This window comes from Phyllobates terribilis, unplaced genomic scaffold (assembly GCF_046119375.1).
Source record: "Phyllobates terribilis strain yellow unplaced genomic scaffold, ASM4611937v1 Scaffold_4__5_contigs__length_816908805, whole genome shotgun sequence".
NCBI classification, from domain to species: Eukaryota; Metazoa; Chordata; class Amphibia; order Anura; family Dendrobatidae; genus Phyllobates; species Phyllobates terribilis.
Window position 1 is genome coordinate 87,098,717 of NW_027362764.1, and position 288,358 is coordinate 87,387,074.

The following is a 288,358-nucleotide window of genomic DNA, read 5'->3' on the forward strand; positions in this document are numbered from 1 at the left end:
CCCACAGCCCAGGGGGCGCGTCATATGTGCTGGGGAAGGAGCGGGGGGAGGGGGATGAGCGCCAAACTGAATTCTTGCCCCCGGTGCTAGAAGACCTAGATACACTTCTGTCAACGGGCCACAGAAGGGCAGATCTCACAACTTTCCAGCCTTTACAAAGTAATTTTCCTCCTGCTGAAGTCCTAGATTCCTCTTTCATTGCACCCATACAGTATGAGGCCAACAAAAGTACCCCACAAACAATATATGATACACCCATGGTAAATTCCTCCACAGTACCTTCCTCACGCGCAGTATGATTACCCTACTGTACCCCACCTTAAATCCCCCAGTAAAGTATGGTGACCCCAACTGTGACCCCCACACAGCCCTCCATGTAGTATAATGGGCCTACATACAGTAAAATGGCCCCACATCTCTCCACACTGTATAATGGCCCCCACACAACTCTCAACACAATATGATGGACCCAACACAAACCCTCACACTGTAAAACTATTATCGCCTCCACATAGCCCTCCATCAGGGCCGGCGTCAGCACCCGGCGCACCCGGGCAAATGCCGGGGCCCTGAGCAGGCAGAGGGGCCCACTGGCGGTCGCGCACCCCGCTGGGCTATGGGCGGAGGAGAGCGGTGTCAGCGCCCCCTCCCCTCTCCCCTCCGCTTGCTCAGGGCCCCGGTAGCTGGATACTTACCTCTCCCCGTGCCTCCGCAGATCAGCTGTCTTCCTGCTCTGCGCTCCCTCTGACGTGTGAGGTCAGAGGGCGCGGTGACGTCTTTACACCGCGCCCTCCCCTGAGCCGTCACAGGGAGCGCTGAGCGGGAAGATGCCGACAACGCTGGAGTTCGGACCCGAGCAGCGGGCAGCGGGCAGCAGGTGAGGAGAAGGGAGGTGAGTATTTGATTTTTTTTTTTAATGTATGGAGGCATGGGGCATTATAAGGAGAGGGGGGGACATCCTGCATGGGGCATTATAAAGAGAGGGGGGGGGACATCCTGCATGGGGCATTATAAAGAGGGGGGGGGACATCCTGCATGGGGCATTATAAGGTGGGGAACAGCCTGCATGGGGCATTATAAAGGGGGGGGCAGACTGCATAGTGCATTATGTGGGGGGGAACAGCCTGCATGGAGTATTATAAGGGGGGGGGCTGTATGGGGCATTATGTGGGGGAGTAACAGCCTGCATGGAGCATTATAAGGGGGGGACAGCCTGTATGGGGCATTATGTGGGGGGTAACAGCCTGCATGCAGCATTATATGGGGACCAGTATCCTGTATGGAGCGTTATAAGGGGACCAGTATCCTGTATGGAGCGTTATATGGGGGCCAGTATCCTGTATGGAGCTTTATATGGGGGCCAGTATTCCGTATGGAGCCTTATATGGGGGCCAGTATTCCGTATGGAGCCTTATATGGGGGCCAGTATTCTGTATGGAGCCTTATATGGGGGCCAGTATTCCGTATGGGGCCTTTTTGGACCAAAAACACAGCCATGTGCACGAGCCCTAATTCTAAATTCTAGCTTAAATTCAGTGGAACCCCTACTGTGCAAAAACAGATAACATACCACTGAAGCCAAAAAAACAACTTTGGACTCGATTTATAACTCCATTTCTGCCAGTTTTTTTGAGTGAATACCTCTCAATTAGTGAATTTTTGATTTGCAACACATTCATTCAGCGATTTGTGCTTTTTCCAGCAGTGTTTTGTGCTCTTAGTTCGTTTTTTTGATTTTTTTTGTCTCAATGTGGCATTTCCAGATGTCAATTCGTGAAATACGACTTTTTTAAATAGTCACAAAATTTGGCGCAACTCTACTGCAGTTTCCCCCTGGAGTAATTTTACATACACCAGTTATTATGGCGCATTTATTGTAACATTTTTTGAGAAATGTGTGACTTATCCCACTGATGAGTTGCAAAACCAGTTGAATGCAGAATAAAAGACTCATGAATTTTGTGCAAATCCACAATTAATCACGTGAACCATTTTGATGACAACTACAAGTCAAAAAAGAAAAGTGGCTTAAAATTCCCTGCAAATAATGAATTGGATCCAATATGTCTAAATACATGTGGCAAAACCTCTTGTTTTATAATTTCAGATGTTTCATCTGCATTGGATGCAAACAGTAACATACAATTAAAAACGAAGACAAGTAGAGAGCAAGTAGAGAGGGGCATACCGAAGAATTTTCATTTTTGTGCCCCTTCTTTTAAGAGCCATAACTTTTTATTATTAGCTCGACATAACCGTATGGGGGTTGTTTCTTGCAGGACGAGTTGTAATTTTGAATGACGCCATTTATTTTCTCATATCATGTATCATTTACTGAAAAACGGGGAAAAAAATTCCAAGTGTGATAAAATGTTGAAAGAAATGGAATTCTGATATTGTTTTTGGGGTTTTGTTTTTATGATATTCATTCTCCGATAAAAAAAATCACCTGGCAACATGATTCTTCAGGTCAGTACGTTACACAGATACCGAACTTGTACAGTTTCTTTTTTATTTAAGTGGTGAAAAAATTTCTGAAATTAGAAAAAGACATTAGGCTATAAGGATATGGGGGCCAGTATTCCGTATGGAGCCTTATATGGGGGCCAGTATTCCGTATGGAGCCTTATATGGGGGCCAGTATTCCGTATGGAGCCTTATATGGGGGCCAGTATTCCGTATGGAGCCTTATATGGGGGCCAGTATTCCATATGGAGCCTTATATGGGGGCCAGTATTCTGTATGGAGCCTTATATGGGGGCCAGTATTCTGTATGGAGCCTTATATGGGGGCCAGTATTCTGTATGGAGCCTTATATGGGGGCCAGTATTCTGTATGGAGCCATATATGGGGGCCAGTATTCCGTATGGGGCCTTATATGGGGGCCAGTATTCCTTATATGGGGGCCAGTATTCCGTATGGGGCCTTATATGGGGGCCAGTATTCCGTATGAAGCGTTATATGGGGGCCAGTATTCCGTATGGAGCCTTATATGGGGGCCAGTATTCTGTGTGGAGCGATTCACCGGTTTCTGAGCTATTGTGGAATTTACAATAGATATCACTCATGTAATGTAAGAAGTGAAATCTTTGCATTGTACTATATATATATATATATATATATATATATATATATATATATATATATATATATTTATATATTTATTTCTCCGCCGTATCTCTGCATCATGAATCGTGGTATGTGTTAAAGGGGCCACTGAGACTCTTTCGCCCGGGGCCCAGAAAAACCTGGAGCCGGCCCTGCCCTCCATAAAGTATAAAGGCTTCCACATAGCCATCCAAATATTATTATGGCCTCTGGTTGCAACCATAAAATTGGTTACACATGCCCAATAAGGATGAACGAAGAAAATTGGACTTCACTCAGATGTCATCCGAATGCAGTCCGATGTTTTCCATGGACTCATTGACTTGCATGGCCGAGTGCGATCTGAATACAGGATAAAACTCGGGCATGCTGCCAGATCGGACATGTACACTGCCCCATATAATAACATTGATATGAGTGCGATCCAATGTTTTGTTGGACCAAAAACACAGCCATGTGCACGAGCCCTAATTCTAAATTCTAGCTTAAATTCAGTGCAACCCCTACTGTGCAAAAACAGATAACATACCACTGAAGCCAAAAAAACAACTTTGGACTCGATTTATAACTCCATTTCTGCCAGTTTTTTTGAGTGAATACCTCTCAATTAGTGAATTTTTGATTTGCAACACATTCATTCAGCGATTTGTGCTTTTTCCAGCAGTGTTTTGTGCTCTTAGTTCGTTTTTTTGATTTTTTTTGTCTCAATGTGGCATTTCCAGATGTCAATTCGTGAAATACGACTTTTTTAAATAGTCACAAAATTTGGCGCAACTCTACTGCAGTTTCCCCCTGGAGTAATTTTACATACACCAGTTATTATGGCGCATTTATTATAACATTTTTTGAGAAATGTGTGACTTATCCCACTGATGAGTTGCAAAACCAGTTGAATGCAGAATAAAAGACTCATGAATTTTGTGCAAATCCACAATTAATCACGTGAACCATTTTGATGACAACTACAAGTCAAAAAAGAAAAGTGGCTTAAAATTCCCTGCAAATAATGAATTGGATCCAATATGTCTAAATACATGTGGCAAAACCTCTTGTTTTATAATTTCAGATGTTTCATCTGCATTGGATGCAAACAGTAACATACAATTAAAAACGAAGACAAGTAGAGAGCAAGTAGAGAGGGGCATACCGAAGAATTTTCATTTTTGTGCCCCTTCTTTTAAGAGCCATAACTTTTTATTATTAGCTCGACATAACCGTATGGGGGTTGTTTCTTGCAGGACGAGTTGTAATTTTGAATGACGCCATTTATTTTCTCATATCATGTATCATTTACTGAAAAACGGGGAAAAAAATTCCAAGTGTGATAAAATGTTGAAAGAAATGGAATTCTGATATTGTTTTTGGGGTTTTGTTTTTATGATATTCATTCTCCGATAAAAAAAATCACCTGGCAACATGATTCTTCAGGTCAGTACGTTACACAGATACCGAACTTGTACAGTTTCTTTTTTATTTAAGTGGTGAAAAAATTTCTGAAATTGGAAAAAGACATTAGGCTTTTGTCACCATTTTCTGAGACCCTTCATTTTTTTTCTTTTTTTTTCCATTGGTGGAGCTGTGTGAGGGCTCATTTTTTGCTTGGCAAGCTGGCGTTTCAATTCATACCATTTTGGGGATGTATGTATCCCAAAATGGTATCAATAAAAAAAAAATCAACTTTCCACGCAAAAAAACTCCTCAAACAACCCTCTCAAGGGAAAAATAAAGTTACAGATGTCAGTAAATGGAGGCACAAAAATTTCTTTTTTATGAAGTTCTGAATTGTTTGACCACTAAAAATAAAAAATTGTAACTGTTTGGTATCAGCATAATTGTACCGAACTGGAGAATTATATTGTCAGGTCCTTTTCACCACACAGAGAACACTGTAAAAACAAAACTCAAAAAAAAAATGGCAGAATTGCGTTTTTGCACCATTTCAATGCTCTTACAATTTATTTTCTGGTTTTCAGTATATTATGTGATAAAATGAGTAATGAATGGTGTCACTTCAAACTACAACTGCAAAAATCAAGAACTCACACAGGTATGTCAACATAAAAATAACAAAGTCATGGCTATTGGAAGAAGAGAATGAAAAAATTCAAGTGTAAAAATGAAAAATCGTCCTTCTACAAAATGTTTTTTTGGGGCTGAAAAGAAAAGTATCACTTTATGTGACCACAAACTGCTGTATCGTGACAGTGTGCAATGCGCGCACTACAGTTCCCCTGTATCCACAACATATATGGAGGGGTACTTTACGCGATTTGCATACATGTTTTCACGACACTTTTCAGCACATGACTGTAAGGCCATGTTCACACTAGTCGTTTTTTCAGCATTGTTTGATGTGTTTTTTTATGCAAATTCTCAGCTGCTTTTTACAGTCCCAGCAAAGTCTATGAGATTTCAGTAGTCTCATGCCCACTTATTGGTTTATTGAGACATCAGTACTTTCTGCTTTGCACGTTTTTTGCAGAATAGAGCATGTCACTTCTTTCTGAGTTTTTTCAGCGTTTTTCACCCACTGAAAGTAATGGGTGGTCAAAAACGCTGAAAAAACGTCTAGTGTGAACATAGTTATTAAGTTTTGCTGCGTTTTTAGTGAAAAAAGGAAGTACAGCAGTATGTGAAACTCATTTATTTTTATGATTTTACCATCTCGTCTTGGTCACCTGAGATGGCAGTTTGGATTAAGACAGATTCATTAAATTAGTGATGTGTACAGTGTAAACATTGGCTGAGCTAGGTGTGAGATTGAACAATACCTGTGGCCCAGTGAGGTGTAAAATTAAACAATTCCTAAGCAGCTCAATGGCAGACCATAGTGTGAAAATAAATAGTGTCCTACAAGCTCAATGCACTGCCAGTGTCTTATGTAAACTATTCCTGAACAATTCACCTCCCCCCACTGTTATATTTGAAATTCTGGCTAATATGGTTTCACACACAGTATGTCTTGCATTGGTGACCTGTGTTCCTGCTTCTGTGATGGAAGCAAAGCTGAACTTTGGGATCCTGAAAAATGCACCAAAATGCACCAGAAAACGAACCAAAACCTGCGTTTTTGACGAAGCTTCTTTCCTGCCAAGAGACCAGGTTTGGCTGCAGAAAAAAAACGCTGAAAAAATGCCTAGTGTGAACATAGCCTAACTGTGCAAATGACATACCTGTGCTCAGATGACTGCCCAATGGTGTTGTGAATACAGGGGAATTGTGACAGCGTGCACATTGCACGCTGTCACGATTCGACAGTCTGTAGTCATACATAGAGACTATTCTTTTCAGCTCATAAAGGTGAATAATGATTCTTCAGAACACTAAAACATTTTAACCCCTTCCTAGGCAGGTGATTTTCAATTTTTCCGTTGTCTTTTTCCTCTCTTTATACCAAGAGCCATAACTTTTTAATATATATATTTTTTCAACATAGACACATGAAGATTGATTTTTTTTTGGCAAGACAAGTTGTAGTTTTGAATGGAAGCATTTATTTTACCATTTGATGTATTGGAAAAAAAATTCAGTTGTGGCAACCAAAAAACCCACAATTCTGACATGTCTAATTTCTTTCTCATTACGGCGTTTGTGGCTTGTTTTCCTTAAAACTTTGATAGATCAGAATTTTTCACACACTGAAATGCCGCATATACATATATATACTTTTTTTTGCTTATTTCTTTAGTTTTAATGGGGAAAAAGGGTGTGATTCAAGCTAATATATTTTTATATTATAAAAAAAAATGTCACTTTATTAGTCCCCAAAGGGGACTTAATCTTGCGTTCGCTTAAAGTATGTACTGCCATACCACAGTATTGCAGTAATATGAATTACCATCTCCTATTTAGTATAGCCACAGGCTGTCTTTCGTAGGAGCACTGTCATGATAGGCGCGGGGGTCTTCAACAGTTCCTCAGCTGTCAAGTCAACTGATTGCCACGATGGATACATGAAATGGCATGACCCTGATCAGCGCGCTTTAAATGCCGTTGTCACAGATTGACAGCAGCATTTAAGTGGTTAACAGTAGCGGGCAGAGCTCGGCATCCTCCGCTGCTCCGAGAGGTAGACCCTGGCTGTGTATCACAGCCATTATCTCAGCTTACATCAAAGTCTAGGACCCAAGATATGACATAATAGTACATCATATGTCCAGAAGGGGTTATACAGTTGTAACTTCTAACTTTGTGGGACCATTTGGGGATGGACATTTTCTTGTCCCAAATGATTGTTCCCGGTGCACAAAGCAAGACCCATAAAGTCATCCTTTGGTGGAGTTGGTGTGGAAGAACTTGACTTGCCACACAAAGCCCTGACCTAAACGTCATTCAACACCTTTCTGTGTCAGAACTGAGATTACGAGCCCGGCCTGTCCTCCAACATCTGTATCTGACCTCATAAATGCTCTTCTGGATGAAGGGGTAAAAGTTCCTACAGAAACCTTGAAAATTTAGTGGAAAGTCTTTCTAGTAGAATGAAGCCTGTTGTAACTGAAAAAGGCACAGCTTTTTATTAACATCAATAGCAAAAAAAAAATGTGATGCCTAGAAAGCTAATAAAGGTGTGTAAACAGGGGTTCACATACTTTTATAGTGTAAATACCTACCATGGCTATATTCAACAGATGTGAGCATATGCCAATGCTCTCAAAGACTCAAGTGGCCTCTTAGATGGTCACTGTATGGACAGCTCACAAGCACAATTTACCCTTATGAGCATTTGGAACTTTTAGGTATCTACTTTTTGAATCAAGGGTGTCTAAATTCAGGGTCTAGAATCAAAACTTTTGTGGTGTAAAGTTTATCATATCCTCAGTGTTAAATTAATAGGTTCAACAAGTTGATTGACAACTTTTAAAGAGAATCTGTCAGACAGGTTTTTTGAATCTGATAGAAGCTGTGTGCTGTTGTTTCAATAAAATCAGTATTTTATCAGCAGGAGATTATCACTACAGGACATGGGCGTACCCACCGTGGGACGGGGGGGCAGCTGCCCCCCCTTGGAAGCAGGGACGCATGCCACCATAGGCGGATTATAATGAGGGCAATCTGGGCTACCGTCCGGGGCTCCGGGGTGTCTATGGCCAGACTGCCCTCATTATATGTGCGGCGCTGCGGCACATACCGGCATACAGTGGCGGGGGGGCCCCCGGACCACTCCCCCAGCAGCGGCGCACGGCCGCTACTTCTTCTTCGGCCGGGCCAGCCCTGCAGCTGTTAACTTCCCTGTGCTGGCCCGGCCGCGTCACAGCTAGGAGACACGGCCCTGTGCGCGGCCGTGTCTCCTAGCTGTGACGTCACGCAGTGCGCGCCCGGCCTGCACTGCTGCACTGGAGAGGAGCAGGAGGACTGGATCTGGGGGATGGTGAGTGTGTGTGAGAGTGTGTGTGTGAGTGTGTGTGTGTGTGTGTGTGTGTGTGTGTGTGTGAGTGTGTGTGTGTGTGTGTGTGAGTGTGTGTGTGTGTGTGTGTGTGTGTGTGTGTGTGTGTGTGTGTGTGTGTGTGTGTGAGAGAGTGTGTGTGTGTGTGCAGGCAGATATCATTGTGTGATGTCTGTTTATATGTATTTTTGTGTTTCAAATGTGTTTATGCGTGTATGTATATGTCTGTATACAGTTATATGAAAAAGTTTGGGCACCCCTATTAATCTTAAGCTTAATATTTTATAAAAAAATTGGTGTTTTTGCAACAGCTATTTCAGTTTGATATATGTAATAACTGTTGGACACAGTAATGTTTCTGCCTTGAAATGAGGTTTATTGTACTAACTGAAAATGTGCAATCTGCATTCAAGCAAAATTTGACAGGTGCATAAGTATGGGCACCCTTATCATTTTCTTGTTTTAAATACTCCTACCCACTTTTTACTGACGTACTAAAGCACTTTTTTTGGTTTTGTAACCTCATTGAGCTTTGAACTTCACAGCCAAGTGTATGCAATCATGAGAAAATCTACTTAAAGTAGCCACTTGCAAGTTGTGCTCCTGTTTGAATCTCCTCTGAAGAGTGGCATCATGGGCTCCTCAAAACAACTGTCAAATGATCTGAAAACAAAGATTATTCAACATAGTTGTTCAGGGGCAGGATACAAAAAGCTGTCTCAGAGATTTAACCTGTCAGTTTCCACTGTGAGGAACATAGTAAGGAAATGGAAGAACACAGGGACAGTTCTTGTTAGGGCCAGAAGTGGCAGGCCAAGAAAAACATCAGAAAGGCAGAGAAGAAGAATGGTGAGATCAGTCAAGGACAATCCTCAGACCACCTCCAGAGAGCTGCAGCATCAACTTGCTGCAGATGGTGTCACTGTGCATCGGTCAACTATACAACGCACTTTGCACAAGGAGAAGCTGTATGGGAGAATGATGCGAAAGAAGCCGTTTCTGCAGGCAAGGTATGAGGTATGCAAAAGCACATTTGGAGAAGCCAATTTCTCTTTGGAAGAAGGTCCTGTGGACTGATGAAACTAAGATTGACTTGTTTGGTCATACAAAAAGGCGTTATGCATGGCGGCAAAAAAACACAGCATTCCAAGAAAAACACTTGCTACCCACAGTAAAATTTGGTGGAGGTTCCATCATGCTTTGGGGCTGTGTGGCCAATGCTGGCACCGGGAATCTTGTTAAAGTTGAGGGACGCATGGATTCCACTAAGTATCAGCAGATTCTTGACAATAATTTTCAAGAATCAGTGAAAAGTTGAAGTTACGCAGGGGATGGATCTTTCAGCAAGACAATGATCCAAAACACCGCTCCAAATCTACTCAGGCATTCATGCAGAGGAACAATTATAATGTTCTGGAATGGCCATCCCAGTCCCCAGACCTGAATATCATTGAACATCTGTGGGATCATTTGAAGAGGGCTGTCCATGCTCGGCGACATCAAACTTAACTGAACTGGAATTGTTTTGTAAAGAGGAATGGTTAAAAATACCTTCATCCAGAATCCAGGAACTCATTAAAAGCTACAGGAAGTGACTAGAGGCTGTTATTTTTGCAAAAGGAGGATCTACTAAATATTACTGTCACTTTTCTGGTGAGGTGCCCATACTTATGCACCTGTCAAATTTTGTTTGAATGCAGATTGCACATTTTCTGTTAGTACAATAAACCTTATTTCAAGGCAGAAACATTACTGTGTCCAACAGTTATTACATTTATCAAACTGAAATAACTGTTGCAAAAACACCAATTTTTATAAAACATTAAGCTTAAGATTAATAGGGGTGCCCAAACTTTTTCATATAACTGTATGTTTGTGTGTGCGTGACTGCGTGCAGCCTCCTGCTGTCTCTGGGGGGGGGGGCGCCGTGCGGCCTCCCGCTGTGTATAGATGGCTACGTGCGGCCTCCTGCTGTGCATAGATGGCTACGTGCGGCCTCCCACTGTGTATAGATGGCTACGTGCGGCCTCCCGCTGTGTATAGATGGCTACGTGCGGCCTCCTGCTGTGTATAGATGGCTACGTGCAGCCTCCCGCTGTGTATAGATGGCTACGTGCGGCCTCCTGCTGTGTATTGATGGTTACGTGCCGTCTCCTCCTGTGTATAGATGGCTACGTGCGGCCTCCCGCTGTGTATAGATGGCTATGTGCGGCCTCCCGCTGTGTGTTGATGGCTACGTGTGGCCTCCTGCTGTGTATAGATGGCTGCGTGCGGCCTCCTGCTGTCTATAGATGGCTATGTGCGGCCTCCCGCTGTGTATAGATGGCGATGTGCGGCCTCCTGCTGTGTATAAATGGCTACTTGCGGCCTTCCGTTGTGTATAGATGGCGCCGTGCGGCCTCCCGCTGTGTATAGATGGCTACGTGCGGCCTCCTGCTGTGTATAGATGGCTACGTGCGCCCTCCTGCTGTGTATAGATGGCTACGTGTGCTCAATATTGAGTCATACAATTAATGTAAGGCTATGTGCCCATGATGCGGAAATGCTTTGGATTTTTCCTGAGCGTTTCTGCATCTCCCTGGCAGAAAAAACGCATGCGGATTGTAGATGTGGATTGTACATGCATTTTTCCTGCCAGGGACAAGCGGAAGTGAAGCGTTCTTCACATGCATTTCTGCTTACGGGTTGACAAGCGCTTTCCAAGCGATTTTAGCATCGCTTGGAAAGTGCTTGACAACTTGGTCACACTATATAAATCCATGCAACATCACCAGTAAAGGTACTGAAGCTTACCCCCGTGTGAGTGCCGTCTTTCCGACGGGACCGTCCTGCCGACTCTCCCCTGCACCACCATCCATTACACCCCACGCTGCCCCGGAGCTAGCTCTACCTGTGGAGAGCCACACCACCCTTGCTGCCGTAACACCAGCTCCAGAGGACTGCTCCGCAGCGGCGGCACCCCTTAGCCGCATTCCACAGGTGGCGTCACAAACTTTCCCAGATCCCCTATAAATATCCCCCCTTTTTACTGACCGCCTTGGGTCACGGACCGGGCCAGCCACCGTGATATTCCCCATAACAGCATCCATAAGAGGCCCGGCTGCCGAGTACCCCACGGCCCAGGGGGCGTGTCATCAGCGTCATTATTCTCGGCTATATGTAGTTACACTACGGGGAGGCCTCTATATGTGATTACCTGGATTGGTGCTCTAAATGTAATTCTACTGCTCCATCTTATACTCACCCTCTGGTGTCATATCTGTTTCCAGCGTTGCACCTTTTTCGTTTTAAAATTTTACAACCTGAACGACCATGGCTTGCCCCCCCATAGTTTGGATCCTGGGTACGCCCATGCTACAGGACTAGGTGTCTCATGCCTTCTGGTCATGCCACGCCCCACTAATGATTGGCAGTTTGCAGACAATGTACAGTGTACACAGAAAGCAGCCAATCAGTGGTGTGGGCGGGGTTATATACAGCACAGCATTTGAGCTCTGCTAGATTTGCAGCAGGGAAAACTGAAATTTTAGCAAAATGACAGAATGCAGACCAGCAAGTGACACATCGCTGGAATCATGGTCTCAGCCCCTACATCATGCTGCCTTCAGATTACATAGCAAAAGCCTGCTGACAGATGCCCTTTAAACTGTTCTAGTTTTAGTGAAATTGAGCCTTGTGTTTATCACTTTATTTTCCCTATATTAATAAGAGGAATGTAGTTTTATGTATCCCAGTGCATTTCTAGTGATCTCCTTCCAATGTGATAAGAACATGAAAGTGGGTTAAAATGCAGCAGTCTAACTATAATCCTGATCTTCCAGTAGCTGAACGGTTTAATTACAAGTGCCGTGGCAGAGGCAGTCAGACTTATTCTCAGGTTCTCCTAGTACAATGTCACTCTTTACCAGCTATTAGTGAAGCAGCGAGACAGTAAATCTCCTTTCCTCTGCTTTAATTCTTCTGTTTCCTCTACTTTAAAAGGAACCTGTAAGTAGCTTTTCCCTCCTTAAAGGGAATGTGTCATCAAAAAATTACCTACTGCTTAAATTAGGTTTTTATGGCAATGGTTTATTTCTTCCATATCACAATCTGTATTAAAAATAAAAAATAGAAATCTTCCAATTTTCACACTTGGCTATTCTAAACCTATACTTCCTGTTGTTTCAGGATAATCACATGAGCATTAGCAGCAATGAAATTACTCTGACCCTATCCGTTGTATTGAAGCATTTAATGAGCGTGTTCAAAGATCATTGTGAAGGGATGGGAAGCAAGGGGAGCTGCCATATCACTTGTGATTGGTGGCTCCTGTTTTGTGTTACCTATCATTGTTATCCTTCCTCTGATGATAATGAGCCTACAGGAAACTGTTCCTGAAAAGACAGGAAGTATGAGTCTAAAATAGCCCCAGTGGCCACTGTTAAAATTGCAAGATTATTATTTTTTTTAATAAAGAAGAGGATATGGAATTAAACTTTGTCAAAAATGTGTAAAAAATAAATCATGTAACACAAAAGCCTGATTTAAACAATAGTTAATTTTCTGATGAAAAATACCTTTTAAATGACCAGCACTTGCTTTTGTTATGAGTACTTTGCTTTCTAAAATGCACTTATATAACAGGCCTACATAACATATGGCAATGCAGCTTGCCAAAGGATTTTCTGCGGTCCTTTTTTTGCTTCTGCCTATATTCAAGTTTATTCTTCCAGACTCGAAAACATTTGAACACTTGAGCACCGGGACTGGGGCAGAGGAGCGCTCCTCAGCCCCGGCCCTGATGTGCAGCAGCTTTGACCTCACCACACTGCTGCTAGCGCCGGCGCCCCAGAGGCAGCACAGACAGCGGGTAACAGTAAGCTCTCCATGAAGAAGCCAAAGATTAAATGCCCTATAATTTTGGATGAGGGGGTGAGGTTGTTGATGTTACTGTGAGGGCACACAATGGAGGGACAATTGTGAAAGAGGTACTGTGTGGGGGTGATATTTTGGAGAAGGGCAGTGTCCAGGGAGGGGATATTTTGTCCAGTAAGCACAGCAATTATTAATTCAGGGACTTAGCATGGGAGAAATTTTTTATTTATGGGGCAGTATAATGATACTTTTATTTTTAAGGGCACATTGTTGGGAAGTGCTGCTGAAGACAGAGAAGCGGTAAGTCTGCAGAAACATGCTCTGGGTGTGAAATCACATCACGGCATCTGTGCTACATGGAGACAAAAGGGATGAGAACAACTCCAATCAGAGAAGATGTCACCTATAAGGTACCTGAATGTAAATGTTTATTTGTGATACTGTCTGCATCTCATCAGTACTGTGGTTCCTGTATGGTCCTCAGTCTGATAACAATAACTCCCAGTACAGTATCTCCATCATTGTTAAAGATATACTGGGAGTAGTAGGTCCGTGTGATACAAATTTATATGGGGCTGACCTGACTTGCAATTGATCACTGTACTTAGCTTGGTGATTCATTCATGTACTGATGGTGGTTTTGGTGCTGCATTCATGTACTGACGCTGGTTCAGTCGCTTGAATTCATGTACTGATGGTGTTTCTGACTATGCATTTATGTACTGATGGTGGTGCTGGCACTGCATTCATGAACAGACAGTAGTTCATATGTTGCATTCAAGTACTGATGTTGGTTCTTGTGCTGCATTCATGTACTGGCAGTGGTTTTGGTGCTGCATTCATGTACAGACGGTGATTCTGGTGCTGCATTCATGTACTGACGGTAGTTCTTGTGCTGCATTCATGTACCGACGGGTGGTTTTGACGCTGCATTAATGTGCTGATTGTGATTCCTGTGCTTCATTCATGTACTGATTGTGGTTCTGATGCTGCACTCATATACTGAAGGTGGTTCTGACACTGCATTCATGTACTGATGGTGGTTCTGATGCTGCATTCATATACTGATGGTCGTTTTGGTGCTGCATCCATGTACTGATGATGTTTCTGGTGTTGCATTCATATGCTGACGGTGGTTCTGATCTTGTACACATGTAATATTCATAAACATGCACCATGGCTATGTAAAAACTTGAGAATCCCTAAAATTTAGAGTTTTGAGATTTTAAGGAAGATTTGGCAAGTTTCTGTTCCAAAAACTCAGTGTAAGTTGGCGTATGTTCACACTTATATTTTGGAAACTGAGCGAAATCTCTCCAAATTCTCCTCAAATATTCAAATATTCAAACTAGGTTCTGGTGATGTATTAATATACTAATAGTGGTTTTGGTGATGTATGCATGTAAGTACCCCTTTACATTTTTTGCGGGCCTTGGGATTTTTGTTCAGTATGGCAATGTAGCTCTTGACCAAAAAATATTGTGCACCTCTGTTATATAATATCAATGCTGTATTTTATAAAATAAGAAATTTCATCCCCTCATGCCCTTTATGTAAACTACCTCACAGGAATCCAGAAAACTTGAAAGATTTTCATCCATACTGTAATCTGGGTGTCCATTTTTTACGTCAGTATTACATCTGTATGACGTCCGTGTGTGTTCCGCATTAATATGTCTACATTCAAAATTGTACAAGATCAAAACAGTTTCCTAGGTTAATAATGGAAATATATCCATAAAAATCAGATGCAACATGGATGTTATGTGTGGGATGCAATTTCTTTTTCATGAAACCATAGACTTGAATGGGTGAGTCTCATCCAAGACTCAGAAAAGAATAGTGCATGCTGTGATTTTTATGACAGGGATACTCAGTCCATGAAAAATCTGTCATCTGCACAACCTTTTTGAGTTATATTGGTCTAATGGCGGTCAATATTTCCACAGACAACACATGTCTGTATCATACGCTCTTCTGAATGAGCCCTTTTGACCAGCAGCTCCACCTCCATGACTCCTGAAAGAATTAAACTTTTTGTATTACATATTGCAGATAACAATATCACATACAAGGACGCCTACAGAAAAAGCTATATCAACAAATATCTACACTATTGGAAGCACATGTAAAAAGTACATCTTCAGTATATTAATATACAAAAGTGACACAAATTATTAACAAACAGTAAAAGTGAGTGGTGGTGGTTTAGAAGCATAAAAGCTTTTCACAAGAGCCCTTCAAACCCTTTACACCAACCTTACCTTAGAAAAAAGCCAAACAAAGGTTCAATTTTATAGATACTCATGCAGCTATAGTAACTGTTATGCACACGCCCGGGCTGAGCGGCGTGTGCGTGTGATTGTAGTGATTCCACTGGACCATGAACCGGAGAGTGCCTGGAGGGGCGTGACTAAGTATCTGGCCGATCCGACCAAGATGGCACGACGGCATACGACGCCAGTGCACCAGGGAGAAACCGGGCAGAGGGACCAGGTGCTACTCCAGGTCAAACTCCGGACACGGGGGTTGACCCACACAGGGATTACTGGATCAGGCTGGTTAGGCTGGCGCACAGACTGGAGGGTATAGGCAAACACGGCAGGTATGCAGATGGGTGGATACAGGCGAGTATGCAGGCAGGGAGGTACTGGCCGAAAGGACGGGCTGGAGCACAGAAAGGTTAAGACCCAGTACAGACTGGGTCACAGAACCGCAGATGCGGTAGACAACCACAGCAGAGAGGGAACGCCCGAAGCGGTGGGCAAGAACAGAGCAGGACGGGGCTGCAGGAGCAGCGAGCACAAGCAGGGCAGGACAGGACTGCCGGAGCAGCGAGCACAAGCAGGGCAGGACAGGACTGCCGGAGCAGCGAGCACAAGCAGGGCAGGACAGGACTGCCGGAGCAGCGGGCAGAAGCAGGGCAGGACAGGACTGCCGGAGCAGCGGGCAGAAGCAGGGCAGGACAGGACTGCCGGAGCAGCGGGCAGAAGCAGGGCAGGACAGGACTGCCGGAGCAGCGGGCAGAAGCAGGGCAGGACAGGACTGCCGGAGCAGCGGGCAGAAGCAGGGCAGGACAGGACTGCCGGAGCAGCGGGCAGAAGCAGGGCAGGACAGGACTGCCGGAGCAGCGGGCAGAAGCAGGGCAGGACAGGACTGCCGGAGCAGCGGGCAGAAGCAGGGCAGGACAGGACTGCCGGAGCAGTGAGCAAGGAGTCAGAGCAGGCTAGAACCGCCGGAGCGGTAAGCAAAGGAGTCAGAGCAGACTAGAACCGCCGGAGCGGTGAGCAAAGGAGTAAGAGCAGGCTAGAACCGCCGGAGCGGTGAGCAAAGGAGTCAGAGCAGGCTAGAACCGCCGGAGCGGTGAGCAAAGGAGTCAGAGCAGGCTAGAACCGCCGGAGCGGTGAGCAAAGGAGTCAGAGCAGGCTAGGCTGAGTAGGGGGGACAGGGCTCTGTTCACACGGAACAGACAGGAAGGGAAAGGCAGAGCCAGACACCCACAGGGTACTTGCAGTGAAGTAGCGAGTGGACCACAAACTCACAAACGGGAGTACAGAGACAACAAGCAGGAGTTAGGTACGAGTTCAGACTCTGCAGAAAAAGGAAGGGAACGGACATAGAGGCAAAACAGGTAAAGGATAGGAGAGAGTTCAGACTGGAACTGAGTGTACGGAGGAGACCGACACTGCAGCGGGATACAGGAGCGGGTCTGGGAATACGGCCCCCAGAGAGGCAGGACGAACAGGCAAGGAGCGTGTACAGACAGGACAGACAAGATACAGAAGCGGGTCTAGGAAATCAGCCCCTAGAAGGCGAGAGGAACAGGCTAGGAGCGTGTTCAGACAGGTCAGACAAGATACAGGAACAGGTCTAGGTAATCGGCCCCTAGAAGGCAGGAGGAACAGGCTAGGAGCGTGTTCAGACAGGTCAGACAAGATACAGGAACAGGTCTAGGTAATCGGCCCCTAGAAGGCAGGAGGAACAGGCTAGGAGCGTGTTCAGACAGGCCTGGAAATACAGCCTCCAGGATAGGCAGAAAAGAGAACACAGAACGGGACCTGGCACCTTCAGAGTGCAAGCACACACTGAAAGAAACACTATGCTCAGGCAGGGATAGATGGGCGCAGCTGAGCTATATACCAGGTGACAGACAGCAATAGGCTGAGGACGCACAAGAGGTGTGACCCACAGCAGGTACAAAAAAGCAGGAAGTGATCGGGCGCCGCCCTTAAGCAGCAGAAACAGACACAAACAGACAGCATGGAGGGAAGCCAGAGAGACATTCTGGACAGGAGATCAAGTGCGCGCTCTTGCACAGTGGGAGATGGACCACTATGCAAGGACGCCGCCAGGTATGTTACAGTACCCCCCCCCTTACGCCCCCTCTTCTTCAGGCCTGCCAGAATCTTCCGCAGGGAATTCGAGGACCAGTCGTTCACTTCAAGGAGATCACTTCCACTGTCCACAGGAAAAACTGATCTCATCTGGTTAGCTAGGATGCTACCTCCTATCCAGCCATCCTCAGCAACAGACGAAACGGGTGGAGTACCAGGAACAGCACACAAGGAAGTCTCTCTCCACATATTTTCAGGTGGCACCCCAGAGGGTACAGGAGACAACTGGAAGTCCTTCACCGGGTTGGAGGGGGACAGAGACTTGGGGGTAATCTCTGCTTCGAGGTACATCTTGTCAAGCTCACAGGAAGAAATAGACGGGTTATCAGGTACATAATGAGGAAAAGTCACTGTCTCTTTGTTATCTGGTGGTACCCCGGAGGATTCAGGAAACAACTGGAGGTCCTCCGCCGGGTCAGAAGAGTGCAGAGGCTCAGAGAAAACATCTGCTTCAGAGTACACTAGGTCGGACTCACTGGACGAAGCAGGCGAGGTATCGGGTACCGAGTATAGGAAAGTCTCTGTCCATTCACCACCAGGTGGCACCCCGAAGGGTTCTGGAGACAACTGGCGGTCCTCCGCCTGGTCAGAGGGGTGTAGAGACTCACGGGTAACCTCTGCTTCAGAGTACACTAGGTCGGACTCACTGGACGAAGCAAGCGAGGTATCAGATCTAGGATATAGGAGAGTCTCTGTCCATTCACCACCAGGTGGCACCCAGAAGGGTTCTGGAGACAACAGGAGGTCCTCCGCCTGGTCGGAGGGGTGTAGAGACTCGGGAGTAACCTCTGCTTCGGAGTACACTAGGTTGGACTCACTGGACGAAGCGAGCGAGGTATCAGGTACAGAGTATAGGAGAGTCTCTGTCCTTTCGCTACCAGGTAGCACCCCGAAGGGTTCGGGAGACAACTGGAGGTCCTCCGCCTGGTCGGAGGGGTGTAGAGACTCGGGGGTAACTACCACTTTGGGATACCCATTGTCAGGCTCACAGGACGAAGCGGACAAAGTATCGAGTACCGGGTGTAGAGAAGTCTCTCTCCATTTGTCATCGAGTGGTATCCCGGAGGATTCAGGAGGCAACAGGGGGTCCTCCACCAGGTAGTAGAGGTGCACAGACTCTGAGGTAACCACAGCTTTGGAGCATCCTTGGACATGCACACCGGTTAAAGTGGGTGAAGCATCTGATGCCGGGTGCAGGAAGTTCTCCTGTGTGGAGTCTGGATGGGCAGAAGTCTCTTCGGGCAGGAGAACTGGTGCACTACCCACGCACATTACCCGTTGGGGCTTCTCCGGGATACAGGGAGATGAAGCTTCAGTAGGGACTTCAAGGTTGGGGTCAGGAGGTCTCAGGGAGGACAGACCCTGGCGTGACGGCTTGCCTCTATGTCTAGCACGTCTGGACTGCCTCTTGAGGTTGGGAGAAGTATTCCGGAAAGCGTAGTCACCCTGTGAGGATTCTGGGTGGGCAGTAGTCTCATTGGGCTGGAGGACTATTGCGCTACCCACACACATTACCCGTCGGGGCTGCTCCGGGATATTGGGAAGTGAAGCTTCAGCAGGGGCTTCAGGGTTAGGGTCCTCGAAGACCATACGAAAGGCCACCAGGAAGGCCTGCAGGTCAAGGACGACAGGATCCCATGCTTCCCATAGGGGGGTGACCCATTTCAAGGCATCACCCGCTAGGTAGTCAATCATAAAGGCCACTTTAGCCCAATCGGAAGGAAAATAGAGAGGGTAGGCCTTAAAGTGTAGCATGCATTGCTCCACAAATGCACGACACTGTCTTGGATCCCCATAGTAACGTGGCGGATCCGCAGGAACGAGAGCTGATAGATCCATCTGGACGGTGCGTAATTCGCCTGGAACTCAGCTAAGGGAAAAAAATATATTTATTTATTTATTTTAATGCATGTATTCGCTGGAAAACTTCTCAGAGAGCGAAGGCCGTGGGGCTCAACGGGAACCATGGCCTGAGCATGCTGTTATGCACACGCCCGGGCTGAGCGGCGTGTGCGTGTGATTGTAGTGATTCCACTGGACCATGAACCGGAGAGTGCCTGGAGGGGCGTGACTAAGTATCTGGCCGATCCGACCAAGATGGCACGACGGCATACGACGCCAGTGCACCAGGGAGAAACCGGGCAGAGGGACCAGGTGCTACTCCAGGTCAAACTCCGGACACGGGGGTTGACCCACACAGGGATTACTGGATCAGGCTGGTTAGGCTGGCGCACAGACTGGAGGGTATAGGCAAACACGGCAGGTATGCAGATGGGTGGATACAGGCGAGTATGCAGGCAGGGAGGTACTGGCCGAAAGGACGGGCTGGAGCACAGAAAGGTTAAGACCCAGTACAGACTGGGTCACAGAACCGCAGATGTGGTAGACAACCACAGCAGAGAGGGAACGCCCGAAGCGGTGGGCAAGAACAGAGCAGGACGGGGCTGCAGGAGCAGCGAGCACAAGCAGGGCAGGACAGGACTGCCGGAGCAGCGAGCACAAGCAGGGCAGGACAGGACTGCCGGAGCAGCGAGCACAAGCAGGGCAGGACAGGACTGCCGGAGCAGCGGGCACAAGCAGGGCAGGACAGGACTGCCGGAGCAGCGGGCAGAAGCAGGGCAGGACAGGACTGCCGGAGCAGCGGGCAGAAGCAGGGCAGGACAGGACTGCCGGAGCAGCGGGCAGAAGCAGGGCAGGACAGGACTGCCGGAGCAGCGGGCAGAAGCAGGGCAGGACAGGACTGCCGGAGCAGCGGGCAGAAGCAGGGCAGGACAGGACTGCCGGAGCAGCGGGCAGAAGCAGGGCAGGACAGGACTGCCGGAGCAGCGGGCAGAAGCAGGGCAGGACAGGACTGCCGGAGCAGCGGGCAGAAGCAGGGCAGGACAGGACTGCCGGAGCAGTGGGCAGAAGCAGGGCAGGACAGGACTGCCGGAGCAGTGAGCAAGGAGTCAGAGCAGGCTAGAACCGCCGGAGCGGTAAGCAAAGGAGTCAGAGCAGACTAGAACCGCCGGAGCGGTGAGCAAAGGAGTAAGAGCAGGCTAGAACCGCCGGAGCGGTGAGCAAAGGAGTCAGAGCAGGCTAGAACCGCCGGAGCGGTGAGCAAAGGAGTCAGAGCAGGCTAGAACCGCCGGAGCGGTGAGCAAAGGAGTCAGAGCAGGCTAGGCTGAGTAGGGGGGACAGGGCTCTGTTCACACGGAACAGACAGGAAGGGAAAGGCAGAGCCAGACACCCACAGGGTACTTGCAGTGAAGTAGCGAGTGGACCACAAACTCACAAACGGGAGTACAGAGACAACAAGCAGGAGTTAGGTACGAGTTCAGACTCTGCAGAAAAAGGAAGGGAACGGACATAGAGGCAAAACAGGTAAAGGATAGGAGAGAGTTCAGACTGGAACTGAGTGTACGGAGGAGACCGACACTGCAGCGGGATACAGGAGCGGGTCTGAGAATACGGCCCCCAGAGAGGCAGGACGAACAGGCAAGGAGCGTGTACAGACAGGACAGACAAGATACAGAAGCGGGTCTAGGAAATCAGCCCCTAGAAGGCGAGAGGAACAGGCTAGGAGCGTGTTCAGACAGGTCAGACAAGATACAGGAACAGGTCTAGGTAATCGGCCCCTAGAAGGCAGGAGGAACAGGCTAGGAGCGTGTTCAGACAGGTCAGACAAGATACAGGAACAGGTCTAGGTAATCGGCCCCTAGAAGGCAGGAGGAACAGGCTAGGAGCGTGTTCAGACAGGCCTGGAAATACAGCCTCCAGGATAGGCAGAAAAGAGAACACAGAACGGGACCTGGCACCTTCAGAGTGCAAGCACACACTGAAAGAAACACTATGCTCAGGCAGGGATAGATGGGCGCAGCTGAGCTATATACCAGGTGACAGACAGCAATAGGCTGAGGACGCACAAGAGGTGTGACCCACAGCAGGTACAAAAAAGCAGGAAGTGATCGGGCGCCGCCCTTAAGCAGCAGAAACAGACACAAACAGACAGCATGGAGGGAAGCCAGAGAGACATTCTGGACAGGAGATCAAGTGCGCGCTCTTGCACAGTGGGAGATGGACCACTATGCAAGGACGCCGCCAGGTATGTTACAGTAACCATCTTCTACTTTATATTTTCAGTGCCTTGAAAAAGTGTTTGTACCCTTAATAGGATTTTATGTGATATACCAACACAAAGTAGCAAGTATATATAAAGTGTAAAGGAATACATGCTTTCTAAATATTTTGAAAATATAAATCTGAAAAGGGACCAATTGCCTCCGGAAGTCACATAATTAGTAAATTGAGTCCACTTGTGTGTAACTTATTCTCAGTATAACTACAGCTGCTCTGTGACGGCCTCAGAGGTTTGAGAACATTAGGGATCAAAAAGCATCATGAAAACCAAGGAACACACCAGACAAGTCAGGGATAAAGTGGTGGAGAAGCATAAAGCAGGGTTAGGTTATAAAAAATAGCCCAAGCTCTTCCATCATCCAAAAATGGAAGTAGTATGGCACAATTGTAAACCAACCAAGACATGGCCGTCCACCTAACCTGACATCCCAAGCAAGGAGAGCCCTAAATAGAGAAGCAGCCAAGAGGCCCATGGTCACTCTAGAGGAGCTGCTGAGATCCACAGCTCAGGTGGGAGAATCTATCCACAGGACAACTATTAGTTGTGCACTCCACAAATCTGGCTTTTTTTGGAAGAATGGCAAGTAGAAAGACATTTTTGAAAGCAGCCAAAAGAAGTCGCATTTGCAGGTTGCAAAAAGCTATGTAAGGACACAGATAGCATGTGGAAGAAGGTTCTCTGGTCAGATGAGACCAAAGTAGTAGTTTTTGGGCTAAATGCAAAACACTATATGTGGTGCAAAACTAGCAATGCACATCACCCTGAAAACATCATCCCCACCATCAAACATGGTGGTGACAGCATCATGCTATGAGGATGCTTTTCTTCAGCAGGGACAGTGAAACTGGTCATAGTCGATGGGAAGATGGATGGAGCTAAATACAGGGCAATCCCGGAGGAAAACCTGTTTGAGACTGCAAAAGACTTGAGACTAGGGCATGGATTCACCTTCCAGCAGGTCAACGACCCTAAACATAATGGCAGAGCTACAAAGAAATGATTTAGATCAAAGCATATTCATGTGTGTGAATGGCCCATTCACAGTACTGACCTAAATCCCATTGAGAATATGTGGCAAAACTTAAAAATTGCTGTTCATAGACGCTCTCCATCTAATCTGACTGAGCTAGAGCTAGTTTGCTAAGAAGAATGGGCAAAAATTTCAACCTCTGGATGGGCAAAACTGGTAGAGACAGACCCTAAAATACTTGCCACAGTAATTACAGCGAAAGGTGGTCCAACAACATACTGACTCTGGGGGGGCTGAATACAAATGCACATCACAATTTTCAGATTTATAGTGTGTGTTGGTATATCACATAAAATCCAAATAAAAAACCTTGATGGTTGTGCGTATAACATGGAAAAATGTGGAAAAGTTCACAGAGTATGAATACATTTTCAAGGCACTGTAGGATTCTTCATCCTGTACATCTAGTTTCTTCAAGTGCCAGTCTTTACAGATATAAGACCCTCTTCAGAACCATTGAATGGGTGCAAGAAAAGATGTTGAAAACCACAATGAATTTATATATAATATATAACATTTTTGTAAACTACTTTTCCATGGAAAAGAAGGAAAAAGTTCTATCTAAACTGACTTCTGTGGGTATCTTTTAGGCTATGTGCCCACGATGCAGAAATGCTCTGGATTTTTTCCTGAGCGTTTCTGCATCTCCGTGGCAGAAAAAACGCATGCGGATTGTACATGCGGATTGTACATGCGGATTGTACATGCGGATTGTACATGCGGATTGTACATGCGGATTGTACATGTGGATTGTACATGCGGATTGTACATGCGTTTTTCCTGCCAGGGACATGCAGATGTGAAGCGTTCTTCACATGCATTTCCGCATGCGGGTTGACAAGCACTTTCCAAGCGATTTTAGCATCACTTGGAAAGTGCTTGACAACTTGGTCACACTATAGAAATCCATGCATCCGGCATGTATTTATGTAGTGTGACCATAAAAGAATGGTAAAAAATAAAAAAAATAGACATATACTTACCTTCTAATGGCCCCCGGTGTCTTTATTCACTCCGTCCTGACTTGCCGACAGCTAGCGGTACACTACACTGAAGGACCTGCCATCACATGACTAAATGACGTCAGCACAGGTCCTTCAGTCCACCGCGATCTGCCGGCCAGGGAAGACAAGGAGACTGGGGGCCATCAGAAGGTAAATATAATATTTATTTTTTATTTTATTATTTTTTTCACAGGTTCTATGGTACCCGGGTCCGGAGGGGAGTCTCCTGTCCTCCAGACCCGGGTACCATCCGCACATTGAAACGTTTGGATTCCGCATGTACAGATCCAGTGATGCGGATGTCATGCGATCTAATGCAAGTCAATGGTGCCGAAAACACAGCACTTCCACAAAATAATTGGTAGTGCTGCATTTTTTTTCCGCAATGATAATCCGCAGCGGAAATTTCCGCAGCATGTGCAGAGCACATGCAGATTATCATTGGGAAACATGGCAGGCCTTCTACCATGCGTTTTTTAAGCGTTTCTGCAGCGTTTTTGCCACTGCGGAAACGCTTAAAAAACGCATCGTGGGCACACAGCCTTACTGTTAATCATTGACTGCCTCTAAAAAAAAAGTCATAGAATAGATGACGATATAATTGGGGTCTCCTTTCTTCTAGATGACAGTTATTTTAATATTTTTCAGAGCAGAGTTGTCTAAAGTTTCCTTAACTTTTTTTTTGATTGGAACAATTTAAGTTGAGATATGAGAAGGATATTGTATCAAAGAAATCTGAGAGGGACACCATGGATGCTTTGATTATATAAGTTTGCTTTATTACATTTTTATCGTAATGGTAATTGGGAGCTCACCTTGTCAGAACTCCAGTGTCAGCATATACTGCACAACAGCAATTAAAATGTATTAGTGGAGGAATATCTAAGCACATTAAATGGGAGCTCACCTTGTCACAAAGCTGGTGTCAGCAAATGCCAACAACACTGGTCTTAATTGCCGCATAGTCCTTGGTCGTGGATGGCTGGTATTATTTATTTTGTTTGCCTATAGGAACCTAATTCAAGTAAAAGTGAATATATTACCAACGCATTGCTACAGATTATATCAGTACTCAGCACTAAATCAATAATTGGTGAATAAAACAAAACATATGTACGAAAGATGTCAACTAGTAGATTAGAAAGAAGTAGGGCACAGGTGGCTGTCCTTTTTGACTGCTGTTATTATGGAGACATAGTTCTAATGCTGAAAGAAAACACAAATCCATTGAGCTCAACTTATACAACTTGACATATTGGTCCAGAGGAAGGCAAAAACCCCATGAGGAAGATGCTAATTGCCCCATAATAGGGGACTAATTCCTTTCTGACTTTATATACAATATGGCAATCAGACTAGTTCCCTGGATCAATATTTCATCACAAGTCCAATTTTAGATATCTCTTGATGGTTACATCTCATTTATTGGTCTGATATCATGTGTATATGGTCAATAGATATCTGTATATACAGTACAGACCAAAAGTTTGGACACACCTTCTCATTTAAAGATTTTTCTGTATTTTCATGACTATGAAAATTGTACATTCACACTGAAGGCATCAAAACTATGAATTAACACATGTGGAATTATATACTTAACAAAAAAGTATGAAACAGCTGAAAATATGTCTTATATTCTAGGTTCTTCAAAGTAGCCACCTTTTGCTTTGATGACTGCTTTGTACACTCTTGGCATTCTCTTGATGAGCTTCAAGAGGTAGTCACCGGAAATGGTCTTCCAACAATCTTGAAGGAGTTCCCAGAGATGCTTAGCACTTGTTGGCCCTTTTGCCTTCACTCTGCGGTCCAGCTCACCCCAAACCATCTCGATTGGGTTCAGGTCTGGTGACTGTGGAGGCCAGGTCATCTGGCGTAGCACCCCATCACTCTCCTTCTTGGGCAAATAGCCCTTACACAGCCTGGAGGTGTGTTTGGGGTCATTGTCCTGTTGAAAAATAAATGATGGTCCAACTAAACGCAAACCGGATGGAATAGCATGCCGCTGCAAGATGCTGTGGTAGACATGCTGGTTCAGTATGCCTTCAATTTTGAATAAATCCCCAACAGTGTCACCAGCAAAGCACCCTCACACCATCACACCTCCTCCCCCATGCTTCACAGTGGGAACCAGGCATGTAGAGTCCATCCGTTCACCTCTTCTGCGTCGCACAAAGACACGGTGGTTGGGACCAAAGATCTCAAATTTGGACTCATCAGACCAAAGCACAGATTTCCACTGGTTTAATGTCCATTCCTTGTGTTCTTTAGCCCAAACAAGTCTCTTCTGCTTGTTGCCTGTCCTTAGCAGTGGTTTCCCAGCAGCTATTTTACCATGAAGGCCTGCTGCACAAAGTCTCCTCTTAACAGTTGTTGTAGAGATGTGTCTGCTGCTAGAACTCTGTGTGGCATTGACCTGGTCTTTAATCTGAGCTGCTGTTAACCTGCAATTTCTGAGGCTGGTGACTCGGATACACTTATCCTCAGAAGCAGAGGTGACTCTTGGTCTTCCTTTCCTGGGGCGGTCCTGATGTGAGCCAGTTTCTTTGCAGCGCTTGATGGTTTTTGCAACTGCACTTGGGGGCACTTTCAAAGTTTTCCCAATTTTTCGGACTGACTGACCTTCATTTCTTAAAGTAATGATGGCCACTCGTTTTTCTTTACTTAGCTGCTTTTTTCTTGCCATAATACAAATTCTAACAGTCTATTCAGTAGGACTATCAGCTGTGTAGCCACCAGACTTCTGCACAACACAACTGATGGTCCCAACCCCATTTATAAGGCAAGAAATCCCACTTATTAAACCGGACAGGGCACACCTGTGAAGTGAAAACCATTTCCGGTGACTACCTCTTGAAGCTCATCAAGAGAATGCCAAGAGTGTGCAAAGCAGTCATCAAAGCAAAAGGTGGCTACTTTGAAGAACCTAGAATATAAGACATAATTTCAGTTGTTCCACACTTTTTTGTTAAGTATATAATTCCACATGTGTTAATTCATAGTTTTGATGCCTTCAGTGTGAATGTACAATTTTCATAGTCAAGAAAATACAGAAAAATCTTTAAATGAGAAGGTGTGTCCAAACTTTTGGTCTGTACTGTATATTTTTTTGATGTAATTGCAATTCCTTTTTTCATACCTATGTTCTTTTAATTTTATATGGCCATTTGGGAAGAGGTTCATATTGGAATCTTCCTGGGCACATTGTGGCATGCACTTGGTGTCCTTTTATTCTCCTTTTTTATTCCAATTATGTTACTATTGTTCTACCTTTGAATTGATTATTCCCAATGTGTCTAGGAGTTTCCGACGTCTTGTAGTAATTTATGGACATAGCTAGTCCTATGCACTTGCACTTTAGTTCAATCACTTGAATATATTTCTATACTTATATATTCACATTTAACACCATTTGGATTTATTATATTTCCACTTGATTTATTTTCACTTTGTATCACCTTTGCAGTCCCTATAACTTAGTTTTACCCTAGTATTCTTATGTTTATATTTATATTTATTCCTATATTATTTTTTTTTTTTTCACTTTTACTTGGGAGTCCTGAAATTAAAATATGGTGACATAATATATTTCTGTGTGTATATTCCTTTTATCTGTCCATCACATTTTTGAGGTTCTGTTCACACATTACTTTTATTTTTATTTTTTTATTATTTTTATTTTCAGCATTATTTCATTATTATTTTTATTTTTTATTTTCTTCCCAAATACTTATGGTTTATTGTTTCTATTCTATATACTTCGTATAACCATATCATTATGACATCTCCTATATGATTGGAACTTTGATAGTGGCTCTGTGCTGGGGTGAATCTTTGATACACTTATTCTCACCTGGACCTCATGCTCCTTCCCCCGCACTAAGGGTAGCTATCCTGTGGTGTGGTGTGCGCTTCCGTTTGCGGGCAGAATAGGTTGTTGTGGCAACGCGTCCTATAGTGTCAAGTCTCCCCTCCTTCCGGGCTGACGCGTCGGCCGGTGGGCGGAGTCTGGTGACGTGCTACCCTGCTGCCGCGGCTTCCGTTCTGCCGCGGCTTCTGGAAGTGCCGATGCAGCCACACGTGAGCACACTGAACATGGCTCAATATAAGGGAGCTCTCCAACCCCCTATGTACTCATCCCCCCCAAAGAAGCGGAAAGCGAAACGCGCGTTGGGGTTGTCCCTCCTTCCACAGTGACCAGGTTGTATTGCCTCTTCCTTCCATTCCCTATATACCTACCATGTTATGATCTATTTTGTGTTTATTTTATGATGGATTTTCTTTGACACTTGTCTACATCATATTCCAAACTGGCACTTAGCCATATGTCACTTTATCATAACTCTTAGTTTTTTCAGGGCTTTTTGTGGCAGTGACAATTTTGAGGCTCCTTCCCCATTTTTAAGGCCTGATATAGCATCATCCATGGACTCTTCCTATTATTGCACGCTACACTTTACAGTTCTATGACAAGTTCTCTTTACAGGTTTTTTTATACCGCTGAATCCTTTTGAGGAACCTAATAATTGGGGTCCTGTTTATTATGAACTGTTATAGTACTATTATTATTTATTACATGTAACACTTTATTAAGGTTGCTTGTTTGGACAGGCCTCTCCTGCCTTGACATAACCTTGAATGTGTGTATATCTGTCTACTATCTCAGTGGTCCCCAACCTTTTTTGCACCAGGGACCGGCTTGAAGCAAGATCATTTTTCCATGGCCCAGCAAGGAGGGGGTGGGGTGAGCGGGGCTTTAGTCATATGGGGGCGGGGTAATGGAGGGATTTGGAGTTTAGTGCATACTTATCATATAGTGTAGACCAGGTCCCCGCCAGGAGCTATGCCAGGAGCCCCACATAATGTGCTGTGCCAGGAGCCGCATCACTGAGGCCCCATCACGCCCTGCAGCAGGACAGGGCAGCTGTCCTGACAGCTGCTGTTCAGCTGCATTTACTTCATCCCAGGGGCGGACACAGACTGTAGTGGGCCCCTGTGCAAGAAATTTTTGGGGGCCCCCCCCGCCCTTCATAAGGCAACAAAGTTATGTAAACATAACCCCCCCATGTGCATCTCTCACCCCCCCATGTGCAGCTCACCCCCGTGCATCTCTCATCCCCCTCCGTGCATCTCTCATCCCCCTCCGTGCATCTCTCATCCACCCCCCGTGCATCTCTCATCCCCTCCGTGCATCTCTCATCCCCCCCGTGCATCTCTCACCCCCCCGTGCATCTCTCATCCACCCCCCGTGCATCTCTCATCCCCCCCGTGCATCTCTCACCCCCCCGTGCATCTCTCATCCACCCCCCGTGCATCTCTCACCCCCCGTGCATCTCTCATCCCCCCGTGCATCTCTCACCCCCCGTGCATCTCTCACCCCCCGTGCATCTCTCATCTCTCCCCTCCCTCCCATGTGCATCTCTCATCTCTCCCCTCCCCCCATGTGCATCTCTCATCTCTCCCCTCCCCCCATGTGCATCTCTCATCTCTCCCCTCCCCCCATGTGGATCTCTCATCTCTCCCCTCCCCCATGTGCATCTCTCATCTCTCCCCTCCCCCCCATGTGGATCTCTCATCTCTCCCCTCCCCCATGTGCATCTCTCATCTCTCCCCTCCCCCCCATGTGGATCTCTCATCTCTCCCCTCCCCCATGTGCATCTCTCATCTCTCCCCTCCCCCCATGTGCATCTCCCATTCCCCCCACTCCTAGTTAATTGTATTTAAAAAAAAATAAAACTTGTTATACTTACCCCCATGCGATCCCTGCAGAATCCTGGCGCTCGTCCAAATCGCTGACACCAGGTTCTCCTGACTTCCGGCCATGTGACGGCGCCGTCACATGACCGGAAGTCAGGGGAATCATGAAGGTGCTGCCGCAGCAGCGCAGCGCTAAGATGTCCCGGACCCGGCGCTTAGCATGCGGCCGGGGGCCCCATGAGGAGAGAGACGCACAAGAGGGGGGCTCCGAGGGGGCTCCTACCGGCCGGGCCCCATACTGGAGTCAGGGCAGTCATGCCCTGATGGCGGCCCTGCTGGAGGCTGGAGGGGCCCCCTCTCCCCGCGGACCGGCTGAAAAACCCCAACGGCCCGGTCCTGGTCCGCGGACCGGCGGTTGGAGACCTCTGTACTATCTTGTTGGACTATACCTCCAACCTATTTACTGTGGTATCCTTCTATCTACTTCTCCTTTTTAGAAATGTACTTTTATTGATTGTTTTTTTAAAATAATTTGAATAAATAGTCATTTTATTTGCATCTATACTTCTTTTTTCATTGCTGGATTGCTTTGAATGTAGTATTGCATTCAATAGGCCCCCAACTTTATTTGGAATATACAGATTATATCAGCATTCAGCACTAAATCAATAATTGGTGAATAAAACAAAACATATGTACGAAAGATGTCAACTAGTAGATTAGAAAGAAGTAGGGCACAGGTGGCTGTCCTTTTTGACTGCTGTTATTATGGAGACATAGTTCTAATGTTGAAAGAAAACACAAATCCATTGAGCTCAACTTATACAACTTGACATATTGGTCCAGAGGAAGGCAAAAACCCCATGAGGAAGATGCTAATTGCCCCATAATAGGGGACTAATTCCTTTCTGACTTTATATACAATATGGCAATCAGACTAGTTCCCTGGATCAATATTTCATCACAGAAATCTAGTGTCCGTAACCTAAAATCTTGTATTTTTCAAAGAGGTATCCAGGCCCTCAATGAACTTGTTTACTGAATTGACCATTACTGCTTGTACAGTAAAGAATCACCATTCTTCCTGATGAGTAAATCTTCTTTTCTCTAGATGTAGAAAATTGCACTGGTCATCGTTGCAGGATTAAGTGTAAAAAGCTTATTAGAAAGATCTGTGTACTGTCCCCTCATATATTTGTATATTTAAATAAGATCACCCCTAAACCATCATTTTTCCAAACTGAATAACCCTAAATTTGATAACCTGTCTAGTAGTTCACCAATTCCCGTAATAACCTTAGTTGTTCTTCTCTGAACCCGCTGTTGTTCAGTTATGTCCTTTTTATACAATGGAGCCCAAAATTGTACACAGTATCTAAATGTGGCCGCAGTAGTGACTTGTATAGAAGCAAAACTATGTTTTTGTCATGAGCATCGATGCCTCTTTTAATGCATCTCATGAATTTACTAATGAAGTAAACCGTGACCGTTTCAGTGACCATTTTACCCAGTGTTTTAGAACTTAGTACATAATTATACATTTTGTTACCTCAGGCCAAGTGCTTGGGTTTATATTTATCTACGTTAAACTTCAATTTTCACTTCTCAACCCAAGTCTCCAGCTTCTCTAAATCCCTCTGTATTATTAAATTATCCCTTTTTGTATTAATTACCTTTCAAAGCTTAGTATCAGCTGAAAAAAATGAAATTCTACTTTGTATACCCTGTACACGTTAAATAATAAATATATTAAAATGAAGAGGACCCAATACTGACCCCGGTGGTACTCTACTGTTGACTGTAACCAAATTAGAATGTGTTCCATTAATTATTTATCACTGAGCCAGTTGTTAACCTAATTACACACATTTTCCCCTAACCATATTACTCTTATTTTATGTACCAACCTTTAATGTGGCACTGTATCAAATGCCTTTGAAAAGTCCATAAATACAACATCCATGGCCTTACTCTTGACCAGTCTTAAAGTTACCTCCTCATTAAAATTGATCAGATTAGTTTGAGGGGAACTATTCCCCATAAACCCAAGGTGATGCAAGGCTATGACGATATTTTTATTGAGATACTCCAGGATAGCATTATTAGAAATGGTGGTCTTTCTATAATGGGACTTAAAGGAAAACTGTCATGTAAAAAAACACTATTAGCCTGCAGATAAGGATTTAATCTGCGGTTAATAGCATTTTGAAGCTGCCCTTTGCCTGCACTGAGAGCCCATCTGCCGGAGGAAATTCATTTTATTCTTCCCATCTCCCTCGTTCTTTCAGTCATAGGACTGCGGCTGGTGTAGCTTCAGTCACCGCTAAGTGCGTGGTACCGACTGACAGCCAACTCAGCATTACAATTGCTTGAGGAGTGACTGAAGCCACCCTGACCGCTCCCCTATGACTGAAAGCCCAAGGTTGCGGGGAGGAATATAAGGTTAATTTCTCAGCGTGACTCTCAGTGTGGCGGACACTATTAACCTACAGATTAACTCCACATCTGCAGGTTAATAGTGTTTTTTCACATGATAGGCTCCCTTGAAGTTGTAAACCAACTGGGCTTGGTGATTTGGCTATTTTATTTTTTTTGAGGGTTGTGGTGCCCTTCTTGTTGGGTTAAACAGCTGAAATTAAATGGTGAATTTATGATATCCATAAACATGTCATCTATCATGGGATTTTCCTGTGCAAATTCTGTAGAGGTGTTTAATAGATTGATCTTTCCCTTATCCTCTTCCACCATTGCATCCAGATTATTTTTGAGGAGGCCTACACTATCTTTCTGTCTCAATCTTTGCTGCCTTTATTTGTTTTGTTTTTTTCTTTCTATAATATTTATGTACAAATCTATTTTTTTAAATGCTTTCTTACCCTCCTGCGTGAGTCTCCCTTCTCTGAAACTTGCTGCCTACTGACTGCTGTCAAGTGTAATCCGTTTCTAGCTACAGAGATGTTGAGATACACGTGACTTTAAGTTTCAGTCAAAGACAACATTGGACAATCTCAGGCACAATCCATGCTGGAAAGTAAGGGAAGAAGTTAAACTATAGTGCTGTCAGAATGTTGATGAACCACCTGCTCAAAAATAGTGAATGGCAATTTACAGAGCATGAGAATTGGGACATTTCTTGGATTATTGTTTAGACTTGTATGTAAACCAAATCAATTTTAACTCATTGTAGGGGATGAGGGCACAAAGACAATGTTTTATAATTAAACCGATTGTCCGGCCTTAGGCTACAAGTCTGCAGTCGCTCTATGCGACTGCAGACTTTTAAACCCCCATAGAGCATGCGCTACGCAATGTGAGGATTCTCCGGTGCAGACGGCGGACGCATAACTGCAAGTATGCTATTTGCATACATGCTGTCATGTGCCGACTAGACATGTGTGACCTCACTCAAGTGTATTGACCGGAAACCTTTAGTTGGCATGTGACCGGAAGTATGCAAATCACATACCTGCAGTCACATGACCACCCGCTACTGGCACTGAGGAATCCTTACAGTGCGCATTGTGCACGATGTGAGGATTCTCAAGTCTGCAGTCACAAATAGTGACTGCAGACTTGTACCCTAAGGCTGGACAACCCTTTTAATATGCATTAATCAAAGTGTGCACAATATGGCTCCCACACAAGTTGAATTCCTTTGCAACACGGCAGGTGATATTTGTGAAATGACATTGCCGCAAAGGAGACGGACATAATTTAAGAGGTAGAAAGAATAGAAGATAGCGATGCTCTACTTTCCTCTGTAGTCATTTGGTATCCATCAATAAAATGATTTGTTCTCCCAGGAGATAACAATTTCACTAGGAATATAGGACAATGTGATAAGAGCCAAACTGTCTGTAAACTGGTGAAAAGAGTATGCATACCATAAAGGCATCCTGTGAGGCTACTATATGGCTTTTAGACAGAGATGGCCCAATGCCGATTCATCTTATCTTTTTTACACTATTGAGTAGTAAATAGTTTTGCAAGATTTTGTTGACAAAGGACCCAAGTTATTTTTTATCTGCTTCTAAGATTGGAGGTGAGTTGTTACATTATGCTCCAACTCCATCAGCCAGGGGCATGGATATTAAAGGGGAAGAGGTTGCAGTTAAACTCGGACCCTCTTCCCTCTTCTTTATCACACTGCAAGAAATGCACTGTAATGGGCAACCGTCACAGATTTTGTAACAGAGTCCAGGAGCTCCAAAATATGGCACTGCTGGAATCTGGGAGAAAATGATTCTCTGTTGCAGGATTTTTCTTTTGGTCCCTGAGTGGATGCTAGGTATGCTGTTTATGCTGCCAGCATCCTTCCTAATACTGGAGGTCTGTCATGTGATTTATCTGATCTCTCATGATAATCTTCTAGCCTGAGATTTACTGAAGCCAAAGAAATGTGCACTCATCATTTGCAGATTTGGAGTAACCCGGCTTTACGGGGAAACTGGTAAAAAAATAAAATAAATTAAAAAAAAGTTCTGCACTGTAATTATTCATTAGGGAGTCCTATTCTGTAATAGACTTCAGTTTCATTTTGTCAGTTGCCTAGCACTGGAAGTCCTTTATCTTTGGTGGAAATTGAATGCTTATTACAGTACATATGATCCTAGGTAGCCCCATCTACTGCTTGTCTTTGCTGCCTGCGTGCAAGTAAGCAATATACTCCATAAGAATTCTCTTTGCATAACACACCCCATACAGAAGAAATACAACATGCAGAGAGAAAAGTAATGATGTTTCTGGCCACACAGATGTAGCAGAGTTGATGTGTTACCCAGGACTGCAGGAACAACTCCTGTATTATCAGAACTCTAAGGCGGTGAGTTTTTTATGCTTCGTATTTTCGAAAAAACACAAGTAACCTACACTTAATAGGTGCGGAAATGGTGCAAAAAATCTGCAACATCAAAAACTCAACAAAAACTGATCGTGGGAACGTAGTCTTAAGAGTCATCACCATGCAATAACAATGCAACACTAAAGAGTTAAATGACAAATTCAGCTCAGCCATTCTGGCTTTGGGCTTGCACAGTGTTCCACCCTGGGGACCTTTGTATTCTAGCATAGTTCATGCGATCTGTACAGTTACTTATTCTGCAGAGAGGAAACCATATAGATGCAAAGCAAGAGATACTACAAATGTAAATATTTTCTATCGCAATGATACAATGTATCTTTCCCCGATGCAGGGACTATCCCACTACCTTACAGGTACTCAGTGACAAAAAAAACATGGTCTATTCCAGCTGTCATTGTTATGCTTTATGAATGACGTTTTCTGCCTAACAACAGACCAGGATTGGAGGAGAGAAGAGGACTTCAGGGAGGGAACGTAGGAAGGGACAAGGAGAGATGCAGAAATAAGTGCAGCTCAGAAAATTGTTTAAATGTTTCCTCGCTTCCAGCTGCTTCTCAACACAGTAGCAGCTCTAGACAAGCAGCCATGTATGCACATGTTCAGACTCTCCTCCTGCCTCCATGGGAACAACATCTGACACCCTGCCTCATTCCATATAGTAACAGAAATAAAAAAAAAAAGCACATGCATTTTTATTGGTCCCTGCATTACAAGTGCAATTTTCATAGGAAGCATGGGATATAGATCGTGCTGACATTAAGGAGGCATCTGTTTACATAAATGCATTCCTTCATTTGCAATATTCCTTTATTGGTAGGATCCTGATAGTATAAGTTGCAAATCTTTACATCTGTACAGGATGCTGTCCCCCAAACCCTGTTTTTTGCTATTGGTAGATGCCTGTACTGCATATAGTGCTGGAAAATGCAATGTCATATTTGACAGAGCTGCAGCAATTACTATGTGACACAGATACGTATATAACGAGAGTGTAGCCGAGCTGGTTTCGTTACTTATCTGTTTGGGGCCGTATCTCTTTTGCATTAGGATCACTTTGTGAGCACATTATATATATATATATGCATACATGCACGTGTGACAACCTTGGACTGTGACTCCAATCCCTATTTACTTACTGCATTTAGGATTGCTCATATTTTTGTATGGTAGTGGGTTAATTTCTGGGATTTTCTACAGGGATTTCACTCCATCACTGGGTTAAGTAAATCAGTCCTATGCAAATATGACATAATAATGGGTAAACCTAGGCTAGAGTCACACAAACGTATATTCTCTTATCTGAGAGAATTGGGTCGGTTATGTTGGTCACACTCTGATCAGAGTTTGATCAGTGTGTGATCCGATTTTCTTGGATGAGAAGATGGAGAAAAAAATGTCTCCGTCTTCTCCATTGTGTAAGTCTGGGGAAATCAGACTGCACTCTGATGTCATCCGAGTGCAGTTCGATGTTTTCAACTGACTCATTGACTTGTATGGCCATGTCCGATCCAAATATCAGATCAAACTCGGACATGCAGCGATTTTTTTTTTTCTCGGAACGACCCTGTCCGAGTAGAGGAAAAAATTGGACATGTGTATGGCTAACATTGGTCTGAATGAGATCCGATGTTTTGTCAGATCACACTTGGACCGAAATCATGCAAATACAGTCATTTGCATGAGCCCTAATTCCGAACTATTCTTCGCAGATTTAAGCGTATTTAAGAGCACAAACTATTTCCATATCTCACCTGTTTCTATGTCTAGAACGAGAGACGAGATAAAAAACTGCTTCTGCTTACAAAACAAAGTTTGAGGCATTGAGTCATTTCTGTCCATGTGGAAACTTCTTAGAACTGTATTTTTTCCTTAAAATATCCTCCGTTTTTTTAAATTATGGGACATCGTGAGGATGACAATCACATAGGAATCCATTTATATATTAGTGTGTAAAGCTCTTATCCTAACGAGCATATCTGACGTTAATGACCCATCTAGCTAATCGTGTAACTCTACCTATACTTATGCAGCGGTGCCGAGTCAGATTTTGCAGAGCTGACGATGCGAGTTCAGCTCTGTCCCATTATTATTATTATTTATTATTATATATGACATTTTTTTTTTGCATTTATTGAAGCTGATTTGTAAGGCGCTGCGGAATATGTTGGTGCTATAGAAATAAAATGATTATTAAGTAGTCTATAGTCCATTGAATGAAAGTCAGTATCAAGACACTATGCTTTATGGATATGTTGCACCCTAAATACATATCATAAGTAGGAGGAAACCCCAAACTTCAGTATTTTGCACCTTTAAAACTTTCAGACTGGCTGCAAAATCATTAGGCTGTTGAGGGAACCTTATCCTTTTCCTAGTTGCTTTCCAAGTGACTGCATTTACTAGGCATGCTCAGCAGTAGCTTCATGCAGTGCTGGATTACAATTCTGTAGCTGCTGCACACCAAGTAGACAGGATGCAAGCATGGGGGGACTCACAAGGTAAGTCCTTGTCTTTCCTTAGTGTCTCTCTTAATGCAACCTAATTTCCTTGCTGCATTAGATGCATGAGAAGAAACCGTTTATGTCTTCAAAGTCATTGCAAGCCTGTGAAATGTAGAGCAGCAGAATCCACAGCAAAAAAAAAAAAAAAAGGAGCCAGTCAGCAGCTGCCTGTGATGAACTGAAGCTAAGTTTCTCTCTGGATTTTAGGCATGTTTCTTATATTCCTGCAGGATATGTGACATGTCTGGTAAGAAATCCAATGTCACCCAGACTGTGACACCAAAACCTGCCCTTCTCATCATGCACAAGGCTTGTTTTAGGCTCAGTAGTGTGTACATGTGTGCCTCTGGAGATAACCTTCAGTCCTACAGGAACAAGTGACTATTGGGGAGATTATGTCCTGTTATACTGATTCTATCAGATATGGCTTTTTCTGTAGCTTTTGCAGGTACTTTTGCTGTCAGTGTATCATGCACTTTGCTTTGGATACTTAATTATGGCATTTTGTGCAGCTTCTTCACTAGAGGTGGGGTTCTGCCTCAGACATATCAGACATTTTTAGTGGCAAACTACTGTCCAGCTCGGGTAGATCCAGTAATGTCACGGAGACACGGCTGCTGCTCTCTACGGCTCTGGTATAGCTGAGTTGTTTTGATTTACAGCAGAAGCATATGATGTTGAAGAATGTCTATGTCATTTTAATATTGACCAATTGCTGCATCGTCTACTTTAGTTGCAGGGTGTGCGACGCATCCCTCAGTATCTATCAGCTGTAGTATCATATAGTAACAGTCAGGCTGTGTGCGTTACAACGTATCAAGGTTATACAGCATTTACATCAATGACCCTGTTCTGTGGTCAGGTGTAGAGTAAAAAGCTATAATCTTTATACAATTCATCTATCAGTCCATTCATCTGTCCAACCAACCAACCAACCATCCAACCAACCAGCCATCTAACCAAAAGGTGTATTCTTGTCTAACTAAGTGCATCCTAAAGTTATTTTCCTCTTTCTCCGAGTAGTTCTATGTTACAGACATTTTTCAAGTAGATCAGACCCGTTTCATAGTCGGTCATAGACTGATTTTTGTATAATCTGAACAAATCAGTTCATGAATCTGTCTGTCCATCCATCTGTCCAACCAGGCATGCAACCATGGAATCAACCACCCATCCAATAGCCTGTTCAAAAACGCTATCTACCTGCAGATATAAGGTTCATCTGCAGGTCAATAGCGTTACCATCCTGCATTATTGGAGCAGCAGCTACAAGGAGAAAATTAACTGATATTTTCCCTGTAGCCGCTCGCTTTCAGTCATAGGGGCGGTGTAGGGAGCCTTTAAAGTAACCACAGCTGCTGAAGCTGTGGTCACTTCTTCATCACTACTATTGAACCAGGATGTCATCAGGGGATGGCGGTAGCAGAAGCTGTGGTAAGTGTCCGCAGCACCGCCCCATGGTGACCTCCTGTTTTGGGTGGGGGATAGAAGCTGAGCTAAAGTGACTGCAGACTCATCCCCCTGTGATGTCCCATTTGAGACTCTGCTAGGGCTGACATAGATATTTATAAAGGGCATTATAGGTATTGGGCAGCTCCTTTAAATATTTCATAATATAACTGCAAACTAATAGTGGGATTGTGATAAGTCCATATAGAGTGTTTCTCATACAATTTGTATGACTCAACTCAAGTATCCATCCATTTGTTTATCTATCTAAGCAATAACCCAAATGACCAAATATGCAACCAACCAAGAAACCAACTAACCAAACAACCAGATAACCAACCAACTAAACAACTATGCCATTAATTAATCAAGCATCCTATAGCCCAATGGCTGTACCCTGGTCAAACTAAGTAATTCTAAAACAGTTGGTAGGAGTGTCATAAGTCTATAGTGTTCCCCACATAATATGGATAAAATCAATTCATGCATCCATTTCTGTCTTTATCTGTCCAACTAATCATCTAATCAATAAAACAAACAGTCAACCAATCATTCTTTCATTCAGTCAACCAACCATACAATAGCCCGATGACTGGAATACAAAGCCACTCTGACATGAAATTTCAAAGCAAGTACACCAGCCTCATCAGTTCTTACTAATCTATTTATAGTATGCTGTTTGTATTGTGAAATTTGGTGACAGATCCATTTAATACTTGAAAGTTAGGTTTTAAAGGGAATCTGTCAGCAGGTTTTTGCTAGCTATTTAATCTTAGAGCAGTATGATGTAGGGGCAGAGAGCCTGATTCCAGGGATGTGCAACTTGCTTAGCAGCTTGCTGTAATTTCAATTCAATTAGTGTTTTATCAGCAGGAGATTATCGCTGCAGGACTAGAGGTTGCATGCCAGGCAGTCCAGCTAATCTGTGTAACCCCGTCCCCATCATAGATTGGCAGCTTGCTGTCAGTATACAGTGTACATAGGAAACTGCCAATCATTGGTGTGGCAGCACGTAGGCTCAGTGGTTAGCACTACAGCTCTAGGGTCCTGGATTCAAATCCCCCCCAAGGACAACATCTGCAAGGAGTTTGTATGTTCTCCCCGTGTTTGTGTGGGTTTCCTCCGGGTTCTCCGGTTTCCTCCCACACCCCAAAGACATCCTGATAGGGAATTTAGATTGTGAGCCCCAATGGGGACAGTGATGATAATATATGTAAAGCGCTGCACATTATGTTGACGCTATATAAAAATAAAGATTATTATTATTCATAGCTTTGCCACATCTACAGCAGAGAAAACAGGGATTTTATCAAAACTGCACCCAGCAGTTCAGTAAGTGATACATAACTGGAATCAGGCTCTCTGCCGTTACATCATGCTGCTCTCAGATCCCATAGCAAAAAATCTGCTGACAGATTCCTTTTAAAGTGTACTTTATACAATTTTTTTGTACATTTTGCCTTGTTTGTAATGGACATAGGATAAATAATTGTGTAGTTAAAAATATTGCCAATGGCTTTATTCCTGATTTTTCCACTTTGTTCCATTCCTTCAGTTGTATCACATAATCCGTGTACACGTAACCTACGACCCGAAGTCAATCTTGATGTGAGTGTCCTAGGAATACGTATAGAGACTGGCCTCCAGTCCACACTGAGGATGTTGTGTAAAGGGATCTGTTCAACCAACCCATGTCATTACTATCCAACCAATCATTCAACCAACCAGCCATCAACCATCCATCCTAAAGCTGTGTTCCTGTTTAAAGGGGGTTATCCGGGACTTTAACACTGATGGCCTATCCTTAGGATAGGCCATCAATTTTTGATTGGTGGTGATGCGACACCCCAACACCACAGCTCTGTCGTTGGAATAATGGACGTTGCCAGGTACTGCACATCCGCCCCCTATTAATTTGAATAGGTGGTGAATGTGCAGTACCTGGCCGTGGCCACTACACAGTTTATAGCGCTGTGCAGCTCTGCAACTGAGCAGTTCCCGCTGCCGCCGACACTGGGAATAGCTGATCGGTGGAGGTGCCGAGTGTCGCACCCCACCCATCCTACATTGATGACCTATCTTAAGGATAGGTATTCAATGTTAAAATCCCAGACAACTCCTTTAAGTAAGCACTTCTTACAGAATCTCATAATTAACTCTCAATATATAATTCCTAACATTTCTGAGCAGACTGCCTTTTTTAACATGCTGTAATATATTGAAAACTGATTTATCATTGAGGAGCATCTGCCACTGTTTTTATATAGAAATGAATGTTATAGTCTGATTTCTTCTCTATGCAGTATTTGGATACAGGATATCTTACGTTTTGCCTGTCCCATTGCAGCAGTCATCAGGACATTCGCTATGAATGGTGGAGCTTTTCTCTGAACATGTCTACAGAATGGAGTTAGTAGACTTCAGAGAGGGCTTTGACCAAAAGGCAACAAAAGGTCAATCAACTATGAGCATGTTCTGGTTGACGGCTGGACAATGATAGACCTACTAATGAATAATCAATGGGTGTTATTTCATATGTTGCTTCAATAAAGAAGCCATAAGAAGAAAATAAGCCAAAGCTGATGCTCTATGCTCAAAAATAATCATTTGGACGTGGAAATGAGAGTCTTGGCTCGAGCTGTTTTAGATACCTGCACTTTGAAACCCAAATAACCCATATAGATGACCATGCATTCATTGACATATTCTCCTCCTGCAGGTTTTTTCTACTTCTCGGATGCTTTTATAATAATCTGTGTTCTCCAGTATGGATGCAATAGTTGCATTTATTTTTAGATGTTTCTACTTGAACAATTATAATAAATATTGCTGCAAATCTGCCTGCAGTGTGTGCACTTTTTTTATATAGCAGAGGATCTGACTGGGAGTCTCCTTCCCAAACATTGACAGTATGCTGCACCCATAAAGAAGGGAAAGAAGAATCGGTGTTTGTGAATACAAAGCGCAGACCCCTCTTTCTCTACTAAAAACGCGATCTCGGTAATTATAGCCTTGGGCTTTTAGAATGTTTTGAGATGTCACATCTGACTATTGCAGCAAATTGCAGAGGTTTTTATCTAGCTCAGATAATCTCGAAGGGACCTCTTGTCACCTAACTGCACCAATTTCACTTACTCTTCAGCAGGTTGCAAGGAGACCTTCGTATTAGAGTGAATTCAATCAGCAAATTGCCGATTTGAATTGCATTTTTGTTGTATTGCAAATTTCAGAATTTGATTTTTCTTTTATAAACTTTTTTTTTTTAGGGAGATTTTGATATGACTGCATGTGCGATCATTTAAGACCTCCAGGAGTTTCCATCTATAAAATGAGAGGCACAACTCTTCAGCCCACCCAGAAGTAGGAAACCTTGAAATACTACAAAAGAGAGGTTGTTCAAGGAGACTTTAATTTTAGAATTGCCATGATCTCCATATCAAGCCCACTGATACAAAGCAATTAACATAAACACTGTATTTACCGTGTAAAGCCACTTTGCTGTGGTTCTAACATGATGTGAATTATATATACACCATATTCAGCTAGTTCTTCATTTTCAGGGCTAGATTAAGGTTGATGGGGGTAGCGGGGTGGGTGGTGGTGACCACCTAGATTTTCAAGGTGGCAGAGCTATCAGGGTACATGCCCCTCTACAATTCAGCCCCATACAATGGCATGTAAAAGTTTGGGCACCCCTGGCCAAAATTACTGTTATTGTGAACAGTTAAGCAAGTTTAAGATGAAATGATCTCTAATAGGCCAAAAGTTAAAGATGACACATTTCCTTGCTTAACTGTTTACAATAACAGTAATTTTGGTTAAGGATGCCCAAACTTTTACATGCCACTGTTTTTAGCCACCATTACAGCTTTCATATCTTTCATTAAAAGGGTGGTCTGAAGTTTATCTGTTTAGTGCCATAATCTAAACCATTTCCTTAAATACTTTAATTAAAACTTCCCTATCCTTCCTTGACTACACGATCTAACTGCTTTTTATTTTTTTTTCACTTCCTTTTTGATGATGCTTTGTTTGAGAACCCCCAGTGCATGCTGGGATATCAAATGAAGCGTCATCAGTTGGCAGAGGCTGCGACCGATTACATTAAACTTCAATTGCCATTTCTCAACCCAAGCCTCAAGCTTATATAATTTTTTAATAACATTGCAGAGTTTACTATCGTCTGCAAATATTGAAATTCTACTCTGTATGCCCCCTACAAGGTCATTAATAAATATGTTAAAAAAGAAGAGGGCCCAAAACTGACCTCTGTGGTACTCAACCGTTAACTGTGACCCAATTCATGTATGTTCTATTAATTACCACCCTTTGTTTTGTATCACTGATCTATTTGTTAGCACAAATACATATATTTTTCCCTACTTTTTTGCTCTTTTTTATGTACCAACCTTTTATACGGCATTGAAAAGTCCAGATAGAGGACATTCTACACTGGCCTTACACTGGTTCAGCCAGGTAATTACCCCCTCTTAGAAGTTGATCATATTAGTGTGACAGGACAGATCCCTCATAAACCCATGTTGATGTTGAGTCATGAGGTTATATTAATTGAGATACTCCAGGATAGTATCTCTATCTCTCTTAGAGAACCCTCAGAGATTGTGCCCAGTAGAGGATAAACTTACCAGCCTTTAAGTTTTTGCCTCCTTTGTGAATATTGGCACCACATTTGCTATGCGCCAGATCTGTGGTACAGATCCTGTTATTATGGAATCCTTGAATATTAGAGATAATAGTCTTTTTATCACGATGCTTAATTCCTGCAATACTCAGGAGTGTATGCCATCCTAGCCTGGTGATTAGTGTTTTTGAGGTGACGACATACATCCTGACATCCTGCTGGGTCAAGCAGGTGGCGTTTAATGGAGAATTTAGGGTATCCTTAATCATAAGAATTTAACAGCAGCATCTAAATGGTCAATAGCAGTGTTGAGAGCTTAGCTCCAGTCTCTGCTAGTAGAGACAGGTGCTGGTTTTGTAACACAGCCAACATCTACTGTGTGTGGAATGGACTCCTGATCCCACCCCACGCTATCCGAACCGTTCTACGGTGTTACCAAGGCTGACTTTTTAGGCAAGAATTTCAGGGTAGCAGAGGTGGAATTGAAATTTTTTTTTTTAATTTTAAAAAATAGACTCACAAGAAACAATGCCACTTTTCAGACTAAGCCCCTTCTACAGACCACTCCCAGTTACTCCCCCCATTCCTTGCCATTAAAAGAAAATAGTAGCCAAAATGAAAAGCACATTTTCCTGCAGTCCAATATAACATCACAAATAACACACAGTGGTACCTCTGAGTACTGATAATATAGTAAGTGTTGTTCAAGTATTTCACGATTACAGAATCTACATAAATTTCACAGCAATCTGCTATGGTCAGTCTCCCATCTTTCTGCCCTCCACCAAATACAAACAATGAATATTTCTAACATAAACACAGATGTACTAACCCTTAACTTGTCAGACAGCACAATACTTTATTAACATAGCCATGTATCACATTATCTGACAATTTATAGATTGCTACAGTTTGTACAGGATCAGAGCCAATAACAATAAAGGATTGCAGACCCACCATCCGTACAGAAATACAGCCTCATAACCATGATCAGCACAGAAATACATCACCAGAACCACCATCAGTACATGAATACATCACCAGAACCATCATCAGTGCAGGAATACAGCATTAGTACCACCAGCAGTAAATAAATACAGCATCAGAACCACCATCAATACATTGCCAAGCTTAGTGCAGCGATCAGTTGCAGTGTCAAGTCAGCCCCATATATCTATGCATCTAGAACTTCTTAACAGCCATAAGCAGACGGCAGGCCATACAGAAGCCAAAGTACTAATTAGATGCAGTCCATATGACAAATAAACATTTACATCCTGGTACCTTATAGGTGACATCTTTTCTAACTGGAGTCCTTTTCTTCTTCATCTGGTTCAGATGCCGTGATGACTTTCCACATCAACAGATCGTCTCTGCATACTTCACCCTTTTCCAGTCTTCTGAAACACATCCCAACATGGTGTCCTTAAAAACAGAAAAAGCTGAATTGATAAATTAAGGGGTCCTTAGCCAGTAAACAAAAAACCCCTCTAAAATTGTTCTTTATTATAATACTTTTTAAAATACAAAAATGATCACAACACACAAAAACATTAAATTAATATATTACCATTGGAATTTAATGTATTAAAAGGTCCCTAAAAGGAATCTTATTCTTACCCCTGCCTGTCCGCGGAGGTTGGCATCCTAGTGTGGTGTGAACTAGGGCCTCATAGGGACTAATAGGATCAGCCGACGAGGAGCGGGGGCACCAATAAAAATAAGGGTGTCAACCTCTGATGACAGGTAGGGTGAGTAGAGGGGTATATTTAGGCCCCAGAGAATCTTTTTTTCTCTTTTTCTAATTATCTGTCTAGTCTCGTGCTTTTGAGCATGTCGTTGACACAATTTTATTGAGTGTGAGGTGGTACCTAGTGGAACGAGACCACAAGACATATGCAGTTTTATTTATGCCCAATTGAGAATATAGGGAATACTAGGGACCAATAGGGTCAGCCTGCGTTGAGTGGGGGCGCCATGTCAACTACACAGTAGGTTGTCAACCTTCGCGGACCGGCAGGAGTAAGAATAGGATTCCTTTTAGGGACCTTTTAGTACATTTAATTCCCCTGGTAATATAGAAATTCAATGTTTTTGTGTGTTGTGATCATTTTTGAGTTTTAAAGAGTATTATAATAAAGAACAATTTTAGAGGTTTTTTTTTTGTTTACTGGACTTAAAAATAACAGCATCATTATAATGTCCCTTAATAAAAATATCTGCCCTGCTGTCATGGAGATATCGTGAAAGAGAGGTGCCAGAAGACTGTGGTGTCTGGTTTCACAAACTCCCGCACTGGTTAAAAGTACTTCACCATCGTATTAAACAGTGTAGGTTTTTCCATTGCTAGCAGTGTAAGGGTTAATCTGTTCAGTTGAAGCTCATGGAGCTTTCCTACCTGGATTGTCTCAGCTGTTCAGTGTTGGCCACTCCCCTCTGCTATATGCTCACCTCTGGCACTTACGGATTGCCAGTCTTTCTGCCTGGTTCTGAAGTTGGAGGTGTAGTTCTTCGTTGGAGTTTGCTTTGGAGATTGTTCAGAAAATTGTTTCTTGGAGTTTTTTATGTGTTCACATCCTCATCCTCTCCTATTTGGTTTCTCCTTCCTTAAACTCTCTGTGTCCTACTCTGTTGTTTGGTGTGTGAATTTTGTATCGTTGGTATTTTCATTTATCCCTGTCTGTCCTTTTGTTTGTTTGGTTAGCGTGTTCCTATACACTAAAGCTTCCCACTACACTGGGTGGGGTAGGGGACAGATAAAGGTTGATTTAGGAGCATAGTAAGACACGTGAACCCAGCGTCTCCATCTTTAGAAGTAATCCAGGGGACAGAGATAGACTAAGGCGCCCCTAGTTCTAGGGACCTGGTTATCGCCCATAGTCCCAACATCATTGTCCTCCTGTAGTTCCTCAGTGGGTAGTTCCCAATTTTTTTTACTGGACATGACCGATTTTGGCAAAAGTAAGGTGTTTTTTTTCAGCCTTTCTGGACAGTGGTGCGGGGTTTAATCTGATTGACCCCAGATTCGTCTATGACCAGGGTCTCCAGCCACATAAACTATCCAGACCAATACCCATAATCACCATTGACTGAGCACCCTTGAGCCATTGGTATTTTATTCAGGTCGTCCAAGGGATACATCTGCAAGTAGGGGCCATGCAATCGGAATTAATCGAGAGGTCTTGCCCTCTCCTGTGGTTCTTGGACTACCTTGGCTGACACTGCATACAGACTCAGGAGGTGGTGAGGTGGAGTGAGTACTGTCAAGGACACAGCTTGGGCACCCGGTTAGCCGGGGGGGATACCTGGTCTCCGCCGGAATACCTGTCTGACTTTGGGGATGTGTTTTCGGAACAGGGGTGTCAAGAACTCCTTATGATTGCGCCGTTAATCTTATTGCTGGGGCCATGTTGCCAAAAAGCAAGTTATATAATATTTCTGGTATGGAGAGGCAGGCCATGAAGGACTATATCGCCGAAAGTGTGGCAAAGGATCAAAACAGACCTTCCTCATCTCCTGTTGCAGCGGGTTTTCTCTTTGTTAAGAAAAAAGATGGGGGGTTACTCCCCTGCCTAGATTTCCGCAAATTTAATTGACTCACGGTCCGGGATCTATATCCTCTCCCTCTCATTCTGGACCTCTTTAACCAAATCGTGGGGGCAAAATGGTACCTCAAGGGGACATATAATCTCTTTCGAATTAAGGAGGGGGATGAGTGGAAGACAGTTTTTGATACACCTGAGGGACACTATAAAAACCTTGGGATGGCATTCGGGTTGACTAATGCCCCCGCCGTCTTTCAGCACTTTGTAAATTATATCTTTTGTCACCTGGCAGGTAGATTTGTAGTGGTCTATCTTGCTGACATATTAATTTATTCGCCTGACCTCGAGTCACATCAGGTACATGTTAGGCAGGTCTTATAGATACTCAGAGACAATAAATTTGTCAAACCAGAGAAAAATATGTTCTCGGTTCAGGAGATCCCTTTTCTGGGTTATTATTTATCGTCCACTTATTTTCTCATGGATCCAGCTAAAGTTTGGGCCATACTGGATTGAGATCATCCTGAGGACTTAAAGACTTTACAAAGGTTTTTAGGTTCCGCCAAATACTACCATAAGTTACTACCATCAAAAACTTTTCGGTAGTGGCCAGTCCTCTGACGGATATGACCAGGAAAGTTACAGACTTTTCCAAATAGTCCAGTCCGGCCAGTGAAGAATTTGATATTTTAAAGAAATGTTTTGCTTCTGTGCCGATTCTTACACAGCCTGACATCACTCAGCCATTCATTGTAGAGCTTGATGCATCTGAAGTGGGGGTTGTATTGTCGCAGGGCGCATCTCCAAGTAAACAGCGTCCGTGTGCATACTTGTCAAAGAAACTTTTGTCCGCTGAGAAAAAGTATGACATTGGTTATAGGGAACTCTTGGCAATAAAGTGGGCTTTGGAAGAGTGGCGACATTTTTTGGAGGGTGCAGTACATCCTGTCATGGTAATCACCGATCATAAAAATCTTTTATATTTGGAATCTGCCAAGCATCTGATGCCTAGACAGGCAAGATGGTCATTGTTCTTCACCAGATCCAACTTTTTTGTGACATATAGGCCGGTGAATAAGAACATTAAGGTGGATGCCTTATCTTGTTGTTTTCTTGGGGGAGGAGATGATTGTTAACCGGTTGCTATATTACAGAAAGGGGTAGTTATTGCGACTATATGTTCTGATCTGGAGAGGGAGGTTGTAAAAGCTCAGGGGGACACTGCCTGTCCTTTAGGTAAACTGTTTGTTCCTGTGAATTTCCATCTTAAAGTTTAACGCGAACATCACGATTCAGTCTTGGCCGAGCATCTTGGTAGTAGAGCCACCACAGACTTACTCTGTGTTTTTGGTCATCTGTAGTGCATCAGGATGTTCAGGAGTATGTAGCTGTCTGCAGTATTTGTGCGCGTTCTAAGACCCCTCTACTCGTCCGTCTGGGGCTCTTCAACCCTTGGCGATTGCCAGTAGACCTTGGACTCATTTGTCAGTAGATTTCATCACTGATCTACCCGTATCTGCAGGTTATACGGTAATATTGGCAGTGGTGGACAGATTCAGCAAGATGTCTCATTTCATTGCGCTACCCACTTTACCTAACGCCAAGTCCTTGGTGCAAATTTTTGTCAAAGAAATCGTGAAGTTACATGGGATTCCTACTGATATTGTTTCTGACCGAGGGGGTTCAATTTATTTCCAAAGTTTGGAAAGCATTTTGCGCTCCTTTGGAAATTCACCTTTCTTTTTCTTCAGCCTTTCATCCAGAGTTTAATGGGCAAACTCAATGTGTAAACCAGAATCTTGAGACTAATCTTAGGTGTTTTGTGACTGAGAATCAGGAAGATTGGGTTGCTTACTTACCTCTAGCTGAATTCATGGTGAATAACTGTTGTCATGAGTCTACTGGCAAGTCCCTGTTCTTTGGGGCATGTGGATTTCATCCTCAGTTCTGCTCTTTCCATAGGAATCCTTCTTCAGGATTACCTGAAGAAGAACGGTTTTCTTCATCTATTACATCAGTGTGGCAAGGTGTTCTTGATAATTTGAAGAAGATGGGGTCCAAATATAAGAGTGTGGCTGATTGGAGATGTTTGGTGGGTCCGGACCTGTGTGCTGAAGCTTCCTTCTTGGAAATTGGGACCCAGGTTCATCGGTCCCTATAAGATTGTAGCGGTTGTCAATCTAGTAGCGTTTTGCCTTGCTTTGCCACCAACTTTTAGGATTCATAATGTGTTTCACTCAAAAAATACATTTACATATCAATTCTCACTTGGTTAATCAATCCCTTCAGTATCTGGTGCACTGGAAGGGCTACGAACCTGAAGAGAGAATGTGGGTACCAGCATCTGATGTCCATGCGTTCAGGTTGGTCCGGTCTTTTCATGTGACACACCTTAATAAACCTGGCCTTGTGGTTCCAGAGGTCACAGGGATACCGCGACAGAGAGGGGACAGAAGATCGCGGTGTCTGGTTTCACGAACTTCTGTACTGGTTAGAAGTACTTCGACATCATATTAAATAGTGCAGTTTTTTTTCCTTGCTAGCAGTGCAAGGGTTAATCTGTTTAGTTGAAGCTCCTTGAGCTTTCCTACCTGGATTATCTCAGCTGTTCAGTATTGGCCACTCCGCTCTGCTATATATGTGTGCCAATGCTAGTTCTTACTGCCTGGTTCTGGAGTTGGAGATGTTGTTCGTGGTTGGAGTTGACGTTTGGAAATTGTTCAGGAGATTGTTGCTTGGAGTTTTTTCTGTGTGCACATCTTCATCCTCTACTATTTGATTTCTCCTTCCTTAAACACCCCTATGTCCCACTCCATTGTTTGGTGTGTGAATTTTGTATTGTTGATATTTTCATTTATCCCTGTCAGTCTTCCCTTGTTTGTCTGGTTAGTGTGTTCCTATACACTTAAGCTTCTGACTACCATTGGTGGGGGAGGGGACAGATAAGGGTTGATTTAGGAGCATAGCAAGGCACGTGAACGGAGCAATCCGGGGGACAGGGATAGACTAGGGCGTCCCTAGTTCTAGAGACCTGGTTAGCTCCCATAATCCCAATACCATCGTGACACATGCTGTTACCCTAAATAAATTAATGCCTCTCACTGTGCTTCCTGCACAAAATATGTCCCCCCACACTGTCCCTTGTCTGGTACATTGCCTGCACACTCTCCTTTCCTATAAAATACTGCCTGCACACCATCCTCTTTATGAACTATTACCGCAACACTGTTTGCTCTAATTAGCTATAATCGCCACATTGTGCAACCGTTTTTAGCTGTAATTGCCACACTGTCTGCCCTTATTAGCTATAATCAACACACTGTACTTCCCTTATGAACTATAACTGCCACACTGTCCTCTCTTATGAACTACAGTGTTACAGCCTGTTTTTGATTGGTCAGCATCATACAGGAGGAAGAAGTAGACGCTCTGAGTGGAGTGAAAAATGTCTGATAACATTGACTTGGACTAAAAAAACAAGTTAACTTATTAGATGCCAAATACTTTGATTGTTTATATCTCTGCAACAGAGAGGCAAAATTAAAAAACAAACAAACCAAAAAAATGCTTTAATCTGCTTTGCAGCTACTATTACATATTGTGTCCAGTTTAAAATGTACTATTTGGTGAGAGTTCTTCTTTAATACTGTCCCTCAGTAATCCACCTGTTCACTTGGAAGTGAACAGGTGGATACACTAGGGACAAGTTGTACACCTTGTCCCTATGATTTTGCATTGCTCTTTGCACTGTGTGTTTTTATCTGCCTTTGTATTTTATTGCCAGGCCACAGCACTGTCATAGGAAGATGGTGACCTGTGAGATTTGAATGTTTCCAGCCCTCACACAGATTTATCTTCAGCATACTTTTCAATGTTTAATTATTTCTTTCCAGCAATGTGTTGTGATTTATGTGCCTGAGAGTAGAGTCATGCTACTTTTATAGCAGTTTGGAAGTTAAAGGGGTATTCCCATCTCCACGATCATATCCCAATATGTAGTAGGTGTAATAATTAATAATAATAATAGTAATAATAATAATAATATTGGCAAATACCTCCAATTAGAAATGTAGTATAGTTCTTCTGATTAGCTATGTCGCTTACCCCATTGTAGTAGCTTAGGTATCCATGGTTACTACCAAGAACAACTAACTTACTGTCACTATGTGAGTGGTCGTAACCATGGATACCTAAGATATTGCAATGCCCTGCACATGGGGTAAGTGACAGTAAGTCAGTTTCAGGAGGTTTGAGTCAGTTGCAGAGGGTTTGCGTAGTGAGCAAGAGCCACATTACCGAGTAGTGGCTAATTGTTAAGTATTGGAAAGATCTTGAACTGTGCGCTGCACAAGGTAATATAAGGAGACTGTCGTGTGTAAAAGGAGAGGAGGAAGGGATTGCCCTAAGGCCACGTTCACACGTTCAGTATTTGGTCAGTATTTTATATCAGTATTTGTAAGCCAAAACCAGGAGAGGAGCAATCAGAGGAAAAGTATAATAGAAACATGTCACCACTTCTGTATTATGCAACCACTCTTGGTTTTGGCTTACAAATACTGATGTAAAATACTGACCAAATACTGAACGTGTGAACATGACTTAATAGAGAGTGTTCCTGAAAATAGATAGGAGCTGGGGAAAGAGGACATGCTGCCTGAAGTAGCTTTAAAGTGCTACTCCAGTGTTGTTTTTTTTCACCACCGGAGTGGTGCTTTTAATCTAAGGTCCCTGATCATAGTCTTACATTTACCCACCGACATCTTCACTTTTTATCGGCACCACTACAGTCCCGCTGCGACATCTTGTGACCGCATCTTCTGAATCAGTCACAAGCTCTCAATGTAAGTCTATTAGAACCAGAATGAGGCTCTCATAGACTTGCATTGAAAAGTGACCGCCGGCTTGCTCCATGAAACATTAGAGTGATCAGGTAGGTCACAACCTGCTGCAGACCAATGGGAGCGGTGGCGATACAAGGTGAAGATGGCTGGTAAGTATAAGGCTAGGGTCAGGGACCTTAAATTAGAAGCACCACTCCAGCGCTGCAATAAAAACACCTGCTGGAGTGGTGCTTTAACAGCCACAGTTGAAGGGACCAAAGCTGATAGACAGTGCAGGTATGTACCACCTGAGGTAGCTGTGACAGCCAAGGCAACTTGGAAAGACTGTAGACAAGGAGAGAACCGTACTGTGAGTGAGAAGGCCACTGTGGGACGAAGGCCTGAAGTCCAGATTAGAAGCCAAGAGCGTCTGTCTGGTTCTGCAATTGGTACTGTGAGGGCAATAGCCTAAAGCACAGAGACAGAAGAGTGACTGATGAGTTGCAGTCGCAAACACCAGTGTGAATGTGGCCCTCTCTGCCCTGTCACAGGGTGGGTGTAATGCCCAGTAGTAACACAAGCTCAGATGCGCCAATTCTTCTGTTGTGCACACTTACAAATATGTCTCCATATTGGATGACTGTAAATAAAGCCACTATTGATTTTTTTTTTTTTGTCAGAGAGCCAAAGTATGCTCTGTACACACTACAAAGGGTGCAGTGACATCCTGCTTACCCCCTTTACACACATAGGGCCCAATTCAACGCTGATCTTCATGAGGGGGCGTGCTGGAGTCAGATAGTCCTGATTCATGGAGCGGCGTACCCCTCTTCATTAGTCAGTGTTGGACAAGTGGCGTACACCTCTGTGTGTGCCTCACCACAAATCCTACTCCAGCCCCTGCATGAATTTGACGAGTAGAGGTTGCCATACCCCCGTCCCGCCCAAGCTCTGCCCATTTTCTCGGAGCTGGGAGAAACTTGTGTGAGAAAAGTCACAAAATATTGGCTTGCACCTAACTTTTGCGACTTTTCAAAGCTTTAACGCCGAAATTCTGGCATGAAAGCTTTGATGGATCGGACCCATACTCTTTTTGCTGGGATGTACAAGCTTCTCGCTAGGCCTCAGGGCAACTGGTCTCTCACTATTTCTCTTACCTCAGGGATGGTGCTTTTACAGCCTAAACTGGCTCAGCAATAATAATAATAATTTAGCGCCAACATATTCCGCAGCACTTTACAATTAAGTGGTGACATGTACAGACAATAAATTCAATACAAGGTAAGACAGTTTAAACAGTGAGGTCCCTGCTCGCAAGCTTACAATCTACAAGGAAATGGGGAGACACAATAGGTGAAAAGTGCTTATTTCAGATCTAGCAATTATAATAGGGATTTTCATATAAGTCTGCATGATCCGGTCATTAGCCCGTATGTTTAAGTGCAATAATCAAGTATCAAGTGCAGTTATCGTGTGCATGGATGGTGTGGAGACAGATGAATAGTAGGGTGCAGATTCTAAATAATATTTAGAAGGAGGGAGCAGGGGAAAATTAGTTTACTGAGTTGAGATGGTAGACTTGTTTAAAGAGATAGGTTTTTAAAGCGCGCTTGAAGACGTGGGGGCTAGGCATCAGTCGGATTGTCTGAGGTAGAGCATTCCAGAGAACTGGCGCAGCACAAGAGAAGTCTTGGAGCTGGAGTTTTCCAAACTTGAGCCTCCTCTCTCCCTCATTTCTCTACAGCTTCTCTTTCCAGCATCAAAACTTGGGTTTAGTAAGGAAGCATCCTTAGGGACTTTGGAATCTATAATCTCGACTTCTGGCCCACCATCTCCATTCAGGCTCACCATCTCTCTTTTTCTTCAGCCTTTATGTTGGCTATACTCATAAGTAGTGTTCTGGCTTAACGCTCAGTGCTATAATATTCATCTTCACCTAAGCTTTGGGGTTTGCATGAGAATAGCCAAAAAAATAGCCAAGAATGGTGCACAAATAAATATGGGGCATAAACAGCATAATACATAGCACAGCAATAATAAACCTCTTAAAGTGAGATACGAGTGAGGTACTCGTACATACAATTGTACAAAAGGGGGAAAACATATCTGGTTGAAAAATGATCTGTTTATCATAATGATACGACCAGTGCATATGTGCATCCAGAGGAACTGAGGGAAAGCTGACAGCACTCACTAAGTTGGACGCTCGTTCAAAATTTCAAGGAACCCACTTGGAGGGTTAACAGAATAGAGGCAAGTAAACAGCGTCCAGTCCAGGGTGTTATGTTCCAAAAGTTGAAGTTTATTCCGCCATCAAGTATAACAACTAGTGATGAGCAAATATGTTCGAAATCCGATCTCCAAACTTAAGTTCGGCACGAATGTGGCACATTCGGATCCGTGATCGGAAAAGCAAGCAAAATTTGTTAAAATCGGGAAAATCTGTAAAGTTCGGCGAATTTGCATGGTTACATGAACTACAGCGTTTTTAACAGTTTTGCTATCATAGTGCTTGTGTATGATGAGCGGGGGACGTGATAGATGAGTGGCAGGCAGAGTCCACCAAAGATTTTTTTTGTGTGGCAAACATCATACACTCTGCTATACGTAGGCTACTACATTAGTGGCGGTGAACTTCAGCTGTTTTCAGAGTAAAAAAATATATTTTTTCTGTTGCTAGCCACAGTCCACCAAAGATTTTTTGTGTGGCAAACGTCATACACTGCCATACGTCAGCTACTACATTAGTGGCGGTGAACTTCAGCTGTTTTCAGAGTAAAAAAATAGAATTTTTCTGTTGCTAGGCAGAGTCTACAAAAGATTTTTTGGTGTCACAAACGTGATACACTTTTCTAAAAGCCACATACTATTTTAGTGGCAGTGAAATTCAGCTGTATGCAGAGCTTATGCGGAGTAAATAAATCTATTTTTTACTGGGACTAATGTGATACAGCAGGCTAGATCTGAGTTTGAAATATCTTGGAGCCTATATTCTATGGTATATAGGCCTCATCCACAGTCAAAAAAATACTTTCTTCAATTCCTAACGTTATACAGCAGGGGTTATCTCAGTTTGAATTAGTTTGGAGAATATCTCGTATGTTATACAGGCCTCATCAACAATAAAAAAATAATTTCTTATGTTACTAATTTGATACAGTATTACTAATGTGATACAGTAGGGGACATCTCAGTTTGAAATTGTTCGTAGCATATCTCCTATGTTATACAGGCCTCATCCACACTAAAAAAAATACTTTCTTCTGTTACTAACGTCATACACTATGGGACATCTCAGGGTTCCAAGGGAGGGTGGTTCACTGCAATCGAGGGGGGTTGGCGATACCAGAAAAACTGTTAGTGAAGGTGTTAGTGAAGGTGAGGAACAAATGGAAGAGGAAGAGGTGATGGGCAAGCAACAATCGGAACATGAAGAGGATAATCATCCCCTCTCTGTTCGTGTTTGGCGGGAGGGGACGGAGGAAACAAGCATCAGAATTACCCAGCCACCAATACTGGAGTATCGAAACACGCTTTTACACAACCTTAACATAGGTTTTCCCCAATCCAGCAGTGAGGCACACAGAGTTCATCGTAGCTCTACACTTCCAACCTCCGGCACGTCAATTCATCAGTGCCAAAATATTAGCAGCAGTAGTGTAAGTGGCAGAAGTAATTTCTGTGAGTCCTTTCACACATTTTTTAGACCAGCTCGTGCACCTGCACAACAGAGTACAAGTCTGACACTTGGTGAACGACTGGAGAGGATGGTGCACTCCTGATTGAGTCTCCATCTGCTGCGTTGGCTGTAGTGGAAGAGTTTTTGGTTCCTAATTCTACAATTTCTACTGTAGTGAAATTAATGCCACTTTGCTGATGTCTGCCACTAATTTTTGGAAAGGTGGAGAATCCTGATTGGGTCTCCATCTATTGGATTTGGCTGTAGTGGAAGAGGTTTCTGTCTCCATTAAATTACTTCTACTCTGGTGAAATTGATGCCACTTTGGTGGTGTTAGGCCCTAATTTAGGGAAATATGGGGAATCCTGATAGGGTCTCCATCTATTGAGTTTGTCTGTAGTTGAAGAGGTTTCTGTCTCAATTAAACTACTTCTACTCCGGTGAAATTGATGCCACTTTGCTGGTGTCTGCCACTAATTTTTGGAAATGTGGAGAAACCTGATTGGGTCTCCATCTACTGGGTTGGCTGTAGTGGATGCAGTGTCGGAAGGAGAAGACATGTTGTTCCTAATTCTTAAATTTCTACTGTACTGAAATTTATGCCACTTTGCTGGTGTCTGCCACTAATTTTTGGAAATGTGGGGAATCCTGATAGGGTCTCCATCTATTGGGTTTGTCTGTAGTGGAAGAGGTTTCTGTCTCTATTAAACTACTTCTACTCCGGTGAAATTGATGCCACTTTGCTGGTGTCTGCCACTAATTTTTGGAAATGTGGAGAAACTTGATTGGGTCTCCATCTATTGGGTTGGCTGTAGTGGATGCGGTGTCGGTCCCCATTATACTACTTAAACTCTAGTGAAATGAATGCCACTTTGGTGGTTTTAGGCCCTCATTTTTTTAAATGTGAACATTCCTGATTGTGTCTCCATCTATTGGGTTGGCTGTAGTGGAAGAGGTTTCTTTCTCCATTAAACTACTTCTACTCTGGTGAAATTGATGCCACTTTGCTGGTGTCTGCCACTAATTTTTGGAAATATGGGGAATCCTGATTGGGTCTCCATCTATTTGTTTTGGCTGTAGTGGAAGAGGTTTCTGTCTCCATTAAACTACTACTCTGGTGAAATTGATGCCACTTTGTTGGTGTTAGGCCCTAATTTAGGGAAATGTGAACACTCCTGGTTAGGTCTCCATCTCCTGGGTTGGTCGTAATGGAAGAGGTTTTGGTCTCCATCTATTTTTATAGTTATACTGTAGTGAAATTAATTATTTGGTGCAGATATTGTTCTCCACAAAGGGGTACACAAACATGATGAACTCAAAATTGGTTTTCAATAAACAACCATCAGCCGCCCCATCAAACGCATCTGCTGCTTCTTCCTCCTCCTCTGTTACCGTGCCAAGTATTGTCATGCAGGTCTTTGACTGCAGAACCTACGGTTGTATACTCAGGCTGAGTGAGAGCCCGTCAGCTGTAACAGAAGCTGACATGCCTGCTGTGTTTGTTTCACTGAGCACACCACATGTTTCTCAATCCACCGTAACATCTCCGCCTGCACCTCACTCATGGTCTAGCAGTTTGTCCTTTTCACTGTACTCCCTCTCTCAGCATTGCAGCCAGCCCTCGGTTCCGCAGTTGTGGTTACGTAAAAGATTGTTTACTCCTACACGTGACAAAGCTAAGGGGTTGATCTCCAATCTGTAGGCCATGGAAATGGTGGCCTTGGGCCCTAATTTTTTTTAAATGTGAAAAGTTCTGATTGTGTCTCCATCTGCTGAGTTGGCTGTAGTGGAAGCGGTGTCGATCCCCATTATACTACTTAAACTCTAGTGAAATTGATGCCAATTTGGTGGTGTTAGGCCCTAATTTAGGGAAATGTAAACACTTCTGATTGAGTCTCCATCTACTGGGTTGGCGGGTTGGCTTTAGGGGAAGACGTTGGCTTTAGGGGAAGAATTCCTAATTCTACAATTTCTACTGTAGTGAAATTGATGCCACTTTGCTGGTGTCTGACACAAATTTTTGGAAATGTGGGGAATCCTGATAGGATCTCCATCTACTGGGTTGGCTGTAGGGGAAGAGGTGTTGTGAGTAATACTACAATTTGTACTGTACTGAAATTGATGCCACTTTGGTGGTTTTAGGCCCTAATTTTTTGAAATGTGGACAATCCTGATTGGGTCTTCATCTATTGGGTTTGGCTGTAGTGGAAGAGGTTTCTGTCTCCATTAAACTACTTCTACTCTGATGAAATTGATGCCACTTTGCTGGTGTCTGCCACTAATTTTTATAAATGTGGAGAATCCTGATTGGGTCTCCATCTATTGGGTTTGTCTGTAGTGGAAGAGGTTTCTGTCTCCATTAAACTACTTCTACTCTGGGGAAATTGTTGCCACTTTGCTGGTGTCTGCCACAAATTTTTGGAAATGTGGGGAATGCTGATAGGCTCTCAATCTACTGGGTTGGCTGTAGGGAAAGAGGTGTCGTTCCTAATTCTACAATTTGTACTGTACTGAAATTGATGCAACTTTGATGGTTTTAGGCCCTAATTTTTTAAAATGTGGAGAATCCTGATTGGGTCTGCATCTGTTAGGTTTGTCTGTAATGTTAGAAGTTTCTGTCTCCATGAAAGGGAACCTGTCACATCCTAGTTGCTATGTACACCGCCCCCATTGCCTTGTAAGTAACATAGTAACATAGTAACATAGTTTGTAAAGCCGAATAAAGACTTGCGTCCATCAAGTTCGACCTGTTAGTTCTGTAATTGCTAAAGTTGATCCAGAGGAGGGCAAAAACCCCAAATGATTTAGCCAATCTTCACCTGAGGAAAAATTCCCTACCGACTCTGAAAACAGCAGTCAGAATAAATCCCTGTATCAACCTACTATATTATTTTATTTTTAAGTATATGCTGAAATCTGCCTGGTATCTAGAAATGCATCCAGTCCACTCTTGAACTGGTGTAGTGAATCTGACATTACCGTTTCCTCACTCAGTGAATTCCATATTCTCACTGCTCTTACCGTAAAGAACCCCTTCCTATGCTGGTGCTGAAACCTTTTCTCTTTCAGTCTTAGTGAATGCCCTCTTGTTACTGTAATATCCCTCCTTTTGAACAAATCCCGGGCAAGATCTCTATACTGTCCCCTAACATATTTGTACACATTTATTATGTCCCCCCTCAACCTTCTCTTTTCCAGGCTGAATAGTCCTAGTTTTGCCAACCTCTCTGGGTATTGCAGTCCCTCCATTTCCTTTATTAATTTTGTTGCCCTCCTTTGTACCTTTTCAAGCTCATTTATATCCTTTCTATATATTGGGGCCCATAACTGAGCACAGTATTCCAAGTGTGGTCTGACCAGTGCTTTGTACAGTGGAAGAACAATGTTCTCATCCTTTGCAGCTATACCTCTTCTGATACATCCCATTACCCTGTTTGCCCTTACAGCAGCGGCCTGACTTTGGGCACTCCAATTTAGTTTGCTATCAATCAAGATGCCCAAGTCCTTCTCCATCTCTGAATTCCCCAATGATTTCCCATTCAGTGAGTACTGGTGACTTCCATTTTTCCTTCCCATATGTATGACCTTACATTTCTCCTCGTTAAACCTCATTTGCCATTTAATGCTCCACCTACCCAGCTTATCCAAATCCCTCTGTAGGTCTGCACTGTCCTCTTTTGTATTAATTGTTTTACATAACTTTGTGTCATCTGCAAATATTGATATTTTACTATTTATCCCGTTGACTATGTCGTTAATAAAGATATTAAATAACATTGGGCCTAGTACAGACCCCTGTGGTACCCCACTAGTGACGCTTACCCAATCTGAGTATATTCCATTTATAACCACCCTCTGCCTTCTATCCTTTAGCCAGTTAGCTACCCACTTGCAGACATTTTCCCCCAGCCCCATCATTCTCATTTTGTATACCAACCTATTATGTGGCACGCTATCGAACGCTTTTGAGAAGTTGAGATACACGACATCCACTGGTTCCCCCTGATCTACTCGAGAGCTAACCTCCTCGTAGAAGTCAATCAGGTTTGTTTGGCAGGAGCGATTCCTCATGAATCCATGTTGGTTCGGGATTAAAAGATTATTAGCATCAAGATGCTCCGTAATTGCCTCTTTAATGAAGCTTTCAAAAATTTTGCCCACAACGGACGTCAGACTCACCGGCCGATAGTTTCCGGCGTCACTTTTCGCTCCCTTTTTGAATATTGGCACTACATTCGCCTGTCGCCAATCAAGTGGCACAGACCCAGTCTCAACAGAGTCCTTAAATATAAGATATAACGGTCTATCACATTACTTAGTTCCCTTAGTACCCGTGGGTGTATGCCATCAGGTCCTGGTGATTTGTTTATTTTAATGTTACTGAGGCGTTTCTTCTCATTTCTCCTGTTAGTTCTATTTCCTTTGTGAAAGTTGTCGAAAAAAAAAATTATTTAATAGATTAGCTTTATCCTCATCTTTCTCTATGATTTTGCCTTCCTCACTTTTTATCGGTCCAATATTATCCGATTTAATCCTTTTACTATTTATATACGTAAAGAACAGTTTGGGATTTGATCTACTTTCCCTAGCAATACGTCTCTCTGTTTCCTCCTTCGCTATTTTTATTTGTTTTTTACAGGTTCTCGTTTTTTCCTTGTAACACATTAGTGCCTCCTTACTGTTTTAATCTCTTGAATGCCTCTTTTTTGCTATTTAACGCCCCTTTTACGTTCTTGTTCAACCATATTGGTTTCCTCTTATTTCTGGCCCTTTTATTCCCATACGGTATATACCTCTCGCACTGAGTATTCAGAATTCTTTTGAAGGTTTCCCATTTACTATTCGTATTCCTTTGATTAAGTACTTTGTCCCAGTCAATAAGTTGAAGGTTTTCTATCAGCTGATCAAACTTCGCCCTCCTAAAGTTTAATGTTTTTGTTGTTCCCTTATTGATAACCCTACTGAAGGGCATTTTGAAGTCGATAATATTATGATCGCTATTACCTAGGTGCCCCCCTATCTGTACCTCAGTTATTCTATCAGGCCTATTAGTCAATATTAAGTCCAACACGGCCTTCCCTCTCGTTGGTTCCTGCACTAGTTGGGAGAGATAATTATCCTTAATATTTGTCAAGAACCTTTTTCCTTTCTGAGATCTACAGGTTTCTGTTTCCCAGTCATTATCTGGGTAGTTGAAATCCCCCATTACAATCACTTCATTATGTTTTGCTACTTTGTCTATTTGTCCTAATAGCAGATTCTCATTCTCCTCTGTTATATTGGGTGGCTTATAGCAGACCCCCAGTAATATTTTATTATTATTTTTTGCCCCCTCTATCTCTACCCACATGGACTCGACCCCCTCTTCTCCCTCTCCTATATCTTCCCTTAGTCTGGGTTTTAGACATGACTTTACATATAAGCAGACTCCTCCGCCTTTCCCCTGTTTCCGGTCCCTTCTAAATAAACTATAATCTAATAAATTTACCGCCCAGTCGTAGCTATCGTCTAGCCAAGTCTCTGTTATACCTACGATGTCATACCTCTCCTCCGATATAAGCGCCCGCAGCTCATCCGCCTTATTGGTCAGGCTTCTTGCGTTGGTCAGCATGCAAGATAAAACTTTGGGGTTATTTAGCATCCTATTCTTCTCTAACGATCTAACTGTACTATCCCCACCCCCCTCTCCACCCTCATTATATTCACTTCTCCCCTTCCCCCTTGCTTGCCTCACATCCCACCTATTTCCTTGGTTTCCCCCCAATGCAATGTGCATCACTAACAAGCTTTATTCATTAAAATCAGTGGTAGTATAATGATTGTATATCATTATATACAGTTATATGAAAAAGTTTGGGCACCCCTATTAATCTTAAGCTTAATGTTTTATAAAAATTGGTGTTTTTGCAACAGCTATTTCAGTTTGATATATGTAATAACTGTTGGACACAGTAATGTTTCTGCCTTGAAATGAGGTTTATTGTACTAACAGAAAATGTGCAATCTGCATTCAAACAAAATTTGACAGGTGCATAAGTTTGGGCACCCTTATCATTTTCTTGTTTTAAATACTCCTACCTACTTTTTACTGACTTACTAAAGCACTTTTTTTGGTTTTGTAACCTCATTGAGCTTTGAACTTCATGGCCAGGTGTATGCAATCATGAGAAAAGCTACTTACAGTGGCCACTTGCAAGTTGTTCTCCTGTTTGAATCTCCTCTGAAGAGTGGCATCATGGGCTCCTCAAAACAACTGTCAAATGATCTGAAAACAAAGATTATTCAACGTAGTTGTTCAGGGGAAGGATACAAAAAGCTGTCTCAGAGATTTAACCTGTCAGTTTCCACTGTGAGCAGCATAGTAAGGAAATGGAAGAACACAGGGACAGTTCTTGTTAAGGCCAGAAGTGGCAGACCAAGAAAAACATCAGAAAGGCAGAGAAGAAGAATGGTGAGATCAGTCAAGGACAATCCTCAGACCACCTCCAGAGAGCTGCAGCATCAACTTGCTGCAGATGGTGTCACTGTGCATCGGTCAACTATACAACGCACTTTGCGCAAGGAGAAGTTGTATGGGAGAGTGATGCGAAAGAAGCCGTTTCTGCAAGCACGCCACAAATAGAGTCGGCTGAGGTACGCAAAAGCACATTTGGAGAAGCCAATTTCTTTTTGGAAGAAGGTCCTGTGGACTGATGAAACCAAGATTGAGTTTTTTGGTCATACAAAAAGGCATTTTGCATGGCGGCATAAAAACACAGCATTCCAAGAAAAACACTTGCTACCCACAGTAAAATTTGGTGGAGGTTCCATCATGCTTTGGGGCTGTGTGGCCAATGCCGGCACCGGGAATCTTGTTAAAGTTGAGGGACGCATGGATGCCACTCAGTATCAGCAGATTCTTGACAATAATGTTCAAGAATCAGTGACAAAGTTGAAGTTACGCAGGGGATGGATCTTTCAGCAAGACAATGATCCAAAACACCGCTCCAAATCTACTCAGGCATTCATGCAGAGGAACAATTACAATGTTCTGGAATGGCCATCCCAGTCCCCAGACCTGAATATCATTGAACATCTGTGGGATCATTTGAAGAGGGCTGTCCATGCTCGGCGACCATCAAACTTAACTGAACTGGAATTGTTTTGTAAAGAGGAATGGTCAAAAATACCTTCATCCGGGATCCAGGAAATCATTAAAAGCTACAGAAGGCGACTAGAGGCTGTTATTTTTGCAAAAGGAGGATCTACTAAATATTAATGTCACTTTTCTGGTGAGGTGCCCATACTTATGCACCTGTCAAATTTTGTTTGAATGCAGATTGCACATTTTCTGTTAGTACAATAAACCTCATTTCAAGGCAGAAACATTACTGTGTCCAACAGTTATTACATATATCAAACTGAAATAGCTGTTGCAAAAACACCAATTTTTAAAAAACATTAAGCTTAAGATTAATAGGGGTTGCGAAACTTTTTCATATAACTGTATGTAGCGCCCCGAGGGTTCAGCCGCTACAGGGGTATTGCACCTTAACCAGAGGTGTGGTATTCCACTCCCGGGTAAGGATGGAGTGTGGACCAGGGCTCAGTTAGCTGCACACATATACACTCCTCATTTCCGGGGGACAGCTCTACGGTGCTCCCATTAGTATGCAGGCACGACCGACCATGTCCCTGGCTGGAGTGGGGAGGGGGGGAACCCTAGTGATGTGGGAGCAGATAGGGGCTGGTTCCTGGGCATAGGAAGGAGCTCATTGGTTGCAGGTCACCTGGGCTCAGACACAGAGGAGGAGGTATATAAGGTGGGCACCATCTTAGTTCTAAGAGAGAAGAGAGGAGAGAAGTTCAGTTTGTGAGGAGAAAGTGAGAGTGGAGGAGGAGGGGAGCAGAGGCTCCGCTGGAGTTCTGCTCCAGAGCCAGGCCTAGGGACACGGGCCGGGCAAGAAGGAGAGCAGGAAAGGAACAGAACAGAAAGAGAAAGGAACCGAAGAAAAAGGCCCAGGAACACGAAGGAAGAAGGGACCCTAAGGACCCAGGAAATTACGGGTGACGGGTCAGGCAAGGAAAGGGTACTGGATCCCAAGTTGGTGGAGGCAAATAATCCTCAGCCAAGAACCGGAGGTCGTGATCATATATTGGTGCGACTCCTCGCTAAACCTGCTAGGAAGGCACCATATAGGATAGCGGGAAACGGGGCCCACGTTTGCCCGCATAAATCCGCGGCAGCTGGACAGAAGTTTGGTCACTGGTGGGGCACGAGCCAGCGAGAGGACAGAAGGGGGTCCTGTGCCATGCTCCTGAATTGCCTGGGAGTTGACCAAGCCCCTCACCTGGTGGACGCAGCATGGCTTGGGCAGTCAGTCACTACCTGTACAGAAGTGGCTTGGAGTATATGAACTGTGAGTAAAAGACCCTAGACTGCAACACGTTGTCTTTGTGCTTTTTACTTCGCCAGCACTAACGGTACTGGTACTCCCTGCACCATCACCCCCACCATCTACTCCTCGCTGCCCTGAGGCTACACTCCTCCCGTGGGGAGTCGTACTATTCCCTGCTGCACCCACAACACCAGCCTCAGCGGTCTGCACTGCAGTGGCGGTTGGCCCTGACCGCAATCCACGGGTGGCGTAGTCGGACACTGCAAAACATAGTAGACTACCACTGGTCTGACCACCCTGAGCCACGGACCGGGTTGCCACTACTACCCCCATCATCACACTGAAGCCCGGTTCCGAGTGCCCCACGGCCCAGGGGGCGAGTCATATACACTTTGTCCTACCTGCTGTATTCAGTCATAGGGGTGTGATCCTGCTATTCAGTCATAGGCAGCACCGCATTCAGTCACTGCTGGCGCCGCCCATGTATGTGAATACTGCTCCCGGCAAGGTTGCGTCTAGATCGGAGGTGATTTTTTGAGGCCCTCTCTCCAGCAACTCCGATCTAGTCTCCTCAGCAGTGAAGCGTCTAGATCAGAGTGACTAAAGTGAGGAGCACAAAAAATCACCTCCGATCTAGACGCTTCACTGCTGAGGAGACTAGATCGGAGTTGCTGGAGTGAGGGCCTCAAAAAATCACCTCCGATCTAGACGCAACCTTGCCGGGAGCAGTATTCAAATACATGGGCAGCGCCAGCAGTGAGTGAATGAGAGAATCACACCCCTATGACTGAATAGCAGGATCACACCCCTATGACTGAATACGAGCAGGTAGTACAAAGTGTATATAATGTTATAAAATCATTATAATACCACCGATTTTAATGAAAAAAGCTTGTTAGTGATGCAGATTGCGTCACTAACAAAGTAATGGGGGCAGTGTACATAGCAACTAGGACGTGACAGGTTCCCTTTAAACCAGGGGCGGACCTACCGCCGGTGCAGCCGGTACAACTGCACTGGGGCCCGGCAGTGCAGGGGGGCCCTTGCTGGTCGGGTAATATTGAGGGCAATCTGGCCTGCTTCTCAGACCCCCAGGCTCCGGCGGGGGGCCCATGGCCAGATTGCCTTCTCATGTGAGGCGGGAAGGGAGTGATCCCTCCAGCTCCGCTGCCATCAGGAGGAAAATGGCAGCGGAGCTGAGGGATCCATCCTCACCTCTGTTTCCTGCCCGACACTTCTCCCCTGACACAGGCCCACTTTGTTTGATGACGTCATCATGAAGTGCGAGCCTGTGTCAGAGCGAAAGTTGCCGGCACTGGAGGAGGATGCTGTGGGAGAGCGTGCCGAGAGGTAAGTTGTGTTTTTATTTTTTTTTTATACTGAAACGGCTGGGGAGAGGAACAGGAGAATAAGGGGAGGTGGGGGAGAGCAATGATGGGGAGAGCAATGATGGGACTGGTGGCGATGGGGAGAGCGATGATGGGGATGGTGGTGATGGGGAGAGGAATAATGGGGCTGGTGGCGATGGGGAGAGCAATGATGGGGCTGGTGGAGATGGGGAGAGCAGTTATGCGGTTGGTGGCGAAGGGGAGAGCAATGATGGGGGCTGGTGGCGATGGGGAGAGCAATGATGGGGTTGGTGGAAATGGGGAGAGCAATGATGGGGCTGGTGGTGATGGGGAGAGCAATGATGGGGCTGGTGGCGATGGGGAGAGCAATGATGGGGCTGGTAGCGATGGGGAGAGCAATGATGAGGATGGTGGCGATGGGGAGAGCAATGATGGGGCTGGTGGCAATGGGGAGAGCAATGATGGGGCTGGTGGCGATGGGGAGAGCAGTGATGGGGCTGGTGGCGATGGGGAGAGCAATGATGGGGCTGATGGTGATGGGAAAAGCAATGATGGGGCTGGTGGCAATGGGGAGAGCAATGATGGGGCTGGTAGCGATGGGGAGAGCAATGATGAGGATGGGGAGAACAATGATGGGGCTGGTGGCTATGGGGAGAGCAATGATGGGGCTGGTGGCAATGGGGAGAGCAATGATGAGGATGGTGGTGATGGGGAGAGCAATGATGGGACTGGTAGCGATGGGGATAGCAATGATGGGGATGGTGGCAATGGGGAGGGCAATGATGGGGCTGGTTGTGATGGGGAGAGCAATGATGGGGCTGGTAGCGATGGGGAGAGCAATGATGGGGCTGGTTGTGATGGGGAGAGCAATGATGAGGATGGTGGTAATGGGGAGAGCAATGATGGGTCTGGTGGCAATGGGGAGAGCAATGATGATGGTGGCGATGGGGAGAGCAATGATGGGGCTGGTGGCAATGGGGAGAGCAATGATGGGGCTGGTAGCGATGGGGAGAGCAATGATGAGGATGGGGAGAGCAATGATGGGGCTAGTGGAGATGCGGAGAGCAATGATGGGGCTGGTAGCAATGGGGAGAGCAATGATGAGGATGGTGGCGATGGGGAGAGCAATTATGGGGCTGGTGGAGATGGGGAGAGCAGTGATGGGGAGAGCAATGATGAGGATGGAGAGAACAATGATGGGGCTGGTGGCGATGGGGAGAGAAATGATGGGGCTGGTGGCGATGGGGAGAGCAATGATGAGGATGGTGGCGATGGGGAGAGCAATGATGGGGATGGTGGCGATGGGGAGAGCAATGATGGGGCTGGTGGCAATGGGGAGAGCAATGATGGGGCTGGTTGTGATGGGGAGAGCAATGATGAGGATGGTGGTAATGGGGAGAGCAATGATGGGTCTGGTGGCAATGGGGAGAGCAATGATGATGGTGGCGATGGGGAGAGCAATGATGGGACTGGTGGCAATGGGGAGAGCAATGATGGGGCTGGTAGCGATGGGGAGAGCAATGATGAGGATGGGGAGAGCAATGATGGGGCTAGTGGAGATGCGGAGAGCAATGATGGGGCTGGTAGCAATGGGGAGAGAAATGATGAGGATGGTGGCGATGGGGAGAGCAATTATGGGGCTGGTGGCGATGGGGAGAGCAGTGATGGGGCTGGTGGTGATGGGGAGAGCAATGATGGGGGCTGGTGGCGATGGGGAGAGCAATGATGGGGTTGGTGGAAATGGGGAGAGCAATGATGGGGCTGGTGGCGATGGGGAGAGCAATGATGGGGCTGGTGGCGATGGGGAGAGCAATGATGAGGATGGGGAGAACAATGATGGGGCTGGTGGCGATGGGGAAAGCAATGATGGGGCTGTTGGCAATGGGGAGAGCAATGATGAGGATGGTGGTGATGGGGAGAGCAATGATGGGACTGGTGGCGATGGGGATAGCAATGATGGGGATGGTGGCAATGGGGATAGCAATGATGGGGATGGTGGCAATGGGGAGAGCAATGATGGGGCTGGTGGCGATGGGGAGAGCAATGATGGGGCTGGTAGCGATGGGGAGAGCAATGATGAGGATTGGGAGAACAATGATGGGGCTGGTGGCGATGGGGAGAGCAATGATGGGGCTCGTGGCGATGGGGAGAGCAATGATGAGGATGGTGGTGATGGGGAGAGCAATGATGGGGATGGTGGCGATGGGGAGAGAAATGATGGGGATGGTGGCGATGGGGAGAGCAATGATGGGGCTGGTGGCAATGGGGAGAGCAATGATGGGGCTGGTTGTGATGGGGAGAGCAATGATGAGGATGGTGGTGATGGGGAGAGCACTGATGGGGCTGTTGGCAATGGTGAGAGCAATGATGATGGTGGCAATGGGGAGAGCAATGATGGGGCTGGTGGCGATGGGGAGAGCAATGATGGGGCTGGTAGCGATGGGGAGAGCAATGATGAGGATGGGGAGAACAATGATGGGGCTGGTGGCGATGGGGAGAGCAATGATGAGGATGGTGGCGATGGGGAGAGCAACGATGAGGATGGTTGCGATGGGGAGAGAAGTGATGGGGCTGATGATGATGGGGAGAGCAATGATGAGGATGGTGGCGATGGGGAGAGCAACGATGGGGCTGGTGGCGATGGGGAGAGCAGCAATGAGGATGGTGGCGATGGGGTAGCAACGATGAGGATGGTGGAGATGGGGGCACTGCTAATACCATGACGTTGTGCCATAGTTCAGTGGAAATATTCCAGGCTGGTTTCAGCCAAGCTGATTCCCATAGAAAGGTACCAGCAGCAACCTAAGGAGATGGTGGCCTCTATCATCATCATGACCTTTACCATCATCACGACCTCGGCACTATGAACTCTCCTGAAGGAGAAGCCAGGGCCCACCAGAGGATTCTCCGGTTCTCTGGTGGGCCTGTCCAACCCTGCCGAGAAGCAGGCCTGGCTAAGAAAAGTGTGTGGGAAGGTTCCCAGACACTCTACAGCTGCTTTTTTACTGTGGACTGGCTCCAGCAATCCATAAGATTGCAATCTATAAGATCCCTTCACTGGCTCCCAATTGCCCAGGGTATGCAGTTCAAACTACTAACTGACGTACAAAGCCATCCATAACCTTTCTTCTCCGTACATCTCTGAACTAATCTCCCAATATATTCCCTTACGTAATCTCTGGTCCTCCCAAGACCTCCTTCTTTCCACACTTATTTGTTCCTCACCCAATCACCTCCAATACGTCTGCCAAATATCCCCCATCCTCTGGAATTCTGTGCCTCAACACATCCGATTAGCCACCACATTCGGATCCTTCAGACACAACCTGAAAACCCATCTCTTCAAGACAGCTTACAGCCTGCCATTGCCTCGCTGCCACCTCCGGAGCTAATACAACTCCACAACCTACTGTCTCCTTCGCCAACATCCTGTAGAATGTAAGGCTGCAAGTGCAGCGTCTATAAGACTTAAGATGCAATATGGCACCTTGGCAGAGCCCAGTTATGTTCTCCCTCTGATATCTAGCAATAACAAACAGGTCATGCCGGAGAAACTTGCACCTACTGCCACTCAGTGTCTTCAGCTCCTTTGTGAGAAACTAATGTTTGCTCAGCCAGTCTACCAAATAAAATTCCTGAGGTACAGAAATTGTGGGTGGCTTTGCTTCTGGTACTGGGTGCTAATTCCAAACCGTGGCGTGCCATTCACTGGATATTTGTGGCTGGTTGGAGACAAGCTCATACCCACAGAAAAGTACCAGCAAGCTAAGGAGATGGTGGCCTCTATCATCATGAAGGAGTTTGCTCGTTGACTAGTAGTCTGGCTTTTATACTAAAGATCCTGCTCATTTTTATAGTTTTAAGTGAGCACGCAGAGACCGTGACTGCAGCAGCGCATCCAGGCTGGGATAGTGGTGGAGAAATTGCTGTACCATCAGGTTGAGGATGCGAGCCATGCAAGGCACGTGTCTGAGGTTGACCCGGCGTAGGGCCGCCACCGGGTTTGCACCGTTATCGCACACGGCCTTCCCTTTCTCCAGGTTCAGTGGAGACAGCCATTGCTCAAACTCGGCTTGGAGAGCTGTCCACAACTCTTCAGCTGTATGACTGCGATATCCAAGGCATATTCATTTTAACTCTGCCTGATTGTGGTGAGACCTGGCTGCGCAGTACGGAGGTAGGGGGGATTCTCTCTGCACTGTTGGAACATGTGTCTCAGTAAGGCAGAGGTTGAGGGCGCAGGTGGAGGCACTAGATGAGGTGGAGGATGCAGGAGCACTGGAGGAAGTGTTAGATACAGAGGTTTGTCCCACAAGCCTTGGGGATTCCAACAATTGCTGTCTAGTGACATCTTGGTGTCTAGTGGTTTAGTTCTCCATCCCCTGGTGTGTCGTGCTTTACTTCTCCAACCTTAGCAGTTTAGTAGGTTAGTTTTATTAGTTTAGTTCTCCAACCCGTTTTCTATTAGTTTAGTTCTCCATGTTCTGGTGTGTATTTATTTCTCCAACCCATCCATGCTCACCCCCCGGGGTCAACTTCTGGGCCCGAGGGTTTGGATTCTTGTAAAACCCCACTTCAACCGGGCCTGGATCAACTGAAAAAAAAATTTGGACATCGCTACACTTGCTTTCCCCCTCTTGAGTCAGTGAAGCTTTGGTTCAGACCTCTGATGCCCCGGAATAGAATATGTGAACAGCTCTGCAGACTCGCCCATCTGTGCTTCCCCATAGTCGGCCACCTCTGTGGGCTGTACTGTGTGTGATGTTAAGGAGGAAGAGGAGCAGAGGCCACTTGATGCAGTTATTGTCATCTACTGGAGCACATGTTCTTACTGCCATTCATCTACAAGGTGTACCAACCACTATGCGACTGCCAAAGAAAGGGAGTGGAGTCCAGTAACAGAAGTTTGCTAAATGCTGCACAATTGCTCACTGCAGAAAAACAAACCTACTTCTCATCTCGCATATCATACGTGTCTCACAACCCTAAACAGCTACTCAGTACTTTCAACTCCCTCCTCTGTCCACCAGTTCCCCCTCCCTCTCCTCTCCTCTCCTCTCATCTCAGTGGAAGACTTAGCCTCATTCTTCAAGCAGAAGATTGACAACATAAGGCAAAGCTTTTGCTTAAAGTCCCAACAGCCCCTTCTCATAACGACTCAACTCTCCTCCTCCAAAACCAGCTTCTCCGCCATCACAGAAGATCATCTTTACTCTCCAAATCACATCTCACCACCTGTGAACTTGACCTAATACCATCCCACCTCTTTCCAAACCGTACCACAGTCTTCATCCCAAGCCTAACCCTCCTCTTCTACCTGTCACTAACAACTGGCGTCTTCCCCTCATGATTCAAACTTACCTCGATCACACCCATCCTCCAAAAGCCCTCCCTTGACCCATCCTATGTTTGGCTATTGCCCCATCTCACTTCTCCCATATGCCTCCAAACTACTGGATCAGCACGTCTAATTTGAACTGTCCTCCCACCTTTCCTCCTGCTCCCTCTTTGACCACTTATAATCAGGCTTCCGACCTCACCATTCCACTGAAACTGCCCTGACTAAAGTCACCAACGACATACTGTCAAATCCAAGCCAGACTACTGTCTTCCTCCTCCTAGACCTGTCATCTGCCTTCGACACAGTAGACCATACCGTCTTACTACAGACTCTCATCTTTTGGCATCACAGACTTGGCCCTGTCTTGGATATTTTCATACCTAACCGACAGGACATTCAGTGTCTCCCACTCTCACACCACCTCCTCATCTCACCCCCTATGTGTCGGTGTCCCCTAAGGTTCAATTGTAGGACCCAGGCTCTTCTCCATCTGCACCTTGGGCCTGGGACAGCTCATGGTCTCACGGCTTTCAGTATCACCTCTATGTTGATGACACACAGATCTACCTCTGTGGATCTGATATCACCTCCTTACTACCCAGAATCCCACAATGTGTCCTGTATTTCATCTTTCTTCTCTGCTAGATTTGTAAAAATTAACATGGATAAAACAGAATGCATCATCTTTCCACCATTTCATCACAACCCCCCCAACCGACCTATCCATCAAAGTGAATGGCAGCCCACTCTCCCCAGTCCCGCAGGCTTGACTCTGATCTGTCCTTCAAACGTAAGATCCAAGCCCTTTCCACTTGCTGCTGACTCCAACTCCAAAGTATCTCAGGGATCCGCACATTCTTCAACCATGAATCTAGAAAAACACCAGTGCACGCTCTCATCATCTCCCGCCTCGACTACTACAAGCTCCTGCTCTGTGGCCTCCCTTCTACCACTCTCGCACCCCTCCAATCTATCCTAAACTGTGCTGGCCGATTAATCCACCTGTCACCCCACTATTCCCAGGCTTCTCCATAATGTCAATCGCTGCGCTGGCTCCCTGTTGCCCAGAGACTCCAGTTGAAAAACCTAACTTTGGCATACCAAGCCATCGAAAACTTGTCTCCTCCATACATTTGTGACCTAGTCTCCCTGTACTAGTTACCTGCATGCAACCTCCCATCCTTCCAAGATCTCCTTCTCTACTTCCCTCTTATCTCTTCTTGTCACGATCGCATACAAGATTTGTCCCGTGCATCTCCGCTACTGTGTAACTCTGTACCTCAACACATCAGACTGTTGCCTAAAGTGCAAACCTTGAAAAGGAAGCTGAAGACCCATTTCTTGTGACAAGCGTACAATCTGCGATAACCCTCGCTGCAGCATACCGCTGCACGACTAGCTGTACCCTGACCTATTGTATCCTCACCCATCCTTTGTAGATTGTTTGTGCGCCCTCGCGGGCAGGGTCCTCTCTGCTCTTGTTCCAGTCGGTGACCCCTTTTGACATGTAAGGCCCACGGAATAAATGTTGCTGTAATAGTAATAATAATTATAGTACTTGTACTCTGGGTCAATTGATGGCACTTTCCTGGTATCTACCCCTAATTTGATGTGTTTTGGCAGCCTTGGGGGCCCGTTTGAAGGTGTTGTGTATGTGTGTTTTTTTTTGCCCCCCATTGAATCCTATGGCGTTCGGTAACGTTCGGCGAATATTCGACTAGTAAATAGGCGAATATTGCAAATTCGGCGATCATAATCCGAATCGAATATTGAAACATTCACTCATCTCTAATAACAACGTTTCGACCTGTTATCAGTCATACTTGATAAAGATCTATAACAGGTCGAAACGTTGTTACTTGATGGCGGAATAAACTTCAACTTTTGGAATATATCACCCTGGACTGGACGCTGTTTCCTTGCCTCAGTGCATATGTGCAGTGATAGTAGCAAAGTTTGGTACTCTGCTTTGAGAAAGGTGCACAAGACCCTCTGTTGGTCCACAGTGTTGCATCCCAAAACTGCTTTGTAAAAAAAACTGTTGGCCACGTTCACATGTTGAATTTTTGATGAGTTTTTTACATCAGTATTTGTAAGCCAAAACCAGGAGTGGGTGAAAAATACAGAAGTGGGGACGTGTTTCTTCTTTTCCTCTGACTGTTTTGGCTTATAAACACTGAGATACAAAACTCACCAAACACTCAACGTGTGCACATGGCCTTAGGGTAAATTCACACATTCTAAACATATCCCATAAATAGGCCTTGTCACCAGGTAAAAATTACCTGGGGTTTTGTTCTTATTTTATTCCCACTGTTCTCCTGAGCATGGCGCTTTGTGTTTTTTTTTGTAATTTAGTTTTTTTCCATATCCATCACACACTTCCAGAGATACAGACCTTTATATTTAGAGCTAATGTTATGGTCCTGATCAACAGGGTTTGGCTTACAGGATTATTTGTGGGGGTGTCTTTAGGAAGCTCTGCATTATTACCCGCTGAGCCACACCTCCTTGGTAAAGAACCTAAAAGTTAGTACTAAAAAAGGCCCATATCTCTGGAACCATTTGGCAGATTTAAAAAGAACAAACAAAAAAAAACGGAATACCAAGGGGAGCAGCGAGAATAATATAAGAGTAAAATCTGTATGCTTTTGACATGGTGACCGGTTTCTCCTGTTTAAATTATCTTTTGTTATTTATAGTGGTGTCTCCATATGTCAGTGGAGCCAATGGGCCACCATGGACTACTGTGCAACTGTAGCCTCTCTGCGCCCTAAAGTTGTACCCCTTGCGGATCCCTAAAGTATAAAGAAGAGATTATCTGTAATGTTTCATGCATTTGTAAGAGTGGTGGACTGTACTCTCACGTTTCTAGCCTTGAAGACACCAATCGCATCATGCACATACAGTAAATTCATGCGTTTAATACATATAATGTGTTATGTCAAATGTGAACTAAGTATTGCGGTTTTAGTGTATATTTTAAATAGACTGTGAAATAGTAGTGTACAGCATAGGGTAGAGATATAGTTTAGGATCTAGGACATGAGATAAGGGCAATAGGCTTAGTACATACTGATATGAGAGAGTAACTGTAGTTAGTTAGGACAGAGGATGGATAATAAGTATACGTGTAATATATTTAGTGCATAATGTTTGTGGGAGTTCTGCCAGCTACATACTGTAGGGACAGACATAGTTAAAAGTTGGGATTTGCCCATAGGGGGAGGGAACAATCCCAGTAAAAGAGGACTGTTTCATGGTAGTGAGTAGTGTTGAGCATTCCGATACTGAAATATCGGGTATCGGCCGATATTCGCGGTATCGGAATTCCGATACTTAATTCCGATACTTTTACAATATCGAATACCGGAATGCCTGCGCTCTGCAGTGTGTCTGAAGGATGACAAGCTGGATGGCAGCGCTCAGCTGAGATCCAGCCTGTCATCAGAATGCCATCCCAGCGTGGGAGAATTCTCCTGATCGTTTAAAAGCCGGCGGGCGGTAAAAAGCCGCCGGCTTTTAAACAATCACACAGCCCCATACTGCTTCCCCGCAGCCCCCCACCCCGATCCTCCGCTCCCCTCGCCACCTCCCATCCCGATCGTAAGTTAGGACCGGGCGGGGAGCGCAGCACCAAGGAGCGGGGAGCGAAGGACCTGGGCGGGGAAGCCGGCAGTGAAAAGACTTCACCGCCGGCTTTCCCGCCGGTTATTTCAAATGAACAGCTGAGGTATCAGCTGATGCCGATCAGCTGTTCATTTGAAGTAGCCGCGGTGCCCTCGGAGGGTTCATGTGAGTTCATGCTTGACTGCATTGCATGAACTCACATGAACTTTCCCTCAGCCTCACAGGTCAGCCTCACTTCCCAGACCCGTCATGATTAGTGTGTGTGGGTGTCTGTGTGATGTGTGCGGGTGTGCGCGGTGTCTGTGCGATGTCTGCGGGTGTGCGCGGTGTCTGTGCGATGTCTGCGGGTGTGTGCGTGCAGGCAAACATAGGCCGATGTGACACTACTACTCCCATCGGCCTATGTCTGTAACCCGTCCACTCGTGCCAGCAGGATCAGCTCGATGGGAGCAGTAGTTCCCATCAGCCTGATCCTGCTATTTAAACTGCCCCATGGTCCCCAATAAATTTTAAATACATGTCATTGGTGGCCAGTGGTTACCTACAATAAATTAGTTTATACATTACCTGTCCCCGCCGATCGCCACCTAAAATAAAGTAAAAAACAAAGAATACACCTATACTCACCTAGACACCTAATTCCCCGAAGCCATCGATCTCCTGTAATAAAATATAAAATAATAAACCACAACCTTATCCTTACCCCTCCGTAGTAGTCCACGAGTGTCCCACGATGATCTCCAGTTTAGAGCAGCCACATAGAATGTGACCGCTCTAAACCGCTGCCGCCGCTAGAATGATGGGGCCGTAAAGCAGCCCCGTCATGGCATAAGCGGGTTCGCCGGAGTTCAGGCAGCGCTGCTCCGGTTAGCTGCTTTACGGCCCCGCTGTACCGTGCGAAATTCCCACGGTACAGCAGTGCCGTAAAGGAAGTCTCCGGAGCTGCGCTGCCTGAATGCACTCCGGTGACCTCAGTCAGGGCTCACGCTGCCGGGAGCGGACGTGTTCCCGGCAGCGTGAGCTTACAGCAGCCATGACAGCTGTCTCATCTCCAGATGTGACAGCTTTGCATGGGAGATCAGCGCAGGAACGTGGACAGGTAACTATTTTTTTTTAGTAAACTAAGAATTAAATAAAATGGTGTGTTTTATTTCAAAAAACTTATTTTTTTCTGGGTGTAGTGTGTGTTTTTTTATTTTTAACACTTTGTAGATTAGTAATGGGGGTGTCTTATAGACGCCCATCATTACTAACCTGGGCTTCATGGCAGCTGGCGCTGACATGAACCCCACCACTATTACCCCCTGCCATCGCACCAGGGCAGCGTGGAAGAGCGAGGCTAAGTGCCAGAATTGGCGCACCATTTCTGGGGCGGCTGACAGCTGGTGTTTCTAGCCTGGGAGGGGGCCAATATTCATGGCACCCTTCCTGGGCTATTAATATCAGCCCCCAGCTGTCTGCCTAGCCTTTGCTAGCTATTAAAATAAGGGGGACCCCACGTCATTTTTTGGGGGAGTCCCCCATTTTAATAGCTAGTAAAGGCTAGGTATTCAGCTGGGGGCTGATATTAGTAGCCTGGGAAGCTCCGTGGGTATTACCCCCTTCCCAGGCTTCAAACAACTGCCCCAGCTGTCTGCTTAACCTCTGCTAGAGACTAAAATTATGGGGGATCCCACGCCAATTTTATTTTTAATAAATCCTTTATTTTAACACTAAATGACACTTGAGGGGTTAATAAAGATGCAGTCCCTAAATTATTATTTATTTTTTAATTAATTTTTCCCAAAAATTTTGACGTGGGCTTTGCCATATTTTTGTATGCCAGCCAGGTACAGCAGGCAGGAACGGGCTGCCCCCAACTCCCAGCTGCCTATTTGTACCTGGCCGGACACAACAATATAGGGAAGCCCTTTTTTTTTAAATTATTTCATGAAATAATTAAAAAAAAATTGACGTGGGGCTTCACACTATATTTGTGTCCAGCCAGGTACAGCAGGCAGGAACGGGCTGCCCCCAACCACCAGCTGCCTATTTGTACCTGGCCGGACACAACAATATAGGGAAGCCCTTTTTTTTTTTAACTATTTCATGAAATAATTAAAAAAAAATTGACGTGGGGCTTCGCCCTGTTTTTGTGTCCAGCCAGGTACAACTAGGCAGCTGGGGGCTGGAATTCGCAGCGCTGGGAGGCCCAAGCTTTCTGGGCCACCCGCGCTGCAAATTGCAGCCCGCAGCCACCACGGAAAATGGCGCGTTCATAGAAGCGCCATCTTCTGGCGCTGTACCCAACTCATCCAGGGCCCTGGTGCGGTAGCTCACTGGGTAATAAAGGGGTTAGGGCCAGCTTGGCACTATCAGCTGGCCCTAAGCCCGAAATTCATGGGGTCACGCCAATATTAGACATGACCACCATGAATTTCTAGTAAAGTATTTAAAAAAAACACAACACCCAGAAAAAAGTCCTTTAATTGAAATAAACACACAATTCTTTATTGTTCTAAATTAAACTATACTTACCATCACGCCCATTCCAGCTGAAGCCAACGATCTCCTGCAATAAAAGAAAAATAATAAAGCAACCTCATCCTTACCTTTCCATGGTTCCCACGACAGCTTCAGCTCTGCTACATCGAGATGACAGGCTGGACCGCAGCAGAACGCTGCCATCCAGCTTGTCATCCCGCAGACACTGAGAAGCGCAGGCATGCTTGCGCTCCTCAGTGTCTCGCTGTGACGGCATAAAGATGAGCCGAGGTCATGTCCAATGAACTCGGCTCACCTCATGCACGTCACTGACAGCGTGGGAAAATTCTCCTGCACTCAGCGCTTCAGCGTGAGAATTCTCCCACGCTGTCAGTGACGTGCATGAGGTCAGCTGAGTTCATCTTTATGCCGTCACAGCGAGACACTGAGGAGCGCAAGCATGCCTACGCTTCTCAGTGTCTGTGGGATGACAGGCTGGATGGCAGCGTTCTGCTGCGGTCCAGCCTGTCATCTCGATGTAGCAGAGCTGAAGCTGTCGTGGGAACCATGGAAAGGTAAGGATGAGGTTGCTTTATTATTTTTCTTTTATTGCAGGAGATCGTTGGCTTCAGCTGGAATGGGCGTGATGGTAAGTATGGTTTAATTTAGAACAATAAAGAATTGTGTGTTTATTTCAATTAAAGGACTTTATTCTGGGTGTTTGTGATTTTTTTTTAACTTTGACTATGGGGTTAGTAATGCGGGTGTCTTATAGACGCCTCTCCATTACTAACCTGGGCTTGATGTCAGCTGGCATTATAAGCTGACATCAACCCCAGCCCTATTACCCCACTGCCACCGCTACAGGGCAGTGGGAAGTGCGAGGCTAAGTGCCAGAATTGGCGCATCCTATGGATGCGCCATTTCTGGGGCGGCTGACGGCTGGTGTTTCTAGCCAGGGAGGGGGCCAATATTCATGGCACCCTTCCTGGGCTATTAATATTAGCCCCCAGCTGTCTGCCTAGCCTTTGCTAGCTATTAAATTAGGGGGGACCCCACGTCATTTTTTTGGGGGAGTCCCCCATTTTAATAGCTAGTAAAGGCTAGGTATTCCGCTGGGGGCTATTAGTAGCCTGGAAAGCTCCGTGGGTATTACCCCCTTCCCAGGCTTCAAACATCTGCCCCAGCAGTCTGCTTAACCTCCGCTAGAGCCTAAAATTACGGGGAACCCCACGCCAATTTTTTTTTAAATAAATCCTTTATTTTAACACTAAATGACAAGTACAGTAATCAACACTGTCACTGTACTTCATATATATGTGACTGACATGTTTCTATCTATCTAATCTTTGTGTGATTCTCTATTCCTTCTATTCTAAATTGTCGGGTACAGATGCTGAATTGCCGGCCGGCTTTTTTAAAGAGACGGTGCATGAAAACACTATTATTTTTTTTAATAAATCCTTTACACTAAATGACAAGTACAGTAATCAACACTGTCACTGTACTTCATATATATGTGACTGACATGTTTCTATCTTTCTAATCTATATGTGATGCTCTATTCTTTCTGTTGTAAATTGTCGGGTACCGCTGCTGAATTGCCGGCCGGCTTTTTTAAAGAGACGGTGCATGAAAACACTATTATTTTTTTTAATAAATCCTTTACACTAAATGACAAGTACAGTAAGCAACACTGTCACTGTACTTCATATATATGTGACTGACATGTTTCTATCTATCTAATCTATGTGTGAAGCTCTATTCTTTCTGTTGTAAATTGTCGGGTACCGGTGTATGCCGCTGATGAATTGCCGGCTTTTCGCGTAATACATTCTACATTATTCTTAGTTGTTTTACTTCATGTACAATTAACCTACAAGGAAAGAAAGGGTTTATTTTCATTCCGATATTTGTGTCCCATTGACTTGCATTGGTTTCCGGTATCGGAATCGGCGACATCCGATACTTTTTGGGTATCGGTCCGATCCAATCCGATACGATATTTCCTGATATCGGAAGGTATCGCTCAACACTAGTAGTGAGTCAGATAGGGAAGTACAGTAACCAAATTCTACGGCAGTGGGCTGCTAGATTCAGCAAGTATCTATTGTTCATGGCAGTGGGAAGCCTTACTAGAATCCATTGTGGACATTCCTGCAATGTCCTGAGCTCAGGGCCCGGTATGGGTACTATGGAGAGTGCATTATCCTCTGGCGTACAGGAGACGATGGACGTGGAACCACAAGAAGGGAGGGTAAAGGATCCCGGGTGGACTGCAGGACTGGATGGGAAATCCTAGAGGTTGAGGCAGCCAGTGAATGTGGGGATAGTCCAGGAGGACTGGTTAGCGATGCTGAGGGCGTGCTGTGTTAAAGAAACAAGGAATGGGAAGTGTGGTGCCCAATACTGCGTGTTGCAATCTGATGAACCTGAACTGTCCAGTAAACTTTTGGTTGTTGAAACGAACTGGGTGTCCCTTGATTTATGTGCCGCGGCTCCTGAAGATGGAGGCCTGGTGAAGGCGAAGGTTTGCTAATTTTTATAACTATTATAACTATTTTTTTTGGGGGGAGGGGGCATATTGTACACATTTTGCTGTGGGGTGTGTGTGCAGTGAATAGGAGTTATTGATCTATTTGGCTACAGCAGATTGAGAATTTTTTTTCAAAAGCTACAAATGTACATAGCTCATATAATTAAGTGAAGTTTTACAATGTGCATCAAAAACTCCCAACTTGCTTTGCAAATGAAAGGCAGAAGATGGTAGATCTCAGTTTAAAAAAAGGCCAAGAGGGAAAAGGCCAAGAGGGAAAAATAACCAGTGTTGCAGAATAATTACCCCCAAACTTTCCTGAGATTTATTGTCTTTAACTGTTTTGGGTTCATAAACATCTGAAACAGATGAACGTGAATGTATGACAGTTATTACTGAATTACGTGTAGTCTATTGTCTATGTGCAGTCATTTAATATTAAATATTATTACGCATGAATTCATTGACATAAAAAATATTCTATATGTGAGTTGTTGAAGGAGTCACAACATTTTTATGAAGTTCCCTTTAAAATCAGTAAACCTGAAGTGACCGCGGGCAAGGCCGCGCGTTGATATCCATGATCTGGCCCAGCAAGATCCCCACACACAGACTCTACCTTGATAACCGTATCTTTACTTGTATACATTTTTAACACAGCAGAACACAGTAAATGACAACCGTAAATGTTCACAGCAATAACGTGTACTTATAAGCTGACCCTCACTGTCCCTACTCACACGTTACCAGTCCTTTACTCCAGAAGGATGTGTCCCCCCGTCGCAGGCCTGTCTGTCTTTGCAGGAAGGCGTCCCAGCCGAAGAAAACAGGAACAGCAGACTTCTCTGAAAGGAAGGAATACTTCGGCCTCTAGCCAGAGGTCCCGCTTACAGTCTCTCTGATCCGGGTAGTAGTTCTTGTAGATTCCCTTATGTGGTTCACACTCCAGTAGTGGGGAGTGTAACAGCTGAATCCTTCAGCAGTGCGGAAGCTGGGGAAAACTCTGAGGAAAAGGTGTCAGATAACAGAAACCACATTGAGAGTATCCTCTACGGCACACACGAGGACCTGCACACTGTCCTGGTTCTTTTTTACAGACCACCTCAGACTCCCCGCGCGCTTTTTTTTCACTTTGCTCATGTGACTCTCCAGGGAGGGACACAGGAGACTCAGTCTTTTTCTCTGTTATCACATCCTGCGCAGGTGCAACCTCTGGCCACAAGGTGGCAACACCATCCTGCGTTATCATTTCTGTCACAGGCTCTATCTCAATTATCACAGAACAGCCAGAGCCTGCCAGCTCACTACACGCCCCCCCGCTCAAAGGTTGGCAGTCCCTGCCAACGACCGGCTCCAGGGCGGCGATGGCTGTGGATGTTACAGGGGGCGGCTGGGAAGAGGGCCACACATATTGGTCTCTGTAGGACTGTCCTGGAGGTACCCCTGTAGTGGTCCTCGTTGTCCGCCTAACGGGTTGGATCCCCTCTCTCCGATCAGTCACCCCACTCTCTTTCCCAGTCGATATGTCAGTAGAAGAGGTAATCGGTTCAAGTGCATCAGTCAGACGGACAGGGGTAGGCATGCATTCAATCTCTACATCCCCGGGGTCAGTGTCTCCGACAGTATTAGTGATATCCATCTCTCTAGGTATCACAGTAGGGGAGTCAGGCTGGGAGCGACAGGGGCGCAACATATTACGGTGCAAAGTACGGATGCTGCCGCTGTCTTCGCCCTGCACTCGATAGACGGGGCCACCGGGGTACGGGTGTCCAATTACTCGATAGACTTCGGTCTCCCACTTGGGCCGGAGTTTCCCTTGCGGTTTCTTTATACGGACTAGGACCAGTTGACCTACATTCAGTGAGTCCTCTTGTACCGGAAGGGGGTCAGCGTGCACTTGATCCTGGATTTGTCGGCCTACTAGCCGGTAGACAGTCTCCATTCTCTGGTGGTGTGTTTGTAGCCAGGAAGGATAGGTACCACAGGTATCTTCTTCGGAGTTAGACAGTTGCAACTCATGGATGTCTTTGCCTGGACGGCCAAAGAGAAGTGTGTATGGGGTGTATCCGTTGACAGAATGGACTTGATTATTATAGGCCCACAGCAGTTCTGGGAGGAATCGAGGCCAGTCGGGCTTTTTGTCTTCAGCCAGTGTCCGGATCAGTTGTAAGAGGGTCCGGTTAAAGCGTTCACACGCGCCATTCCCTTGTGGATGGTAAGGGGTGGTCCTGGACTTCTTGATTCCATACATCCGTTGGAGTTCTTCAGTGACTCGCCCTTCGAAACAAGCCCCCTGATCAGAGTGCAGCCGCTCCGGACATCCGTAGACCCGAACGAACTGTTGACAGATGGCCTGTGCAGCTGATTTGGCAGTCTGATCCTTGGTAGCAACAGCGACGGCGAATTTCATGAAGTGGTCTACCATCACCAGACAGTACTGGTAGCCACTATTCGCCGTTCCGATCAAATGATAGTCCACCATCAACAGCTCGAGGGGCCTCGACGTCCTAATAGTCTGGACGGGTGCACGCTGCTCAGCGGACTTGTGGAATTCACAGGTACGGCATTCTTGACAGACGTTTTCAACCAGCTTACGGAGCCCCGGACAAAAAATGAACTGCTGGGTCCACCGGAGGGTCTTGTCTATGCCGAAGTGGCCGTTCCTCCTGTGAGCTTCGCCCACCATCTCATGGGCCAACTGCACCGGGATGACAATCTGCAAACACTCCTCCAGCATATGGGATAAAAGGGCCCTGCGATACTGGACTCCATCTTTCACGATCAGTCGATCCCATTGGGCAAGCAGAGTCAAGGCTCCGGTCGATAGTCAGGCTCTCACTTCGGAGGGCGGTTTCTCTTGTTTATTCACATACCGTTTCAGTAAGACGTGCTCGGGATCTCGATCTTGAAGCTTGGCCCATTCTTGCTGGGACAGGGGAGATCCCACTACGGCTTCAATCCCTCCTACAGCATACTGGCGGCTATCTTCTATTTGCTTTGCAAGCCGGGCAAAGTCAGGCATCTCATCTTCCTCCAACTCTTCATCCCGGTCCCCCACTGGCGGGGATGATGTCACTCTAGACAGGCTGTCAGCATTCTGATTCTCATTCCCCTCTCTGTATTTAATTTTGTACTGGAATCTAGAGAGCCTGGCCATCCAGCGCTGTTCCATTGCCCCTAGTTTGGCATTCTCTAGGTGGGCGAGAGGATTGTTGTCCATCATGACCAGCACCTCCGCTCCTGTCAGATAGCCAGCAAATTTCTCCGTCATAGCCCAAGTCAGAGCCAAGAGTTCCAAGCGGAAGGACCTGTAGTTGACGGGATTCTTTTCCGTGTCACGGAGAGACCTACTGGCATAGGCTATTACGCGTTCTTTATTATCTTGAAATTGAGAGAGGACCGCCCCTAGACCTTCAAGGCTGGCGTCGGTGTGCAACTGGAACGGTAATGTGTAATCTGCATACGCCAGAACAGGGGATGATGTTAGAGCAGCCTTAAGTGCCTGAAAGGATTTTTCTTGGTCAGGCCCCCAACTGATGCGTCGTCCTCTGGGACTGTTCGCAGTCCCTCGGAGAACCTCATGCAGTGGTTCAGCAAGCCGAGCAAAGTCCTTGACAAACCGACGGTAGTAGCCTGCCAGCCCCAGAAAAGTCCGGACTTCTTTGACGGTAGTTGGCTGCTTCCACTCTTGAACGGCTGCTATCTTCTCCGGAGAGGGCTGGACACCTTCGGCCGAGATCCGGGGACCAAAGTAGTCGATTTCCTGCTGGAACAGACGGCACTTGCTGGGCTTCAACTTCAAGCCGTGTCCCCTCAAGCGCTGGAACACTTGGCCAAGCTTGTGAAGATGATCCTCAAAGGTGGCGCAGTATACCACGATGTCGTCAAGGTATATCAGCGTAAACTCAAAGTTGAAGTCTCCCAGACAGCGTTCCATCAGTCTCTGAAAGGTCCCTGGTGCGTTATTCAAGCCGAACGGCATCTGGTCGAACTCATACAGGCCCATGGGAAGGATGAAGGCGGTCTTTTCCCTGTCCTTCTCACTCATTGGAACCTGCCAATATCCACTGGCCAGGTCTAGGGACGAAAAATATTTGGCCTTCTTCAGGGCGGTCAGTGACTCTTCGATCCGGGGAAGTGGATATGAGTCCCGGATAGTGCAAGCGTTCAGCCTACGGTAGTCTACGCAAAATCTCAGGGAACCATCTTTCTTTTTGACTATCACCACGGGTGCAGCCCACGGGCTCTGGCTTTCACGTACCACTCCGGCGTGTAGCATGGATTCTAATAGGCTTTTCACCTCCTGGTATTGTTGAGGTGGTATCTGCCGGTACCCCTCGCAGATAGGGGGGGTATCGCCCGTGGGTATCTCGTGCTGGATACTGGTGGTACACCCAAAGTCTGTGCCATGCTTTGCAAAGGAGTCTTGGTGTTCCCGTAGGAGTTCTTCCACTTGAGACACTTCTTGTTTGGTGTATTGAGACGTGTCTAGTAGTGTTGAGCGAACATGCTCGACACTGCTCGGTACTCGCCCGAGCATCACGCTACTCGGGATGTTCGGCGAGCACCGAGCATTTCCGGGTTTCTCGGGCGTGAGCTCTGGTCTCCGCCCTGCATGTTTGGCGCTTTTTACAGAGCCAATGAACATACAGGGATTGCCAGCCAGTCACTGTAATGCTGCAGCCATGTTGGTTGTGGGCATTAGTGATTGGCTGGCCGCACAGCGTCACCTCGAGTATTTAAAACCGGGCGCCGCCATCTTGGACACAGTCACTCCGGAGTAGACAGTGTAGGGACAGCGCTGCTGATTTAGGGAGAGATATAAACTGCGAAATAGTTAGTGTAGGGTCTGTAAAGGCTGCCAGAACAAACAAACAGTCCTTTTCAGGACTAATATCCATCCCAGATACCAGGCAGGCAGGCTGTATAGGAGACACAGTGGTTATACCAGCAAACACTGCATTACAGTCCTGTGTGCTCCTGTTGCTGAAATTGCTGGACTTATCACCAGGTGTCTGGGGCCAGGAAAAATCCTTTTTTTTTCATCTAAATCCTCCTTTTTTTTTCCTCCTTCACACTGTACAAATACCCGTCTTATTAACATTTTGGTGTGTCCCCCCCCCCCCCCCCAAAAAAAGCGTGTCTCTGATTTTTCAGACACAAATATAACTGTTGAAAATAGTCTGGTGTAGGCTAGAGAAACAGAAGTGTTGTTTTGCACTTCCACGGTTCAAACCTCTGTATTATCCATTTTGGGCCATTTGTATCTAAAAAAAAAAACAGTTTGAGTGTGTCGCTCACTGTTCAGCCGCAAATCTATATATTTAAAAAAGTCTGGTATACCCCAGTAAACAATAACTGTGGTTTTGCCATCCCACGGTAAAAAATCTCTATTATTCTGGTTTTGGTATATTTTCTGTAAAGAAAAACAGTAGTGTCTCCTGACTGTTGTGATACAAAAATATATCTGTTGAAAATAGTCTTGTGTAGGCCCGACATCCCAGTGTGGTTTCGCAGTTCCATGGGTCAAATCGCTGTACTATCCAGCTTTGGGCCTTTGGTATCTAAAAAAAAAGCAGTTTGAGTGTGTCGCTCACTGTTCAGCCGCAAATGTCTCTATTTAAAAAAATGTGGTATACCCCAGTAAACAATAACTGTGGTTTTGCCATCCCACGGTAAAAAATCTCTATTATTCAGGTTTTGGTATATTTTCCGTAAAGAAAAACAGTAGTGTCTCCTGACTGTTGTGACACAAAAATATATCTGTTGAAAATAGTCTTGTGTAGGCCCGACATCCCAGTGTGGTTTCGCAGTTCCACGGGTCAAATCGCTGTACTATCCAGTTTTGGGCCTTTGGTATCTAAAAAAAAAAGCAGTTTGAGTGTGTCACTCACTGTTCAGCCGCAAATATCTCTATTTAAAAAAGTGTGGTATACCCCAGTAAACAATAACTGTGGTTTTGCCATCCCACGGTAAAAAATCTCTATTATTCAGGTTTTGGTATATTTTCCGTAAAGGAAAACAGTAGTGTCTCCTGACTGTTGTGACACAAAAATATATCTGTTGAAAATAGTCTTGTGTAGGCCCGACATCCCAGTGTGGTTTCGCAGTTCCACTGGTCAAATCGCTGTACTATCCAGTTTTGGGCCTTTGGTATCTAAAAAAAAAGTAGCTTGAGTGTGTCGCTCACTGTTCAGCCGCAAATATCTCTATTTAAAAAAGTGTGGTATACCCCAGTAAACAATAACTGTGGTTTTGCCATCCCACGGTAAAAAATCTCTATTATTCAGGTTTTGGTATATTTTCCGTAAAGAAAAACAGTAGTGTCTCCTGACTGTTGTGACACAAAAATATATCTGTTGAAAATAGTCTTGTGTAGGCCCGACATCCCAGTGTGGTTTCGCAGTTCCATAGGTCAAATCGCTGTACTATCCAGTTTTGGGCCTTTGGTATCTAAAAAAAAAAGCAGTTTGAGTGTGTCGCTCACTGTTCAGCCGCAAATATCTCTATTTAAAAAAGTGTGGTATACCCCAGTAAACAATAACTGTGGTTTTGCCATCCCACGGTAAAAAATCTCTATTATTCAGCTTTTGGTATATTTTCCGTAAAGAAAAACAGTAGTGTCTCCTGACTGTTGTGACACAAAAATATATCTGTTGAAAATAGTCTTGTGTAGGCCCGACATCCCAGTGTGGTTTCGCAGTTCCACGGGTCAAATCGCTGTACTATCCAGTTTTGGGCCTTTGGTATCTAAAAAAAAAAGCAGTTTGAGTGTGTCGCTCACTGTTCAGCCGCAAATATCTCTATTTAAAAAAGTGTGGTATACCCCAGTAAACAATAACTGTGATTTTCCTCTTCCACGGTTCTAATCTACTCTTTATTACCCTTTTTCCATTGATAGTGCAAGTGTAAGCTATTTTACTTCATTTACAATGGGCAAGGCGCGTGGCAAGGGACGTGGAAGTGGACGTTCTGGTGATGGTTCGTGCAGAGGACAGGGCCGTGGCCAAGGTGAAAATGTGCCACAACCAACAGCCACATCTTCTCGCTCCCACTTCTTGACCGAATTACTAGGGAAGCACAGAACAACACCAGTATTGAGAACTGATCAGTGTGAACAGGTTATTAATTGGATAGCAGATAATACTTCCAGTTACCTGGGCACCACCACCTCCGGTCTGTCTTCCACACGGTCAACTCTTAGTAGCCGTGAGTCTCGACCGCATACTCCTCCTCACCCTGATGCTCCTTCCTCCCACCATGGCGAATGTCGTCAGACAGCAAGTGATCCCACACTTGAACACTCTGAAGAGCTGTTCACTGGTCCATTTCCATATTTGGGCCCCTCGCCTGATACGCTTGAAGTGGTGGAAGAGGAGATCCCATGTTGCGATGCCCAAATATTTGAACAGCCACGGCCACAGGAAGTCGACGTTGGCAATCTGTCACAAGAGGTGGACGATGACGAGACACAATTGCCAGGAAGTGAGGAGGATCGTGGTGCGCAAGTGGAAGAGGAGGAGGTGGTGGATGATCTAGTAACTGACCCAACGTGGAAGGAGGACATGCAGAGTGAGGCCAGCAGCACACAGGGGGAGGGAGGCAGAGTACCCCAACAGGCAGGAAGAAGCAGTGTGGTGGCCGCAGACAGAAGACAGGCAACCGTTCCCCGTAACACCAACACGAGGGACATTGCCAGTACAAGCGGTAGGTCTTCCAGAGTCTGGAATTTTTTTAAAGACTCTGCTGATAACCCCAAAAAGGCCATATGTTCCTCCTGCCATGCCAGCATCAGCAGGGGTGACAAAGCTACCAGCCTGACCACCACCAGCATGATCAGGAACATGGCAGCAAAGCACCCAACTTTGTGGGGCGAAACCCAGGGTCCACGACCAGTGTCAGCGGGTGTCACCACTGCTTCTTCCACTGTTGTGCGTGCAATAGAACCCCCTGTTGTGTGTGCAAGGCAATCCCCTGTCCATACTGCATGTAAAGATGCCCCCTCCTCTCAATCTTCACTTGTTATGGCAGTTTCTCAAGAAACAGCATCAACGTCCACGTCCACGTCCCACCGCAGCGTTCAATTGTCCATATCCCAGACCTTTGAACGAAAGCGGAAATTCGCAGCTAACGCCCCATAGGCCACAGTCCTAAATTCGCACATTTCACGACTGCTTGCGTTGGAAATGCTGCCTTTTAGGCTGGTGGAGATGGAATCCTTCCGCAATCTTATGGCGGTGGCCGTCCTTCGGTGCTCGGTCCCCAGCCGACACTATTTTGCCCGGTGTGCCATCCCCGCACTACACAAGCACATGTCCCAAAGCATCTGCCGTGCCCTCAACAACGCAGTTACTGGGAGAGTCCACCTGACAACGGACACGTGGACAAGTGCTTGTGGCCAGGGACGGTACATCTCTCTGACGGCACACTGGGTAAACATAGTGGAAGCCGGGACTCAGTCGGACCTTGGGACGGAACACATCCTCCCCACACCGAGGATTGCGGGCCCTTTGTCAGTCAGAGTTGCCCCCACAGTGTACAGCTCCTGTGCATCCTCCTCCTCCTCCTCATGTTCAGCCTCCATCTCAGATATCACCACATCAGTTACAAGCTGGAAGCATTGCAGTACTGCCTCCGCCAAGCGGCAACAGGCTGTGCTGAAACTCATAAGCTTAGGTGATAAACCTCACACTGCTTGTGAGTTGTGGACAGCTGTGAAAGAGCAGGCACATCTGTGGCTGAGACCGCTGAACCTACATCCCGCCATGGTCGTGTGTGACAATGGCCGTAACCTGGTGGCGGCTCTGAGGCTAGGTGAGATCACACACGTACCATGCCTGGCTCATGTGCTTAACCTCGTGGTTCAACGGTTTCTTAAATCGTACCCCGAGTTGCCAGATCTGCTCTTGAAAGTACGCCGCCTGTCAGCTCATTTTCGCAAGTCGGCTACAGCTTCCGCCGCCCTTGCTGTGTTGCAGCAGCGTTTGCAGCTTCCGGCACACCGACTGGTGTGTGATGTCCCCACACGTTGGAACTCTACCCTCCACATGTTGCAAAGGATTTGTGAGCAGAAGAGAGCAGTTGTGGAGTACCAGCTGCAACAAGGCCATCGATATTCAGGTCAGACTCCACACATAAGACCTCAGGAGTGGACCTGGATGTCTGACATATGTACCATCCTGACAAACTTTGAGGAGGCCACCAAGATGGTGAGTGGCGATGACGCCATCATTAGTGTCAGCATCCCACTTGTCTGTCTTTTGCAACGCTCTCTGCAGAGAATTAAAGAGGAGGCATTGCAGCCAGAGTATGATGAGATGGATCAAGAAGCCGTAGCGGGCGATTACACACAGCCCAGCCTCATCTCATCCCAATGTGCATTGGGGGACAATGAGGGAGAGGAGGAGGAGGAGGAGGAAGAACAGGAGCTGCTATCATGCGTTGTAGACAGTAGTACCTGTACAAGTGTCATACCGTTGGTTCAGCATGGGTGGCCTGAGGACAGGGGGGAGGAGGAAGAGGAGTAGGAGGAGGAGAGCATGGTCAGTCGTCATCTTGGTGAGGACACGGAAATCTTGCCCGTTACCAGTCTGGCACGCATGGCTGACTTTATGTTATGCTGCCTTAACCGTGACCCTCGCGTTGTCAAAATGTTGGGTGACAGTCATTACTGGTTGGTGACACTTGTAGACCCCCGCTACAAGGAGAACTTTCACTCTCTTATTCCTGAGGTGGAGAGGTCTACAAAAATGGGGCAGTACCAGAAGGCCCTTGCTGCAGATCTCTTAAAAAAATTCCCATCTGAACACGCTAGCGGCAGAGGTCACAGTTCGTTGCCCAACCAAGGCGTACAGGCGAGAGAGATGCAACTCCAATCCAGCAGAGGCAGGGGAACACTGTCAACGTTCTGGGACAGTTTTCTGACACCTGCCCAGCTTACAGGCCCTGAGGCGCGGGGTACTCTCACAAGGAGTGGAAAGTTTCAAAAGATGGTGAGGGAGTACCTTGCTGACCGTACCAGCGTCCTCCGTGATTCCTCTGTGCCTTTTAATTATTGGGTATCCAAGCTGGACACTTGGAATGAACTCGCTCTGTACGCCTTGGAGGTCCTGGCCTTCCCTGCCGCTAGCGTGTTATCGGAGCGTGTTTTTAGTGCCGCTGGGGGAATTATAACTGATAAGCGCACTCGCCTGTCAACTGACAATGCTGACAAGCTGACCCTTATCAAAATGAACAAGGGCTGGATTTGGCCAGACTTCTCATCACCACCAAATGACAGCAGAGTAACATAAAGTCAAATCCACTGTGTTATTTCGGGAGGTGTATTCACATGCACCGCTTCACACCCACACATGGGTATACACTTCCTCGTTTCGGCTGTTTTATCTTCTTCTCCTTATCCTCAGCCTCCACCACCACTATACCACCAGGGTGCCAGCATTGCAAGTTCCTCGGTCCTTATTTTTGGCAGCTTTTGCTTGCAAGGCATAAGCAAATACTATGGGACACCCACTCCCCAATAATGGGACTTATGTTTGTAATATGCTGTACTGCATGGCTCTTGTAAGGGGCATTGCAAGTTGCTCCGTCCTAATTTTTGGCAGCTTTTGCTTGGAAAGCATAAGCAAATACTATGGGAGACCCACTCCCCAATAATGGGACTTATGTTTGTAATATGCTGTACTGCATGGCTCTTGTAAGGGGCATTGCAAGTTGCTCCGTCCTAATTTTTGGCAGCTTTTGCTTGCAAGGCATAAGCAAATACTATGGGACACCCACTCCCCAATAATGGGACTTATGTTTGTAATATGCTGTACTGCATGGCTCTTGTAAGGGGCATTGCAAGTTGCTCCGTCCTAATTTTTGGCAGCTTTTGCTTGCAAGGCATAAGCAAATACTATGGGAGACCCACTCCCCAATAATGGGACTTATGTTTGTAATATGCTGTACTGCATGTGACGCGCCCCCTGGGCCGTGTGTACACGTGTGTGGGATACCCGGTGCCGGGTCTCTGGGGTCTGTAGTCTCCGTGGCAGTGACCCGGTCCCGTGGCTCAGGCTGGTCAAACCAGTGGCAGTCTTTCTTAGGTTTTGAGGTTAATTGTCCGACTGCGCCACCCGTGGATTGCGGTCAGGGAGTACCACCGCTGCGAGGCAGACCGCTGAGGCTGGTGTTGTGTGAGCAGCAGAGAATGGGATAACTCCCCACGGGAGGAGTATAGCCTCAGGGCAGTGAGTGTGGATGATGGGGGTGATGGTGCACGAGCGCAGCAGGAACGACTCAGAGTCTTTGCAGTGCAGTTCAGGGTCTTTACTGATGATTATAAGGTAGACCCTCCCGGGAGTGCTGGCTAGCATAAGAGGCCTGGTCAGTCTGTGAGCAAGCAGGAGTTCCCCTGGCCAGGTGGAGTTGTAGGCCTCCCCGTCTGTCTGCACTCTTCCTGGCTACCTTGCTGTAAGCGGGTAGAAGTAGCCCACGTCCCTGAGTGTACCGTGTAGTGCTCACCCGTATGGCTGGTGACTTGGGGCTTTCTGTTAGCCTCCGCTCCACGACGGCGGTGCTGGTCCCTTGCTTGTGACTGAGCCTCCGGGCTTCTATGGCCAGAGGACCTGAAATCCCCTGCCGGCTGGTTTCTGCTGCTGGATATATAAGTCCTCACAGCCTCGGACTCCTGTGTCCGGTTCCTATTGTCTTCTGCCAGGGCGAGCTCTGCTCAGCTTCCAGCCCCTGGTCTTTAGCTCCTAGCTCCTACAGAGCTCCTTGCTGTTATTTTCCCGTGCTATCACTCTGACTCTGACTGTTCTCTGTTCTCTGACTCACTCAACCCCGCCCCAGATCCAGCTTATAAGGGCAGAATTCTCCCCTCCCAGGACTGGGGCAGGAGGATGTTGCATGTTTAAGGGATCCTGACCAGGAAACCTCCCACTTGCTCTCCGACGTAATATCTCTATTACTGTGGTGACCAGACCCCTGGGGTGCCACACATGGCTCTTGTAAGGGGCATTGCAGTTCCTCATAATTTTTGGAAAGCCTTCCATTCACTGCTTAGGCCAACAGTGCACAGGAGACCCAGTTGCTTTAAATGGAAAAAAAGGGTTAGTTAACGCCCTCTGACCTCCATGTCATTTCCAAGGGGCATTGGAGTGCCTCGAAATTTTTGGTAGGCATTGCACTCACTGTATGCCCTATAACTGTGTAGCCGAACCGCTCCTTTTGTTACAGAAACATATCCTACAAGACATATCTGGCTGACTGGCCTGATATTGATGTGAATGGTCCCTGTTCCTCCTGCTCTTTCTCCTTTGCCACTACCTCATCCATCATTTATCACCTGAAACTTTGTTTTAACGGGAGTCATAGAACTTGGATAGTAGCAGGAAAACATCCAGCAATCCTCGGAGGAGGTAGGATATGCGCCAAAACGCTGACCACCTCAGGCCTAGCCGCTACTACATATATGCGCTTGCATTCCTTGAAAACAAAGCAGATGCTAACTTCCATCATCCTCATCATGCTCCTCACCTTGGCACTCTCAACTCCCCTGATGGAGAAGCCAGGGCCCACCGGAGGAGTCGGATAGTCCGGTGGGCTCGGCCAATGCTGCCCTAAAGCAGGCCAGGCTAAGAAAAGTGTGGGAAAGGTTACCGGGACAAATAGGGGTGGCTGGGGACCGAGTATGGACACCCGGCCACCCCCAGGAGGCTGGGGAGCAAGCGGGGACACCCGGCCACCAGGCGGCTGCGGATTGAGTATAGATACCAGGCCGCCGACACAGCCATGGCGTGGTGGCCAGATTCCGCCTCCACATGCCTAAAAGGCCCAATTTAAAGTGCAAGCAAGCAAGCAGTATGGTATTGCAGCCTGGGGATGGGTGGGTGGCAGGCTGCATACTTGCGCTTGCATTGCAAGGAATGGGAGAGGTACAATTGAACACTGCCCTGGGACAAGGACTTGAATGGGGATATTTGCAAGTCTGCAACGACAGGTGCAAGGTGGGAGGCATCTTCGCATGTACCATGAACAGGGGTTTGGCATGCACACACTACAGCGGAATAGGCTCTCCTTCCCACTAAATGCACTGGGGAGGGCACAGGTAATGTTTTGGTATACGCGCTTAATCTTATGTATAAGGCACACCGGGACAAATAGGGGCTGCTGGGGACTGAGTATGGATACCTCGCTGCCGAAGCAGCCATGAGGTAGTGGCCAGCTTCGGCCTCCTCCAAACTAAAAGGCCCCATTTCAAGCGCAAGCTAGCAGTATGTCATTGCAGTCTGGGGGTGGGTGGCAGGCTGCACACTTACACTTGCATTAAAGAAAACATAGCAGATGCTAACTTCTGTCATCATCATCATGCTCCTCACCTTGGCACTCTCAACTCCACCGATGGAGAAGTCAGGGCCCACCGGAGGAGTCTGGTTCTCTGGTGGGCTCGTCCAATGCTGCCTAAAGCAGGCCGGGCTAAGAAAAGTGTGTGGGGGGATGTTCCAAGGAGAAATAGGGGCGGCTGGGGACCGTTTATGGGCACCCGGCTGCCCCCAGGCGACTGGGGACCGTGTGTGGACACCTGGCCGCGGGGCGGTTGGGGACCGAGTATGGACACCCGGCCGCCGGGCGGCTGGGGACTGAGAATGGATTCCAGGCCGCCAACACAGCCATGACGTGGTGGCCAGATTCCGCCTCCACATGCCTAAAAGGCCCAATTTCAAGTTCAAGCAAGCAAGCAGTATGGTATTGCAGCCTGGGGGTGGGTGGGTGGCAGGCTGCATACTTGCGCTTGAAATACAAGGAATTGGGGAGGTACAATTGAACACTGCCCTGGGACTAGAACTTGCATGGGGATAGTTGCAAGTCTGCATCTTCTGATGCGGCAAGGATCACTTATGATGGGCACACTTTTAGACAGTGACCTGGGAGTCAGAGATGCTTCAAGGGGTCTTCCCCATGCTGTTCCCATGTCTTTTCAGCACTTTATGCATGTGTCACACAGCACATGGCCAGATAAGGTTGTAAAATGTTAAAATGACATTTCCCGGTGAATGCATTTGTCATAGTTGAAAGCAATACAAAAGTGCAAAAACGCATAAAAAATGCTACTTGTGAACATAGCCGAAGGTGTGGAGGAGTATTTTTGTTTGTGGTCATTTATTTTAACTTATACACAAGTCTTTTCCCTGGAAAGGATGTTCCTTAACATATTTCACAGGAAAAAAGTTTCACTTTCGTTTTTGAACGTTTTATTGTGAGCCCGTAAAAGTGGCTTAATACCTCTGACCACGTTGTTGACAGCAGTGACCTGGGGGTCAGAAATGCTTTCTGGGGCGATCCCCATGCTGTCCCCATGTCATTTGAGCACTGTCACTATCGTTTTGGGCACTTGTTAGGCTTTTAAAAGACTGCCGGGGGTGCCACCGCAAAAATGCTCGAGTCTCCCATAGACTAACATTGGGCTCGTTGCTCGGGTCGAGCACCCGAGTGTCACGGCGAGCTCGGCCCGAGCTTCGAGCACCCGAGCATTTTAGTGCTCGCTCAACACTAGTGTCTAGCTGTACTTTTTCCCGTAGTTTTCGCCCAATGTCTTCATCGTCTACTTGAGCGTTTATGGCTGAGACGGTTACCGTCCAGTCGCCTTCTGTAGACCGGGTGAATTTTAGGGGTCCAATGGGATTCACTTCCGTGGGTAGAGCATATACCCGGGCAAGTTGAGTGCCGGCTTCAAGGGCTAGGCCTACGTCTGCGGTGTTGTTTAGCCTGACAGGGACTCTCCCGTTCCTCACGACGGCCAGAGTGCGAGCAACTAGTGGGTTTAGCTTACTCCCACTTGGGGTCCTCGGCTCGATCAACACTTCAACCCCCTCAAGTTGTCGGTGGGTGTTAAGGGGTAAGGAAATGACTGTCTCTTTTTCGGCGGGCAAAGTAATCCGGGTACGGCGTGGCACCGTAATGGCGGCCAGGGGTAGTTGTTCCTCTGCCATCTGTTGAAGTCCAACGGTCCGGATTACGCGCTGGAACGCCAGACGAGTCGGCTTATGTTTGGTAACTTTCTGCCAGTATTTGGGTCCTTTTCTTGTCAACAGCATAAGATCCAGGTCTTTCAAGATGTTCATTCCAACTATCACTGGGGTCTCGGAGCCGAAACCCTCCTTGACGATGACGATCCCTTTGTGTCCATCCAAGCAACTCCGGTCACTGGAATGGGTAGATTATTAGCCGCAATAATCTTAATGGCGGTGTCTGGGTCACAAGCAGTTCTTGGTTTGAGGTAATTTTCGTAAAACTGTTCAGAGATCGTGGTCACTTGTGACCCAGTGTCCATCAGTCCCTGTACGGCAATTCCTTCCAGGATAACTTCAAGTGTCGGGCTACTCGAGGCAAGAGCTCTCCGCCGTCGGCTCTGTTTTTCCACACCCCTCTCTTTGGCCTCCCCTGCTGCGCGAGCCTCAACTGCAGGGGTGTCTAGTTTAACGGCGGCCATTGTGGTGAGGCCCTGCGTGGTAGCTCTGCTTGTGGATATGGCTGGGGTTCCATTCGCTGGTCTGATCGAAATTCCCTTCGCTGGGGTGAATGAGGGTTTGTTCGTTGGTGCAACGGAGGTTTTTGCGGAGGGAAGTGTTGAGGACAACGATTTGCCCTATGGCGAGGATCACCGCATGACCAACACTGTCCCACCGGACGGCTAGGCTGTCTTCGCTGGTCTCCCTGTCGGTCTAATGTTAACTGTAATATCTGTTTCTGTAAGTCTGCTACCATCTGTTTCAGGTCTTCCGTGTCACTGTTCGGATTTTTAATGTCAGATATGGATCTGCACGCAGCACCTTGAATCCCCACATCCATGACGGGTCCCCTTGAACGTTCTATGGCTTCCTGTTTGACTTCAGCAAAAGTAAGAGTCGGCATCATCCGGATCAAGTCCTGTAACGTGCGGTTAAGATACTGGTTTCTCAGTCCTATTACAAATTGGTCTCTCAGTACCAGGTCACGAGGAGCCATACCAGCTAGTTGTTCCCCTTTTCCACAGGCTTGTTCAAGGAGTACCTGAAGGGCGTTCGCATATTGGGGAATATCCTCCCATTCAAGCTGCGTCCGTCTAAAGAACATGTGTCGCAGTGTTCCCGGGTATGTGGTCGGCCCATAGGTGTTCTCCAGCACCCGCACCAAATCATCCACTGTACGCTGGCCCCTGACCGTCTCCAGTCTGACTGTCGTCCATGCCTCCCCTTCTAGCGTCAGTACCGCCATTTCTGCCAAGGTCTTAGGGTCAATATTATACATTTCCCCCAGTATCCGGACTTGTTCCGCCCACTCTGGTACAGGGTAGTTTCGTCCGCCAAATTTCCTGACCTGATTCACAATAGACACCGGCGGGGCTTTCTGACTGTACACGTGGCCTGGGTGGGAATCTTGCTGGTCACAGATCCTGCCGACTACGCCAGATGAAGTGACCGCGGGCAAGGCTGGCCGTTGATATCCATGATCTGGCCCAGCAAGATCCCCACACACAGACTCTACCTTGATAACCGTATCTTTATTTGTATACATTTTTAACACAGCAGAACACAGTAAATGACAACCGTAAATGTTCACAGCAATAACGTGTACTTATAAGCTGACCCTCACTGTCCCTACTCACACGTTACCAGTCCTTTACTCCAGAAGGATGTGTCCCCCCGTTGCAGGCCTGTCTGTCTTTGCAGGAAGGCGTCCCAGCCGAAGAAAACAGGAACAGCAGACTTCGCTGAAAAGAAGGAATACTTCGGCCTCTAGCCAGAGGTCCCGCTTACAGTCTCTCTGATCCGGGTAGTAGCTCTTGTAGATTCCCTTATGTGGTTCACACTCCAGTAGCGGGGAGTGTAACAGCTGAATCCTTCAGCAGTGCGGAAGCTGGGGAAAACTCTGAGGAAAAGGTGTCAGATAACAGAAACCACGTTGAGAGTATCCTCTACGGCACACACGAGGACCTGCACACCGTCCTGGTTCTTTTTTACAGACCACCTCAAACTCCCCGTGCGCTTTTTTTTCACTTTGCTCACGTGACTCTCCAGGGAGGGACACAGGAGACTCAGTCTTTTTCTCTGTCATCACATCCTGCGCAGGTGCAACCTCTGGCCACAAGGTGGCAACACCATCCTGCGTTATCATTTCTGTCACAGGCTCTATCTCAATTATCACAGAATAGCCAGAGCCTGCCAGCTCACTACAAACCTTCATAGCCTCCCATTCAGTACTCGGCAGCAGAAACAAAGCAATGTATTGTATGGGGCCAGGCTTGGATTGGCCCACAGGAGAACAGGAGAATCCTCCGGTGAGCCAAAACCCTCTAATATGAGCAGTATTTGGCACAATATACTTGAATCACTATGCACAGACAAAGGCAGAATTTTATTTATTTAGTAATCTACCCAGATCATTGTTATATAAATTTGTGATTGAGGATAATGTCACATTTGCATGTAGTTGAAAAGTAGGACCCTGGAGTTGGTTACTGGTGGGCCTTTGGCACCCAGGCGGACACTGTATGGGGCCACTGTGTTCCGCTGAAACATTGCTTTTATCCGGCCGCTGTTAGAGCAGATTTCAGCTGTCGTGTGGGGGTGCCTAGTGTCAAAGCCATATTGATCTCATATTGATGATCTATCCCATTCTACAGGGTGGGCCATTTACATGGATACACCTAAATTAAATGGGAATGGTTGGTAATATCAACTTCCTGTTTGTGGCACATTAGTATATGGGAGGGGGAAAACTTTTCCAGATGGGTGGTGAGTGACCATGGCGGCCATTTTGAAGTTGGCCATTTTGGATCCAACTTTATTTTTTCAATGGGAAGAGGGTCATGTGACACATCAAACTTATTGAGAATTTCATAAGAAAAACAATGGTGTGCTTGGTTTTAACTTTAACTTTATTCTTTCATGAGTTTTTTACAAGTTTCAAAGTGCTGCCCTTTGTGTTGGATTTTCAATGCAACCCTCTTCTCCCACTCTTGACACACTGATAGCAACACCGCAGAAGAAATCCTAGCACAGGCTTCCAGTATCCGTTGTTTCAGATGCTGCACATCTCGTATCTTCACTGCATAGACAATTGCCTTCAGATGACCCCAAAGATAAAAGTCTAAGGGGGTCAGATTGGGAGACCTTGGTGGCCATTCAACTGGCCCATGATGACCAATCCACTTTCCAGGAAACTGTTCATGTAGGATTGCTCGGACCTGACACCCATAATGTGGTGGTCCACCATCTTGTTGGAAAAACTCAGGGAACGTGCCATCTTCAATGCATAAAGAGGGCAACACATCATCATGTAGCAATTTCAGATATCCAGTGGCATTGATGTTTCCATTGATGAAGAATGGCCCCACTATCTTTGTACCCCATATACCACACCATACCATCAAGATACGAGATGTGCAGCATCTGAAACAACGGATACTGGAAGCCTGTGCTAGCATTTCTTCTGCGGTGTTGCTATCAGTGTGTCAAGTGTGGGAGAAGAGGGTTGCATTAAAAATCCAACACAATGGGCAGCACTTTGAACACATTTTATAAGGGGTCATAAAATTGGAAAAGTTTTCCCCCTCCCATATACTAATGTGCCACAAACAGGAAGTTGATATCACCAACCATTCCCATTTAATTTAGGTGTATCCATATAAATGGCCCACCCTGTATATTCAATCTTAGAGGGTTTTCCAGTTTCAAAAAGCCTGTGTCCCCAGCTGCAGTTTGTTTAAAAAAGTGTGTTCTTTATTCACCCTATCCAGGTCGAGGGCTGAATCTCCACTGTTCCTTCCGGTGTCTGTTATCGTCTGCAGCGTTGACGTCACATGGACAGCACTGCAGGCTATAGCTAAGCTCAGCGGCTTGTGCCATCAACTGACCAGAGCTGCTTAGGTCACTGATTGGCTCCTGTGCTGTCTATGTGACGTCAGCGCTACAGACAATAAAAGACACAAGCAGTGGAGACTTAGAGCTGGACCCAGGGCGGGTGAATAAGCCACAATTTGCTTTCATAAACTAAACTACGCTGGGAAGAAAGGTTTTCCGAAACCAGAAAACCCCTTTGATGTTTGTTATAAAAGTCAGTTTTTTTTCTTTTAATTTTACAAACATATCATCTTTCATTATTAACCATAATTTATGCTTTGCATTTTTTACATGCACTAACATAAAAGCAATACTTGGAGTATTGCTCTATGTTCTTATCCATTACTAGAAAGTCTCCTCTACCTATAAAGTGAGCTATTTTAGTAATACAGCATGTAGAGTATATACAATAGGGTATTGGTATGAAAATAATGCCCAAATATACAAGTAAGTCTGGTTAGTCAGTCCTGTGGTCACACAGGCTGGATAGCATCCAGTACACTGGCTTAGTCTGGATCAAACACACAGGAGGCCTTCTCCGTCCATACACAGACCATGTGTCAAACAACAGACTCCATTTCAACCTCTTAACCACACCCAGAGGTGAGGTATGTGGGCAGCCAGACCCGCCCATCTCTTAGACTGTCCATAAAACCTGGCCCAGATGCACCTAACAAGCCTCTTAGTGCTATGTGCACTAGAGCAATACTCCAGGATTACATCATAGATGACAACCATCTCTGTGATACATACCTCCCATCAACTTAGCTGCCTTACAATATATATATATATATATATATATATATATATATACAGTACAGACCAAAAGTTTGGACACACCTTCTCATTTAAAGATTTTTCTGTATTTTCTTGACTATGGAAATTGTACATTCACACTGAAGGCATCAAAACTATGAATTAACACATGTGGAATTATATACTTAACAAAAAAGTGTGAAACAACTGAAAATATGTCTTATATTCTTGGTTCTTCAAAGTAGCCACCTTTTGCTTTGATGACTGTTTTGCACACTCTTGGCATTCTCTTGATGAGCTTCAAGAGGTAGTCACCGGAAATGGTCTTCCAACAATCTTGAAGGAGTTCCCAGAGATGCTTAGCACTTGTTGGCCCTTTTGCCTTCACTCTGCGGTCCAGCTCACCCCAAACCATCTTGGGTTCAGGTCTGGTGACTGTGGAGGCCAGGTCATCTGGCGTAGCACCCCATCACTCTCCTTCTTGGTCAAATACCCTTACACAGCCTGGAGGTGTGTTTGGGGTCATTGTCCTGTTGAATAATAAATGATGGTCCAACTAAACGCAAACCGGATGGAATAGCATGCCGCTGCAAGATGCTGTGGTAGCCATGCTGGTTCAGTATGCCTTCAATTTTGAATAAATCCCCAACAGTGTCACCAGCAAAGCACCCCGACACCATCACACCTCCTCCTCCATGCTTCACGGTTGGACCCAGGCATGTAAAGTCCATCCGTTCACCTTTTCTGCGTCGCACAAAGACACGGTGGTTGGAACCAAAGATCTCAAATTTGGACTCATCAGACCAAAGCTCAGATTTCCACTGGTCTAATGTCCATTCCTTGTGTTCTTTAGCCCAAACAAGTCTCTTCTGCTTGTTGCCTGTCCTTAGCAGTGGTTTCCTAGCAGCTATTTAACCATGAAGGCCTGCTGCACAAAGTCTCCTCTTAACAGTTGTTGAAGAGATGTGTCTGCTGCTAGAACTCTGTGTGGCATTGACCTGGTCTCTAATCTGAGCTGCTGTTAACCTGCGATTTCTGAGGCTGGTGACTCGGATAAACTTATCCTCAGAAGCAGAGGTGACTCTTGGTCTTCCTTTCCTGGGGCGGTCCTCAAGTGAGCCAGTTTCTTTGTAGCTCTTGATGGTATTTGCAACTGCACTTGGGGACACTTTCAAAGTTTTCCCAATTTTTCAGACTGACTGACCTTCATTTCTTAAAGTAATGATGGCCACTCATTTTTCTTTACTTAGCTGCTTTTTTCTTGCCATAATACAAATTCTAACAGTCTATTCAGTAGGACTATCACCTGTGTATCCACCAGACTTCTGCACAACACAACTGATGGTCCCAACCCCATTTATAAGGCAAGAAATCCCACTTATTAAACCTGACAGGGCACACCTGTGAAGTGAAAACCATTTCCAGTGACTACCTCTTGAACCTCATCAAGAGAATGCCAAGAGTGTGTAAAGCTGTCATCAAAGCAAAAGGTGGCTGCTTTGAAGAACCTAGAATATAAGACATATTTTCAGTTGTTTCACACTTTTTTGTTAAGTATATAATTCCACATGTGTTAATTCATAGTTTTGATGCCTTCAGTGTGAATGTACAATTTCCATAGACAAGAAAATACAGAAAAATCTTTAAATGAGAAGGTGTGTCCAAACTTTTGGTCTGTACTATATATATATATATATATATATATACAGTACAGACCAAAAGTTTGGACACACCTTCTCATTTAAAGATTTTTCTGTATTTTCATGACTATGAAAATTGTACATTCACACTGAAGGCATCAAAACTATGAATTAACACATGTGGAATTATATACTTAACAAAAAAGTGTGAAACAACTGAAAATATGTCTTATATTCTAGGTTCTTCAAAGTAGCCACCTTTTGCTTTGATGACTGCTTTGCACACTCTTGGCATTCTCTTGATGAGCTTCAAGAGGTAGTCACCGGGAATGGTTTTCACTTCACAGGTGTGACCTGTCAGGTTTAGTAAGTGGGATTTCTTGCCTTATAAATGGGGTTGGGACCATCAGTTGTGTTGTGCAGAAGTCAGGCGGATACACAGCTGATAGTCCTACTGAATAGACTGTTAGAATTTGTGTTATGGCAAGAAAAAAGCAGCTAAGTAAAGAAAAATGAGCGGCCATCATTACTTTAAGAAATGAAGGTCAGTCAGTGCGAAAAATTGGGAAAACTTTGAAAGTGTCCCCAAGTGCAGTTGCCAAAGCCATCAAGCGCTACAAAGAAACTGGCTCACATGAGGACCGCCCCAGGAAAGGAAGACCAAGAGTCACCTCTGCTTCTGAGGATAAGTTTATCTGTGTCACCAGCCTCAGAAATCGCAGGTTAATAACAGCTCAGATTAGAGACCAGGTCAATGCCACACAGAGTTCTAGCTGCAGACACATCTCTACAACAACTGTTAATAGGAGACTTTGTGCAGCAGGCTTCATGGTAAAATAGCTGCTAGGAAACCACTGCTAAGGGCAGGCAACAAGCAGAAGAGACTTGTTTGGGCTAAAGAACACAAGGATTGGACATTAGACCAGTGGAAATCTGTGCTTTGGTCTGATGAGTCCAAATTTGAGATCTTTGGTTCCATCCACCGTGTCTTTGTGCGACTCAGAAAAGGTGAACGGATGGACTCTACATGCCTGGTTCCCACCGTGAAGCATGGAGGAGGAGGTGTGATGGTGTGGGGGTGCTTTGCTGGTGACACTGTTGGGGATTTATTCAAAATTGAAGGCATACTGAACCAGCATGGCTACCACAGCATCTTGCAGCAGCATGCTATTCCATCCGGTTTGCGTTTAGTTGGACCATCATTTCTTTTTCAACAGGACAATGACCCCAAACACACCTCCAGGCTGTGTAAGGGCTATTTGACCAAGAAGGAGAGTGATGGGGTGCTACGCCAGATGACCTGGCATCCACAGTCACCAGACTTGAACCCAATCGAGATGGTTTGGGCTGAGCTGGACCACAGAGAGAAGGCAAAAGGGCCAACAAGTGCTAAGCATCTCTGGGAACTTCTTCAAGATTGTTGGAAGACCATTTCTGGTGACTACCTCTTGAAGCTCATCAAGAGAATGCCAAGAGTGTGCAAAGCAGTCATCAAATCAAAAGGTGGCTACTTTGAAGAACCTAGAATATAAAACATATTTTCAGTTGTTTCACACTTTTTTGTTAAGTATATAATTCCACATGTGTTAATTCATAGTTTTGATGCCTTCAGTGTGAATGTACAATTTTCATAGTCATGAAAATACTGAAAAATCTTTAAATGAGAAGGTGTGTCCAAACTTTTGGTCTGTACTGTATATATATATATATATATATATATATTCAGTTAGGTCCATATATATTTGGACAGAGACAACATTTTTCTAATTTTGGTTCTAGACATTACCACAATGAATTTTAAACAAAACAATTCAGATGCAGTTGAAGTCCAGACTTTCAGCTTTCATTTGAGGGTATCCACATTAAAATTGGATGAAGGGTTTAGGAGTTTCAGCTCCTTAACATGTGCCACCCTGTTTTTAAAGGGACCAAAAGTAATTGGACAGATTAAATAATTGTAAATAAAATGTTCATTTGTAGGACTTGGTTGAAAACCCTTTGTTGGCAATGACTGCCTGAAGTCTTGAACTCATGGACATCACCAGACGCTGTGTTTCCTCCTTTTTGATGCTCTGCCAGGCCATCACTGCGGTGGTTTTCAGTTGCTGTTTGTTTGTGGGCCTTTCTGTCTGAAGTTTAGTCTTTAACAAGTGAAATGCATGCTCAATTGGGTTGAGATCAGGTGACTGACTTGGCCATTCAAGAATATTCCACTTCTTTGCTTTAATAAACTCCTGGGTTGCTTTGGCTTTATGTTTTGGGTCATTGTCCATCTGTAGTATGAAACGACGACCAATCAGTTTGGCTGGATCTGAGCACACAGTATGGCTCTGAATACATCAGAATTCATTCGGCTGCTTCTGTCCTGTGTCACATCATCAATAAACACTAGTGACCCAGTGCCACTGGCAGCCATGCATGCCCAAGCCATCACACTGCCTCCGCCGTGTTTTACATATGATGTGGTATGCTTTGGATCATGAGCTGTACCACGCCTTCGCCATACTTTTCTCTTTCCATCATTCTGGTAGAGGTTGATCTTGGTTTCATCTGTCCAAAGAATGTTCTTCCAGAACTGTGCAGGCTTTTTTAGATGCTTTTTAGCAAAGTCCAGTCTAGCCTTTTTATTCTTGATGCTTATGAGTGGCTTGCACCATGCAGTGAACCCTCTGTATTTACTTTCATGCAGTCTTCTCTTTATGGTAGATTTGGATATTGATACGCCTACCTCCTGGAGAGTGTTGTTCACTTGGTTGGCTGTTGTGAAGGGGTTTCGCTTAACCATGGAGATTATTCTGCGATCATCCACCACTGTTGTCTTCCGTGAGTGCCCAGGTCTTTTTGCATTGATGAGTTCACCAGTGCTTTATTTCTTTCTCAGGATGTACCAAACTGTAGATTTTGCCACTCCTAATATTGTAGCAATTTCTCGGATGGGTTTTTTCTGTTTTTGCAGCTTAAGGATGGCTTGTTTCACCTGCATGGAGAGCTCATTTGACGTAATGTTTACTTCACAGCAAAACCTTCCAAATGCAAGCACCACACCTCAAATCAACTCCAGGCCTTTTATCTGCTTAATTGAGAATGACATAACGAAGGGATTGCCCACACTTGTCCATAAAATAGCCTTGGAGTCAACTGTCCAATTACTTTTGGTCCCTTTAAAAACAGGGTGGCACATGTTAAGGAGCTGAAACTCCTAAACCCTTCATCCAATTTTAATGTGGATACCCTCAAATGAAAGCTGAAAGTCTGAACTTCAACTGTATCTGAATTGTTTTGTTTAAAATTCATTGTGGTAATGTCTAGAACCAAAATTAGAAAAATGTTGTCTCTGTCCAAATATATATGGACCTAACTGTATGTATACTGACATCCCTCTTCCAGTGCATAGTATAAAGCTGCTGGCTATATATAAATGTAATAAATAAGTTTATTAACAAATTTTAGTTTTTATCTCTTTGCTCTATAATGATTCAGAAAATAAAGTACCGTAATAATATACAGTACTTCCAAAATCCCATAAAGAATTATTACGAATATTTCAAAATTAGTCCCCAAGGGTGGTCAGTACATTACTCATGGTCTCGCTCCCAGCAACCCTGGGAAACAGCTGAATTTGCTTGGCAGGCATTTTTCCCCTACAGTGGCCATTGTAGTATCATTGTACATCAGGGAAAGGCAACTTTTCTTGTATGGTGTGGCAATTTAAAAAAAAAAGTCAAATCTGAAGTACTCACTAAGCCGTGCAATATGAAAACTGTGTAAGACTTTGAAGGTTTACTCACATTGGCCAGGTATTCCGAAGAATTTCTGTACATAAAATCCATCTCATATTACAGTCACTTAAAATGAGATTTTCAGAATCTCATCCATACGCTACCCTGTAATGCAATGTCTGCCCGACTACCATCATGTCCCTGTGTATGCTCATAGACATGCATATCCACAAAAGTCATAGAATCATAGAATCATAGAATCATAGAATGGTAGAGTTGGAAGGGACCTCCTGGGTCATCTGGTCCAACCCCCTGCTCAAAGCAGGATTCACTAGATCATCTCAGACAGATGTCTGTCCAGCCTCTGTTTGAAGATGTCCATTGAAGGGGAACTCACCACCTCTCGTGGCAGCCTGTTCCAATCATTAATCACCCTAACTGTCAAAAAGTTTTTTCTAATATCTAATCTGTGTCTCCTCCCATTTAGTTTCATCCCATTGCTTCTAGTCTTTCCTTGTGCAAATGAGAATAAAGATGATCCTTCTACAATGTGACAGCCCTTGACATATTTGTAGACAGCTATTAAGTCTCCTCTCAGTCTTCTTTTTTGCAAGCTAAACATTCCCAAATCCTGCAACCGTTCCTCATAGGACATGGTTTGCAGACCAGTCACCATTCTGGTCACACAATTTCACATTACACAAACATATATAAAATAGGCATATAGGTTACACACTCATTTACACGTTACACATGACGCGCCCCCTGGGCTAGTGTTGTTGGGGATACCCGGAGCCGGATCAGATGGGGGTTGTAGTCTCCGAGTGGCTGTGACCCGGTCCGTGCCCAGGGTGTCAAGCTCAGTGTGTGGCAGTCCTTACTGATGTTACTAAAGTTCTTTATGTCGACTACGCCACCCGTTGAATTGCGGTCACTACGGCCGCCGCTGCAGCAGGGTCCGCTGAGGCTGATGGTGTTTGTGCAGCTTAGGTAGTATAACCCCCAACGGGAGGGGTATAGCCTCAGGGGGTCAGGTGCAGAGGATGGTGGTTGTGGAAGTGCAGGGAAGATGGTAATGAGAGTCAGAGTCGGGTTGTGCAGTTCAGGGTTCTTTACTTACTGCTGTTCTTGTACCGGTCACTCCGGCCTTGAGTGACCACCCGAGCCGCGCTGCGTCCACCAGGTCCTGGACTCGGCCAACCCCCAAGTAGTTCTGGAGCGTGGTTCTGAGCTCCCTTTCTGTCCTGTCCTCGTCTCTGGCCTTCCCCACCAGGGATCCACCTATGTCCGGCTCCCTCGGGCCTCTTGTTGGCGAACCCTTGCCTCTGGGTTCCCTGACCCTATGCGTGGTCTGCCTTCCGGGTGGATATAGTGGGTGGCCGTGGCAGATGCTGCCCACGGCCTCCGGTCTCTGGCTGAGGTATGCTGTAGCCCCCACCAGTTTGGGATCTGGTACCCTGTTGCCAACTCTTCACCCTGTGATTGTATTTGGGCTCTCAGAGTTCCTTCTTTCTCCCCCTCTGGGTCTTTCTCTCTCCTCTCTCTCTCTCTGGCCTGGGGCTGCTCTGCTCCTCTGCTCTCTTCCACTCCTCTGCAAAGGCTTACTAACTGTCTTCTCACAGACTGACCGACTGACCCTGATCTTAGATGGTGCCCACCTTAAATACTCCCTCTATGTGTGAGCTCAGGTGACCAGCACCCAATGAGCTCCTAGCTTTACCCAGGCTGCTCCCCCTATCTGCCCCTACACTACTGGGATTTTCCACCCCCCTCCCACTCCAGCCAGGAACAGACTCGGTCGTACCTGCACATTTCTAAGTGGGAGTACCGTTGGTCTGTTCCTCGGAAATGGGATGTGTGTAGTGCATGCAGCTAACTGAGCTCAGTTCCACACTCCATCCTTACCCGGGAGTGGAATACCACACCTCTGGGTTGAGGTGCAATACCCCTGTAGCAGCCGAATCCTCAGGGTGCTACATTCCCCCCTGGTAAATCACAGCACGTCCTCGGGCTGTAAGATATAAACACCAAAACATACAATTTTTGCATAAACAACATAATAAAACATCATATAAAACTTTTTCATAAAAACATTCTTGTCTTCTGGTACCTCCGGTCACGGTGCAACTTGTGACCGGGTAAAGTGCAACAGTCTCTTGAAGAAAAATCAGTTCTTCTATAAAACCGGTAGGGGGCGCTTTAGGAAGCGCAACTATATACAAAGGGAAGGTATGGCCGCTCTCAGTCCTCGGCCAGGTATAAAGAAGGAACGACCGCTCTCAGTCCTCGGTCAGTGGGATTAAGGGAAATACGGGTAACAGTTCAATTCGCTGGTCCCAACGGGGACTATAATAGCAACAGTTCACTGTGCCCCGACGGGCAACTATATACAGCTTCTACTCTGCTGTACTCAACGACGACGTCCTCCTGCTCTTTCTTTGTGATTAACTTTAGCTTCAAACCCGTCCGGGTCCTCTTGCTCCTCCTCACACCGCAGCTCCTCCTCCGTCAGGCGATGCACATGGAGGGCGTAGGGTCCTTTGGCACACTTGTGCCGGGTGAAGGTGACCTTGTCCCCTATATAAAGGTCACGACCTCTGTGTCCCTCCGGTAGGTGGGACTCAACGTCTCTTCTTGTCACGAAGACGTCGCCTGGGGGCGGTGATCTCGGATGAAGCCCCACCCGTGCTGCATATTAAACTTGATCACAGTCCCGGTGGAAGGGGGACCATGAGCTGCACGGGGACTCCTCCTGGCCCGGCTCTTCTGCTCCGCGCTCTTTATTTGGGCTTGTTGTTCCCGGACCCGCCTCTCTCTCCGCTCCCTCTCAAAGACCTCGAGCTGTTGCCGGCAGCACTCTGCACGCTCCGCTGCGGCTGCCCGAGTCTCCTGAGTGAACCCCATGAGGTCTTCTCCGGTGGGGTCCCACTCAAACTGTGCCTCCTCTAGCGGGGGCGAGGTCCTTTTTACGGGCTTCGGAGCCGGGATCAGGGGCTCACACATGGGCCTTGCCCTCTTTTGGAGCTCTTGTTCGTAGTACTCCCTGGGCCAGACAAAGGGCTGCCCGTCCGGCCATGTGTGTTGGGCGAACAGATCTTCTCCCAGATGCGGCACTCTTGGTTTTATGGGCGCGGTGGTGGTGGCGCCCGGGTTGCTCAGGCCTTGCGGCCAGGCCTGGGGCACCTGGAAAGTGAAGGGCACCGTAAGGACGGCGGCGCCCTGGGCTACTTGGCCCTGCGACCAGGCCGGTGGCTCCGCGGAGGTAGGGGGCGCTGTTGGTATTGCGGCGCCCGGGGGTACTAGGCCTTGCGACCAGGCCGATGGTACTTCCTGCTTGGTCACGCTCGGGGTCGAGGCGTGTGACGTCACAGGGGTCGCGGCTCCCGTTTGAGGCCTAGTCTGCGGCGGTGACGTTGCAGCGACGGGCACGGCAGGGGATACTTCGGGCTCTGCGACGGGGAGCTGGGGCAGGTACGCGGTTTCCCGGTTTGGGGTAGAGACGTCCCCTTTACCTGCCTCCTTTCGTTCGGCTCCCTTCTCGGCGCCGTCTCCGGCCTTCAGTCCTCCTGCGCCATCCTCAGAGGCGGTCTGTCTCCTCGTCTCGGGTGGCGTGCTCCGCTGACGGGTTCTTGTCTGCTGGGCCATCTCACGGCTCCATTCTGCTAACGTCTCTCGCTGCACCCGGGCCATCCTCCGTGCGAGGCCCTCCAGCGCGGTCTGTGCACACTCCCGATCTCGGGGGAGCTGTGCCAGGACCTCCACTAAGCCTAGTGGGGTCGTTGCTTCTAGCAGGTTCCTGACCAACGGGTCGGTGCTGCTCTGCTCTTCTCCCGTTATCTCCAGCAGGCCTTCTGGAGTGGCGACCGGCAACAGGCTCCTGACCACTGGGTCGGTGCTGCCTGGAGTGGTGGCCCGCATCAGGCTCCTGACCACTGGGTCGGTGCTGCCTGGCTCTTCTTCCATCTCCGGGTAGGCTCTTTCTGGACTCTGCTCCAGGCTTCTTGTCTCCGGGTGCGCTCTCTCCAGACTGCTCCAGGCGACACCCATCTTTGTTCTCTTGTTCTCAGTCCTCCCACTTCGAGGGCGGTCCCGGGGCCACTTGGTGATTGTCAGCTCCAGGGGCAGTTCTTTCACGCTGACAGACACCTCTAGCATCACAGTCTCTGTTGGTGGGGGCGGTTTCCACTTTTGGCGCCATTTTCGGTCCTGTCCCACGATGGGAGGTGGCCTCTTGCCACCCTCTGGCACGCCCATAATGGCGTCCGCTCCCCCAAGGCGGGAAATCTTCGGAAATGGCGGGAATCGTCTCCCAGTGGCGGGAAACTCTGCAGATGGCGGGAAAAAGCTGTTAATGGCGGACAACCGGCGGGAATCGACCTGTGATGGAGTCCGATGGCGGGGACCCTCCGGAACCGGCAGGAGACTTCTTTTTAAGGTAACGATGTACTTTTCTTCAGGCACGCAGTACCCGGTTGTTGCGGGCACGGTATCCTGCCGACTACGCCAAAGTTGACGCACCCCCTGGGCCATATTCTTTAGGGGAATACCCGGAGCCGGATCAGATGGGGGTTGTAGTCTCCGAGTGGCTGTGACCCGGTCCGTGCCCAGGGTGTCAAGCTCAGTGTGTGGCAGTCCTTACTGATGTTACTAAAGTTCTTTATGTCGACTACGCCACCCGTTGAATTGCGGTCACTACGGCCGCCGCTGCAGCAGGGTCCGCTGAGGCTGATGGTGTTTGTGCAGCTTAGGTAGTATAACCCTCAACGGGAGGGGTATAGCCTCAGGGGGTCAGGTGCAGAGGATGGTGGTTGTGGAAGTGCAGGGAAGATGGTAATGAGAGTCAGAGTCGGGTTGTGCAGTTCAGGGTTCTTTACTTACTGCTGTTCTTGTACCGGTCACTCCGGCCTTGAGTGACCACCCGAGCCGCGCTGCGTCCACCAGGTCCTGGACTCGGCCAACCCCCAAGTAGTTCTGGAGCGTGGTTCTGAGCTCCCTTTCTGTCCTGTCCTCGTCTCTGGCCTTCCCCACCAGGGATCCACCTATGTCCGGCTCCCTCGGGCCTCTTGTTGGCGAACCCTTGCCTCTGGGTTCCCTGACCCTATGCGTGGTCTGCCTTCCGGGTGGATATAGTGGGTGGCCGTGGCAGATGCTGCCCACGGCCTCCGGTCTCTGGCTGAGGTATGCTGTAGCCCCCACCAGTTTGGGATCCGGTACCCTGTTGCCAACTCTTCATCCTGTGATTGTATTTGGGCTCTCAGAGTTCCTTCTTTCTCCCCCTCTGGGTCTTTCTCTCTCCTCTCTCTCTCTCTGGCCTGGGGCTGCTCTGCTCCTCTGCTCTCTTCCACTCCTCTGCAAAGGCTTACTAACTGTCTTCTCACAGACTGACCGACTGACCCTGATCTTAGATGGTGCCCACCTTAAATACTCCCTCTATGTGTGAGCTCAGGTGACCAGCACCCAATGAGCTCCTAGCTTTACCCAGGCTGCTCCCCCTATCTGCCCCTACACTACTGGGATTTTCCACCCCCCTCCCACTCCAGCCAGGAACAGACTCGGTCGTACCTGCACATTTCTAAGTGGGAGTACCGTTGGTCTGCTCCTCGGAAATGGGATGTGTGTAGTGCATGCAGCTAACTGAGCTCAGTTCCACACTCCATCCTTACCCGGGAGTGGAATACCACACCTCTGGGTTGAGGTGCAATACCCCTATAGCAGCCGAATCCTCAGGGTGCTACACACACACATGTAAACAAACAGCATAAATGGCATAAATATATTTTTCTGTAATTTTTTATTTATGTGCTAAAGAATAAGAAAAATCCACAATGGGAAAAAGGATGTAGCTGGATGCTGCAAAGTTTGCAATATAATAATTTTTCTAACGGAAATTTTGGTATTGTATTGTTCAAATGACAAAAATATTTTTTTTCTTTTCACCTTGCCACATTCATAGCCATAACTTTTCTTGTACATATAGGTAGGTATTATTTTTTTGTGTTGTTTTTGGAAGTGCTATAGTTTTTTTTAGACATAATTTTGCCATGCTTTTAAGTAAGCATAACATTTCTATTAACTTTTATTTGATGATAAATACAATTGTGTTATTTTTATTCACGCCATTTACCACCATTCACCCCATTGTTATGATTACCAGGATGCCAGATATATCCATGTTATTTGCATTATTTAAAAACCTTTATTACAAAAAAATAGTTTATTGTAATAGATTTTTTTTACCCAACAATGTACTGCCATACAAAGACATGTGTGTATGTACAGTGCCTTGAAAAAGTATTCATACCCCATGAACATTTCCATATTTTCTCACGCTACACCCACAAACTTAAATGTATTTTATTGTGATCTTATGTGATATACCAACACAAAGTAGCAAGTATTTGTGAAGTGTAAAGGAAATGATACATGGTTTTCTAATTATTTTAAACATATAAATATGAAAATTGTGACATGCATTTGTCTGATACCCCTAAATAAAATCCTGAGTGACCAATTGCCTCCAGAAGTCACTTAATTAGTAAATTGAGTCCACCTGTGTGTAATTTATTCTCAGTATAACTACAGCTGTTCTGCGAAGGCCTCAGACTTTTGTTTGATAACATTAGGGATCAAGCAGCATTATGAAAACCAATGAACACACCAGACAGGTCAGGGATAAAGTGGTGAAGAAGCATAATGCAGGGCTAGGTTATTAGAAAATTACCCAATCTCTGTACATCTCACGAAGCTCTGTTCAATCCATCATCCAAAAATGGAAGGAGTATGGCACAACGGCAATCCTACCAAGACCGGGCCGTCCACCTAACCTGACATCCCAAGCAAGGAGAGCACTAATTAGAGTAGCCGCCAGGAGGTCCATGGTCACTCTGGAGGTGCTGCAGAGATCCACAGCTCAGGCGGGAGAATCTGTCCACAGGACAACTATTAGATGTATCCTTCACAAATATGGCATTTATGGAAGAGTGGAAAGAAGAAAGATATTTTTGAAAGCAAGTCATAAGAAGTCTCATTTGCAAAAAGCCATGTAGGGGACACAGCTAACATGTGGAAGAAGGTGCTCTGGTCAGAAGGATGAGACTCTGTAATTTGCACCATCTTGTATCCTTGCTGGGAATGTAATATATGCTGTTAACTATTGGTGATCCAATAAAGTCTTACCAGAGTGTGGTACCCTCACCCTTGTCTGAGTAGTGTTCTGCCCACGGGGAAGGAGTGAGGGCGTTCAGTGGGATGAGCTCTGGCCTGTGCGGACTTTCTAAAGACACCCAGGCCAGCGGACAGACGAAGGCAACCGCTGACGATCGTTTCTCCACAGGGACCTTCTTTTGTTCTGTTCATATACCCTAATACGGAATAAGGAGATAATAGGGAATAAGGGTTATCTCCAAATCTTATTCATAGACACAAAGTTAAATGATAAAATTGTGCCTGAAGCGACTTTTAGGAGGAGTTTAGGCGCTTACTGCATATTGTTTTGAGTTTAAAGGGAACCTGTCATCTCAGAAAACACTATTTATCTGCAGATACAGTATAGGATTAATTTGCTTGTAAATAGTGAAATGAACTTATTTCCTCTGCCGGCTTTCAGTCATGTGACTGAGCTGTCAATCAAAATAGTGTGGCATTCTTACAATCACCACTCACAGTATAGTGAGCAGTGTTACAAGTGGTGACTGTACTTTCATTAAGGCAACCGGGCAGCATTGTGAAGCTATTTACCTGCAATTCAACCCTATATCTGCAGGTGACAGGTTCCCTTTAATATATAAATCATATGCATCAAGCTCTATAAATCCCATTAATGTTGGCTGCAAGCACCCAGAATTTTAGAATTTTGCTCTATGTCTATACAAGAGATTTGGAGCTTCGTGCCAGAGGTACAACAGCAATTATTTAAAGGGGGTGTCCAGGACGTTAACATTGATGACCATCAGTGTCTGATGGGTGGGGATGCAGAACTTGGTACTCCTGCCGATCAACTGTTCCCTGTGTCGGCGGCGGCAGGAACTTATCAGTTGCGGAGCTGCACAGCACAGCTCTCTGGACAGAACAGTGGCCTCAGTCGTGTACTGCACATCCACCCGCTATTGATTTGAATAGGTGGCGAATGTGCAGTACCTAGCCGCAGCCACTATACAGTTGACGGAGCTGTGCAGCACCGCAAGTGAGCAGTCTCAGCTGCCGCCGACCCTGGGAACAGCAGATCAGCGGGGATGCCGGATGTCGCATTCCCACCCTAAGGATAGGCCATCAATGTTGAAATCCTTTTAATCCATTTACTGTTTTTTAATGGTGTTTTAGAGTGTACATTCACTTTTAGGGATATTGACATTCAGCTTACAAATATTTAGTGCCTTATGTTTACAAAAAGCCGGTTGGGGTCTGTTTCCTGTACACATTATGTCCCCTTTAATAATTTCCTGGCATGTCCTAATTCTATTCTAGCTTGTGACAGCTCTAGTTTCTGTAAATAGCTATTTAAACTGATTGCATTTCAATGACATATTTTGGCATGTGCTCTCCACATTGTGCTGGATTGTTTTTTAACCACAATAAAGTTTTCAGTTTTAATGAACTTGGCCGGGGTCCATCCTAATTAATCCCAAGGGACTTAGAAGGCTGGGGCACCACTGCAGGAAATAATTGTTCCCTTGTTATTTTATTATGGAAACTGTTGTCGAAAATAAGGATTGTATCCCTAATTTTGTTGGGTCTATCAACAAGCACCAATTTATTTAGATTTCCACCTAAGAAATGGAAAAGATTATCTCATTTGTTGAAAATCCTATTCACTATTGTGCGTTGTTTCTCGATGCCTTATGTTTGTGGATCTGTGAAGGAAGCCGATTCGCTTGGTCCTTCCTCATAAAAAATTACTTTATGCCTAAAACACGCTCGATTCTCACTACAGTCGTGCAGCAAAGAGGGAATGGAGACTCGGATCTCCACTCTTGTGGTCGTTAGTATTCCCAGAGATCATACTGTACATTATATAGCATGTCATATAACCTCTTCATGACCGGACGATTTTCCATTTCTACTCTTCCAGTTTTTACTCCCTTTTTTCCAAGAGCCATATATTTTTTTCTTTTTTCATCCCCACCGTCATTAAGGTCTTGTTTTTTTTACAGAACAAATTGTAGTTTTGAATGACATTATTCACTTTACAATATATAGTGATGAAAATGGGAAAACAAAATCCAAGTGGGGTGATGTAGTTGAAAAAAACTCTATTCCATCATTGTTTTTTTTGGGTTTCGGTTTTACAGTGTTCATTATGTAGTAAATATGACCTGGTAACATGATTCTTCAGGTCAGTTAAATTACGACAATACCAAACTTTTTTAGTTTTTATTTTAACAGTTACAAAATTTCAGAACATTGTAAAAAAATATATATTTTTTTTGTTTGTGTTGCTATTTTCTGAGATCGGTAACATATATATTTTCTTCCTTTGCTGAACCTGTAGTTTATATTCATAACATTGTGAGACACATACAAAGTCTTGATTGGCGACCGAAAAACAGCCATTCTTAGCTTTTTTATTTTTTTTTTCAGCTTTCACCTTATATGATAAATATGTTTATATTAATTAGTTTGGGTCATTTCTCATGCCACAATACCAAATCTGTTATATTTTGTTTTTATTTTTTTATACTTTACTATATAACTTTTGGGTAAAAGGCAGGTGTTATTTTTTTTTTATATTTAAATTTTTTTTTTATGTTTTTCGGCAAAAATGCAACATTTTTTAACAAGCCCTAAGTGGTTAAGAAACTAACAAAATGTAAACTATTCACAAAAAAAATAATTGGTCTTTTGCTCACTGCAATCAATGACAGGGGATCATTGGCTTACCTAATACATGATAACATTGCTTAATTCCTAAAAAGCTGTAAACATCTCCTTTAAAATCAAGTTCCTTTCATAGTTCTTTGATATCAGGTTATGATTCTCATACACCAAACTGTCAAGAAATGTTAGGTTCTTGTAGATAGGAAAGTCCTCCTTGGCCCACTTAACATTTCTTGGAAGTGCTCAAACCTCTGGTATCAGGGAGGAATAGCTCACATACCACCATATGATTTATGTCAAGGAGAAGTCAGTTTTGTGTTTTGGCACAGATAGTTTCCAAGGTTGTGTAATTAAGATAAGAGCGGAATCTTGTTTCTAAAAGCAGATCGCCCTTAATTGTGGATGGGAGGTCAGTATTGTATGAGCCTCAGCTTCTAGTACAAAAGTAGACTTACATACAGTACAGACCAAAAGTTTGGACACACCTCATTTAAAGATTTTTCTGTATTTTTATGACTATGAAAATTGTACATTCACACTGAAGGCATCAAAACTATGAATTAACACATGTGGAATTATATACTTAACAAAAACGTGTGAAACAACTGAAAATATGTCTTATATTCTAGGTTCTTCAAAGTAGCCACCTTTTGCTTTGATGACTGCTTTGCACACTCTTGGCATTCTCTTGATGAGCTTCAAGAGGTAGTCACCGGAAATGTTTTTCACTTCACAGGTGTGCCCTGTCAGGTTTAATAAGTGGGATTTCTTGCCTTATAAATGGGGTTGGGACCATCAGTTGTGTTGTGCAGAAGTCTCGTGGATACACAGCTGATGGTCCTGCTGAATAGACTGTTGGAATTTGTATTATGGCAATAAAAAAGCAGCTAAGTAAAGAAAAATGAGTGGCCATCATTACTTTAAAAAATGAAGGTCAGTCAGTCCGAAAAATTGGGAAAACTTTGAAAGTGTCCCCAAGTGCAGTTGCAAAAACCATCAAGCGCTACAAAGAAACTGGCTCACATGAGGACCTCCCCAGGAAAGGAAGACCAAGAGTCACCTCTGCTTCTGAGGATAAGTTTATCCGAGTCACCAGCCTCAGAAATCGCAGGTTAACAGCAGCTCAGATTAGAGACCAGGTCAATAACACAGAGTTCTAGCAGCAGACACATCTCTTCAACAACTGTTAAGAGGAGACTTTGTGCAGCAGGCCTTCATGGTAAAATAGCTGCTAGCAAACCACTGCTAAGGACAGGCAGCAAGCAGAAGAGACTTGTTTGGGCTAAAGAACACAAGGAATGGACATTAGACCAATGGAAATCTGTGCTTTGGTCTGATGAGTCCAAATTTGAGATCTTTGGTTCCAACCACTGTGTCTTTGTGCGACGCAGAAAAGGTGAACGGATGGACTCTACATGCCTGGTTCTCACCGTGAAGCATGGAGGAGGAGGTGTGATGGTGTGGGGATGCTTTGTGAATTTATTCAAAATTGAAGGCATACTGAACCAGCATGGCTACCACAGCATCTTGCCGCGGCATGCTATTCCATCCGGTTTGCGTTTAGTTGGACCATCATTTATTTTTCAACAGGACAATGACCCCAAACACACCTCCAGGCTGTGTAAGGGCTATTTGACCAAGAAGGAGAGTGATGGGGTGCTACGCCAGGTGACCTGGCCTCCACAGTCACCAGACCTGAACCCAATTGAGATGGTTTGGAGTGAGCTGGACCGCAGAGTGAAGGCAAAAGGGCCAACAAGTGCTAAGCATCTCTGGGAACTCCTTCAAGATTGTTGGAAGACCATTTCTGGTGACTACCTCTTGAAGCTCATCAAGAGAATGCCAAGAGTGTGCAAAGCAGTCATCAAAGTAAAAGGTGGCTACTTTGAAGAACCTAGAATATAAGACATATTTTCAGTTGTTTCACACTTTTTTGTTAAGTATATAATTCCACATGTGTTAATTCATAGTTTTAATGCCGTCAGTGTGAATGTACAATTTTCAAAGTCATGAAAATACAGAAAAATCTTTAAATGAGAAGGTGTGTCCAAACTTTTGGTCTGTACTGTATATTTAGTCCAAAATTCATAGGAAGTATTGCTGTTGTTTTTTTTTTGTTGTTTTCTTTATTATTGTCTAGCTCTCTTAAAGGGGTTATCCAGGACTATTTTATTTTACCATGGGCCGAAGGACTAACAGGCAAGTAGTTGCTAACTACCTGCCTGTTGTGCCCGGCACCAATCTCTACCGGCACAGAGGGGTCACAGACTTGGCTGCTTCCGCTGATGTCAAGTCGACAAAGCAACGGCTTCTCTTCCAGGCTGCTCAATTGATGGGGCGAGAAGTCATGCTGATTGACAAACTGGTACCAACACGTTTCTGCCAATCATGCTGCATGAATCTGTCACTCCAAAGGGCTATGGTACCCTGTTCCTGTGGTGGACTAAACCTTCGTCAAACTGGCACTAGTTTGACTAAGGTTTAGTCCACCACAGAGAGTGGGTACCTTTGGAGTGACAGATGCGTGCAATACTTTCCCTTGAAGAACCTGAATAATTGAAACGTGTCGGGAGGCACGTAGGGCAGATGTAGGACAATGTCTACATAGGAACAGCTGTGGACTGCCCTTGTTAGGGTGGGGGTTTTGGGGTGAACAGGGCCTGGTAGATCTGTTAGGGTCTAATAGGGTGAGCCTCTTAACTCTTTTTATATAATTAAATTGTTTCTTTCCTAGTGGAGTCACCATTGCTTGAGTAGTTTGTATTTTTGAGGACAAGTAGACTGGTGCATTACACTGTCTGGTGCAATATACTATTTGACTTTTTATTGTAAAATGACCATTGTCAGTTTTTCGTAATCAAGCTCCCACTATTGCAAGGGACTCAGATTATGCATATTGGCATCCATCACTATGGATTTGGCACTTTGTATTTTTGATGTGCGTTTTTTGTGGTCTGTGTTTTTAGGACCTGTCTTTGATTAGGTGTTTTTATTATATTCTTAGTCTCTGGGACTGACAGAGGTCAATGACTTCCCTCTGCAGTCACTTGCTGGACCCCATCAATCTGCAGAATGCAAGAAAGGCTGGGTCTCCTTCACAGAGTTTTCCTGCACATTGATGCTCCTGTACACCTGCTGTTCAGGAAACTATGACATAGCCCCATTCATTTGAATGGAGCTGTGATGCAGTTATAGGGGATGTACAATCACATAGGGTAAAAGGGATAACAAAAGAAAAAAGTACTAAACGTGTCATGGAAATGGCTCAGACCATAGCGGAGTGAGGTACTTTTTAGGAAAATGGACAGAACCCACAGCAAGCTGTACCTTCCAGGACTGAAAAATGACCACAACCCAAACTCTGCTTTTATTAGATGGAGGTTATGCCCACATACTTCCTCTTGGTGAGCTCATATGGGGGCTGGTTGTGGGATATGCTTTCAGAAGTTTAAGAGATCCCAAACTTTCAGGATATCTTCACCCGTGGGGGTCCCAGGCGGTAGATATTGTCATCATGTTTACTATCAAGATTTTACCTTTGATAGCGTCATTCATTGGTCCGATGTTCAGTTGTAGGGGTTAGAATTGCCTTATGGTGATGTGGCACCCCAGGAATCCAGTTGCCACAGTGGCATTTCCTCCCTCACAAGGGTGTGATGCCATGCCTGGAAGCAAGGAGGGGTCCCCTAATCAGGTTTTACTAGCATGCAACACTTTCCTGGCTCCAGACCAACAAGGGGAGCTCCTCCCCTTAGCAACTGGGATCTGGGGGCGGGGTTAGTTAGTCTGAGGAGAGAAGACAGGAGTTGAAGTCAGGACGTTGAAGAGAAAAGACCTAGGGAGTGGAGCTGCGCGGCAGTTCACTCCTGAGGATAGGAGCACTGAAGAACCAGACACCGGAGTCCGAGGTTGTGGGGCACCTAAGGCCCAGCAGCAGAAACCCGGAGGGCAGGAGACTGCAGGTCTCCTGGCCCCAACAGACGCCCGGAGGCTCAGCAGCACCGCAGGGCCCAGCACCGCCACGTGGGAGCGATGCATCAGCATGGCCCGAGCTGCCTGCCATACGGGTGAGCACAAGGATGTTGTACTCAGGGACGAGGTCCACAGCACAGCTACACAGCTACAAGCAGCAGGACCAGAGAGATTAGTGCAAAAGGGAAGGCCTACAACTCTACCTGGCGAGATGGATTCCTTACTTGCTTCCAGGCTGCCCGGACTTCCATTTCTAGCCAGTATCCGTGTTCCGGTCTGCCTAATCACTGCAAGTAAACATAAGAGGAAACCGCCATTGAGTTGTGGACTGATTATTAACTGCGCCATCACCCCTGCACTTCAACGCCCAGCATCACCTATAGCATCTACAACATTTCTGCACTGCCCTGGAGCTAAGCTCTATCTGTGGAGAGCCAAACCACCTTTGCTGCATTAAATACCAGCTTCAGAGGACCTGTGCTGCAGCGGCGGCTACCTATAGCCGCATACCACAGGTTCGTCACGAACTGCATACATAAAAACTATAAAATCCCCTTTTTACTGACCGCCCTGGGTCACAGACCGGGTCACCGCCACTGTGACATCTCCCCAAGCAACGACCGCCCCGGCACCGAGTACCCCACGGCCCAGGGGGCGCGTCAACTTGGCGTCACGAACAGGATTCACGAAGCCAGGTATAACCGGGTCCTGTGTGCCATAGACTTTACTAAACGGTGTTATCACGTGGTTTGCCGCCCGCCGAGGGGAAGCATGAAGCCCCGATCCGGAACCGCCGGGTAGGAGATCCTTCCGCCTGCAGAGCACTATACTGGTACGTCAGCAGACGCCGAGGACCTGTCTGAGGTTCACTAGGGGGGGAGGAAGATGCCCAACCGAGGAGAGGATTCAGCTGCCGCCACGGTAATGCGTTATCAATGCCGTATATACCAGGGGCGGCGTGGTTGCCCCAGTACTCAGGGCAGTCGCACACCCTGAACGACTTTGAGGAGAGACTGCGCAGTTTGTTTAAAGTGTACCCCCTGTCTGAGGAGCAAAAAGTCAGCATCCTCATAGGACAGCTAATTGGTGCATCTCAGAGAGAGGTGAAGTCCTGGCCGGGCAAGGACAAAGGCACTGCCAAGGAAGTACTGGCCCGATTGAAGGATACCTTTGACACCCGCACCGCAGCAGAAATTAAAATGAAGTTCTACGGGTGCAAATAAAGGGTGCAGGACAGTGTACGGGACTATGCTCTAAACCTGCAGGAGGCGCTGCGAGCCATCAAACAAGGTAGACCCTGACAGTGTGTGAGGCGAGAACAGATTGCTAACTGAGCAGTTTATTGAGGGGCTCCTATCTAACGCTCACCGGACACAGCTGCGCATTATGGCTCTGCAAAACCCTGATCTGGACTTTGCGCAATTTAAAGACCGAGCCATCCGGGTGCTGCGAGAACCAACCCCAGGCGGCACTGCATCCCTCCGGCGCCCAGCTATCACATACCAGCAGGAGGTGGCGTCCTTTCCCCCAGCACCTGTGGAGGCTGACGCGCAGACTCTGGACAATGACCCCTCTGCAGACCTACGCCTTCAGGTCCAGGAGCTGACAAAAAGTGTGGCTACACTAACCAAAACCATGCAGGCCATGCAAGTGTCTCCAAAGGAAAAGATCCAGCTGGCTTCCAGTCCAGATGACGTCCCAAGGCGATGACAGAGAAAAATTCCACCAACTAGAGGGAGGAACAGCGATCGCTCGACCAGGACGGACAACCCATCTGCCGCCGCTGTCAAAAGGCGGGGCACTACGCAAGATTCTGTAATTTAAACTAGCAACCCCTGGGGCCGAGGGCCAACCCCCAGGAGTAAGACGACCAGGCCCACAAAGCTTACAAAACAAGTACGTGGGAGGACGACCGGTCCTACCTGTCGTGCTTGATGGCATCCCAATGAACGCGTTGCTGGACACTGGGTCCCAGATGACAACGATGCCATATATCCTTTATAAACAATACTGGACTGATTCAGACATTACCCACAGTCCCGATGAACATATTAACATCTTTGCCAGCAATGGTCAGCCCTTGCCTCAGGTGGGATATAAAGAGGTGACCATAAAAGTTGGCAAAGTAGAATTGCCATCACAAGGAATGATTATTGTTGATATTGACCACCGAGAAAGTCATCCCATGATAACCTTAGGCACTAATGTGATAGAAAATTGTCTTGGAGAAATTATTGTTTTGTTGCAACAGGTCGCAGAGACTGCCAGTTCCAGTCAGCAGTGAGTTCTGCAGACGGAGATCAGAGCCCTGATGAAAAGACAACAGGTAGAGCTGTCTGGAGGGGAAATTGGCAGTGTCAGGATGAGTGATCCGTTCCCCATTGCAATGCCCCCTAGGAGTGAAATGTTGATATGGTGTCGGCCAGCAATTTGTCTCAGGGGTCAAGATTATCAGGCCTTGGTAGAACCTGTGTACTCAGATAGTAGGCCCACCATCTTGACAGCCAAGGGGGTAGTTGATGTCCGCAAGGGGAGAGTACCGATACGCATCCTGAATTGTGGGGAGAAAGAGGTCCATTTACCCCGGTATGCTACCCTTGCTAAGTTGTTCACTGTCAGTAACAACGAAATAAAGGCAGTGGAACCCTTGCCTCTGTCCAAACCGGCGGAGGATAATGACGACAAGGGGCAGATGGAGGATTGGTGTCAGAAGCTACAAGTAGGCACTGACTCCACCCCTTTGCTCCAAAAACATGGAGTATACCAGGTGGTCCAAGAATATGAGCGAGTCTTCAGCAAACACCCACTAGACTTTGGGCAGGTAAAAGGGGTCCAACATCATATAGCCACAGAAGATCATCCACCCATTAAAGAGAGGTACCGGCCTGTACCCCCAGCTCACTATCAATGTGCCAAAGGAATGTTACGGGAGATGAAGGAGGCTGGGGTGATCAGAGATAGTTGTAGCCCCTGGGCAGCTCCATTAGTTCTCGTTAGAAAGAAAGATGGTACAATGAGGATGTGTGTTGATTACAGGCAGATTAACTGCATTACACATAAGGACGCCGATCCATTACCCAGAATTGAGGAATCATTAGCTGCACTAAGATCCGTTAATTATTTCTCCACTTTGGATCTCACCAGTGGGTACTGGCAGGTTCCTGTGGCAGAGGCGGACAGAGAAAAGACGGCGTTTACAACACCAATGGGCCTCAGCGAGTTCAACTGCATGCCATTCGGGCTCTGCAACGCCCCAGGAACCTTCCAGCGGTTAATGGAGTGTTGCCTAGGACACAAAAACTTTGAAACCGTCCTGCTGTACCTAGATGATGTAATTGTCTACTCAAAGACATATGAAGACCACCTGGAGCATCTGGCCGAGGTGTTTGAAGCCCTATCTGGTTATGGCCTGAAAGTAAAGTTGTCCAAGTGCCACCTGTTGAAGCCCAAGGTGCAGTACCTAGGTCATGTGGTAAGCGCCGAAGGTGTAGCACCAGACCCTGAAAAAGTCACTGTGATCAATGACTGGCCAAGACCCTCCACTATCAAGGAAGTGCAGCAGTTCCTCAAGCTGGTAAGCTGCTACAGGAGATTCATCAAGGGTTTCACCAAGATAGCGGCACCCATGCAGGACCTCTTAGTGGGCCAGTCCAAGAAGGCCAAGAACCTGAAAACCTCCGTTCAAATGGGGTAAACCAGAAGACGAATCTTTCATTCGACTGAAAATGGCTCTTACTGAAGACGAAGTCCTGGCTTACCCCGACTTTGGCCAACCATTTGTACTCCATACGGATGCCAGCAACATGGGATTGAGAGTGGTGCTGTCCCAGGTACAGCAGGGCAGACAGAGAGTGATTGCCTACGCCAGCAGGAAGCTCCGGCCCACGGAAAGAAACCCCGACAACTATAGTTCCTTTAAGTTGGAGTTTTTAGCCATAGTCTGGGCTGTAACAGAGCGCTTCAAACATTACCTCACCTCCTCCAGATTTACAGTCTTCACAGATAACAACCCGCTGACGCACCTGGAGACTGCGAAGCTTGGTGCCCTAGAACAACGATGGATGGCCCGACTGTCTAACTACGAGTTTACCATCAAGTATCGGGCGGGGCATAAAAATACAAATGTTGATGAGCTATCCAGGATGCCCAACTTGCCAGATGGGGGAGAAGACCCGGAAGAGCTGGAGGAGATAGAGCTACCCGCTTTCCATCGTCAAGGGGTGACCCAGTGCTCCCACTGTGTGAGGGACAAGCGCTCCGCCAATAGAGAGGCCACGTTCAACCCATTGCCCCACCATGGATGGGCAGAGACGTAGAATAGCTACCCGGCTGTCCGCCTGGTAAAGGAGTTGCTGACACAAGCTGACTCGCACCCTGATCCAGATGCTCCACAGGAGACCCAACAGTTGTGGAAGGAGAAGGGCAAACTGTTCATCTACGAGGGAAAGCTGTGTCGAAGAAGCATCAACTCCCAGACACACAAACTGGTCTGGCAGGTGGTATTCCCGAGGTGGGATGCTTCAATGGTCTTAGAAGCGTACCACGATGGAGCAGGACACTTCGGGTGGAAGAAGTTGGAAGTCCTGCTACGTGAGCGATTCTACTGGGTTGGCATGAGGAAAGCAATCGAGAGATGGTGTCGAGAATGTGGTCCATGCAACCTGAGACGGAAAGACCGTGACAGCCAGAGGGCTCCCCTGCAGCCCATAATCACCAAACAACCACTTGAACTGGTAGCCTTGGACCACTTGAAGCTAGCCCCAAGCCGGTTAGGCTATGTCTACGCTCTCACAATAGTAGACCACTACTCCCGATTCCTTGTAGTAGTGCCAGTGAAAGATCAGACGGCTCAAACGGCAGCCAAAGCGTTTCAACAACACTTTTGTCACCCGCACGGTTACCCTGAACGAGTGCTGACCGACCAAGGTCCAGCCTTTGAAGTAGAAGTGTTTCAAGAATTCTGTAATTTGTACGGCTGCAAGAAAATAAGGACGACGCCGTATCATCCCCAGACCAATGGGTTGTGTGAGAAAATGAACCAGGTGGTAATAGACCTGTTGAAGACATTGCCCCTTGAAGAACGTAGCCTGTAGCCAGAGAGGTTACCAGATTTGGTGGACCTATATAACCATATCCCGGTGAACTCCACCAGCTGTACACCCGCTTACCTAATGAGAGCAAGACATGGCAAGCTACCCATTAACTTAGACATGGGAGTATTAACACCAGAGACGACATCACCAGATGCAGATTGGGATACAGAGAGGCAGCAACAAAACCGCAAGGTGCAAGAATGTGTGGAGAGAAGTTTGTCGCAGGCAAGACAGAAGCAGGAGAAAACTTACAATCAGCACGCACCTGCAGTTCCCTTGTCACCTGGAGAACAAGTACTCAAAAGGAAGAGACGAGTCCACAAATTAGATGACCAGTGGGAGGTTGAGACATACACCGTCCCACCCTTAAATTACGATAACACCAAAGTGTGCCTCATCAGTAAAGATGGAGGGGAAGCTTCAGCGGCAGTCTCAAGAGACCACTTGAAGATATGTCCTGAACAGTTGAAACACAGAGAAGAAGACCAAGACAGCCCTCAGCCCACAGAAGAGGTGGAAGAAACGGTCCAGACAGTCCTTGGAGCATTTCCCCGGTCTTGGATGCAGGTGAACAGAGCAATTGTGGTACCGGTCCTGACCTTCCTCCAAGTGGCCTCACCGGAAGCTGCAGAGGCTTCAGAATATCTGGAAGACCAGTCGGCCCCAGAGACAGATGCTTCATCAGCAGCAGATCAGGAGAATCTACCCTCTGCTAGCAGTGAACCTGTCGTACCCAGGGTGAGTCAAAGAATTCGTAGGAGATTACCCAGCCTACCGGTGTTACCTCAGACTACCCATAGTGTAGTTCACACTGAACCCACCACACCAGGGGTAGACACTAGGGACCAGGGTAGACCAGTGACAACAAATGTACTACGTAGATCGACCCGGAGTACTAAAGGTCAGCTCCCTGCCCGCTGGAGGAACTAAAGTGTAAGAGAACTAAAGAGTATGTTATAAATAGTAGTAATCGTTAAATAATGGTAGATATATATATTTGTTATATTTTTTGGACAATTGGACCACAGGACTAGGTGTGGTCAGGACAGTGTTGGATATAGTTACTAATTGGCCTAGAAAATAAACCGCAGGTGTGGATGAAGACCAGGCCCACCGTAAGAGTGCCATGAAGCCACGTCCAGGGACGATACACAAAGTGGGTTGATGCGGTTCCCACCAGCCAAATTTCAGTTACCCAGATTGTGGCGTAAAGACTAAGCGCCGCAGTGACTGTTGTACGTTTTTGTTGGGTTTTTTGTAATTTTTAATTTAATAAACTGTTTGTAATGTGAGTTGTTATTGTTGACTGTTAATTTTAAAAGGTATCCTCAGTCCGGGAGTACTGAAGTTAACTAGGGGGGAATGTGGCACCCCAGGAGTCCGGTTGCCACAGTGGCATTGCCTCCCTCACAAGGGGGTGATGCCATGCCTGGAAGTAAGGAGGGGTCCCCTAATCAGGTTTTGCTAGCATGCAACACTTTCCTGGCTCCAGACCAGCAAGGGGAGCTCCTCCCCTTAGCAACTGGGATCTGGAGGCAGGGTTAGTTAGTCTGAGGAAAGCAGACAGCAGTTGAAGTCAGGACGTTGAAGAGAAAAGACCTAGGGAGTGGAGCTACGCAGCAGTTCACCTCTGAGGATAGGAGCACGGAAGAACCAGACACCGGAGTCCGAGGCTGTGGGGCACCGAAGGCCCAGCAGCAGAAACCGGAGGACAGGAGACTGCAGGTCTCCTGGCCCCAACAGACACCCGGAGGCTCAGCAGCACCGCAGGGCCCAGCACCGCCACGTGGGAGCGACGTATCAGCAAGGCCCGAGCTGCCTGCCATACGGGTGAGCACAAGGACGTTGTACTCAGGGACGAGGGCCACCGCACAGCTACAAGCCGCAGGGCTAAAGAGGTAGCGCAAAAGGGAAGGCCTACAACTCCACCTGGTGAGGTGGATTCCTTACTTGCTTCCAGGCTGCCCGGACTTCCATTTCTAGCCAGTACCCGTGTTCCGGTCTGCCTAATCACCGTAAGTAAACATAAGAGGAAACCGCCATTGAGTTGTGGACTGATTATTAACTGCGCCATCACCCCTGCACTACAACGCCCAGCATCACCTATAACATCTACAACATTTCTGCACTGCCCTGGAGCTAAGCTCTACCTGTGGAGAGCCAAACCAACTTTGCTGCATTAAATACCAGCTTCAGAGGACCTGTGCTGCAGCGGCGGCTACCTATAGCCGCATACCACAGGTAGCGTCACGAACTGCATACATAAAAACTATAAAATCCCCTTTTTACTGACCGCCCTGGGTCACAGACCGGGTCACCGCCACTGGGACATCTCCCCTAGCAACGACCGACCCGGCACCGAGTACCCCACGGCCCAGGGGGCGCGTCAGTGATATGAGTGAACACATTATGTTTTATATAAAACGGGAAGTTACCAGTGTGAGACAAGTAACTAACACAGAATAGGAGACATGAAATTTGTCTTCTTGAAAACACATTTTTTGCAGCTCTCTGAGCTTTGCTGTATTGCAAAAATGTTGATACCCTGTCTGCCTGTGAGCTGAAGCTGAAGCACCATGAGTAACCAGCAGATGTGTCAGGTATAATCACACACAGCTCTGCAGTGAGTTGAGAGAGAAGAGCGACCATTACATATCACACTGTTAACGCTTCCTTCATGTTAAATAGGCTCTGGAGACAGAGTTATCTTCCAGACGGCGTCCTCCCCATGATATAAAGTGAAAAAAGATGATTTATCAGCAACATGGTATCTGATATGAGACATGCCCATATTAATAGTTTAGATTGGTCAAATGTGGTGACAGATTCCCTTTTCATTGACCAATCTGTTTAAAATTTTATGATATATTTGAAGGTGGTCACAACATAATTTTCTTGCCTAATTGCCTCCCCAAATTTATTCTGGAGCTGTGCTTATGTTATCTCATGACATTGACACTTAAATAAGTGACATAATATAAGCGGGGTATATTGAAAATAAATCTCACATTCAAAGGGAATCTGTCAGTAGGGTCAACCCTCCTAAGTCTTCTATATGGGCATGTAGGTCATAGGAAGCTGATTAAAATGATACCTTGATATCTGTGATCCGATTTCTTATTCCAGAGACATCCACATTTTTCTTATATATAAATTAGCTGTTAACATCTATGGGATGGGCATGGAATGGGCCCTGTAAATCTGCCTCCAGAGCTCATTTTAAATGAAAGGGGGAGTTATTAGAGTGAGACATGTAGATCAGGAGAGCAGACTGTCAGTTATTACATGTCTCACACTGGTAACGCCTCCTTTCATTTAAAATGAGCTCTGGAGGCAGATTTACAGGGAGATCTATGTGCGTCCCATAGATCTTAACAGCTCATTTACACATTGAGAAAAACGTGGATTTCCCTGGAATAACACAACGGATCGCAAATATTAAGGTATCATTTTATTCCACTTTCTACGACCTGCATGGTTTAGGAAGGTTAATCCTACTGACAGATTCTCTTAAAAGTGTTGTCTGGTCATATGAGATTTATGACCTGTCATTGTATAAGTCATGAATATGAGATCAGTAGGGATCTGACACGACAAATCAGCTGTTATTAGCTCCAGTAGCAGGCAGATGTAAACATTGAATGACACAAAGCTAGGAGAGATAGCTAATACTAGAGAAGAGAGAGAGAGAATTCAAAAAGACCTAAATAAACTGGAGCAGTGGGCAGCAAACAACAGAATGGTTTTTAACAGGGAAAAATGCAAAGTACTACATCTGGGCAATAAAAATGAAAAAAGCATATACAGAATGGGAGGAATAGAGCTAAGCAACAGTACATGTGAAAAAGACTTGGGTATACTAATAGATCATAGACTGAACATGAGTCAACAGTGTGATGCAGCAGCAAAAAAGGAAAATACAATTCTGGGATGTATTAACAGAAGCATACAGTCTAGATCACGTGAAGTCATTATCGGTCTTTACTCCTCTTTGGTCAGACCTCATCTGGAATACTGTGTACAGTTTTGGGCACCACATTTTAAAAAAGACATCGACAAACTGGAGCAAGTTCAGAGAAGAGCGACCAGAATGGTGACTGGTCTGCAAACTATGTCCTATGAGGAACGGTTGCAGGATTTGGGAATGTTTAGCTTGCAAAAAAGAAGACTGAGAGGAGACTTAATAGGTGTCTACAAATATGTCAAGGGCTGTCACATTGTAGAAGGATCATCTTTATTCTCATTTGCACAAGGAAAGACTAGAAGCAATGGGAAGAAACTAAATTGGAGGAGACACAGATTAGATATTAGAAAAAACTTTTTGACAGTTAGGGTGATTAATGAGTGGAACAGGCTGCCACGAGAGGTGGTGAGTTCCCCTTCAATGGACGTCTTCAAACAGAGGCTGGACAGACATCTGTCTGAGATGATTTAGTGAATCCTGCTTTGAGCAGGGGGTTGGACCAGATGACCCAGGAGGTCCCTTCCAACTCTACCATTCTATGATTCTATGAATGGAGCTTTAGTGTACAGCTTTGATCAACATGTAGAAGAAGGTGCAGCTGAGTACTGCAGATCAGCGCCTATTCTTTTAAACGCTGATGTGCAGTAGATGGCAGTGGATGCTACAGATTGCAGTGCAGCTCTGTTCAGTGCTTACATCCAGCTACCCCTGGAGTTAAAAATAGATGATCAGTGGGGAAACCAGGTGCCAGACCACCACTGATCTGATATCTTAGGAATAGGTCATCAATATTTGATGCCTGGAAAACCCGTTTAAATATATCAAAACCAACATGTGTGGCACATATTACATTTTTTGTGCTTTTTTTTTTTTGCTTTTTCATTGATAATTAAATTTGGAATTATGTATATACCTTATACAGTGTGAATTACCAGAAGCTTCTGGGTGTTCTAATTAATGGTCCACGTTACCTCTTTTCGATGCCAAGAGTATAGAATAAATGGTGTTTAGCTACATTACTGGCGTGCCTAACTGGTCACTTATTCCAGAAATCACAACATTTAAATTGTCTTATGGTTGTGGAATGTTTTAAAATTTTCTGCCAGTTAAAATAGAAAGTTCCATTGTTGATGGGAGATTATTATACAGTATAACTTTAAAGTTAAAGTGGTTGTTCCCTTTCAATTAAATTTCTTTGTTGGTTGCAGTTTTCTACTGTTTTCAAACTGTTCTGAATTCACCTTTCCTGGGTCCACCAGTGAGTCTTCATTGTTCTCAGTGTCTGGCATTGGCTGCAGTGCTGACATCACCTTGAGTGCACGGCAGCCAATCAGTGAGCTCACTGATTCACTGAGCTCACTGATTGGCTGCTGTGTTGTCTACTTAACATTAGCGCCACAGTCAATACCAGACACATGGAATAATGGCGGAGACTCGACAGAGGACCCAGGGAAGGTAAATATAGAGCGTTTTTTTTATAGCAAACTAGAACTAGGGGACAAATTTAATTGAAAATAAACAACCCCTTTAATGTCCCACCCTAAAATATCATTTTTTTTATCAGAATAGGTGCTGTTTAATTTCTTACAGAGCTCTAAATCTCCCTTACCAACATAGATTTATATTAGCACTGTCACCAGATTTCGCAATACCAACTGCATACATTATTAAACAGATCTTTCAGACCTGCTGAGGTTGATGTACTTACTTTAACAATCCATGTCTGAATGACTGTATAATCCTAAAATTAAAATGAGCATTTTATGAGTCCAGCTATATAGTGAGAGAGCATGAGTCCAAGTGTATTCTCCACTCACCCAGACTGACTGAGAGCTGCAACTTGTACTGAGCAGTGTGAGATCACAGCAGCAGGGAGGAGGTACACTGAGGAGCTTTCAATATAGATAGGTCGCAGGAGACTTAGTGTAAACTTTCAAAAAAGGATTGTAGAGCCATTCTGGCATGGATTTTCACAGTAAGTATACCAGCTTCATAAGTTCTAAGAGAGCTATTGAATAATATATGCTGTTTATATTGTGATCTCTGGTGACAGATCTCCTTTACAAATACAAAGTTTCCACCATTAGGAGGGCTGCATACTGTTAGGCACTGAGCTCAGTAATAAGACAGTATGCAGCAAGCACTGCTCACTCTCGGTGTGAATTCACACACGGTGGATTTTGTTGCAAAAATTTCTGTGATTGTTCTATTCGTCCGAAACAACCTTATGCATATGAATGAAACTGAGTTTTTGCAAAATACTCTGCAGAGTGCAAATAACACCCTAGATATGTCTGAGGCAATCATCATGTTAACGTTTATATCTATGCCTGGGATTTGGAGCTTTGTATCAGAGAAACAGAGCTCTGACTGATCAGTGCAGTATTTTGAACCTAAAAACATCTTCATGGTAAAAGGTGGAGACTTACTTTAAAATTTATTTACGAGTCCATTCACATTTCCATTTGAAAAAAAAAAATGTAGCAAAAAGGGGGGAAAATGTTATCAGTTCACCATTGCTATTGTTGAAAATGCGGAATTCAAGCTTTGATGCACGTAAAAATCGCACGGCCAGCAACCCCGTTGTGGAACCCAAAAAAATGAAAGGAGAAACCAGCGCTGAAAGTCTAAAAATAAAAAAATATTAAGTCATTTATTGAACAATCATAAGACACAAAATCAAACAATTATAAAGGAAGAAGGGAGTTGCAAAACCTTACGCGTTTCAGACAAGCATGTCCTTAGTCATAGGTGATGACTAAGGACAGGCTTGTCCCAAACGCGTAAACATTAATTAAGCCTATGTTCACACCTGTTCTTAGCTTCCTTCCTCCTTTTTAGTCTAGGTCATACGATAGTATAAATAATTGGTCCGATTTTCATCCAGAAAAATGGGGTGATTTTTTTCTCACTTGTCTTCCACGTTTCATCCGTGTACAATCCGTTTTTTATAGCAGCAGCTATTAATCATTTACAGGACCATTTACAATTTCCAATGTTATAGAATTGCAATGTATCCTACTGTGGAATCCGATTTTTTTCTCGCATCCATAGATTTGAATGGGTGAGTCTCATCCAATTTCAGAGTCAAATTGCAGCATTCTGCGATTTTTTTCAGAGACACATTCTATCAGCAAAAAAAAAATCAGTCGTCTACACTGTACCATTGAATAATATGGGTCAGTTTGCTATCCAATCAAAAATCGGATAGCACTCGTACGATTTATACGCTTGTGTGCACAAGCCCTTAAGTTGGGGCTATGCAGCGACTATAGCCACGACCCCTGTTGCGTGGACGAAGTTCACTATGTCACGGCTATATCGCAGTGCAATACAAGCGAATGGTGTCGCATTGGCGCCCCCGTGGGCACTGCGACTGCAACAAGCAAATTGCAAAAATTCTGACATGGTGGGACATTTTACGACTTTCTTCTCTTGCTTGCAGTCACAATGCAACACTGCTCATTTGTATTGCACTGCGATGTAGCAGCGTCACCTAGCGAAGTTTGGCCGCGCAACAGGTGTTACAGCCAAAGTCGCTGTGTAGCCCCAGCCTTAGGGCGCAGTCAGACGTCCATTTTACTCATGCAAGGATCGCATCGCAATTCTTGGACTCACATGCCCTGAGTGTGACAGCATGTATTTCCATGGAGCTGTCATGCTCAGGTCAGTCCGAGAATTGTGATGCGATCCTCATCCGTGTTATACGGCCGTCTGACTGCGCCTTTATTCTGACACTTTTCTCTCAAAATCATTGTTTGCTCATTGAATGAGCAATGAGACCTGCTTCACTACATGCTAAATAATCACTTAAACCAGCATTGTCCTGATGATGTCAGGAGCTTCCAGCAGCCTCAGCAAAATCAAATGGTGCTGATCTAATTAGACAGTTCTTCGGATACAATATTCATTTAATAAAGTTACTCAGTTAAATAACATTGTATAAGATAACAAAATTGTTCTTTTTCACAGGCTACACAGTCTGATTTGAAAAGACTTGATGACTGATACCAGCCAGGAATAATATCCCCCAGTGAGTATCTCAACTTACTCTACTACATGTATCATTGTAGCATATTATACTTTCTTTCTAGGGACTCATACTTGGAAAATGGAAATAATAGATTTCATGTGATTTTTTTTTTAAATGGTTCTCCTTTTTTCTTTTTAGTGATTCTTAGGCTTCAAATAAATTTTAATATCTACAGCAGCAAGTGTTCAATTCCCCTGCAGAGACATCATAGGGTAAATGGAGAATTACATTGGGACTATTGAAATCAACAGGCTATCTGTATAATGTATGGGCATGCCCGGTCCTCCAGAAAAACAGGAAAGGGCAAAAACAAGGGGAAGGGGGTTGTGGGTAAAACTCCTCCAAGAGCTGTACCCATTTTTAAATGTCATTTATGCTTCTACTTATAATTGGACGTGATAATAAAAAAAAATAATTCTGAGAAATATTCATACAGTTTTATCACTCACATCTGCAGACTTTTTCCCATGATGTACCCGTCCTGTGGACCTTACTGTCATGCAGTTTTTTTGAATTTTGATGGGGATCCCCTCCAAAATTGACATCAATAACAGCTTCATCAAAACTCTTCCAATACACTTTCAAAATATTGTAATGATAATTTCACATTTCTGTTCATACAGAAAGTTATTTTTCGAGAAGATTTTGAAAAAAAAAAAAAGAATTGACATGTCACTTATTAATGAAAATTCATAGTGGAACCCATAACCAAACTTAGAGGGGTTGGTGACTACTTCACAAGTCCCTTTCATGTGACCTAACTGCCATAGATTCCCTATTTTGTAAATACTTTGCTTTGTCAAATCCTTCTAGCTGAGCTGCTCTCCTGGTCACATGATCCCTGACTAGAAATCCTCTGATTTCCTGTGATGTCAAATTCTCACTCTGTTCTGGGCTATGATGGGTGGGCGTGGTTTGCTATGTGGGTGGGTGGGGCTCCATTCAGCAGAGCTCACTCTGGTCCTGTGCATGCTGCTGCAGATGCAGAACTACTTTGTATCTTTATGTATACAGCAATATACACAGTGTTCCAAATTATTATGCAAATAATATTTTCTCAGATTTTCCTAAATTACCTATATGAATTGCAGTCATTGTAATTTTCCAGTCAAATAACTATTAGAGTACAATTGAAAGGTTTTTGTACAAACTGCCTATGATAACAGTATATTTTTAAAAAAATAAAAACTCAAACTGCACTCAAAATGCATGTTCCAAATTATTATGCACAGCAGAGTTTTCAACCTTTTCATTTTAATAAAGAACAAAAAAATTGTCATTTTTGAAATTATAAGCATTAGCAGGTTATTACAAACTGAAATCAAACAGTTTTCAACTCAAAACTTTATTCTAGGTGATGTTACATTTGCACATAGGACCGCTTTTTCGAAAGGAGCTTCTGAACTCTCTCGTCCATTGAATTTGTCAGGTTTTGGATGGTTTCTGCTTTCATTGTTTTGCATGAGGACAGAATACCCTCCCAGAGCTGTTGCTTAGATGTGAACTGCCTCCCGCCATCATAGACACTCCTTTTGATGATGCTCCAGAGCTTCTCAATGGGGTTGAGGTCAGGGGAGCATGGGTGCCACACCATAAGTTTGTCCCCTTTTATGCCCATAGCAGCCAGAGATGCAGATGTGTTATGTGCAGCATGAGACGGGGCATTATCATGCATGAAAATGATCTTGCTGCGGAATGCACGGTTCTTCTTCTTGAACCATGGCAGGAAGTGCTGTTTGAGAAACTCAGCATACATTATGGAGTTCATCTTTACCCACAACGCACAACCATTTCTTGTGCGTAATCACGGCGAAATCGCTGCCATTGACTTGTATTGAACTTCATAACATCCGCATGCATACAAGAAATAAAGATGAAGATGAGCCGAGGTCATGTCCAATAAACTCAGCTCACCTCATGCACGTCACTGACAGCGTGGGAAAATTCTCCTGCGCTTGCAGTGAGCGTGAGAGAATTCTCCTGCTGAAGGGCTGAGCGCAGGAGAATTTTCCCACGCTGTCAGTGACGTGCATGAGGTGAGCTCATGTCCAATGAACTCAGCTCACCTCATGCACGTCACTGACAGCGTGGGAAAATTCTCCTGCGCTCAGCGCTTGAGCAGTAGAATTCTCCCACGCTGGGATGGCATTGAGATGACAGGCTGGATCGCAGCTGAGCGCTGCCATCCAGCATGCCATCCTTCATAGACACTGCAGAGCGCAAGCATGCCTGCGCTTCTCAGTGTCTGCGGTATGGCAAGCTGGATGGCAGCTTTCGGCTGCGATCCAGCCTGTCATGTCAATGTAGCAGAGCTGAAGCTGTCGTGGGAACCATGGAAAGGTAAGGATGAGGTTGCTTTATTATTTTACTTTTATTGCAGGAGATCATTGGCTTCAGCTGGAATGGGCGTGACTGTAAGTATGGTTTAATTTAAAACATTAAAAAATTGTGTGTTTATTTCAATTAAAGGACTTTATTCTGGGTGTTGTGTTTTTTTAAATACTTTACTAGAAATTCATGGTGGTCATGTCTAATATTGGCGTGACCCCATGAATTTCGGGCTATAATACCAAGCTGGCCCTAACCCCTTTATTACCCAGTGAGCCACCGCACCAGGGCCCTGGATGAGTTGGGTACAGCGCCAGAAGATGGCTCTTCTATGAATGCGCCATTTTCTGGGGTGGCTGCGGACTGCAATTTGCAGCGGGGGGGCAGAAAGCTTGGGCCTCCCTGCGCTGCGGATTCCAGCCCCCAGCTGCCTAGATGTACCTGGCTGGACACAAAAATAGGGCGAAGCCCCACCTATTTTTTTTTTTTGAAATTCATGAAATAATTTAAAAAAAAAGGGCTTCCCTATATTGTTGTGTCCGGCCAGGTACAAATAGGCTGCTGGTGGTTGGGGGCAGCCCGTTCCTGCCTGCTGTACCTGGCTGGACACAAAAATAGGGCGAAGCCCACGGCAATTTTTTTTTAATTATTTCATTAAATTCATGAAATAATTAAAAAAAGGGCTTCCCTGTATTTTTGTTTCCAGACAGGTACAAATAGGCATTTGGGGGTTGGGGGCAGCCCGTTCCTGCCTACTGTACCTGGCTGGACACAAAAATATGGCGAAGGCCACGTCAAATTTTTGGTGAAAAATTCAATAAAATTTAAAAAAAAAAAACACATTTAGGGACTGCATCTTTATTAACCCCTCCACGTGAGGGGTTAATAAAGATGCAGTCCCTAAATTATTCTTTTTTTTAATTATTTTTTAATTAATTTTTCCCAAAAATTTTGACGTGGGCTTCGCCATAATTTTGTATGCCAGCCAGGTACAGCATCCAGGAACGGGCTGCCCCCAACCACCAGCTGCCTATTTGTACCTGGCCGGACACAACAATATAGGGAAGCCCTTTTTTTTTAAATTATTTCATGAATTTCATTAAATAATTAAAAAAAAAATATGTCGGGCTTCGCCCTATTTTTGTGTCCAGCCAGGTACATCTAGGCAGCTGGGGGCTGGAATCCGCAGCGCAGGGAGGCCCAAGCTTTCTAGCCCCCCCCTGCTGCAAATTGCAGTCCGCAGCCACCCCAGAAAATGGCGTGTTCATAGAAGCGCCATCTTCTGGCTCTGTACCCAACTCATCCAGGGCCCTGGTGCGGTGGCTCACTGGGTAATAAAGGGGTTTGGGCCAGCTTGGCATTATCAGCTGGCCCTAAGCCTGAAATTCATGGGCTCACGCCAATATTAGACATGACCGCCATGAATTTCTAGTAAAGTATTTAAAAAAACACAGCACCCAGAATAAAGTCCTTTAATTGAAATAAACACACCATTTTTTAATGTTATAAATTAAACCATACTTACCGTCACGCCCATTCCAGCTGAAGCCAATGTCTTCTGCAATAAAAGTAAACTAATAAAGCAACCTCATCCTTACCTTTCCATGGTTCCAACGACAGCTTCAGCTCTGCTACATTCACATGACAGGCTGGATCGCAGCCAAAAGCTGCCATCCAGCTTGCCATGCCGCACACACTGAGAAGCGCAGGCATGCTTGCGCTCTGCAGTGTCTCTGAAGGATGGCATGCTGGGTGGCAGCGCTCAGCTGTGATCCAGCCTGTCATCTCAATGCCATCCCAGCGTGGGAGAATTCTCCTGCTGAAGTGCTGAGTGCAGGAGAATTTTCCCACGCTGTCAGTGACATGCATGAGGTGAGCCGAGTTCATTGGACATGACCTCGGCTCATCTTTATGCCGTCACAGCGAGACACTGAGGAGCGCAAGCATGCCTGCGCTTCTCAGTGTGTGCGGCATGGCAAGCTGGATGGCAGCTTTCGGCTGCGATCCAGCCTGTCATGTCAATGTAGCAGAGCTGAAGCTGTCGTGGGAACCATGGAAAGGTAAGTATGAGGTTGCTTTATTATTTTACTTTTATTGCAGGAGATCGTTGGCTTCAGCTGGAATGGGCGTGATGGTAAGTATGGTTTAATTTAGAACATTAAAGAATTGTGTGTTTATTTCAGTTAAAGGACTTTATTCTGGGTCTTTGTGTTTTTTTTTAACTTTGACTATGGGGTTAGTAATGTGGGTGTCTAATAGACGCCTCTCCATTACTAACCTGGGCTTGATGTCAGCTGACATTATAAGCTGACATAAACCCCAGCCCTATTACCCCACTGCCACCGCTACAGGGCAGTGGGAAGAGCGAGGCTAAGTGCCAGAATTGGCGCATTCTATGGATGCACCATTTCTGGGGCGGCTGACGGCTGGTGTTTCTAGCCTGGGAGGGGGCCAGTATTCATGGCAGCCTTCCTGGGCTATTAATATCAGCCCCCAGCTGTCTGCTTAGCCTTTGCTAGCTATTAAAATAGGGGGAACCCCACGTCAAGGCTAGGTATTCAGCTGGGGGCTGATATTAGTAGCCTGGGAAGCTCCGTGGGTATTACCCCCTTCCCAGGCTTCAAACATCTGCCCCAGCCGTCTGCTTTACCTCCGCTAGAGACTAAAATTACGGGGAACCCCACGCCAATTTTTTTTTTAATAAATCCTTTATTTTTAACACTAAATGACAAGTACAGTAATCAACACTTTCACTATACTTATTATATATGTGACTGACATGTTTCTATCTATCTAATCTATATGTGATGCTCTATTCTTTCTTTTCTAAATTGTCGGGTACCGCTGCTGAATTGCCGGCCGGCTTTTTTAAAGAGACGGTGCAGGAAAACACTATTATTTTTTTTAATAAATCCTTTAACACTAAATGACAAGTACAGTAAGCAACACTGTCACTGTACTTCTTATATATGTGACTGACATGTTTCTATCTATCTAATCTATGTGTGATGCTCTATTCTTTCTGTTGTAAATTGTCGGGTACCGGTGTATGCCGCTGCTGAATTGCCGGCCGGCTTTTTTAAAGAGACGGTGCATGAAAACACTATTATTTTTTTTAATAAATCCTTTAACACTAAATGACAAGTACAGTAAGCTGAGCGCTGCCACCCAGCTTGTCATCCTTCAGAGACACTGCAGAGTGCTGGCATTATGGGAACTTTCGATTCCGGTATTCGATATTCTAAAAGTATCGGAACTCAGTATCAGAACTCCGATACTGCAAATATCGGTCGATACCCGATATTTCAGTATCGGAATGCTCAACACTATTTATAAGCAATCACTTATTTACTTGGAGACAGACATCAACAATTAGTAACTTTTTCAATGAAGTGTAATAATCTTTGCTTTAAACATAAACTACTCTTTTATTTGTTCATAAATCAATGGTACAAGTGAAGATAAGAAACGTTGTAATTTAACTTATTAGAAAAAAAGTGCATATTTTTCCACTTATCAGTCACTTCTTCTCTCCTCCCATCTTATGATCTGCTAATTCACTCTAAAAAGCGGCTCAAGTCTGACTCTGGATCTATCTTTACTGAGTAATCTAATTTTACCTAGTTCCGATTGAAGTCTATGGTGAGGAGAGTGGAAGGAGCTACAGGGAGACAGAAGCAGAGAGACACAGAGAAACGGCTTAGACTTCCAGTCACTATAGCATGTAGAGGGAAAACTGATAAAAATCCAGGATAAATATTTAGATCTGAGAGTCCTCAGTGGTTGATACCTTTGAATGGCTAACTGAAAAGATGGTAACAAATTACAAGCTTTCAAGACTACTCAGGTCTCTCCATCAGGCTTTCTATGCCTGATGAAGAGACCTGAGTAGTCTCAAAAGCTTGCAATTTGTTACCATCTTTTCAGTTAGCCATTAAAAGGTATCAACCACTGAGGAGTCTCAAATCTAAATATTTTTCTATCTACTGGCTAACACGGTACAAAAATATACTGTATATTTTTCCTGTATCAAAAATCCAGGATATAAGTCATGTAATGGGCAGAAATAGTGGTAATCCTCTTGTACACACGTGGCCTCTAATTCTGGAAAGTTGCCTGAAACGACAGTGACACTTTCTAGTATAAAACCTGTTACTTTGACAATATTTGATAGCGAAAGGCAATTTTTATTGTGTTCCACTGACTTTATTTGCAACTTTCCTTTCCTACCACATTGCTTCCCATTATGATGTTGATAATACAGGAGATGACATTGAAAATAAAACTATTCCTTTGTTTTTTACATGGCTGTCGTTATGGTAGAGAAAGTAAAAAAAAAACTGTACATACTGTATAACCTAATTACAAATTTTTTTTTAGCTTTTTCCCGCTCAATTTCCAATAAGCAAATTAACATTATTTTAGACTCCCAAAAGTACAACTTGACTAGCCTGTGGCAAGAGGCCTCAAACCAAACATCAAAGTTGGAACCCTCTTGTGTTTCTCCCCCCTCCACCCCCCCACCCCACACACATCATTTTTATAACCTTTGGGCTCATTTCTCAAAATTATTTTTTGCTAGCAATTAAGGTTCTTGCTCCCCAGTATCAAAATGAATGAGACCAACTATCTCTCTCCAGGCGTTCGTCTTGACAAAAAATTTTTCAAAACTTTTGTTTCTATATTTTCAATGAATTACTTCTGAAGTCCCGTCTTCCTTGTCCCTATCATTAGATGGTCAATCAGATGAGATTTCAAAGAGGTTGTGTGGTTTATAAATCTCATTTACTCCATCTACCGTATTTTTCGGACTATAAGACTCACCGGGCCATAAGACGCACATAGGTTTTAAAGGAGGAAAATAGGAAAAAAAATGTAAGCAAAAAATGTGGTCATGATGCCCTGTTATGGGGGAGGGGGTCTGCAGCTGACACTGGTATTGGGGTAATGTACCCCAATTCTGTTAATATCCTCCATCCTGGTATGTATGGCCCCTCTTTCCTGGTATAAGTGGCCCCCATCCCATCCTGAAATGCATGACACCCCTTTATCCCCCATCCTGGTATGCATGGCACCCCTTTACCCCCATCCTGGTATGCATGGAAACCCTTTATACCCCATCTTGGTATGCATGGCACCCCTTTATCCCCCATCCTGGTATGCATGGCACCCCTTGAGCCCCCATCCTGATATGCATGGCACCCCTTGAGCCCCCATCCTGGTATGCATGGCACCCTCTGAGCCCCCATCCTGGTATGCATGGCACCCTCTGAGCCCCCATCCTGGTATGCATGGCACCCCTCTGAGCCCCCATCCTGGTATGCATGGAACCCCTCTGAGCCCCCATCCTGGTATGCATGGCACCCTCTGAGCCCCCATCCTGGTATGCATGGTACCATTTGAGCCCCCATCCTGGTATGCATGGCACCCCTTAAGCCCCCATCCTGGTATGCATGGCACCCTCTGAGCCCCCATCCTGGTATGTATGGCACCTTCTGAGCCCCCATCCTGGTATGCATGGCACCCTCTGAGCCCCCATCCTGGTATGTATGGCACCTTCTGAGCCCCCATCCTGGTATGTATGGCACCCTCTGAGCCCCCATCCTGGTATGTATGGCACCTTCTGAGATCCCATCCTGGTATATATGGCACCTTCCGAGCCCCATCCTGGTATGCATGGCACTCCTTTATCCCCCATCCTGGTATGCATGGCACCCCTTTATACCCCATCCTGGTATGCATGGCACCCCTTGAGCCCCCATCCTGGTATGCATGGCACCCCTTGAGCCCCCATCCTGGTATGCATGGCACCCTCTGAGCCCCCATCCTGGTATGCATGGCACCCTCTGAGCCCCCATCCTGGTATGCATGACACCCCTCTGAGCCCCCATCCTGGTATGCATGGCACCCTTGAGCCCCCATCCTGGTATGCATGGTACCATTTGAGCCCCCATCCTGGTATGCATGGCACCCCTTAAGCTCCCATCCTGGTATGCATGGCACCCTCTGAGCCCCCATCCTGGTATGTATGGCACCTTCTGAGCCCCATCCTGGTATGCATGGCACCCTCTGAGCCCCCATCCTGGTATGTATGGCACCTTCTGAGCCCCCATCCTGGTATGTATGGCACCCTCTGAGCCCCCATCCTGGTATGCATGGCTCCTTCTGTGCCTCCATCCTGGTATGTATGGCACCTTCTGAGCCCCATCCTGGTATGTATGGCACCTTCTGAACCCCCTCCTGGTTCTGAGCCCCCATCCTGGTATGTTTGGCACCTTCTGAGCCCCCATCCTGGTATGCAATGCACCCTCTGAGCCCCCATCCTGGTATGTATGGCACCCTCTGAGCCCCCATCCTGGTATGTATGGCACCCTCTGAGCCCCCATCATGCTGCCTACAAAAAAAAAAGAACAATGATTCTCACCTCCTCTCTCCTCCAGCGCTGTCCCGCTCTGCTGCCGACACTATCACTGTGTGAGCCGCGCATGGCAGGGCGCGGCATGGCGTCCCTGCCATGCGCCCTCACACAGTGTGAGACCCTGTGCTGGAATAGTCACTGCTCCCCATGCCGGGACTCTGTGCGTGGGGAGCAGTGACCATTCAGTCTCTTCAATAGCCGGCACACTGTACCGCAGCGCGGCTCCTGCTGCCGCTCTGTGGTCAGTGTACCTGCTATTAAAGATCATGAATATTCACTACAACCCATGGGAGTGGGTTGTAGCGAATTTTCATGAGCTTTAATAGCGGGCCCACTGACCGCAGAGCGCAGCAGCAGTCATGCTGCGGCACCAGTGTGCCGGCTATTAAGAGAAATGAATATTCATTGCTCTCCACGCCCATGGGCGTGGGGAGCAGGGAATATTAATTTTCTTTAGTAGGGGGCACAGCTAGGCTGCAGCAGGCGGCTGCTGCCTCCTGTGCCCTGCTGATCCCCCGCTGCTGCTCCCCCACACCCACCACCATGCAGCAATACATATAGTATTATATTATAGTATTCGGACTATAAGACGCACCCCCCACTTTCCTCCAAAATTTTGGAGAAAAAGTGTGTCTTATAGTCCGAAAAATACGGTAATTAAGGAATTTTGTGCTAGTAGAGACTATCCCCTCTTCAGTACCTGCATCTATTAGCTACATTGCTGATAGCTTATGGTTGGGAGACCTTTCCAACAAAAAGGAATTCTCCAAAGTGATGAAGCGTTTTATTCTCATTGCTGCTACAGTTCTTAAATTTTTTTTTAAAAAAAAGTGGTGTAAGAAAATGACCTAAAATCAAGGTTTTATGTATTTTATCATTTTCCATATCACTTTTCTAAAGGAAAAAAAAATAAGATTAATATTAGACTTATACTTCCTTTTCTGAACAGAAGTCTTTTCAGAAGTCTCATTATCATTACAGACAGGATTACAATGAAAGGTAACATCTCTATATACAGTAGATAACATCGGATCCACCAGTCACAAAATGTGATGGTGACACCGTACGTCCTCCCATCTCCTTTCATTTCTCAGATCAGATCATGCCCATAAAATATTTCTACAAGTCAGTTGAGTCAGAGCCACTCTATTGCGGTATATGCCCATGTGTTTTCTGAAAAGAACAGCATGTATGGGTCTAGTATTAGGCCTTGTGGCCAGTGTGAATATATATATATATATATATATATATATATATATATATATATTGTGGGGCTTCTACTCAAACAGAAGGCATGTTCCTTTAAATATCCATGTCGGTTTATTGCTTCGTAAACCTGGTAAAAAGGAAAACAAACAGCCTTTTGTGCAGGCAAGACAAAGTAAATAGTCCTTTAGGCAAAGTCTCTAGGTAACCCATCCTGGGGGCACACAGGCTGGAGAGCATCCAGTCCACTGGCTCAGTCTGGATACAACCACACACAGGAGGCCTTCTCCCTCCAAACACAGACCATGTGCCAAACAACAGTCTCCATTTTATAGGTTGTTAACCACACCAAGAGGTGAGGTATGTGGGTATAAAGACCCGCCCATCTCTCAAACTACCCATAACCCAGTCCCAGGTACACCAAACAGTCCTCTTAGTGCGTGCGTGCATTAGAGCAACACTCCGGGTTACATCACAGAGGACAGCCATCACTGTGATACATACCTCCTGTCCACTATGCGTCCCTTAGCCACCTTACAATATATACAGTACAGACCAAAAGTTTGGACACACCTTCTCATTTAAAGATTTTTCTGTATTTTCATGACTTTGAAAATTGTACATTCACACTGAAGGCATCAAAACTATGAATTAACACATGTGGAATTATATACTTAACAAAAATGTGTGAAACAACTGAAAATATGTCTTATATTCTAGGTTCTTCAAAGTAGCCACCTTTTGCTTTGATGACCGCTTTGCACACTCTTGGCATTCTCTTGATGAGCTTCAAGAGGTAGTCACCGGAAATGGTCTTCCAACAATCTTGAAGGAGTTCCCAGAGATGCTTAGCACTTGTTGGCCCTTTTGCCTTCACTCTGCGGTCCAGCTCACCCCAAACCATCTCGATTGGGTTCAGGTCTGGTGACTGTGGAGGCCAGGTCATCTGGCGTAGCACCCCATCATTCTCCTTCTTGGTCAAATAGCCCTTACACAGCCTGGAGGTGTGTTTGGGGGTCATTGTCCTGTTGAAAAATAAATGATGGTCCAACGAAACGCAAACCGGATGGAATAGCATGCCGCTGCAAGATTCTGTGGTAGCCATGCTGGTTCAGTATGCCTTCAATTTTGAATAAATCCCCAACAGTGTCACCAGCAATGCACCCCCACACCATTACACCTCCTTCTCCATGCTTCACGGTGGGAACCAGGCATGTAGAGTCCATCCGTTCACCTTTTCTGCGTCGCACAAAGACACGGTGGTTGGAACCAAAGATCTCAAATTTGGACTCATCAGACCAAAGCACAGATTTCCACTGGTCTAATGTCCATTCCTTGTGTTCTTTAGCCCAAACAAGTCTATTCTGCTTGTTGCCTGTCCTTAGCAATGGTTTCCTAGCAGATATTTTACCATGAAGGCCTGCTGCACAAAGTCTCCTCTTAACAGCTGTTGTAGAGATGTGTCTGCTGCTAGAACTCGGTGTGGCATTGACCTGGTCTCTAATCTGAGCTGCTGTTAACCTGCGATTTCTAAGACTGGTGACTCGGATAACCTTATCCTCAGAAGCAGAGGTGACTCTTGGTCTTCCTTTCCTGGGGCGGTCCTCCTGTGAGCCAGTTTCTTTGTAGCACTTGATGGTTTTTGCAACTGCACTTGGGGACACTTTCAAAGTTTTCCCAATTTTTCGGACTGACTGACCTTCATTTCTTAAAGTAATGATGGCCACTCATTTTTCTTTACTTAGAATTTATATTATGGCAAGGAAAAAGCAGCTAACAGTCTATTCAGTAGGACTATCAGCTGTGTATCCACCTGACTTCTGCACAAAACAACTGATGGTCCCAACCCCATTTATAAGGCAAGAAATCCCACTTATTAAACCTGACAGGGCACACCTGTGAAGTGAAAACCATTTCCGGTGACTACCTCTTGAAGCTCATCAAGAGAATGCCAAGTGCGTGCAAAGCAGTCATCAAAACAAAAGGTGGCTACTTTGAAGAACCTAGAATATAAGACATATTTTCAGTTGTTTCACACTTTTTTGTTAAGTATATAATTCCACATGTGTTAATTCATAGTTTTGATGCCTTCAGTGTGAATGTACAATTTTCATGGTCATGAAAATACAGAAAAAATCTTTAAGTGAGAAGGTGTGTCCAAACTTTTGGTCTGTACTGTGTATGTGTGTGTATATATATATATATATATATATATATATACATACATACATACATACATACATACATACATGTGTGTGTGTGTGTGTGTGTGTGTGTGTATATATTTAATTTTAATACATGTAACCTAAAGACACAATTTAAACAATAGGTAATTTTTTCTGTCTTTGGCCCTATTTAAAAATGATAAACGCTATATAATATATTAATAGCTAAAGCTTGAAATTATTTGGTTATGGAATAAGACACTTAAGTTGAACCTGGCTACCTTGTTGATTGTGGGTGATCCACTGATTATATTAACAGACTGGAAGTGAATGGACTAGTCTGCATCCTCAGGAAGAAACATGTATTAGGTGGGTGATGTCACCACATTGTAACAAAGGCTCCTCTGGGATAACCAAGCCCCTAAAACTTTCCTAAAATGAATGGGGTAATAAGTATGGTATTTAAAATCTTAGTTGCTTTAAGAGTTTATTAACTTTCCAAGCAAATGTTGTGTTCCTTCGCTTCTTGCTGTTAGGAACCATACTCTGTGACACCTTAGATTGGAGGTATCGAGTGGCTACTTTGGTCAATAAATATATATTTATTTAAATTACTCAAAAATGTATCATCACAGATTTCCTTATGTAACTAATGGCAGGATAGTTTAATAGAACTATTGTAAAAGTTTTTATTTATATAGAGATTAGAGGTGTTTGTCCACATATAAAATTATCACCTGTCTACTACGGAGTTCCAGATTGATCATGATTATTGGGGTCTCTTGTTCCCATTTGAATGGACCTGTGATCAAGGATGCACGCTACCACTGGATTCAATGTTTATGTGTCACGGTACTGTTGCTGTATTTCTCAGGGAAGGGGGCTATTTCCCTTTCCCTCATGCTAGGGGGCGCCCTAGTGTATCCATGTCCCCCAGATTACCCCAGAAGGTGGAGACGCCAAGATCTTGTGCCTTGCTATGCTCCTGACTTACCCTTATCTGTTTCCTCCCCCTACCCAGGAAGGTGTGAGGCCAAAGTGTATAGGATTACACGAACCAAACAGACAAGGGAAAACAGACAGGGATACATGAAAACTTTGATCATGCAAAATACACTCAGCAAACAGCAGAGTGGAACACAGGGGAGGTTATGGTAGGTGAAACCAAATAGGAGAGGATGAGGAAGAACACGCAAACAAACTCCACGTAGAAATCTCCAGAACAACTCTCCAAACACCTACTCCAAACACTGAACAACTCCTCCAACTCCAAACCAAGCAGAATAAACTATCACTGGCAATTCCCAAATGCCAGTGGCAAATATATATAGCAGAGGGGAGTGTCCAACACAGAACAGCTGAGACAGTTCAGGATATAGAGCTCCAGAAGTTCGACTAAATTGATTAACCCTAGCAAAGAAAACTTGCACTGTTTAGTATGATGGTGAAGTGCTTCAAACCAGTGCAGGAGTTCAGGTAACCAGACGCTGCGATCTTCTGGCTCCTCTCTGTCACGGTATCCCAGTGACATTATGAGACTGACGGATATAGTCAATTGGACGTCTCGGCTGTCTCTGTCAGTATCATAGACAATGAGTGTAGCAGAAGTGCGAACACTTGTCCATCCCTCCATTTAAAGAGGGACCCTCATTCTTGTGATCAGTGGGGGTCTCAGTAGTGTGTAGGTGATACATTTTGTTAGTGAGCCAATCCCCTTAATGTGACATCAAAAAATGGTCTGCTGTTTAGATTAGTTTTTTTTGGCATTTGGATAATGTTCTATTTTTAAATGAAAATAAGAAATGTTGTAGTTTACACACTGGCCACTAGTGACCTCATATTAGACATATGCTTCCTATTCTTTTCAGCAGCCACATGAATATACAGTATATCCAGCAATGGACTGATTGTGCCTCTATTGACTAATATAGAAACATTTTCTGAGCATGCCCTGATCTGGGCAATGGTGATTGTGAAGGGAGGAGGAGAAAGTGAGCTGTGACCATCACCTAGTGTGAATGGTGTATCCTGTGTTATCTACTGTATGTAAAGGTGTTAAATGTCATTGTCATCTTGTCTGTGATGATAATGAGACTGCTCAAAAGTCTTCTGTGCAAAAGAGGAAATGTGAGTGTACTATTAGTTTTAGTGGCCAGTGTGAAAATGTAATATTTCAGAATTGATTTTGACTAAAGATAGTAATATGGAAAATTGAAAAAAATAGATTTTTTTAAATACATTTAACATAAAAAACTGATGTAAACATTTCCTGATGACACTTTCCCTTTAAAAGGAACATGTCAAGTTGTAAATGCAATCCGATCTGTATTTAGAGAAGGAGAAGCTGAGCAGAATGATATTTCGGTTTGTTCGAAAAGATTCAGTAGAACTTGCATTTTATTTACTTATTTACCTCTATGCTGATGACCCACAGATCTACGTCTCCGGACCCGACATCTCCTCCCTACTAACCAGAATCCCACAATGTCTGTCCGCTATTTCATCCTTCTTCTGTGACAGATTTCTAAAACTTAACATGGATAAAACTGAATTCATCATCTTTCCCCCATCTCACTCAACCCCCCCATATCACCTATCCCTCAAAGTCAATGGCTGCCCACTCTCCCCAGTCCTGCAAGCTCGCTGCCTCGGGGTAACCCTGGACTCTGATCTCTCCTTCAAACCACATATACAAGCCCTTTCCATTTCCTGCCGCCTCCAACTCAGAAATATTTCCCGGATCCGCACATTCCTCAACCATGAATCTGCAAAAACTCTATTGTACACCCTCATCATCTCCCGCCTCGACTACTGCAACCTCCTGCTCTGTGGCCTCCCTTCTAATACTCTCGCAGCCCTCTCTGCTGCCCAACTAATCCACCTGTCCCCCCGCTATTCCCCGGCCTCTCCTCTCTGTCATTCCCTTCACTTGCTCCCCATTGCCCACACCAGTTCAAAACCCTAACCATGGCATACAAAGCCATCCACAACCTGTCTCCCCCATATATCTGTGACCTAGTCTCCCAGTACATACCCGCACGCAACCTCCGATCCTCACAAGATCGCCTTCTCTACTCCCCTCTTATCTCCTCTTCCCACAATTGCATACAAGATTTCTCCCGTGCATCCCCCCTACTCTCGAACTCTCTACCCCAACATATCAGACTCTCACCTACCGTGGAAACCTTCAAAAGGAACCTGAAGACCCACCTCTTCCGACAAGCCTACAACCTGCAGTAACCCTCGCTTCACCATACCGCTCCACGACCAGCTCTACCCTCACCTACTGTATCCTCACCCATCCCTTGTAGACTGTGAGCCCTCGCAGGCAGGGTCCTCTCTCCTCCTGTACCAGTCAGTGACTTGTATTGTTCAAAATTTACTCTAATTGTTTGTGCTATGTACAGTATATCCCTTTCACATGTAAAGTGCCATGGAATAAATGGCGCTATAATAATAAATAATAATAATAATTTACTGAAATCTTTGGTGTTTGTATGCATAGGAGTCCAGTGGACGGTCCTACTAGTGATTGACAGCTATCTCTGCATGCTCAGTCAGGGAAGACTGTCAATCACAGAGTAGGACCGCCCACTGGACTCATCGGCATACAAACATCAGGGATTTCAGTAAATAACATGCAAGTTTTATTACCACTTTTTTCATAAAAATGTCTATCAGTCTGATCAGCTCCTCCTGCTCTGTAACATCCTGCCTGCACATCAGATACCATTTTCAACATGATAGGTTCCCTTTATGCTATATATAAAAGCAGAATACCCATTTAAACAACATTCTGTCTCAAGGCTGACAGTATTTATATATCAGAATATATTACTGTAAAAGGTAGAAACATAAACATATAATGCCGAGATGTGACGCCGAGTAATCTTCACAGCGGAGACGTTCTTCACTTGCCTTTTTATATTCACCTTGTCTCCAGGCAGGAACGGCCTTGACTTTCTTTCTCTGTAGCAGAATTCTGACTAGGCAGTTTGCTGCTGACAAGTTTCTAGTCAGCGATGCTGTAGTAATGTGACTATGGAATAGAGATGATCGCTTCCGCCTAGTCCATCGATTCACCATTTAATAAAATAAAATTAAGGAATCATTGCACCTATTATTCTCCTAAATTTGTCAAAAGCAAATATCAAATCTGGCAAATCATTTAACTCAATACATGACTTGTGTCATGGGTGTGTCAGGTTTGACAGACAGTGATACGGGCTCCGGCTGTTGAAGGTCACTGCTTTTGGCCTTGCAAACATCTTCCTGATCCTTTCATGATGCCTCTCGCTTTAGGACCCAGCAGTGATCCTCACCTTGCTTGGGGATTATACCTTTAGGACCCAGCGGTGATCCTCAGCTTCTGCTGCTAATTAACACGCCCTTGCTGTATCCTTAAATATACTCAGTTTCGCCAGAGAGTTGCTGGTGATATGGTAATAGAGTGTTTTTCTTCTATTCAGGCCTGGAATTCTAGTAGTCAGCTAGAATTTTCTTGGAGTTCCTTTGTGGATTGTTGCCGTTTGGATTGAGACACTGGAGGATGGCATGCTCGATGGCAGCATTCTGCTACCATCCAGCCTGCCATCTCAATGCCATCCCAGCACGGGAGAATTCTCCTGCTCAAGCGGTGACGTCATTTGCCGGCACCGCATGCGCAGGAGAATTCTCCCACGCTGTCAGTGACGTGCATGAGGTGAGCTGAGTTCATTGGACATGAACTTGGCTCATCTGGATGCCGTCACAGACAGACACTGAGGAGCTTCACTGAGGAGCTTCTCAGTGTCTGCGGCATGGCAAGCTGGATGGCAGCTTTCTGCTGCGATCCAGCCTGTCATGTCTGTGACATTACAGTGAGTGGCAGACAATCCCTGCATGATTGGTGCTCTAAATAGCGCCAAACATGCAGGACGGGGACCCGAGCTCACGCCCGAGCATCTCGAAAGTACTTGGCGAGTTCCGAGCATCTCGAGTACTGAGATGCTCGAGCGAGTACCGAGCACCGAGCATGCTCGCTCATCACTAATAGTTACATCACTTGAATGGACCTATAAGCTATAGGATGTTATTAGATTTGCTGTAGTCCTACAATGATAATTTGATGACCTATAAGATAACACAAGTCACAAGTTAATTGAGGCAAGTGCCTCCTTTAGGACCCTCATCTATCAGTCAAATCAGAAAGTCACTAAAAAATGTGGGAGAACGAGCAAGTCCATACATTATACAGCCAGTCTATAGATCTGACTGAGTGTCATGTAATACTTCTGTTCTCCGTTCCGGCGGTGCTGCAGTAACATTGAATGCTTCCTGGGGTCAACTTATTTAGGAGAACCTTCTGATAAAAATGGATTCCTAAAACAGACATTTCCCAATGCTTTAAAGTGAATCTGTCACCAGGTTTTTGCTACCTCATCTGAGAGCAGCATGATGTAAGGAGAGAGACCCTGATTCCAACGATGTATCACTTATTTTACTGGGTGCAGCAGTTGTGACACAATCAAAGTTCTTAGATGTAGCAATGCAGCAGAGCTCAGAAAGCTGTCGCCCGCTCACACCAGACTCTGTATCTACTGTATATTGTCTATTGACAGTGAGCTGCTTATCACAGGATGGGGCGTGGTTGGGCTAGCCGGCTCATGAGACCTAGTCCTGGCAGTGATAATCTCCTGGTGATAAACACCTTCATTGTAAGTAAACAACAGCACACAACCTGACACATCGCTAAATTCTGTGTTTTAAGCCTTACAACATGCTGTCAGATTACATAGCAAAACCTGCTGACAGATTCCCTTTAAATCATCAATATAAGATTAGTGGGTGTCTGACACCCGGTACCCCCACCGATCAACTGTAATCCGCTCTGTCGGTGGCCTGATATCAAAGTAGTTAATCTAAATTGTATATGTAATCTATCAAAATTAATGTTACATTATGGCAAATACAAATCTGTTTATGTTTTATGCTAAAGGTGTATTAGAAAAAAAATGCTATAAATAAAAAAAAATAAATACATGATTCCTTTTATTAGTATTATTATTCATGATTTCTATATTATATTCTTTATTTTTATTACTTTTCCAAACTTTAAGCCTAATTTTTCTAGAAAGGAAAATGTGTTGAAAAAAAACAAAAAAAAACAGAAACAGTATTAATTATGAAGAAAATGCATTCAATTACAGATTCATGACACAAAAATAAAGAAAATTAGTCGTTAACCCCTTCACCACCTTTGACGTACATGTACGTCAAAGGTAATGTCCCTGCCTTTGATGTGGGCTTGCACACTGAGGCCGCATCTTTCCCCGCACTTGATGGCTGATATAATCAGTCATCAAGTGCCTCTAACATTGCAGGTGACCAGTTCAATTTATCACACGTCAGCTGGAAGAACATCTTTATTCCTGCCCATCAGCGCCCCTGTCACGTGATCGAGGGGCGCAAATCATTACGACACTTCTGTTAAGTGGCTGCCGTTCATAGGAGATCGTGATTTCTGCTATACATAACAGTTCTGAAACCCTGCTATGTATAGCACAGGCGCTAGGACGATCGCAGCTTCAAGTCTCCTAAGGGGAGTATTGAAGACAGTAAAAAGTTTTAAAAAAAAGTTTTTAAGAATATGAAAAAAATTAAAAGAACACAAAAATTAAAATCACCCCAATTTAGCCCCATTAAAAATAAAACAATTAAAAATATAAAGAATATAAATATTTTGTATTACTTTGTTCAGAAATGTCCAATCTATCAAAATATAAGATTAATTAATCTGATCAATAAATGGCATAACGAGAAAAAAATCAAAACGCCAGAATTATGGTTTTTTGGCCGCCGCAACATTGCAATAAAATGCAATAAGAGTGTCTTCCCCAACATGGTATCATCCTGCATCCATCCACATCGGATGAAGGTCCAAGAATAGGGATTGAAATGTCACAATTTTAGTTGAATTGCCTGACAAAAAAAGCTCAGATATCATTTTCTCCTTGGAGTGCCAAGTACCTTCTTATTTTTTACTATTTAATGTGGAACTCCTCTTGAGCCCCCCCATCTAATTGGAGTGCCATATATCCTCTATACTCAAACTCTGATGACATGCTGATGAAAATCTGGTGAAACTCTGATGAAAAATACTGATAATACTCAGACCAATATTCTCATACGAGAAAATCACTGATGTGTGCATGAGCCCTTAGACACATTAGTATTAATTCACTTAAAATACATATTGCAGCCATAACTCAAAATAAAGCGGTTGCCACTTTTGGACAATTCCCACTTATTAGAACCCTCAGATGTAATCTGTGTGAAGAACTAGCACTAAGTGTTCAGGTTCCCTGCAGCATCACCATTAGGTAAAATTAAGTATTAAACAACTCATTCACTTTAAAGAGTGATCAATAAAATGCAAGACAGTACAAGAGACAATTTTTGCAGTCAGTCTTCCCTCTTGTCAAAAAATAAGGGTCCTCAAACGGTTAACTCAGAATTTCCTGATAGGGTTCTGAAAATGTTTTTTCGAGTTAGTGAGCTTTGGGGTGAATTCACATGCAACAGTTTTTGTTGCAGAAATATTTATTACTGAAGATCAGTTCTTTTCATCTGAATGGGATATTTTTGGCAGCAAGCATATGGATTTCTGCAAGCCCTATTCAAATAAGTCAGATAGTAGAAGGCATTTTCTGTAACAGAAATCTGCTGCATGTGAATCCACCCTTACCAATGTAGACAATGCAACTTTCCTGTGTGAGACAGCTGCCGTGAATGTATAGAAATGTCATATCACATTGATAACAGCATTCCACAACATGAGACTATCTAATTACTCTACTTTCTAACAACACAGAAAATATCAGAGCTGTCAGTAGGTTTAAACAAAATGGCATCTTACTATACTACAGAGAGGAGCTGTCTGCTCTCCTGATGTGTCTGTCACAGTAAATAACTCAGAGTCCCCATAAAAGAACAATGCTGAAGCATCTCTCAAGGCAATCAAAATAGTAATACCCAGTAAGTCAGGGGCTTAGATATTGATAACTACAATTGAGCGAATATTCTGGAATTTGATACGGCCAATTCAGGGGAAGGTTGGAGATTTTATTTGCATTGAATAAACTTGGTGCAAATCAATCCCGCCAGTAAAGGGTTAAAAACAAAAACAAAACTGTAATAAACACTCCTCTCCCCTGGGCCTCCATTGTCCTGCCTCTGTCCTCGATCTACTCCTCTTTGGTCTTCTGGTTGGTTCTGTTGCTGACTATACCCCACTCGTGACTTTAAGATATGGGATGGACCATCATTCGTTAGCACATGACCCAAATTACATGGCCCAATAAAATAAAATACACAACACATTATTTTGGTATCAAAAGCCTACAGCTTTTTTTAAAATGACACTAGTATAGTAAGAGTTAGGTGAAATGCTAGGCATTGTGACAAAGTCACTGGCAAAGTGATGGAGGGCAGAGATTTTTCACTGAGGCTATTAGCTTCAGTGATTTGAAATCTAGAAGTTTGCTGTAGCACACAATGTGCTGAGAAGGGTTAGTCGGACATTTTAAAGGCTGGGTTTTTGTGAACAACCATAGAGTGGGTGGAAGGTTGTTCACCATATTTCCACCCAAGGATGTGGTCTGGGACATAAATAGCCAGCCTTTTGAATCATTAGTTGTTCAGTGGGTCTGGAGAGGCTAATTCCAGAGAGGCGCTTGTATGTTGCTAAACTGAACTCTGTGTTTGCTAACCCTGAGCGGATGGATCCTCACACACGGATGGACTATGCTATACATTTTCTTCTGTTTTCTCATTATGCCAGAAGGGCCGTGTTTGTTTTGATGGACTTTACATTGGTTTATGCCATGCTTGAATAAACTGCTGAAAGATATAAAGAGACAGCGTTGGTGTGTCTACCTCCATGTGCAGCTGAGTGGGCTGATCTACCACAGCATGTATATTCTGAGATTCACGCATACCGTGAGATCTTACAGCTGCCTGCCATACACCAATCGGCAGGCAGCAATCCAGCGGCGGCACGCTCTGACTTGCCGCAGTAGTAAACCCAGTCCACTTCAAGGGCTCCAATAACCCAACCACAGATCCTCATTCCTGTGCTTTACAGCGAAGTCCCCTCAGATGACGTTACCATCATCATATCCTTCAGGATTGCCACCAAAGCTCAGCCAATTCACCACCATTGTGTAACAGCTTCTATTAAATTAAAATTAGTCCACCATAACATGTTCGCCCACTTACACCTGAATCTCCAACCACAATATCACAACTTTAACAAACAAAAGACCAAGCTGATTTGATTTAAATTTACTTTCATTCTGACTTTTTTTTCTTTTTTAGAAAGACAGGCCAAAATGTATAAAAAACGACACAAAACCACCAACTCACAAAGAGTCATCCTTCAGAACTCAGAGGTAAAACATCCTGTGGAGGAAACCTCTAGGGAACCATGACTGAAGGATTGCCCTCCCTTGGGTTTAGAAGGTTAATGCCAAAAATGACAATCAACATTTTTTTTTTAAATTACATGACAACATATGTACAAAGGAAGGTTACAGATAAGCGATGCGATGATACATAGAATGAACCTAAACGGAGTAAGTAGTCAACTAATATATCAAATATACTATTGAACAGTAAAAAAAGGGGACAGGTGGGCAGGAAATGTTTCTACCATTTCTTCTGGAAAGAGAAAGAGACAGACATGAAGTTATATTTCTACGTTAACTCCTCCCTCTCAACAGTAATAAAAAAAAACAGGCACACAAACGGACTTCTGTTTTTAAAAGGATAAACACCCAACCTAATAAAATCAATATAAATATAGCACGGAAAAACTCCAGGAGTTTATGTTAGAACCTTGCTCTTAGGTTTTTTCCTTTGCTGGTCACATGACCTTGTTGGCCTATTTAATCCTGCTCCGCCCTTCTGGCTTTGCTGGACTTCATTGTATAACTACTTTCTAGCTAGCCTGTGCTCTGTATCTACTCTGTTAGTTTGCTTGGTCTACGGACCTCTATGTTCTATATATTTTGTTTGTTCGTCTGTCTGCTACTATTTCTGTTAGGAGGTGTCCCATTTTCCTCCCAGTCCTTAGTACTTGTAGGGATTCCTTCCCCATATCTATAGGTCTCCGTACAGACTAGCTTAGGACTTTAGCAGGTCTGATCGCAGGATCAGGTTCCCTGTTACATCGTAGGGATTAAGCTGAGTTCTATCGTAGGGACAGATCTCCTCTCTTTCCTTAGCTCTGGTAGCAGAACATAACAGTAAGTCCAGCCTGCAAATTCTCTAAGGAAAGATTTTTCTGTTCCATCATGGTGTCGGTTCAGGATTTGGCTCATCGCCTGCAGGGACTCTCTCTGGAGGTGGCCGAGCTCCGTCAGCACGTGAGTAACTGTCCTGGAGCACATTTCTTGGAGCCTAAGGTATGTTTGCTGGATTTATTTTTTGGTGAACACCGAGAATTTTTTTCATTTAAAAATGCTTGTGACGCGCCCCCTGGGCCATGTTCAAGGGACACCCGGAGCCGGATCTGGATAGGGGTAGTAGTCCTTGTGGCGGTGACCCGGTCCGTGCCCAGGGTGGTCAAACTAAGTGTGTGGCAGTCTTTGTAGATGTTGTTTAAGTGTCGACTACGCCACCCGTTGATTGCGGCTAGGAGGCCGCCGCTGCAGAGCAGACCGCTGAGGCCGGTGGTAGGTTTGTGCAGCAAGGATGGTATAACCCCCAACGGGAGGGGTATGGCCTCAGGGCAGCAGATGTGGAAGTTGGTGGTTGTGATGGTGCAGCAAGGAAGCTCAGAGACAGGTGATGCAGTTTCAGGGTTTTTACTCACAGGTGTTGCTCCGGTCACTCCGGCCTTGAGTGACCACCCGAGCCGTGCTGCGTCCACCAGGTGTGGGACTCGGCCAACTCCCAGGCAGTCCAGAGCGTGGTCCTGAGCTCCCTTCTCTCTCTCTCTCTCTCTGCTGGCCGTTCCCACCAGGGATCCACCTTTGTCCGGCTCCCTCGGGCCTCTTGGTGGTAAAACCTTCTCTGGCTTTCCTGACCCTATTCGTGGTGTGCCTTCCTGGTGGATGTGGTGAGGGTCGTGGCAAAACTTAACCACGACCTCCGGTTCCTGGCTAAGGATCATTAGCCTCTGCCAGTTAGGGTTCCGGTACCCGTTTCTGCCAATCCTTCACCCTTTTGGTTTACTTCTGGGATCTCAGGGTTCCCTCTTGTCTTGTGTCTCTGGGCCTTTCTTCCTCCTTCTCTCCACTACAGGCCTGGCCCTGGAGCTGGGCCCAGCCGGAGCCACAGCTCCCTGTCAGCCCTCCTGGCTGAGCTCCTCTGCTCTGCTCCTCCTCAGACTGACTGACCCTGTCCTAAGATGGTGCCCACCATATATACTCCCTCTATGTGTGAGCCCAGGTGACTAGCACCCAATGGGCTCCTACCTCTATGCCCAGAGTCCCTCCCCTATCTGCCCCTACACTACTGGGATGTTCCTCCCCCCCTCCCACTCCAGCCAGGGACAGACGCTGTCGTACCTGCACATCTAACTGGTGGGAGTACCGTAGTTCTGTCCCCCGGAAATGGGATGAGTGTAGTGCATGCAGCTGTCTGAGCTCAGTCCCACACTCCATCCTTACCCGGGAGTGGAATACCACACCTCTGGAGTGAGGTGCAATACCCCTGTAGCAGCCGAGTCCTCAGGGTGCTACATTCCCCCCTGGTAAATCACAGCACGTCCTCAGGCTGTAAAAGAATAAAAACATACCAAAACATACAAACTTTTTAAAACATACACTAACATATAAAACATTATAAACACATATAATATGACAGGTAACTTCTCATATATTATTTTAGCAATATAACTTTTGATATAAAACTTTTCATATAAAATGTTCTTAAGCTTCTGGCCACTGTGCAAATTGTGACCAGGTAAAGGGCCACAGTCACTAGAAGAAAACAGCAGTTTTCCTATAAAACCGGTAGGGGGCGCCTTGGGAAGCGCAACTATGTACAGGTTATGGCCGCTCTCAGTCCTCGGCCAGGTAGAGGGAAAGAACGACCGCTCTCAGTCCTCGGTCAGTGGGGATAAGGGATGGCTGCTCACAGTCCTCAGCCTGTGGGGAAAAGGGATGGCTGCTCACAGTCCTCAGCCTGTGGGGAAAAGGGGCACACAGGTAACAGTTCACACTAGTCCCAACGGGGACCACACTTCACTTAGCAGCAATTCACATAACAGTTCTTGTAACAGTTCTCATACCCCGACGGGTAACTTTATACAGTTCTCTTTACCGTTCAGTGGTAACGATGCCCTCCTGCTCCTTCCTGAAGGTAATTTTCAGACCCGTCCGGGTCCTCTTGTTCTCCTCCATACCGCAGCTCTTCTTCCGTCAATCGGTGCACATGAAGGGCATACGGTCCTTTGGCACACTGATGCCGGGTGAAGGTGACCTCGTCACCCAGGTAAAGGTCACGACCACGGTGTCCCTCCGGCAGATGAGACTCGACATCCCTGCGGGTGACAAAGACGTCGCCGGAGGTTCTGTGATCCCTGATAAAGCCCCAACCGTGCTCCAGTTGGAACTTGATGACAGTCCCGGTGGCGCGGGGACCGTGGGCCACACGGCGGTCACGCCGGGTCCGGCTTTTCTGCTCCGCGCTCTGGACCTGCAGCCGCTCCTCGCGGATCCGCCTCTCTCGCCGTTCCCTCTGAAAGACCTCCAGCTGCTGACGGCAGCACTCCGCACGCTGGGCTGCGGCCGCCCGGGTCTCTTGGGTGAACCCCATGAGGTTTTCGCCGGTGGGGTCCCATTCGAACTGCGCCTCCTCCAACGGGAGTGGGGTGATCTTGGCGGGCGCCGGAGCCGGGATCAGGGGCTCACATAGGGGTCTTTCCTTCCGGAGTCGGAGATTGAGGTACTCCGGTGGCCACTCAAAGGGCTGCCCATCCGGGCAAGTATGTTGCGTGAACAGGTCTTCACCCAAATGTAGCACAGTGGAGGTTGAGGGCGCGGTGGTGGTAGCGGCGCCCGGATGCACCAGGCCTTGCGACCAGGCCGGTGGCACCCTAAAGGTGAAGGGCACTGTGGAGACGGCGGCGCCCGGGGGTACTCGGCCTTGCGACCAGGCCGGTGGCGTTTCCTGCTTGGCCGCGCTCAGGGTCAAGGCGTGTGACGTCACAGGGGGCGTGGCCGCGGCTCCTGCCGCTTGAGGCCTAGTTTGGAGCGGTGGCGGTGTAGCAACAGGAACGATCAGTGGGACTTCGGGCTCTGCGACGGGGAGCTGGGGCAGGCTTACGGCTTCTGGGCTCGGGGTGATGACGTCCCCTTTACCTGCTTCCATCTCTTCAGCTCCTTCCACGGCGTCGTCTCCGGCCTTCGTCCCTCCTGCACCATCCTCAGAGGCAGGCGTGCTCCTCGTTGTGGGTGGCGTCCTATGCTGGCGGGTTCCAGCCTGCAGGGCCATTTCTCTGCTCCACTCGGCCAGTACTTCTTGCTGCACTCGGGCCATCTTCCGAGCCAAGCCCTCCAGCGCGGTCTGTGCATGCTCCCGATCTTTGGGGAGCTGTGCCAGGATCTCCACCAGGCCTTCTGGGGTGGCGGCCTGCAGCAGGCTCCTGACCATCGGGTCGGTGCTGCCTGACTCTCCCTCCATCTCCGGGTGCGTTCTCTCCAGACTCCTCCAGGCTGCACCCATCCTCTCTCTTTTGTTCTTGATCCGCCCATCCTGAGGGCGGTCCTGGGGCCACTTGGTGATTGTCAGTTCCAGGGGCAGCCCTCTCACGCTGATGGACATTTCTACCATTGCAGTCTCTGCTGGTGGGGGCGGTTTCCGCTTTTGTCGCCATTCCTGGACCTGGCCCACGATGGGAGGTGGCCTCTTGCCACCCTCTGGCACGCCCATAATGGCGTCCGCTCTGCCAGGGCGGGAAATCGTCTCAGATGGCGGGAATTGTCTCTTTATGGCGGGAAACTCCGTGGATGGCGGGAAAAGGCTGCAGATGGCGGGCAAACGGCGGGAAACGACCCGAGATGGCGTCCGACGGCGGGGACCCTCCGGAACCGGCGGGAGACTTCTTCTTACGGTAAATATGAACTTTTCTTCAGGCACGCAGTACCCGGTAGTTGCGGGCACGAAATCCTGCCGACTACGCCAAAGTTGACGCGCCCCCTGGGCCATGTTCAAGGGACACCCGGAGCCGGATCTGGATAGGGGTAGTAGTCCTTGTGGCGGTGACCCGGTCCGTGCCCAGGGTGGTCAAACTAAGTGTGTGGCAGTCTTTGTAGATGTTGTTTAAGTGTCGACTACGCCACCCGTTGATTGCGGCTAGGAGGCCGCCGCTGCAGAGCAGACCGCTGAGGCCGGTGGTAGGTTTGTGCAGCAAGGATGGTATAACCCCCAACGGGAGGGGTATGGCCTCAGGGCAGCAGATGTGGAAGTTGGTGGTTGTGATGGTGCAGCAAGGAAGCTCAGAGACAGGTGATGCAGTTTCAGGGTTTTTACTCACAGGTGTTGCTCCGGTCACTCCGGCCTTGAGTGACCACCCGAGCCGTGCTGCGTCCACCAGGTGTGGGACTCAGCCAACTCCCAGGCAGTCCAGAGCGTGGTCCTGAGCTCCCTTCTCTCTCTCTCTCTCTGCTGGCCGTTCCCACCAGGGATCCACCTTTGTCCGGCTCCCTCGGGCCTCTTGGTGGTAAAACCTTCTCTGGCTTTCCTGACCCTATTCGTGGTGTGCCTTCCTGGTGGATGTGGTGAGGGTCGTGGCAAAACTTAACCACGACCTCCGGTTCCTGGCTAAGGATCATTAGCCTCTGCCAGTTAGGGTTCCGGTACCCGTTTCTGCCAATCCTTCACCCTTTTGGTTTACTTCTGGGATCTCAGGGTTCCCTCTTGTCTTGTGTCTCTGGGCCTTTCTTCCTCCTTCTCTCCACTACAGGCCTGGCCCTGGAGCTGGGCCCAGCCGGAGCCACAGCTCCCTGTCAGCCCTCCTGGCTGAGCTCCTCTGCTCTGCTCCTCCTCAGACTGACTGACCCTGTCCTAAGATGGTGCCCACCATATATACTCCCTCTATGTGTGAGCCCAGGTGACTAGCACCCAATGGGCTCCTACCTCTATGCCCAGAGTCCCTCCCCTATCTGCCCCTACACTACTGGGATGTTCCTCCCCCCCTCCCACTCCAGCCAGGGACAGACGCTGTCGTACCTACACATCTTACTGGTGGGAGTACCGTAGTTCTGTCCCCCGGAAATGGGATGAGTGTAGTGCATGCAGCTGTCTGAGCTCAGTCCCACACTCCATCCTTACCCGGGAGTGGAATACCACACCTCTGGAGTGAGGTGCAATACCCCTGTAGCAGCCGAGTCCTCAGGGAGCTACACTTGCTTATTGTATTTTCGTTTGAGACCTAAGTCCTCTGGGGATGAATCCCAGCGCATAGGGTTCATAATGTCACTTTTGCGCAAAGAGCCTCAGGAGTGGGCCTTTTCTTTGCAACCTAGTGATATATGCTTCAGATCAGTGGATAGTTTTTTTTCTGCTTTGGGACTATTATATGATGATCCTGACCGTGTCTCATCAGCCGAGACTGAGTTGAGACGTTTGAAACAGGGATCAGGTAATGTGGAAAAATATTGTACTCATTTCCGTCGTTGGTCTACTCAAACAGGGTGGAACGATTCTGCTCTGAAAAGTCTATTTCTTGCTGGGCTCAATGAAAGAGTTAAAGACCTGCTAATTGCTTATCCTACACCTGAAGATTTGCAACAGGCTATGCAATTAGCTATACGGGTGGATAGGAGACTGCGTGCAAGGGTTAATGAGAGCAAATCCTCTGCTATGTCAGTTTCTGGTTATGAGAATGTGTGTACTAACAGTGGTGAACCGATGGAGATTGGATCGGTGGCACCTCGCTCTCAAGAAAAAGACCGTAGATTTTCTGAAGGCTTGTGTTTCTATTGCGGAAAATCTGGTCATTTGATTAAAGGCTGTGAGCTTCGTATGAAGAAAGAAAAAAAAATGGTCAGTCATGCCCGTATTGCCTGTTTAAATTCCAAGGGTGTATTTTTAGCTGCTTCCACGATTGCTCAGGAAAAATTAATGGAATTTCGGGTGTTTGTTGATTGTGGGTCTACTCTGAATGTAATTGATGGGGGATTCTTGGAAAGACTCAATTTAAAACCCGAACCTTTATCATCCCCCATTGCTGTGGTTTCTGTGGATGGTTCCCCTTTGAAGAATATTACTCTCAAGGTCTGTGAATTTCCTCTCACTATTAATGGTGTTCACCATGAGAAATTGGATTTGGTAGTTTTGAATAACTTGCCTTCTCCAGTAATATTGGGTTTGCCCTGGTTAAAATTTCACAATCCTGTACTGGATTGGTCTACCAGTGAAATTAAATCCTGGAGCCATAAATGTTATGACAAGTGTTGTAACGGGCGTATTGCAGCTTTGGATAGGGGAGAATTGCCTGTTCCTATTCAGGATTTTTGGAGAGTTTTTTCTGAGAAGGAATCGCAGGTTTTGCCTCCCCATAGAGACTATGATTGTTCTATTGAATTTGTCCCTGGAGCGACTCTTCCTAAAAGTCGTTTATTTAACCTTACTATTCCTGAGAGGAAGGCTTTGGAGGAATACATACAGACAAGTTTGGCCGCCGGTCACATTAGGCCCTCTAAGTCTCCTGTGGCGGTTGGATTTTTTTTTGTAAAAAAAAAGGACGGCGGTTTACGTCCTTGTCTGGATTTTCGTGAGATTAACAAAATTACTGTACGCATATCTATAGGTCTCCGTACAGACTAGCTTAGGACTTTAGCAGGTCTGATCGCAGGATCAGGTTCCCTGTTACATCGTAGGGATTAAGCTGAGTTCTATCGTAGGGACAGATCTCCTCTCTTTCCTTAGCTCTGGTAGCAGAACATAACAGTTTAGGGTCTCCCCCTTCCTACAGTCATGTGTCTCCTTCGCCCAGTACTCCGAGGAGTTTAGTTATATGGGGCGTGACACATGTCATTGATGTTAATGACGAGCATCGCATTCTTCGCCGTCATATGATATGCAAAGTATGTCAGATGTAAGTGACTCGCCCCCTGGGCCGAGGGGCACCCGGAACCGTGCTTCTGGGGGTGGTAGTATCCGTGGCGGTGACCCGGTCCCGTGGCTCGGTGTGGTCAGGCCAATGGCGGTATTTTGTGTGGGTTTTAAGTTAATTCTCCGACTACGCCAAGCGTGGATTGCGGTCAGTGCAGACCGCCGCTGCAAGGCAGACCGCTGGGGCTGATGGGGTATGCAGCTGAGGTAGTGTGACTCCCCACGGGAGGAGTGGAGCCCCAGGGCAGTGTAGTTGATGATGAGGGTGATAGTGCACGGGAGTCCCAGCACTAGTAGTGCTGGTGCGGCGATGAAGCAGGAACGACTCAGAGTCTTTGCAGTGCAGTTCAGGGTCTTTACTGGTGATGTTAAGGCAGACCCTCCCGGGAGTACTGGCTAACATAAGGGGCCTGGACAGTCTGCGAGCAAACAGGAGTTCCCCTGGCCAGTTGGAGTTGTAGGCCTCCCCGTCTATCTGCACTCTTTCTGGCTACCTTGCTGTAAGCGAGTGGAAGTAGCCCACGTCCCTTAGTATACTGTGTGGTGCTCACCCGTATGGCTGGTGACTTGGGGCCTTCTGTTAGCTTCCGCTCCTGGATGGCGGTGCTGGTCCCTTCCTTGTGACTGAGTCTCCGGGCTTCTATGGCCAGAGGACCTGGAATCCCCTGCCGGCTGGTTTCTGCTGCTGGGTGGATATCAGTCCCCACAGCCTCGGACTCCGGTGTCCGGTATTTGGTTTCTTCTGCCAGGGCGAGCTATATCTCTGCTTAGCTTCCAGCCCCTGGTCTTCAGCTACTGCTCCTACAGAGCTCCTGCTGTAACTTTCCCTCTCCAGGCTCTGACTGCCAGACTCTGACTCTACTAATCCCGCCCCAGACCCAGTTTATAAGGGCAGATTCTTCCCCTCCCAGGTCTGGGCGGGAGGTGTTGCATGCTTAGGGCTCCTGACCAGAGAAACCTCCCACTTGCTCTCAGACGTAATATTTCTATTACTGTGGCAACCAGACCCCTGGGGTGCCACATTCCCCCCTAGTGAATTTTAGTACTCCGGGACTAAAGACATTTTTAAGAAAACACAAATACAGGGTATAAACAATAATACAACAACATATATACAAGAAGCTTTAGTCTTTAGAGGTCACGGCGTGTCCGTAACCGGGTGTCCATATCACCCAACAAGGTGAAGTCTTGGCACAGAGTAGGGGACCTGTCCAAAGCAAACCCCAAGCGTTGGCCCTGGGCGTGGCTGCAAGGCTGAGACTAGCTACTTTGGGCCACAAGGAGGCCACGCCAGACAGGTTTTCTCTTCTGCGGCCATCTTCGCAAGAGGCACCAAGGTGCAACTATCTACAATGTAGTTCCGGTTATTCAGCGTCCATAACCTGTCAGTCCAAATAAACCTGAAGGATAACTAGAGAAACATAATTAGTAACCAGGCAACAAACATAAACCATTTTCAACATTTACGTATGTACAGGTAAATACTCACTACTAGCAGAGGGTAGATTCTCCTGAGCTGCTGGTATGGGCTCTTCTGCCTCCTGGGCCGGCTGCTCTTCTGACACTACCTGTTCTTCTGTAGGCTCTTCTGGGGCTGGCTGGAGAAAGGTGAGGACGGGTACCACGACTGCGTTGTTAATCTGAGTCCAGGACCGGGGAAAGTCTCCGAGTACGGTACTGATCATTTCTTCCCTTTCCTCTGCGGGTTGAGGGTTTTCTTGATCTTCTTCAGGGCTTTGCAGCTGCTCGGGACACTTCTTCAAGTGGTCTCTGGAGACAATGGCTGTGGTCTCTCCTCCGTCCTTAATGATGATACATACTTTTGGGTTCTCATGACTTGAGGGCAGTACGGTGTACGGGTCCTTCTCCCACTGGTCGTCCAACTTGTGGAGCCGCCTCTTTCTCTTCAAGACCTGCTCTCCAGGTACCAGGGGAACAGCGGGAGCATACTGGTTATAAGCCTTCTCTTGCCTTTCTCTTGCTTGAGACAGACTTCGCTCGACGCTCTCCTGTACTTTCCGATACTGCTGCTGCCGTTCTGTATCCCAGTCTGCCTCTGGCGAGGTGTCCTCAGGTGTCAGGACTCCCATATCCAGGTCAATGGGCAGCTTACCAGGTCTTGCTCTCATTAGGTAAGCCGGGGTACAGTTGGTGGAGCCTACGGGGATGTGATTGTACAAGTCCACCAAATCAGGCAGTTTTTCAGGCCACAGACTGCTTTCTTCCAGGGGTAATGTTTTTAGCAAGTCTATCACCACCTGGTTCATTTTCTCAAATAGTCCGTTGGTCTGAGGGTGATAGGGCGTTGTTCTTATCTTCTTGCAGCCATATAGGTTGCAGAACTCCTGGAAGACCTCCGCTTCGAAGGCTGGTCCTTGGTCCGTCAACACTTGCTCCGGATACCCGTGTGGACTGCAGAAGTGCTGCTGGAAGGCTCTAGCTGCTGTTTGAGCCGTTAAGTCCTTGACAGGGACCAGCACCAGGAACCGGGAGTAGTGATCTACGATGGTGAGGGCGTAGACGTACCCAGATCTGCTTGGAGCCAGTTTCACATGGTCCAGGGCTACCAGTTCCAGTGGCTGCCTGGTGATGATGGACTGCAGGGGAGTCTTCTGGCTGGCATGGTCCTTTCTTCTTAGGTTGCACCGGCCACAATCTCTGCACCACCTCTCGATGGCTCCTCTCATGCCTATCCAGTAGAACCGTTCACGCAACAAGAACTCCAGCTTTTTCCATCCGAAGTGTCCTGCTCCGTTGTGGTATGCCTCCAGGACCATAGCCGCGTCTCGTCTTGGGACCACTACCTGCCAGGTCAGCTCATGTGTTCGAGAGTTGACCATTCTCCGGCACAGCTTCCCCCTGTAGAGAAACAGCTTACTTTTCTCCTTCCACAGTTGCTTGGTCTCCTCCGGAGCGTCTGGGTCAAGACGGGCATCAGCCCGTGTCAGCATTTCCTTCACCAGATGGACTGCGGGATCACTGCCTTGTGTCTCCGCCCAGCTGTAGTGGGGTAAGGGATTGAACATAGCAGAGCGCCTGTCCTTCACACGGTGGGAATACAGGGTAATCCCATGACGGTGGAACGCAGGGAGTTCGACTTCTTCCAGATCTTCTGGATCTTCCCCTACGTCCGGTAAGTTTGGCATTCTGGACAGGGCATCCGCGTTGGCATTTGAGCGTCCTGCCCGGTATTTGATGGTGAATTCGTAGTTGGACAGGCGGGCTATCCATCTCTGCTCCAGGGCACCAAGTCTTGCAGTGTCCAGGTGTGTCAACGGGTTGTTATCCGTGTACACGGTGAACTTGGAGGAGGCAAGGTAATGCTTGAAACGTTCGGTCACTGCCCACACCACCGCTAGGAACTCTAGCTTGAATGAGCTATAATTCTCAGGGTTTCTCTCTGTGGGCTGTAGTTTTCGGCTGGCGTAAGCGATTACCCGTTCTTTCCCCTGCTGGATCTGGGACAGTACGGCTCCTAGCCCGATGTTGCTCGCTTCCGTGTGGAGGATAAAGGGCTGGCTGTAGTCAGGGTATGCCAGGATTTCATCCCCCGTGAGGGCCATCTTCAGCTGGCAGAAGGACTCCTCTTCCAGCTTTTCCCACCTGAAGGGCGGCTTCTGGTTTTTGGCCTTCCTGGATTGACCTATCAGGAGGTCCTGCATAGGGGCTGCCATTTTGGTGAAACCGGGAATGAATCTTCGGTAGTAGCCTACCAACCCGAGGAACTGCCGCACTTCCTTTATGCTGGAGGGTCTTGACCAGTCCTTAATCACGGTGATCTTATCGGGGTTGGGAGCCACTCCGTCAGCACTCACCACGTGTCCCAGGTACTGCACCTTTGGTTTCAGCAGGTGACACTTGGATGGTTTCACTTTTAGGCCGTAGCTTGCCAGGGCGTCAAACACTTCTGCCAGGTGTTTCAGATGGTCCTCGTAGGTTTTGGAATAAACGATGACATCGTCCAGGTATAACAGGACCGTCTCGAAGTTCCGGTGTCCCAGACAGCATTCCATCAACCGCTGGAAGGTTCCTGGTGCGTTGCAGAGGCAGAACGGCATACAATTGAATTCGCTGAGACCCATCGGGGTGGTGAATGCGGTCTTCTCCTTGTCTGCCTCTGCTACAGGAACCTGCCAGTACCCGCTAGTAAGATCCAAAGTGGAGAAGAAGTTAGCAGATTTTAATGCAGCTAAAGATTCTTCTATTCTAGGTAACGGGTACGCATCTTTGTGTGTGATACGGTTGACCTTTCTGTAGTCTACACACATTCTCATTGTGTTGTCCTTCTTTTTCACTAGAACTAGTGGAGCTGCCCAGGGGCTACAGCTGTCCCTGATTACCCCAGCCTCCTTCATGTCCCGCAACATCCCTTTTGCATGCTGATAGTGTGCAGGGGGTACAGGTCGGTATCTTTCCTTTATGGGCGGATGGTCTCCTGTGGGGATGTGATGTTCTACCCCCTTTACTCGCCCGAAGTCTAGCGGGTGTTTACTAAAGACTCTTTCATACTCCTGAACCACCCGGTAGACTCCCTGTTTTTGGTGTGAGGGAGTGGAGTCAGTACCCAAATGCAGTTGCTGACACCAGTCCTCCATTTGTTTCTTAGAGCCGTTACCTTCCTCTGGTTGAGATGGAGGCAAGGGTTCCATGGCCCTTACAGAATTTTGGTTTATGGTGAACAATTTGGCCAACGTGGCATACCGGGACAGGTATACTTCTCTCTCCCCGATATTTATGATGCGGACGGGCACCCTCCCATGGCGTACATCGACCACCCCCCGTGCTGTCAAAATGGGGGGCCTACTGTCTGAGTAGACCGGTTCTACCATGGCTTGGTAGTCTCTACCTCTTAGACCAATAGCTGCCCGGCATCAGATCATCATCTCACTTTTCGGGGGCATGGCAATAGGGAACGGGTCACACATTCTCACGCTACCTATCTCACCACCAGATAGTTCCACTTGTTGCCGCCTCATCAGTGCCGGATCTCTTTTTGCAGCACACGCTGCTGGCTGGAACTGGCGTTCTTGGCAACCTGCTGTAAAATGAGAATCACCTCTGCAAGACAATTTTCAATCACATTAGTTCCCAAGGTTATTCTAGGGTGGCTCTCATGATGGTCTATGTCCACAATAATCAGTCCTTGTGCCGCCAGTTCGACTTTACCGACCTTAATGGTCACCTCCTTGAATCCCACCTGCGGCACGGGCTGACCATTGCTGGCGATAATACTCAGGTCGTCATTTGGGTAGCGGGTTATATCGGAGTCATTCCATTACCTCTTAAAGAGCACGTACGGGATGGTAGTCACCTGTGACCCAGTGTCCAGTAGGGCACTCATAGGAATGCCATCCAGTACCACAGGCAAGACCGGACGTCCCCCTACGTATTTATCACGCCAGTTCGATGGGCCTGATGATCTTACGCCTGGGGGTTGGCCCTCTACCCCAGGTTGTGCCCGTTTAAATGACAGTACCTTGCCATATGTCTGGGTTGATTGCAGCGGCGGCAGATGGGTTGTCCATCCTCGTTGTATCTGTCGCTGGGTCTCCTCTGGACGTTGGGATCCTCCTCTGTCGGCGCCACGGGACGTCCTCCGGTCCGGATGCCAGCTGGATCTTCCCTGGAGGAGAGACCTGTAAAAACTGCACAGTCCTGGTTAGCGCGGCTACACTTTTGGTTAACTCTTGGACCTGATGGTGCAGGTCTGTAGCCGGGTTGTTATCCAAAGTCTGCGCATCAGCTCCTACAGACTCTGTAGACAAGGGCGCCGCCTCCTGGTGATAGGTAATAGCAGGGCGCCGGTGGGTTACAGCGCTACCCGGTGCCGGTTCTCTGAGCACCTGGATGGCCCTGTCTTTGAACTTTGCAAAGTCTAAACCAGGGTTCTGCAAGGCCATTGCACGTAACTGGGTTCGGTGGGCGTTGGACAGCAGACCCTCAATGAATTGCTCAGTTAACAGTTCATCTGCATTCCGCACACTGTCAGGGTCTGCCTGTTTAATGGCTCCCAGGGCCTCTTGCAAATTCAAAGCATAGTCTCTTATACTGTCTTGGGCCTGCTGCTTGCACCCATAGAATTTCATTTTGATCTCTGCTGAGGTACGGGTATCAAAAGTGTCCCTCGGACGGGTTAAGATTTCTTTTACAGTCTCCTTGTCCCGGACTGACCAGGACTTTACTTCACGTTGGGCTGCCCTGGTTAGCTGGCCTACCAATATGCTCACTTTTTGTCCTTCTGTCAGGGGGTATACCTTAAACAGGCTGTACAGTCTCTCTTTAAAGTCGCTTAGGGTATGCGACTCCCCTGAGTACTGGGGCAGCCAGGCCGCTCCGGGGATATAGGGCATTGTAAATGGCATTCCTGCGGCAGCGGCCGCGCTGGTGGTAGAGGGTCCCTCCGTATCCATCATCTTCCTCCCCCCTAGTTAAGTGTGGCCTATCTTCTGTTGCTTCTTCTCCATAGGCCGCGGCTCCGCAGACGATCGTCAGGGTGGAGGACCTTGCGTCGCGTCCTCATGACGTCAGCGTCGCTCTCTCTCCCTTCCAGGACCTTGCGCAGCGTCGGTGCGTGGGGCGGAGCTTCGGATCTCGCGCGCTTTCGGCGTCCACGCCCCTCTTCTTCCCGTGCGGCGTCCTGAAGATGGCGTCCGATGGCGGGAAAACGACTGTGGATGGCGGGAAAATAGCTGCGGATGGCGGGAACCGACCGAAGACGGTGGGAAACGGCTCCGGATGGCGGGAACCGACTGAAGATGGCAGGAGACGGCTCCGGATGGCGGGGACCTTCACCACGGTAGGTATTACAGTCTTTTGAAGGCACGCAGTACCCGGTGGTTGCGGGCACGAAATCCTGCCGACTACGCCAAAGCTGACTCGCCCCCTGGGCCGAGGGGCACCCGGAACCGGGCTTCTGGGGGTGGTAGTATCCGTGGCGGTGACCCAGTCCCGTGGCTCAGGGTGGTCAGGCCAATGGCGGTATTTTGTGGGGGTTTTAAGTTAATTGTCCGACTACGCCACCCGTGGATTGCGGTCAGTGCAGACCGCCGCTGCAAGGTAGACCGCTGGGGCTGATGGGGTATGCAGCTGAGGTAGTGTGACTCCCCACGGGAGGAGTGGAGCCCCAGGGCAGTGTAGTTGATCATGAGGGTGATAGTGCACGGGAGTCCCAGCACTAGTAGTGCTGGTGCGGCGATGAAGCAGGAACGACTCAGAGTCTTTGCAGTGCAGTTCAGGGTCTTTACTGGTGATGTTAAGGCAGACCCTCCCAGGAGTACTGGCTAACATAAGGGGCCTGGTCAGTCTGCGAGCAAACAGGAGTTCCCCTGGCCAGGTGGAGTTGTAGGCCTCCCTGTCTATCTGCATTCTTTCTGGCTACCTTGCTGTAAGCGAGTGGAAGTAGCCCACGTCCCTGAGTATACCGTGTGGTGCTCACCCATATGGCTGGTGACTTGGGGCCTTCTGTTAGCCTCCGCTCCTGGATGGCGGTGCTGGTCCCTTCCTTGTGACTGAGCCTCCGGGCTTCTATGGCCAGAGGACCTGGAATCCCTTGCCGGCTGGTTTCTGCTGCTGGGTGGATATCAGTCCCCACAGCCTCGGACTCCGGTGTCCAGTATTTGGTTTCTTCTGCCAGGGCGAGCTATATCTCTGCTTAGCTTCCAGCCCCTGGTCTTCAGCTACTGCTCCTACAGAGCTGTAACTTTCCCTCTCCAGGCTCTGACTGCCAGACTCTGACTCTACTAATCCCGCCCCAGACCCAGTTTATAAGGGCAGATTCCTCCCCTCCCAGGTCTGGGTGGGAGGTGTTGCATGCTTAGGGCTCCTGACCAGCGAAACCTCCCACTTGCTCTCAGACGTAATATTTCTATTACTGTGGCAACCAGACCCCTGGGGTGCCACATAAGGACTAGTCAGTGGTGGCACCAACTGGAAGACTTGGAGGAAGAAGAAAACTGAAGAAGAGCTGATCATAAGATAAAGTGGAGAGCAAAGGTGGGACAGTTATGGTGAGAGTCATGAGATTTGAGAATAAGAGTCTATTTTTTTGTAACCACTTTACAACCTTTTTGCTGAATTCTAATCTCCAAAAATTCCACTTCGTTAAAATTTGAATTTCTTGGGGAAATTTGGAGTGAATTAGCTCTTTTCTATTCATGACCTTTCCTTAGCATAAGTCAACAATATCATATCAGTGTGTGCCTGACACTCCACCAATCAGATATTGGTGGCCTATCCTAAAGATACGTCATCACGATTTAAGTCCTGCACAAACCCCTTTAATTTATTCATTCATTTCCTGCTCTGACATTGGACAGATTGTGTAGGAAAATGCCCCATTGATTAGGGCAATGCTAACACCTGACAATTTAATCAGAATTTTCCAGGCGAGTAACAGAGGAGCATAATAAAGTAGCGTTCCAAGAATAGGAGCTCCAGAATTGTGACTCTGTGTTAGCACTATTGCCTTGCAGCATCACTGGAGTGTGAATGTGACCTAGAGCAAAATCTGACTGGAGCTTGTATGTTCTCTCCATGTCTACGTGGACTTTCTCCCACACTCCAAAAAGATACTGATCTCTTTCTATGAAGCCAACACTAGCGTTGCGTTTGTCTGAGATAGGGGCACTAGAGCCCGATTGGGGAGCAAGTCAGATGAGAGCCCTGCAGAGTATGTTAGCGCTATATAAGCAACAGAAAAGAAATGTAATTTATGGAAACTGTCATTCTACATGCTTTTTACATTCAATATCATCTAAATTGTAGAAAAGCCCTTCAGAGTTGTCCAGGTGACAGATCTTTCCAGCCCAGCATGTCCGTAGTGTCTTGTCTTTCCAGTGGTAGTTGACTTGTCAGGCTCTATTTCATTCAAGTGCACAAAGCTGTCATGTACGGTAGATGTCTCCTGGATGTCACACACTAGCCAGTAGTCATTTACCCCAGCACTTTTCTAAGATTTTCCTAGTTAGATTTTTGCAAAATGCACTGGCATCAGTAGGGTTAAGAGTTCAGGGTAGTAAAGTCCTTTCCTTCCATGTTGCTTGTCATCACTAGATGATTAATGCTGATGTAAAATCATTACACTTGTACATGATCCTCTCACTTTGCTGTTGATATTATATGTCCTCTGGGAATGCCTTGCTTGATACAAAGAAGATCTTTCTGCGCTCCGCGCATGTGGGTGCAGCCATTAAAGCCTCTTGTTTGTGTATCTTTATGTGTGGTTTTACAAAAGACAGGATTCTTAGCAAAGAACATCCAAGTGACTGTCTGTTTTAACTTTGGACAGGGGCCAGTGGTAATCCAGCTGTGAGTCGGAGGATTAACTTCAAACATGAAAAATCGCTTCCATAGCCATTTATGGAGAGTTTCTGGCTCTTTGTATGGGTGAGGGTAAGGAGCATGGAGATGAATGGTTGTGATGTACAGCGAAGGCATAAAGCTTCATGGGAGGCCGTTTCATTACGTGGTTATGGATTTTGCCAGGTCAAACAAATGTAGAACTTCTCATCAGGCATTGTGTTGATTATGATACGAAAGTGGCAACGAGTTTGGGGAAATGCAGAAGACGTTGAAGTATACAGTAACACAAGTACTGGTAGGATAATAGATCGTCTTGTCCATTATTTACATTTTATATTCTTTATATCTTACACTCTTCAGGATAAATTTAATTTTAAACCTATAGTAAAAAAGAAGAACAAACGTTACTTCATAGGGCAACTCTGAGAGTAGAGGTGGAAACCCAAATAATGATCCCTATCACATGACCAATGTGGTTGGATCTGTTCATGGCACAACACCTCCGTATACCTGTACGTCCCAGTGTCTGTACCAGCTGCATCTAACGCTTCCTGGAGCTTTCAGGGCCATCTGATCAAAAGAAGAGTCTTTAGAAGCAGTAGATCTTTGATGTATACAGAAATCATGGAACCCCACGGCAAAAGTCTAAATTGGGGCCTCCTGCCGCCCACCAAAAAATAATTATTTGGTGGGCTTAAGGTGCCCCCCCCCCCCACACAAATAATTACCCCTCACACTGCTTGTGATGCCTTTTAATGATCTAATCCACTACAATACCCCATTCATGGTGTCATATGGGGTCCTTTCATATGATGACCCCACAACGACCTTCCACAAAGTATGATGTCCCTAAGTAGTCCCCCATCACAGAATGATGTCCCCACAGTAAATTCCCCCACAAATTTGCAACTATAATGCCCAATATAATGACGCAACAGCACATTTCCCAGTACAATATAATGCCCCTACAGTTCCCCCAATACAGTATGCTGCTACCAGAGTCTTCCCAGCAAAGTATGATGCCAATATTGTCCTCCCAATACAGTATAATGACACACAATGCCACCCAAAATGGTATAGGGCTACCACATTTCTCTCCAATACAAAATCAAGACCCCCAAAACCTCACAATGCAATATGATGCCTCCCCAATGCCTTGAATGCAGTATGAGGCCACAACAATGCCCCCAATACAGTTTGATACCCCCACAGTGCATAATTCAGTATAATGACCTCACAGTGCCCTAAATACAGTATGATGCCCCTCAAAGGTTCTCCTCCTTCCCTTGTAAAAAAATGCACCGATATAGTAAAAAAAAAAAATAGGCTCCTCACAAGCGTGATCTAGGGACATCATCGCTTTTGACACCAGGTTGAATGGAGGAGCAAGGAGCTGATGGCCCCCTGCTCGACCATTGTATTCAACAGTATTTGGGTCCTGTGGATGCAGATTCAGTTGAAATTGGGATGGTGGGCGAGGGGGCACTACCGTACACAGCACCCATAGTGGCCAAGTGGTCTGCTGCCATTGGCGGTACATGTCTGGGCCTTTATTACTTCTCTAGATATTTTATGCTGACAGACTCCCTTTAATTGAATGACTATATAGACTCTTCTACACAGTAATGGGGCTATTTAAAAAGATGAAAAGTTCAACTTTTCTCCGGCATCTTCTCATTCGTTGATTACAAGCAGCCAGCACGTGATGGCTACAGCCAATTAGTGACCTCAGCAGTCGCACATCGTACTATTGGCATTACTAGCCAGTGATAGAAACAATGATGCCATTAGTTCGGCATCTGACTGCTGCGGCTAGTAATTAGCTGCAGTAGTCATATGGTTGCAAACAAAGCCCAGAAGGGCTGCCCACTGGATCTGCACGGGAAAGAAGATGTGATTGTAGTTTCTTTTCTTGTTTGACAACATTTTCTGCTGTGTCCCTTTTTTTTTCCCCAAGCAGATCTGATGATAATGATGACCTGATGATGCTGGTTTACTTACTTTGATAAAGGTAACCTGATATCAAAATGGCTGTTAAATCCTGATATTAAAGTGAACATTTAAATCCAGCTGGAATTAATTTTAAATTATAAAAGCTATTTTGACATGGGGTTTCAATGTAAGTACACCAGCCTCATCAATTCTAATAGATTTTTTACATAATGTATGCCATTTGTAATGTGAAATGTGGTGATGGATCCACTTTAAAAAGAATGTAAAAGTTGGATAACCTTTTTAACTTGGTACATACTAGTAGCATTCCCTCTATCTAAAAGTGTCTCCCACTCTCACAAGAGCAATCCAGGATACTGCAAATTCTGAGAACATGGAGGTAATTTTAGTAGTGGGCACAATTAAATGTTAAAGGGGCAGCCCTACCCTATCCACAGGATAGATAACTTGCTGATTGCATGGTCTGAGTGTTTGGGCCCAAGAACGCAGCTTTTAAATGCCAATTAATTTAGTTTTTACCGCCAAGATTTAAAAACCATTAAGGTGGATTCACACGGTACAAACCAATTCATCTGAATTAAACTTGCAGAAATTCATGTGATTGCCGACAAAACAACCTTAATGAAATTTATTTTTAAGTGCAATGTAAATACTTTTATGCCCAAAAATGACAAAAGTATTCTCGGAGTGATACCTTTATTGGCTAACCAGAAAAAAATATATATATATATTTCTTTCTGGTTAGCCAATAAAGGTATCACTCTAAAGGTATATTTTTGTCATTTTTGGGCATAAAAGTATTTACATTGAATTTTCTGGCTAACACAGTACCACAATATAACTTTGTATTGTACATCATTTTTAAGTGAAGAAATTTTTGTACAAAAATCGGCCTGATGAATAAGGCCATTACTTTAAATGAGCGCAGACGGAGAGAACTTAAAGTGTAGCACCATAAAGCATTGTCTTAAGAGTTAAGGACCCAGACTATAGGGTTACTTGCTCCATGAACTCATGAAGCTAAATATCCAGAAGAATGTTTATATGTCTTTGGCCTTAAAATATGAAATCAGTCACAGTGAAAACTTGGCAAATTAATGTGAAAACAATGTATTGTGTATTCATTACCGTAGAGAGGCCAGATTGCTGTGTTTTTCCCTTGTACATTATGTTCACACAGTTTAATGCTGGCAACACGTTCCCAGGCTCTGACTGCTAAGAAAGCTTGGTTAAAGTGTGGGCTCAATTTTACAATTATATCAACATGACAGCTATTTTATAATTCTTTACAAAAAAGTAGTACGTGTCAAGACATAAAAATGTAACTTCTCGGCCACAGAAAGTGACGACAGTGAGGGAGGAGGGGGATGAAGCTGCAGTGTTTTTACATCAGCTTGTGTGCATCAGAGAAGGAGACTCTATTTTCATATTAGACTCTATTTTTGAACCAATGTTATTTTATGGGGCCTTGCAAATTTCTGATTTTGTCCTTGAAAAGTATTGCAGCATGCCCAATTTGCTCTCGACCATGCAAGTCAATGAGTTTGTGGAAAAAATCAGACTGCACTCGGATGATATTGGAGTGCAGTTCAATTTTCACTGACTGACGGAATGGAGAAGATGGAGACTTTTTTTTTTTCATCTTCTCATCTGAGAAAATCAGATCACACTACGATCACACTTTGATCAAACTCTGATCAGAGTGTAGGGAAGGAGAAAACATGGTGGACCATGTTTGGTCAGGGTGTGCTGCCAGGAGTGATGAAACAACCCAGGATGGTATCAAGGTCAGAAATCGAAGAAGGGTCCATGAGGACTGGGCTCCAGCACCAATGAGAAAATGTCAAAAAAATGTATTTTACTGTGCAATTAAAGACATGGTGAGAAAAAGCAAAAAAGATTAAAAAAAAAAAAGATTAAGAATTCATAAGCTTACTCGTTTCGGGTTACCAATCCTTATTCATATGTGCTAACCCAAAATGCATAAGCTTACAGATCCCTAATCTTTTTTATTTTTTTTCCTGATTGAAGGTTTTGGCCTTTTCCGATGGAACTGGACTTAAAAGGAACCTGTCCCCTAATTCATGCTGTCCAAACCATTGGCAGCACAAGTCTGTGCCTAACTGTATGATTGCAGCCAGGGATATCATTTTATTAAACGCTTCAGCGTTTCATAGAAAATATAATAAGAAGATCCAGAACCATATCCGGAGACGAGAATAGTGTGGCTCCGCCCCTGTCCGGCTCCGCCCCTGACCGGCTCCTCCCAGCGCTGCTAGAGGTGATTGACTGGCAGAAGTAGCTTGCGTATTGGCTGGTAGGAATTAAAATGTCCCCATACAAGATTGGTGTTGGTGAGATCAGCTACATTCCGATTTTAAATTCAAACTGCTCACAAGAGCTTACAATCTATGGGGAAATAGGGACACAAAAGGAAATAGGGACACAAAAAGAAAAAGTGCTTGTATGGTATGGTCCACCCATCATCATAAATAAGGGTATTTATGTAAAGCTGCATGAACCGGTCACCAGTCAGTTACTATGCACAGTATGAAGGGCTACTAAGTGCATGGAGTGAGGGGGAAACAGTTGATAGATGAGAACAAATTATGAGGAAAATGTAGGAAGGGAGAAATACTTAAGGATATTTGAAGGAAATATCAAAAGTTAAGAAGTAACATTTTTTTAATTGAATTATCCTTGAGGGATTGGAAAGTTGCGATTTTATTTTGTAATAAAACTCATTACCTTATATTGCTTCCTTCTCTTCCAAGCACTGTTGCAGTGCTCTTTCAAAGTCCACTTCATACTTCTTTAGAAGCTGCTTCCAACTGTTGCTCAGCAAAGCTCCATACTCTATAGTGAAACAGGGTAGGGGACTTTCCCTGCCTGAGTATGAGGGTGAGATGAGAGGATCAGACAGAGAAAGCTCCATACAGAGACTGAATGTTCAGATTCTTGCTGAGAAGCAGCTGAAAAAAGCTTCTAAAGGAGCATGAGCTAGCAATTGAAACTGCATTGCAGCATAGTGTTCAGGAAAATAAGGAACTAAGGTGTGATACCAAAGCTCGTAACTTTGGATTGTCAGTAGGACAACAAAACTTTAGCAAGTCTTTAAAGGGGTTGTCTACTACTCGGACATCCCCTTCTCAATCAGCATGTATGCCCCCAGAAAAATAACAGCATTTATACTTACCTTTCAGCACTCGCTCTCCCATGGATCGCGTCACTTTATGTCACGCAAGCCCTGCATCCAATCAGGGATGGCTTTATTTTCCCCACCTTTGGACGTATCAGACATCAATGGGAAGTGAGCACACAGCCACATTTCTGATTTCCTCTTGATGTCTGATTTGTCCGATGATGGGGAGAGTGAAGACACCCCTAATTGGGTGCAGGGATTGCGTGACATAACAATGTGATGCAAGCCCCGGGAGAGCGAGTGCCGTCAATGCTGGAACGACATTGCCACTTGAGGTGAGTATAAGTGTTATTATTTTACTGGAGGCAAACATGCAGATTGAGAAGAGTAGTGGACAACCCCTTTAAAGATAAATCTGAAATACTAGTCAACATCCAATGTAAACTTTCAGGTTTGCTTTCCATGCAGTTCTAACATGCAATGAATGACAACATTATTTATACGTTTCCCGGGTATATTTCCACTCCAGTTTTGCTTGGTACAATGTGGTTCATCATCAGGGCACAGATCTGCTAACTCGTATTTTCTTCTTTCTCATGTCAGGCCTTTATTGAGTTCTTTAAGTGTTTACCGTTTCCTAAAGCGTTTCCTGATTCCGAGTTACCTTCTAAAATAAGCAGAGTCAGCAGCTAAATCTCATCCCCATTTTTCTGGCTGCAACATACAAGTTTCTTATCTTGGCAGGATCCTTCCATTACTCATCAGAGCATCTGCATATAATTTAACATTAGGTAACTAAACAAAGTATGTAATGAAAAACCCAGGATTCCTGAACCAGCGTGGAACACGTGCTGCTGAGTGATATTTATTTTACTCTTCTTCCTTCCAGTGATGAAAGACCCTTTGAAAGTAAAGTTTGCCCCGGCATAGCTGTTCCTCCAGGAAGCACAGCATGTTCAGCGTAGAGGACCTCCTAGTTTCTCATGGGTACAGAGTGTCGAAGAGCACGCTTTCCACATATCAGCACAGGACTGATGGCTACCAACACGAAGCTACAGACACCAAGTCTGGCAATGGGATGCTAAATGGATATCCGCCAGAACTACCAGACACTAATGCTGTGAACCCCGCTCCAACCAAGGGCCTCTTCAATGACCATGAAAAGGGTTGTATGAACAAGAGAAGGCAGATTACTTCTGCAGGTTATCCCAGGAGCACTCAGACTTCAGAAGCCTGTCAGACCACAGACACGGGGTATGTATCGCAGTCTACAATCTGATCCTGCTTGTGTTTGCTCACAGTCGTATGCTGCTCACAGTCGTATGCTGCTCACAGTCGTATGCTGCTCACAGTCGTATGCCACCGTGCGGTTTTCCACTTCTGCATTTTTTGTCATTTTTCATGCTGTTTCTTACGACCCTATTTTTAGCAAGCGGGTATCGTGATAGTGCATAATAAACTATAGATGGCTTTATTGTTCTGGAAGCAGATTTTCTCCTCATTTGTATGCCAGCTTAATATATTAGAAATTATTTATTCTTTACAATAAAATAAGTACAAAAAGATGAAGTGGGAATCTGTTCAGTGACATATACAATTATTTTAAATTCGGCACATTTCTAATTTTTTTGTTGATTGAACAGAATTTATGGGATTCACCCAAAGTGTTATATCACGTGTGTATGACATGTATTCTCTGGGTATGGAGGAAGCCACCTGCCGCTGCGATGAGCAAAGTCATCAATCACGGCAACAGGTTATCCGCACATGGAATAACAGTATTCTATGTAATGTGACTTGTCAAATGCAACTGAAGAAACACCCTTTATTTCTCAAGTAAATGCAAAAAAATGCACTTTATGGTAGTTAGTAGACAAATACATATGAGATATATAATAGATAGATAGATAGATAGATAGATGTGCATAGATAGATAGATAGATAGATAGATAATAGAGACAGAGATAGATAGATAGATAGATAGATAGATAGATGATAGATAGATGGATAGATAATAGAGACAGAGATAGATATATAGATGATAGATAGATAGATAGATAGATAGATAGATAGATAGATAGATAGATAGATAGATAGATAGATAGACAGACAGATATATGGATAGATCAGGGGCACACATAACGTTGGGGTAACCTGTGCAGGTTGTAAAGGGGCCCATTTTCACCTCCAAAGCAGGTGGAATTGTGCATTATTGTGCAACTATTGGGCTGTAAAGGGCCCCTATACTGTTTTTGCACAGGGGCCCTTTTCTGTCTATGTCCACCACTGAGATAGAATGGGTAGATATGTGGATAGATAGATATGAAATAGATAGATAGGTACATAGATAGATAGATAGAGAGATAGAAACATAGATAGATAGAAAGATGGATGGATGGATTTCACTATATCAAGAAAATTTTGAAAAATGCTCACATGCCATGGATCATGTTGCTGTTCATTGCTGATATTAATATATGTCATTTTTCTTACCCCCTATTCAGTAATTGTCTACATAAATAGGATATATTGATATGTAGATGGATGGATTTAAGTATCTTGTCCTTGCTCACCTCTGTCCTATCCCCAGCTCTTAGCCATTTACTGTAATTCACACCATGCAATAAGATTGATGCAACAAATGTGCAGCTATGATGTCGGTCACTTGCATTAATACTGGACATGGTTTTACATAATAGGGAAGTTCAAATAGATTTTGTAAACCCAACAACCCATTTCTAGTTCTAGAGAAGGGCTTGTACCTTTTGTCACTTTTTAGGATCCATGTGGTACAATAATGTAAGAACTATTGTCCATAAAACAGCAGGTTTTGGCTGGGGCTACACTGCAACTTTGGCAGCAACACAGCTCGCTTGGCCACATATAATTCTGCTCCTGCTATTGCCGCATAATGCAAAGGAATGGGGTCACATTGTGACTCACAAAGTACCGCGCCTGCGAGAGGCAAGTTGCAAGAAGTCTTAACCAGTTGGACTGTTAGTGACTTGCTTCATTTCTTATGCGCACCAAATATTGCATTGTTTCCATGCGAAAAGTGTCAAAGACTTTACAATAGGACTATTGTATGACCTGAACATGTTGTTTTTTGCATGATAGCATCTAAAATGAAATTCTGGTGACGTTATAATGCACCTTTTCAGAAAACAAACACAGGAAAGAGGCAGGATATAAACAGCCTCGGAAAAATGGACGGGGAGCACGTCCTGTCAGTCTATCCAGGTGGCTGAATCTATTTCTTTTTTATTGATGCAAGTTATGTGGTGTGTGTTTTTCTAATTATGCTACGTGGGACGTGCGCTCAGTTATTGGTATTAAAGGAGTCATAATTGAACTTTAAGGTTGATGCCTTAACCTTAGGCTAGGGTCACAGGACCGTATTTTCTCTCATATGAGAAAATCAGGCCGATTATGGTAATCACACTCTGATCAGAGTTTCATCAGAGTGTGATCATAGTGTAATCCGATTTTCTCGGATGAGGTGAAAATGGAAAAAGAAAAATTCTGCATCTTCTCCATTCTGTGACTCAGTGAAAATCATCATGCGAGTGCAGTTATATTTTTTTCTATGTACTCGTTGACTTGCATGGCCGAGTGCGATCCGAATATTGGATGCAAATCGTGCACGCTGCGATTTTTCACCTCGGAAAGACTATGTCCGAGGAAAAAATTGGAACATGTGCACAGCCCCATAGAATAACATTGGTCCGAGTGCAGTTTGATGTTTTGTTGGATCGCCCTCGGACCGATAATATGGTTGTCTGCACAAGCCCATAAGATAGGTTATCAATATCAGATCAGTGGGGGTCCTACCAGCACTTCAACTGATCAGATGATCGACAGGGCCTTGGCTCACTGGAAGTGGCACAGATTCATACATTATACAGTGGCCATGAATGGTACTGCAAGTTTTCTCCCTATCACTTGAATAGGAAAGAGACTTCAGTACCATTTATGGCCTATATATAATGCATGCATCTGTGCCACTTAGGTAGGCTCCACCATCTTCAATCAGTCGGGCTGTAGCTGCATCAGCAGTTTGATCCCAATTGAAGGAAAATTAAGGTGCCACTCAGGTGATAGGTTCAAATCCTTAAAAAACAAAAATCTGTATGGCGTTTGTATGTTCTGTTCAGTGTGCTTGGGTTTCCTCATGGTATTCTGTTTTTTTTCCTACAATCCACATAGGTTTTCTATAAACTACATTTGTTATGTAGTTGAAACGTTTAATTATCAAACTACTATCATACTACAAGCAAACAGTTCACAGCACTGGGTCACGCAAAAACATACCTCCCAACATTTGCTGGATGCTTTTAACCCCCACTGCGGTACTTGTGAACCGCACTGAAAATTTTAAGGAACAGCCCACTCTGATGCATATTTCTATAAGTCCCATCAACTTGTGATCTTTTTTTATTAAAATAGAATGGTTGTGAAGTGTATAAAAAGTTGTGGCAGAATACAAGTTTTGTTCAATGTTGCAATCCAATATTGTAATTTTTTAAGAATAGATGATGTTTGCAAATTACTTAAAGTCCTTTCAGTCTGGTGGATAGGAGATAAATGTTGACAGCTGGAAAGGAAGATCATTTAGGAGAACTGGGCTGAACTGTAATATCAAACACATCAAATGACCAAGAGTGCACACTGTTTCTTTAAAAAAGAGAGTTTTTTTCTCTATAATCAGACAACCCATTTACCATTTCTCATAATTCATGATAAGAGTTTTTCCCCTTTGACTCATCATCTTCACATCCTACATGCTAAAACACTTAGTGTACGTGATACTATGGAGTATCCCTGTCAATATTAGTAAAGTTCATGGGTTTATGTTAGACAGTTACAGCACTGTGCTGTAATAAGCTGAATGTGGTTTTTTTTGTAACCATATGAAAGAAAGTGGTCATAAACCTTATGATATACAGACACAGAAATCCATTTACGGTAATGCAGTTGCAGTATATACAGTATTGAGCAGCAGGTTTCTAATTGATCATTTAACGTAGAACATTGTGTTGTGAGTTATTCTTAGTCACTGACTAGCTATAATAGTGGTGTACCAGTGTTTGCAAAGGGCGAAACATGCAGAGATGATATTTGCAATCATAAGAAATTACATTCAAGTAATAAAACTTATATTTGAGTTATATTGACTCTAAATAGACTGTTCTCTATAATGTGTTGGAGAACTGGCTGTATGCAAGCACCAGACACACTTTTAAGTGGAACTCTCGCTTTACTAATGGAAATCTTGCTTTAGCTACATGGTGATAAATCAGGGGAAAGTCTTGAAGGGGATCTGTCAGTAAGTTTTTACTATTTAATCTGAGAGCAGCATGTAGAAGATGAGAGCCTGATTCCAGAGATGTGTCACTTTTTAGGCTGTGTGCTGTAGTTTCAATACAATTAGTGTTTTATCAGCAGGAAATTATAACTAGAGGACTAGAAATCACCTGCAGCACAGTCCAGCTGATCAGGGTAACCCCGCCCCCTCCACTGATTGGCAGCTTGTTGACAATGCACGGCATACACAGGAAGCTACCAATCAGGGGTGTGGGTGGGGATATACACAGCTCAGAAGTCTTAGCTCCACTACATATCTACAGCAGAAAACCAGGCAATGTGAACTGAGGTCTAAGATGGTAGACATGCAAGAAATAGGAGCATGTTCACACTAGCAAAAAAGAAACAAAACCTACAAAAGACAAAAGACAAAAATATATCTCATACCCTACCATCATTATATATAAATGTAAAGCAAAGTTGCATAATAAATATAGGGTACTTAGTGAACTATTTTTGATCAAAAAAAGTATACAAGCCGTCCCACCAGCGGCAAGGTGACCCTAAATTGGGACGGTACCTATACTGCCTATATTAAAAACCTTACTGTATATCAAAGTTGAAGTAATGCATATAAAAGGGTAGACAAATAGGACCGGGTCCCAACTCCAGACCACCCAGGCCCGTGGTAAGCTACATATATACCAGTCAGCTCAACAAAGGGGATGCCACACCCTTAAATTGCACAGAATGCAAACAAGACAAAAAACCAGGCAATGTGAACTGAGGTCTAAGATGGTAGACATGCAAGAAATAGGAGCATGTTCACACTAGCAAAAAAGAAACAAAACCTACAAAAGACAAAAGACAAAAATATATCTCATACCCTACCATCATTATATATAAATGTAAAGCAAAGTTGCATAATAAATATAGGGTACTTAGTGAACTATTTTTGATCAAAAAAAGTATACAAGCCGTCCCACCAGCGGCAAGGTGACCCTAAATTGGGACGGTACCTATACTGCCTATATTAAAAACCTTACTGTATATCAAAGTTGAAGTAATGCCTTATAAAAGGGTAGACAAATAGGACCGGGTCCCAACTCCAGACCACCCAGGCCCGTGGTAAGCTACATATATACCAGTCAGCTCAACAAAGGGGATGCCACACCCTTAAATTGCACAGAATGCAAACAAGACAAAAAACCAGGCAATGTGAACTGAGGTCTAAGATGGTAGACATGCAAGAAATAGGAGCATGTTCACACTAGCAAAAAAGAAACAAAACCTACAAAAGACAAAAGACAAAAATATATCTCATACCCTACCATCATTATATATAAATGTAAAGCAAAGTTGCATAATAAATATAGGGTACTTAGTGAACTATTTTTGATCAAAAAAAGTATACAAGCCGTCCCACCAGCGGCAAGGTGACCCTAAATTGGGACGGTACCTATCTACAGCAGAGCAAACAGGGATTCTAACAAAACTGCACTAAGCAGTCCAATAAGTGATACATCCCTGGAATCAGGTTCTCTACATTATGCTGCTATCAGATTCCATAACAAAAACCTGCTGACAAATTCCCTTTAACACATTGTCCTTAGTCAGGTGTGGAAAATAGGTAGTAGCAGTCATATTACAGCTTGGCTGCAGTAGAACATTCTCTGGCTACAATCCTTATTATTAACTGGAACAATGCAGTGCAGTAGTATTAATCTTAGTTTGGGCATTGGTAGTTTGGGTGTCTGCTGGCTTGTCCCTGATGACTCTGCAGGGCTCTGTCTGACCTATGGGTTCTGTTGTCAATATGCTTTCTAGTGCATTAAGTGTGGAGCAGGAGGCAGACGCTACATTGATCTTGCTCTTACGCCTGGACTACTTGTCACTTTTGCAGGTTTTTCCTTGATGGCCCTGCTGTATTTTATGCTCTCCACTTGGTCTATCTAACCTTAATTCTTGAAGAAAATTACAAGAATCAGCCTGACTTGAGGGTTTTGAGGGTCCTGTTGTCAATACGCTTTTTTCTGCATTAAGGGTGCACTAGGTCGGAGGCTAATGTTGCACATCTACTGGCCGTGCGTTTACTCTGTGACCACTTATCACCTGCTTCTGTTTCTTGTCAGTAACTGATACTACTCTAATAATACTAATAATAGTTTTATTTATATAATTCAACATATTCTGCAGCACTTTACAATTAAACAGGGACATGTACAGACAATAAAAACATCAGAGAGTTACACATAGTTCAATAGTTCCAGGAGGAGTGAGGGTCCTGCTCGCAAGCTTACAATCTATAAGGAAATAGGGGGAAACAATAGGTAAAAACTAAAAAGTGCTTGTCATGCATGGTCCAGCCATCATTATAGTAAATAGGGGTTTTTAAATAAAGCTGCATGAGCCGGCCAGTATCTGTCTAAGTACAGTTACCAAGTGCTATTGGGTGCATGGAAGATGTGGAAACAGATGAGTAGGCTAGACCAGATTAATAGGGAAGAGTTAGATAAGTCAAGTGAGAGTATAGATCTGTCTAAAGAGATGTATTTTTAAAGCTCGCTTAAAAATGTGGGGGCTAGGTATTAATCAGATCATCTGGGGTAGTGCATTCCAGAAAACTGGCGCAGCACGAGAGAAATCTTGGAAACGGAAGTGGGAGATTCTGATTATGACGAATGTTTGTCTTAGATCAGTTGCAGAATGGAGAGCATGGGTAGGATGATAGACTGACATGAGGGAGGAGATTTATGGTGGTGCAAAACTGTGGAGAGCTTTGTGGGCGAGAGAAGTTTGTACTCTGTAGTGGATGGATAAACACAGTGCAATGACTGGATGAAGGTGGAGGCATTGGTGTAGTGGCTGGACAGAAATATGACTCTGGCTGCCGCATTCCGGATGGATTGGAGAGGAGTAAGTCTCCCTATCCTGTTAATCCCTAAATATGTTTTTTTATATTTTACTTCCTGTAATATTTCACTTGAGAGGATTCTCAAATGAGGCGTCATCAGGAGGCTGGGGCTCCTCTCACTTCCCCGCAGTGTCAATCACCCCACCTGGAACATGTCGTCATCAGGGTGCTGCAGTTACTTACCACAGCTTTTTTCATTGACTTCTGAAGATGTCCTGAATCCATGGACTGATAGAAGGTGTGGGAGAAGCAACTAATTACTTTGAAAGGAGACGTCATCAGGTGACAGTGATAGAAGTAGGGTGAGTTGCAACAGTGCTGCTCCACAGCTTCTATCATCACTTTCAAACGAACCATCAAGGGGTGGCGCTGCTGTCACTCACCTTGCTTCTATCACCACCCCCTGTTGACATCTCCTTTCACAGTAAGTAGCTGCCGCCTACAAGGACAGCAGCAAAGTGTCGGCGCCTCTGTCACTTCTTTCACAGCTTCTTTAAGTGCCATAGATTCAGGACATCTTCAGAGGGCGGCGATAAAAGAAGCCATGGTAAGTAGTGATGGGTCATTCATAAACGATCCGTGACAAAGAGCCTGCTCCCTGCTCTGAACGACGGGAGTCAGCATCCCAATGAGAGCCACTAAATTCTCTTAATGGCTCTCACTGGCAGTAAAATCACGCTGTTCGGCGGACGTAACTGCGCCCACATGAACCAAACCCAGCCCACTCATCAATTTTCGACCGTGGGTTTGCAGGGTCTCGGCCACATTAACGTCATCTTAAATATGGTGAACACATATTTAATATGGATCCATTTAGGATCCAAAAGGGCCAACTCTTTTTATTGCGCGGAGCTAGAAGAGCCAGATCACCAAAAAGAGCCGGACTGCCCATAACTAGGGGTAAGTGACCGCCGCACCACCCCCTGATGATATTCTGTTCCAGGGACGGTGCGCTGTGGGAAAGTGAGTGCTGCCCCAACCTCCTGTGATGCCTCGTTTGAGAATCCTCTCAAATGAAACGTTGCAGGCAGTAAAATAATAAAAAACATTTATGGATTAGCTGTATATGCATAGTAAGAAGTGTAGGGTATTTTATGACAGTTTATTTTGAAAAGTTGACAAAAACTAAAGGTACACTTTAAATAGAACAACTGCTCATTTTGTCATCGGTGTGTGAGATTATTATGTCATTTATCATGCTCAGTTACAGCCTTCACTGAAGCTAAATGATAAAACCAAGAGGATAAAAACACTGCTAAAGACTGCACATGTTATTTATATCAGTTGTTGCGGTCGGGTTATCCAAGGTGGATATGTCTGCCTTAGGCTACATCCTCCTTCATTTCTGGCTATCATCCAATGTATATTTTATAAGGAGCATTGACCCTAATTATTACAAAAATCCAGCTTCAAAATGTGCATTATAACACAGGGTGTAACACTCGCTTAATGATATAGTAAATAGGTCAAAGATACACTATCTGTATATTTATTGAAATTTTTCTTTAAGAGGTGCGCAATTTCCATAGGTTTTTGATCAAATAGCAGCCACAAGGGAAACATGTTTAAACCACATTTTCTTATAGCATGAAGACACAATCCATCTGTTTTCCAGTACTTATGAAAACCCTGTCTGCCTGTTGCAGATAATAAGCAGAAAATATTCCTATACTCCTTGTAGAATAACCAGTTACAATAAATGTATACGTCTAACAGACTATTCTATTGTTAAATGGTTACTGTCATTTCAACAAATGTTGCATAATTCAATATTCCAAGTATCTTTAAGAAACTTTTGTAGTATACAGTATCTGATGAGCAATATCTGCTTCTTTCTCCACTTGTGAGCCACTTCTTCTCCTCTCTGCCCTCTAAACTCATTATTCACTCTGAAAAATTGTAAAAATCAGACTTGGTTAAAGAGAATCTGTCAGCAAGATTTCAACCTCAAAACTATTTATATGTACATAAAGCTTTTTCAAAGAAAATCCTGCAACACCATTACCTAGACAGTCTGTTCTTCTGTTCCTGAGAAATCAGCAATGGAATGAATATGCAAATGAGGCTGAAGTGCTTTCAGCACTTTGGAAGCTCTTTTCAAGCCTTTGTCACACCAGCTCTTTTCCCCGCCTAGCGCTGCCTTTTCCTGCTTCACTGACAGCTTTTTTTGCTTGCAGTCACACATCAAAGGAGCTCTTAGTTAGCCAGGAAGATGAGGCAATTGGCAGGAAATAGAGCTGGAGTGACAGAGGCTTAATAAGAGCTTTCACACACAGACCAAATCTGCAAATTTTTAAGGCTTTATCTCACCCCATGTCACGGGTGTTTCAGAAGTGACAGATATTCATTACTCCTTGTGAAGGCTTGAGCAAGAGCAGTAGTTCTTCCTCTCTGGTGCTAGAGGACGTGTGCGCATTTGTCTGGAGTCGACTAAAGCTAAGCGATTTTCCCTTGTTTGTCTCCCTTTGTTGTCTTTAGTGTTCAGTGTGGATCGACTAGTGCTCATCCCCTCCATTCCCTAGCCTGAGCCTAACACCAGGGAAAGACAGGGCGAGGTACGCATGCGGCGATTGGTAAAGAACCAATATAGGGACGTTAGTGGAGACAGGGTGATACTAAATCAGCCTAGTAGGTGTCCACTCCCCCTTTCCCTAGAGTCTGGGCTCCCTTTCCCTCTTCCCTTTGTGTTGCACTTAGTCTTTCCTACACCTTGCGCGACGCCCCAGTGATGGATTCACAGCTACACTGCTCAGTACTGCTGTAGGCTGCTTCTTCTGAACATATGCTCTATAGAGATTGGAGATCAGGAGTACCATGTGTATGCAAGTCCAGATATCGGAACTTTTTTTTTTTCACACATATGGGTATGAGCCCTTATGGCTGTGTCTGACCATGCAGGGACTTGGTCTGATCATACCACATCTCCTGGGCAAGGGAGGAAGCAAACCGAGTATACAGATATTACAGCAGGGATCACTTTTGCTTCCTCCTCTGCCCAGGAGATGTGGTATGATCAGACCATGTTCCATACACGGTCAGACACAGCCATTCCAACAGGGACACACCTATAAGATTATCTCATCACAGGAACATTTTTTAACACATCCAATTAAAATTATTATTGTTCCAAGATCTATTGATTACAATGTAATTTGTTCTTGGGACAACCCCTTTAAAGCCTTTATTGAGTAGCAAAGCAATGGAGACTTTGATGCTGTGACGGAGCATTGTCCGGCATAAAAATCATAGTTTTCTTGAGAGATGCAGACTTTTTTCTGTACCACTGCTTGAAGAATGTGTCATCTAAAAACGCAACCCGAAAAGGTCCAACTGCCTCATCTTTAAAAATACTGCCAATAGCAGTACCTACCATCACCTTCCTGGCATCTGAGTGGAAGTGGAGATCTGAGCTCGTTACTGATCCAGATATGGGACCATCCATCTGCTGCGTCAAGAGTCACTTTCATCTCATCAGTCCATAAAGCCTTTGAAAAATCTATCTTCAGATATTTCTTGGCCCAGTCTTGATGTTTCACGTCTGTGTCTTGATCAGTGGTGATCGGGTTCAGCCTCCTCACCTCGGCCGTGTCTCTGAGCACTGAACACCTTTTAATTCTGGGGCTCCGGGGAAGGACCAGGGACTATTTCCAGCCAAACTTGTGATGGTTCTGTGATTGCCTTGATATCTCAGCAATTTCAAGAGTGCTGCATCCTTCTGTAAGACTTGTAACAATTTTTGACTTTTCAGAGTCAGTTAAACCTTTTTTTGGCCCATTTTGCCAAGGAAAACCAGCTGCCTAATTATTCTGCACACCCTGATAAAGGGGGTTGTATCAATAGGCCTCACCCCCCTCATTACACAAATACACATCAATACGTGTTCACGTTTATACATTTGGAGTTAGAAAATCTGCATAAAAATATGACGATATGGTCAAAATACTCACTTGCCTACTAATTGTTCATACAGTGTAAAATGCAATAAAAAACAATATACTGTAGTATGTGCTCCAAAATGGTATCAATAAAAAACATCAAGCTTTATTAGTAGAAAAATAAAAGTTATGGGTCTCGGAAAGTGGTTATAACAACCAATTTTTTTTATTTTTACAAAGTTCAGAATTTTTTAAGACACTGAAAGAGTTAAAAAAACTATACACAATTGGTATTGCTGGAATTATACTGACCTGCTGAATCATGTTCCCAGGTTATTTTACTGCACAATTAATGCTGTAAAAATTAAACCTTAAAAAAACGTGGCAGAACTGTTTTATTCAACCTTTCACAGCAAGTGGAATTTTTTTTCTCAATTTTCCATGCATTATATAGAAAAATTAATGGTGACTTTCGAAATTAAAATTATTCGCACTAAAACTACACCCTCATACTTTTATGTCGATGAAAAAATACAAATATAGCTCAATGAAAATGGATGCTAAAAAAATGAAAATGCAAAAAAAAAAATTGCCTGTGTCTTTAAGGAGTTAAAACATGCAGTGCATTGCTGTTGTGGTAAAATAAATAAAATGTTTTATGAATGGTATATTGAAGCCGAGCTGATAGCCAAGAATTAGCTGCATGCACTTTTAACCTGAGAGGACTATTTTCTCTTGGAATTCGCTCACATCCTTGTCCTATTTGTGTCAAATTGAATTCTTCTCTTTTGTCATTTCGCTGGTGGCGGAGATGTAAAGAGAAAAGATGACAGCTCGTATCCGGACACTAAAAGTAAAATTATTTTCATATCTTATAAAGCTGCTTTTTCAAGTTTATACACCTTTTTTGCTTACTATTATGAAATGTCTTTTATTAATGGAAACATTCATATACGATCATAGGCATAAATTCTCTGCTCATTTATAATGTAGAAGTACTGATATATTGAAGAATCGTGTTGTGAAGCTAGTCACTACTCACAGACAAGCCGAGAGGCAGGGTAGTCAAACGTCCCAGGGTCAGATACAAAGAGAGCATGTCATAAACTAAGGGTAAAGACAAAGGCGTAGTCAGGTCATGGTCCGAGGTCAGATACCAAGAGAGCACATCATAAACTAAGGGGAAAGACAAAGGCGTAGTCAAGTTATGGTCCGAGGTCAGAATACCAGGAAGATAGTGGATCAAAGCAAAGGGGTTAGGCAAGCGGATGGTCAGAGCAAGGTCCAAGGTCAGGCAGCAATAGATGTACAAACAGAGCACTGAAATACAATGCAAACATGCACCACTGAGAAATGCTACGACTGGCAGTGATCTGGGACTAACAGCTTAGCTAAGTAGCTGGGTAATAACTCAGAACAGCGAACACCTGAAGGAAGCTCAACACTTCACAGTTTAAGATTGGACGGCTGAATTGTGTATCAAAATACCGACAGCTTAGCACGCCCCTGCACTAGATTGGACGACTAACCTCTCACTCTCCAAACTAACAGCTCAGCACGACCCTGATTCCATAGGGCAGAAAAGCTGTCACTCACTGCGTTCAAGACACACTGAGCAGAGGAATTGTGACAGGTGTCGATTAATTTAGTATCTACTGCTCAGTTGAACTACATACAGTACCAGTCAAAAGTTTGGGCACATCTGTTAATACAATGATTTTCCTTGTTATTATTGGAATGTGCACATTGTAGATTCAGACTGGCAACAAAACCAAAAGGGGACACATATGAAAGCAAAGAGTAAAGAAGCACAAACAAACCAGAATATGTGTTAAATCTTATATCTTAAAAATAGCCCCTTTTTACTCTGATGACAGCTTTGCAACCTCTGGGCATTCTTTCAAGCAGCTTCGTCATCTGCAATGGCTTCCAACAGTCTTAAAGGAGTTTCCGGAGGAGCTGAGCACATGTTGGATGCTTTGCCTTCACTCTGCATCCAACTTATCCAAAACCATCTCAGTTTTAATTGAAATTGGGTGATTGAGCAACTCAACCATCAAGGTCTGCTTATCACACCCTCTTGAAAAAGCGATATTAACTATAGCGAAACACGCGTCGAGGCGTGTGCCTACCATCTACTCCTTACAGTGGCGGTCCATAATTGACTTGATCTATTTTTTAGTAAGGACTAATTTGGAATCTGCTTTCTTTATGTGATTTATGTGGCCTATAATGGTTGTTACGAGTCCGGGTGGTGGAACCTCTGTGCTTCGTGACTAAGTGCCTACTCGGCCCGACCAAAGTCACACAACGGCTTAGTCGACTACGTGAACCAGGGAGGGACCGGGCAGGTGGACCAGGTGCCACGCTGGGACCGACCTTGTGTGAGAGCAGGTGACTCCCACAGGTCAGATGGCAGGAACTGACCTGTACAGCGGATGAGCACGGCAGGAAGGCTGACGGGTGGACCAGGTAGATAAGCAGGCTGGTTCGGAAGATAGCCAGATGGGTGCTCCGGGTAGGCTGGCTGGCGGGCACAACAGGTAACAGACAGGTGCTCCAGGTAAGCAGGCTCGCAGACACAACTGAAGACAGACTGGAGGACAGAACTGTTAGACAGGCTTGGGGCTGGACCGACAGACAGACTGGCAGGCAGGACTGACAGGCAGCGGGACCTGAGGGCTGGAGCAAGTGTTAGCACACGGAGCAACAACCTTGCACAGGCACCTCCATTTTGGAGGAGGTGCCTTATATATGGGAAGTCCTCTGGCCATTGGCCGGGGACTCTATAGGACGGCGCGTGGCCCCTTTAAGAGGTAGGGAGCGCGCGTGCGCCCTAAGCACAGTGCCCGGGAAGCTGCGCGCAGTGCGCGTCACAGCAACAGGGGAGCGGGAAGACGCCGGACCTGGACCGCGGCAGTGAGGGGAACGACGTCTATGCCCGGCAGGAGGCAGAGACGCCGATGCTACAATGGTCTGTCATACACTGACTATATGCGGTATCCCCTGTATGATTCCTGACATTTAGTCCTGTTACTGGGCATTTTGCAATATTTGGTCTTGTTACTTATGGCACCATTTCTTCTAGCATCATGCACTTTTGTCTTAGTGATTTATTGTTAAATTTATTTAGGTTGGAATTTTCCTGTAGTTAATAAAATTTATATTTTTTATGCCAATAGAACTCCATTTCCTCTTTTTCTTTATCGCAGTCTCCTATGTACAGTTGATTTTGAGATGTGTATGCTACTTGATGTCTGTCTATCATTTATGAGAGCTGTTATCGGAGGTGCTGTAATTTTGCGGTTTCTGAGTTTGGTAACTCTGATGAAATTATCCTCTGCAGCCGAGGTAATTATTGATCTTCCTTTCTTGGTGTGGGCTGTAGCTCCATCGGCTGTCTCCCACCCTGGCTGTGTCCGGGGTGCGCATACCGCACGCAGATCCCCGGGCACTGTGCTTAGGGCGTGTGCTCCCTGTCTCTTAAAGGGGCCGCGCATTCCGTCCTAAGATGTCCCCGGCCAATGGCCGGAGGACAGGTGTGGCGCCCTGCTGCGCATTGGTGCCACAGAACCCAGAAAGGTGCATGGATGGACTTCTCCACAAGAGGCCCTCACTACATTCATACACCTCCACCTTCCACCTCAGACCAGCAGAGGGAGCCCGTTAGGGACATATATAGGGAAGGTGGAGCTAGGCAGCTCAGTTAAGTGAAGTTTTTAGTCACAGTCAGTGTTCAGAGAGGAACACAGCTCAGAGTGAGCAGAGAGCGTGCCGACGCTCAGAGAGCGGTGAAGACGCAGCATGCCAGCTGCCAAGTAGTGAGGGCCCCGAGTGTGGTCGACGGCGAGAGGAAAAGGAGAGTGGAGCTAAGGGGGCAGAGGAGCATAGTAAGCTCACCCCGATTTATATACCGGACACCGGGTCCGCGCCTACAGGGACTCCTTATACCCAGTAGGAACCACCGGAACCCCTGGAGAACTACAGGTCCCAGGTTCACCAAACACTGACTAAAGTACCAGGGCTAGTCACAGAGGTCCCAGCGTCCAGGGAGAGTGATCTCCAAAGAGAAGGCCCTACCACCAGGTAAGCAGGTGCAAAGAGAGAGAGTAACCAAGCTTGGCCCAGCCTCCAGGCAGGCCAGAAGCCTAGAGAAATAAGCAACGGATCAGGAGGCCCTATACCCTCTCACTGGGGAGAGTCCAGAAGTGCGCCCTTCACCTAGAGTACCCTGGCCGGGCCAGCAGCATCACCAGTAAAGGTACTGAAGCTTACCCCCGTGTGAGTGTCTGTCCTTCCTCTGGGACCGTCCTGCTGTCTCTCCCCTGCACCGCCATCCAATACATCCCCCACGCTGCCCTGAGGCCCGCTCCACCTGTGGGGAGTCATTCCATCACAAGCTGCCCTACAATCTGCCTCAGAGGACTGTTGCAGCGCTGGTGATCCTCACCAGACACCACAGGTGGCGTCACGACAAATCCCCTATAAATATATCCCCCTTTTTGCACTGACCGCCCTGGGTCACGGACCGGGCCAGCCACCGTGATGATCTCCCCCTAAAGCAGCCATAAGGCCCGGCTGCCGAGTACCCCACGGCCCAGGGGGCACGTCACAGGTATTATTTAAGGCCCCCCCCCCCCAACATTGAGATGCCTGTGCAACATTGTCCGTTTGGTTCCTAACCTTCCTGTCAGTTCTCAGGTCCCAGCCTGTCTATCAAGCTGTACCCGCCAGCCTGCCTGCCGAGCCTGCTTACCAACCACGCCCATCTACCTGCCGTGCCAGTCTACCAGCCTATCTGCCGTGACAGTCAGCATCAGCTGTCAGTCCCGTGGGAGTCGCCTGCTCTCACACAAGGTTGGTCACAGAGTAGCACCTGGTCCACCTTCCCGGTCCCTCCTTGGTTCACAGAGGGAGCCAAGGTCAGTTCCTAGTTACACCCCTCTGGTCCCTCCTTGTACCACAGCACAATGGTTCCACCACCCGGCATCGTAACATGGGCCTCATGAGAAACAATTTCATCATAGTGATTGATGGGTTTCATGACTACACTGCAAGGTTTCAGCAATTTGAAATATTGACTGACCTTCATTTCTTAAAGTAATTATATTCCACAGAGCTTTACAGACATTATCACCACTGTCCCCATTGGGGCTCACAATCTAAATTCCCTATCAGTCTTTGGAGTGTGGGAGGAAACCAGAGAACCCAGAGGAAACCCACGCAAACACGGGAAGAACATACAAACTCCTTGCAGATATTGTCCTTGGTGGGATTTGAACCCAGGTCCCCAGAGCTGCAAGGCTGCAGTGCTGACCACTGAGCCACCGTACTGCCCATAAAGTCACTTCTTTACTTAGTTGAGTGATCCTTGCCATACTTAGACTTATAACGGCTGTGGGCTCAGCACTCTATGGAACTGTGTACCAACACTGACTCTGCAAACACACCTGATGGTTGCAAACATATTCTGAAGGCCGGTGATTCCACAAATGAACTCTTGACGAGGCGAGGCATACCTGTTCATTGGAAGCCATTCCAGGTGAATACCTGATGAAGCTGCTTGAGAGAATGCCAATGATGTGTAAAGCTGTCATCATAGTAAAAGGGGTGTACTTTGAGGAATCTAAGGATAGAATATATTCAAGGTTGTTTTTACAGCATACTTGCCAACCAAGGTTGCAGTTACGGAACCGGAACCTAGAGGGGAGGAAGGGAGGGCAAAAGATCGATTGGCCCATATTAGACCTATACTATTCATGTGTTTTAGGGATTTTGAATTGGAGCCATATGAACACCATATGAACACATACAGAAAAAAAAGCATTTTTCATTGTGTGCATGAGTGTGCATGTGAGTATCTCTGAAAAACCTCCAGAAACAACTTTACAGCTTTAGGCACATTCAGATGGCTGCTGTGTGGCCACATTTTAGCATTTTTATTCTGACCATATCCAAATTGGGGGTGTTGATCCTAAATTACAGAAGCACCGATCCCTATGATACTGTTAGTTGGAGTCATAAAACCTGAGGTGGCACTGGGACTTAAAGGGGTATTCTCAAGTTGTCTCTAGAGCAGCTCAGAGCTATGCAGTCACTTCTTACTGCCTTCTTGCTTGGGCGCAGGTGCTCCTCCTTGAGTAATAGTTTTGATGGGCAGCTTCATTCAGTTACTACACATTAATGGTCAGTGTTTGTTCTGAATCACTGTATTTACATATAGAGATACGAAAGACAAACACATGGCTCAGGAAAGTGAGAGCCCTGATTAGAACTGCTATTGAAGCTGCCAATGTGATGTTGTATGTCGTGTTGGGGATTGTTATAATGCAAGAATGAAGAGATTTCTGAGATGAGAGGGAGGAAGGTGAGTAACCAACTGCTGTATAGAAATCAATTGGCTGGAGAGAGGTGGCTGGGTAATTAAAAGTTAAATTCTCTCCTTAAATATAACCACTGCACACTCTCAGTCAGGGTATGGGCAGACACTGGTGGTCCAGCGCTGTGTAAACCAGCTGTACACTATGTCAAAAGACAAAAGCTCTCATTGCAGGAGAATGACAGGAGATAGAAAAAGCAAGTCAATTGCAAAACTGCTTATTTTCATGCTGTGTAGCTTGGGAATATCCATTTAAGACCATAAGGTTAAGTTCACATGATGAGTTTTTCCTATTGCGTATTTTCATTGCAATAAAAACATTACGTCTTATAGTTCCAGCAAAAGTGAATGGGATGTATAGAAATCTCGTGCCCACTCTGCTTTTTTTTACGCTGTGTAAACTGACCTGCAGTGCGTTTTTGAAATCCGCAACATGTTAATTTCTCTTGCGGGTATGCTGACTTTTATGTGTAGATTTTCCCTAGAGAATTGTATTAGATGTGGAAAATCCGTAGGTAAAAAAAAGCATATGCTCTTTTAGTGCGTGGAAACACACTAAAAACGCACGTAATCCGCACATGACTATATCAAAAAAAGTTTTTCCACTGTCAAATACCAGGACGTATCAAAAAACCAGCAGCTGTATTCAAACTATGAAATAACAAAAACAGGCAAAAACTGTAGCGTTAAAAACGTGATAAAAAAGCATGTAAAAAACGTACAAATGCAATGAAAAATGCAAGTAACCTAATTTATCTAGTAGGTGCAGAAAAGCTGCAAAAAATCTGCAACATCAGAAACTCATCAAAAAATCATCATGAGAACGTAGCCTTATATAGATGCTAAAATGCATGTGCATTATGGCCATCTGAATGAGGTCTTACAGTAGGTTAGCCGAAATTTGGCAATACCGGCATGAGGCTCTTATTTTATTCTCTAGCTTAGGCCTCATTCAGATGCCCATTTTTTATGGTTTGTGTTTTATCCGTGTTTTTCACGGATAGAATGCGTACCCATTGTTGTCTATGGGGCTGTTCACAAATATGTGCTATGTCGTGGACTGATTGTTTAAAATAAAATGCTGGTAAAAACAGACACACAGACCAGCAGTGGATGAAAATGGGATCCAAAGCAATGACTAAAAACAGTCCATTTTTTATCAGACCCCTAAAAGCAAATAAAAATGGACTTGTGAATTTTTCTCATTTTACTAAAACATGGGTCAGGCTCTGTACACACTGCGTCTGAGACTTTCGTTGGCATTGTATGGCAGGAACATTTCCTGTTGTGTGCCACTGTGCAGACTTAAAAGGAATCTGTCAGCAGGTTTTTGCTCCCTCATCTGAGAGCAGCATGTTGTAGGCAAAGAGAAGCTGAATCCAATGATGTATCACTTAGATTACTGGGTGCAGCCGATCTCACACAATCAGAGCTTTTAGATTTAGAATGAAGCAGAGCTGAGAAAGCTGCCCCCGCCCACACCACAGCTAACCCCACCCACATCATGCTCTCTGTTTACAAAGTCCATGGACAGTGAGGTGCTTATCTTAGGGGAAGGGGGCGTTTCTCGACATTCTCTATAATGTCAGTCTGTGAAAATCGGACCACACAGGGATGTCATCCAGTGCGGTCCGATTTTTTCCACAGACCCATAGAGTTGAATGAGCAAGTGCGATCCGATTCTAAAAGGCAAATCGTGCATGGTGCGATTTTTTTTTCCCTCTGACTGAGGAAAAAAATCAGCCGTGTGCACAGCCCCATAGAATAGCATAGGTACAATGGTTAGCACTCTCCCTGAGTTATACAGTCGACTGCACTACCCTAACTTATACACCGGGAGCTCTGACACAGTGTGCACTCCTGCTACATTAATAAAGAGGGAAAACATATTATTAGAGTGTTTTTTTTAATTTAAAGCAATTCTCTGACACTAAACAAAAGGGAAGATTTATCAAAACTGAAAGAAAAACTCTGTTTCTCATGGTAACCAATGACAACGCTGCTTTCATTATAAAAGAGCACTATTATAAATGTAAGCTGAGATGTGATTGGTTGCTATGGGCAACAAAGATTCTCTCTTCATCCACCTCAGAAATCTTCAACAATACTTCTTGGGATGTGTCGATTTAGAAACAAGTTAACCGCTTCCCGACTATCCACTGTACATAAACGTCGGCGCTGCCTGGGCTCTATAGCGATCGTGGCATTTAGAAGATAGTGAGAGTAGAGAGGGTCGTCCACTTACCTCTCCGACGGCCCCCTGATATCTGACAGGACCTGCTGTTGTCATGGCAGCCGGAGATCACATGACCGCCTCTGGGTCTGCCATGTACGGTGTCCTGCTAGACTCAGCCTGCAGCTGAAGTCTAGCAGGAGACAGACCGTGTGAAACTGTCAGCAAAGCTCTCATGCAATGCAATACATGTCTATTGCATTGCATGAGAACAGTGATTAGAAAAATAAAAATTAATGTCCCATACAGGACTAAGTAAAAAAAAGTCTAAAAAATGTTTTCAAACTGTTAAAAAAAAAATCACAAAATAAATAAGAATAAATAAATAAAATAGTAAGCCAATAAATCTGTATATTTATGCAAAAAAAAAAAAAGTACACATATTTGGTGTCACCACGTCCGAAACAACCCGATCTATAAAACTGTCACACTAATTAACTCCTTCTGTGCACACCGTAATAAAAATAAATAAAAAACGGTGCAAAAAACTATGCTTTTTCATCATATTGCCAAACAAATAGTGGAAAAAAATGCGATCGAAAAGCAAAATCAAAATAAAAATGGTACTGCTGAAAACGTCATCTTGTTCCGGAAAAATAAAGCCGCCATACAGCTCCATCAGCCGAAAAATAAAAAAGTTATAGCTCTCAGAATAAAGTGATGCAAAAAAAATATTTTTTCTATAAAATTGTTTTATTGTGTAAAAGCGCCAAAACATAAAAAAATATACGGTAAATGTAGTATCACTGTAAACTTACTGACCCGAAGAATAATGCTGCCTTATCACTTTTACCACACGCAGAATGGCATAAAAAAAAAAACTCAAAAAAAAATTCCTGAATTGTTGGTTTTTGTTAATTTTACCTCCCAAAAAACGGAATAGAAAGCGATCAAAAACTGTCACATACCCAAAAATGGTACCAATAAAAATGTCAACTCGTCCCGCAAAAAACAAGCTGTCACTGACTCTGTCGGCCGAAATATGGAAAAATTATAGCTCTCAAAATATGGCGATGCAAAAACTAGATTTTGCAAAAAAAAGCATCTTTTAGTGTATGACAGCTGTCAGTCATAAAAACCTGATATAAATCTGGTATCTCTGTAATCGCACCGACCCGAAGAATAAAGTAATCTCATCACTTATACCGCACGAGGAACGGCGTAAAAAATAAATAAAACCAATTCTTCACCTGCTACTGATTTGTTTATTATGTCTTCCTAAGATCGCAGTAAGGCTCTGCTCACATTTATCCTGCGCTCTGCGCTGAGCACTTACACCAGAGTTTCCGTGTAAATCTCTGAAATACGTGATTCAGACGGAACCCATGACGGAAGATTCCCTGTAATGAGGCAGATATAGGCCACTGTGGATGCCATCTGGACTTTGATCCCACGGTGTCAGTTTTTTTAGGCGTGCATAAAAGTGCGGTTGGCCACAGTTTTGTGCACTTCTGAAAAAAAGGACACCGCTAAACAGAGGCCAGACGGAGTCCAGAGTAACTCTGCTGCCTCATTACAGTGAATGGATCCCGCAGGGGTTTCATCTGAATTACATCACTTGGAAATTTAGATGGAAACCCCGCTGTAAGTGCTCAGCATAGAGCGCCGGATAAACAATATGTAAAATGTTCCCAATAAAAGCTTCAACTCAGTCCTCAAAAAAAGCTAGTCCCCACTCAGGTCCATTATCTGTTAAAAATTATAAGGGACTTCCAAGTTACTGGTAGCAGAAAGGCTCTGGAAAAGCGAAATGGCTCTTGCCCCCCAAAAGAAATTCAGAAAATTTTGTGCTCCCAAATCCAAATGCTTATTCTACAATAATTTGTTCTCCAATTGTCAAATAGCGCTCCTTCCCCCTCAAATCTCACCGTATGGCTAAGTGGTACGATACAGCCACATATGGGGTATTGACACTTTTAGAAGAAATTGCATGACACATTTCGGCACCATTTTTACCCATTGCCCTGTGTGAAAATGTAAAATCTGAGGGTAAAACATTTTTTTGTGGTAAAAATATAATTATGTTTTCTTCACTCCCCAATGGTATAAATTTAAAAATTAAAAAATACTCACTACTTCCCTAGATGAATTCCTTGAGAGGTGTAGTTTACAAAATGGGGTCACTTGTGGGAGTTTCTGCTGTTTCGGCATGTCAGCGACTCTTCAAATGTGACATGGTGTCTGCAACCTATCCCAGCTAACATAGCGCTCATTTCTCGTCCGAACCCTGCCGTACACCAAACCAGTGGTTTTCCCCCACATATGGGGTATCGGCGTACTCAGGAGAAATTGCCCAACGAATTTCATGGTGCAATTTCTCCTCTTATCCTTATGATAATGCAAAATTAGGGGATGAAAAACATTTTTTGTGGGAAAAATGTAAAAATTTTATTTTTACTGCTCAATATTATAAACTTCTGTGAAGCACCTGGGGGTGCAAGGTGCTCACCACACATCTAGATAAGTTCCCTAAGGGGTCTAGTTTCCAAAATGGTGTCATTTGTGGGGGGTTTCCACTGTATAGGCACATCAGGGGCTCCCCAAATGCAACATGGCGTCCGCTAATTATTCAAACAAATTTTACATTCAAAAAGTCAAATGGCGCTCCTTCCCTTCCAAACCCTGCCGTGCGCCCAAACAGTGGTTTTCCTCCACATATGGGGTATCAGCGTGTTCAGGAGAAATTGCACAACAAATTTCATGGTGCAATTTCTCCTATTACCCTTATGATAATGCAAAATTAAGGGATGAAAAACGTTTTTGTGGGAAAAATGTGAACATTTTATTTTTAGAGCTCAATATTATAAACTTCTGTGAAGCACCTTGGGGTTCAAGGTGCTCACCACACATCTAGATAAGTTCCCTAAGGGGTCTAGTTTCCAAAATGGTGTCACTTGTGGGGGGTTTCCACTGTTTAGGCACATCAGGAGCTCTCCAAACGCAACATGGCGTCCGCTAATTATTCAAACAAATTTTACATTCAAAAAGTCAAATGGAGCTCCTTCCCTTCCGAACCCTGCAGTGTGCCCAAACAGTGGTTTTCCCTCACATATTGGGTATCAGCGCGCTCATGAGAAGTTCACTACAAATTGTGTAGTCCATTTTTTCCTGTTACCCTTGTGAAAATAAAAAAATTGGGTCTAAAGTAACATGTTTGTGAAAAAAACTTAAATGTTCATTGTTTTCTTCCACATTGCAAAAATTCCCGTGAAACACCTGAAGGGTTAATAAACTTCTTGAATGTGGTTTTGAGCACCTTGAGGGGTGCAGTTTTTAGAATGGTGTCACTTTTGGGTATTTTCTGTCATAAATGCCCCTCAAAGTCACTTCAAATAAGATGTGGTCCCTAAAAAAATGTTTTTGTAAATTTTGTTGGAGAAATGAGAAATCGCTGGTCAACTTTTAACCCTGATAGCTTCCTAACAAAAAAAAATTTTGGTTCCAAAATTGTGTTGATGTAAAGTAGACATGTGGGAAATGTTATTTATTAACTATTTTGTGTGACATATCTCTCTGATTTAAGGGCATGAAAATTCAAAGTTTTAAAACTGCAAAATTTTCAAAATTTTCGCCAAATTTCCGATTTTTTCACAAATAAGCGCAAGTGATATCGAAGAAATTTTACCACTATCATGAGGTACAATATGTCACGAAAAAACAGTCTCAAAATCAGGGGAATCCGTTGAAGCGTTCCAGAGTAATTAATTCATAAAGTGACTGGTCAGAATTGAAAAAATTGACCTGGTCACGAAGGCAAAAACTGGCTCTGGTGTGAAGTGGTTAAGAAAGGATATATCTGTGCTAGATGCAGGCAGGTAAATGCAGAATAATAGGTTAGACTTCAATGGACTTGGATGAACCAGAAAAATGACGGAGAGACAATATTTTTGGGGGAGAAATTGTAAAATCATAATAAAATATAATGATTATTGGTGATATAGGGATATAGCTCAATACACTGTATAAATACATTAGCAGCACTTATGGTAAACTGTAAAACAATAATTACTATCACCACGACCTACGCAAATGCCACCAGCTTTTTATTATTTATCACAGAAGCAAGAAAAAATCCAGTATTGTATACCAATGTACACAACGTTTTTCAGACAAACTGTACAATGCAGTATAGCTTCACATACAATGGCGTAACTAGAGTCTGATGGGCCCCAGTGCAAAATTTGGACCTGGGCCGCCATGTGCATATTGGTCAAATGTATGGGCCCTTGTTGCGTTCTTGTTGCATCCAATACGGTTTTTGCCCCCTCCCCCATGTAATAATGTCCCCCTTCTTGCCTCCTTCCTGTAATAATCTCCCCATCCTGGCGCTTCCTGTAATAATGACCACCAACCTGGGTCCTTTTCAGGAATAATGTCCCCTATCCTGGGCCCCTTCCAGTAATAATATGCCCATCATTGCCCCTTGCAGTAATAATGCCCCCAATCCTGGCCCTTCTAGTAGTAATGCTCTTTGTCCTAGGCCCTTCCAATAGTAATACCCCCATCCTGGGCCCCATGCTATAACAATGTCACCCATCCTGGGCTCCTACCTGGTATAATGTCCCCCTTCCTGGGTCCCTTCCCCTTCCTGGTATAATGTTCCCTATCATATAATAATGTCCCCCGTCCCGGGCTTTTTATTTTATAAACATCCTGGGCCCCTTCCTATAATAATGTCCTTCATTTTTGGCCCCTTCCTATAATAGTGTCATTCATACTGGGCAACTTCCAGAAATAAAGTCCCATCCAGGTGTCACGCAAGGTGTGGGAAAGACTTAGTGCAACACAAAGGGAAGAGGGAAAGGGAGCCCAGACTCTAGGAAAAGGGGGGAGTGGAGACCTCCTAGGCTAGTCTAGTGTCACCCTGTCTACCCTAATGAACCTATACTGGCTCTTCACGCATGCCTCGCCCTGTCTTTCCCTGGCGTATGGCTAAGGCTGGGGAAGGGAGGAGATGAGCACTAGTCGATCCCCATTGAATACTAAAGACAACAAGGGAGGACAAACAGTATTCTAGAGAACGACGTTGGAGACGAGAATCTACAATCCTTGAAATCTGGAACTCCAGATTACCATCATCCATTACTGGGGGTGGTGGTAGAGGTGAGGGCTCAAGAGGTTCCACATACTTCTTGAGTAAGGACCTCTGGAACACGTTGTGGATCTTAAGGACCTGAGGAAGTTAAAGACGAAACCCTGCTGGGTTAATGATGGTGGTTATTTTATAGGGACCAATAAACCTAGGTCCCAGCTTCCAAGAAGGGACTTTCAATCTTATATTCCTGGTAGACAACCACACAAAGTCCGGACCTGGCATGCGTTTTCTGTCAGCCATACGTTTATACCTGTCTCCCATGATCTTTAAATTACTCAGAACACCCTGCCATACCGAGGATAGCGACGAAGCAAAACGTTCCTTCTCCGGAACTCCTGAAGCTCCTCCCCCACTAAAGGTACCAAACTGTGGGTGATAACCGTATGCATCGAAGAACGTTGACCTGCCAGTGGATTGTTGACGATGATTATTAATGGCAAATTCTGCCAGTGGTAAGTAGGATGCCAAATCCTCCTGATTTTCGGAGATTAAATACCTGAGGTATGTCTCCAAATTCTGATTGATAAGCTCAGTCTATCCATTCGACTGAGGGTGGAAGGCAGAGGAAAAGGACAGCTGCACCCCCAGTCGAGAACAGAATGCCTTCCAGAACTTGGAAACAAAATGGGTCCCCCGATCAGACACTACATCAGCGGGAACCCCGTGAAGCTTCACGATCTCATTTATGAACACCTGAGCTAGTGTCTTGGCATTTGGAAGCGCAGGCAATGCGACAAAGTGAACCATGTTACTGAACCTATGTACTGCCACCAAAACCACCGTTTTGCCTGCAGAAACCGGTAGGTCAGTAATAAAATCCATGGACAAATGTGTCCATGGCCTACTAGGGATAGGTAGCAGAAGAAGAGTACCAGACAGACGGGTATGTGATACTTTAGAACGCGCGCAAATACTACAAGCAGTTACGTATTCATTCACATCCCGATGCAACCCCGGCCACCAAAAACGACGAGAGAGGAGGCCCGCGGTTGCCTTACCACCTGGATGCCCAGCAAGCACAGAGTTATGATGTTCCTTAATTACTTTGCAGCACAGATCAGATGGTACACATAACCTTCCTGAAGGGCTGGAGCCAGGGGGGGTCCCCCGAGCCTCCAACACCTCACCCTCCACCCTCACCGAAATGACTACCCCTTTCTGTAATATCGGGGCAGGGTTCTCATGGTCACCACCACCAGGGAAGCTCCAGGACAAAGTGTAGCACCCCGAGGGCTCGGCTGCTACAGGGGTATTGCACCTCAAACCAGAGGTGTGATATTCCACTCCCGGGTACGGATGGAGTGTGGACCAGGACTCGTTTAGCTGCATGCACCACACACACCCCATTTCCGAGGGACAGGTCAACGGTGCTCCCACGAGACAGGAGTGCAGGCACGACAGCATCTGTCCCTGTCTGGAGTGGGGAGGGGAAAGTACACCCAGTGGTGTAGGAGCAGATAGGGGTGGGTCTCTGGGCGTAGGTAGGAGCCCATTGGTTGCTAGTCACCTGGGCTCACACATAGAGGGAGGTATATAAGGTGGGCACCATCTTAGGACAGGGTCGAGTTCAGTTCAGTCAGAAGAGAGGAGTGAGAAAGGAGTTCAGCCAGAGAGGGCTGACAGGGAGCTGTGGCTCAGTCTGGGCCCAGCTCCAGAGGCAGGCCTGGAGTGGAGGCCAGAAACAGCAGAAAGAGAGAGGAGAAGGAACGGAAAGGAAAGTAAGAAAGGAACTGGAACAGAGGAGAAAGGAAGCAAGGAACACAGAGAAAGGCCCAGAGACGCGAGTAAAGAAGGAACCCCATATGCCCAGGAGATACAGGGTGAAGGGTTGGCAGAGCAGGGTACCGGAACCCAAATTGGTGGAGGCAACAGATTCCTCAGCCAAAGACCGGAGGTCGTCACCACATCTTGGTGCGACCCCCCACTACATCCACCAGGAAAGCATACCGCATAGGGTCAGGGAAACCGGAGATAGGTTTCGCCAACAGAAGGCCCGAGGGAGCTGGACAAAGCTGGGTCACTGGTGGGGACGGCCAGAGAAAGGAAAGGAAGGGAGCCCTGTGTCACGCTCTGGAATTGCCTGGGAGTTGGTCGAGCCCCTTGCCTGGTGGACGCAGCACGGCTTGGGCAGTCATCGCCTGCAGGATTGACACGAATAACAACTGTGAGTAAAGCATTGGAAACTGCAGCCCCACGTCTCTGTGTTTCATCGTCGTACCAGCACCATCAGTACTGGGACGCTCACACCATCACTCCCATTATCTCCACACTAACTGCCCTGAGGCTATACTCCTCCCGTGGGGAGTCATCCCATTCTAAGCTGCACACATAATACCAGCCTCAGCGGTCTGCCCTGCAGCGGCGGTCCCCATTGACCGCAATCCACGGGTGGCGTAGTCGGACACTTGTTACAACATTAAGACTGCCACTGAATTGACCACCCTGGGTACGGACCGGGTCGCCTCCACACGGAGACTACAACCCCCAGCATCTTACAGAAGGCCCGGCTCCGGGTATCCCCTGCACAGCACTGGCCCAGGGGGCGCGTCAAAAGCATCCGCCTTGAAATTTTTGACGCCTGGACGAAAAGTGACAACAAAATTGAACCTAGTAAAAAACAGGGACCATCTGGCTTGCCTAGGGTTGAGATGTTTAGCTGACTGGAGATATGACAGGTTCTTATAGTCAGTAATAACAGTAATAGGGTGGACAGCCCCTCCAACCAGTGTCACCATTCTTCGAATGACAAGTTGATCACCAAAAGTTCCCTATTACCCAAGTCATAATTTCTCTCAGCCGAAGACAATTTTTTAGAAAAGAAGGCGCATGGACGCCATTTACCAGGGGACGGACCCTGAGACAACATAGCCCCAACCCCGACATCCGACGCATCAACCTCCACAATAAAGGGTTGGGAAACATTGGGTTGACTGAGTATAGGTGCAATAGCAAAATGATTCTTTATGGAAGAAAAAGCCTGGAGGGAAGCATCTGACCATTTGAAAAAATCAGACCCCTTCTTAGTCATGTCAGTAAGGGGTTTCACAATTACATAGTAATTTTGGATACATTTCCGGTAAAAATGAATAAAGCCCAGAAAACGTAGAGCCTTCAGGTTCTCGGGACGTCCCCAATCAAGAACTCCATGGATCTTCTCCGGATCCATCCGAAAACCCGAAGATGACAACAAGTACCCCAAAAACTGCACCTCCTGAACAGTGAAAACACATTTTTTGAGTTTGGAATAAAGTTTGCTCTCCCTTAATATCTTGAGCACCTCCTTAACATGCCAACGATGTGTCTCAAAATCAGGTGAGTACACCAAAATATCGTCCAGATAGACCACCACAAACCTCCCCACCAAATGATGGAAAATATCATTTATGAAATGCTGAAATACCGCAGGTGCATTGGTCAAACCAAAAGGCAAAACCAGACTCTCGAAATGTCCTTCTGGGGTATTGAACGCTGTTTTCCATTCGTCCACTTTTCTGATTCTAACCAGATTGTAGGCTCCCCTTAAATCCAGCTTGGAGAATACCGAAGCTCCTACAACCTGGCTGGGCACATCTGGAATCAGAGGATCACGGATGGTAATTTGATTTAATTCCCGGAAATCTAAACAGGGACGTAGACCGCCATCTTTTTTCTTCATAAAGAAGAACCCTGCCACTACGGGCGAAGATGAGGGTCTGATATGTCTCTTCTCCAGACTTTCCACAATGAAATCCTTCATGGCTTGTCTCTCAGGGCCAGAAAGATTATACAGTCTGGACTTTGGTAGTTTAGATCCGGGGGTCAGGTTAATAGGACCGTCATAAGCACGATGAGGAGGCAAATCCTGACCCCCACTCTCAGAAAAAACTTCCTCAAAACCAGACAGAAAAGCAGGTAATATTTCCATAGAGACAGTAGAAAGGGAAATATTTAAACAGTTTTCATGGCAGTAATCTCCCCATTCAATAATCTCCCCAGTTTGCCAATGCACCAACACATTATGTTTAACAAGCCAAGGAATACCCAAAACAATAGGTGTGGGAAGATTGTCCAGAACATAGCAAGGGATTATTTCACAATGAACTGACCCCACCCTCAGTTTTACATTATGTACAATCTTAGTAAATGCTTTCTGTGCAAGTGGCTAAAGCACAGCAAGCAAGACCATGAGTCTTCACAAACTCAGCATCAACCATGCTGACTCTGGCTCTACAGTCAACAAACACAGAAATTTTCTCTAGCACCACCTCTGCTGACAGGGATAAGCGGGAACTGCAGGTTGGTAACAAATGAACCCTTTCTTTATCCAACTCCAGACTACCAAGAGTTAATCGAGTCTCCTTTTGTTTAGGAATTGAAGGAGAGGTCCCAACAAAATGTCCCTTTTTCCCACAAAAAAACCATACACCTTTTTTCCTGCGAATCTCCGGGGAGATGTATGATGTAGAGACACCCCCTAACTGCATGGGTTCCTCCACTTCCCCCAGTACTGGCTCCCCCGGCAGAGGTACACATCTCCGACAAGAAGGCCCTGGAGAAGGTGGTCTCACCCATCTATCCCGAAGACGTATGGCCAACAACATGGTAGTCTGCAAGGACTGAGGGGTTTCATATACTGCCAAGGCATTTTTCAACCTTTCAGTAAGCCCCTCACAAAATTAACTTCTAAGGGCTGAGTCATTCCATTTGGAATCCATTGCCCATCTACAGAATTCTGAACTGTACGTGTCCACTGACCGATTCCCCTGTTGAAGGCGAAGTAGCCTAGACTCAGCCAAGGCGACTCGGTCAGGGTCATCACAGATGAGGGCCAGAGCCCCGAAACACCCCTCCACAGACTGGACAAACTGAGTCCTGCGGTAAAGAAAACGCCCACAGCTGAGGAGCTCCCTGCAATAGAGAGATCACAATACCAACCCGTTGCTCCTCATTTCTGGAGGAGTAAGAACGAAGTTTAAAATACAGTTTGTATGCCTCCTTAAACACAAAAAACTTGTCCCTACCTCATGAAAACCTGTCCAGGAGGGCAACCTTGGGTTCAGGCTGGACAGGCATACCTGCTGAGACCCCCACATTGGCGACCTGTAACCGCTGATGCTGCTGCTGAACCTCACAGCGGAGGTTATTCACAGCGGAATTGCTCTGCGAGCTCTGCAACTGAACCCATACCAAGGGAGAAAGGGAAAAAAAAGTCCACGCCTAAAAACACACAGAGAAAAAAAAAACGAAGTGTAATTTTTTTTTTTTTTCCCTTTTCAAAATGTGCTCGGCCGGCGATAATGTCACGCAAGGTGTGGGGAAGACTTAGTGCAACACAAAGGGAAGAGGGAAAGGGAGCCCAGACTCTAGGGAAAGGGGGGAGTGGAGACCTCCCAGGCTGGTCTAGTGTCACCCTGTCTCCCCTAACGACCCTATATTGGGTCTTCACCAATTGCCTCACCCTGTCTTTCCCTGGCGTATGGCTAAGGCTAGGGAAGGGAGGAGATGAGCACTAGTCGATCCCCACTGAACACTAAAGACAACAAGGGAGGACAAACAGGGGGAAATTGCTTAGCTTTAAATGACTCCAGACAAATGCACACACGTCCTAAAGCTCCAGAGAAGAAGAAGTTCTGATCTTGCTAAAACCTTCACAAGAAGTAATGAATATCGCCGGCACCTCCCTTTGGAACATAGCAGGTATTTATACACCCAGGCCAGGGTGTTAATTAGCCAGAGGAAGGTAGCCACTGGGTCCCTGGGTCCTAGAGACAGCCTCTAAGAAAATGTCTGTAATGCCAAACATAGAGATCTCCTGCAACCCACTGCAGGGCGACTGTCTGTCACTTCTGACACACCCTTGACACCAGGCCCATTCGAGTAATAATGTCCACATTCCTGGGTCCTTTCAGTAATAATGCCCCCCATTTTTGGCCCCATCCTATAACAATGTCTCCCATCCTGGGCAACTTCCTGGTATAATGTCCCCCATCCTGGGCTCCTTCTTGATATAAAGCCCTCCATTTTGGTCCCCTTCCTTAATTCTCCAGCCCTTTTTAAAAATAAACGATTATTCTGACCTTCTCCCTCTCCCACGACATGCGGCATCCTCCTCTGTAGCCAGCGCAAAAGCCAGCAGCTGACTTAGGCAAGCCGACATTTGCTGACAACCACACGGACCCGGTCTCGGTCGCACCCTCTGCAATCACAATCGTTAGGCATCTGTTCACATATATCAGCTATGCCAAGCCAGTTATTTTCGGCCCATGCTGGAAAAAACTAATGAGATTTTTGTGTATCTTGTACATCAGTCCATAATTTGACAAAAAAATAAATGAACACAACATTTTTCTATCTGTCCTTAAAATGGATTTGTCGCTAGATTTCTTAATTAAACTGCATACATTTATCAATAGATCACTTATACCCGATGAAGTTGGTGAGCTTACTTTGAGGATCCACATCAGAATGGCTGTAAAATGCTTTTTGACAGCTGCAGCTGTCAATCAGTCTAGGAAGATGGAAACTGAATGTACTTGAGTCATGAGTCACTGTTTAGCTGGATTTATTTTAATATAAGGATAATACAGTTATTCTGATATGGATTTTCAAAGTAAGCACAACAGCCTTTTCAGATCTAAGTATATTGTTTTGTATTGTTAAATCTTGTGACTTGGAATTAACAAATTGAACTTGTATTGAATCTAATTAGTTAGAGATTGGCCAAAAATTTAGGATTCACCAGATTCTGTAATTTCTGGGGTTCGAAAATTTTGTTGGATTACTTTGAAGTCCAGGAAGAAGTTAAAAAGTAATAACCTGCTCACTTCAGATTGTTCTTCTGTGTTAAGATCAGCCTTCGGTCTGGATCTTCCAGCGCTGGCTAGGCCTCGTGTGGTCACATGGTGAAAAATATAGGTCATTTATGTCAATAACGTGCATCACGGCCCATGTGACCATGTGAAGCTTAGTGAGTTCCAGAAATCCGGGACAAAGACCGATCAGAACACTGATCTGAAGTTAACTGAGGCAGGGAGCTGAGGTGGCAGGACAGGTAAGGCCTTCTGTTTATTGTGTTTTGGGATCTGGAGAGACCTTTAGAATAATAAAGATCTTTTCGGAGCAGATCCAATTTGTGCCAAAATTTATTTGGATGGAATCGAAACTGCAGGTCGATTTAAACAAATCTGCCCAAAACAAATTTCAAGAGTTTTGTTAAAATGTGACAGATTCGATGTAATTTAAGATATCTGTCATTACTAATTATGTCACTGTAAACCAGACCATTCCTTTAAGAATCTACAGGATTAGTCAGTTTTCTCGTCAGTTTCCCTCTGGCGTCTTTTTTACTACGCTTAAGGGAATCTGGATTTAGAACCAGAGTTGATCTGGGTTTGTTGTTAACAAACTATTAACTTATGTTTCTTGCTTCTTTTTTCTCATTGAATTTTTTTTTCTGTTTTAGGGTCCCTGAAAGACTTCAAATTGATAAACCATGCTGGGCAAGGACAGATAAAGATATCCAGTACTGGAGAAGGAGAGGCCAGGATTTTAGTGTTTTATTAAACCATGGGGGCAGTAGACCAACTGGTGAAAACCTTGCATTGTCCACAGATATTAAAGAAAAAAGAAGATGCAATTTTATAGATAAAAGCATCAAGGAATTTCATAATACGGTAACGGAAAATGTGGAAAGAGTCAAGCAGAAAGTGAGAGTGAGTCCAAAATCATCAGAGAGCCAGATGTCAGATGACAGTTGTGAAAAGTTAGAATTCATCCCATCCACTCTTGAAGAAGGTTCATTTTTTGGTCCAAATAAACAGAAATCTCAACTAATGCCAAAAGTTTCACCGGAAGATTTATGTCATATGGCTATATCTTCAACTACGGGTGATAGTTCCTTTGTAAAGGAAAATAAAATACATTCACAAGAGAAATATGTTGTACAGCAGGACTTTAAAAGCCCATTCTTAAAACCGAAATACAGTCGACCCTCAAAGCCACCCTCATATGAAGTTCACCAGCAAACATGGGGAACTGTAGATATTCCTGAAAACCAGGATAGCCAACAACAAGAAGAACATCACTCATCTCCTAAAGTGTTAGAGGCCCCCCAGGAATCCTGCTTTCATGACTCAGGCATGGAACCCCCTCATTACATACCTCCCCCATCTTATAAGTCCCCACCTCTCCTACATGCAGCTAACCAACCTTTTAAAAAAGTGCCTCGATCAAATGATTGCAAACGCCAAAATATTTCGGTGGAGAAAACCAGCACAAGTGACAAAAAGCCAACCTGTTGTCTTGGAAATAATGGTCCGTTCACTAAACCTGCCATCCACAGGCATTCTGAACATTGTAAACACTCTGTGCAATATATCTCCTTTGATGACCCACGAATAAAACATATAGGAGGTGCCCAGGAGGCAGAAAAACACAATCATAGTAAAAAACACAATGATCACTCGAGACTTGAGCAGTCCAGTCAAGAAAGTCATTTTCGGAAGAGAGAACAAGACAGTGCCTTTATAAATCCTAGAATTTCAGGGCATCATTTCGTAAAAAGAGAGGGTATAAAACACAAGCAATGGTTGCACATCTCCATCCCCGATCAAATGTGCTATCCATTGCCAGAAAATAGAGATGGCGCGACAGCTTGCAGTTTGCCAGAGGATAGTGAGCCTACTCACAAACTCTCTTTGAAAAAAACTCATTCAGATAGTGCTTGTGAAACTGTAACAAAAGTGAAAAAATTTGAGCCCGAATCCTTTGTCTTCAGTAAAAAAAGTTCAAAGAGAAAACTAAATGAAACAATATTTTGCTTAGTCTCCATTCCTGTTAAACCTGACTCTGCCACATCAGATATGTCTAAGAGCAACAATCGTATAGCAGACAATATCGACAGGATGAACATGTTAAAACACAGCAATGGGGGTCTACATGAGGAAAGGCTTTTAAGTGCATCTTCCAGTGACTTGGAGCTGAAAACACTTACAGGAAGCATGAACAATAATACCGAACTACTAAAACAAACTCAGTCTATAACAGAGGAAAATAAACAAGCAAATGACCTCAGATCTGGTGAGCAGAGCAAACACAAAGAACTGACATATGCTGGCTCTTGGCCTGGTGATCAGTATAAAGATCAACAAACTCAAACCATTATTACAGATATACCAACTTCCCTACTCCAAAATGGTGCAAAAGAAAGTGAAATGGAAAATAAATCCCAATTTGTTCCAGCAGGTGCATTGAGAGATCCGAGAAGGCATCTAGAAAATGCTAGACAAAATTTATTTGGTATCAAAGGTCATGTTAGTTTTACGCCATCTACTAATAGTGCATTCTCCAGGACATCTTTATTGTTGACACAGATACCAAGAACAGAGCCATGCCAAAGGTTTGACCTTCCCAATGCAAGTACAGATGGAAAAGAAAAAATTGTCAAGTGTGAAAAAAATGAATTTGAAGAAGAAAATCCATGCAATAAAAAGGAAATTTTTGGACAATTCCTTTTAAAACCTGTAAACCGGCGTCCATGGGATGCAATAAGTGAACTGGAAAGCATGAATAAAGAGTTTCAGGATCAAGATAGTTGTACTACTGCTAATGATGGAGAAAAGAATGTAGTAAAGGAGCAAAGTAGGATGACCCAGGTGGATTTTTCCCCCACGAGGACAGCATTAAGGAGAGAGATGTTGAACAACAATAGACATATTTTAGAGGTTGAAGAAATTCCAATGTTTGAGGTTCTTCAGGCTAAAAGTACGTTAAATAGCTGGTGCACAGCAAAGTTGCGGTATGATATTAGTGAAGTCAGTGCTGATTTATGCAAAACTTCAAAAATTACTGAAGTGAAGAATAAAGCTGTGAAGCTGTTAGATGGATGCCTCTCGGGAGAAACACAAGTTCAAACCAAGAAAGCTGGAGACAAAGTGACTACAAACAGTGGAGCAATGACTAAGTCAGAGCAGGAACAAACACATGCAAGTAAAATCTCCAACAATAAAAAACAGCATTCTGCAGATGTTGGCGTTCATCATTTTAAAGAAGATAAAACATGTTTTGATCATACATTTTTTGACATTGTAAAGGTCAGCTGTGCAAAATTTGGCCAACTAGGGGACAATGTGATCCGTAAGTTGTCGCTAGCTGACAGAAATCATGGGCACTCTGTGCCAGACCTGAGTAAACAGTTTATCAACACAAATCGTAACGGAGACTTTTATGAGGAGCACAATTATTTGGATATTCCTGAGAACGAGTCTCTACATGAGAGGGCTGCAAGAATTCTTGGAATTGATGTACCAGATGATTGCCTGGTGTCAAATGGGAGCTCTGAAGCTCAAAGTCCTGAAAATGTTTTCCCTAGTAGTGGTTTACAACCAGACAAGGGTAAAAGGGAGAAAAAATTGAGTGAAATTTTTTTTCCTACAAAAGAGACCACAGGGGTATTCAAGAGTGTCCTACATTTGCCTTTTGACAGCGAGAAAGCTGCTGAGAAATTAAAAGACATTGATGAACGTCATGATCCACCTTTTTTTTGTCAGTCTGTTTCAGAACACATCGAGACAAACATTACTCGCAGTGCTGAAAAAAGAGTGAGGAACCCTTCTAAGATGATTGAGACATTACAGGGGAAGCTGGCCTCTACACCTGTTCGGGCTGCTATTGATCGCCTTGCTCGAATGAAAGAGGTTGATTCTGTTTCACGAATGAGGCGGTTAAGTATTAAAAGCACAGATTCAGGTGATGAATTAGATGAAGAAAAACAATTCCATGGCATGCAAGATGGAAGAACGCGGAAATTTTCCACCGGTTCCATTTATAAACGAGTGATCTCCTTGGATGAGAATATACTGTTAACACCAAAAGGAAAAGAAAAGTTGGATCTATCATGCATAGGTTAGTATATTTTTTGTGTCAACTTCTTCTCTTAATTATAAAAATATTTGGTATAAAAATACATTTATATAGAGTGAGTACCTATGGTAGTTGTTACTGCTTGTCAACTATCTCTAGAAAATATGGCACTACTAGCGGAATATCAGTAAAATATAAAATTTAGACAAATGTAGGCTTGTTTCCCATCCTTCCTTCCGCTCTAAAAAATATTTGTTACCTTTGGTCTGTGCTAATCCTTTCTAACTTACTCATCCATTTTTATGACAACCTAGAGTCTGCACAGAATAGTGTCATGTTTTGTGTTATCCTCTAATATATAAACATCATTTTTAAGAAGCTCCGTGGTTATCATAGTTCAAAAGAAGCCTACAAAATGGATGTTTGACATCTTCATATTGCTTGAGCATCAAATTTTTAGCTGAGGACAGCTAGGAGCCAATAAGACACTATATACCTGGTTATTCCCTGAAAAACACCCTCAGTGCTAAACTATATTTAATATACATGCAGATAATATGGTTCTAGTGACCTTTTAGCACACATGAGTCTTCTAAGTTTTCTTTGGGTATTAATTATATTCATATGTGTCTTACCATATAGACCAGGGATGTCAAACTCAAATACACAGAGGGCCAAAATGGAATGCTTGGACAAAGTTGCATGCCAACCTTGATACAGTATTTATTAAAAAATGTCTACAATTGAGGAAGTTTTTGAATGTACATTTTAATGAGATCTTAGAATAGAATATTGAAATAAGAATATATTATGTAAGAGCAGTAAGAAGCATATAGCCAAATGGCCTAATATAAATATGTGATAACAAAGGATAAAAAACCTTGCATAATGCAGATAATAAAGTATGATGCCAACAAAAGTGCCACCAAACACAGTATGATACCCCCACAGTGAATTCCTCCACAGCACCCTCCACACACACAGTATGATGACCCTATTGTACCCCCCCTCATTTAATCCTCCTGACAAAGAATAGTGACCCCCATCACAGTATGATTCTCCAACTGTAATCCCCACACAGCCCTCCATACAGTATAATGGCCACAAAAAGTCTTCCTTACATAATAAGGGTACCTACATTGCCTTCTCTACAGTATAAGGGTCCCCGCATTGCCTTCCATACAGTATAAGGGTCCCCGCATTGCCTTAAATACAGTTTAAGGGTCCCCACATTGCCTTCCATACAGTATAAGGGTCCCCGCATTGCCTTTCATACAGTATTAGGGTCCCCGCATTGTGCTCCATACAGTATAAGGGTCCCCGCATTGCCTTCCATACAGTATAAGGGTCCCCGCATTGCCTTAAATACAGTTTAAGGGTCCCCGCATTGCCTTCCATACAGTATAAGCGTCCCCGCATTGTGCTCCATACAGTATAAGGGTCCCCGCATTGCACTCCATACAGTATAAGGGTCCCCGCAATGCACTCCATACAGTATAAGGGTCCCCTCATTGCGCTTCATACAGTATAAGGGTTCCCGCATTGCCTTTCATACAGTATAAGGGTCTCTGCATTGTGCTCCAAACAGTATAAGGGTCCCCACATTTCGCTCCATACAGTATAAGGCTCCCCGCATTGCGCTCCATACAGTATAAGGCTCCCCGCATTGCACGCCATACAGTATAAGGGTCCCCGCATTGTTCTCCATACAGTATAAGGGTCCCCGCATTGTGCTCCATACAGTATAAGGGTCCCCGCATTGCTATCCATACAGTATAAGGGTCCCCGCATTGTGCTCCATACAGTATAAGGGTCCTCGCATAGTGCTCGATACAGTAAAGTGACCAACATAGTGCTCCATACAGTATAATAGCCCCACATAGTGCTTCATATAGTATAATGCACCCCACATAGTGCTCTATACAGCATAATAGCCCCACATAGTGCTCCATATAGTATAATACACCCCACATAGTTATCCATACAGTGTTATGACCCCACATAGTGCTCCATACAGTATAATAGCCCCACATAGTGCTTCATATAGTATAATGCACCCCACATAGTGCTCTATACAGCATAATAGCCCCACATAGTGCTCCATATAGTATAATGCACCCCACATAGTTATCCATACAGTGTTATGACCCCACATAGTGCTCCATAAAGTTTAACAGGCCCCACATTAAAAAATATAAATGAATACTCACCTCTGCCTGCTCCCCCGCTGCTCTGGTCTCTTCATGGTGTCTGCAGATCCTCTGCACAGCATTGTATAGCGGGCACGTTGTAATGACATCACAGCTGCTGCACTGAGACATCAGATGCAGAGGAGGAATGATGGAAGAGGGAGCGTCAGCTGATGCTCCATTCTTCATCATTTCTTTTAATTGTATCGACATCTAGGATGCCAATATAGTTGAAAGTGCGATGACGAGTGAAAGTACCCGGCGTTGCAGGCCAGATATAGTCGGGGAACCCTCCTGGCATCGCGGGCCAAATATACTCACCGTGAGGACCAGATGTGGCCCACGGGCCAGAGTTTGATATATGTAATATAGAAGGAGGACAAAGACTTGCCAGTGAACGTAAGTCCTATGTTTTCAGTATTGTTGTGCCTACATGTTGCACAAAACCAGAAGGTGAACCCCCACTTTTAGGGTAACGGGCCATAGCCTCTCTTTATCTAATTCCTAAACATAAATTGGAATATTGGAATGCTGTGTCCTTTTTATCTTCCCACAGAAGCATTTCTGAAAATCTTGACTATTAATTGAATTTAGGATCATAGTATAATTTGATGTTTGTAAAAGTATCAGAACTCAATTTTTTTGCTTCTTTTAGGCATGTGGATGGGTAGGTAGCAATAGTTAGTTTATATAAAAGTCTTCCTAGATATTTTTAAAGGAAATGTGTCATCAGAAAATGTCCTATTGATTAAATCAGGATTTTGTGTTAAATGTATTTCGTTTTTTAAAACGTGGCAATGTATTTCTTTTCCATATCACAATGTATATTAAAAACAAAATGAGAAATCTTGCAGTTTTCACACTGGCCACTGGAACTATTCTACTGTACTATTAAACTTCCTATTCTTTGAGAAAATTCAAAATGTGATTAGCAGCAATAAACTGCCTAAGACCCTATATTTTGTGTTTAAGCATCTAATGTGCATGTTTCATTGTGAGATCATCTACTGTGATTGGAGAATGCTAATACAGAAAATAAAACATCGCTAATATTTTTTAGAAAATTAATTTTAAAACAAAAACCTGATTTAAAAATAGAAAAATGTAGCAAGTGCCAGGTTCTGCGTGTCACGTTGTGACTGTGGAATAGCACATGGGCTTCTATACTGACCCTCAGGCTAGGGGTCCCTAGCTATAGTTAGTGTATCCTAGTCTAGAGACGTGGGCACATCCTGGTTAACTAGTGGTTATTACAAAGTTGTTGCGAGCGGTGTTTTGTGAAGCCTTTCTTTTTCCTTGGTGTCTTTAAGTTTTCTTTGTTGCCTCACGGGCTTTACACTTTTGTTCCTTAGTGTTTTTTCCTGTGAGAGTGCTGTGCTTCTGTTTTGCCCTGTCTGTCTTGTTTGTGTTCTCCCCATACACTTAACAATTTAGTGCTACTCAGGAGCATAGTGACGAACGAGACCCAGGCATCCCCACCATCAGAGGTAATCCTGGGGAGAGGGATAGCTAGGGACCTAGCCTGAGGGTCAGTATAGGAGCCCATTTGCTATTCCACAGTCACTATGACACTGTGCTTCTTAACAATGATGATGAAGCATGGTTACATTGGAGAATTTTAAATTATTGACGATTACCGGGCTGGAAAAATCGTCAATCTCACAGACAGACTGAACAAGTGTGGCGTGGTCAGCCCCAGATTTGATGTGCAGCTGAAGGATCTGGAGAAGTAGTAGAACAACCTCCTGCCTTCTCGTCAGTTTGTGTACATTTTGCTTACCACTTGAGCTGGCATCATGGACAGTGAAGAAGTGAGGTGATTTAAAAATAGGTCGCTTACTGATGACACATTCACTTAAAAGGGCTTTCACTGGAATCATTACTTCCTTGAAGGTGGGGTTCATTGGTCTTTGAGTTACTGGCAATAGAAGTGTTTCTATCGGTCTAAGTATAAAAGTTGACTTTTCACTTAGCTTTTCAATATTTTGGTAGCAGAATTGGTATTTGCAGAATAAGTGAACAATTTGTGTTTATCTTCTTATTTCTTTTTTTACAGAAGCATATGACCCAGCGAGAGTGGAAAGAGTTTAACCTAATCCTTTGAGAATTATTTCCTACAGTGTCAATGAATGTGTACTGAACCAGATGGTAAATTTTACCTTGTCTTCTCAACCGAAATTTTTCAGTTATTTATGGCATACCCACACTGCCCTTACTACTGCCAAATGAATGGAACTTGTCATCTGCACTGTACATAAGTAAATAGTTGATCTATAAGAAGGATACATGAAATTTAGAGTCTTTTTGTAAGAAGCACACCGAAAAGATTTCTGCCCAACGCTTCCCAATGAGGTCTGTAAACATAAGTCATGTTTGACGAGCACATTGTGTGTCACAGTTCCAATGAATGTAGTATTGAACTCTGCATAGGTATGACGCAGGAGGCTAGTAACAACCTGAATGTATCTACACCAACACATTGCATGGACTTGGAGAGCCTGTTCCTAATTTTTTTTATACCTGTGTTACTACTCGACTCCTCTATGGATGCTTGTACTTTGCTGCATTTTTGACGGATGGCTAAACACTTAATGAACCCAACTCATCACACATTATTAAACCTCTTCACTGATGACAGTTCTGTGAAGAAAAAAAGAACTTTGTTTTGAAGAATTGATGTGTGTTTTATGAATGCAAAAACCCTTCCGAACAACAGCTCGGGAAGAGAATGAACATGTCTAATTGGATCTATTGGAGAACTGTAAAATGTTTTGACTGTGGAGGAGGTTTTAAAGACATATAGTAAAAAGAACTGGCTGAAATGTAGAGTGTGGGGGTTTATCCATCATAGAGAAATCAGTAAACATCGCGTTGATGGTTGATTTTCTCAAGGGTAGCGTGACTTGCTGCTTGAAATGATCTGTAAGGTGAGGATTCCAAATGGGAAGAGTTTTGCCGGGAGGATTAGAAGGATTGCACAAGTACCTGAAGTTACATGTAGGGTTTGATACCATTGAGAGGGCATTGAATATGGTCCAACATTTACTAAACTATACCACAATATCTTATATTATTGAATTGAATGTTAGGTCACAGCAATTAGAGTTGTTGTCCAAGACTTAGATATTGATGAGTGGATCTACATCGAAGCCAGCACTTGTAGTATGCCATAAAAAATGTTATCCAAGACTAAGATATTGATGAGTAGATCCACGAAGAAGCCATCACTTGTAGTATTTCATAAAAAAATTAAGTTTATTGTTCAAAATAAAACATGAATGGCGAAGAGTAGCAACAAAAATAAGTAAAATATATATAACATTGGTAAAAAATGGATGACGTCTAGTCAGGCATCTGGGCAACTAGTTTCTGACCAGTGTGGTTCTTTAGTCTGGCTCATGTATTTTTAATTATTTTTATTTCTACTCTTTTGCAATTCATGTTTTTAATCTGAACAATAAACTTATTTTTTTTATGGAATACTATGAGTGCTGGATCTTCCCATATTACAGCAGAGGGCTTTTCCCATGCCCCAGAGAGGTGAGCTGATTTCCCCTTTTTTGTCACTAAGATATCGATGACCTATCATTAGGATACTTCATCAATATTCGATTAGTCCAACACCTAGCACTCTCCCACTCATCTAACTTTGGCTTACGGCTGCTGTTCACAGTATATTGATCCCAGACTCCAGAACTCAGTGACCATTATTGGATACTGCTGCTCACATCATATTCAATAGGATCAGAGCTGCAGTATCCAAGAATGGCCATGAGACAGTTTACAAAGCTGCAGTCCAATATTGATGACCTATCTTAAGGACAATCTCTTCAATGCTCCACCATCTTTATAACGCTTCTGGTTAATCTTATATCATAATCTTGGTGGCATTTAATGGAAAGTACATGTACAATTCCTTCAAGATATAACACCTCACCTGTCAGAATATTCTATTTTAAGGACAATCTCTGCAGTGCTCCACCATCATAATAACTCTTCTGGTTAATCTTATGTCATAACCTTGGTGGCATTTAATGGAAAGTACATGTACAATTCCTTCAAGATGTAACACCTCACCTCACGGAATATAAAATAGAAGGGAGCAGCACTTATAATCTATATTATACCCTTAAACTTGTATTGCTTGTAATAGTCAATTGATGGCTATTTTGACATGCAATACCATGAAGTATTGGCTCTACACATACATTAATTATTTCTAATTATTATAAAGAGGGCTAGCCCTGTGACTACTAGAATTTCATGCATACTCACAAGAGTAAGTCTCAGTTGGCTTCTAACAGGCAGTCTTTTCCAAGATACTTTCTGAAATTCAACTTCACTCTTAATGGATGGAAACATTATATTGTGCCTGATATATACCTGTTTGTACTTTCGTATATAAGGAAGAAGAGGTGAGCACTGTTGGGTCTTATACAGTATATCCGGGGCCATTACTTTCTGTAAGGTGTAAATATGAGTCCATTGCCTAAATTGTCAATCATTTGAAGGGGCGATCAGCATATTTAAGCAATACTGTTACGTTGGGATGAGAACATTAGTTTACATGCATTCATATAGTTGCCGTCATGACTTCATCAAATGGATCTGATGCTCCATGTGATACCTCCATTCATGCTACTATCAGTGCCTGTTTCTTTCATTCCTAATTTCTGCCTTATTCTACCATTGCAAAGCACATGAAGCTGTAGAATATATATTGTATGTGATATATTCTGCAAAAATTTCCATCACTTGGAACAAGGTCTAGCGATCCTCTGGCTTTGTGGCTCCTGCAGAACGTTATCAGTCTACAGACCCTACCGTTCTGCAGTAGGCACAGAGACAATGGTTGCGTACCTCTGCACTAGAATATATGTGGGTATGTTTTGTGTAGTCCTTTGACAGTTAGAAAATGCTATTAGTTTAAGTGCCTATGTTTGCTACCACCTGGTCACATATGCAAGTAAGAAATAGACCTTACATCCAAAGACATCTCCTTTGTCATTCCAAAGCCGTGCCATTGTATTTCATACTAACTAGCACTTTAATATCTCAACTCGTCATTTTTTGGGGGGTAGATACATGCCATTTCCAACATAAGACACATCAGCGCTCACCATTCTTGTGAATATGTAAAGATAATCATAAACACTATGGTTGGAGTAGTCGTATTTGGAAGTTGCTGACCACAGTTTATATTGAAGATACATTTTAGCCTGTGTATAAAGAACATCTTCTATATCAGTTCATGGGCAGAGATCTATATACTGTTACAGACAGTAAATACTTACTGTGTAAAATCTGTATTTCTAGAATACATACTGAACACTTCCATTTTCTAGTATGTATGGCAAAATTGGCCTAATTGCAACATGCAATTGGCCACCTCCATCAGTTTACCTATAGTAAAGTAGGCTCCTGTCAGTGTAAAGTGATGCTGTAAGCAAGATAGCTGTGAAAGGGAGCCGGTCAGTACATTTTTAAATATGGAAATAGCAGTATACCTGTATAGTAGACTGTCCCCCAATAAAAATGATACCTTTTTTGTAGAGATCCGATGTGCCAATCATGAGAAATTTAATGTAGAAGCCATGTGCAAAAATCAAGCTGGAAGTGCATTGATACAGCCACAGTGCACTTCCTGCTTGATTTGCATATGGCTTCTACATCAGATTTCTCATGACTGGCACATCGGATCTCTACAAAAAAGGTATCATTTATATTGGGGTACAAGAGCCTACACTACTGTACCACTACCTCCAGATGTAAAAATGTGACAGGTTTCGTTTTACATCCTCTTGGTTTCAGCTTACAGTAGATAGATGTGTGTTTTATCAAGCAGATCACATTGAATTTGATTTTCACTATAGATTGTCAACTTGGATGGATCTCAAAATCCACGGGAAAAGTCTTTCCTAAACTAGTCCTCATACAACTCAAAATACCATGTCTTAACGATTTCTTTGACATTACACATGTGATGTAATTAGCTTTACAATGTATATAGTTAGCACATGTGTTTATTCTATGGGAAATCCTGAAGACATAATTTATTTTGGTTACTTGAGGACCAAATTGAAAAACACTGCACTTGACTGGGTGACTAAGCTTAATGCTACATTTATGTGTAAAGGTGTTGTACCATAAACTACATTTAGCATCTATCCATTGAAAAGATGAAAAATGTATGATCGCTAAGGGTCTACCTGCTGAGACTCCACCTTTCCAAAGAATATAGGTGTGAATGAAGATGTAGTGAGCACGGGCAACATTCAATCCAACAGACAGTAAATGGAGCAGTGGTCACACAGTCTCACTACAGCTCCTTCCACACAAGGGACTTTGGGACCCCAGTTCTCATAATCAGTGGGGTTCCCAGTGGTCGAACCTAGAGTGGTCTGACTGCTAGGACCACATATGGAAAGACGATACCATGAGGTTCATCACATTTTTGAAACAGGTAATAATGGAGTAATAACAGACCAATAATGACAGTGTGTAGCCTTAGAAATGTTGTCTTCTGGCCAATGAAGACAAGCTTTATTTTACTACTTGGAGTGCTTTCACATTGTGTTTAGTTACAAGTTTGTGGGTCCCGTCGGGGCTTGCGTCCGAACACCCAGCCCCCACTAAACGGGACTCGGACGTATGCGCTGACGGGGCCATAGACTATAACTGTGCCGGCAGAGCGAATGTGCGAATTTTCGGGAATGCACACCCACGTCTGAATCCCTTTTTGCGAGGGGGTTCTGATGTATGCCCCAACGGGTCCACCGAACGGGTTCACAAACGCAATCTGAAAGCATCATTAGGTCTTGCATTAAGCTGCTGATGTAAGATCTTGGGCTGGTTAGAGAACTGCTTTTAGGCTTTTTGGCTTTCTGCCTAGCTGCCTAGCTAGGAGCTCCATTTCCTACATTTACTGCTTTGTGAAGGAAGGGGAATTAAAGTTTTTAAAGCCACCAAAACTGGCCACCAATCAATTGTCAATGAGGCCTAACACTGTGTGAGCTGCATCCCTACACGGCGCAGAGTGTGCAGCTTTGGAGTGCACTTCTGTAATTTCCCTTATGGATGCACCTTTGAAAAAACAATTTTATGTTGCCATGATTGTAATGGATATTGAGTAAAAAGTTATGCAATTTGTTTTCCAAAAATATTGCATTATTCCTGGTATATCAGCTCCATTCTCTGTTCTTTGGTTTGACCACATTACCCATGGATGGGTTCTGATGTAATATTTTTTTGAATATTTTCCATTCAGATTTTCGGACAAAAAATGCTTAATGGTCCTAGCAAAGTGGTTGAGAACTTTCTAATCTCTTACGCATTGTTTTTATCTTCAAGACAGAAATTGACCTGTTTTGCTGATTTTTCCATCCACAGCATGTCAATTTCATGTAGATAATGCAGTGGTGATTTTTTGGTCCCAGCATCGTTTGAAGTTGCTCCATTCAATGTGACAACTATAGCCAATCAAAGGCTGCTGCAGTCACAAGAGATTGACCGCTGCAGCTGGAGGCTGGGACCAGATAATCACCGGCAGAGGTGCGTATCTTCTCAAAATACACTGCTGTTCCACAGGGTAATCAGCAGCAAAACCACAATCTGTGGAATAACCCTTAGGGTACGTACGCATGGTGTCTTTTTCAAGCGAATTCCACTAGGATCCTGCCTGAAAAAACACTAAAAGAACATAAAAAAGAATTAACATATGCACTGATATGTCAAAATGACTTGCTGTGCATATGTTCAGTCTTTTGTAACTTCTTCTAAAGTGAATCTGTCTTTAGGATTTATTTATAGGTGCATGTAGCAAGTCCAGAAATACCTTTACATGGCCAGTCCATTCATCTGTTACTGAGTAATCAATGTTTGTATTGATATGCAAATGAAGCTGAAGAGCTACTGTAGATCTGAAGCCTCTGTCACTTTAGCTCCACCTCCTGCTGCATAACTGATAACCTGCATGCTGTGTGAGATCAGGCAAAGGAGCTGTCAGTCAAACAGGAGGAGGTGGCGCTGGGGGGATAAAGCTGGCGTGACAGAGGCTTCTGATCTACCATAGCTTTTCAGCCTAATTTGCCTAAATGCTGATTTCTCAGGATCGGAAAGGCCTTGTAAAGGTATTGTTGGACTTGTTTTTGAAAGAGCTACATGCACATATACATAGTTTGGGAAGTTATGGTAAATCTGTAGCCTCTGTCACTCCAGCTCTATTCCCCACCCAGCGACTCCTCCTCCTGCTGCTTGATTGACAACTCCTTTGCCTGAAGTCACACATCATAGAGGCTGTCAGTCAAGCAGAAGGAGGCTGCAAAGCGGCAGCAAAAGTGACAAAAAAACAACAAGCGAGTAGCTGGATGATCAGCTTATCGATGAAGGACTCTTCTAACAAAAACTAGACTTTCCAAAGCGTATTTAAAATGTGGTTAATATAGGAATGATAAATCTAAGTAGTCCGTACTTTGCTCTACTGTCATGGGGTCATAGATAAATATTTGCCATACATACAAACAGGAACATGACAGTTTTTTCTCAATGTTAACGATGTGATGTCTTTTTTATGAAAGGACATAAAATTCAGTATGTACAGCACTAATACAATCTAAACGGTATTGCCGCTGAACATAAATGTATATGGATGCTACAGTATATATGTACTGAAGTAAGCTACAAATAGGTAACATTATCTCATGTCAAATATCTCTTTTCAGAGGGTAGTCCCTTGCGATTTTTTTAAGATCATTACAACATTCATAGGAATACCAGGGTAAAATTTTGTAAATGAGATTTTGTTCAAGCGGACACAACTTTAAATAGGACTGTGCCCAAGAATCATACGACTATCCGTAATTTTGTCGCTTCAGATGCAACTATGGGCAGTCTTTCGTTTGTAGGGTCGACTATTCATACTCAAAATGTTTCTTGTCTTCAGTGTCTAGGACAAGAAGTAGCTCCCTCTGCCAAGTTAGCACCTTTTTTTGTAGAAGTTGCTCTCTCCATCTCTCATGTCTTCCTGGTGAGAAAACACAGTCATCCCTCTTGAGCCTTCAGTACATTTTTTGAGCGTGAAACATGATCTGTTATCAGTGACCATTTGTCCATGAGGAATGAGAAGGAGACAAGAGCCTTCACCCCAATGTCTAGTCCATACGGTTCCAATTTTTCTGTATAAAGCCACAATTTGCATTGTGTGTCCGAGTGGTGGTAGTGTGTGGCTGTGTTGGGTTTTGATTTGCCACATTTTCACAGCAAGTCGTGGCGATCCACCAGCAAAGATAGATAATACCCATTATTTTTATGTATTGCTTCAAAATTGTGAGACATCCTGTGTAATTTTACTGTGCCCTCTTCGGTCACACAACACACTACCATCACGCAAAAGCCACTTAAAAAGCCAATCTAAGAAGCTGAAAAACAAGGAATGCTGGAACCTTGTATGATATGGGAGAATGAAGAAGTAACAAACTTCTCCTCATACTTGAGTTTTGATACAGATGAGTATATCTGGCAGTAAGGGAAGGCGAAAAATATGATTTTTAACAATTTCTCTTTGAATCTGTTACTATTATTCTATCCAGAAACAATATGACTGTATATTATGATGAACAACACCTTTCAACTTTTACACACACATTAAGCACTGATATACAAGAAACTCTAACTGGCTTGGAGGATCTAGAAAGTACCACACGCTTACATGATATGTAGAAGCCACACACAATTTTTATATTGTCAATTAAGGATACAAATGTGTTCTTCCTTACCAATTTTCTTGGCTCAATGTCTCCTGAGATGAGTGGATGGCACGAGATGACTAGCTTTGAAAACAAAAACAAGATTTGGTGATATTATGTCTGGAGATGTTTATGTTGTATATGTTGGTTTCCACCCAGTAATTGTGAGGTGCATTGCAGACTGTCAAGGCTTTCGCTTGAATGAATATGTATATAAAGGTGTTGTCCAGCCTCAGAAAAAAAGTCTACTGTCATTCCATGTGACTGCAGACTGACAAATCATGACAGTGTACAATGTGCACACTGTCATGATTCCTCTGTAACCACATTTATACAGTTTACATATTTTCGGTCATGTACCAAATGTCACAATTAAGCGGTTTGCAGTCACATAGAGTGAATGTAGACTTTTCTTCTGAGACCAAACAAACCCTTTAATGAAAATTTCTAAATGGTAAGGATGGGCACATCTGTGCTTATAGTGAGAACATACATGGGAACACGATGGCCAGTGTGCATTAAAATGCAAAATAATAATATTAATATGCCAGTTAGGTGATCATAGGGCTGTGGAAATGAAAGGAGAACATCAACAGAAGGATATAGAAGGATACTGGGAAGGCTGCAGGAAGGCATCATAAAGTCGTACATGACTTGAGGTGTGGCCTTCTTGGTGGCCAGAGTTTTAAAACACCCTCAAATATATTGGATAAAAGCTAGGATAAATCGCCAATTCCAGAGGGATTGGCCCATCATCTGATGTGTATTGAGGTGTCCTGACTCAAGAGATGATGACCGGCAAGAGAAGGATCCGGCAGTTGGTTTCAGCGTCCAATCATTTTGTTTTTTGGAGAGCTAAGACATTGGTAGCTGTCTGCCAGACTAACAGATATTTCATATGTTTGGCCACCTTAAGATACCAGAAATCTGTGCCTACAGGCTCTGGTATTTATCCTCCAAACACCTTTATGGAAGCTTCACGCTTGCAGACCAACATTCATTTAAAGAAACCAATTAAAATTGACTCCTATGTTATTTTGACATGAGATACTGTTATGATTCAGGGACATACCTATTAGTATGACAAGAGTGACTCCAATCCACCTTCTTCCTATATTGTACACATTGTGAGGTTGACAGCATAATCTTCTATAAGCCAAGGGCGTCTCCAATCCCTGCAGGAATTCTCAGGCTTACAGGATTTTTTTGGTGGGGCACCAGCATACTGGCCTGTTGGAGTTGCCTGTCCATGTGGTGACAGCCATGGGTGGTCTATAGAAGTGGCAGGTTAAGGTATCTGTCCTGAGCAGCAAAACGATGAAAGTCAATGTAACATCGGCAGTTCTCTTGCTGCAATGGTCTAATTTCCTGGTTTCTACCTTGTCGGTAGATCTAGTAATGATTAATGTGACAATATTTGTCTTCTATAGTGTACACTACACTGAAACAAATGTTTTGTGTTCGTTTGTGTAAAGAGTTGGAGGGGATCCGTCTCGGGCACCACCCCTGGTTTAAAAATTGTTGTAATTCATGCAGAAAGGTGGTGAAACTATACAGGAATATGTTGTTGAGCATCTGCAAAACCATTCCTAGGATGTATTTTAAGATTTAGCTGTTTCACTAACACCTGTTTTTGTTACGAGTATTTTTTTACATAGAATATCTTATAAAGAATAATCTGACTTGTAATCATTAATAGACACTTTTACATTTAAATATGAGAAAGAAAACTGTGTATAAATGAGAACTTAAAGTTCACTCATCACTTGCATATAGCGGAGATAGTAATTTCGACCCTGCATAACCAGTCAGTGATCGGCATGACTCCCTTAAAGCAATGGAGTCCCGGGTTCGAATCTGACCAGGGCCAACATCTGTAAGGAGTTTCTATTCTCCACTGCAAATTCGGACGAATGCTATCCATCAAAACGACAGCTGGCACTCGTCCAAGTTATACGGTCGGTTGTCTGCACGAGCCCTAATGAAGGATTCAGTTGGCCTCACTCATGAACTTCAGTTCCAGCCATGAAAATTACTATCTCTATTGTGCATGGGTGATTGGTGCACTTTAACCATTTCAGCTAAACTTAAAAAAACACTGATATTTTGCACTTGACGTGACCTATTTTGTTTTCTATATTGTAGAAAGAAAAATCATTTGTATGGCAAATATGTCAGTGAAAAAAAAAGAAAAAAAAAAGCTCATTTAAAGTATCTATTGCTTTTTACAAAATATGGTCTATTTTTTTAATGTGTACACATGCCACAAGTTGCCAAATAATAAAAAACTAATATTATATGTAATAAAGCCAGTATATTTATTTTCAGTGTTTTTCACATGACTCCTTGCTCCATAACAGTGATCTATTTCCAGGGTCATTCATTCGCAGGGATATAGGCCTCTCCTGAGGAAGGACAGAACCCTGTGGGGTTACGATATCTCACTTCATTTATGTGGACACCACCATTGCACAATAATTCATTTAAGAACTTGTCAAAGAGCAGCATTCCAGAAGCATTTAGTGACCTCCGACATTGCACTCTCTTGGCCGGCTCCTTATCCTTCCATTATACAGGTTCCATTACACTTTATAGGTGAAGTGTCTGGTTCTACTCAAGCTCATATTGCAAAACCTGCTGACAGGTAAATGAGGTCTGATAAATGAGAGAGAGGAAAAAAATAGGACACTTATGAAGCTGCTGTGTGGATACTACGTTATCTAACAGGCTAGAATTTTCCATGCTAGTCGGTCAAAGATCCAAACAGCACAGTGATGAGGGTGTAGATGCTTAAGAATGACATACTGAAGACGGGAACCTGTACTGCATCCGTGATAAAAGTATATCTTTTCAATTCAGTACCTTCATTATTAATATAAACTTTTTTACGATGCAACTAGTGGGTTCATTGAGAGTTGTGTGCATGGATCGATACAGTTTTCTTCCACTGTCATACAAACTTAGTCAGATGTCACTGCCGTATATAATAAGATATTTTATACCAGATCATGGAATGCGATAGGTCTCCATAATGACAAGAGGTGTTTTTAGGGCAAGAGGTGTTTAAGATTGTAGATACTGTGGTAGTTTTCTTCTACTCTGTAAGAGAGGCAATCTATTTTGCAAGTGCTTCCTTGGAGAAGTATCTACCTTACAAGTATGTGTCCCTTGGTCATGTCGCTAGACTTCTTAAAGAGTGGAACATTAGCTTATAGAGTAACTACATCATGTATGTCACACTTGACAGATTGGTTTTCTTGCAGAATGAAAGGAAAGTATTTCTCAAGTGCCACATAATAAAAGTAGTTACCCTTCAAGCCAATGTTCCATCCTTTAAGAAGCTGTTACACACATGCCCCGCTACGTTAGATTTTCTTGTGCTCCATGTTGGGCTTTGCAAGTAGCCTGGCATGCTCAAATGTGTTGTATTTCCTGGGCCTATGTAAGGCCTCCCAAGACACACACCTTGCTCTAAGACTTGCTAGTAACCCTTTTAAGTAAGTCTGTGCACAGTTACAGTCCACAGTCATCAAGACATCTCGTTGTCTGTGGTTTCTCATCCATGAGTTACTTCATTGTCGACGGTTTCCAGTAAGCTTGCTACCTGTCAGTGGAGGATCTCACCTACTTGTTCTGCACTAGGGTAGATATTTCTTGAGGGAAACACTTGCAAGATAGTTTTCTTCCAGTCTGCAAGAGTGACAATCTACCACATTATCTACAATTTTAAGAGTGTCCTAAAATCACCTCTTGTCATAGCGACCTATCACATTCTATGATTTGGTGTAAAATAGCATAAAATTTGCATATTTTTCTCTTATGAATTATTGCAAATAAGGCTTCAAATTCAGCTGGTCTCTGAAAAGGAGAACCAGTACTTCCCCAAAGTAACACATTTCAAGAAGCTTAGATTAAGGAGAATGATCTTCAAGTGGAACAATAGTGAAAGAGAGATGACAGGTAAGACAATAGAGATGAGAGAGACATTCAGGTGTAGCAAAGGTTACCATGAATCCCATGGCACCATATTGATAACTTGCTTGAAAAAGTTCTCACTTAAGAGGATCAAGATAATTTAACAAAGCCCGAACCATTGACCGTCAAGTTGGGTGTCACAACACGTTTTTGTGCTGTAATATCCCAGCTCTGTGTTATCTGACTCAAGGTCACCTTTGCTAGATCTTTATGGCAGACCTGCAATGTTATAGAGCTTTGAGAATGGGACTTAAGGTTCTCAAACATCGTACACTGGATATGGAAAGTATTCAGACCCCTTTAAATTTTTCACTCTTTGTTTCATTGCAGCCATTTGGTAAATTTTAAAAAGTTCATTTTTTTTTTTCATTAATGTACACTCTGCACCCCATCTTGACTGAAAAAAAAACAGAAATGTAGAAATTTTTTCAAATTTATTAAAAAAGAAAAACTGACATATAACATGGTCATGAGTATTCAGACCCTTTGCTCAGTATTGAGTAGAAGCACCCTTTTGAGCTAGTAAAGCCATGAGTCTTCTTGCGAATGATGCAACAGGTTTTTCACACACTGGAAGAGGTTTTCATCCAGGATATCTCTGTACTTGGCCGCATTCATGTTTCCTTCAATTGCAACCATTCGTCCTGTCCCTGCAGCTGAAAAACACCCCCATAGCATGATGCTGCCACCACCATGTTTCACTGTTGGGATTGTATTGGGCAGGTGATGAGCAGTGCCTGGTTTTCTCCACACATACCAGTTAGAATTATCACCAAAAAGTTCTATCTTCGTCTCATCAGACCAGGAAATCTTATTTCTCATAGTCTGTGAGTCCTTCATGTGTTTTTTAGCAAACTCTATGCTGGCTTTCATATGTCTTTCACTGAGGACAGGCTTCCGTCGGGCCACTCTGCCATAAAGGCCCGACTGGTGGAGGGCTGCAATGATAGTTGACTTTGTGGAACTTTCTCGCATCTCCCTACTGCATCTCTGGAGCTCAGCCACAGTGATCTTGGGGTTCTTCTTTACCTCTCTCACCAAGGCTCTTCTCCCATGATTGCTCAGTTTGGCTGGACGGCCAGGTCTAGGAAGACTTCTGGTGGTCCCAAACTTCTTCCATTTAAGGATTATGGAGACCACTGTGCTCGTAGGAACCTTGAGTACTGCAGACATTCTTTTGTAACCTTGGCTAGATCTGTGCCTTGCCACAATTCTGTCTCTGAGCTCCTTGTGCAGTTCCTTTGAGCTCATGACTCTCATTTGGTCTGACATGCACTGTGAGCTGTGAGGTTTTATGTAGACAGGTGTGTGCCTTTCCAAATCAAGTCCTATCAGTTTAATTAAACACAGCTGGACTCCAATGAAGGAGTAGAACCATCTCAAGGTGGATTGCAAGGAAATTAACAGCATGTGACTTAAATATGAGTGTTTGAGCAAAGGGTCTGAATACTTATGACCATGTGATAGTTCAGTTTTTCTTTTTTAATAAATTTGCAAAAATTTCTACATTTCTGTTTTTTTTTTAGTCAAGATGGGGTGCAGAGTGTACATTAATGAGAAAAAAAATTAACTTTTTAGGATTTACCAAATGGCTGCAATGAAACAAAGAGTGAAAAATTTAAAGGGGTCTGAATACTTTCCGTACCCACTGTAGATAGTAGTCAAATGCTTATTCTGCCGACAGCTCTCTCTCCTGATTACCCATACACATAAATTCTGGGCTTTGTTGAGCATGCATTTTTAATCCCTTCTCGACAAGCATTATACATGTACAGCGCAAATCGGGAGTAGGTGTATGGAGTGTACTCAGGATGAGTCTGCACCATACCCGGCAGATAATGGCTGCTTATCACAGCCGAGATCTACTTCTAACAACCACTGGTGGAGCTCCGCCTGTGACTGCTAACCTGTTAAACGTAGATGTGAATCTCTGACAGTGGCATTACCAGTATGCCCGAATGGGGGTGCATCATCCTATGTGCCCATCAGGCATCCTGCGATGTGATTGAAGGTCGCCAATGAGTTGCTATTAAAGATCAGCAAACAAATTTGATTTGAAATGAATTCTACTTGAGCTATACAAAAATCCTAATTCGCCAAAATGCAGATTTTTTTGTAATTCGCTTCTGCACAGATTTGCAAAATGGCCGCTGGCTGCCATGTTTCTGAACCATAAAAATCCATCAAAATGTTAAAAAAATAAAATGTTAAAAACAAAAGAAAAAATCCTTATACTTGCCTTACCTTTCACCTTCCATATCTAACATCAGTGTGTGGATCGACAAACTCAACAAATCACAGCTGAAATCCTTTCTAAGTGTAGTTTGGGTTAAACAGCAAATCGTGAGTATACCCACAGTGGATGCCAACTACTGTTAACTGGCTTTTAGTTTGTGAGAGTGGACTTATAGCTACAACTACTTGTCAATAAAAATGGACATTCATTTACCACATATGGAGAATTTCTTCCTATTTTTGGCTATTTTTATATATATATTTTTTTTATTATTGTTTCTTAACTCCATACTATCGCGAGGGCTCCGCAACTATATAGTTATGGTTGATGTACGCATAATACGCATTTATTTAATAGATCTGTATAATAACCCCTTCACAAAATTTGCTAAAATACACTTCTTCTTGCGCATCCCTATAGTTTGAGAGCTATAATTTGTCTTTATTTCTGCTGACAGAGTCATGTGAGGCTTGTTTTTTGCCGGGCAAGTTGACGCTTTTATTGATACCATGTTCGGGCACATAACATTTTTTGATTGCTTTTTATTTCGATTTTTGGGAGGCAGAATAAAGAAAAACCAGCAATTCAGGAATTGTGCTGTCCTCCCATCTACATCAAGTCTTACAAATATCACTACGACAAAACATATAATGTCTTATTATGCTTGTTGTTCTACATAAGTTCCTTGAGGAGTGTAGTTTTCAAAATTGGGTTTTCCACTGTTTAGGCACATGAGGGGCTCTGCAAACGCAACATGGCATCCGCTATCTATTCCAGCTAGTAATGAGCGAGCTTGCACTGCTCGTTACTTGCTCGAGCATCAGTGTGCTCAAGATGCTCATTACTTGGCGAGTATTTTTTGAATGCCCGCGCACAAGCTCGAGTCCCTGCCCCGCATGTTTCCCACTTGCGAAGCCTAAATATACAATTTGCCTATTGCTTACTTATATGTTTGGCACTTGTTAGACAGCCAATAAACATGCGGGGATTGCCTGCCAGTCACTGTAATGCCGTAGCCATGTTGGTAGTGGCATTACTCTGATTGGCTGGCCGCATAGCATCATCCGGTCTATATAAGACCCGGGACCCTATGCTCGGGACAGTGTACTAAAGGAAACAGGCAGAGCAGGGAGATATGCTACTGAACTAGGGACAGAGTTTTAGCTGTGTATAGGCAGCGATTCAACACCACTTTCATTTCTTAGGGAGCACTTAGGGAGAGATTGTACCGAAGGGATAGTGTAGGACAAGATAGGGATAATGGCACATCCTTTCTGCTGCAACTCATATCAATAGCCTTTCTCAGGGCTACTAATATTATTTTTGCTCTTAGTCCTGCAAATTGTTATGAGTAGGAAAATATAATACGCCATTTATACTGCTTAAGTTGTGCATTAAAAGCATACAGGCAGACTTGGTTGTTTGCAATAGCATCGCTATATAGTGATGCAGGCAGTGAAAAAAGTCCATGTGAGGTGTGCTAAATTTCCTGTGATCCAAATCCTGCAAAGTTTTCTCAGCAGGGAAATATTATATGCCATTTATACTGCTCCATTTGTGCGCTAAAAGCATACAGGTAGACTTGGTTGGTTGCAATATCATCGCTATATAATGCAAGCAGTGAAAAAAGTCCATCTGAGGTGGCTAAATTTCCTGTGATACTAATCCTGCAAAGTTTTCTCAGCATCGAAATATTATACGCCATTTAAACTGTGCCAGTTGTGCATCAAAAGCACACAGCCAAACTTGATTGGTTAGCAATAACATCGCTATATTGCTACTCCAGTGTAACAAGTCCATCTGAGGTGGGCAAATTTTCCTGCGATACAAATCCTGTAAAGTTTACTCAGCATCGAAATATTATACTCCATTTAAACTGCTCCAGTTGTGCGTCAAAAGCATACAGTCAGTCTTGGCTGGTTAGCAATATCATCGCTATGTTGCTACTGCAGTGTAACAAGTCCATCTGAGGTTGGCAAATTTTCCTGCGATACTAATCCTGCAAAGTTTTCTCAGCATCAAAATATTATACGCCATTTAAACTGCATCAGTTGTGCTTCAAAGCATACAGCCAGACTTGGTTGGTTAGCAATAGCATCGTTATATTGCTACTGTAGTGTAACAACTCCATCTGAGGTGGGCAAATTTTCCTGCGATACTAATCCTGCAAAGTTTTCTCAGCATCAAAATATTATACGCCATTTAAACTACGCCAGTTGTGTGTCAAAAGCATACAGCCAGACTTGGTTGGTTAGCAACAGCATCACTATATTGTGCAAGCAGTGAAAAAAGTCCATCTGAGGTGTGCTAAATTTCCTGCGATCCAAATCGTGCAAAGTTTTCTCAGCAGGGAAATGTTATACACCATTTATACTGCCCCATTTGTGCCTTAAAAGCATACAAGCAGGCTTGGTTGGTTGCAATAGCATCGCTATATAGTGCAAGCAGTAAAAAAATTCCATCTGAGGCAGGCTAAATTTTCTGTGATCCAAATCCTGCATTGTTTTCTCAGCAGGGTAATATTATACGCCATTTGTACTGCTCCGTTTGGGTGCTAATAGCATACAGCTAGACTTGGTTGGTTGCAATAGCATCGCTATATTGCTTCTGCAGTGTAACAAGTCCATCTGAAGTGGGCAAATTTTCTTGCAATACTAATGCTGCAAAGTTTTTTCAGCAGGGAAATATCATACGGAATTTAAAATGGTCAAGGCGCGTGGTAAAGGACAAGGAAGTGGGCATGATGCTGAGGCCATGGGCAAGGTGAAACTGTGCCTGCTGCGGGAGCACAACAAACACATCACGGCGACCTAGCTTCCTGTTTCACTTTTTAGGGGGGGCGTAGAACACCACTCTTGAAGCCAGACCAGTGTAAAAAGGTTGTTGATTGGATAGCCGACAATGCTTCCAGTCTGTTTGTCAGCACCACCCTGTCTTTCTCACGGTCCAGTCTCAGTAGCTGTGTGTCTGGACCACATATCCTCACCCTGATCCTCCTTCCCCCCACCATGCCCAGAGACAAGTGATCCCACCAGGACACTCCGAAGAGCTGTTCACATTTCCATTTATAGATTCTGGCCTCTCGCTCTGCATGTTTCAAGCGGGACATGAGGAGATCGCAGGTAGCGATGCCCAAACATTTGAGAAGCCACGCTCACAAGAAGTTAATGGTGGGAAACTGCAATTACTGTCGCAAGAGGTGGATGATGATGAGACACAATTGCCAACACGTGATGTTGTTAAGTAAGCAAGTCAAGAGGAGAACCAGGGTGCAGAAGTGGAAGATGTGCTGGACGATGCAGTTACTGACCCAACCTGGTAAGGTGACATGCAGAGCGAGTACAGCAGCACAGATGGGGAGGGATCCATTGCACCACAACAGGTAGGAAGAGGCACTGGGGTGGCCAGAGACACAAGGCGGGCAACTGTTCCCCAGAACATCAACAGGGAGGAAGTTTCCAGGTCAAGGGTTAGGTCTTCCCGAGTCTGGCGCATTTTTAAAGACTGTCCAGTTAACCCAAAAAAGGCTATTTGCAACATCTGCCATACCAGTATCAGCAGGGGCAGCACAACTTCCAGCCTGACCACCACCAGCATGCTTAGGCACATGAGGTCAAAGCACCCTACTAGTAATGCCAGGGTCCAGAAACAATGTCTGCGGGTGACACCACTGCCTTTTCCCCTGTTGTACATGTATTCCAATCCCCTGTCCATGAAGCAGGTGAAGATGCCTCCCACCCTACACCTTTAGTTTCACACTTGCAACCACCGTCAGCAACTACGTCTTTGTCCCAGCGCAGCGTTCAATTGTCCCTACCCCAGTCCTTGGAACGCAAGCATAAATACGCAGCCACCCACCCACAGGCCACAATACTAAACCACCACATTTCCAGACCGCTTGCACTGGAAATGTTGCCATTTAGGCTTGCAGAGATTGAAGCTTTCCGCAACCTCATGGTGGCGGCCGTCCCTCAGTAATTGGCCTCCAGCCGACACTATTTCTCCCTGTATGCCGTCCCTGCCTTTCACAAGCATGTGTCCCATAACATCAGCCGTGCCCTGACCACCGCTGTTACTGGGAAGGTCCACTTAACCACGGACACATGGACAAGTGTTTGTGGCCAGGAAAGATGGTGATCAGCAGCTCTCATTGCAAGGGGCACATGTCCATAATCCTCAAGGCGGATGAAGGACAAAGCCGCGGTCTATGGAGCGCGAAGGAATGGATGGTGAAGGGGAAATAATAAAAAACACCTTCATTAGGTCAATAAAACAACACGTGTTTTGGCAGCGGAATACTGCCTTCATCCGCTCTGTATTTGTACCTCTCTGAGGGTCCGTGGCAGGAGCTGCCTTTCCCTTGGGAGTCGAGTTTGGTTGAGGACTTGCACCTCAGGAGGACCTGCCATGACATCACTGCCGGTCATGTGACCGCCCAAGTTGCAGCAGCAACACAGCACTGTGGACCTCTCCAGGCTATTCCCGGGGTTGTGCAGGGGTGCACAACCGGGTCAGGTGAGCAGTTTTCTCGCCCCATCCCTGTCCTTAATCCTTAGGTTTCACCCAGAGCGCCCCTTTTTCTTATCTTTCATAATCCTCAAGGAACCCACTCGAGGAAATATCAGCATACAAAAGTAAAAGACAGCGTCCATTCAGTTGCAAAAGAGGTGTTTATTCCGCCATCCCAAAACACACAATGTTTCGACCCTGTGTGGGTCTGTCAAGTGTTTGTGGCCAGGGACGCTAGATTTCAATGATGGCACACTGGGTGAACATTGTGGAAGTCGGGACCCAGTCGAACCCTGGGACAGAACACGTGCTACCGACACCAAGGATTGCGGCCCCTGGTTCAGTCAGGGTTTCCCACACCTTTTGCAGCAGTTCCTGCACCTCCTCATCCTCCATCTCCAAAATGTCAACATCAGTCACAAGCTGGAAGCACTGTAGCACTGCCTTGGCAAAGCGGCAACAGGCTCTACTGAAGCTAATCTGCTTAGGTGACAAACCGCACACCGCCACAGAGTTACATAGTTACATAGTTTATAAGGCCGAAAAAAGACAAGCGTCCATCCAGTTCAGCCTATTTCTTGTGCACTGCAGCTATTCCGCAGCGTTGATCCAGGGGAAGGCAACAAAAAACCATGCGGTATAGGCCAATTTACATCATTGAGGAAAAATTCACTTCCCGACACCAATCTGGCAGTCAGATTAAATCCCTGGATTAATTAACTAAGCATAAGATGTAATTTTATTGTTCTCAAGAAAGGCGTCCAGGCCTCTCTTGAACTCTTTAAGTGAGTTGGACATCACCACTTCCTCTCCCAGAGAGTTCCAGAGTCTCACGGCTCTGACCGTAAAGAATCCCCTTCTATGCTGGTGCAGGAACCTCCTTTCCTCCAGACGCATAGTGTGCCCCCTCGTCTTTGTCACCATCCTTGGTATAAACAGGTCATGGGAGAGATCTCTGTACTGCCCCCTGATGTATTTATACATGTTTATGAGGTCTCCCCTAAGCCTTCTCTTTTCCAACGTAAATAGGCCTAATTTTGACAACCTCTCTGGGTATTCTAGTCCCTCCATTCCCTTTATTACCTTACTCGCCCTCCTTTGTACCCTCTCTAGCTCCAATATGTCTTTCCTGAGCACCGGAGCCCAGAACTGTGCACAATATTCTAAGTGCGGCCTTACCAGCGCTTTATACAGAGGAAGAACAATGTTCTCATCATATGCCCCTATTCCTCTTCTGATGCATGCCATGACTCTATTTGCCTTCGCAGCTGCTGCCTGACACTGGGCACTCCAATTTAATTTGCTATTAACCAAGACGCCCAGGTCCTTCTCCATGTCAGATTTCCCCAACGGTTTCCCATTTAATATGTATGGGTGACTGCTGTTTTTCTTTCCCATGTGCATTACCTTACATTTATCGGCATTGAACCCCATTTGCCATTTTTTGGCCCAACTCCCCAATTTATCTAAATCCTCCTGTAGCTGTGCCCTATCCTCATCTGTATTAACTACTTTACAAAGTTTAGTATCATCTGCAAATATTGCTATTTTACTATGCAACCCTTCCACTAGATCATTAATAAATATATTAAATAATATAGGGCCCAAGACAGACCCTTGAGGCACCCCGCTAGTAACCCTGACACACCCTGAGCTTACTCCATTGATAACCACCCTCTGCTTTCTATCACTCAGCCATCTATTTACCCACTTGCACACATTATCCCCCAGACCAAGCATTCTCATTTTATATACCAACCTTTTGTGTGGCACGGTATCAAACGCTTTGGAGAAGTCAAGGTATACAACATCCACTGACTCTCCCCGGTCCAGCTGTGAGCTCACCTCCTCGTAGAAGGCGATCAGGTTTGTTTGGCAGGAGCGATCCCTCATGAATCCATGTTGATATGGAGTTAGACAGTTATTATCATTAAGATATTCTACAATAGCATCTCTAAGAAATCCTTCAAACAATTTACCCACAACAGACGTTAAGCTGACTGGTCTATAGTTCCCAGGGTCACTTTTAGACCCCTTTTTGAATATTGGTACCACATTTGCTTGGCGCCAGTCTAGTGGGACAGTCCCTGTCCATAAAGAGTGCTTGAATATAAGATACAGCGGCCTGTCTATTACATTACTTAATTCTTTTAGTACCCGGGGGTGTATGTCATCTGGGCCGGGTGACTTGTCTATTTTGATATTATTTAGGCGTTTCTGAACTTCCTCCTGGGTTAGGTGGGTGATATTTAGCGGAGGGTTTACTTTATCACTCTGCATTTCCTCCGATAAATTGTTTTCTTTTGTGAAAACAGTGGAGAAGAAGCTATTGAGTAGGTTTGCTTTACCCTCATCGCCCTCTATGATTTTACCCAGGTTATTTTTCAATGGGCCAACTCCATCAGTTTTAATCCTTTTACTGTTTATATAGTTAAAGAACAGTTTGGGATTCGTTTTACTTTCCTTGGCAATTAGTCTCTCTGTCTCCTCTTTTGCTATTCTTATTTGTTTCTTACAGATTTTGTTTTTTTCCCTATAAGATATTAGCGCTTCCTCGCTGCCTTCTTGTTTAAGTTTACCGAAAGCCCTTTTTTTGTTTTTCATTGCCCTCTTGACTTCCTTATTTAGCCACATTGGCTTCCTCCTATTCCTAGCCCTTTTATTCCCATAAGGTATGTACTTTCTACAGTGACTATGTAGGACTGTTTTGAAAATTTCCCATTTTCTATCGGTGCTCCTATTACTGAAGATACTATCCCAGTCTATAAGGTCAAGGGCATCTCTTAGCTGATCAAACTTTGCCCTCCTGAAGTTCAGTGTTTTTGTGACTCCCTTGCTGGGCACCCTACTGAAGCACATGTGGAACTGTATAATGTTGTGGTCACTATTTCCCAGGTGCCCCCCGACCTGCACCCCAGTTATTCTGTCTGGCCTGTTAGTTAATATTAAGTCTAAAAGGGCCGTACCCCTAGTTGGTTCCTGCACAAGTTGTGACAAATAATTGTCTTTGATAATTGACAGAAACCTGTTTCCTTTCTGAGATCTACAGCTTTCGGTTTCCCAGTCTATATCGGGGTAGTTGAAGTCCCCCATAATAATCACCTCGTTATTTTTTGCTACTTCGTCTATTTGTCTCATTAATAGACTTTCCGTGGCTTCTGCTATATTTGGTGGTTTATAACAGACTCCTATGATAATTTTATTATTGTTTTTTGCCCCATGTATCTCCACCCATAAGGACTCGACCTCCTCATTTTCCTCCCATACATCCTCCCGTATTGTAGGCTTTAGACACGTCTTTACATATAGACAGACTCCACCCCCTTTCCGACTTCTTCGATCCCTTCTAAACAGACTATAACCCTGTAAGTTAACTGCCCAGTCATAGCTTTCATCTAACCATGTCTCGGTTATTCCCACTATGTCATAGTTACCTGTAGATATTTCTGCTTCCAGTTCATCCATCTTGTTTGTCAGGCTCCTGGCATTTGCTAGCACGCAGTTTACATGATTTTGTTTTGTTCCAATCTTCTCCCTGTGGATTGTATTAGAAATTTTCTTACCTCCCTTCCAAGTATCTTGTCTTGGACCTTCTTTGTCGCACTTCATATCTTTCATTAGTATGTTCTCTGGTTGCATGTTCGTGTCCGGCGTTTTTCTTCCCATCCCCTCTTCTTCTAGTTTAACGCCCTCCTGATGAGTGTTGCGAGTCTCCTGGCGAATGTGTGTTTCCCGGGTTTGTTGAGGTGTAGTCCGTCTCTGGCAAGGAGTCCGTCATAGAGGTAATTCACACCGTGGTCCAGGAATCCAAATCCTTGTTGTCTGCACCATCGTCTCAGCCAGTTGTTCACATCAAGGATCCTGTTCCATCTCCTGACGCCATGGCAGTCTACTGGAAGGATAGAAGAAAAAACTACCTGCGCATCCAGTTCTTTTACTTTCTTCCCCAATGCTTCAAAGTCCTTGCAGATTGTCGGTAGGTCCTTCTTTGCCGTGTCATTGGTGCCAACATGTATCAGAAGAAATGGGTGGACATCCTTGGAACTGATGAGCTTCGGTATCCTATCGGTAACATCCTTGATCTTCGCCCCTGGGAGGCAGCATACTTCTCTTGCGGTTATGTCCGGTCTGCAGATAGCTGCTTCTGTTCCTCTCAGTAGTGAGTCTCCCACCACCACCACTCTTCTTCCCTTCTTGGCTGTCCTTTTTCTTGTCGCTTCTGGGTGTTTCTGGGTGCTCTTTTCTTTTTTGCTTGCTGGTAGTTCCTCATCCTTAGGTGTGCCATCTTCGTCCTCCACAAGTCCTTGGAATCTGTTTCTCAGTTGTGTGGTTGGTGGTGTCTCCATGGTCTTCTTGCTTCTTTTGGTCACTTGCCTCCACTTGTCTGCCTCTGGAGGTTCTCTGACGCTTCCTTCACTTTCCGTGACCAGTAGTGACGCTTCTGTTCTGTCCAGGAAGTCTTAATTTTCCTTGATGAGTTTTAATGTCGCAATTCTTTCTTCCAGTCCCCGCACCTTTTCTTCTAAAAGAGCCAGTAGTCTACACTTCTGGCAGGTGAAGTTGGTTTCAGCTTCTGGTCGATCTGTGAACATGTAGCACATGTTGCAGCTCACCATGTAGGTTGTCACATCTGCCATGCTGCTCCTTGTCCCTGCTGACTTGATGTCTGTTGAAAGGTCTAACAGACCACACTGATCTGTGGCTCTCACTCCTGAACTTACAACCGGGCATGGTCATGTATGACTATGGCCATAACCTAGTGGCAACTCTGAAGCTTGCCAACCTCGCACATGTACCATGCCTGACCCACGTGCTCAACTTAGTGGTTCAGCGGTTTCTCAAAACCTACCCAGATCTGCCTACCCGGATTCTGTACTTGTGTAAGTACGCCACGTGTGTGACCATTTCCACAGGTCAGCTACGGCTTCCGCCACCCTGGCAGTTCTGCAGCAGCATTTGCAACTTCCAGCTCTGGTGTGCGATGTCACCACGCGTTGGAACTCAATGTTACATACGTTGGCAAGGCTTTGTGAGCAGCAGAGGGCAGTAGTTGAATACTAGCTACAACATGCCCGTCTATATTCCGGTCAGCCTCCGCAAATAAGAGCTGATGAGTGGGCATGGATGTCTGACATCTGTGCGGTTCTCCAAAGCTTTTAGTAATCGACCAAGATGGTGAGTGGCGATTACACCATAATCAACGTAACCATCCCGCTTCTCTGTCGAGTGAAACGTTCACTGCTCACAATTAAAGAGGAGACTTTGCAGGTGGGGCAAGTTGAGATGGAGCGAGAAATTATACAGGGTGATTGTTATGTTCTGCTACCAGAGCTAAGGAAAGAGAGGAGATCTGTCCCTACGATAGAACTCAGCTTAATCCCTACGATGTAACAGGGAACCTGATCCTGCGATCAGACCTGCTAAAGTCCTAAGCTAGTCTGTACGGAGACCTATAGATATGGGGAAGGAATCCCTACAAGTACTAAGGACTGGGAGGAAAATGGGACACCTCCTAACAGAAATAGTAGCAGACAGACGAACAAACAAAATATATAGAACAAAGAGGTCCGTAGACCAAGCAAACTAACAGAGTTAGATACAGAGCACAGGCTAGCTAGAAAGTAGTTATACAATGAAGTCCAGCAAAGCCAGAAGGGCGGAGCAGGATTAAATAGGCCAACAAGGTCATGTGACCAGCAAAGGAAAAAACCTAAGAGCAAGGTTCTAACAGTACCCCCCCTTCTAAGAGGATCCTCCGGATCCCCTAGGACCAGGCTTATCAGGAAATCTCCTGTGAAACGCTCTGATAAGTCTGGACGCGGAAACATCATCCGACCTCACCCAAGAGTTATCCTCGGGTCCGAAACCTTTCCAGGCCACAAGATACTGCAAACTACCTCTATACCGTCTAGAGTTAAGGATGCGAGAAATTTCATATTCCCCGTCCTCCACCACTGGAGGAACAGAGGCAGAGGCGTCACAATCCGATACAACAGCTTTTTTCAACAGAGAGACATGAAATACCGGATTAATTCTCCAGGAGGTAGAAACCTCCAACCTAACAGCAGATTGGTTGACAACCTGAAGCACCTTAAAGGGCCCTACAAACTTGGGACACAATTTCTTGGAAGGAATCCTCAACCGCAGATTCCTAGAGGACAACCAAACCATGTCACCAACAGCGAACAAAACCTCCTGTCGTTTCCTATCAAAGTAGTCTTTAGATTTTCTGTTGGCCTCCTGAAGATTACCACGCACATCCGTCCAAACTCTCTCCAAATCACCGGAAAAATTCTCCTCCTCAGGCACGGCAGATCCCAACTTGGAGAACGACCCAAATGACGGATGTCTCCCAGAACAACAAAAAAAAGGCGAACAACCAGCAGAAGAAGATGTATGATTGTTCAGAGCAAATTCAGCAAGTGGCAGAAACTCAGACCACCCCTCTTGATTGTCTGCCACAAAACAACGCAAGAACTGCTCAACATCCTGGTTTTTCCTTTCTGTCTTGCCATTAGATTCAGGATGATATCCGGACGAGAACGACAAATGAACTCCCAACCTGTCACAAAAGGCACGCCAAAAACGAGCCACGAACTGAGGACCCCTATCAGAAACAATGTCAGTAGGAACGCCATGAAGTCTGACAATTTCCTTGACAAAGGCCTTAGCGAGAGTTTTAGCGCAGGGCAGTTTGATGAAGGGAACCAAGTGACACATCTTGCTAAAACGGTCCACGACCACCCAGATGACAGTAAAACCCTCAGAGGGGGGAAGGTCAGTTATAAAGTCCATAGCCAAATGTGTCCAAGGAGCACTGGGAACCTCCAAAGGACAAAGCAACCCCGCAGCAGGAGTATGTGAGGACTTAGATCTAGCACATATAGTACATTGACGCACCCACTTAATGACTTCCTTCTGCCATCCAGGCCACCAAAAACTGCGACCCACCAGTCTCTTGGTCTCAGAGATTCCGGGATGACCTGCCAACCGAGATTCGTGACACTCAACAAACAAATTTCTCCTAAAGGTCCCAGGCACAAACAACCTCCCATGAGGAGTGTTAGATGGGGCATTCTCCTGTGCTTTAAGAATCTCATCTTCCAAAACGGAGTCCAAAGCAGCTATCACAACACCTTCTTGTAAAATGTTCTCCTCTTTCTCAGCACCGACTATGGGAGAAAAACTGCGAGACAAGGCATCCGCCTTAACATTCTTAGTACCAGGGATGTAAGTAACGGAGAAATTAAACCGCGAGAAAAACAGTGCCCACCTAGCCTGACGGGCATTCAGGCGCTTGGCAGCATCAAGATATATCAGATTTTTATGATCCGTAAGAACCTGAACGGGAAATTCCGCACCTTCCAAGAAGTGGCGCCAGTGTTCAAATGTGAGTTTAATAGCCAATAATTCCCGATTACCAATATCGTAATTCAGTTCAGTCTCCGAAAATTTTTTTGAAAAAAAGGCACAGGGATGTAATCCATCCCCGTTATCCTGAGACAATACTGCGCCAACCCCCACAGAGGAAGCATCAACCTCAACCAAAAACGGCTTAGTCACATCAGGCTGCATAAGGATGGGAGCAGAGGTGAACCTCTCCTTGAGATACACAAAAGCTTCAATGGCCTCAGAAGACCACTGAACCGCATCAGCACCTTTCCTGGTGAGATCGGTCAGAGGTTGTCACGCTGTCTCTGTATACTGGAGGTAGGGGGCCTAAGCTGACCCTAAGCTGGGGCCCTGACTAGTCCCTCAACCTGGAGGTACTGTTAAAGGTACAGAGGTCCAGGCCGCCAGCGTAACCCCTACCTCCTGAGGATCCCTGCACCTAAGTAATCTAGTCCTGAGAAGGACCCCGATCACAACAAAAGGGGACAAGTAATAATATGCCCACACACAGTACTTAGATGAACGAGACAGTACAAGGGAAAAACCAAAACCACCTTGCATACAACAACTACACAACTACAACAGAGGGAACACCAACGGGAAAGGAGATAAATGATAAAGCGAGGAAGGGAAAAAACACTCCAAATACACTTATCTCAGAAACTCCAAACACCACGATCCGCTCTGTTAGTCTGAATGAAATGCTTTCACCGACACTTCCCAAACAGACCAGCAGGCATTTGAAGGAGTCTCACTACAGCAGTATTGATTGCAGCTGGGCGAGGCTGGACCTCCTCTAGCACAGAGAGAGAGAGAATTAACTCCCTCACTGCCGAAAAACACAAAACACCAACAAGTCAGCTGCGAGAAGTCAGGCTGTGTACTCGTGACGATCTTCGTGGCGACACACCCGTGACAGTACCCCCCCTTCTACGAGGGGCCTCCGGACCCTCAGGGCCAGGTTTATCCGGGTGAGTCGTGTGGAAGGCCCGAACTAATCGGTCTGCGTTAATATCCGACGCAGGAACCCACATCCTCTCCTCAGGACCATACCCTTTCCAATGAACCAGGTACTGAAGGGACCGGCGATTAAAGCGTGAATCGATGACCCTCGATACCTGGAACTCCAAGTTACCATTGACCACCACTGGAGGGGGAGGTAAAGGTGACGGTACCACCGGCGCCACATACCTCTTAAGCAACGATCTGTGGAACACGTTGTGAATTTTAAACGTAGGGGGGAGGTCAAGACGGAATGCCACCGGATTAATAATAGAACTGATTCTGTACGGCCCGATGAACCTGGGACCCAGTTTCCAGGAGGGAACCTTAAGTTTAATATTCCTGGTAGACAACCATACCCGATCGTTCACACTTAGGTCCGGACCAGACACTCTCCTCCTATCAGCCATACGTTTGTATTGGTTCCCCATAGTATTCAGATTCTTCAGCACCCCTCTCCATACTGAAGCGAGTGATGAGGAAAATCGTTCCTCCTCAGGAACCCCCGAAGAGCCCCCCCTACTGAAAGTACAAAACTGGGGGTGAAAACCATATGCCCCAAAAAACGGGGACTTACCAGTGAACTCGCTCCGCCTATTATTAAGAGCAAACTCTGCCAGAGGTAAGAAAGAAGCCCAGTCCTCCTGGTTCTCTGACACAAAACACCGGAGATATGTCTCCAAGCTCTGGTTCATACGTTCCGTCTGACCATTGGTCTGAGGATGAAAAGCCGATGAGAATGACAAATGCATCCCCCGCCGTGCACAAAACGCCTTCCAGAACTTGGACACAAACTGAGACCCCCGATCAGACACCACCTTGGAGGGTACACCGTGAAGCCTCACAATCTCCCCAATGAACACCTGCGCAAGAGTTTTAGCATTAGGGAGAGCCGGAAGAGCGATAAAATGTGCCATCTTGCTGAACCTGTCCACTACAACGAGTATGACCGTTTTACCCGAAGACGGAGGGAGGTCCGTAATAAAGTCCATAGACAGATGAGTCCAAGGACGCTCCGGGATCTTCAAAGGTAAGAGGGCCCCAGACGGACGGGTATGTGAGGTCTTAGAGCGCGCACAAACCCCACAGGACGCGACAAAAGTTACCACCTCCTTATGTAAGTTAGGCCACCAAAACCGACGCGAGAGGAGATCCACAGTTGCTTTACTCCCCGGGTGTCCTGCAAAAACTGAGTTATGGTGTGCCTCGATCACCTTTTGTCGCAACTGATCTGGAACAAACAGTCTCCCCGGAGGTCCAACAGGGGCGTCCCCCTGAGCCTCCAATACCTCCTCCTCCAGCTCAGAGCATACTGCCGAAACCACCACCCCCTCCTGAAGGATAGGAATCGGGTCGTCCGTATTCCCGGCCCCAGGGAAACTACGAGATAAGGCATCCGCCTTTACATTTTTTGACCCAGGACGATATGTAACGACAAAATTAAACCTGGTAAAAAACAATGACCACCTAGCTTGTCTGGGATTCAGACGTTTCGTGGACTCCAGATATAGCAGGTTCTTGTGATCGGTGATGACGGTGACCGGATGGACTGCCCCCTCCAAAAAATGGAGCCACTCCTCAAAAGCTAACTTAATGGCCAAGAGTTCCCTATTGCCGACATCGTAATTCCTCTCAGCGGACGACAATTTTTTAGAGAAAAAGGCGCACGGATGCCACTTACCAGGGGACGAACCCTGTGACAATACTGCTCCCACCCCTACCTCGGAAGCGTCTACCTCTACAATGAATGGCTGTGACGCATCAGGTTGAATGAGTATGGGTGCCGAGGCAAAACATTTTTTCAAGGAGGAGAATGCTTGACAAGCCTTGTCAGACCACCTAGAAAAATCCGTCCCCTTTTTAGTCATGTCTGTGAGAGGCTTAACCATGGACGAGAAATTACGAATGAACTTCCAGTAATAATTAGCAAACCCCAGGAAACGTTGTAGTGCCTTAAGATTCTCTGGCCGATCCCACTCAAGAACTGCCCGCACTTTCCCAGGGTCCATACGAAAACCGGACGCTGAAACCAGGAAGCCTAAAAACTGGAGTTCCTGTACGGCGAACACACACTTTTCCCATTTGGCATACAGTTTATTATCCCGCAAGATCTGTAACACCTGCCTAACGTGCTCCTGATGAGACACCAGATCCGGCGAGTAAATTAAGATATCATCCAGATATATGACAACAAACTGTCCCACCAGGCGGCGAAAAATGTCATTAACAAAGTGTTGGAACACCGCCGGGGCATTAGTCAGACCGAATGGCATGACAAGGTTCTCATAATGCCCCTCCGGAGTGTTAAACGCCGTCTTCCACTCATCCCCCTCCTTCATCCTAATCAGATTGTACGCCCCCCTGAGATCCAACTTAGAGAACCATTTGGCGCCCACGATCTGATTAAAGAGATCGGGAATAAGTGGGAGCGGATACGGATCTCGGACCGTAATCCGATTAAGTTCACGGAAATCCAGGCAAGGGCGTAGGCCTCCATCTTTCTTCTTAACAAAGAAGAACCCCACAGCCACCGGTGATGATGAAGGTCTAATATGCCCCTTAGCCAGACTTTCTGAAATATAATCCTTCATGGCCTGCCTCTCAGGACCAGAAAAGTTATACAACCTAGCTTTAGGTAACTTGGCCTCAGGGAGCAGTTTTACAGAACAGTCATACTCGCGATGAGGAGGTAGTTCCTGACACCCTTTCTCCGAGAATACATCCTCAAAGTCCGCCAGAAATGGAGGTAAGACCCAAGGAGTAACCGCACCGATGACCGTGTTCATGCAGTTTTTATTACAGAATTTACTCCATTGGCTTATCTCTCTGGTTTGCCAATTAATAACCGGGTTATGCTTAGCTAACCAAGGAAGGCCCAACACTATAGGAGTGGGAAGACCCTCCAACACGTAGCAAGACAACAGTTCTTTATGTATCGCCCCCACTTGAAGTTTTACGTCATGCACAGCTTGCAAAAAACTTCCCTGACCGAGAGGCCTGGCATCGATCGAGAATATGGGGATGGGTTTAGCCAACTCACTCAATCGCATACCTTGAACCCGGGCAAACCGAGCATCAACCAGATTAGCCCCGGCCCCACTATCCAGAAGAACAGATATCCTCTCAGTTCTCGTACCCACCACCACCTCTGCCGGTACGAGAAACTGAGACGAACCTAGGGACGAAATACCTACTCCCAGATTGCCGTCCACCACACAACCTGGGATCAACAGTTTTCCGACGACTCTTCACTCTGCAAGGGACGGGATGGACACCCCCCAATAAAATGTCCCTTTCTCCCGCAGAAGAAACACCTTCCTGTCTTATGGCGCACCACCGGTCCCCTCCCCCGAAATGATGTCCCTCCTAATTGCATAGGCTCCTCTGGACTGACCAGGGGAACCACCATATGAGGGGACCTTGTAGGAGGTGGAGTCATCACAGGGGGTAGAGTTATCCCGCACCTCTCCCGAAGCCGTCTGTCAACGCGAATAGCAAGGGCCATAGCGGCTTCCAGTGACGCGGGAGAGTCATACTGTGCCAACACATCCTGTAATTTGTCGGATAAACCATGACAAAACTGGCTCCTAAGAGCCGGGTCATTCCACTGGGTGTCCGTGGCCCACCTACGGAACTCCGAACAGAATTCCTCCGCCGGACGATCTCCCTGCTGGATCCTACGTAACTTAGACTCAGCAAGGGAGATCCGATCTGGGTCATCATATACGAGTCCCAGAGCAGCGAAAAACCTATCCACTGACTGGAGAGCCGGGGAGCCCGGGGGAAGAGAGAACGCCCAAGATTGTGGGTCCCCTTGTAGGAGCGAGATGACAATTCCCACCCTTTGTTCTTCACTCCCCGATGACCGAGGCCGCAGCCGAAAGTACAACTTGCATGCCTCCCGGAAAAGAAAAAACTTGTCCCGCCCCCCAGTGAACCTGTCAGGGAGAGCTACTTTAGGTTCTGGTCCGGCTTGCTCCTGAGGATGCAAAACCTTGGACCTAACGTCCGCCAGCTCCATGGACAAACTCTGCAACTGCCGAGCTAGACCGGCTACTGGATCCATGGTAGCTGGAGAAAAACTAAGTGGGTCGGTGAAAATGTCACGCTGTCTCTGTATACTGGAGGTAGGGGGCCTAAGCTGACCCTAAGCTGGGGCCCTGACTAGTCCCTCAACCTGGAGGTACTGTTAAAGGTACAGAGGTCCAGGCCGCCAGCGTAACCCCTACCTCCTGAGGATCCCTGCACCTAAGTAATCTAGTCCTGAGAAGGACCCCGATCACAACAAAAGGGGACAAGTAATAATATGCCCACACACAGTACTTAGACGAACGAGACAGTACAAGGGAAAAACCAAAACCACCTTGCATACAACAACTACACAACTACAACAGAGGGAACACCAACGGGAAAGGAGATAAATGATAAAGCGAGGAGGGTAAAAAACACTCCAAATACACTTATCTCAGAAACTCCAAACACCACGATCCGCTCTGTTAGTCTGAATGAAATGCTTTCACCGACACTTCCCAAACAGACCAGCAGGCATTTGAAGGAGTCTCACTACAGCAGTATTGATTGCAGCTGGGCGAGGCTGGACCTCGTCTAGCACAGAGAGAGAGAGAATTAACTCCCTCACTGCCGAAAAACACAAAGCACCAACAAGTCAGCTGCGAGAAGTCAGGCTGTGTACTCGTGACGATTTTCGTGGCGACACACCCGTGACAGAGGTTTGACAATACTAGAAAAATTTTTTATGAATTTTCTGTAATAATTGGCGAAACCTAAAAACCTCTGTATCGATTTCAAACCAATAGGCCTAGGCCATTCCTGTACAGCTTGAACTTTAACCGGGTCCATCTCAAAACCTTCGCTGGAGATAATGTAACCCAAAAAACTAATTCTCTGTACAGCGAACTCACATTTCTCTAGCTTAGCAAAAAGCGAATTGTCCATTAATAACTGTAATACCTCACGTACGCTCCGCCAATGAGACTCCAGATCCGGCGAATAAATCAAAATGTCATCCAAATACACAACCACATTTTTGCCGATCAAAGGTCTAAGGATGTCATTAATAAGATTCTGAAAAAATGCAGGAGCATTAGTAAGACCAAAAGGCATAACCAGATTCTCAAAATGACCCACAGGAGTGTTAAAAGCAGTCTTCCATTCGTCACCCTCCTTCATGCGCAACAGATTGTATGCCCCCTTAAGGTCAATTTTAGAGAACCACTTGGCCCCCATTAACTGGTTAAACAGATCAGGAATCAATGGCAGTGGGTAAGGATTGCGTACAGTAATTTTGTTAATCTCACGAAAATCCAGACAAGGACGTAAACCGCCGTCCTTTTGTTTTACAAAAAAAAATCCAACCGCCACAGGAGACTTAGAGGGCCTAATGTGACCGGCGGCCAAACTTGTCTGTATGTATTCCTCCAAAGCCTTCCTCTCAGGAATAGTAAGGTTAAATAAACGACTTTTAGGAAGAGTCGCTCCAGGGACAAATTCAATAGAACAATCATAGTCTCTATGGGGAGGCAAAACCTGCGATTCCTTCTCAGAAAAAACTCTCCAAAAATCCTGAATAGGAACAGGCAATTCTCCCCTATCCAAAGCTGCAATACGCCCGTTACAACACTTGTCATAACATTTATGGCTCCAGGATTTAATTTCACTGGTAGACCAATCCAGTACAGGATTGTGAAATTTTAACCAGGGCAAACCCAATATTACTGGAGAAGGCAAGTTATTCAAAACTACCAAATCCAATTTCTCATGGTGAACATCATTAATAGTGAGAGGAAATTCACAGACCTTGAGAGTAATATTCTTCAAAGGGGAACCATCCACAGAAACCACAGCAATGGGGGATGATAAAGGTTCGGGTTTTAAATTGAGTCTTTCCAAGAATCCCCCATCAATTACATTCAGAGTAGACCCACAATCAACAAACACCCGAAATTCCATTAATTTTTCCTGAGCAATCGTGGAAGCAGCTAAAAATACACCCTTGGAATTTAAACAGGCAATATGGGCATGACTGACCATTTTTTTTTCTTTCTTCATACGAAGCTCACAGCCTTTAATCAAATGACCAGATTTTCCGCAATAGAAACACAAGCCTTCAGAAAATCTACGGTCTTTTTCTTGAGAGCGAGGTGCCACCGATCCAATCTCCATCGATTCACCACTGTTAGTACACACATTCTCATAACCAGAAACTGACATAGCAGAGGATTTGCTCTCATTAACCCTTGCACGCAGTCTCCTATCCACCCGTATAGCTAATTGCATAGCCTGTTGCAAATCTTCAGGTGTAGGATAAGCAATTAGCAGGTATTTAACCCTTTCATTGAGCCCAGCAAGAAATAGACTTTTCAGAGCAGAATCGTTCCACCCTGTTTGAGTAGACCAACGACGGAAATGAGTACAATATTTTTCCACATTACCTGATCCCTGTCTCAAACGTCTTAACTCAGTCTCAGCTGATGAGACACGGTCAGGATCATCATATAATAGTCCCAAAGCAGAAAAAAAACTATCCACTGATCTGAAGCATGTATCACTAGGTTGCAAAGAAAAGGCCCACTCCTGAGGCTCTTTGCGCAAAAGTGACATTATGAACCCTATGCGCTGGGATTCATCCCCAGAGGACTTGGGTCTCAAACGAAAATACAATAAGCAAGCATTTTTAAATGAAAAAAATTCTCGGTGTTCACCAAAAAATAAATCCGGCAAACATACCTTAGGCTCCAAGAAATGTGCTCCAGGACAGTTACTCACGTGCTGACGGAGCTCGGCCACCTCCAGAGAGAGTCCCTGTAGGCGTTTAGCCAAATCCAGAACCGACACCATGATGGAACAGAAAAATCTTTCCTTAGAGAATTTGCAGGCTGGACTTACTGTTATGTTCTGCTACCAGAGCTAAGGAAAGAGAGGAGATCTGTCCCTACGATAGAACTCAGCTTAATCCCTACGATGTAACAGGGAACCTGATCCTGCGATCAGACCTGCTAAAGTCCTAAGCTAGTCTGTACGGAGACCTATAGATATGGGGAAGGAATCCCTACAAGTACTAAGGACTGGGAGGAAAATGGGACACCTCCTAACAGAAATAGTAGCAGACAGACGAACAAACAAAATATATAGAACAAAGAGGTCCGTAGACCAAGCAAACTAACAGAGTTAGATACAGAGCACAGGCTAGCTAGAAAGTAGTTATACAATGAAGTCCAGCAAAGCCAGAAGGGCGGAGCAGGATTAAATAGGCCAACAAGGTCATGTGACCAGCAAAGGAAAAAACCTAAGAGCAAGGTTCTAACAGTGATGCTATACCCTCTGTCACGGGTGTGTCAGGTTTGACAAAGGTCATTCTGGATCCGGTGTATGCGCTTGGCCTTGCAGACACCTTCTTGATCCTTGCATTAGCCCTCCCTCTGTAGGACCCAGCGGTGATCTCCACCTTCTGCTGCTAATTAACACACCCTTGCTGGATCTTTAAATATACTCAGTTTCTTCAGAGATTTGCTGGTGATAGAATAAATTCCTCTGTTCAGGTTTGGAATTCTAGCAGTCGGCTAGATTCTTCTTGGAGTTCCTTTGTGGATTGTAGTCGTGATCTCTCTGGTGTCTTCTCAAAGCTAAGTGTATCCCCTTGTCTGTTTTCCTAGTTTGTCTTTAGTTGCAGTGGAGCTGGCTAGTGCTCAACCCTCCCCCTCCCTACCTAGGGCCTAGCTCTAGGGTCAGCCAGGGCTAAGGTATCCTGGTCGGCGATAGGTGCGGAACCTCTTTAGGGACGATAGGGAAGTCAGGGAGTTGTTAGATCTGCCTAAGAGTCTCCACTCCCCCTTCCCCTAGTTGCTGGGCTTCCCCCCTTTTCCCGTCATCATACGCTGGGTTCTTCCCATATCTAGCATCACACCTTCATCTTCTCAACGCTGATTGGATATTAATGAGGAGGAGGAGGAACAGGAGGTGTTTGCGCTACAGACAGTACTACCCACACCACCTTCATCCCGTCTGTTCAGCGTGGATGGCCTGAATACGAGGAGGAGAGGGAGGACGAGGAGAAGAAGATGGACAGTTGTCCTCTTGGTGGGGACAAGGAAGTCTTGGCTGTTGGCAGTCTGGCACACATTACTGAGTTTATGTTCTGCTGCCTTTCCCGTGACCCTCACGATGTATGCATTTTGGCCAACACTAATTATGGGTTGGTCACCCTTCTAGACCAACGCTACAAGGAGAGCTTTCCATCTCTCCTTCATGTGGCGGAGAGGTCTACTAAAATGTTGCAGTACCAGAAGGCCTAGTTGAAGATTTATTTAAAAAATTCCCATCTGACAATGCTGCCGGCAGAGGTCACAGTTCCTTGGATAAGCGTCTAGGTCACCAGAGCTAGCAAAGTTGCTAGATCATGCGCAATAAAAACATCAACTCAACTCGCCGCACAAAAAATAAGCCCTCACATGACTCTGTCGGCCGAAATATGGAAAAATTATAGCTCTCAAAATATGACGATGCAAAAACTAGTTTTGCAATAAGAAGCATCTTTTAGTGTTTTACAGTTGCCAAAGATAAAAACCGGATATAAATCTGGTATCTCTGTAATCGCACCAACCAGAAGAATAAAGTTATCTAATCATTTATACTGCCCAAGGAACAGCATAAAAAAATAAATAAAACCAATTCTTCACCTGCTGTTGATTTATTCATTCTGCCTCCCAAAGATCGCAGTAAGGCTCGGCTCACATTTATCCTGCGCTCTACTCTAAGCACTTACACCGGGGTTTCCGTTACAATCTCTGAACTACATGATTCAGGCGGAACCCCTGGCAGAAGATTCCCTATAATGAGGCAGATGTAGGCACTGTGGATGCCATCTGACTTGTGATCCGGCGATGTCTGTTTTTTAGGCATGCATAAAAGTGCCGTTGGCCATACTTTTGTGTACTTCTGAAAAGGACAATGCTGAACTGAGGCCAGATGGAGTCCAGGGTAAATCTGCTGCCTCATTATAGTGAATGGATTCCTCGGGGGTTTCATCTGAATCACGTCATTTGGAGATTTAGATGGAAACCCGGATAAATGTGATCCAAAATGTTATGTAAAATGTTCCTAACAAAAGCTTCAAATCCACAATAAAAAAGCAAGTCCCCACTCAGGTCCATCATCTGTTAATGGGAATATAGGGGGCTTCCACATTACTGGTAGCACAAAGGCTCTGGAAAAGCGCAATGGCTCCTCGCCCCCCAAAAGAAATCCAGCAAATTCTGCGCTCCCAAATCCAAATGCTCTAATCCCTTCTTTATTTAGCGTCCATATGTTTGGCATTTCTGTAGTGATGAAATCCCGCCTAATTTACAGGTGAGTGTCTCCAGAAGCATGAGCTGGGCACAACGTACTGGTCACTACAACGTACTGGTCACTACAACCGCAGTTTGCAATTTTCACTCAGCAACATCCACTGCTGCTTGTTTCTGGAAAAGACACATGGAGTCAAAATCATCACTACACATGTAGATAAATTCCCAAAGGGCTATAATTTCCAAAATGGGATCACTTGAGGGGAGATTCTGCTATTCTAGCACTTAGGGGCTCTGGATATTGAGTCCGCATACTATTCTAGGAAAATCTGCGCTACAGGAGGCAAATAGCGCTTCATCCCTCTCGAGTCTCGTCGTGTGGCTAAGCAGTACTGTACAGCCACATATGTCTACATTCATCAGAAATTGTGAGTTAAATTATGGTGCTATTTTTACCCATTTCCCAGTGTGAAAATGTAAAATCTGGGGCCAAAACAAAATTTTGGTGGTAAAAGTTTAATTATTTTTTCTTCACTGCCCAATGGAATAAAATTCTGTGACCCACCTGTGGTGTCAATATGATCGCTGCACCCTTAAATGGATTAATTGAGAGGTGTAGTTTGTAAAATGGGGTCACTTATGGGGAGGTTCTGCTGTTCTGGTACCTCAGAGGCTCTTCCAGTTAGTCCACTCCTAGATGGATTCATTGAGAGGTGTATTTATTATTATTATTTATTATTATAGCGCCATTTATTCCATGGCGCTTCACATGTGAAAAGGGGTATACATGATAAAAACAAGTACAATAATCTTAGACAATAGAAGTCGCTGACTGGTACAGGAGGAGAGAGGACCCTGCCTGCGAGGGCTCACAGTCTACAATGGATGGGTGAGGATACAGTAGGTTGGGGCAGAGTTGGTCACGCAGTAGTATGGTGGAACGGTGGTTACTGTAGGTTGTAGGCTTGTCGGAAGAGGTAGGTCTTCAGATTCCTTTTCAAGGTTTCCACGGTAGGCGAGAATCTGATATGTTGGGGTAGAGAGTTCCAGAGCAGGGAGGATGCACGGGAGAAATCTTGTATGCGATTATGGGAAGAGGAGAAAAGAGGGGAGTAGAGAAGGAGATCTTGTGAGGATCGGAGGTTGCATGTAGGTATGTGCCGGGAGACTAGGTCACAGATGTATGGAGGAGACAGGTCGTGGATGGCTTTGTATGCCATGGTTAGGGTTTTGAAGTGGAGTCTCTTGGTAATGGGGAGCCAGTGAAGGGATTGACAGAGAGGAGAGGCCGAGGAATAGCGGGGGAACTAGTGAATTAGTCTGACAGCAGAATTTAGGATAGATTGGAGGGGTGCGAGAGTGGTAGAAGGGAGGCCACAGAGCAGGAGGTTGCAGTAGTCCATGCGGGAGATGATGAGGGCGTGCACTAGTGTGTTTGCAGATTCTTGAGTAAAGAATGTGCGGATCCGGCAAATATTTTTGAATTGGAGTCGGCAGCAAGAGGAAAGGGCTTGGATATGTGATTTTTAAGGAGAGATTAGAGTCCAGGGTTACTCTGAGTCAACGAGCTTGCGGGACTGGGAAGAGTGAGCAGCCATTTACTTTAATTGATAGGTCTGTTCAGGGGCGGACACAGACTGTAGTGGGCCCCTGTGCAAGAAATTTTGGGGGGCCCCCCCAGCCCTTCATAAGGCAACAAAGTTATGTAAACATAACCCCCATGTGCATCTCTCACCCCCCCATGTGCAGCTCTCACCCCCCGTGCATCTCTCATCCCCCCCATGTGCATCTCTCATCCCCCCCATGTGCATCTCTCACCCCCCATGTGCATCTCTCACCCCCCCATGTGCATCTCTCACCCCCCCATGTGCATCTCTCACCCCCCCATGTGCATCTCTCACCCCCCCATGTGCATCTCTCACCCCCCCATGTGCATCTCTCATCCCCCCCGTGCATCTCTGATTCCCCCCACTCCTAGTTAATTAATTGTATTTAAAAAAAATAAAACTTGTTATACTTACCCCCATGCAATCCCTGCAGAATCCTGGCGCTCGTCCACGTCGCTGCCACCAGGTTCTCCTGACGTTCGGCCATGTGACGGCGCCACATACATAGCCATCAGCTTTTGTTTTGGCCAAAAGATTTTTAAAGCCGCCACCACGATAAGGTAGACTCTTCTGGGCGGGCCCTACTCTAACCTATTAAAATTTTCTTAAAATATCCAATACTCTTTTTAGATATATTTTTATTTAGTTTTCTTTAAGGGAATGTGTCATATACATTTTTTTTTTAAATGACCAATAATACCACATACAGGGAATACCGCCACACCATGACCAGACCACATATTACCACAACATAGTGACCGAATAATACCACACAGAAGGGAGAAAAACTGCCACACCATGACCAGACCACATATTACCACTACATTACTAATATTACCACCACATTACTAATATTACCATAAGTGTCATTATACACGGGAGCTCTATACATGGTATGTATAACGTAAGTGTCCAGGTAATCTAGTGATCACCAGTGAAATTATACACAGGAGCTCTGTATATAGTGTCAGTGTACAGGTAATACAGTGATCACCAGTGACATTATACACAGGAGCTCTGTATATAGTGTACAGGTAATACAGTGATCATCAGTGACATTATACACAGGAGCTCTGTATATAGTGTCAGTGTACAGGTAATACAGGGATCACCAGTGACATTATACACAGGAGCTCTGTATATAGTGTCAGTGTACAGGTAATACAGGGATCACCAGTGAAATTATACACAGGAGCTCTGTATATAGTGTCAGTGTACAGGTAATACAGTGATCACCAGTGACATTATACACAGGAGCTCTGTATATAGTGTCAGTGTACAGGTAATACAGTGATCACCAGTGACATTATACACAGTGTACATGTAATAGACTGACTCACCGGTGACGTCTCTAGGTGAAGTCCTTCATCTTCGCTTTTCTCCTTCATCCAGCACAGACCGCCATCACGTCTTCCAGCCAGGACTCGTCTCTGCATAAAATAACACAGTTATCTAGAGCACATTCCCCAACTTCTACATTACGCAGCTGAATACAGACATGCATCCACCATCAATATATGGTTAGTTATTATGCAACCTACCATTCCAAATATAAATTGTAATCCACCACTGTGCCCCCATTAACTGTAAATAGGCACTTAATATATAATTTAATTAGAACCTCTACTCTTTCCGCCAATTTGTTACCAGTCACACTCCTGCATCCGCAACGCCCCCTACTCTATACTTCCTGCTCCCCGCATTCAATATTTACATGCACCCCCTGCCCCAATTCATTATATCATGTCCGTGCTCTCCCCACCCCATCATCATTTATCATTTACTCTCCCCCACCCCACATTCGTTATGTGCAGCTCATTATCCCCCTACTCCCAATTCCCCCATGTGCAGCTCTCAAACCCCCCCATGTGCAGCTCTCATCCCCCCCATGTGCACATCTCTCACCCCCTCCCCCACATGTGCCCCTCTCTCATCCACCTCCCCCACATGTGCCCCTCTCTCATCCCCCTCCACCACATGTGCACCTCTCTCATCCCCCTCCACCACATGTGCACCTCTCTCATCCCCACCCACATGTGCATCTCCCATCTCCCCCCCCACACATGTGCATCTCCCATCTCCCCCCCACACACACACACATGTGCATCTCCCATCTCCCCCCCCACACACACATGTGCATCTCCCATCTCCCCCCCCACACACACACACATGTGCATCTCCCATCTCCCCCCACACACACATGTGCATCTCCCATCTCCCCCCCCACACACACACATGTGCATCTCCCATCTCCCCCCCCACACACACACACATGTGCATCTCCCATCTCCCCCCCCCACACACACATGTGCATCTCCCATCTCCCCCCCCACACATGTGCATCTCCCACCCCCCCCACACACATGTGCATCTCCCATCTCCCCCCACACACACATGTGCATCTCCCATCTCCCCCCACACACACATGTGCATCTCCCATCTCCCCCCCACACACATGTGCATCTCCCATCCCCCCCCACACACATGTGCATCTCCCATCTCCCCCCCCACACACATGTGCATCTCCCATCTCCCCCCCCACACACACGTGCATCTCCCATCTCCCCCCCCACACACATGTGCATCTCCCATCTCCCCCCCCACACAAACGTGCATCTCCCATCTCCCCCCCCACACACACACATGTGCATCTCCCATCTCCCCCCCCACACACACACACACACATGTGCATCTCCCATCTCCCCCCCACACACACATGTGCATCTCCCATCTCCCCCCCACACACACACACATGTGCATCTCCCATCTCCCCCCACACACACATGTGCATCTCCCATCTCCCCCCACACACACATGTGCATCTCCCATCTCCCCCCCACACACACATGTGCATCTCCCATCCCCCCCACACACACATGTGCATCTCCCATCTCCCCCCCCCCACACACACGTGCATCTCCCATCTCCCCCCCCACACACACATGTGCATCTCCCATCTCCCCCCCCCACACACACATGTGCATCTCCCATCTCCCCCCCCACACATGTGCATCTCCCATCTCCCCCCACACACACATGTGCATCTCCCATCCCCCCCCACACACACACATGTGCATCTCCCATCTCCCCCCCCACACACACACATGTGCATCTCCCATCTCCCCCCACACACACACACATGTGCATCTCCCATCTCCCCCCCACACACACACACACATGTGCATCTCCCATCTCCCCCCCCACACACACACACACATGTGCATCTCCCATCTCCCCCCCCACACACACACATGTGCATCTCCCATCTCCCCCCCCACACACATGTGCATCTCCCATCTCCCCCCCACACACACACACACATGTGCATCTCCCATCTCCCCCCCCCACACACACACACATGTGCATCTCCCATCTCCCCCCCCACACACACACACACACACACATGTGCATCTCCCATCTCCCCCCCCACACACACACATGTGCATCTCCCATCTCTCCACTCCTAGTTAATTGTATTTAAAAAAAAAAAAAACTTGTTATACTGACCCCCATGCGATCCCTGCAGAATCCTGGCGCTCGTCCAAATCGCTGACAGCAGGTTCTCCTGACTTCCGGCCATGTGACGGCACCGTCACATGACCGGAAGTCAGGGGAATCATGAAGGCGCTGCTGCAACAGCGCAGCTCAGCGCTGAAATGTCCCGGACCCGGCGCATAGCATGGGGCCGGGGGCCCCATGAGGAGAGAGACGCACAAGAGGGGGGCCCCCGAGGGGGCCCCTACCGGCCGGGCCCCATACTGGAGTCAGGGCAGTCATGCCCTGATGGCGGCCCTGCTGGAGGGGCCCCCTCTCCCTCGGGGCCCCCGTTCAATGAACCGGCTGCACGGGCGGTAGTTCCGCCCCTGGGTCTGTTGGAGTGGTTTAGTGAGATGGGGGAAAGATGATGAATTATGTTTTGTCCATGTTAAGTTTTAGAAATCTAGCAGAGGAAGGATGAAATAGCGGACAGACATTGTGGGATTCTGGTTAGTAGGGAGTAAATATCGAGTCCAGAGAAGTAGATCTGTGTGTCATCAGCATAGAGGTGGTAGTGGAAGCCATGAGACTCTATGAGCTTTCCTAGGCCGAAGATGTAAATGGAGAAGAGCAGGGGCCCTAGGACTGAACCTTGCCGGACACCGACAGATAAGGGGCGAGGTGAGGAGGTGGTGTGTGAGTAGGAGACACGAAATGTCCGGTCTGTTAGGTATGACAAGATACAAACTAGGGCCAAGTCTATGATGCCAAGAGATGAGAGAATCTGTAGTAATAGGGAATGGTCTACTGTGTCAAAAGCAGAGGACAGGTCCAGGAGGAGGAGGACAGAGTAGTGTCGCTTGGATTTGGCAGTTAGTAGGTCATTGATAACTTTACTCAGGACAGTTTCTGTGGAGTGATGCAGTCAGAAGCCGGATTGTAAGTGGTCAAAGAGGGTGCAAGAGGAGAGGTGGGAGGACAGTTCAAGATGGACGTGTTCTTCTAGTAGTTTTGAGACGCAGGGGAGAAGTGATATGGGGCGATAGCTAGACACAAAGGATGGGTCTAGGGAGGGCTATTTGAGGATGGGTGTGATTGAGGCATGTTTAAAGCATGTGAGGAAGACACCAGTTGTTAGTGATAGGTTGAAGAGATGGGTTAAGGTTGGGGTAAAGACAGGGTTTAAGAGTAGCCAGGGCCCTGGGCAGTTTAGAAGGTGTGGCCCCCCAGGTACCCGATGTATCACATGACATGTCACATGATCCCCTTTGATAGATCATGTTATTGGCCGTGTGAGTAACACACAGATGCTTTGGTCACATCTGTAGAAGGAAAATGACGGAAAATCTTTCCATTATGTAGAGCCCTATATATAACATAGCGCTATATATAATAGAGCAGTGGTGGGAGATTAATTTTCTTGAGGGGCCACATGAGAGACCACATGTTGTGGAAACCGCACCAATTAATTCTGCTCAATATTAATAATATTAACAAAATAATAAAAAAAATTATATTAATAGTATGATTTAATATTGAGCTGAATTAAGTATGCGGACATCCCCCTATATACAGTATGAGCCCCCACATAGCTCCCTAGATACAGTATGAGCCCCCGCATAGCCCTGTACATACAGTATAAGCCCACACACTGCCACCTACATACAGTATGAGCCCCAGCATAGCTTCCTAGATACAGTATGAGCCCCCGCATAGCCCCCTAAATACAGTATGAGCCCCCGCATAGCCCCCTACATACAGTATGAGCCCACATATTGCTACCTACATACAAAATGAGCCCCCGCATAGCCTCCTAGATACAGTATGAGCCCCCGCATAGACTCTAGATACAGTATAAGCCCCCGCATAGCCCCGTAGATACAGTATGAGCCCCCGTATAGCCCCCTAGATACAGTATGAACCCCCGCATAGCCCTGTACATACAGTATAAGCACACACACTGCCACCTACATACAGTATGAGCCCCTGCATAGCCCCCTACATACAGTATGAGCCCACACATTGCCACCTACCTACAAAATGAGCCCCCGCATAGCCTCCTAGATACAGTATGAGGCCCCGCATAGACTCTAGATACAGTATAGGCCCCCGCATAGCCCCGTAGATACAGTATGAGCCCCCGTATAGCCCCCTAGATACAGTATGAGCCCCTGCATAGCCCTGTACATACAGTATGAGCCCCCACAAAGCCCTGTACATACAGTATAAGCACACACACTGCCACCTACATACAGTATGAGCCCCCGCATAGCCCCCTAGATACAGTATGAGCCCCCACATAGCCCCCTAGATACAGTATGAGCCTTCACATAACCCCCTAGATACAGTATAAGCACCCGCTGTTATGTTCTGCTACCAGAGCTAAGGAAAGAGAGGAGATCTGTCCCTACGATAGAACTCAGCTTAATCCCTACGATGTAACAGGGGACCTGATCCTGCGATCAGACCTGCTAAAGTCCTAAGCTAGTCTGTACGGAGACCTATAGATGTGGGGAAGGAATCCCTACAAGTACTAAGGACTGGGAGGAATATGGGACACCTCCTAACAGAAATAGTAGCAGACAGACGAACAAACAAAATATATAGAACATAGAGGTCCGTAGACCAAGCAAACTAACAGAGTTAGATACAGAGCACAGGCTAGCTAGAAAGTAGATATACAATGAAGTCCAGCAAAGCCAGAAGGGCGGAGCAGGATTAAATAGGCCAACAAGGTCATGTGACCAGCAAAGGAAAAAACCTAAGAGCAAGGTTCTAACAGTACCCCCCTTCTAAGAGGATCCTCCGGATCCCCTAGGACCAGGCTTATCAGGAAATCTCCTGTGAAACGCTCTGATAAGTCTGGACGCGGAAACATCATCCGAGCTCACCCAAGAGTTATCCTCGGGTCCGAAACCTTTCCAGGCCACAAGATACTGCAAACTACCTCTATACCGTCTAGAGTTAAGGATGCGAGAAATTTCATATTCCCCGTCCTCCACCACCGGGGGAACAGAGGCAGAGGCGTCACAATCCGATACAACAGCTTTTTTCAACAGAGAGACATGAAATACCGGATTAATTCTCCAGGAGGTAGGAACCTCCAACCTAACAGCAGATTGGTTGACAACCTGAAGCACCTTAAAGGGCCCTACAAACTTGGGACCCAATTTCTTAGAAGGAATCCTCAACCGCAGATTCCTAGAGGACAACCAAACCATGTCACCAACAGCGAACAAGACCTCCTGTCGTTTCCTATCAAAGTAGTCTTTAGATTTTCTGTTGGCCTCCTGAAGATTACCACGCACATCCGTCCAAACTCTCTCCAAATCACCGGAAAAATTCTCCTCCTCAGGCACGGCAGATCCCAACTTGGAGAACGACCCAAACGACGGATGTCTCCCAGAACAACAAAAAAAAGGCGAACAACCAGCAGAAGAAGATGTATGATTGTTCAGAGCAAATTCAGCAAGTGGCAGAAACTCAGACCACCCCTCTTGATTGTCTGCCACAAAACAACGCAAGAACTGCTCAACATCCTGGTTTTTCCTTTCTGTCTGGCCATTAGATTCGGGATGATATCGGGACGAGAACGACAAATGAACTCCCAACCTGTCACAAAAGGCACGCCAAAAACGAGCCACGAACTGAGGTCCCCTATCAGAAACAATGTCAGTAGGAACGCCATGAAGTCTGACAATTTCCTTGACAAAGGCCTTAGCGAGAGTTTTAGCTCAGGGCAGTTTGACGAAGGGAACCAAGTGACACATCTTGCTAAAACGGTCCACGACCACCCAGATGACAGTAAAACCCTCAGAGGGGGGAAGGTCAGTTATAAAGTCCATAGCCAAATGTGTCCAAGGAGCACTGGGAACCTCCAAAGGACAAAGCAACCCCGCAGCAGGAGTATGTGAGGACTTAGATCTAGCACATATAGTACATTGACGCACCCACTTAATGACTTCCTTCTGCCATCCAGGCCACCAAAAACTGCGACCCACCAGTCTCTTGGTCTCAGAGATTCCGGGATGACCTGCCAACCGAGATTCGTGACACTCAACAAACAAATCTCTCCTAAAGGTCCCAGGCACAAACAACCTCCCATGAGGAGTGTTAGATGGGGCATTCTCCTGTGCTTTAAGAATCTCATCTTCCAAAACGGAGTCCAAAGCAGCTATCACAACACCTTCTTGTAAAATGTTCTCCTCTTTCTCAGCACCGACTATGGGAGAAAAACTGCGAGACAAGGCATCCGCCTTAACATTCTTAGTACCAGGGATGTAAGTAACGGAGAAATTAAACTGCGAGAAAAACAGTGCCCACCTAGCCTGACGGGCATTCAGGCGCTTGGCAGCATCAAGATATATCAGATTTTTATGATCCGTAAGAACCTGAACGGGAAATTCCGCACCTTCCAAGAAGTGGCGCCAGTGTTCAAATGCGAGTTTAATAGCCAATAATTCCCGATTACCAATATCGTAATTCAGTTCAGTCTCCGAAAATTTTTTTGAAAAAAAGGCACAGGGATGTAATCCATCCCCGTTATCCTGAGACAATACTGCGCCAACCCCCACAGAGGAAGCATCAACCTCAACCAAAAACGACTTAGTCACATCAGGCTGCATAAGGATGGGAGCAGAGGTGAACCTCTCCTTGAGATACACAAAAGCTTCAATGGCCTCAGAAGACCACTGAACCGCATCAGCACCTTTCCTGGTGAGATCGGTCAGAGGTTTGACAATACTAGAAAATTTTTTTATGAATTTTCTGTAATAATTGGCGAAACCTAAAAACCTCTGTATCGATTTCAAACCAATAGGCCTAGGCCATTCCTGTACAGCTTGAACTTTAACCGGGTCCATCTCAAAACCTTCGCTGGAGATAATGTAGCCCAAAAAACTAATTCTCTGTACAGCGAACTCACATTTCTCCAGCTTAGCAAAAAGCGAATTGTCCATTAATAACTGTAATACCTCACGTACGCTCCGCCAATGAGACTCCAGATCCGGCGAATAAATCAAAATGTCATCCAAATACACAACCACATTTTTGCCGATCAAAGGTCTAAGGATGTCATTAATAAGATTCTGAAAAAATGCAGGAGCATTAGTAAGACCAAAGGGCATAACCAGATTCTCAAAATGACCCACAGGAGTGTTAAAAGCAGTCTTCCATTCGTCACCCTCCTTCATGCGCAACAGATTGTATGCCCCCTTAAGGTCAATTTTAGAGAACCACTTGGCCCCCATTAACTGGTTAAACAGATCAGGAATCAATGGCAGTGGGTAAGGATTGCGTACAGTAATTTTGTTAATCTCACGAAAATCCAGACAAGGACGTAAACCGCCGTCCTTTTTTTTTACAAAAAAAAATCCAACTGCCACAGGAGACTTAGAGGGCCTAATGTGACCGGCGGCCAAACTTGTCTGTATGTATTCCTCCAAAGCCTTCCTCTCAGGAATAGTAAGGTTAAATAAACGACTTTTAGGAAGAGTCGCTCGAGGGACAAATTCAATAGAACAATCATAGTCTCTATGGGGAGGCAAAACCTGCGATTCCTTCTCAGAAAAAACTCTCCAAAAATCCTGAATAGGGACAGGCAATTCTCCCCTATCCAAAGCTGCAATACGCCCGTTACAACACTTGTCATAACATTTATGGCTCCAGGATTTAATTTCACTGGTAGACCAATCCAGTACAGGATTGTGAAATTTTAACCAGGGCAATCCCAATATTACTGGAGAAGGCAAGTTATTCAAAACTACCAAATCCAATTTCTCATGGTGAACACCATTAATAGTGAGAGGAAATTCACAGACCTTGAGAGTAATATTCTTCAAAGGGGAACCATCCACAGAAACCACAGCAATGGGGGATGATAAAGGTTCGGGTTTTAAATTGAGTCTTTCCAAGAATCCCCATCAATTACATTCAGAGTAGACCCGCAATCAACAAACACCCGAAATTCCATTAATTTTTCCTGAGCAATCGTGGAAGCAGCTAAAAATACACCCTTGGAATTTAAACAGGCAATACGGGCATGACTGACCATTTTTTTTTCTTTCTTCATACGAAGCTCACAGCCTTTAATCAAATGACCAGATTTTCCGCAATAGAAACACAAGCCTTCAGAAAATCTACGGTCTTTTTCTTGAGAGCGAGGTGCCACCGATCCAATCTCCATCGGTTCACCACTGTTAGTACACACATTCTCATAACCAGAAACTGACATAGCAGAGGATTTGCTCTCATTAACCCTTGCACGCAGTCTCCTATCCACCCGTATAGCTAATTGCATAGCCTGTTGCAAATCTTCAGGTGTAGGATAAGCAATTAGCAGGTATTTAACCCTTTCATTGAGCCCAGCAAGAAATAGACTTTTCAGAGCAGAATCGTTCCACCCTGTTTGAGTAGACCAACGACGGAAATGAGTACAATATTTTTCCACATTACCTGATCCCTGTTTCAAACGTCTCAACTCAGTCTCAGCTGATGAGACACGGTCAGGATCATCATATAATAGTCCCAAAGCAGAAAAAAAACTATCCACTGATCTGAAGCATGTATCACTAGGTTGCAAAGAAAAGGTCCACTCCTGAGGCTCTTTGCGCAAAAGTGACATTATGAACCCTATGCGCTGGGATTCATCCCCAGAGGACTTGGGTCTCAAACGAAAATACAATAAGCAAGCATTTTTAAATGAAAAAAATTCTCGGTGTTCACCAAAAAATAAATCCGGCAAACATACCTTAGGCTCCAAGAAATGTGCTCCAGGACAGTTACTCACGTGCTGACGGAGCTCGGCCACCTCCAGAGAGAGTCCCTGCAGGCGATGAGCCAAATCCTGAACCAACACCATGATGGAACAGAAAAATCTTTCCTTGGAAAATTTGCAGGCTGGACTTACTGTTATGTTCTGCTACCAGAGCTAAGGAAAGAGAGGGGATCTGTCCCTACGATAGAACTCAGCTTAATCCCTACGATGTAACAGGGGACCTGATCCTGCGATCAGACCTGCTAAAGTCCTAAGCTAGTCTGTACGGAGACCTATAGATGTGGGGAAGGAATCCCTACAAGTACTAAGGACTGGGAGGAATATGGGACACCTCCTAACAGAAATAGTAGCAGACAGACAAACAAACAAAATATATAGAACATAGAGGTCCGTAGACCAAACAAACTAACAGAGTTAGATACAGAGCACAGGCTAGCTAGAAAGTAGATATACAATGAAGTCCAGCAAAGCCAGAAGGGCGGAGCAGGATTAAATAGGCCAACAAGGTCATGTGACCAGCAAAGGAAAAAACCTAAAAGCAAGGTTCTAACACCCGCATAGCCCCTTTGATACAGTATGAGCAACTGCATAGCCCCCTAGATACAGTATGAGCCCTTGCATAGCCTCCTAGATACAGTATGAGCCCCCGCATAGCCCCCTAGATACAGTATGAGCCCCCGCATAGCCCCCTAGATACAGTATGAGCCCTCGTATAGCACCCTAGATACAGTATGAGCCCCCACATAGCCCCCTACATACATTATGAGCTCCCGCATAGCGCCCTAGATACAGTATAAGCCCCTGCATAGCCCCCTAGATACAGTATGAGCCCCTGCATAGCCCCCTAGATACAGTATGAGCCCTTGCATAGCCTCCTAGATACAGTATGAGCCCTTGCATAGCCCCCTAGATATAGTATGAGCCCCCGCATAGCCCACTAGATACAGTATGAGCCCCCGCTTAGCTCCCTATATACAGTATGAGCCTCCGCATAGCCCCCTAAATACAGTATGAGCCCCTACATACAGTATGAGCCCCCACATAGCCCTGTACATACAGTATAAGCCCACACACTGTCACCTATATACAGTATGAGCCCCCGCATAGTCCCCAGATACAGTATGAGCCCCGCATAGCCCCCTAGATACAGTATGAGCCCCGCATAGCCCTGTACATACAGTATAAGCCCACACACTGCCACCTACATACAGTATGAGCCTCCGCATAGTCCCCTAGATACAGTATGAGCCCAAGCATAGCCCCCTAGATACAGTATGAGCCCTCGCATAGCCCCCTAGATACAGTATGAGTCCCTGCATAGCCCCCTAGATACAGTATGAGCCCCCGCATAGCCCCCTATATACAGTATGAACCCCCACAAAGCTCCCTATATACAGTATGAGCCCCCGCTTAGCCCCCTAGATACAGTATGAGCCCCCGCATAGCCCTGTACATACAGTATGAGCCCCCACATAGCCCTGTACATACAGTATAAGCCCACACACTGCCACCTACATAGAGTATGAGCCCCCGCATAGCCCCCTAGATACAGTATGAGCCCCCACATAGCCCCCTAGATACAGTATGAGCACCCGCATAGCCCCCTAGATACAGTATGGGCCCCTGCATAGCCCCCTAGATACAGTATGAGCCCCAGCATAGCCTCCTAGATACAGTATGAGCCCCCGCATAGCCCCCTAGATACAGTATGAACCCCCGCATAGCCCCCTAGATACAGTATGAGCCCCGCATAGCCGTGTACATACAGTATAAGCCCACACACTGCCACCTACATACAGTATGAGCCCCCGCATAGCCCCTTAGATACAGTATGAGCCCCCGCATAGCCTCCTAGATACAGTATGAGCCCCCGCATAGCCCCTATATACAGTATGAACCCCCACATAGCTCCCTATTTACAGTATGAGCCCCCACATAGCTCCCTATATACAATATGAGCCCCAACATAGCTTCCTATATACATTATGAGCCTGTACATAGCTCCCTTCTCTGATCGACTGTCGGTTCCACAGCCAGCTCAGAGAATGGTCGAATGCAAAATTCAGCTGCCTGGGAGACACCTCTGACCACAGCATGAGGTGGCCCGAAGGCACCCCCCTGATGGCTGTGTACCTAGGTCACATGCCCCCCCTAATTCCCCTAGATATGACCCTGCACAGTCTATATGACAATACATGACTGGTATCTATAGTATAATCAGGGATGTGTTCTTCTGTCCAAAGCCTCTATAGACTGTGCAATCGCAATGCACCTGCATGGTCTGGCCGCAGACAGAAAGCGACAGCCACATCCCAGACAGGGATGAGGAGTGCGGTGCCAGAGATTGTGGTATGTGAAGGAAAAATGAGAAATTGCTGGTCAACCCTTATAACTTCCTAACAAAAAAAAATTATGCAAAGTAAATTCTGATGTAAAGTAGACATATGGGAAATTTTATTTATTAACTATTTTGTGTGACATAACTCGATTATTTAACCCCTTTACAACCCAAGGTGGTTTGCACGTTAATGACCAGGCCAATTTTTACAATTCTGACCACGGTCATTTTATGAGGTAATTACTCTGGAACACTTCAACGGATCCCCCTGATTCTGAGAAAGTTTTTTCGTGACATATTGTACTTCATGATTGTGGTAAAATTTCTTCGATATCACTTGCGTTTATTTGTGAAAAAAATGGAAATTTGGCGAAAATTTTGAAAATTTTGCAATTTTCAAAATTTGAAATTTTATCCCCTTAAATCAGAGAGATATGTCACACAAAATAGTTAATAAACAACATTTTCCACATGTCTACTTTACAAAAGCACAATTTTGGAACCCAAATTTTTTTTTATTAGAGAGCTATAAGAGTTAAAAGTTGACCAGCAATTTCTCATTTTTCCAACAAAATTTACAAAACCATTTTTTTAGGGACCACATCACATTTGAAGTCACTTTGAGAGGTCTTTATGACAGAAAATACCCAAAAGTACACCATTCTAAAAACTGCACCCGTCAAGGTGCTCAAAACCACATTCAAGAACTTTATTAACCCTTCAGGTGCTTCACAGGAATTTTTGGAATGTGGAAGAAAAAAATTAACATTTAACTTTTTTCACAAAAATGTTACTTTAGACCCAATTTTTTTTTATTTTCGCAGGGGTAACAGGAAAAAATAGACCCCAAAATTTGTTGTGCAATTTCCCCTTGGCACGCAGATACCCCATATGTGGGGGAAAACCACTGTTTGGGCGCACGGCAGCATTCGGAAGGGAAGGAGCGCCATTTGACTTTTTGAATGTAAAATTTGCTTGAATAATTAGCGGACGCCATGTTGCATTTGGGGAGCCCCTGATGTGCCTAAACAGTGGAAACCCCCCACAAGTGACACTATTTTTGAAACTAGACCCCTCAGGGAACTTATCTAGATGTGTGGTGAGCACCTTGAACCCCCAAGTCTTTTACAGAAGTTTATAACATGGAGCCGTGAAAATAAAAAAAACAAACTTTTTCCACAAAAATTATGTTTTAGCCCCAATTTTTTTATTTTCACAAGGGTAAGAGGAGAAAATGGACCCCAAAAACTTTTTTGCAATTTCTCCTGAGTACGCCAATACCCCATATGTGGGGAAAATACAGTGTGTGGGCGCACGGCAGAGTTCAGAAGGGAAGGAGCACTGTGTGACTTTTTGAACGCAAAATCAGTTGGAATCGAGAGCGGATGCCATATCGCGTTTGGCGAGCCCCTGATGTGCCTAAATTGTGGAAACCCCCCACAAGTGACCCCATTTTGGAAACTACACCCCTCAAGGATTTTATCAAGGGTATAGTGAACATTTTGAACCCAGAGGTACGACACAGAATTTGATAACATTAGGTCATCATATTGAATACGTTGTCATTAGTCTTGAGCTCACTACTTGAGTTTTCATCGGGTACTCAAGTATGCACCATGTATCGCGGGTGCTCGAGTCCCTGCCCGCATGTTTCACGGTTATTAGACACCCAAAAAAAAACATGCGGGGATCGCTCGTGCGTGGCAGGCAATCCCCACGAGGTTTTTTTGGCCGCGAAGCACATGGGGCGGAGACTTGAGCTTGTCACTCGAGCACCCGCGATACTCAATGCATATCCGAGCACCCGATGCAAACTCAAGTAGCGAGCACTTGCGCTCAACACTAGTTGCCATATCGTCATCTTTTTTTTTTTTTACTTTTGAAAAAAAAAACAACCCTAACCCTAGCTCAACCCTAACACCAACCCCAGCGCTAGCGTTTATTTTTTACGCCGTTCCTAGTGCGGTATAAGTAATTAGACGACTTTATTCTTCGGGTCGGTGCGACTACAGAGATACCAGAATCATATCGGGTTTTTATGATTGACAGCTGTCACACACTAAAAGACACATATTTTGTAAAATCTAGTTTTTGCATCGCCATATTTTGAGAGCTATAATTTTTCCATATTTTGGCTGACAGAGTCATGTGATGGCTTGTTCTTTGCGGGATGAGTTGACGTTTTTATTGGTGCCATTTTCAGGCATGTGACATTTTTTGATCACTTTCTATTCCGGTTTTTGGGAGGCAGAATAAACAAAAACAAACAATTCAGGAATTGTTTTTTTTTATTTTTTTATTCTGCTCCACGTGTGGTAAAATTGATAAGGTAGCTTTATTCTTCGGGTCAGTACGTTTACAGTGGTACCGCATTTATATCGTTTTTCTATGTTTTGGCGCTTTTACACAATAAAAGCTATTTTATAGAAAAAATTATTTTTTTGCATCGCTTTATTCTGAGAGCTATAACTTTTTTATTTTTCAGCTGATGGACCTGTATGGTGGCTTATTTTTTGTGGGACGAGATGATGTTTTCAGCGGTACCATTTTTATTTATATTCGTCTTTTTGATCGCGTGTTATTCCATTTTTTGTTTGGCGGTATGATGATAAAGCATTGTTTTTTGCTTAGTTTTTTATTTTATTTTTTTACCGTGTTCACTGAAGGGGTTAACTAGTGGGACAATTTCATAGATCAGGTCGTTTCGGACGCGGTGATACCAAATATATGTACTTTTATTGTTTTTTGTTTTTTTTCATAATAATATTTATTGATGGGTACATTATATTTTTATTTTTGGTGGATTATTTTTTTAAATTTTTTTTTTTACAGTATAGACCAAAAGTTTGGACACACCTTCTCATTTAAAGATTTTTCTGTATTTTCATGACTATGAAAATTGTACATTCACATTGAAGACATCAAAACTATGAATTAACACATGTGGAATTATATACTTAACAAAATAGTGTGAAACAACTGAAAATATGTCTTATATTCTAGGTTCTTCAAAGTAGCCACCTTTTGCTTTGATGACTGCTTTGCACACTCTTGGCATTCTCTTGATGAGCTTCAAGGGGTAGTCACCGGAAATGGTTTTCACTTCACAGGTGTGCCCTGTCAGGTTTAATAAGTGAGATTTCTTGCCTTATAAATGGGGTTGGGACCATCAGTTGTGTTGTGCAGAAGTCTGGTGGATACACAGCTGATAGTCCTACTGAATAGACTGTTAGAATTTGTATTTTGGCAAGAAAAAAGCAGCTAAGTAAAGAAAAACGAGTGGCCATCATTACTTTAAGAAATGAAGGTCAGTCAGTCTGAAAAATTGGGAAAACTTTGAAAGTGTCCCCAAGTGCAGTTGCAAATACCATCAAGTGCTACAAAGAAACTGGCTCACATGAGGACTGCCCCAGGAAAGGAAGACCAAGAGTCACCTCTGCTTCTGAGGATAAGTTTATCTGAGTCACCAGCCTCAGAAATCGCAGGTTAACAGCAGCTCAGATTAGAGACCAGGTCAATGCCACACAGAGTTCTAGCAGCAGACACATCTCTTCAACAACTGTTAAGATGAGACTTTGTGCAGCAGGCCTTCATGGTAAAATAGCTGCTAGGAAACCACTGCTAAGGACAGGCAACAAGCAGTTGGGCTAAAGAACACAAGGAATGGACATTAGACCAGTGGAAATCTGTGCTTTGGTCTGATCAGTCCAAATTTGAGATCTTTGGTTCCAACCACCGTGTCTTTGTGCGATGCAGAAAAGGTGAACGGATGGACTCTACATACCTGGTTCCCACCGTGAAGCATGGAGGAGGAGGTGTGATGGTGAGGGAGTGCTTTGCTGGTGACACTGTTGGGGATTTATTCAAAATTGAAGGCATACTGAACCAGCATGGCTACCACAGCATCTTGCAGCGGCATGCTATTTCATCCGGTTTGCGTTTAGTTGGACCATCATTTATTTTTCAACAGGACAATTACCCCAAAAATACCTCCAGGCTGTGTAAGGGCTATTTGACCAAGGAGGAAAGTGATGGGGTGCTACGCCAGATGACCTGGCCTCCACAGTCACCAAACTTGAACCCAATCAAGATAGTTTGGGGTGAGCTGGACTGCAGAGTGAAGGCAAAAGGGCCAACAAGTGCTAAGCATCTCTGGGAACTCCTTCAAGATTGTTGGAAGACCATTTCCGGTGACTACCTCTTGAAGCTCATCAAGAGAATGCCAAGAGTGTGCAATGCAGTCATCAAAGCTAAAGGTGGCTACTTTGAAGAACCTCGAATATAAGACATATTTTCAGTTGTTTCACACTTTTTTGTTAAGTATATAATTCCACATGTGTTAATTCATAGTTTTGATGCCTTTAGTGTGAATGTACAATTTCAATAGTCATGAAAATAAAGAAAAATCTTTAAATGAGAAGGTGTGTCCAAACTTTTGGTCTGTACTGTATATTTTTACAATTTTTCTTCAATTTTTTTTTTCACTTTCTGACAGTTTTTTTATTTGTTTACTTTGTCCCACTATGGGACTTTTACTTTTTTTATTCTGAACGGCTGCATAGCATAGGGATGGAGCACCATCCCTGTGCTATGCAGGCTGTCAGCGCTGCACAGTGAGAAGATAGTTTGGTCATGTATTGCGCGTGACCAAAAAATCTTCCTGCTGTCTGGTGACCCGGATGTTGTCATGACGACATCGGGTCGTCATGGCAACATTCGGGAAGCCGCGGCAGACAGCGCTGGAGGCCGGAAGAGGAGGTGAGTATACCGATCACCTCCCCTTAGCTACCGCAATGCTGCGATCGACTTCAATCACAGCATTGCGGGGGTTAATGTGCCGGGAGCGGTGCGGGACCGCTCCCTGCACAGAGTAACGAGTGTCAGCTGTGACAATCAGCTGAAACCCGGCGGCGATCGTGCCCGCACAGCCTGTGTGCACGCGCGATTGCCACGACGTACTAATACGGGTCAGGCTCTTAAAGCCCATGGCACAGACGCGTATTAGTGCGTCTTGGGCTTTAAATGCGTTAAGGACATAAAAATTTAAAGTTTGAAAACTGCAAAAATTTTAGCCACATTTTTTTTTTTTTCTCAAATAAACACAAGCCATATCAAAGAAATGTTACCACTATCATGAATTACAATATGTAATGAAAAAACAGTCTCAAAATCAGTGGGATCAAGCATTCCAGAGTTATTAACTTATAAAGTGACAGTGGTCAAAATTGTAAAATTTCTGTGCTCAGAAATTCATCAACGCAAGCAGGGTTGTTGCTGCCATGTAGAAGAAAAAATCTTTTCAGGGCCGATTCAAATCCATTCTATATACTGCTCTTATCTGCAATTCGTGTAGGGTGAGCTGTCGTAGTAGGGATAGCGTTTTACAGGCATCTAGTTAGGGATTATTGCCTTATAGTCCTTCCTGCTGCAACCTAAAAAAATTATCAAGGTAACATCTATTCTATTCCCTATTAATACCGCTGTTAGGTGCATTTAGTATAGGGATAGGTGCTAGGTATCATCTGCTGGAAATAAGTGTTCATTCTGGTCACATACATCTCTTCCACTGTCTAACTTGATTGTAATAACTTGATTGCTTTTTCCATACACTCATTGACAGATTCGTGATTTTTACGGTGATCTGCACTCAGACATTTGTCAAAGAAGGAAAAATTAACTGATTTAATGTGTCCATTTGTAGTTTCTCCATTGCATCTGTATGTAAGAGGTAGTGGTGGGAGACTTTACGCTACTGGAGCTGGAATTACCACTTCAGAACTCTGCAGTGCTTTGTTTCCATCCATTTCTGGGTGCTTCTTGAAGTATGTTTGTGGTCATTGTCCTACTGGAATACCCATGACCTAGGATGCAAACCCATCTTTCTGACAATGGGCACTATATTGCAACCCAAAATCCTTTGGGAATCTTCACATTTCATGATGCTTTGCATACAGTCAAGACACCCAGTACCAGAGGCAGAAAAATAACCCCTAAATATCTTTGAACCTCCACTATATTTGTAGGCCCATCTTTTATTTGTAGCCCTCATTCCATTTACAGTAAACAGAAGACTGATGTGTTTTACCAAAAATCTCTATATTGGTCTTATCTGTCCACAAGACGTCTGCTGGCACTCTAAAAATAGTGGGGCTGCCGGCTGGCAATCTATAAATTGTGATGGCCGCCTGCTGGCCCTCCAAGTTTGAAACTTTACAGTATTGAAACGAAAAAGAAAATTTGACCACCTCAGATGAATACATTATATTGCAGTAGCAATATAAGGTTATGCAAAGCATAGCTGGCTGCTGGCCCTCCAAAAGTGCTTAGTGAGGGCTGGCTGCTGGCCCTCTAAAAATTATGAGTGAGGGCAGACTGCTGGCCCTCTAACAATAGTAAGGGCCACCTGATGGTCTTGAAAAAATAGGCTTTGTGACTTTCAGAGTCCCTCCTTCATAAAGTAAACAGGATGTGTCTGATAATGTCTCACACACCACATGGCCAGATAAGGTAGTAAAATGTTAAAATTTCATTTCCTGGTGAATGTTTTTTTCACCACTTGAAAGCAATGCAAACATGCAAAAACGCAGCAAAACAAAATGTGTGAATATAGCCCAAGGTGTGGAGGAGCATTTTTTTCTCTTATTTATTTTGCCTTATATACAAGTCATTATCCTGGAAAGAATGTTTCTCAACATTGTTTCCAGTAAAATTCATTTTAGCTTCGGTTTTGTATGTTTTATTGTCAGTCCGTAAAAGTGGCGTAATAGTCTGACAACATTTTTCCCAGCAGAGACTTGGGATTCAGAGATGCTTCCAGGGGTCTTCCCCACGCTGTTCCCCTTCCATTTCTGCGCCGCTTCCATCGATTTGAGCAGATCCTTCCAGACCTGGGGGCGGGGGGGCACCGGAAAAATGCTTGTGTTTCCCATTGACTTTCATCATACTCATTACTCGAATCAAGCACTCGAGCATTACGATTTACTCTACTCAAGTAACGAGCACCCAAGCATTTTGCTCATCACTAATTCCAGCCAATTTGCGCTTCAAAAGTCAAATAGTGCTCCTTCCCTTTCAAGCCCTGCCGTGCAACCAAACAGTAGTTTTCCACCATATATGGGGTATCGTTGTACTCAGGGAAAATTGCACAACAAATTCTATCTTCCCATTTCTCCCATTACCCTTGGGTAAATGAAAAATTTGGGGCTGAAGATACAGTTTTGCAGAAAAAAAATATTTTTTCATTTTCATGGCTCAACACTATAAAATTCTGTGCAGCATCTGTGGGGTCAAAGTGCTCACCACACCTTTAGATAAGTTCCTTGAGGGGTGCAGTTTCCAAAATAGGGGTCACTTTTGGTGGGTTTCCACTGTTTAGTCATATCAGTAGCTCAAACGTGACATGGCCAATTTTGCGCTCCAAAAGTTGAATAGTGCTCCTTCCTTCCGAGCCCTACCGTGCGCCCAAACAGTAGTTTTTTACCACCTATATGGTATCGGTGTATTCAGAAAAAGCTGCACACACATTTTATGGTCAATTTTCTCCTATTACACTTTTGAAAATGAAAAATTTAGGACGAAAACAATATTTTTGTGGGAAAAAGTAAAATTTTCATTTTTTCCTTCCACATTGCTTTTAATTCCGGTGAAGCCTCTAAAGGTTTAATAAACTTCTTGAATGTGGTTTTGAGCATTTTGAGGGGAGTAGTTTTTAAAATGATGTCACTTTATGGTATTTTTTGCCACATAGACCCTTCAAATTAACTTCAAATGGGATGTGATTCCTAAAAAAAATGGTTTATGTTGGAAAAATGAGAAATTGCTGATCAACTTTTAACCCTTCTAACTTCCTTAACAAAAAAATTCTGTGAAGTAGACATGTGGTAACCTTTATTTATTAATTATTTTGTGTGGTATAACTTTCTGGTTTAAGGGTATAAAAATTTAGTTTGAAAATTGCTAAATTTTTTATTTTTTCACATTTTTAATATTTTCAGAAATAAATGTAAATCATATTGACCAAAATTTACCACAAACATGAAGTACAACATGTCACGAAAAAACAGTCCCAGAATCACTGGGATATGTTGAAGCGTTCCAAAGTTATTATTACCACATAAATTGACACTGCTCAGAATTGAAAAAATTGGCCAGGTCAGGAAGGTGAAAACAGGCTGGGGGTAAAGGGGTTAATAAATCTTTATATTTTAACACTTTGACAGTTGGCAAATTATAATATTTTGTTCATTCAATTTTTTACGCATTTGGATATTTGCATTTTTTGCCAGTGTTCTCAGTGTTTAATCAGTTTTGAATGCAGACGGTCTCCCAAATTTTAACTTAATTAATTTAGCAGCTAATGAGTTAATTTTCGTTAAGTCCTAGTGGGTGCTCTCAGATACTTTTCAAAGGGAGCGTGTACTTCTACCCTGAATGACATTGCTCAATCATAAGCATTCAGCAACACTGAGGAGAAAGATGAATACGCCCCACGATACGTTAGAGCAGATTTCTCAGTGAGATGTATGACAGACCGTGCTGATCTCCTTGTCTAACCTACATGATTGGAAAGTCCTGGGAGCAGTGGACAGATGACTAAATCTGGCCATACACATTAGAATTGCTGTCGGGTGAATGATGCTTTGACTGATCGTTCGGCTGACAGACCTCAGTCGACACTCCTTTGACCGAGCACTCCTATATTCTCTATGAGAAGCCACCGACAGACACATCAACCAGTGCCTTATCTCTGGGAGAATAATGCGATCAGTAGTCTGAAATCAGACATGTCCGATCAACATCTGTCCTAACCATCAGTCACCGCCATACTCATTAGACCATTGGCTGAATTTGTGGGTTCAGCCAACTATAGTATAATGTGTATAGGGGCCTTTATACCTTTCAGATAAAGCCCCAGAAGTCCATGTTTGGGGAGGAGAAGCACAGTTGAGTTTAGCTGTGTCACATTACAATCACATTACAATCCCTTCTATCAGCTTTCCTCCTCTCATAGCACTGTCAGCTCTGTTGTACTGCCCCTCCCCCCCACACTGCCTGTCCAGAGCTGAGAGCTCAAAGGTGGCAGTAATCACACTTAGAACTGTCATACATCTTACACTGACAAATCTTTCGAAAACAGAAATATTTTTTTTAGTGAACCCAAATTTTTAACTCCTAATTGTGATAAAAATTAGAAATATGATAAACGCTTGACATTTTGTTGCAGTTAGCAAGCAAAATTTTCTCAGGATAACTTCTAGCAGAATTGTTCTTATTTTCAGAAGTCTTGAAATTGGCATCACCGTAGTAGGGCTTTACAAGGAAACAACTATTCCGCCAATGGAAGTTCGGCTGCCATTTTTTTGGTTGAGTTTTCTTAGGTCATGTCATTCAGACACAGCTGAGTTGTCAAAGGTTGCCCATCCCTGTCCCACACTGTTTGCACTAAGTGTCCATGACGCGCCCCTGGGCCTGTGTCGCGCTGCGTTGCGCACGCGGGAGCTTACCCGGAGCCGGATCTGTTTAGGGTTGTAGTCTCGTGGCGGTGACCCGGTCCGTGCCCAGGGAGTCAAACTGGACGGCAGTCTGTTAGCGGTAGAAAATGGTTGATGACTACGCCACCCGTTGAATGCAGCCAGGGGGCTGCTGCTGCAGGGCAGACCGCTGAGGCCGGTGGAAGGATGGTGCAGCGTGATAGTATAACCCCCAACGGGAGGGGTATGGCCTCAGGGCAGCCGACGTGGATGATGGGGGTAGCAGGAACCACTCAGAGACGGTATGGTAGCGTTCAGGGTCTTTACTGGTAACAACGATAGACCCTCCCGGAGTACTTGCTAGCGAACGGGGCCTGGTCAGTCCTTGAGCAGATGGGATCTCCCCTGGCCAGGCGTAGTTGTAGGCCTCCCAAGCTGACTGTACTCTTCTGGCTACCTTGCTAGAAGCTGATGTAAGTAGCCCACGTCCCTGAGTGTACCGTGTGGTGCTCACCCGTATGGCCGGTGACTCGGGGCCTTCTAATGGCTTCCGCTCCACGATGGCGGTGCTGGTCCCACGCGTGTGACCGGGCCTTCGGGCTTCTGGGCCAGGGGACCTGAAATCCCCTGCCTGACGGATTCTGCTGCTGGGTAGAAGTTAGTCCCCACAGCCTCGGACTCCGGGTCCGGTAAAGAATCTTCTTAGTCAGGGCGAGCTCTTTAGCTGCCAGCCCCTGACTCCTTGTGACTCTGCTGCTTCCTATGCTGCTCTTGTCTCTACTCTTCCTGGACTCACTAACCCTGCCTCAGCCCCGGGTTTATACAGGGGAAGTTCTTCCCCTCCCAAGGCTGGGCAGGAGGTGTGGCATGCACAGGATCCCTGACCAAAGGACCTCCCACCTGCTCTCAGACGTAATATCTCTATCACTGTGACAACCAGACCCCTGGGGTGTCACACTCCCCCCTAGTGAAATTTAGTACTCCGGGACTAAACACTTTTTAGAAAAATATAACAAGGTATATCAAAGAACAATAAAATACAATAAGGAAACACAATAAGATGGTCACGGATGTCCGCAACCGGGTGCAGTCTTTGAAGAAAAGCAAAGGTGTCCATTTCACCAACACAGGGAGACGTAACCAGGTAGGGGTCTGTCCTACCCCGAGTCCTTAACAGTCTCTAGTCCATCCTGGGTTACGCTCCAACTATATACAAAGGATTCCCGGTAAATCCACCAAGGTTTACTAGAAACACAAAATTATACACAAGCAACAATAAACAGGTAAACATTGTAAAACAACTTAAACATTTAGATCCTCCAACGTGCGGGTAACTGGCCTCTAGTGGCCCTAGTGGACCTACGGAGCTGACTGTCTGGCCCTGAACTACAGGGTGTAGGAGCTGTCAAGGGTAAACTGGGCAGCTGTCTACCGGCTCTTTGTCTCACTAGGGGTACGGCAGGCTCACTATAAGCAGAGGGTGGATTCTCCTGTTCCGCTTGGGTGGAGTCTTCTGCCTCCTGGACCGGCTGCTCTTCCAGCTCTACCCGTTGCTCCGTAGGTTCTTGGGATGATGGTTGGAGGAAGGTGAGTACGGGTACCACAACTGCACCATTGACTTGAGTCCAAGACCGAGGGAAGTCCCCGAGCACGGTACTAACCATATCTTCCCTTTCTTCCACGGGTCGATGGTCTTCCTGTTCCTCCTCAGGGTTCCTCAGTTGTTCGGGGCACTTCTTCAGGTGGTCCCGGGATACAATGGCTGTGGTTTCCCCTCCGTCTTTACTGATGGTACAGACCTTCGGGTTCTCGTGGCTTGAGGGCAGTACGGTGTACGGGTCCTTCTCCCACTGGTCGTCCAACTTGTGGAGCCGTCTCTTCCTCTTCAAGACCTGCTCTCCGGGTACCAGGGGAACAGCGGGAGCATACTGGTTGTAAGTCTTCTCTTGTCTTTCCCTAGCCTGACAGAGACTTCGCTCCACGCTCTCCTGTACTTTCCGGTACTGCTGCTGCCTCTCTGTGTCCCAGTCTGTTTCTGGTGAAGTGTCCTCGGGCGTCAGGACTCCCATTTCCAGGTCAACAGGTAACTTACCAGGTCTTGCCCTCATTAGGTAAGCCGGGGTACAGTTGGTGGAACCTACCGGGATGTGGTTGTATAGGTCCACCAGATCGGGCAACTTCTCAGGCCACAGACTGCGTTCTTCCAGGGGCAACGTTTTTAGAAGATCCATTACCACCTGGTTCATTTTCTCACAAAGTCCATTAGTTTGCGGATGGTAGGGTGTCGTCCTTATCTTCCGGCAGCCATACAGATTGCAGAATTCCTGGAAGACCTCCGCTTCAAAGGCAGGTCCCTGGTCCGTCAGCACTTGGTCCGGGTACCCGTGTGGACGGCAAAAGTGCTGCTGGAAGGCTCTAGCTGCTGTTCGAGCCGTTAAGTCCTTGACGGGGACGACAACCAGAAACCGGGAGTAATGATCCACGATGGTTAACGCGTAGACGTAGCCACTTCTGCTGGGGGTCAGTTTTACATGATCCAAGGCTACCAGTTCCAACGGTTGCCGGGTGACGATGGACTGCAGGGGAGTCTTCTGGCTGGCCCGGTCCTTCCTTCTCAGATTGCACGGGCCACAGTCTCTGCACCACTTCTCGATGGTTCCCCTCATGCCTACCCAGTGGAACCGCTCGCGCAGCAGGAACTCCAGCTTTTTCCACCCGAAGTGTCCAGCTCCGTCGTGGTATGCCTCCATCACCATGGCTGCGTCTCTTCGTGGCACCACTACTTGCCAGAGTAGTTCATGCGTCCTGGAGTTAACCATTCTGCGGCACAACTTCCCCTTGTAAAGGAACAGTCGACTCTTCTCTGCCCATAGTTGTTTGGCTTCCTCTGGAGCGTCTGATTCCAGGCTAGCCTCCGGGCGAGTCAGCATCTCCTTCACCAGTCGGACGGCAGGGTCGCTGTCTTGCGTTTCCGCCCAGTTGTAGTGAGGTAAGGGGTTCAACGTAGCAGCCTGCTTACTCCTTACCCGGTGGGAATACTGGATAGTCCCATGACGGTGGAACGCAGGGAGTTCAACTTCTTCCAGTCCCTCCGGATCTTCTCCTCCGTCCGGCAGGTTGGGCATCCTGGACAGGGCGTCCGCGTTGGTATTGGAGCGCCCTGCCCGGTATTTAATTGTGAACTCGTAGTTGGACAGACGGGCCATCCACCTCTGCTCCAGGGCACCGAGTCTTGCCGTGTCCAGGTGTGTCAGCGGGTTGTTATCCGTGTATACGGTGAACCGGGAAGAAGCGAGGTAATGCTTAAAGCGCTCGGTGACTGCCCATACCACGGCCAGGAACTCTAGCTTAAATGAGCTATAATTCTCGGGATTCCTTTCGGTGGGTCGCAGTTTTCGGCTGGCATAGGCGATTACTCGCTCTTTCCCCTGCTGAATCTGGGACAGTACGGCTCCTAGCCCGTCGTTACTGGCGTCGGTGTAGAGGATGAAGGGCTGGCTATAGTCCGGATACGCCAAGATTTCATCCCCCGTGAGGGCCATCTTCAGCTGGCGGAAGGACTCTTCCTCTAGCTCTTCCCATTTGAAGGGCGGCTTCTGGTTCTTGGCCTTCCGGGACTGGCCTATCAGGAGGTCCTGCATAGGCGCCGCCTTTTTGGTGAAACCGGGAATAAACCTTCGGTAGTAGCCTACCAACCCTAGGAACTGCCGCACTTCTTTTACGCTGGAAGGGCTTGGCCATCCTTTGATTGCGGTGATCTTATCGGGGTCGGGAGCCACTCCGTCAGCGCTCACCACGTGTCCCAGGTATTGCACCTTTGGTTTCAGGAGGTGACACTTGGAGGGTTTCACCTTTAGGCCGTAACTCGCCAGAGCTTCGAACACCTCCGCCAGGTGTTTCAGGTGGTCCTCATAAGTTTTGGAGTATACGATGACATCGTCCAGGTACAACAGGACCGTCTCGAAGTTTCTGTGGCCCAGACAGCACTCCATTAATCGTTGGAAGGTTCCTGGGGCGTTGCAGAGTCCGAACGGCATGCAGGTGAACTCGCTAAGTCCCATCGGGGTGGTGAATGCGGTCTTCTCCCGGTCCGCCTCTGCTACAGGAACCTGCCAGTACCCGCTAGTGAGATCCAAGGTAGAGAAGAAGTTAGCAGATCTTAAAGCAGCCAATGACTCCTCTATCCTTGGTAAGGGGTACGCATCCTTGTGTGTGATACGGTTGATTTTCCGGTAATCTACACACATCCTCATGGTGTTGTCTTTCTTTTTGACTAAAACTAGTGGGGCTGCCCAGGGGCTACAGCTATCCCGGATTACCCCAGCCTCCTTCATGTCTCTAAGCATCCCCTTGGCGTGTTGGTAATGTGCAGGGGGTACGGGTCGATACCTCTCTTTTATGGGAGGATGATCTCCCGTGGGGATGCGGTGTTCTACCCCCTTGACTCGCCCGAAGTCTAACGGGTGTTTACTAAACACTCTCTCATACTCTTGAACCACCCGATAGACTCCTTGTTTCTGGTGTGAGGGAGTGGAGTCAGTACCCAGATGTAGTTGCTGACACCAGTCCTCCATGTCTTTCTTAGAGCCGTTACCTTCCTCCGTGTGAGATGGAGGCAAGGGTTCCACAGATTGTATAGAATTTTGATTAGTGGTATATAATTTGGCTAGCGTGGCATACCGGGGCAGGTACACTTCCCTCTCCCCGATATTTATTATGCGAACGGGCACCCTCCCATGGCGTACATTGACCACCCCCCGTGCTGTCAAAATGGTGGGCCTACTGTCTGAGTAAACTGGTTCTACCATTGCCTGGTAATCTCTACCTCTCAGACCAATAGCTGCCCGGCACCAAATCATCATTTCACTTTTTGGGGGCATGGCAATAGGAAAAGGGTCACACATTCTTACGCTACCAATCTCACCGCCGGAGAGTTCCACTTGTTGCCGTTGCATCAGTGCCCGGATCTCTTTCTGGAGCACCCGCTGCTCGCCGGAGCTGGCATTCTTGGCAACCTGCTGTAAAAGGAAAATCACCTCTGCAAGACAATTTTCAATTACATTAGTTCCTAGAGTTATTTTTGGGTGACTCTCATGTTTGTCAATATCTACAATGATCAGTCCCTGTGCGGCCAGTTCGACTCTACCAATTTTGATGGTCACCTCTTTAAATCCGATCTGTGGCACGGGCTGACCATTGCTGGCGATGATACTCAAGTCATCGTCAGGGTAGCGGGTAATATCCGAGTCATTCCAGTACTGCTTGAAGAGCACGTACGGGATGGTGGTGACCTGTGACCCGGTGTCCAGTAGGGCACTCATGGGAATGCCATCCAGTACCACAGGCAAGACTGGACGTCCTCCCACATATCTGTCGCGCCAGTTCGATGGGCCTGGTGATCTTTTTCCTGGGGGTTGGCCCTCTACCCCAGGTTGTGCCCGTTTAAAGAACAGTACCTTTCCATATGTCCGGGTTGATTGCAGCGGCGGCAGATGGGTCGTCCGTCCTCGCTGTATCGGTCACTGGGTCTTCCTCTGGCCGGTGGGGTCCTCCTTGGTCGACGCCACGGGATGTCCTCCGGTCCGGATGCCAGCTGGATCTTCCCTGGAGTGGAAACCTGTAAAGACTGCACAGTTCGGGTTAGCGCAGCAACGCTTTTAGCTAGCTCTTGGACCTGATGGTGTAGGTCTGGAGCCGGGTCATTGTCCAAAGCCTGCGCATCAGCTCCCACAGGCCCTGCTGACAAGGGCGCCGCCTCCTGGTAGTAAGTGGTAGTGGGGCGTCTGTGGGTCACAACGCCACCTGGTGCCGGTTCTCGGAGCACCCGGATGGCTCTGTCCTTGAACTGTGCAAATTCTAGATGAGGGTCCTGTAAGGCCATTGCCCGCAACTGGGTGCGGTGGGCATTGCAATATAAACCCTCTATAAATTGTTCGGTCAACAGCCTGTCCTCGTTTCCCACTCCATTAGGGTCGGTCTGCTTAATGGCCCTCAGGGCCTCTTGTAGGTTGAGTGCATAGTCCCTTATACTCTCATGCGCTCGCTGCTTGCACCCGTAGAATCTAAGTTTAATCTCGGCTGAGGTGCGGGTATCAAAAGTGTCCTTCAGCCGGGTTAGTATCCCTGCGACAGTCTTCCTCCCAGGTGGCCAGGATTTTACTTCCCTTTTGGCTGCCCCAGTTAGTTGGGCCACCAGGATGCTCACTTTTTGCTCTTCTGTGAGGGGGTACACCTGGAAGAGGCTATCCAGCTTTTCTCTAAAGTCATGCAGGGTATGTGACTCCCCTGAGTACTGGGGTAGCCAAGCTGCTCCCGGGATATAGGGCATGGTGAAGGGCATAACTGCAACAGCGGTAGCGCTGGCGGGGGTTGAGGCAGTGGAGCTCTCCTCCGTATCCGACATCTTCCTCCCCCCTAGTGGACCGTGGCCTACCTTGCGATGATCCTGTTCCGTAGGCCGCGGCTCCGCAGTGGATCGTCAGGGTTGAGGACCTTCCGTCGCGCTCCTGTGACGTCGGCGTCTGCTGGGCTCCTTCCAGGACCTTACGCAACGTCCGGACGTGAGGCGGGGCTTCAGTTCTCGCGCGCTTTCGGAGTCCACGCCCCTCTTCTTCCCGCGCGGCGTCCTCAAGATGGCGTCCAATGGCGGGAAAACTCCACGGATGGCGGGAAGAAGGCTGAAGATGGCGCCGGATGGCGGGAAACTTCACCGATGGCGGGAAGAAGGCTGAAGATGGCGCCGGATGGCGGGAATCTTCACCGATGGCGGGAATCTTCGCCACTGGTAAGTTTGAACAGTCTTTGCTTTTCAGGCACGCAGTACCCGGTGGTTGCGGGCACGTGATCCTGCCGACTACGCCAAAGTTGACGCGCCCCTGGGCCTGTGTCGCGCTGCGTTGCGCACGCGGGAGCTTACCCGGAGCCGGATCTGTTTAGGGTTGTAGTCTCGTGGCGGTGACCCGGTCCGTGCCCAGGGAGTCAAACTGGACGGCAGTCTGTTAGCGGTAGAAAATGGTTGATGACTACGCCACCCGTTGAATGCAGCCAGGGGGCTGCTGCTGCAGGGCAGACCGCTGAGGCCGGTGGAAGGATGGTGCAGCGTGATAGTATAACCCCCAACGGGAGGGGTATGGCCTCAGGGCAGCCGACGTGGATGATGGGGGTAGCAGGAACCACTCAGAGACGGTATGGTAGCGTTCAGGGTCTTTACTGGTAACAACGATAGACCCTCCCGGAGTACTTGCTAGCGAACGGGGCCTGGTCAGTCCTTGAGCAGATGGGATCTCCCCTGGCCAGGCGTAGTTGTAGGCCTCCCAAGCTGACTGTACTCTTCTGGCTACCTTGCTAGAAGCTGATGTAAGTAGCCCACGTCCCTGAGTGTACCGTGTGGTGCTCACCCGTATGGCCGGTGACTCGGGGCCTTCTAATGGCTTCCGCTCCACGATGGCGGTGCTGGTCCCACGCGTGTGACCGGGCCTTCGGGCTTCTGGGCCAGGGGACCTGAAATCCCCTGCCTGACGGATTCTGCTGCTGGGTAGAAGTTAGTCCCCACAGCCTCGGACTCCGGGTCCGGTAAAGAATCTTCTTAGTCAGGGCGAGCTCTTTAGCTGCCAGCCCCTGACTCCTTGTGACTCTGCTGCTTCCTATGCTGCTCTTGTCTCTACTCTTCCTGGACTCACTAACCCTGCCTCAGCCCCGGGTTTATACAGGGGAAGTTCTTCCCCTCCCAAGGCTGGGCAGCAGGTGTGGCATGCACAGGATCCCTGACCAAAGGACCTCCCACCTGCTCTCAGACGTAATATCTCTATCACTGTGACAACCAGACCCCTGGGGTGTCACATCCATTCATAGGGTTTAGGTCCAGAGGACGTGGAACCCCACAGATTCCTTTGATGTCTAGAAATTTCCTGAGTAGCAGGGTCCTGTTTGTAGACATATGTTGCAGAGGAAGCTCGCTCTGTGCTTGTGTGGGAGAATAGAATAACAGAGGTTGCTGGGATAAAAGATCTACATAACAGATTGAGGAATATGAATGGCATCTGTGGGGAGAGGTGCTACATGGTTACGGCAGAGATAACATTTCATTAAGATGACTCTTGGAATGCCTACATTGTTTACAAACCATCTAGTAACACATTGCAACATCCAGCGCTTGCACAAATCTGAAATATTTCCTTTACACCATTATAAAATATTTTTACATCACAAATCACGAATTAATCAATGTGCATAGTTGTGATAATTTAATAGTTACACAATGATTGAATGGGAAAGATATATATACATTGATATATATACAGTATATTAATTAGTATTACTAATTAACTAGGACTGTCCTGTAAAGATACATGAGACCCCTCATAATATATATTCTCAGGAAATCTCTATTGCACATTTGATGGTACAAAGTCTTGGAGGTTCGTAAAGACATATTAGAGCAAAGTCAGTCTGTTGCCCAAAGGATGATTTTGGGGAAAAGAAGACTGGGGCATATTTAATTACAATTTTCAATTCTTTTGTTTTCCCAGGAGATAAGCAAATGACAGAGATGTCTGGCATCTGCTTTCTCTTGAAAACTCATGCATGCTCCATCTAATTGAGCATGCATATGCAATGGGGAATCAGGTAAAACACCTGTCCACTGAAGAAACCTTTGAACAACAGTCATTGAAATTGTACAGACACCTATACAGATAGACTTAACATAATAACATACAGTGACATGTAAAAGTTTTGGCACTCCTGGTCAAAATTACTGTTATTGTGAACAGTTAAGCAAGTTGAATATGAAATTATCTCTAAAAGGCCTAAAGTTAAGGATGACACATTTCCTTTGTATTTTAGGTAAAAATGTATATATAGTGTCATTTTTTACGTTTTAAAAATTACAAAAAGGAAAAATGGGCTGATGCAAAAGTTTGGGTACCCTTGGAGATGTGTGTCCTCAGATAACTTTGACCAAGATTTCAGACCTTAATTACGCTGTTAGAGTTATGGCTTGTTCACCATCATCGTTAGGAAAGGCCAGGTTATGCAAATCTCCCAACTTTATAAAAACCCAGCCTACTCTAACCATGTGCCAAAAAACAGCAACCATGGGTTTTTCTAAGCAGCTGCTAGGACTCCAAAAATGAAAATGGTGAAGGTCCACAAAGCAGGAGAAGGCTATAAGAAGATAGGAAAGTGTTTTCAAGTTGCCCTTTCCTCAGTTCGAAATGTAATTAAGAAATGGCAGTTAACAGGAACAGTGGAGGTTAAGATAAGGTCTGGAAGACCAAGCAAAATTTCAGTGAGAGCTGCTGATAGGATTGCTAAAGAGACAAATCAGAACCCCGCTTAACTGCAAAAGACCTTCAGAAAGATTTAGCAGATTCTAGAGTTGTGGTACATTTTATTACTGTTCAGAGACACCTGCACAAATATGGCCTTCATTGAATAGTCATCAGAAGAAAACCTCTCCTCTGTCCTCACCATGAATTCAGCATCAGAAGTATGCAGAAGAACATCTAAACAAGCCTGATGCATTTTGCAAACAAGTCCTGTGGACCGATGAGGTTGGAATAGAACTCTTTGGCCACAATGATCAAAGGTATGTGTGGAGAAAAAAGAGCACAGAATTTCAGGAAAAGAACATCTCACCAACCATTAAGCATGGGGGTGGATCAATCATGCTTTGGGGTTGTGTTGCTGCTAATGGCATGGCAAACATTTTATGTGTAGAGGGAAGAATGGATTCAATGAAATTTCAACAAATTCTTGATGCAAACATAACACCGTCTTTAAAAAAACTGAAGTTGAAAAGAGATTGGCTTCTACAAATGGATAATAATTCTAAACACATGTCAAAATCCACAATAGACTACCTCAAAAGGCGCAAGCTGAAGGTTTTACAATGGCCCTCACAGTCCCCTGATCTGAACATCATTGAAAATCTGTGGCTAAAACTCAAAATAGCAGTGCATGCAAGACGACCCAGGAATCTCACAGAACTGGAAGAATTTTCCAAGGAAAAATTAATGAAAATCCCTCAAACAAGATTTGAAAGACTAATGTCTGGCTACAAAGAGCGTTTCCACGCTGTGATAGTTTCAAAAGGGGGCGCTACTAGGTACTAACCATGCAGGGTGCCCAAACTTTTACATCAGCCCATTCTCCTTTCTGTGATTTTTAAAATGTAAAAAATGACAATATATATATTTTGTTGCCTAAAATACAAAGGAAATGTGTCATCTTTAGCTTTAGCCCTTTCAGAGATCACTTCATTTTCAACTTGCTTATCTGTTCATAATAACAGTAATTTTGACTAGTGGTCCCAAACTTTTACATGCCACTGTACTAGGCTTATTAAGTAAAGAAGACAAAGATCTATAAAGTTCAACTTAGATTCTTACTGTTAATTGTTACGGGGCCGGGTGGTATAACCTCTGTGCCGAGGTGCAAGGAGGGACCCAGAGGGGCGTGACTAAGTATCCACCCGAACCGACCCTGGTCGTACGGCAGCTAACGACACCGTGACCAGGGAGGATCCGGGCTGAGGGACCAGGTGCTACTCTGGGGACGACCTTGTAAGAGAGCAGGTGGCTCCCACGGGTCAGATGGCTGGGACTGACCGGTATGGCGGATGGACACGGCAAGCAGGCGGAAGTCTCTGGTAGCTGGCAGGTGGACACAGTTCGAGAAAGCAGGGCAGGTAGCAGTCTATAGGTTTTACCAGGAAGATGGTCACAACGAGTGATGGCAGGGTCTCCAGGCAGGCTGGCAGGAAACAGGCAGGTGCACCCAGGTGAGCGGGCAGACAGACGAGGCGGGTAACTGGCAGGTAACTGGTAGGCGCTCCCAGGTGAGCGGGCAGACAGACGAGGCAGGTAACAGGCAGGTAACTGGTGGACGCTCCCAGGTGAGCGGTCTGACAGACGAGGCAGGTAACAGTCAGGTAACTAGTGGACGCTCGCAGGTGAGCGGTCAGACAGATGCGGCAGGTAACAGGCCGGTAACTGGTGGACGCTCCCAGGTGAGCGATCTGACAGACGAGGCAGGTAACAGTCAGGTAACTGGTGGACGCTCCCAGGTGAGCGGTCAAACAGACAAGGCAAGTAACAGGCTGGCAGGCAGGACGAGGAGTCAGGCTAGCAGAGGAACCTGAGGGCTGAAGCACAGGTGAGACACAGTGCAAACAACTTTGCTCGGGCACCTCCATTTTGGAGGAGGTGCCTTATATATGGGAAGTCCTCCGGCAATTGGCCGGGGACCCCTTAGGACGACTCGCGCGGCCCCTTTAAGAGAGGGGGAGCGCACGCGCGAGCGCCCTAAGCAGAGTGCCTGGAAAGGAGCGTGTGCCGGCAGCAGCGAGGGAAGGAGCGCAGGAGGACGCCGTGCGCTGAACAGGAAGGTGAGAGGGACGGCGTCTCTGCCTAGCAGGAGGCAGAGACGCCGATGCTACATTAATCTAGAAAAAAAGCAAAAAAAATCGATAATCTTTGTGAGGGAAAACTTTCTGTCTGAGTACAAAAATGGCAAACAGAATAAATCAATTGATCAATGATCCATCCACAGAAACCCAGCACCTTGAACACACTATATTATATATTTCAAACAAATGCATCCAGGACCCTCATGTACTCTTTCAATGAATCAATCATCACAAGGTCCTGTTTTAGAGACTTCCATTGTCTCACTGTTCTTACGGACCCCCATCCCGAATCGCACCACTTCCATGCCTCTCTGTGAGCTTCACAGTGGCATTTATGTAGTTAAACAGCACCAACTGCAACCAGCTCCTATCACTGCTGTTAGAGTCAGGTGCTGGCTGGATAACACAGTCAGCACCTGCCATGTATGGCGTAGGCTCAGCTTCTGATTCAGCTGACACCAGACATAGGACATACGAGTACGTCCTATGCTGTTGGGAAGGGGTTAGCCCCTTCATGACAGGGCCATTTTCCATTTTTGCGTTTTTGTTTTTTGCTCCTCTTCTTCCCAGAGCCATAACTTTTTTATTTTTTGGTCAATATGTCCATGCGAGGGCTTATTTTTTGCGGAACGAGATGTACTTTTGAACAACATCACTGGTTTTACCATCTCGTGTACTGGAAAATGGGGAAAAAATTCCAAGTGTTGTGAAATTGCAAAAAAAGTGCAATTCCATAGTTGTTTTTTTTTTTAACCATGTTCACTCAATGCTAAAACTGACCTGCCATTATTATTCTCCAGGTCATTACGAGTTTGTAGATACCAAACATGTGTAGGTTCTTTTTTATTTAAGTGGTGAAAAAAAAAATTGTTAAAAAAAAAAAAGAAAAATGGCACCATTTTCTGAGACCAGTAGCGTCTCCATTTTTTAGGGTTCTGGGGCCGGGTCATGGCTTATTTTTTGCGCGCCAAGCTGATGTTTTTATTGATACCATTTTGGGGTACATAAAATGTTTTGATCGCCCGTTATTGGATTTTATTGCAATGTAGCTGCGACCAAAAACGTAATTCTGGCATTTTGAATTTTTTTCTCCTTACACTGTTTACCGATCGGATTAATTATTTTTATATATTGATAGATCAGGCTATTCTGAACGCGGCGATACTAAATATGTGTATATTTGATTTTTCTTATTGTTTTATTTTGAATGGGGCGAAAGGGGGGTGATTTAAACTTTTTTTTTTTTTTTTTTTACTTTTTGCATGCTTCAATAGTCTCCATGGGAGACTAGAAGCTGCAATTGTCTGATTACCTCTGCTACACACAGGCGATGATCAGATTGCCTGTGTGTAGTAGAAATGCTCACTTGCTATGAGTGCTGACTGCTCGGCGGCGCTCATAGCAATCTGGCAATGACAGCCGCAGGGGTCTCCTGCAGACCGTGGATTGTCATGCCAACCCATCGGTGACCCGCAATCATTTGACGGGGTCACCAATGGGCGAGGTTAGTGATGCACTCCCGGATTGACCCTTTATAAAACATGTTGTGGTAGTAGGTGCTTTTAAAAGTGTGAATACAATGGCCCTTGGTGACAGAGTTGCTCCCTACAATTCAACAAGTCTGTTACGACACTGGCTTAGCACTGCTGGAATCCAGTGGCCGAAGGAGGACAAGCAGGAACAGCAAGCAGTAGTAGAAGTTCTTGGATTTAGCAATGGAGTTGTAGGAAACAATCCGTAGAGAGGTGAGAACAGTCTGGGTAAAACAGTCCAGGAGCCGGAGACTGGAACTAGACTAAACAGCTAGACACAATACTCAAGCAATGAGTGAGAGATTCATGCGCCGTTAAATATGCCCACCCAGTAAACAAGATGGATTACACAGATTCAAAATCTGCCATCTTAGTAAAGGGCAATTGCAGAACACAGCAGCAGCCTCCAGTGGTAATGAGTGGGATTGGAGCACAATTATTAAGGTGAAAAATAGCAGTCACTAGTGGTCAAACTGTAGAAAGACAACAGGAATCCTGACA

The 288,358-nt window shown here is 45.2% G+C and overlaps 1 protein-coding gene and 1 long non-coding RNA gene across 4 annotated transcripts; one reads left to right on the plus strand and one right to left on the minus strand.

Annotated features, from left to right (window-relative positions):
* Positions 1 to 24,777: 24,777 nt before the first annotated feature.
* Positions 24,778 to 79,751, minus strand: LOC141265042 (uncharacterized). The gene is made up of 3 exons (XR_012320036.1): positions 79,525 to 79,751; positions 44,328 to 44,468; positions 24,778 to 24,908 (listed from the first exon to the last, which is right to left on the minus strand). It is a non-coding gene; the product is annotated as an uncharacterized lncRNA (long non-coding RNA).
* JCAD (junctional cadherin 5 associated) lies at positions 36,822 to 218,648 on the plus strand. 3 transcript variants are annotated; one of them, XM_073677595.1, is made up of 5 exons: positions 36,825 to 36,949; positions 130,580 to 130,640; positions 175,148 to 175,512; positions 207,500 to 210,939; positions 215,143 to 218,648. In XM_073677595.1, the coding sequence occupies exons 3-5, from the start codon at positions 175,211 to 175,213 to the stop codon at positions 215,175 to 215,177; spliced, it is 3,777 nt and encodes a 1,258-aa protein (XP_073533696.1). In that variant the 5' UTR covers positions 36,825 to 36,949; positions 130,580 to 130,640; positions 175,148 to 175,210; the 3' UTR covers positions 215,178 to 218,648. The 3 variants fall into 3 exon arrangements, with proteins under 3 accessions (XP_073533697.1, XP_073533696.1, XP_073533698.1); XM_073677596.1 differs by lacking the exon at positions 130,580 to 130,640 and having other exon boundaries at positions 36,822 to 36,949; XM_073677597.1 differs by lacking the exons at positions 36,825 to 36,949; positions 130,580 to 130,640 and adding an exon at positions 174,909 to 175,049.
* The last annotated feature ends 69,710 nt before the right edge of the window (positions 218,649 to 288,358 follow it).

Bases quoted from the DNA above. Each gene is read 5' to 3' on its own strand.
- JCAD (XM_073677596.1), top strand. From the start codon at position 175,211: ATGTTCAGCGTAGAGGACCTCCTAGTTTCTCATGGGTACAGAGTGTCG. The intron at 175,513-207,499 runs GTATGTATCGCA...TTTCTGTTTTAG, and splicing joins TGTCAGACCACAGACACGGG to GGTCCCTGAAAGACTTCAAA. The intron at 210,940-215,142 runs GTTAGTATATTT...CTTTTTTTACAG, and splicing joins GTTGGATCTATCATGCATAG to AAGCATATGACCCAGCGAGA.